Source organism: Podarcis vaucheri, assembly GCF_965113315.1.
Source record: "Podarcis vaucheri genome assembly, chromosome: 5".
Classification (NCBI taxonomy): Eukaryota; Metazoa; Chordata; class Lepidosauria; order Squamata; family Lacertidae; genus Podarcis; species Podarcis vaucheri.
In genome coordinates, this window is record NC_138763.1 from 105846627 (window position 1) to 106095275 (window position 248649).

Below are 248649 nucleotides of genomic sequence, written 5' to 3' on the forward strand. Positions count from 1 at the left end.
GTGTTATAGAGCGAAAAATACGGTAAGCGAAAGGCTGCTCCGAAGCCTGGCGGCGGGAGGAGATCTCTCCGCCCCACCTCCAGCCTTCGTAAGGCTGCTCCGAAGCCTGGCGGTGGGGCGGAGAGACCTTCTCCTCGTGCCAGCCTTCGGATGGCTGTCCTGAAGACCTGTGGTGGGAGCAGTGGCGTAGCGTGGGGGGTGCAGGGGGGGCCTGCCGCACCTGGTGCAACATCTGGGGGGGGCGGAAGAGACTCGAGTGCTAAAATCCACGGGTTAGAGGGCGCAAATTACTTGCCTTGCTGAGAACCCACGCTACGCCACTGGAACACCGGGCTTGGTTGCTCTTTCTGCTGCTGCTGCTGCTGCTGCTGCTGCTGCTGCTGCTGCTGCTGCTGCCAAACAAACCGGGCAGGTGGGCAGGCGTCTGTTTCTTTAAGCAGCAGCAGCAGCGCCTCTTGTGCTTGCTCCTCCCATCGGGGGAAGCCCAGCCCAGCTGCCACAGCCGGGTGGAAGAGGAAGGGGATCCCAGCCACAAGTGGAGGGAAAAGCCCCCTGCAGGAGTCCCTGGATGGCGAGGAGTGGGAGAGCCACCCTCGGCCAGAGAAACACCGCCTTCCTCCTTCTGCCAGTTGCTCTGGAAGGAAACGGGCAGGAGGCTCCACTGCGGCTGGGATCCTTGTTGACGGCACCTTCCAGAGTCATGGGGATGGGCGACAAGCGGGCAAGCCGCACCGTGCAGATCGGGGGTAGGGAGACACCTGGGCAGGCTGGCGCATGGGGATTTGGCCTTAATGTTATGGCTTGGTCTCTCCCACAAACACAAGGTGACTCTGGCTGTTAATTATTTCAGATTTATAGCTAAAACAACAAACTAGGATGGAGCCCCTCTACTCATCGTCCTCCCCAGAAGATGGCGTTGCCTGGACTGAGTTCCTCCTCCTTCCCCAATACAGAAGCCCCCACCTTCTTTTCCGGTATCTTTCGCACGTCTCTGCCGCTTTTGAGATCCTACTAGATTTGAGAGACAATGCTTTCTGCATTCCAATGTCTGACACATCATTGGAGCTCTCATGCAGCAGCCTGTCACTCTGGCCCTTTCTTTCTTTTTTTTGTATATAAATTTTTATTGATTTCCATCTAGTTATACATTTTATCCATGATACAGAAAATCATATCTGTTTTAGACTTCCTTCAACGTCACTGACAATCATTCGTAGTTAAAACTTTCGTAAGCATTTCTTTCTTTCATATTGCCATTTGTTCCTCACTTCCTTCATTATTTCTAATAAACAATACTTATTAATTCTTTACAGTGCCTCTTTAAACCCCACTAGCGTTGTATTTACACCACAGTTATTTTCCAGATAACCCACAAATTTCCCCCAGTCCTCAATAAACTTTTGATCTTTGGTATATCTGATTTTCCCTGTTAATTTGTCCAGTTCTGCATATTCTGTCAATTTTACTCTCCACTCTTCTACCGTTGGAATTTCCTCCTGCTTCCACTTCTGAGCCAACACGATTCTGGCTGCCGTTACAGCGTATTGGAAAAGTTTGCAGTCCTTTCTTCTAATGTCCTTTCCTACAATACCTAGTAAAAAAGCTTCTGGTTTTTTCACAAAAGTATATCTTAACATCTTTTTCATTTCATTGTAAATCTCTTCCCAAAAGCTTTTAACTTTCTTACACTCCCACCACTGATGAAAGAACGTCCCTTCTTTATGTTTGCATTTCCAGCATTTGTTATCAATCTTGTACATCTTTGCCAATTTTACGGGTGTCATGTACCATCTGTAGAGCATTTTCATCATATTTTCCTTCAATAACGTACATGCCGTAAATTTTATATTCTCTCTCCACAACTTTTCCCAATCCTCAAGTTGGACATTGTATCCAAAATCCCTTGCCCACTGTACCATCACCGATTTCACTTCCTCGTCCTTCGTATACCACTCCAACAGTATTTTATACATTTTTGACAGATTTTTGTACTCATTATTTATGATGTCTTTTTGGAAATTTGATTCTTTTTCCACATAACCTTTTTCCTTCAACTCTTTTTTAAACATTTCGTTTACCTGAAAGTAGTGCAGCCAATCATATGTGTACCCTTTGACTTGGTCGTATGGTTTTACTTTCTATTTCCCTCCTTCATTGGTAACCATTTCTCCATATTTTCCCCACTTTCCTCTCATATTAATTTTCTTGAAGCTCATTATCTCTAGCGGGGATAGCCAGTGTGGGACTTTTGGTTCCAATATGTTTTTATATCTGTCCCAAACCTCTATTAATGAACCTCTGAAGATGTGGTTACCAAATCCTTTGTGGACCCTCTTTTTGTCGCACCATAGGTACGCGTGCCACCCAAATTTGTTATTAAACCCTTCCAGGTCTAATAATTCCTTATTTTCTAACTTTACCCATTCTTTTAACCAGCACAAACATGCTGCCTCGTAATACAGTCTCATGTCTGGTAGAGCGAAGCCACCTCTTTCTTTTGCATCTACTAGTAACTTACATTTAATTCTAGGCTTCTTCCCTTCCCAGACATATTTTGATATCACCTTTTGCCATTCTTTAAAGATTTGTGTACCCTTTATTATGGGTATAGTTTGAAATAAAAATAACAACTTAGGTAGCACCATCATTTTTACCATAGATATTCTTCCCCAGAATGATAATCTCATTCTGGCCCACACCTCCAGATCTTTCTTTATTCCTTTCCAGACTGGGCTATAGTTATTTTGATATAAGTCAATATTCTTGTTTGATAGCCAGATTCCCAGATATTTAACCTTTTTTACCACCTCAATCTCCGTTAGTTGCTGTAATAATTCAATCTTATCTTGATCCATATTTTTAACAATCATTTTGGTCTTTCTCTTATTCAATCTGAATCCTGCTATCTTTCCAAATTGCTCCATCTCATCCAAAACCTCCTTTATACTTTCTATAGGTTCTTCCACAGTCAGAACCACATCGTCTGCGAAGGCTTTAACTTTATACTCGTTTAGGCCTAATGTTACCCCTTTTATTTTCTTATTTTGTCTGATTGCATTTAGTAAGACTTCCAGGACCACTATAAATAATAACGGCGAAAGTGGGCATCCCTGCCTTGTTCCTTTAGAAATTTTTATATCTTCGGTAATAACGTTATTCACTATCAATCTTGCTTTCTGTTCTGTGTAGATTGCCTTTATACCATTAAAGAACTCTTGGCCCACCTCCATAAACTCCAATTTTTTCAACATAAATTCCCAGATTACATTATCGAAGGCTTTCTCCGCGTCCACGAATATTAAGCTTGCTTGTTTATCACACCTATCGGACAGATATTCAATAACATTAACTATATTTCTTATATCATTTCTTAATTGTCTGCCCGGTAGGAAACCAGCTTGGTCTTTGTGTATAATTTTTATTAATATCTTTTTCAATCTCTTAGCTAGAATTCCTGCAAAGATCTTATAATCTGTATTTAGTAGCGAGATGGGCCTGTAGTTCTTAACTTGGGTTAGGTCCGAATCTTGTTTTGGAATTATTGTAATGAATGCCTCTTTCCATGTTTCTGGAATGTCCCTTTCTTTTAAAATGTTGTTCATTACTTCGATCAACGGGGCCGTCAGCGTATCTTTCATTTCTTTGTAATAACTAGATGTAAACCCGTCTGGGCCCAGTGCCTTCCCTCTTTTCAGTTCGTTTATCACTTCTTCTACTACTTCTTTCAGCTGGTCTTTTTGGTCTGTCAGAATCTTCCTCACCATCTTCTCTTTTAGATATCTTTCTATTTTCTTCTTATTGTTCCTTTCTTTATTTCTATATAATTGCTTATAAAAATCCACGAATCCTTTCCTGATTTCTTTCGGATCTGCCGTTTCTTCTCCATTTACCTCAATTTTGCTGATTGTATTCTGTTCCTTTCTCTTCTTGACCTGCCAAGCAAGCCATTTTCCTGATTTATTAGCAAACTCAAAATTTTTCTGTCTTAGCCTTTTAATATTCCATTCAACCTCTTTGTTTATTAACATTGCAAATTGGGTTTGGAGAATCTTTATTTCCTGCTTTATCTTTACATTATTGGGTTTTTAAATCAGTTTTTGTTCATTATTCATAATCTGTCTTAAAATCTCTTTTGTCCTTTTTTCCTTATTGTTTTTTTTCAGTACGTTCTGCTGGATAAAGAGGCCTCTCATTACTGCCTTACTTGCGTCCCACACCACACTTGTTTTTATCTCTTTATCCATATTATCTACAAAGTATTCAGATAATTTTTTTTGTATTTTTCCAACGAACTTTTGATCGTCCCATAAATTGTCATTCAATCTCCACCTAAAAGTTCTCTCTTCAAAACCTTTTAGCTCCATTTCTATTGGACTGCGGTCTGAGATCACTTTAGCCTGTATTTCAATTTGTTGGATTCTTGGAGTCAGTTCGTTCGATACCCATATTTGATGTATTATTGGCATTGATTGGTTCGGTTCTGAGTAGTATGTGAATTGCTTCTCCAGTGGGTGCCTGAGTCTCCAAATATTAATTAAGTTACAATTCTTAGTCATCATGAAAAATGTCTTAGGCAGCTTCCCTTCTTTGTTCTTTACTTTTCTTAGTCTGTCCATTTCTATTGAAACCACCCCATTCATATCTCCCATTATTATTGTCAGGGGTTCAGGAGCAGAGACGCAGAGAAGGGAGGAGACAGAGAGCGAGGGGGAGGAATACGAAGGAAGGATGAGTGGGGATGACGACCCGAGATCACCGAGCCTGTCCAGTGAGTCCGAGGATTCCCAGAAGGGAGCGCCAGCGGTCAGAGCAAGGGGGGAAAGCAGGGGGACACCCCAGGAAGAAGGGTCCAGAGAGGGATCAGAGAGCAGCAGTTGGAGATCGGGACCCACGTGCCCAGCTGGGAGCAGCGGGGAGAAAGGGGACCAGACATCGGGTTCCGGAGGCTTTCAGCAGGAGGGAGGGCATGAGTCAGGAGTAGTCACGCCCACCTCGGGGAGCGACGAAACGATCAAGAGGAAGGTAGAGAGTTGGGCGCGTGCGCCAAGTTCAAATGCAGCGGAAGCTGGCGCAGTAAGCAGCCCGGAGAGTGAGCCAGGTCCCAAAGCCCGCCGCAAGGAGGCGGAAGGGTCAGGGGGGTCCGCGTCAGAAGAGAGTAGGAAAGAAGAGACCCCGGGGGGCAGAAGGACCCAGAGACGGAAGGAAAGGCGCAGGAGGTGGAGCAAGGCTAGGGTATTAAGCTGGTGTGCTAGAGGCGGAGACTCAGACGGGTCTTCGCCGGTCTGACATAGAAGACGTAGGGCTGCACATTGCAGTTTGGAAATGGAACCTGTAACCCAATAAAGACTCTTTTAACGTGAAAGCTGGCTAACGTGGTCCTATGTGAGCTGGGACTGGGTAGCAGCCCTGACAGTAAGACCCGTCTCTGACATAGCTTCGGACACCTGATACCTCGCAGCGGAGGCAGAAGCAGCGAGAGGAGGAAATTGGTGTTTGGGAGCAAGCTCACAAAGGTTGGCAGAGATGACGGAAGCAGAAAAAATTTCAGCGCTGCAACAGGCAGTGACCCAATTGAACGCAGAGGTACTGGCATCCAAGAAAAGGGAGCAGGATGCTGCGGCCGCCTACAGAGATCTCCACGCCAGGTTTGAAGCGTTGGTTAAGCAAGGGCAACCGGGACCCAGACCGGAGGGGGTTGGGTTGGCACGGAGAGCAGGAGGGCTTGTGGCTCACTTCGATGGGAATTTGCAACAGTACCCCAATTTTCGAGCAGACGTAATGTGCGCACTGCAACTGCTGGCAAAAGACTTTAGAGATGAGGAAGAGAAAGTGGGGTTTATACTATCCCATTTGCATGGGGATGCTAAAGCGTGGCTGCGCAATTTGTGGAGGGATAAAGATCCGGCGCTTCAGAGTGCAGATGCCTTTATCAAAGCGATGGATGCGTGCTTTTTATCTACCATTGACGTGGATCTTGCCCGACGGGAGATACATGGACTGAGACAAGGGAGGGCGAGCGTACGGCAGTATCACGCCCGCTTTTTTGCGCTGGTCAGTGCCTTGGAATGGGACCGGGATTCACCTCCAGTCAGAGACCTGTTCTGGGAGGGTCTGAGCAGTGCTGTTAAAGATGAAATTGCGAGGGGGGAGAGGCCCCGGAGCACGCAGGAGGTGGTCCAAAGGGCGCTGACTGTGGGGGTGAGGCTAGAAGAACGTCCATGGTGCAGAGACGAAGGACGTGGAGGGCGCGAAGCAGCGAGAAGTTTCTCTTTCGTTCCCAGGGAAGCTGCGCGTGCGCAATCCACACCTCCGCCAGGAGGGGGAGTGGAACCTATGGAGGTGGGAGGCGCCAGGGCTCAGTCAGCTACCAGAGCCCCTGCACCGGGAGCAGTCAAGACTAAGCCTCCTAGAGGGACCCGGAAGTGTTACATATGCGACAGCCCTCAACACTTGGCGAGAGAGTGTCCCCAGAGGAACTCCAAGCACACTGCAGCCTCCGCAACAGTGATAGCAGCCACGCAGCACAGCGAACCCCAGCAGGGAAACGACGATGTCTGGCTGGAGGCAGAGGCACTGGGGCCCAGCCAGACGAATCAGTGAAGCAGTCCCCAGTGATCTTGCAACCCACAGACCCCCTCCCACCCAAACCAGTAGTGCAGCTCACCGCATCTCTCCAGCTACCCGATGGCATCACTATAGACGTGCCACTTTCTGTGGATTCTGGAAGTAACGCAGACTTTATAGCGCAGGATTTTGTGGAGCAGCACGCTATACAGCTACTGCCTGCCACTCTGCCCCTGCAAGTCGTCACAGTGGATGGCAGAGAGTTGCTGGGGGGGCAGGTGGTGAAGCAGACGCCGCCAATGGTGATGCGACTTGGTAACCACAGGGAAGTCATCAGTTTTAATGTCACCCGACTGTCGGACACACCCATTGTGTTGGGCATGAGTTGGCTGGACAGGCACAGTCCGACACTGGCTTGGTACCAGCGACAGCTGATCTTCGGCTCTTCTTATTGTGCCGAGCACTGCATCCTGCCCAGACAGGAGGGAGAGGAGGAGGAATCACAGCTGAAGTTGGGAACGTTGCAAGCAGTCCCCCACAAATACGCAGACTTTCTGGAGGTCTTCTGCGAGAAGGAGGCAGACAAACTACCCCCTCACAGGCAGTATGACTGCAAGATTGACCTCCTACCAGGGGCGACGCTGCCGAAAGGGAAGCTGTATTCCATGTCTGAGGACGAACTACAGGAACTCAAACAGTTCATAGATCACAATTTGGAGCGCGGTTTCATCCGGGAGTCCAAGGCAGTAGGGGGCAGTCCTGTTTTCTTCGTGAAGAAGAAAGACACGCCCCAAAAAAGACTTGTAGTTGATTTTCGCCTCTTGAACAAGATGACCAAGCCCTCTGATTTCCCCATGCCCAGGATTGACGACCTCCTAGCGACGGTGCGCAAGGGACGCGTGTTCACCAAGTTGGACCTGCGAGGGGCGTACAATCTCATCCACATGAGGGAAGGCGATGAGTGGAAGACAGCCATGTTCACGCCTCTGGGCACCTACGAATACAGAGTGATGCCGTTTGGATTGCAAAACGGTTCTCACTGTTTTCAAGCTTTCATGCATCATGTGTTGGCGGGACTCCTCTACAAGAAGTGCGTCTGCTTCCTGGATGACATCCTGATATTCTCCGAATCGCAGCAAGCACATGACCAAGACGTTCGGGAGGTGCTGAAGAGGCTGCAGCAGCATAGACTGTACGCCAAACTGGAGAAGTGCCAGTTCGACACGACGGAGGTGGATTTCTTGGGCTACAAGTTGTCGGACAAGGGGCTAGCCATGGACAGCGCCAAGGTTCGCGCGGTGTTGGATTGGAAGAGCCCGCGCAACCGGAAGGAGGTCCAGCGGTTTGTGGGCTTCGCCAACTTCTACCGCAAGTTTATCAAGGGGTTCGCGATGCAGACGGCGGCTATTACGGACACGCTAAGCTCCAAGAAAAAGAGATTCATCTGGACGGAGCAGGCGGAGCAGTCCTTTCAGGCACTCAAGCGTCTATTCGCGTCGGAAGAGCAACTGCTGCATATCGACCCCAGCAGACCGATGCGGGTAGAGACAGACGCGTCCGATAGAGCCGTGGGAGCTGTCCTGCTGCAGAGAGACCCGCAGGGGGTCTGGAGGCCGGGAGCGTTCTACTCCAGAAAGCTCAGCAAGTCGGAGCAGAACTACACCATCTGGGACAGGGAGTTGCTGGCCATTCATGCAGCGTTCAAAGCGTGGAGGCATTTCCTGATCGGCGCCAAGCACACAGTGCAAGTCTGCACGGACCACAAGAATCTGGAGCACTGGCGCACGGCGCAGTTCCTGAACCAGAGGCAGATACGTTGGGCAGAGTTCTTTGCTGACTTCGATTTCCGAATAGAGTACGTCCCAGGCGACACCAACATCATGGCGGATGCACTGTCCCGAAAACCGCAATACCTCGAAGAGGCGACGCCAGCGGCAGCCATGCACATCTTCGCGCCAACAGCGTGGGCGTGCGCTTCAGCCACAGTAGACCTGGATGCGGTGCGGCGGGCGTTGCAGGACGACTCATTCGCGCAGGCGAAGATGGCCGAGGTGCACAAGGGCACGGCGAAGAGCGACGAGTTCCAGATACGAGACGGCTTGCTCTTACGTAAAGGGGCCATCTACGTGCCGGGAGACGAACTTCGCGCCAAGGTACTGCAACAGTTGCACGACGCACCCACGGCCGGACACTTTGGCACAGAAAAAACGGTGGAATTAGTCGCGAGGGACTTTTGGTGGCCCAGACTGAGAGGGGAAGTCACGGACTACGTCGCGAGGTGCGACACCTGCCAGAGGGCCAAGCCGGTGCACAAACCACCGGCGGGACTGCTGGAACCGCTGCAAACGCCGTTTGAACCGTGGGAGAGGGTGGCCCTGGACTTTGTCATGGATCTACCCAGCTCGAGAGGCAAGACAGCTGTACTAGTGGTGGTGGACTTGTTCACCAAGATGGCACATTTCATACCGTGTGCGAAGGTGGCCACGGCGGAACAAACAGCCAAACTGTTCATAGATCACGTGTTCAAAGTGCACGGGCTGCCGCGGTCTATACTGTCCGACCGCGGACGCCAGTTCATCTCGAATTTCTGGCAGAAGCTGATGGGCTTCCTGAACGTCAAGATCAACCTGACATCAGCGAGACACCCGCAGACCAACGGGCAAGCGGAGAGGGTCAATGCCATCATGCAGCAGTACCTGAGATGCTATGCCAATCAACAGCCTGCGACGTGGGTGGATTACCTGCCGCTCGCCGAGTTCGCCTACAACAACACGAAGCACGTGTCCACAGGGGTGACGCCGTTCTTCGCCAACAATGGGAGGAATCCCAGAACCTTCCCGGGACTGGAGAGAGTGGGGGAAGAGAAACCGCAGACGGCGGACGCTTTCGCGTCTGAGTTGCAGGAGGTCCACGATCAACTCCGACGGCAGCTGGAGCTGGCGAAGCACGCATACAAGGTGCAAGCTGACAAGCACAGGCGGGTTGGCGAAGAGATCCGAGTGGGAGACTGGGTCTGGTTGGCAGCCCACGCAGTGCCGACCAGATCGTTAGCCAAGAAGAAGTTGGGGCACAAGCAACTCGGTCTATACCAAGTCGAAGCACAGATCAACCCAGTAGCTTTCTGGCTGGTGCTGCCGGAGGGTTCCAGGATGCATCCGGTGTTCCACAGGTCGGTGCTCACTCCCTACAAGGCACCTCACAGATTCCAGGAACCAGGAACAGCACCGAGTCCGTCTCAGGAGCGGACGGAGGCGGGGAGATTGCCACAGCAGGACCCCATCAACGAAGTCACGGAGATTTTGGACTCCAGATGGGGGGAAGAGGGAGTAGAATTAATTTTATAATGAAATATTTTAGATTGTGTGATTATTTGACTGATTATTTGATTGTTGTTAGCCGCCCTGAGCCCGGCTTTGGCTGGGGAGGGCGGGATATAAATAAAATTTATTATTATTATTATTATTATTAGAATACCTCCTAGCCAGAGAGGGCACCCGAGCCAGTGCTAATAGCTGGGTGCCAGACTACGCTTTGGAGGAACCCCTGCTCAAGGACGAGTTTCATGCCCTTTTCCCACACAGACCCATGCCAGCAGGCTTCTTCGACGACTGGTTGTTCACGCCCACACTTTCCTCCAGCACGTTCCATGGATTCGACTCAGACGGGGAGCCCGCACCGGGCACCCGTTCCCCAGAGGGGTCACCGGAGGGTTCGGCGTCAGACACCTCGTATTGGTGGGACGATCGACCAGAGGAGCAGTGGCGCCGGAGGTGGCTGGAGATGCCAGGTCGAGCGACCGACGCAGAGACTGACATGGACGTGTTCGGGGAGGATCTTGGGTTCGAGCACGGCGGCACTGAAATGGAGGCGGAGCAGATCAACGTTGACGAACGCGAGGAGGAAGACTCGGAGGTCTTCAGTTGGCGGCCAGCGACGGGGAGCGAACTGCATCCGGCATTCACTCCCGTGATGATGGAGCACCCAGCACCCACACCTGAAAGTGGGGAGGGGGGAAGGGGGGGCTTCGAGGGGGGGATGGATGTCAGGGGTTCAGGAGCAGAGACGCAGAGAAGGGAGGAGACAGAGAGCGAGGGGGAGGAATACGAAGGAAGGATGAGTGGGGATGACGACCCGAGATCACCGAGCCTGTCCAGTGAGTCCGAGGATTCCCAGAAGGGAGCGCCAGCGGTCAGAGCAAGGGGGGAAAGCAGGGGGACACCCCAGGAAGAAGGGTCCAGAGAGGGATCAGAGAGCAGCAGTTGGAGATCGGGACCCACGTGCCCAGCTGGGAGCAGCGGGGAGAAAGGGGACCAGACATCGGGTTCCGGAGGCTTTCAGCAGGAGGGAGGGCATGAGTCAGGAGTAGTCACGCCCACCTCAGGGAGCGACGAAACGATCAAAAGGAAGGTAGAGAGTTGGGCGCGCGCGCCAAGTTCAAATGCAGCGGAAGCTGGCGCAGTAAGCAGCCCGGAGAGTGAGCCAGGTCCCAAAGCCCGCCGCAAGGAGGCGGAAGGGTCAGGGGGGTCCGCGTCAGAAGAGAGTAGGAAAGAAGAGACCCCGGGGGGCAGAAGGACCCAGAGACGGAAGGAAAGGCGCAGGAGGTGGAGCAAGGCTAGGGTATTAAGCTGGTGTGCTAGAGGCGGAGACTCAGACGGGTCTTCGCCGGTCTGACATAGAAGACGTAGGGCTGCACATTGCAGTTTGGAAATGGAACCTGTAACCCAATAAAGACTCTTTTAACGTGAACGCTGGCTAACGTGGTCCTATGTGAGCTGGGACTGGGTAGCAGCCCTGACATATACCTTTAACCAACTGGTCCCTTCTAATCATATTCAGCAGGACCTCCAGGACCGATATAAAAAGCAATGGGGAGATTACTTGTCATGTCCCTTTTTCTATCAAATTCTTCCGTCACCACGTTATTTACAATTACCGTATTTTTTGCACCATAACACTCACTTTTTTCCTCCTAGAAAGTAAGGGGAAATGTCTGTGCGTGTTATGGGGCGAATGCCTACGGATGGCAAGGGAATCTGCTGCAGTCATGAGCAGAGGATCCATGGTTCCCCTTCCTTCCTTCCTCCGTGGTTACAAAGCATGGATCCACATGGATCCTCAGGATTTTTGCATTGGGCTACTCCAAACTCATTGTCAGATCACATGTCTGTGGCCACAGCATGAACCACAAAAATCATATATCCACTATTTCGTTTAGAATATATTTTTTCTTGTTTTCCTCCTCTAAAAACTATGTGCGTGTTACGGTCTGGTGCGTGTTATAGAGCGAAAAATACGGTAATTTAGCCTTTTGTTCTGAATAAATTGCACCTATACCGTTTTCAAAGCCTTGGCCTACCCCCATCCCCTGCAGGTTCTTCTTCATAAAACTCCAAGAAATGTTGTCAAAAGCTTTCTCCGCATCCACAAATATCAAAACTGCCTTAGTATTTATGTTCACTTGTAATTTTTCTAAAATGTTGATTATATTTCTCACATTATCAGACAAATGTCTACCTGGGAGAAAGCCTGCTTGGTCTTTATGAATCTCTTCCATTAAGACTTTTTAAAGTCTTTTAGCCAAAATGTCTGCAAAGATTTTATAATCCACATTGAGCAATGATATGGGATGGTAGTTCTTGAGCTGCGTCTTTTCAGTCTCTGTTTTCGGTACAAGTGTAATTTACGCTTCTTTCCACGACTCTGGTGCCCTTTTCCCACCCATTATTTCGTTACAGACTTCCTTCAAAGGTTGTACTAACCATTCTTTTAAGGATCTGTAATATTTAGAGGTCAGTCCATCCGCTCCTGGAGATTTGCCTAGTTGCATATTCTGAATGGCACCTTCTATCTCCTGTTCAGTTATTTTATAGTTCAGCATTAATTTATTTTCCTGAGAGGTTTTTTGTAATCTATGTGTTTTCAAAAATCGATCTAAATCAATTTCTTTCTGTGGTCCTTGTGTATATAGTTGTTTAAAGTACCTCTGGAAACAGTTTCTAATCTCAGCTGGGTTCTGTATGTTCCTTCCTTCCACTTCTAAATTTGTAACCGTATTTAATTTTTGTCTTCTTTTCATTTGCCAAGCCAACAATTTCCCACATTTATTAGCCGACTCAAATGTCTTTTGTCTCATTTGTTTGATTTTCCATTCTATCTCCTGATTCACCATTTTCATGTATTGTACTTGATGTAACTTTATTTCTCTCAAAATCTCTTGCGACTTTGGTTTTGCTCTCAATTTCTTTTCACTTTCTTTTATTTTCTCCAGTATTTTATCCTTGTTCTCATTTTGGATTCTCTTCTTTAATGCGTTCTGTCGTATCAAGAACCCTCTCATAACAGCTTTACTTGCGTCCCAGATTACTCTTTTTTCCACATTGGTGTTCATATTTATCTCAAAATAATCTCTCAAGGTTTTTTGGGCCTTCTTAAGCACTTCTTCATCTCTGAATAAGGTGTCATTCATCCTCCATCTGAAGGAACCAGTTGGTGTTAGTTTCATCTCCATCTTCACAGGATTATGGTCGGAGCAAGTTTTTGGGCAGATTTCCACTTTTCTTGTCTTTGGTGCCATTCCTCTAGTTACCCATATTTGGTCAATTCTTGTCCATGTCAGTTTGGCTTCAGAGAAGAAGTTTCCCTCTCTGGCCAGGGGATTCTTTGTTCTCCAGATATCAACTAGGTCGAAGTTGTCTGTCATCTCAAAAAAGGTTTTCGGTAGTCTGCCATCCTTAGTGACTACCTGTCTTTGTGCCTTGTCCATATGTGTAGATACCACTCCGTTCATGTCTCCCATCAAAATCACATTATAATCCAAATAGTCCATCAAGGTCTCATGCAACTTTTTACAGAATTCAGATTTCCCCTCATTTAGTGCATAAACTCCTACTATCAAAAATTTCTCTCCTTGTGTTTGAATTTCAATTGCCACAAATCTTCCTTGGTCATCTTTGAAGATAAATTTCGGTAATAGTCTCTCCTTTGCATAAATCACTACCCCTCTTTTTTTAACCTTGTCCGAAGAAATAAACTCCTGGCCCAATCTTTTGTTGATCAATACTTTCCTGTGTAGCCTTGTTACGTGTGTTTCCTGTAGACAAATCAAGTCCAATTGTTCCTTTTTAAATAAATGAAACACAGTTTTCCTTTTCTGGGGGGAGTTGAGACCATTACAATTCCAGGTTAATAGTTGCAGAGCCATGATGTAGTTACTTTGCTTCTCCTCCAACTGCACCAAGTGCCTGTTCCTCTTCTGTCAGTGGTATCACCTTCTCCAGGCGGCCTTTTAATTCAAGAGGTAATCTTGGTATGTCTAAAATTCCTTTCTAGTGCTCTTAACTCTTCTCCAGCTTCTTTCTGCAGGTCTTCTCCGTGGTCTCTTATAAATCTGTCTTTGTCGTGCTCTGATCTTATTTTTATCTTTCTCCCTTTGTAGCTGACAGACGAGTTTCAATTTCAGTTATTTTCCAGTTACTTTAAAACCAGGAGAAGCCAGCCAGAAATATTGTATCTCACTTGTATCTCACTTGCAGAGTTAGCTGTCAAAGAGTACTTTCACCAACAGCACATTCACAGTACGGCATTCTTACAGTTCACTGGCAACCCATTCCAAGGTTTTAAGCGGTGGATTTTACCTTCCTTTTCTCTCTTTTTGCAGGGAAATACAGTTCAGACCTTTCCCCCCGCCTCTCCTGCAATCAAGGGGGGAAATCGCTTGTTTGATGTTAGAATTATAGTCCTTTTCAAACGTCTTTCAAGGTTTTCGCTTACAAGTTCATTGCTTTGCTCTGTTTACAAAGAACGGAAGGCAGACTTCCTGTTTATGCCTCTCCGCTTCGGTGTCAAATTGCTTCTTTGTTCCTTTGTTTCCCAAATTAGCCTACTCACGGATAGTTTTTTGTAGCCAAATTGTCCCAGGAAAAAGGCAGCGCTCTCCGGTAACGGCTGTGCAGCTTCGCTCCACGGAAAAAGCAGTTGACTCACAGCACCGCGCCGCTTCCCCACTCCACTCCAGAACCCATAATCGGGCTCCTTTGCAAGTTGGGGGGGCACAAAAGGTGCCCGCTGAGTCCCACGGTCACAGGCTTCACCCGCCTGTGATTTTTTCAAGGGTCCCCGCTTCGCCACAGCAGAACAGACCCGATTCCTGCAGAGCTGGTCCCTCCGGATCAGAGGGAGTCCGTCATTACCGATGGCGCCACCCCGGAAGTCGGAAAAAACTGAAATCTTGAACTCACCAATAACAGCTATGGAGGTGCAACAAGCTATACAGAGATCAAAATTAGGAAAGACACCTGGCCCAGATGGTCTCCCAGTTAATTACTACAAAAAGTTAGAACAAGTATTATTTCTTCCCAAGAAAGACCTAATGAATAATATTCTGGCAAATGGAAAGCTACCGAAAACCTGGAAGGACAGCTTTATTACTCTTATCCACAAACAGGGAACAGATGCCTCAAACATGGCCAATTACAGACCCATTGCACTGCTAAATAATGATTACAAGATATTCACAGACATTCTTGCAAATAGATTAAAAATGGTGCTGAAAGAGGTAATTAATAAAGATCAAACCAGATTTCTTCCCGGACGATTTATGCAATCCAATATTAGATGTGTGATTAATGTATTAGAATATTTGGATATTAAAATTGATAAACCAGCAGCTATTATGTTGGTGGACGCTGAAAAAGCTTCTGACTATGTGTCCTGGAAGTTTATGAAAAAATTAATGGAAGAAATCAGACTGGGAGAAAATATTTCTAAAGGAATAAATGCCATCTATTCGGAAAAATATGCAAAATTGATCATCAATGGAAGAATTACTGAGGAGTGCAAAATAAACAAGGGAACCAGACAGGGCTGCCCACTGTCACCACTGATATTTATCTTGGTGATGGAAGTCTTGAACAATCAGATAAGAAAGGATCAGCTTGTTAAAGGCATCACTCTGGGAAACAAAACATATAAAATTAAAGCTTTTGCAGACAATTTACTTGTTATGACTGAAAACCCTAAAGAAAGTCTGAAAAGAGTGCTGGAATTGATTAAACAATTTGGAGAAGTGGCAGGCTTTAAGCTGAATATATCAAAAACAAAAATGCTTGTTAAAAATGTAACCACAGAAGAAAAGGACGACTTAGAAAAAATATTGGGCCTGAAAATCTCCTCAAAAGCGAAATACTTGGGTATTTGGATCACCCCCAAGAACATAAACTTATTTCAGGATAATTACACCAAAACTTGGTTAGAGATTAGAAAAAAACTTTGTAACCTGGAGTAAACTAAAATTAACATTTCTGGGTAGGATTTCCATTATGAAGATGAATGTGCTTCCAAAATTAATCTTTTTATTTCAAACGATTCCAATACTGGGTGAAGCAGGTTGTCTCAAGATATGGCAAAGAGAAATTTCCAAATTCCTGTGGGAAGGGAAGAAACCTAGGATTAAACACCTGATCTTAATAGACATAAAAGAGAGAGGAGGCTTTTCCCTACCCGACCTAAAACTCTATTACGAGGCAGCCTGTTTCACCTGGCTAAAAGATTGGTGCACTTTGCAGGATCCTGGATCTGGAAGGTTTTGACAACCGTTGGGGATGGCATGCCTACCTAATATATGGAAAAGCGAAAATTCAAAAAAAAAAGAAGGCCACTCTTTGCTGTATGGGAAAAATATAAAGATCTGATGGAGCCTAAAGTCCCGTGGTGGACTTCTCCAGTAGAAGCCATAGCAGTAAAATGGAAAAATACTCAGGAAAGCTGGCCAACATATAAAATACTTCTAAAAAATGAAGATAACCAAATAAAATTAAAAAACTTTGAGGAAATAAGAGAACACATTTCAGACTGGTTCCAATACCATCAGTTATTTGAAAAATTTAAATCTGACAAACAAAAGGGGTTCTCAACAGAAATTTCCTGATTCGAATCTGATCTTGTAAATTCTAAAATAAAAACTCTTTCCAAAACTTACCGACTCCTCCTTGACTGGACAGTCATAGACTCATAGAATCATAGAATCATCCTTATATAAAAGGATGTCACATAGAGGAGGGAGAAAGGTTGTTTTCTGCTGCTCCAGAGAAGCGGTCATGGAGCAATGGATCCAAACTACAAGAAAGAAGATTCCACCTAAACATTAGGAAGAACTTCCTGACAGTAAGAGCTGTTTGACAGTGGAATTTGCTGCCAAGGAGTGTGGTGGAGTCTCCTACTTTGGAGGTCTTTAAGCAGAGGCTTGACAACCATATGTCAGGAGTGCTCTGATGGTGTTTCCTGCTTGGCAGGGAGTTGGACTCGATGGCCCTTGTGGTCTCTTCCAACTCTATGATTCTATGATTCTATGATATATTTGAACATGGCTATCATATCACCCCTTAACCTCCTCTTCTCCAGGCTAAACATGCCCAGCTCCCTTAGCCGTTCCTCATAAGGCATTGTTTCCAGGCCTTTGACCATTTTGGTTGCCCTCCTCTGGACACGTTCCAGTTTGTCAGTGTCCTTCTTGTACTGTGGTGCCCAGAACTGGACACAGTACTCCAGGTGAGGTCTGACCAGAGCAGAATACAATGGCACTATTACTTCCCTTGATCTAGGAGTCAAGGAGTCAAGGAGGAGGAGGTAACAGTGGCAATGGTGAGGTGGTCCCAGGATTTTGGCCATTCAATAACCATGACCCAATGGGAAAATTTATGGAAGATCAATTGGAAATTCACAAATTGTTACACGATTAGAGAGAACTTTCAAAAAAATGCAACATCGATGGTATCTAATGTGGAGTTTGGAACTGACAGGGTCAGTATCTAATGTGGAGTTTGTCCTGTATCTGGGAGGAGCTTGACGCAGGGAAGTGCGTCAGAGTCTGTGCTGCTGTTCAGAATTGCTTTCGATTCTGACTGAGACTGAGAGACGCAGCTCAGCTGCAGAGAGTCTGCGTGTGTGCTTTGAGCACAGAGATGTCGGAGGTATCTGGTGGATTTATTGCTTCTAGAGATAAGAACCGAACTGTCTTTGGACTTGATTCATCCCTCATCTCACACGGACGCAGGACCGCTGCGACTCTGCTCTTCCTGCCAGGTCAGCCTCAGCTCCCGAACAGAGCTGCACAGGGGAAGCGCTGACTGGACGCAGGATTAATTTCCCCAAATCTAACACCATGGAAACTTTCAAAAATGTATAAAATGTATAAAAATGTGTCAAGTAATTGTTGGAGATGCGGAGACTCAGGAACATTCTACCATATGTGGTGGACATGTAGGAAAATACAGGTATTCTGGGAGAGTATACATGCAGATATTCCACAAAAGAGGAAGGGTATCTTTTTATATGCGACGACGGCAGCAAGAGTTTTGATCGCAGCTGGGACATGAGTGGTCCAACAGAAGAGATAACCACAAGAGCTAAGGCTAAACAACAACAACAGCACCAGCAACAGCAACAGCAACAAAAGAAGAGAGGCTCGATCACAGGCGTAACCCCTATAGGAACTACAGGACAAGAAAAAGTGACAGCTGCCTCCATGGATGCAGTGATCTATGTAAAAGAGAAGTGGGTTCCAAAAATGATGTTTAAAGATGAACAAGGAAGATATTTGGCAGTTGAGATACAAGTACAAGGAGAAAAATTCCTGAGTTTATGCACCAAACGAAGGCAAGGCAGAATTCTTTAAGAAACTCCATGAAACTTTGATGGACTATTTGGATTACAATATGATAATTATGGGAGACATGAACGGTGTGGTCTCCACAAACATGGACAAGGCACAAAGACTGACAGTCACCAAGGAAGGGAGACTTCCGAAGACCTTTTTTGAAATGATGGAAAATATGGACTTAATAGATATATGGAGAACAAGGAACCCTCTTGAGAGAGAGGGAACCTTCTTCTCCCAAGCAATGATGACCTGGACCAGAATTGATCAAATCTGGATTACTAGTGGGATGGCTCCAAAGATTAAGAAGGTAGAAATCTGCCCAAAAACTTGCTCCGACTATAACGCCGTGAAGATGGAAATGAAACTTACAACAACTGGTCAATTCAGATGGAGGATGAATGACACCCTCTTTCGAGATAAGGAGATCCACATGAAGGCCCAAAAAACTTTAAAGGACTATTTTGAAATAAATCTAAAGGCCGATGTGGAAAAAAGAGTGATCTGGGACGCAAGTAAAGCTGTGATGCGAGGTTTCTTGATCCAACAAAATTCAATAAAGAAGAGGAAACAGAATGAGGAAAAGGAAAAGATTTTGGAAAAGATAAAGGAAGGAGAGAAAAAATTGAGAGTAAAGCCAAAGTCCCAGGAGATTTTGAGAGAGATTAAGTTATATCAAACACAATATATGGAATTGATGAACCAAGAGATTGAATGGAAGATAAAGCAAATGAAACAAAAGACATTCGAATCGGCAGACAAATGTGGCAAACTTCTGGCATGGCAATTGAAGAAAAGGCAGAAATTAAATACAGTTACAAGCTTAGAAGTGGATGGAAAGAACATATCTAAACCTAATGAGATTAGAAACTGCTTTCTGAGTTTTTAAAAAACTCTATTCTCAAGGACCACAAAATGAAGAGGACATAGATAAATTCCTTAATAAATATGGATTACAAAAAATCTCTCATCAAAGCAAGGTGGATTTAAACCAGAGAATAACAGAACAAGAGATAGAGGGTGCCATTCAGGACATGCAATTGGGCAAATCTCCAGGGCCAGATGGACTGACTTCCAGATACTATAAATCTTTGAAGGAGTGGTTGGTTCAACTGTTAAAGGAAGTCTGCAACGAGATCCTAGAGGGAAAAAAGGCACCAGAATCGTGGAAAGAAGCGTATATTTCACCCATACCAAAGACAGAGACTGAAAAGACTCAACTGAAGAACTACCGCCCAATATCATTACTTAATGTGGATTACAAAATTTTTGCAGACATTTTGGCAAAAAGATTTAAAAGAGTGTTGATGGAAAAGATTCATAAGGACCAAGCAGGCTTTCTTCCAAAAAGGCACCTATCAGACAACGTAAGGAATATAATAGACATTTTGGAATTGCTAGAGGTGAATATAAACACCAAAGCAGTGTTGATTTTTGTGGATGCGGAGAAAGCCTTTGACAATATTTCTTGGAGTTTTATGAAAAAGAATCTTCATGGGATGGGGGTAGGCCAAGGATTTGAGAATGGTATGGGTGCGATATATTCTGAACAAAAAGCCAAGCTGATTGTAAATAATGTGATAACTGAGGAACTTAAGATAGAAAAAGGAACACGACAGGGGTGCCCAATTTCCCCATTGCTTTTTATTTCTGTTCTGGAGGTGTTGCTGAATATGATTAGAAATGACCAGCAGGTTAAAGTGTACAGGTCGGAGCAAAACATTACAAGTTAAGGGCATTTGCAGATGACCTAGTATTGACCTTACAAGAGCCATACACTAGTACGAAAAAGGTGTTGGAGATAATTCAACAATTTGGCCAGGTAGCTGGATTTAAATTGAACAAACAAAAAACTAAAGTTTTAGGAAAAAATTTAACAGTCATGGAGAAGGAGAAATTTCAAGAAGAGACAGGTTTGACAGTGGTTAAGAAGGTGAAATACCTAGGGGTTCATTTGACATCTAATAATTTGAACTTGTATAAGGACAACTATGAAAAATGTTGGTCAGAAATTAAAAAAGATCTAGAAATATGGTCAAATTTGAAATGGTCAATGTTAGGCCGAATTGCAGTTATCAAGATGAATGTATTGCCTAGAATGTTATTTTTATTTCAAACTTTGCAGATTCTTGACAAGATGGACTGTTTCAAGAGGTGGCAGAAAGACATTGCGAAATTTGTCTGGCAGGGCAAAAAGCCCAGAATAAAATTTAAAGTACTTACAGATGCAAAGGAAAGAGGGGGATTTGCCCTGCCGGACTTAAAACTGTACTATGAAGCAGCAGCGTTTTGCTGGCTGAAAGAGTGGATGCTCCTCGAGAACACAGATATCTTGGATTTAGAAGGTTTTAACAATACATTTGGTTGGCATGCATATCTATGGTATGATAAAATCAAAGTGCATAGGGCCTTTAAAAATCACATTGTTAGAAAAGCGTTGTTTAATGTTTGGATAAGATATAAAGACTTGTTGGAAAACAAAACCCCTAGATGGTTGTCACCCTTGGAGGCTAAGGCACTGAAGAAACTCAATATGGAGGCCGGATGGCCAAAGTATTGGGAAATTTTGGAACAAGATGGAGATAAATTGAAATTACAGAGTCATGAGAAAATGAAACCTAAAGTACGAGATTGGCTCCATTATTATCAAATAATGGAGGTTTACAAACAAGACAGGAAAATTGGCTTCCAGGTGGAAAAATCAAAATTAGAGACCGAACTGTTAGAACCCAATACTAAGAATTTGTCAAGAATGTATAATTTGCTGCTGAAATGGAATACACAAGATGAAACAGTTAAATCAGCTATGATTAAGTGGGCACAGGACATTGGTCATAACATCATGTCTGCTGACTGGGAATGGTTGTGGAACACCGGTATTAAATTTACGGCATGTAATGCCTTAAAGGAAAATATTATGAAAATGGTTTACAGGTGGTACATGACCCCAGTCAAGCTAGCAAAAATTTACCATTTGCCTGATAATAAGTGTTGGAAATGTAAAGAAACTGAAGGCACTTTCTATCATCTTTGGTGGACATGCCCGAAGATTAAGGCTTTCTGGGAAATGATATATAATGAAATGAAAAAGGTACTTAAATGTACTTTCCCTAAGAAACCAGAGGCCTTTCTCTTGGGCATTGTCGGCCAATTGGTGTCAAAGAAAGATAGAACTTTCTTTATGTATGCTACAACAGCAGCAAGAATACTTATCGCAAAGTATTGGAAGACACAAGATCTACCCACCCTGGAAGAATGGCAGATCAAAGTGATGGACTACATGACACTGGCTGAGATGACTGGCAGAATCCGTGATCAGGGAAAGGAGACGGCGGAAGAAGAATGGAAGAAATTTAAAATTTATCTTAAGGACTACTATAAACTTGATGAATGCTAGAATGTTGAGGTTTTCAGAAAGAAAGGGTTACAGTGATATAAGATTAGATTAAAGAAAAGATTAAGATGACAGAGGTTGGAAAGAAATATTTAGAAGTTGTCAAAAAACTATGGACATTGGGATGCAGAAAGGGGAGGTATGGGGGAGTCCAAGAAGAGAGATTTATGGAAAAAATGTTATGAAACAATACGTGTTTGTATGTCTTTTTATGTGTTTGTTTGTTTTAAAAAATTTTGTAAAACCAATAAAAAAATTTATAAAAAAAGAGTTTTGATCGCAGCAAAATGGAAGAGTAATGAAATCCCCTCTATACAAGATTGGATCCAAAAGCTGACAGAATATGCCGAATTAGATGGTTTATCAGAAAAAATAAAGAATAAATCAAAACAGGAATTTGTTTCTAAATGGGAGGTTTTCAAAGCATATCTGAAAAATAAATATAGTAGTTTAAATTCTGTTGCAGCATTTGAGGAACTTCAGTAATAGTTGCAAGATAGATATAAGAAATTAGATTTATTGAGAATAAGTTTAATTATAAAAAATGTGTATTGGCAATAAGTAATATGAATTTGAAATATGGAATAGATGGGAAGTTGGGTCTTTAGTGTTAAGACCAATAGATGTTTTTTTGTTTGCTAAGAAAATTATGTGTCTTTGGTTACTTTTGTAATTTGTGTGTAATTTGGTATTTGGGTTTATTTTGTCCCCCCCCTTGTTGTATAAATAAAAAACTTTATTAAAAAAATAACAACAATATATTAGATCTAGAAGGGCATGACAACCGTTTCGGTTGGCATGCATATCTAAATTATGATAAGGCTAAAGTGCACAAAGGCTTTACCGACCATATAGTAAAAAATGCTTTATTTAGAGTTTACGAATAATATAGAAGATTAATGGAACTCAAAAACCCCAGATGGATTTCTCCATTGGAAGCAAAGACTGTAAAGAAGAAAAATATGAGAGGAAGCTGTCTAACATAGAACTCATTATTGATAGAAGAGGATAACCAAATTAAACTTACAAAATATGAGGAAATCAAAGATCAGATATCAGGTTGGTTGGAATATCATCAACTCCACAAAACATTTAAACAAGACAAAAAGAATGGATTCTCTAAAGAGCCCACCAAATTTGAAAAGGAATTAGTAAATAATAAAATTAAGATAATATCAAAGATGTACCAAATCCTCCTTGACTGGAAAGTCAAGGAGGAAGAGGTCAAGGAAGTCATGATTAGGTCGGCTCAAGTTATTGGTCACCCTATATTGCTGAGTGAATGGGAAAATCTTTGGAAAACAACTATGAAGTTCACAACATGTTAGAACATCAAAGAAAATATGCTGAAGATGCAATATAGATGGTACCTTACTCCATCAAAGCTCTCTAAAATGTACAAAAACATCAGAAACAATTGTTGGTGATGTAGGGAAAGTAATGGAAACATGTACCACATGTGAGGGACATGTAGAAAGATTAGAGAGTTTTGGTGTTTTGTTTATGACGAGCTGAATTTTTTTTTTTTGGGGGGGTGGTAACCTTTCTTTGAAAAAAGCCAGAGGCCTTTTTACTAAGCATCATAGGCAATGACATTCCAAAAAATTTAAGAGAAATGTTTTTATATGCCACAGCAGCAGCCCAAACATTGATAGCAATGAAGTGGATGCTCCAACTTTGGCAAAACAAGTTACAGGAATACGTAGAAAGCGCACAATTGACTAACAGCTTGAGAGGCAACACAAGGCATGCCTTCACGCAAAAATGGGGAAAATATAAGCGATATTTACGAAATCATAACTGTGGTATAAAGTCTATGGCAGTATTTGATTGACCGTGGATTAATGAAATATAAATGAAATAAGTCAACTTAATTCATTCTGGAGGTCCATTCTTAACCTGAAACTGTTCTTAACCTGAGGTACCACTTTAGCTAATGGGGCCTCCAGCTGCCACCGGGCCGCCGGTGTGCGATTTCTGTTCTCATCCTGAGGTGGAGTTCTTAACCCGAGCTACTATTTCTGGGTTAGCGGAGTCTGTAACCTGAAGCCTCTGTAACCCAAGGTACCACTAAGAATGTATTAGAAAAGAAACAAAGGATAAACTAATAATGTTAGGTATATTCACCATCAGAAAGAAAATACATATCGGGAAATGGTAGGAAGTCCAATTATGTGGTTTTTGGTTGTTGTTTTTAATCTATGTTAATAAATAGAGAAGAAAACAACAGACAGTAGAAATATAAATTAAGTTTATTGTTTGTTAACAAATGGAGTATTACTTGTATATGGTTGTTGTTTATATGATTTATACTCATAGTATACTCATATACTCATATACTATGATTATATGATTTATACTCATAGTATACAGGGACGCGGGTGGCGCTGTGGGTAAAACCTCAATGCCTAGGACTTGCCGATCGTATGGTTGGCGGTTCGAATCCCCGTGGCGGGGTGAGCTCCCGTCTTTCGGTCCCAGCTCCTGCCCACCTAGCAGTTCGAAAGCACCCCTAAGTGCAAGTAGATAAATAGGTACCTGTCAGGGGCTCAGGGACAGAGGCACAGGGGAGAGAGGAGATGGAGAGTGAAGGGGAAGGATCTGAGGGCAGCATAGGGGAGTATGACAGTGACCCGAGAGATTCCATGAGCTTCTCCAGCGAATCAGAAGATTCCCAGAAGGAGGCGCCGATGGTCAGGGCGAGGGGGGTCCCAGGGGGGACGCACCAAAAACAGGGGGCCAGCGGGGACTCCCAAAGCAGCAGCTGGAAATCAGGACCAGCTTCCCCACCAGAGCAGAGTGGGGGGGAAGAGTCCCAGGTGTCAGGTCCAGCTAGTTCCCCCCCCCCGAAGGGGGAAGCAGTGACAGGAGCAGTGAAACGGTCAGGAGGAAGGTTACCGGCTGGGCGCGCGCGCCAAGTTCAAATGTATAGGCGCGCGAGACAGCAGGCAGCCCGGATCGGGAACCAGGTCCTAAAGCCCGCCGGAGGCAGGGGGAAGAATCAGGGGACTCAGCGTCAGAAGAGTCTAGGAAGCGTGAAACCCCAGCTGACAGGCGGACCCAGCGGAGGAAAGAGCAGAGGAAGAGGTGGAGCAAGGCTAGGGTCTTAAACTGGTGTATGGGGGGCGGAGACTCAGGCGGAGCTTCGGCGGTCTAGAGTCCCAGACGTAGAGCTGCACGCTGCTGATGTGAAAGACAAACTGAACTTCAATAAAGACTTTTGTATATAACAACGAACTGGCGTTGGTCCTTTGTGAGCTGGGACCTAGGGCAGCTCGGACAGTAAGCTCCGTCTCACAAAAAAATTTTTTTGCGAGCTCATGAAGATAGGCAACGATGACTACGGAGGAGAAGGTGGCACAACTGCAAGAAGCAGTCATGAGGCTTTACGCAGAAGTAGAAACCTCCAGAAGGAGAGAAGAGGAAGCAGAAGCGCGCTGCCGAGATCTGCAAACCAGGTGGGAACGTTTGGGCAAAGAGGGGCTGCCAGGACCCAAGCCGGAGGGAGTTGGCCTCGGGAAACGGGGGGGCAGCATCGTAGCCCACTTCGACGGGAACCTGGAGCAGTATCCTAACTTCAGAGCAGACGTAGTTTTCGCGCTCAAATTGCTTCAGAAAGACTTTAGAGATGAGGAGGAGAAAGTGGGCTTCATAATAACTCATCTGCATGGGGAAGCTAAATCGTAGCTGTGCAATTTATGGCACGAAGATGATCCCACCCTCCATGATTCAAAAGCCTTTATCGCGGCTATGGACTCTTGTTTTAAATCAACAGTTGATGTGGATGTGGCCAGGAGGGAAATGCACGGGTTGAAGCAAGGCAAAGCCACGGTGAGACAATATCACTCCCGCTTTTTTGCGCTAGTTAATGTGCTGGGCTGGGAGAAGGACTCAGCTGCCGTGAGGGATCTGTTCTGGGAGGGGCTAAATGGAGCCGTGAAAGATGAGCTGGCAAGGGGGGACAGACCCAACAGTACCACGGAAGTCGTCCAGAGAGCGCTGGCGATAGGGGTGCGCCTGGAAGAACGCCCGTGGAGCAGGGATGACGGACGGATGGCACGCACGCCAGCCAGAACAACTCCCTTACTGCCCAGAGAGACAGGACGCGCGCAATCCATGCCTCCACTGGGGGGGGGGGAGAGCCGATGGAGATAGGTGGTGCTAGGGCTCGGACAGCAACCAGAGCCCAACCGACAGGAGCAGTCAAGACGAAGGCTCCTAGAGGGAACAGGAAGTGCTATATCTGCGACAGTGCACAGCACATGGCCAAAGAGTGTCCCCAGAGGATCCAGAAGCACACTGCAGCCTCAGCAACAGTAAGAGGAGCAGTTCAGCAGGGGGGACAGCTGCAGGGAAACGACGAAGCCTGGTTGGAGGCAGAGGCACTGGGGCCCAGCCAGGCGAGTCAGTGAAGCAGTCCCCAGAGGTTTTGCAGCCCACGGACCCCCTCCCACGCAAACCAGTGGTGCAACTCACCACATCACTCCAGCTGCCAAATGGATTCACGCTGGAAGTCCCTATTACCATTGACTCCGGTAGTAATGCAGACTTTGTGGGGTGGATTTCCTCAGGCGACATCGCATAGAGCTCCTACCAGCCACGATGCCCCTGAACGTTGTCACGGTCGATGGCAGAGAGCTGCTGGGAGGGCAGGTGCTACAGCAAACACCACCTATGGTGCTGCAAATTGGAAATCACCGTGAAGTCATCACTTTCAACGTCACCCACCTGTCGGACATGCCCATAGTATTGGGTATGAGTTGGCTGGATAGGCACAGCCCGGCATTAGCGTGGTACCAGCGGCAATTGACCTTCTGCTCCTCCTACTGCGCAGAACACTGCATCCAGCCCAGCCAGGAAGAGGAGGGACAGGAAGATGAACAGCGGCTACACCTAGGCATGGTGCAGGTGGTACCCAACAAGTACAAGGCGTTTTTGGAGGTCTTCTGCGAGAAGGAAGCAGACAAGCTGCCTCCCCACCGGCCCTGCGATTGCACGATTGACCTCCTGCCGGGGGCGACGCTGCCGACTGGAAAACTATATTCCATGTCTGAGGACGAACTGCAGGAACTCAGGGAGTTCATAGATCACAACCTGAAGTGGGGATTCATCAAAGGATCCAAAGCAGTGGGGGGCAGTCCCGTGTTTTTCGTGAAGAAGAAGGACACGCCCCAATGCAGGCTCGTAGTTGATTACAGAATTATCAATTCCAGGACAAAGCCCACGGCATTCCCCATGCCCAAGATTGACGACCTGCTCGCGACGGTGAGGAAGGGACGGATCTTCACCAAGTTGGATCTACGCGGGGCGTACAACCTTATACGCATGCGGGAGGGCGATGAGTGGAAGACGGCCATGTTTACGCCTTTAGGCACCTATGAATATAGAGTTATGCCGTTTGGTCTGCAAAATGGCTCCCATTGTTTCCAAGCCTTCATGCACCACGTGTTAGCCGGCCTCATCTACAAGAAGTGCGTATGCTTCCTAGACGACATCCTGATCTTCTCGGAATCACAGGAGGCTCACGAGGGAGACGTCAAGGAGGTCCTGCAGAGACTGCGGGAGCACAGACTTTACGCCAAACTGGAGAAGTGCCAGTTCGATGTGACGGAGGTGGATTTCCTGGGCTACAAGCTGTCCGACAAGGGACTCGCCATGGACAGCGCCAAGGTCCGCTCGGTGTTGGAATGGAAGAGCCCGCGCAATCGGAAGGAGGTCCAGAAATTCGTCGGCTTCACCAACTTTTACCGCAAGTTCATCAAGGGGTTTGCGAAGGAGACGGCGGCCATCATGGACACCCTCAGCTCCAAGAAGAAGAAGTTCACCTGGACGGACCAGGCGGAACAGTCCTTTCGGAGACTCAAGCGTCTCTTCGCGTCCGAAGAACAGCTGCTACACGTGAACCCCGGCAAACCAATGAGGGTTGAGACTGACGCATCAGACAGAGCAGTGGGGGCGGTCCTGTTGCAGCAAGATCCGCAAGGGAACTGGAGGCCCTGCGCATTCTACTCCAGGAAACTCGGCAAGTCGGAACAGAACTACACCATCTGGGACAGGGAGTTGCTGGCCATTCATGCAGCATTCAAGGCGTGGCGGCACTTCCTCATCGGAGCTAGACACACTGTACAGGTCCGCACGGACCATAAGAACCTGGAGTACTGGCGCACGGCGAGGTTCCTGAACCAGAGACACATCCGCTGGGCGGAGTTCTTCGCGGATTTCGACTTCAGGATAGAATACATCCCGGGAGACAACAACGTCATGGCGGATGCACTATCCAGGAAACCGCAGTATCTCGAGGAAGCGGCACCGGTGGCAGCCAAACACATTTTCGCACCGACGGCGTGGGAATGCGCTTCAGCCACAGTGGACCTGGACGCAGTGCGTCGCGCGCTGCAGACGGATGCCTTCGCACAATCCAAGATGGAGGAGGTGAGAAGAGGCACAGCGAAGGACGACGAGTTCCAGATGCGCGACGGACTGCTCACCCGCAAAGGAGCTCTCTATGTGCCTGGAGACGACCTCCGAGCGAGGGTCCTGCAGCAGTTACACGACGTGCCCACTGCTGGGCACTTCGGCAAGGACAAGACGGCGGAATTGGTGGCCAGGGACTTTTGGTGGCCCCAGATGAGGGCAGAAGTCGCGGATTACGTCTCTAGGTGTGACACATGCCAAAGGGCCAAGCCAGTGCACAAAAAGCTGGCGGGACTGCTGGAACCACTACCGATGCCGCTCGAACCGTGGGAGAGGGTGGCCCTGGACTTTGTCACAGATCTGCCCAGCTCGCGAGGCAAAACAGCGGTACTCGTGGTCGTAGACCTGTTCACCAAGATGGCGCACTTCATTCCCTGCGCGAAGGTGGCCACAGTGGAACAGACCGCCAAGCTGTTCATAGACCACGTGTTCAAAGTTCACCGCTTGCCACGGTCCATCCTGTCCGACCGGGGGCACCAATTCGTCTCGAGCTTCTGGCAGAAGCTGCTGGGCATCCTGAACGTCAAGATCAACTTAGCGTCGGCGCGACACCCACAGACCAACAGACAAGCGGAGAGGGTCAACGACATCATGCAGCTGTACCTGAGATGTTACGCGAATCAACAGCCCTGGGTGGACTACCTTCCGTTGGACGAGTTTGCCTACAACAACACGAAGCACGGGTCTACAGGGGTGACACCGTTCTTCACCAACAATGGGCGGCATCCCAGAACCTTCCCGGGGTTAGAGACGAAGGGGGAGGGGGAGCCACAGGGAGCAGAACACTTGTCAGCAGAGTTACAGGAGGTCCACGAGCAACTCCGCAGGACCTTGGAACTAGCAAAACACGCCTACAAAGTGCAGGCAGACAGGCACAGGAGAGTCAGGGAAGACATCCAGGTGGGGGACTGGGTCTGGTTAGCGGCCCAGGCAGTGCCGGCCAGAACGTTAGCTAAGAAGAAGCTCAAACACAAGCAGCTAGGGCCTTACCAAGTCGAGGCACAGATCAACCCAGTGGCCTTCCGGTTAACACTCCCGGAAGGTTCCAGAATGCACCCAGTGTTTCATAGGTCAGTTCTCACACCCTACAAGGAATCCCACAGGTTTCAGGCGCCAGGGACCGCACCTCACCCACTCAGGAAGTCACAAACGGGGGAGGGGTCACCGAGGGCGGCGCCACTCAAAGAGGTCACGGAGATTTTGGACTCAAGATGGGGGGAAGAGGGGGTCTTCCGGAGGCGGCGCGAAACGTGTAATGGCGGTCCTCTTTGCGCAGCAAAGAGGGGCTCCGCAGAAAAGGGTTGTTCGCTACGGCGAAGCGACGACCCATTAAGTTAAACCACGAGCAGAGCGAGCTCGTGGCCATGGGATCCGGCGGGCACCGAGAGCGACCCCCAAAACGAAGAAGGGACCCCGTAAGGGGCTCCGGAAGCGCGGAGGGGAAGCGGTGCTGTGGATTCATCGCTCTTTCTGCGGGAGTGAAGCCGCGCAGCTGCTACCGATGAGCGCCGACCTTTCTTCCTTTACATTGGATTACAAAGTAACTACTCGTGAGTAGGATTTATTTGAGATTGGATTACAAATTCGTGAATTCGGCTGAAAGCGGGAGACGAGAAAAAGGAAGTCCGTCTCCCGGAGGTGCTTAATGATCAAAGGCAAAGAAACTGACAAGCTGGAAGCAGTACAAAAGGGCTTTTAAATGAGAGACAGCATACGTCTGGAGAAATTCGGAAATTGAAGGGAAAGGCAAGTTATCTTTACTTTTCTGTGACTGTGTCTATTTTACTTGGGGTATCTTCTCCGCTAAAACTTTCAAAATTTTAAAGACTTGAAAATCCCTAGTCCCGGACTTTGCAGCGGGCAAAAAGTTGTGTTGTGGATACACTTACAAAGTTGAAACAGATATTTAGAGGCACTACCGGTGGATACAATTAAGCAACTGTATTTTGCACCTTTTAGGAAACTATTGTGGCAAAATTGAGAGGGCTCTGCAAGAAGGAAAAGTTCTTCTCTAAAGACATTTATTAATCTAACTAACTGTAGGAACTTTAATGGCGACGGAAACTTTGTTTCTTCTTTCATGAACTGAACAATACTCCCTCTAGTGGAGTTTGGGATTTACAATTTCCTGAGAACTGACTTTGTTTTGTCTCTCTGTGGTTTGGTGATTCACTCTGAGGCCTGTCTTTCCCATGGAACTTTGGACAGCTTGACCTTGAATCCAAAGACAGGTGTGGAATGAGTGTGGAATGAGTGGTAAACCAAAAACAAGAGCTGCGTCGAAAGCAGGGAAAGGCAAATTGGTACAAACAACTTTGGTTTCCCAGGGCCGTAGATCTTCAGTCCCTGCGGTTTTACAGGCTGTACCATTACCAACAACCCCAGCTGAAGAACCAGAACAATTAACAAGTGAAGATATGGCAGCTGGGGGATCCAACATTCTTCTAGAGGAAATGCTACAACAATTTGCAATTTTGAACAAAAAAGTGGATGATCAAACTGCAAAAATTGACTTAGCCACATCTTCAATTAACAAACTTTCTGAACAGGTGGCTAAGCATTCACAAGATATCGGAAACCTAAAGGACGTTGTATCTGAAAATCGAAAATTGGCCGAGGCTGCGAATGAGAAAGTAGAAGCAGTAACTAAAGAAGTGGAGGAACTGAAAGGAGAGGTAAGGCCACTCCATAAACATATTACTGACCAGCAGGCCTATCTGTCTTTGGTGGAACTGCGAAACAGGGAAAATAATTTGAGATTACGCTCTATCCCAGAGATCGAGAAAGAGGACTTGACTGGCTTTTTGACAGAAGAATTCTCTAAATTCTGGGGTATAAACGAAGATACAGACTTTAAAATAACAACTGCATTTAGATTGGGAAGGGCTGCTGGGAAGGACAGACCTAGAGATTGTTTGATTATCTTAAGGACTAAGCAGGAGAGAGACAAGCTACTCGACCTACATTTCAATAAAGCACTTGAGATCCAGGACAGAAGAGCACAAATCTACAAGGACATACCTAAACAATTACTGGATCTAAGATCTAACTACACTGACCTAACTGGACTTTTGAGAGGCAACGGAATACCTTACAGGTGGGAGTTTCCACAAGGTCTTTCGTTCAAATACAAAGGAAAGAAGATAAAAATCAAAACGAAAGAGGATAGCCAGAAGTTCCTACACGACCACGGAGAAGATTTGCAGAAAGGAGCGGTAGCTATTTGGCCACCACCAGAGCTAGGAAAAGAGCCACCACCCTCGGATTTGGACAAAAAAGAAGACACCCAACAAGAGTAACAACAGATTGATACAGGATGTCTCTGCAGCTCTATAGTTGGAACATTAATGGCGCGAATTCCCCAGAAAAACGCAAAAGGATTTTCCATATATTAAAGAAAGAGAATTTGGACATAATTTGCTTGCAAGAAACTCATGTGACCAGGCTACACAGGAAGGTGTTAACAAATAAAAGATTAGGCCAAGAATTTATTTCATCAGATAGAGTTAAGAAGAGAGGCGTGGTGATTTACGCCAAAGAGAATCTATCACCAAAATTTTTGTTTAAAGATGAACAAGGAAGAATCCTGGCTATTGAAATTTTGACCCAAGGAGAAAAAGTTTTGATATTAGGAATCTATGCACCAAACGAGGGGAAATCAGAATTTTATAAGAAGCTGCATGAGACATTACTGGACTATCTGGACTACTCCAACATCATTATGATGGGAGATATGAATGGGGTCGTCTCTACTTTGATGGATAAGTCACAGAATCAGAATTTGACTAAAGACGGAAGACTACCAAAAACTTTCTTTGAACTAACTGACAATATGGACCTAATTGATTTATGGAGGACGAGAAACCCCCTAGGTAAAGAAGGAACCTTTTTTTCTGAGGCCCACCTGTCATGGACAAGAATCGACCAAATTTGGGCAACTAGAGGGCTGGCACCTAAGACTACAAAAATAGAAATCTGCCCAAAGACTTGCTCCGACCATAACGCTTTGAAAATGGAAATGAGATTTACTACTGCCGACTCCTTCAGATGGAAAATGAATGACAACCTGTTAAGAGATCAAGAGATCGTAAAGAAGGCCCAAAAAACTCTAAAGGACTATTTTGAAATTAACTTGAATACCTCGGTGGAAAAAAGAATTATCTGGGACGCAAGTAAAGCTGTCATGAGAGGGTTTCTGATACAACAGAATACAATCAAGAAAAAACTTTGGAATAGTAAAAAAGATAAGATATTGGAGAAGATAAGTGATGGAGAGAAAAAATTAAGAGTGAATCCAAAATCAAAAGAGACTTTAAGAGAAATCAAATTTCACCAGTCACAATATGCGAAATTGATTAACCAAGAAGTGGAATGGAAAATCAAACAAATGAAACAAAGATCTTTTGAATCTGCGAACAAATGTGGGAAACTGCTCGCTTGGCAGTTGAAAAAGAGACAAAAATTAAACTACGTTACCAACTTAGAAGTTGAAGGGAAAAACTTTCAGAAACCGGGAGAAATTAGAAAGTGTTTCCAGAAATATTTTAAAAAATTGTACACACAAGAATCCGAGGAGGCAACTGAGATAGAACAATTTTTGAAAGATAATGGCCTACCAAAATTATCTCAAGAGAAGAGATCAATCTTGAATTGTAAAATAACACAACAGGAAATCGAGGATGCCATTCAGAATATGCAACTAGGCAAATCTCCGGGCCCCGATGGACTTACCTCCAAATACTACAGGACTTTAAAAGACTATTTGATACAACCATTAATGGAGGTTTGCAACCAGATTATGGGGGGAGGGAGGGCACCAGATACGTGGAAAGAAGCATTCATCACATTGATACCTAAAGTGGAAACTGAAAAGACTCAACTTAAGAACTATTGCCCCATCTCACTCCTAAATGTGGATTACAAAATATTTGCGGATGTCTTGGCTAACAGATTTAAAAAGGTATTAAATGCAGTAATCCATAAGGACCAAGCAGGCTTTCTCCCAGGTAGACATTTGTATGATAATACCAGGAACATTATCAATATTTTGGAACTTTTACAAACAAATATTAACACCAAAGCGGTGTTAATTTTTATTGACGCGGAGAAGGCCTTTGACAACATTTCTTGGAAATTTATGAAGAAAAACTTGGAAGGGATGGGAGTGGGAAGGGGGTTTGAGAATGGAATAGAGGCAATCTATTCTGAACAAAAAGCTAAGTTGATAGTGAACAATGTGGTGACAGAAGAACTTCATATTGAAAAAGGAACACGCCAGGGGTGCCCCCTATCCCCTCTGTTGTTTATTTCAGTCCTGGAGGTTTTGCTGAAAATGATAAGGGAGGATCGGCAGGTACAAGGAATACGGGTCGGAGCGAAACAATATAAACTGAAAGCATTTGCAGATGACTTAGTTTTAACACTACAGGAGCCAGAATCTAGTACAAAAAGAGTTTTGGAATTGATTCAGAAATTTGGTCGGGTGGCGGGTTTTAAGTTGAATAAACAAAAGACTAAGGTGTTAGGGAAAAACTTGACGGTTACTGAAACAGAGGGGTTTCAGAGGGAAACAGAACTAAACATTGTTAAAAAAGTGAAATACCTGGGGGTCAATCTGTCCTCCAAGAACTTGAATTTATTTAAAGACAATTATGAAAAATGTTGGTCAGAAGTTAAAAAAGATCTAGAAATCTGGTCAAGATTGAAACTATCCTTGTTAGGCCGAATTGCAGCTATAAAAATGAACGTTTTGCCAAAAATGTTGTTTTTGTTTCAGGCTTTGCAGATCGTGGACAGAGTGGATTGTTTTGGAAAGTGGCAGAAGGATATTTCTAAATTTGTCTGGCAGGGCAAAAAGCCCCGAATAAAGTTTAAAATATTAACTGATGCAAAGGAGAGAGGGGGGTTTGCCCTGCCGGACTTAAGGTTATATTATGAAGCTGCGGCCTTCTGCTGGATGAAAGATTGGATTTTATTGGAAAATACTGATGTCCTAGATCTGGAAGGCTTTAACAATTCGTTAGGTTGGCATGCGTATTTGTGGTATGACAAGGGGAAAACACATGGAATGTTTAAAAACCATATTGTCAGAAAAGCAATATTTATGGTCTGGAAAAAATACAAAGACTTATTGGAAAGTAAAACTCCGAGGTGGATTTCACCAATAGAGGCCAAAGCTCGGAAAACATCCAATATGGAGGCATATTGGCCGAAATATTGGGAAATAATAGAAAACATTGGAGGTAATTGGAGGTTGCAGAGCTTTGAAAAATTAAAGGATAAGGTGCAAAATTGGTTACATTATGCCCAAATTAATGAGGTTTTTAAGCAAGACAAAAAAATAGGATTCCAGGTGGAAAAATCGAAACTTGAGACAGAGTTGCTAGAACCAAAGACCAAGGTAATTTCGAGAATGTACAACTTGCTGCTTAAATGGAACACTCAGGATGAAATAGTTAAAACAGCCATGATAAAATGGGCTCAAGACATTGGTTACAATATCATGTCAGAAGACTGGGAAAAGTTATGGACCACCGGTATGAAGTTTACGGCATGTAATGCCTTGAAAGAAAACATTATAAAAATGGTATACAGGTGGTACATGACCCCAGTCAAACTCGCTAAGATATACCATTTGTCTGATAATAAATGTTGGAAATGTAAGGAGGCTGAAGGGACATTCTTTCACCTCTGGTGGACGTGCCCAAGATTGAAGGCCTTTTGGGAAATGATCTATAATGAGTTAAAGAAGGTGTTTAAGTACACCTTTCCCAAGAAACCAGAGGCCTTCCTTCTGGGCATTGTCGGCCAGAAGGTGTTAAAAAAGGATAGAACTTTCTTTATGTATGCTACAACTGCAGCAAGAATTCTTATCGCCAAGTATTGGAAGACCCAAGATTTGCCCACACTGGAGGAGTGGCAGACGCAACTGATGAACTACATGGAACTGGCTGAGATGACTGCAAGAATCCGGGACCTGGGAGAAGAGGCAATGGAGGAGGATTGGAAAAAATTCAAAGACTTTTTGCAAAAGTATTATAAGTTGTATGAAACATAAGATGTCGTATGATTTAGAACGTTAGCCCCAGCAATGAAGTTTAATTATTTAGGAAATTGTTAACATTCGGGAAAGAACCAAAGTTTAAATGGGTTAAATGATATCAGGTTATATTTTTAGAGTAAATGGAGAACAAGAGATTTAAACTTAAATTGCAATTGAAAATATAAAGAAAAACACGAAATAAGGGTATAATTTGCTGATGACTTTATTATCAAGAATGCACTATGCGGGAGACGTGGGGAAGTCCAATGGAAAGTTGAAATAAGTTATTGAGATGGATGTTATTTTCTGTTCTTTTTTCTTTTCTTTTCTTTTATTCTGTCTTTTCTTATTTGTAATTTGGAAAAATGTAATAAAAATTATTATAAAAAAAAAAGATGGGGGGAAGAGGGAGTTGAATATCTCCTCGCCAGGGAAGGCACCCTGGCCAGCGCCAACAGGTGGGTGCCGGACTATGCCTTGGAGGAGCACTACCTCAAAGACGAGTTCCATGCACTCTTCCCGCACAGACCTATGCCGGCAGATTATTTTGACGACTGGCTTTTCACACCCACACTTTCAACCAGCACGTTCCAGGGTTTCTCTTCCGCTGAGGAAACGGCCCCAGACACAAGCTCCCTGGAGGGATCGCTCTCGGGGTCTGCCACGGATCGCTCGTACTGGTGGGACACTCAACCGGAGGTGGGGTGGAGCAGGGAATTGATAAGGGGGCCCTGGCACGCAGCATCACCTGAGGTACCGGGGGAGAGACGGACATGGACGTGTTGGGGGAGGACCTTGGGTTCGAACACGAATGCAGGGAGATGGAAGCAGAGGAGATTGACGTCGGCGAGCCCATTACGGACGGGCCGGATCCGACTTGGCGGTTGCACGCCAGGGGGGAGGAACTGTATCCAACACTCACCCCCTCAGCACTGGAGCACCCGAAACCCGCACCCGAAGAGAGGGAGGGGGAAGGGGGGCTTCGAGGGGGGATGGATGTCAGGGGCTCAGGGACAGAGGCACAGGGGAGAGAGGAGATGGAGAGCGAGGGGGAAGGATCTGAGGGCAGCATAGGGGAGTATGACAGTGACCCGAGAGATTCCATGAGCTTCTCCAGCGAATCAGAAGATTCCCAGAAGGAGGCGCCGATGGTCAGGGCGAGGGGGGTCCCAGGGGGGACGCACCAAAAACAGGGGGCCAGCGGGGACTCCCAAAGCAGCAGCTGGAAATCAGGACCAGCTTCCCCACCAGAGCAGAGTGGGGGGGAAGAGTCCCAGGTGTCAGGTCCAGCTAGCTCCCCCCCCCGAAGGGGGAAGCAGTGACAGGAGCAGTGAAACGGTCAGGAGGAAGGTTACCGGCTGGGCGCGCGCGCCAAATTCAAATGTACAGGCGCGCGAGACAGCAGGCAGCCCGGATCGGGAACCAGGTCCTAAAGCCCGCCGGAGGCAGGGGGAAGAATCAGGGGACTCAGCGTCAGAAGAGTCTAGAAAGGGTGAAACCCCAGCTGACAGGCGGACCCAGCGGAGGAAAGAGCAGAGGAAGAGGTGGAGCAAGGCTAGGGTCTTAAACTGGTGTATGGGGGGCGGAGACTCAGGCGGAGCTTCAGCGGTCGAGAGTCCCAGACGTAGAGCTGCACGCTGCTGATGTGAAAGACAAACTGAACTTCAATAAAGACTTTTGTATATAACAACGGACTGGCGTTGGTCCTTTGTGAGCTGGGACCTAGGGCAGCTCTGACAGTACCACTTTATAGCGGGAAGGTAAACGGTGTTTGCGTGTGCTGCGCTGGTGCTGGCTCGCCAGAGCAGCTTCGTCATGACCTGGAAGTGTCTTCGGACAGCGCTGGCTCCCGGCCTCTTAAGTGAGATGAGCGCACAACCCTAGAGTTGGACACGACTGGCCCGTACGGGCAGGTGTACCTTTACCTTTACCTTAACTCATAGTATACAGAAGATGTATACTATATTTTATGTATAAGATTGTCAATAAAGTATTTAAAAAGAAGGAAAGAAAAAGAAAAAGAGAAGAGGAGGGAGGAGAAAATCAGGGAAACTCAAGCACCTGTTCTTAAAATGGTTCTTATGATGATTACCTGGTGTTTAGGGAAAGGAGTAGCCAAATGGGTACTGAGTAGGAACTGAGGCAAGCCATCTCCCCACTACCCCAGCCTCTTCTTCATCCACCTTACCATCAGGTACTAAACTGAAAACAGTCCCTCCCCTGTTTCTGCAACTAGAAAAGAGCTTTAAGGAAATAAGGTTAAGTCTGTCTCCCAGTGGGGCTACTTTGAGCTACCCTGCCACAATTGAAGGATGGGGGCTGAGCAGAAATGAGTTTTTGTGTCCTTGTGGATAATGAATGCTTTTCTAGTGTCTGTGGGGCTTTACAGGTGAAAACCGTGTGTGTATTGGCAGGGGGCCAAGCTCAGCTCAGCTCCCCTCCTTCAAACTGGCTGCAGGGCACAATTACATCCTCTGTCCCTTCTCCTGCCTTTATCTCTTAAAAGGGTAATTCCCGACAGCTTATATTAACAGCCTTCTTATTTGGAAGGGTCTCTTTCTGGCGAGTGGTACTACTGTCAGGAATAGTTTGGATCATATTCACCTGCATGAAGGGAAGCGGGAGGGCAAATATCCTGCCTTGTAAAGTAATACCTTTTCGTCTTTCAAAGCAGGCATTTTTAGACACAGAGCATCTCCCTCCCCACCGACTCCTATTTCTTAAACAACTCTCTGTTTAACTGATTGCTGCCTGCTGGATTCTTGTGGACTGAAATTGCTATGTGATTAGAACCGCAATTAGAGCCATATGTGGCCATATAAAAGTAGAAAGGAGAAGGTATCCTTTATGCTGCTTAAGTTCAGTCAGTGCTACATAACTTGTGACTCATTGTGCTAAACATAGGCCACTAGCCTTGTACTGTGGACTTCCAGGAAGTTGGCAACCCCCGGGGTGGGTGGTAGAAAAACGTAGAATGCTTATCAGTTCCCTTAGTGGAATGCTATGCTTTGGTCAGAAGCTGCATCCGGTTTGGTGGCTCACCGGTTGTGCCGCCTTTGTTTCAGATCACAGCTGTAATCTGCAAAGCACTTGAACCCTGGAGTTAAGGGTGTATGAAGCCATCATGTGAAACAATGCAAACGCTTTTGACTTCCGTTGTCCTCCTTCTTATATCTTGCTTGCTAGCTCACTTCAAGTTTCATTTCAGCTGAAAACTTGTGACGTGTGGACCTCCCTTAATAAACTTCACTAGATTCATCAGACTCCCTTTAAAATCTGCCCAAGTACAAACGTCCAGGTTCACTTCTAATTTTGTTCTGGGAATTTTATTATGATAATAATGTAGATGTTGCTGCAGAATGGCTCCTTTGTATGATAATACTCCTCTTCTCCCATGTTTCCGCTCTTGTTATCAGCACAATAGTGGGATGGGGAGGAGCTCCTGGGGGAGGGGGAAGCCACGCTGCATTGTTGGCGGCCTTTCCCCTTCCTTGCTCTCTCCCTTCCTGGCCTTGGGGGAGAGGACAGGGGACTACGCAAGGGGCGGGCACCACTTTGCCGCGCTCCTGGTACTGTTTGCCCCACACTCCTGGCTGCATACCGTAAGGTCACAAATGAAAGTGGAATTGGGGGTGGGGGTGGGGAGCGAGGCTTATATTCAGGCCAACACTTGTTCCATATTTTAAAGAACTCAATTGTTTTGTGTGGCAGCATATACACTGTGAAACTCCCTGCCTTTTGAGATCAAGCAGGAACCTTCAGTGTACTCTTTATGGTGCCTACTAAAAAATTCTTGTTTTTGATATTTGGAATTTTGCATAACTTTTCTTTCTTTTCTTTCAGGGAACAAAGCACCACGTGAGTGTAGATGTCCCCCTGGGTCAGTTGTTGTTGTTATAAAACTAGGTTGCATTATGGAAAGCTGTGTTTTGACCTCATTATTTGGATCATGAAGATTTCTTTCTTGGTAATAGAATCAGTATAACAACGAACCCAGTAGAAAAGGCAAACACAAATATCTGAGGTAACTTGCTGGCTCAGAGCAACAGCTCCCATGAAGTACAGCTGGAAAACCCCACTAGCTCATCTGATCCTTTCTCCTGCCAGAAGAGGTTCAAACACAGCATGTTGCTCGAACAATATGAAAGCACGCAGATGGGCATGTGTGGTGCTGGACCCTCCTCTGAAGGAGTTGCCTAAGAAGCCTCAGAGCCAAAGCAGACATTCTGCCGAGGTCACCAGAGGCCTTTTGGCTTCGTCTCACAGATGGAGAGGCTGTGGCTGATGAGCTCGGCCTGGGTGTTGACCTAGTCAATAGAAATTTCCAATGTGACTTTTGAAGATAACTGGCTTAGCATGAAAACTGGAGACCACCCCTTAGAAAAATGAAGCCTAAACAGAATGAAGTCAGAAATCATGGCTGAGGAGCAAGGGAAAATAAGACACAAACAGAAGATTTTGATTATGTCAGAGTTCAAGTGTGCTTTCTTCTCTTTATATCAAATAATTTCTTGATTAAGGGTTATTCAGCTGAAAACAATGTCTATCCTCTGCTGAGTGGAATCAAATTTCCTTCTGAGACCTTGTGAGACTCGATTCTATCACCAATATATAATTGAACATTATATCCAACATAAGTGAGGTCACCAGCATGGTGCATATAGTTATTATGTTTGTTTGTTTGTTTGTTTGATTTCTTACCTGCCCCCTCACCCCAAAATCCCAGGTTAGGTTAGCAATAAACAGTGCTTTTCTTCTAGAAAAAAGGTGCCAGTACTGCATACCCTTGAGTACCCCCAAAGGAAAAAAGCACTGGCAATACAATGTACAATTATAAAAAAGGAAAGCAATTATACTTATTTTAAAAAGTAAAACACTAACTGTTAAGTTGTGGGTGAACATATCAGACGACACAGCAATTCTTCAAACAGCTCTTGTTTATTCACAGGCCAGGACAGAACTGAACTGAAGGGTTCAGTCAGCCTGCTTATGTACAACGTTTGCAAAGGGAGATGCAAGGCTCCAGTACAACGTTACTGTAACAACTTTCTAAAACTATCCAATCACTGAACGTCAATTTCAATCCCTCATTTGCATAACTATCTACAGTATCCCCCTGCTGGCCCAGGGTGAGAACTTCAGTACATAACACTAACTGTTTCAACAAAAAGAATTAGTAACGGGAAAATGCCTTCTTTGCCTCAGTCTTCTCCGATAAAGAAAACAATGCCCGACCTGAAGAATTTGGAGCAAATGATTCAGCAGAGGAAACACAGCCCAGAATAACTAAGGAGATAGTACAAGAATACTTGGCTAGTTTAGATGTATTCAAGTCTCCAGGGCCAGATGAACTGCTTTCAAGAGTATTAAAAGAACTGGCAGATGTGATCTCAGAACCACTGGCAGTCATCTTTGAGAATTCCTGGAGAACAGGCGAAGTCCCGGCAGACTGGAGGAGAGCAAATGTTGTCCCTATTTTCAAAAAGGGGAAAAGAGAGGACCCAAATAATTATCGCCCAGTCAGTCTGACATCTTTTTTATATATATATAATTTTTTTATTGGTTTTACAAACATTTTTTAAACAATACAAACAAATAAAAGACATACAAACATGTATAATTTCCTAACCTTTTTTTCATATCCCTCAGTTCTCGGACTCCCCGATACCTCCCCTTCCTGCATCCCAATTTCCAAAATTATTTCAGCAGCTTCTGAGTAATTTTATCAGAAATATGTCCTCTTATTCTTTTCTTCAACTTAATCTTATGTCGCTGTAATCCCCTTTTCTTTCTCAAAACCTCGACATTTTAGCGTTCGTCAATTTTATAATAGTTCTTAAGGTAGATTTTAAATTTCTTCCAATCTTCCTCCGCCGTCTCTTTCCCCTGATCACGGATTCTGCCAGTCATCTCAGCCAATGTCATGTAGTCCATCACTTTGATCTGCCATTCTTCCAGAGTGGGTAGATCTTGTGTCTTCCAATACTTTGCGATGAGTATTCTTGCTGCTGTCGTAGCATACATAAAGAAATTTCTATCTTTCTTTAACACCAATTGGCCGACAATGCCCAAGAGAAAAGCCTCTGGTTTCTTAGGGAAAGTACATTTAAGTACTTTTTTAATTTCATTATATATCATCTCCCAGAAAGCCTTAATCTTTGGGCACATCCACCAAAGGTGGTAGAAAGTACCTTCAGTTTCTTTACATTTCCAACACTTATTATCAGGCAAATGATAAATTTTTGCTAGCTTGACTGGGGTCGTGTACCACCTATAGATCATTTTCATAATATTTTCCTTTAAGGCATTACATGCCGTAAATTTTATCCCGGTGTTCCACAACCATTCCCAGTCAGCAAACATAATGTTATGACCAATGTCCTGTGCCCACTTAATCATAGCTGATTTAACTGTTTCATCTTGTGTATTCCATTTCAGCAGCAAATTATACATTCTTGACAAATTCTTAGTATTGGGTTCTAACAGTTCAGTTTCTAATTTTGATTTCTCCACCTGGAAGCCAATTTTCCTGTCTTGTTTATACACCTCCATTATTTGGTAATAATGGAGCCAATCTCGTACTTTAGGTTTCAATTTCTCATGACTCTGTAACTTCAACTTATCTCCATCTTGTTCCAAAATTTCCCAATACTTTGGCCATTCGGCTTCCATATTGAGCTTTTTCAATGCCTTAGCCTCCAAGGGTGACAACCATCTAGGGGTTTTGTTTTCCAACAGATCTTTATATCTTATCCAAACATTATATAGTGCTTTTCTGACAATATGATTTTTGAAGGCCCTATGCACCTTAATTTTATCATACCATAAATATGCATGCCAACCAAATGTATTATTAAAACCTTCTAAATCCAAGATATTGAGAGCTAGCAGGGAAGCAGTTGAAGAAGGAGCAAAAAGGGTTTTCTCTTGTGTGTGTGTGTGTTTCTTTGTGGCTGATTAGCTGTTCTCCCTGTGCAAAGGTCAGAGGGGGCAGGCTTTCTGTTGAGGAAGGTGATTAGCTGTGGGAGGAGCTTATCAGAGCTAGCAGGGCAGCGGCGCACACAGTTTGATCCATCTTTTAGGGGAGCTAGTCTCAAACGTTTGTTGGGGGAGACATAGGTTTTTTTTGTGGGGGGAGTTATTTGTCCTGTCTTCACGCTTTTTATGATGGAGGACCGCTGTAGCCACCCCCAACGACAAATCCCCCTCTTTCTTTTGTATCCGTCAGTATTTTAAATTTTATTCTGGGCTTTTTGCCCTGCCAGACAAATTTCGAAATGTCCTTCTGCCACCTCTTGAAACAGTCCGTCTTGTCAAGAATCTGCAAAGTTTGAAACAAAAATAACATTCTAGGCAATACATTCATCTTTATAACTGCAATTCGGCCTAACATTGACAATTTCAAATTTGACCATATTTCTAGATCTTTTTTAATTTCTGACCAACATTTTTCATAGTTATCTTTATACAAGTTCAAATTCTTAGATGTCAAATGAACCCCTAGATATTTCACCTTCTTAACCACTGTCAAACCTGTTTCATTCTGGAACTTCTCCCTCTCCATGACTGTTAATTTCCCCCCCAAAACTTTAGTCTTTTGTTTGTTCAGTTTAAATCCGGCCACCTGACCAAATTCTTGAATTATCTCTAACACCCTTTTTGTACTAGTATCTGGCTCTTGTAAGGTCAATACTAAATCATCTGCAAAGGCCCTTAACTTATAATGTTTAGCTCCGACCTGTACACCTTTAACCTGCTGGTCATCTCTAATCATATTTAGCAACACCTCCAGAACCGAGATAAAAAGTAATGGGGAGATTGGGCACTCCTGTCGTGTCCCTTTTTCTATCTTAAATTCTTCAGTTATCACATTATTTATAATCAGCTTAGCTTTTTGTTCAAAGTATATCACACCCATACCATTTTCAAATCCTTGGCCTACCCCCATCCCATGAAGATTCTTTTTCATAAAACTCCAAGAAATATTGTCAAAGGCTTTCTCCGCATCCACAAAGATCAGCACTGCTTTAGTGTTTATATTCACCTCCAATAGTTCCAAAATATCTATTATATTCCTCACGTTATCTGATAAGTGCCTTTTTGGGAGAAAGCCTGCTTGGTCCTTATGAATCTTCTCCATCAACACTCTTTTCAATCTTTTTACCAAAATGTCTGCAAAGATTTTGTAATCCAAATTAAGTAATGATATTGGGCGGTAGTTCTTAAGTTGAGTCTTTTCAGTCTCTGTCTTTGGTATGACCGAACCCAAAGGGTGCTCATCAATCGTTCCTCTTCATCCTGGAGAAGAGTGACTAGTGGGGTGCCACAGGGTTCTGTCTTGGGCTCGGTCTTATTCAACATCTTTATCAACGACTTGGATGATGGACTCAAGGGCATCCTGATCAAATTTGCAGATGACACCTGTCAGGGCTGCTACCCAGTCCCAGCTCACATAGGACCACGTTAGCCAGTGTTCACGTTAAAAGAGTCTTTATTGGGTTACAGGTTCCATTTCCAAACTGCAATGTGCAGCCCTACGTCTTCTATGTCAGACCGGCGAAGACCCGTCTGAGTCTCCGCCTCTAGCACACCAGCTTAATACCCTAGCCTTGCTCCACCTCCTGCGCCTTTCCTTCCGTCTCTGGGTCCTTCTGCCCCCCGGGGTCTCTTCTTTCCTACTCTCTTCTGACGCGGACCCCCCTGACCCTTCCGCCTCCTTGCGGTGGGCTTTGGGACCTGGCTCACTCTCCGGGCTGCTTACTGCGCCAGCTTCCGCTGCATTTGAACTTGGCGCGCGCGCCCAACTCTCTACCTTCCTCTTGATCGTTTCGTCGCTCCCCGAGGTGGGCGTGACTACTCCTGACTCATGCCCTCCCTCCTGCTGAAAGCCTCCGGAACCCGATGTCTGGTCCCCTTTCTCCCCGCTGCTCCCGGCTGGGCACGTGTGTCCCGATCTCCAACTGCTGCTCTCTGATCCCTCTCTGGACCCTTCTTCCTGGGGTGTCCCCCTGCTTTCCCCCCTTGCTCTGACCACTGGCGCTCCCTTCTGGGAATCCTCGGACTCACTGGACAGGCTCGGTGATCTCGGGTCGTCATCCCCACTCATCCTTCCTTCGTATTCCTCCCCCTCGCTCTCTGTCTCCTCCCTTCTCTGCGTCTCTGCTCCTGAACCCCTGACATCCATCCCCCCCTCGAAGCCCCCCCTTCCCCCCTCCCCGCTTTCAGGTGTGGGTGCTGGGTGCTCCATCATCACGGGAGTGAATGCCGGATACAGTTCGCTCCCCGTCGCTGGCCGCCAACTGAAGACCTCCGAGTCTTCCTCCTCGCGTTCGTCAACGTTGATCTGCTCCGCCTCCATTTCAGTGCCGCCGTGCTTGAACCCAAGATCCTCCCCGAACACGTCCATGTCAGTCTCTGCGTCGGTCGCTCGACCTGGCATCTCCAGCCACCTCCGGCGCCACTGCTCCTCTGGTCGATCGTCCCACCAATACGAGGTGTCTGACGCCGAACCCTCCGGTGACCCCTCTGGGGAACGGGTGCCCGGTGCGGGCTCCCCGTCCGAGTCGAATCCATGGAACGTGCTGGAGGAAAGTGTGGGCGTGAACAACCAGTCGTCGAAGAAGCCTGCTGGCATGGGTCTGTGTGGGAAAAGGGCATGAAACTCGTCCTTGAGCAGGGGTTCCTCCAAAGCGTAGTCTGGCACCCAGCTATTAGCACTGGCCCGGGTTCCCTCTCTGGCTAGGAGGTATTCTACTCCCTCTTCCCCCCATCTGGAGTCCAAAATCTCCGTGACTTCATTGATGGGGTCCTGCTGTGGCAATCTCCCCGCCTCCGTCCGCTCCTGAGACGGACTCGGTGCCGTTCCTGGTTCCTGGAATCTGTGAGGTGCCTTGTAGGGAGTGAGCACAGACCTGTGGAACACCGGATGCATCCTGGAACCCTCCGGCAGCACCAGCCGGAAAGCTACTGGGTTGATCTGTGCTTCGACTTGGTATGGACCGAGTTGCTTGTGCCCCAACTTCTTCTTGGCTAACGATCTGGTCGGCACTGCGTGGGCTGCCAACCAGACCCAGTCTCCCACTCGGATCTCTTCGCCAACCCGCCTGTGCTTGTCAGCTTGCACCTTGTATGCGTGCTTCGCTAGCTCCAGCTGCCGTCGGAGTTGATCGTGGACCTCCTGCAACTCAGACGCGAAAGCGTCCGCCGTCTGCGGTTCCCCTTCCCCCACTCTCTCCAGTCCCGGGAAGGTACTGGGATTCCTCCCATTGTTGGCGAAGAACGGCGTCACCCCTGTGGACACGTGCTTCGTGTTGTTGTAGGCGAACTCGGCGAGCGGCAGGTAATCCACCCACGTCGCAGGCTGTTGTTCCGCCGTGGCCACCTTCGCACACGGTATGAAATGTGCCATCTTGGTGAACAAGTCCACCACCACTAGTACAGCTGTCTTGCCTCTCGAGCTGGGTAGATCCGTGACAAAGTCCAGGGCCACCCTCTCCCACGGTTCAAACGGCGTTTGCAGCGGTTCCAGCAGTCCCGCCGGTGGTTTGTGCACCGGCTTGGCCCTCTGGCAGGTGTCGCACCTCGCGACGTAGTCCGCGACTTCCCCTCTCAGTCTGGGCCACCAAAAGTCCCTTGCGACTAATTCCACCGTTTTTTCTGTGCCAAAGTGTCCGGCCGTGGGTGCGTCGTGCAACTGTTGCAGTACCTTGGCGCGAAGTTCGTCTCCCAGCACGTAGATGGCCCCTTTACGTAAGAGCAAGCCGTCTCGTATCTGGAACTCGTCGCTCTTCGCCGTGCCCTTGTGCACCTCGGCCATCTTCGCCTGCGCGAATGAGTCGTCCTGCAACGCCCGCCGCACCGCATCCAGGTCTACTGTGGCTGAAGCGCACGCCCACGCTGTTGGCGCGAAGATGTGCATGGCTGCCGCTGGCGTCGCCTCTTCGAGGTATTGCGGTTTTCGGGACAGTGCATCCGCCATGATGTTGGTGTCGCCTGGGACGTACTCTATTCGGAAATCGAAGTCAGCAAAGAACTCTGCCCAACGTATCTGCCTCTGGTTCAGGAACTGCGCCGTGCGCCAGTGCTCCAGATTCTTGTGGTCCGTGCAGACTTGCACTGTGTGCTTGGCGCTGATCAGGAAATGCCTCCACGCTTTGAACGCTGCATGAATGGCCAGCAACTCCCTGTCCCAGATGGTGTAGTTCTGCTCCGATTTGCTGAGCTTTCTGGAGTAGAACGCTCCCGGCCTCCAGACCCCCTGCGGGTCTCTCTGCAGCAGGACAGCTCCCACGGCTCTATCGGACGCGTCTGTCTCTACCCGCATCGGTCTGCTGGGGTCGATATGCAGCAGTTGCTCTTCCGACGCGAAGAGACGCTTGAGTGCCTGAAAGGACTGCTCCGCCTGCTCCGTCCAGATGAATTTCTTTTTCTTGGAGCTCAGCGTGTCCGTAATAGCCGCCGTCTGCATCGCGAACCCCTTGATAAACTTGCGATAGAAGTTGGCGAAGCCCACAAACCGCTGGACCTCCTTCCGGTTGCGCGGGCTCTTCCAATCCAACACCGCACGAACCTTGGCGCTGTCCATGGCTAGCCCCTTGTCCGACAACTTGTAGCCCAAGAAATCCACCTCCGTCGTGTCGAACTGGCACTTCTCCAGCTTGGCGTACAGTCTATGCTGCTGCAGCCTCTTCAGCACCTCCCGAACGTCTTGGTCATGTGCTTGCTGCGATTCGGAGAATATCAGGATGTCATCCAGGAAGCAGACGCACTTCTTGTAGAGGAGTCCCGCCAACACATGATGCATGAAAGCTTGAAAACAGTGAGAACCGTTTTGCAATCCAAACGGCATCACTCTGTATTCGTAGGTGCCCAGAGGCGTGAACATGGCTGTCTTCCACTCATCGCCTTCCCTCATGCGGATGAGATTGTACGCCCCTCGCAGGTCCAACTTGGTGAACACGCGTCCCTTGCGCACCGTCGCTAGGAGGTCGTCAATCCTGGGCATGGGGAAATCAGAGGGCTTGGTCATCTTGTTCAAGAGGCGAAAATCAACTACAAGTCTTTTTTTGGGCGTGTCTTTCTTCTTCACGAAGAAAACAGGACTGCCCCCCACTGCCTTGGACTCCCGGATGAAACCGCGCTCCAAATTGTGATCTATGAACTGTTTGAGTTCCTGTAGTTCGTCCTCAGACATGGAATACAGCTTCCCTTTCGGCAGCGTCGCCCCTGGTAGGAGGTCAATCTTGCAGTCATACTGCCTGTGAGGGGGTAGCTTGTCTGCCTCCTTCTCGCAGAAGACCTCCAGAAAGTCTGCGTATTTGTGGGGGACTGCTTGCAACGTTCCCAACTGCAGCTGTGATTCCTCCTCCTCTCCCTCCTGTCTGGGCAGGATGCAGTGCTCGGCACAATAAGAAGAGCCGAAGATCAGCTGTCACTGGTACCAAGCCAGTGTCGGACTGTGCCTGTCCAGCCAACTCATGCCCAACACAATGGGTGTGTCCGACAGTCGGGTGACATTAAAACTGATGACTTCCCTGTGGTTACCAAGTCGCATCACCATTGGCGGCGTCTGCTTCACCACCTGCCCCCCCAGCAACTCTCTGCCATCCACTGTGACGACTTGCAGGGGCAGAGTGGCAGGCAGTAGCTGTATAGCGTGCTGCTCCACAAAATCCTGCGCTATAAAGTCTGCGTTACTTCCAGAATCCACAGAAAGTGGCACGTCTATAGTGATGCCATCGGGTAGCTGGAGAGATGCGGTGAGCTGCACTACTGGTTTGGGTGGGAGGGGGTCTGTGGGTTGCAAGATCGCTGGGGACTGCTTCACTGATTCGTCTGGCTGGGCCCCAGTGCCTCTGCCTCCAGCCAGACATCGTCGTTTCCCTGCTGGGGTTCGCTGTGCTGCGTGGCTGCTATCACCGTTGCGGAGGCTGCAGTGTGCTTGGAGTTCCTCTGGGGACACTCTCTCGCCAAGTGTTGAGGGCTGTCGCATATGTAACACTTCCGGGTCCCTCTAGGAGGCTTAGTCTTGACTGCTCCCGGTGCAGGGGCTCTGGTAGCTGACTGAGCCCTGGCGCCTCCCACCTCCATAGGTTCCACTCCCCCTCCTGGCGGAGGTGTGGATTGCGCACGCGCAGCTTCCCTGGGAACGAAAGAGAAACTTCTCGCTGCTTCGCGCCCTCCACGTCCTTCGTCTCTGCACCATGGACGTTCTTCTAGCCTCACCCCCACAGTCAGCGCCCTTTGGACCACCTCCTGCGTGCTCCGGGGCCTCTCTCCCCTCGCAATTTCGTCTTTAACAGCACTGCTCAGACCCTCCCAGAACAGGTCTCTGACTGGAGGTGAATCCCGGTCCCATTCCAAGGCACTGACTAGCGCAAAAAAGCGGGCGTGATACTGCCGTACGCTCGCCCTCCCTTGTCTCAGTCCATGTATCTCCCGTCGGGCAAGATCCACGTCAATGGTAGATAAAAAGCACGCATCCATCGCTTTGATAAAGGCATCTGCACTCTGAAGCGCCGGATCTTTATCCCTCCACAAATTGCGCAGCCACGCTTTAGCATCCCCATGCAAATGGGATAGTATAAACCCCACTTTCTCTTCCTCATCTCTAAAGTCTTTTGCCAGCAGTTGCAGTGCGCACATTACGTCTGCTCGAAAATTGGGGTACTGTTGCAAATTCCCATCGAAGTGAGCCACAAGCCCTCCTGCTCTCCGTGCCAACCCAACCCCCTCCGGTCTGGGTCCCGGTTGCCCTTGCTTAACCAACGCTTCAAACCTGGCGTGGAGATCTCTGTAGGCGGCCGCAGCATCCTGCTCCCTTTTCTTGGATGCCAGTACCTCTGCGTTCAATTGGGTCACTGCCTGTTGCAGCGCTGAAATTTTTTCTGCTTCCGTCATCTCTGCCAACCTCTGTGAGCTTGCTCCCAAACACCAATTGCCTCCTCTCGCTGCTTCTGCCTCCGCTGCGAGGTATCAGGTGTCCGAAGCTATGTCGCAGACGGGTCTTACTGTCAGGGCTGCTACCCAGTCCCAGCTCACATAGGACCACGTTAGCCAGCGTTCACGTTAAAAGAGTCTTTATTGGGTTACAGGTTCCATTTCCAAACTGCAATGTGCAGCCCTACGTCTTCTATGTCAGACCGGCGAAGACCCGTCTGAGTCTCCGCCTCTAGCACACCAGCTTAATACCCTAGCCTTGCTCCACCTCCTGCGCCTTTCCTTCCGTCTCTGGGTCCTTCTGCCCCCCGGGGTCTCTTCTTTCCTACTCTCTTCTGACGCGGACCCCCCTGACCCTTCCGCCTCCTTGCGGCGGGCTTTGGGACCTGGCTCACTCTCCGGGCTGCTTACTGCGCCAGCTTCCGCTGCATTTGAACTTGGCGCGCGCGCCCAACTCTCTACCTTCCTCTTGATCGTTTCGTCGCTCCCCGAGGTGGGCGTGACTACTCCTGACTCATGCCCTCCCTCCTGCTGAAAGCCTCCGGAACCCGATGTCTGGTCCCCTTTCTCCCCGCTGCTCCCGGCTGGGCACGTGGGTCCCGATCTCCAACTGCTGCTCTCTGATCCCTCTCTGGACCCTTCTTCCTGGGGTGTCCCCCTGCTTTCCCCCCTTGCTCTGACCACTGGCGCTCCCTTCTGGGAATCCTCGGACTCACTGGACAGGCTCGGTGATCTCGGGTCGTCATCCCCACTCATCCTTCCTTCGTATTCCTCCCCCTCGCTCTCTGTCTCCTCCCTTCTCTGCGTCTCTGCTCCTGAACCCCTGACAACACCAAACTGGGAGGGGTGGCTAACACCCCAGAGGACAGGATCACACTTCAAAATGACCTTGACAGATTAGAGAACTCGGCCAAAACAAACAAGATGAACTTTAACAGGGAGAAATGAAAAGTATTGCACTTGGGCAAAAAAAATGAGAGGCACAAATACAAGATGGGGGACACCTGGCTTGAGAGCAGTACATGTGAAAAGGATCTAGGAGTCTTGGTTGACCACAAACTTGACATGAGCCAACAGTGTGACGCGGCAGCTAAAAAAGCCAATGCAATTCTGGGCTGCATCAATAGGAGTATAGCATCTAGATCAAGGAAACTAATAGTGCCACTGTATTCTGCTCTGGTCAGACCTCACCTGGAGTACTGTGTCCAGTTCTGGGCACCACAGTTCAAGAAGGACACTGACAAACTGAAACGTGTCCAGAAGAGGGCAACCAAAATGGTCAAAGGTCTGGAAACAATGCCTTATGAGGAACGGCTAAGGGAGCTGGGCATGTTTAGCCTGGAGAAGAGGAGGTTAAGGGGTGATATGATAGCCATGTTCAAATATATAAAGGGATGTCATATAGAGGAGGGAGAAAGGTTGTTTTCTGCTGCTCGAGGGAAGCGGACATGGAGCAATGGATCCAAACTACAAGAAAGAAGATTCCACCTAAACATTAGGAAGAACTTCCTGACAGTAAGAGCTGTTCGACAGTGGAATTTGCTGCCAAGGAGTGTGGTGGCGTCTCCTTCTTTGGAGGTCTTTAAGCAGAGGCTTGACAACCATATGTCAGGTGTGCTCTGATGGTGTTTCCTGCTTGGCAGGGGGTTGGACTCGATGGCCCTTGTGGTCTCTTCCAACTCTATGATTCTATGAAAAACCCAGAAAATATGCGGGTTCCACAAACCAAGACAAAGTATCAGGAAGAACTTTCTGATGGTAAGAGCTGTTTGACAGTGAAACAGAAGGGGATGAACTCTCCTTCCTTGGAGGTTTTTAAGCAGAGCTTGGATGACCATCTGTCAGGGATGCTTTAGTTGAGATTCCTGCATTGCAGGGGGTTGGACTAGATGACCCTTGGGGTCTCAACCAAATATACAATTCTGTGATTCAGACCAGGCCAAAAGATGTGTCTCCAGCATGTGGTAGAAGTCACAGAAAAAAAATGATACTGCTTATTGGGGGGGGCACATTAAAATGCCAATGAATTTTAATGGGGATTTATAAAAAAATATAAAAATCCTCAAATTGTTTCTGGAAATGTGGAGAACTGAGATCAACTGGACTAGGGATGTGGGACATAATTTTGACCTAAGATTATTGTGGGAACAATTGTCGGGAAAACAACTTGAAGTTTACTGCCTGTTGCACTTTAAAAGAAAACTATGTAAAGATAATTCATAGGTGGTATTTAAAGGGACCGCGATCATTAGGTCCAGTCGCGGACAACTCTGGGGTTACAGCGCTCATCTTGCTTTATTGGCCGAGGGAGCCGGCATACAGCTTCCGGGTCACGTGGCCAGCATGACTAAGCCGCTTCTGGCAAACCAGAGTGGCGCATGAAAACGCTGTTTACCTTTCCGCCGGAGCAGTACCTATTTATCTACTTGCACTTCATGCTTTTGAACTGCTAGGTTGGCAGGAGCAGGGACCGAGCAACGGGAGCTTACCCCATCGCGGGGATTTGAACCGCCAACCTTCTGACAGGCAAGCCCTAGGCTCTGTGGTTTAACCCACAGCGCCACCTGCGTATTGAACTCCCAACAAAGATGTATGTACAAATCAGAAAGTGATAAATGCTGGGAATGTAGAGACAGTAGGAACATTCTACCATATGTGATGGTCTTGTAGGGTTATTAAAGACTATTGGGAATTAATTCATAATGAACTGAAAAAAAAGTTTAAAAGATCCTTTCCTAAAAACCCAGAGGCTTACCTTCTGGGTATAACAACAGAAGTCCCAGAAAAACAAGTGCGTCTATTCATGTATGCAACAACGGCTACACGGATTTTACTTGCACAAAAGTGGAGAACAGATGCGGTTCAAACAAAAGAGGAGTGGCATCATAAACTGTTGGAATATGTGGAATTGGTGAGTTTGACTAATAAAATAAGAAACAGATGGAAAAAACTTAATGAGGATTGGATGTTATATATAGAACATATGAAACATTATTATAATAAGACACTCAATCTAGCAGGATGAGCATAATTCAGTAGCATAAATTATAACATGAGATAAAGAAAAGGAGAGAAGAAAATTTAGAAGAACAAGAAGACATGGATAGGTTGGGAACAGAGATGAAACGAGAGAAGGAGTGGAAGGGAAGTATATGAAAAGAAGTCATTCTTTTTTCCTTTTTTTTCTTTTAATGCAACAGTTGTTGTACTAATGTTGATATACCAATGAAGAATTGTAATGGAAAAGCAAATAAAAAGGAGAAGGAGAAAGAGGCTACTGGACCAATATATCCTTCACTTCTTGGGTGGTAGCACTACCAAGAAGTGTCCCTCTGCTCTGCCAATTTTAAAACATGAAAAGATCAGTAGATACAGAGGTGGTCTTTCAGATGTTTGGGACCTAAGTCATTTAGGCATTAAACACAAGTGCAAGTCTCTCAAATTGGGCTTGAAAATAAAGTGGCAAACAGTGCAGCTGTTTTACAACAGGGCTTCCATGAACTCTAAATGAAACACAGCCCAGTAATCTGGCTGCTGCTTTTTGGACCAGTTGAAGTTTCCAAATTGTTTTCTATGGCAGCCCCACACAGAGTCCAACCTGGGTGTAACCAGTGTGTGAAGCACACCCCCAAGCCATCTTGAGCTGGAAATATGCACTCTTAGCTACTGAAATGACCTGAGTCTCCAGTGATAGCATTGAATTCAGGAGCAGCCCCAGCCTATGGACCTCTTCTCAGGGGAGTGCCGCTCTGTTGAAAACAGGCAGTCTGCCCACCTACCAAACTCAGGAACTCAGAACACCTTCAGTTTACTGGATAACATCAAGCCCATCGCCACCTCCAAGCAGGGATGATGGGTGCTGTAGTCAGGCAACCGTGACAGGGCACCAGGCTCCCCACCTTGCTCTACTCATTTACCCAGAAGTAAGTTCTACTGAACTCAATGGGACTTACTTCTGATTAGTCATGCTCAGGATTCTACTGTAAGTTATAGAGCAATCAGTCATCTCAAAATTATCACTTATTTTTCTCCTTCCCCACTACACTACTAACTAAAGCACCCTGTTGGGCCACTGCACTTTTTGACCTTACAGGCTCTCACAAATTAGAAACAACAATGTCAAGAAAAATAAATATTATGGGTTTCTGGAAAGAAGAACATTGCTGAGCAAGAGTTTATGGCACCCCCAAAGTCCCATTATTAAATGTGCCCCTGTCCATCAGGAGGTACAGCAAGTTAAAGCAAAGAGGGTGCTCTGGCAAATGTGGGGGCAAGAGGGGTATAATGGATTGCTCTCACTCATCCCTTGATTTTCCTCCAAACAGGGATGAGTGGAGTTCCTCTTTTGGCTGTAGTTGAAAACCTGTTGCATTTATGAACTGAAACTTTTGGCCCTGTTTTTCACAAGTGCTTAAGCAGCAGCTGCATGCCCCAGCTGGGAGCTTTCACTTTCTATTTTTAAAATCTGTGAAATTAGGAACATATGGGACCTCAACTCACCATGCAGTTTTAATAATGCAAATCTACTCAGCAACATATTGAAACAGCTGTAGTTTCATGCTTTGTAGAGTCTGGAGATGCTGATCAAAGGTCGATGCCTCCAGTGATAGACCTTAGCTAGGATATGCAAAGACGAAGACAACAATTTCCTGAGGAACACATTTTTTTTCATACTTAAAATTCAAGGCCCAATTTTACATTTATTGCAGGGATGGGCAACCTCAGTCCCAAGGGCCAAATGTATACCCTCCAGCATTTCTCTGATGAAAATAGGAACATCCTAAGGAGAAGTGGGACCTTCCAAGATCAAATCAGAAACCGGTACAGCTTTTTATAAATCCAGGACTGTCCCTGGAAAACAGGGACACGTGGAGGGTCTGCAAATGTGGGCCTCCTGATCTCTATCTGGCCCTTGAAACCCTGCCCATGCCACCTCACTGGCTCTGCTTCCCACCTCCCTGACCATGCTTGAACAGAAATGTTGACATGTGATCAAATGTCTATGAACCTTCCCAAATGGGGTCCACTTCTTCTTTCATCTTCTTTTGTTTTTAACTAGGCAGCCTGAGGGCTTTCTGCCCCCCCCCCTAAACACCATGTCTAGTTCATTGGAGCTAGACAGAGTGTCAGAGGCATTCTCTTTGGAAAGGGTGGCTGGCTTAACATTTAAATGTGTTTGCTTCTCCTTTGGAAAAAAAGGGATTATCTTTAAAAATGTTATTCAGAGACAAAGCTGAGAAACTATGCTTATTCATCTTCACGGGAGGGCCCCCCAATTTCCCAGGTGCTGTGCCCTGTGGAACCTTAAAAGACTAACAAATTGATTAAACTGCAATATATGTTTCAATCTTCATGGTGCCCCATGTTTCCTTTCTATTTCTCCTAAATATATTCAATTTGGTTTTGCTTAATTGAAAATCTTTTCCATTTGCAATGTCTTTTTAGGACCATGCCAGCTTTTTATTTTGACATCAATGGATGTCTATGTGGTGCCACCTCCCTTAAGTAAAATGAGTAAAATTCATCATTCATTCAGTGTTGAGGCTCTGTGCAGGGTATGTGAAATGAGACCCCCACACCCTATTCATAGTGACTGTTTCTCAATATTGACTGTCTACTGTTCCTCTGCCTTGCAGGGTGAAGAATATAAGAAATGTTACCTTGTTGAACTATGCTGCTGCTTACCTTGCTTAGATTTAGGTAGCTGGACCACCTAGCTAGAAGATAACTTTAAGAGAAATTCTTAGACAACGATTTACAAGAATGAAGGATTCCTGAGACAAGATTGCCCTCTAATGGAAAAAAGAAAAACCACACCTGCTTCTGTTGGCTAAATCATACCGCTTGAAATGCCCTTTAAACTGCTAATATAAGAGGAAGATTATTTGAAAATTAGCAAGCCCATTCTCGCTGGGATGTAGAATCACAAGTGGGTGTGCTGTAGAGCACAGGGCAACACCAGAGATCCCTTGGAAAGCAGGTCAGTGTGTAAATAGATATGAGTTTTGTGTTAAGGTCATTGTTTTCCATTACTGTGTAATTTTTTTGATGATTACTTACAGAGGTGCCTGCTTGCAAGGGCAATTGTGGAGGGCCAATGTTGCACGCGTGATGTCGGGAGGAACCAGAGGGGAACTGAACATGGCAGCCGTGCAGCTTCAATATCTGGTGGCTCCTCCTGTGCAGAAAGCTGCTTTGACCATTCTTCCCCTCCATGACAAGAGGAGGAGGTGAAAGAGCTGGCCACTGGAGCTGCGCTGTGGTTGGCTCTGCACTTTGCTTCCACAAGCTTGTTTTCTCCTGCTCTGGAGGGTAGGACTTGAACCAATGGCTTCAAATTACAAGAGAGGAGATTCTGACTAAACATATGGAAAAACCTTATGGCAGTAAGAGCTGTTTGACAATGAAACAGTCTCCCTTCAGAGGTTGTGGACTCTTCTTCCTTGGAGGTTTCAAAGCAGAGGTTGGATCCATGACCATCTGTCATTGATGCTTTAGCTGGCGGGGGGTGGGGGTGGAGGAATAGATGACTCTTGGGGTCCCTTCCAATTCTAGAATTCTATGAAATTCCAAAGCAGATAAGTATGAATGATCAGCCACACTATATTCAGACAGAACAAAGTCTGACCTGGAAGCTTTTATAGGGATACACATTAATTGAGGCTATTTGGTGGTATTATTATTATTATTATTATTATTATTATTATTATTATTATTATTAAATTTATTCCCGCCCTCCCCGGCCAAGATCGGGCTCAGGGCTGCTAACACCAAATATAAGGTAAAGGTAAAGGGACCCCTGACCATTAGGTCCAGTTGTGGCCGACTCTGGGGTAGCGGCAATCATCTCACTTTATTGGCCGAGGGAGCCGGCGTACAGCTTCTGGGTCATGTGGCCAGCATGACTAAGTCGCTTCTGGCAAACCAGAGCAGCACACGGAAATGCTGTTTACCTTCCCACCGGAGTGGTACCTATTTATCTACTTGCACTTTGACATGCTTTCGAACTGCTAGGTTGGCAGGAGCAGGGACTGAGCAACAGGAGCTCACCTCGTTGCGGGGATTCGAACCGCTGACCTTCTGATCGGCAAGTCCTAGGCTCTGTGGTTTAACCCACAGCGCCACCCGCGTCCCTTAACACCAAATATATAATACATTAAAAACACAAAATCAACCAATTAGATTTAAAATACAATTCAAAATAACATTTAAAATCAAAATAAAATTAAGTGGGAACCCATGAATCTTAACGGTAGGAGTAAGGAATTAAATGTTCACCAGGCCTGGCCATCTATGCTGGTCCCACATGCGCCGATAGAAAAAGCCAAGGAGGCCACTTACAAACAGGGTCCCATAGAAAGAAAGAAGGGAGTCAGACTGGACCCAGACCAAAGACCAGGCGGAACAGCTCCGTCTTGCAGGCCCTGTGGAAAGATGTTAAATCCCACAGGGCCCTGGTCTCTTGCGACAGAGTGTTCAACCAGACTGGGATCAGGGCTGAAAAGACTCTGGCCCTGGTCGAGGCCAGTCTAACCTCCTTGAGGCCCGGGACCTCCAAAGTATTATTGTTTATGGACCATAAGGTCCTCCGCAAGGCGTACCAGGAGAGGTGGTCCCGTACGTAGGAGGGTCCTAGGCTGTATAGGGCTTTAAAGGTTATAACATTTAACAGGATCAATATCTGTTCTTTCCTAAATGAATGCCATGAGGAATGAATGGGTACAGATAGGTTCATCATTCATCCCACTTGCCAATCATTCATGGGAGGCTCATAGCCTAAATCTCTGCCTCTTGACCTTCAGGCTCCAAGTTCAAGTCCTATTCTGCAAGAGATAGGGGACCCTCCAGATGCTGGTGGACTGCAACTCCCACCACCCCTGACCATTGGCCAGGCTAGCTGAGGCTGATGGGAGCTGATGTCCAACAACATCTAGAGGACCACAGGCTCCCTATAAAAACACAAGATGAGCCTACTGGATTAGGCCACAGGCTCATTCGTCCAGTATCCTGTACACACAGTGGCCAAGCAGATTCCTGTGGGAAGCCTGCAAGTAGGTTTTAGCAGCTGGTATTCAGAAGTATCACTGCTTCGGATCATGCAGGCACGGCACAGCCATAATGGCTAGTAGCTGTTCTTAGACAGTTGTGATGATAAAATTATCTCTGTGCTGTGGACCCATTTTTTCACTTCCTCAGTTTTCTTCTCCATGATTTTGCTCCCCTCCTGGGTTCTGCAGCATATCCAGGTTCCAGCCATTTCCACAACAACACTGCAGTGTCAGAGAGAATGACCATCACAATCTCCTGCCTGCAGGGTTTTGTACATACAGTATAAATTCTGGCAAGGCAAATTGTTTCTAACTTGAGGATTTTCAATGGCACATTGATGGGACACACACAGAGAGCGCTATTTTAAGGAACAAGAGGAAGTTTCCAGAGGCCCCTCCATTGTGGTGTTACGCTTGACCAAGCCGTAGGTGTGAAGTTGGTCTTTCTGAATACTTCTGCCTGAGCTGCATGGTGTTTCTCCTCTTCCTCTCTCTCTCTCTCTCTCTCTCTCTCTCTCTGTGTGTGTGTGTAAGCAAACATCATAGAATTGGTTAGGCACACAAATTATCTATGCCCTTGGATAGATTTTCTTCTTTCCATGTTGCATTTCATTGTATCTGACTAGCCTTGCTAATTTAAATTAAACTACTCAGGGTCAAAGCCTCTCTAAAGCGTGCCCCTGCCCAGAATGTTGTTTTGGGGAGACAGACGTTAATTATCTCATGTTACTAAGCTTTGATAGGCTGCCTATTGGTTCATTTTGCACAACCTGTACTTTTCAGAAGTACTTTGTGTGTCTGGCCATGGGACCACAACATTCCAGCTGGTATGTACACAAATTTCTGTAAATACAGGCAAGTACAAACCTACCAAAATTATGCTGTACCAACCAACAATAAATCTTAAGAACCCTTCAGTAGCCTGAGCAGAGGGAGGGGGGCTGAACAGGGCAAACACTAAACAGGGCTGTATATCTTTTGAACGGTAATTACTTTTTAATTTTTTTTAATCTTTACTGAAATAGTTCAATAAATAAATAACTTGTTGGTTCAAGAGCATTGCCAAATGGCCTTAGAGAGCTAACACAGAGGTGACATGTCTCTCACCTGGGATTTAGAGCCCTCAGCCTCAACAGCTGGCAATGTACATGTCATAAACCACAAGGTGCCTTATAGGTGTCACAGTCACATGGATATTAATCATAGAATCATAGAATCATAGAGTTGGAAGAGACCACAAGGGCCATCGAGTCCAACCCCCTGCCAAGCAGGAAACAAATGGCCAAGGATTTGGATTTGCCCCAGGCATCATATTGCTTTCTGTGTGCAAGAATAACTCTCTAGCTTTACTTTTTGTATTATTTCTCTCTAATATTTGTACTGGTTAAGTCACTAGGGGACACAAGAGGCACACACACTGAGCCCAGACCTGGAAGGTGACCCTCAGAGCCCAAATGGGTCACCTCTGGAGGAGAAGGACAGAAGGAATGCCAATGACCTGCTTTTGGAAGGGGGCTCTCCTCCCTCCCTTTCTTTCTCATTGGCACAGACAGGGGCTTTTTCTGGAGAGAGAGAGAAAATGTGGAATCTTTTTGGTGGGAAGTTCTGGGTGTGAGAGAGGGTGATTAGGAGTGAAGGTGGGAAGGAGGTATTGTGACCCTTTCATAAGAAAGTTAGAAGGTGGTACTTGACACCATCTTGGTACTTTGCCATCTTGCCAAAGGTTGCAGGCAGCTTTACCTGCAGCAATTGCATGTTGATTATCCTTTTAAAAGACAAAGTCCAGCAACTGGAGGAACGTGTAGCTACGCTCCAAAGAATTAGAGAGCTGGAGCTCTTCTTGGAAGCAACAGAGCACACCGTCTCCACCAGGGAGGAGACAGGGGACTCCCCTGAGAAGGCGGCTAGTTCACCAACACAGGAGCCAGATATATGGAGAAACGTGACTCAAAGAAGTAGGAGGCCTAGGGTTCACTCTGATTGTTTAGAAATATACAATCGCTTTGAGGTCCTCTCCCCTAGCATGGAAGACGAAGAGCAGACTCCATTTGAGGATCTCTCCCTCATTACAGTCGATCAGGTATATGAAGACGGGCAGCAAAGTCAGTCCTCAGGGAATGTGCAGGCGACCTTGGAACGGACAGCTCATGGAAGAACCCCAACCAAACCCAAGAGGAGGCGTGTAGTGGTGATAGGGGATTCCCTACTGAGGGGAACAGAAGCAGTGATCTGTGGGCCTGACAAGATGTCTCGGGAAGTGTGCTGTCTCCCCGGGGCTAAGATCCAAGATGTAACTGAACGACTGCAAGGAATCATAAAACCCACTGACGAATACCCCTTCCTCTTGGTTCATGTGGGAACCAATGACACTGCAAGCAATAGCCTCCAGAAGATCAAAAGAGACTACGAGGCTCTCGGCAGGAAATTGAAGCAACTAAATGCACAAATTGTCATCTCGTCTGTCCTCCCAGTTGAACGACGTGGCCCAGGGAGAGAGGGGAAAATAGTGGAAGTGAACAGCTGGCTTCGCAAATGGTGTAAACAGGAACGGTTTGGATTCTTAGATCACGGACTGCACTTTCTTGAAGATGGACTTCTGGCAAGTGATGGGCTGCACCTCACAACGGTTGGGAGAAATGTTTTTGCCAAAAATCTCAGAAACCTCATCAGGAGGGCTTTAAACTGACTAATGTGGGGGAGGGAGACAGTGCTCCTGAAGGTAGGAGTCTATCAATTAATGAAGATGATCATCCAAATGTCATAGACCAAGTGGAGCAAACAACACGCGGACCTAGTGGAGGGAGGAAAAAATCCTTAAATAAGAGACACGGGGGAATGATTAATGGACTTCAATGTCTGTACACTAATGCGCAAAGCATGGGAAATAAACAAGATGAGCTTGAGCTCTTGGTACAGCAAACTAAATGTGACATAATAGGCATCACTGAAACCTGGTGGGATAAGTCCCACGATTGGAATGTAATAATGGGGGGATACAATCTATTTCAGAGAAACAGACCAGACAAGAAAGGGGGAGGAGTGGCGTTATATGTCAGGGGTGTGTATACCTGTGAAGAGATCCAAGATTTAGAACCTCAAAGCCAAAGTGAGAGCATTTGGGTCAAAATTAAGGGAGAGAAGAATAACAGAGACCTCATTGTGGGAGTTTACTATAGATCCCCAAGCCAAACGGAGGACATAGATGATGCCTTCCTGGAACAGATGGCCAAGCATGCAAAAAGAATGGAGATAGTAGTAATGGATATTTGTTGGATGTCAAACTCAGCCAAGAGCATAAGGTCAAACAGATTCCTCACTGGCCTTGCAGACAACTTCATTGTCCAGAAAGTGGGAGAAGCAAAAAGAGGAACAGCCATTTTAGATCTGGTCCTAACCAATGTTGATCACCTGGTTAGTGGGGTAGAAGTGGAAGGATCATTAGGCGCGAGTGATCATGCTCTTCTGAAGTTTACTATACAGCGGAAAGGAGCAGCCAAGCATACTAGGACTCAATTTCTTGACTTTAAGAAAGCCGACTTCATAAAACTTAGGGAAGTGCTGGGTGAGATCCCATGGACAGTAATACTAAAAGGAAAGGGAGTTCATGATGGCTGGGAGTTTGTTAAGAGGGAGATAGTAAAAGCACAACTTCAGGCAATACCAATGAGACGGAAACATGGAAGGTGCCTAAAGAACCCAGGGTGGCTATCTAAAGAACTTTTAACTGAGTTAAGATTAAAAAAGGATGTGTACAAAAAATGGAAAAGGGGGGGAACCACCAAAGAGGAATTCAAACAAATAGCCAGCACGTGTAGACACAAAGTCAGAAAAGCTATGAATGAACTCAGGCTTGCTAGAGAGGTTAAAAGCAACAAAAAAGGCTTTTATGGGTATGTTCGTAGCAAAAGGAAGAACAAAGAAACAGTGGGGTCACTCAGAGGAGAAGATGGTGAAATGCAAACAGGGGACACAGAAAGGGCTGAACTCCTCAATGCCTTCTTTGCCTCAGTCTTCTCCGATAAAGAAAACAATGCCCGACCTGAAGAATTTGGAGCAAATGATTCAGCAGAGGAAACACAGCCCAGAATAACTAAGGAGATAGTACAAGAATACTTGGCTAGTTTAGATGTATTCAAGTCTCCAGGGCCAGATGAACTGCATCCAAGAGTATTAAAAGAACTGGCAGATGTGATCTCAGAACCACTTGCAGTCATCTTTGAGAATTCCTGGAGAACAGGCGAAGTCCCGGCAGACTGGAGGAGGGCAAATGTTGTCCCTATTTTCAAAAAGAGAGAACCCAAATAATTACCGCCAGTCAGTCTGACATCAAGACCAGGGAAGATTCTGGAGCAGATCATTAAGCAAACAGTCTGTGAGCACCTAGAAAGGAATGCTGTGATCACCAAAAGTCAGCATTCTGAAAAATAAGTCATGTCAGACTAACCTGATCTCGTTTTTTGACAGAATTACAAGCCTGGTAGATGAAGGGAGGGGTGGCTAACACCCCAGAGGACAGGATCACACTTCAAAACTACCTTGACAGATTAGAGAACTGGGCAAAAACAAACAAGATGAATTTTAATAGGGAGAAATGTATAGGAGTATAGCATCTAGATCAAGGGAAGTAATAGTGCCACTATATTCTGCTCTGGTCAGACCTCACCTGGAGTACTGTGTCCAGTTCTGGGCACCACAATTCAAGAAGGACACTGACAAACTGGAACGTGTCCAGAGGAGGGCAACCGAAATGGTCAAAGGTCTGGAAACAATGCCTTATGAGGAACGGCTAAGGGAGCTGGGCATGTTTAGCCTGGAGAAGAGGAGGTTAAGGGGTGATATGATAGCCATGTTCAAATATATAAAAGGATGTCACATAGAGGAGGGAGAAAGGTTGTTTTCTGCTGCTCCAGAGAAGCGGACACGGAGCAATGGATCCAAACTACAAGAAAGAAGATTCCACCTAAACCTTAGGAAGAACTTCCTGACAGTAAGAGCTGTTCAACAGTGGAATTTGCTGCCAAGGAGTGTGGTGGAGTCTCCTCCTTTGGAGGTCTTTAAGCAGAGGCTTGACAACCATATGTCAGGAGTGCTCTGATGGTGTTTCCTGCTTGGCAGGTGGTTGGACTCGATGGCCCTTGTGGTGTATTCCAACTCTATGATTCTATGAAACCAATTATCTGCAAACTTTCAATCTGGTTTCCAGACTCGTTTGGGTACAAAAGCTGCTATCTAGTCCAGCAAGCCTTTCCTGTGGGCCTGCCAGTTGCACCCACTCCAATTTTCTGGCAGCAGCAGCACCATCACTGGGTGCCATGTGGGTGCATATGTGGGTGCACGTGTGAAGAGCCATAGAAGAATTGGAGATATTTTCATCCCCATGATAGTGCTAGCACTTGGGAGGGAGGGAAATGGGTGAGGAAGGAGTGGAGATCTTCTCCAACTCAACTAAAAATTTCAGCCAAAGGTGAAAAAATACTCATTTTTGTTTGTTCTGAGTGTTACAAGCTGACCAAATTTATATCCCCAATTCTCTCTAGAAGGGTTCATCTCTAGATGTTTCCACCTGACAAGGCGAAGGGCAGTGGCTTAAATTGACCCAAATTTAGTAAATGAACACGGCAACACAAATAGCTCTGGAGAAGGGGCAAAAACATATGCACTTGTGTGCCTATACAGATTACAGATTCTCTAATCTGGATCTGTTCATAAATCCAAGTTTCCCAGCCTGTTGCATTAGCATAGCCCTGAACTGTCCCAATTAAATTGGGATATCCTGTTTTGGGCACTGTGATCTTGTATGGGTCATGTGATTTGCATGGGGGTGCCCCCCAGAAGAAAAGTGTCCCTGTTTCCTTCTACAACAGGTTGGAGGGTGTGCATTAGTTATCCAGTGATCTGGCAAGTTAGCATGTGCTAATAATATGCTAAGAAGAACCATGAGATGTCAAGTACTACTTCAGTTTGTTTTGCTTGGATGAATACATCTGAATAGTCCATCAAAAAGGAAAATGAAGTGTGATGTGAAATCAAATGGAAAGTCTGTTCTGTCTTATCTTGGCTGTTGCTTGCTTTGGGGCTTTCTGAATAGCGCCATGAGATCTAATGCAGAACCAACAGGGTTTTGTTCATTCTACATGCAAGTAGTGCCATTAACAAAAAACTGTGTGTTGAGCCCCCTGAAAACCAGAAATACTCCTGGCAATTCAGTAACTCAGTACTACTGGTCCTTTCCATTATAGGCTTGTGTTACTGTGCATTTTAATTGCGGGCGTTCATTTTATTGTTTTGGTGAAATTGTTTTCCTATCAATTTTAACTGCATAATTTAACAATTTTAAATTCTGTAGTACGATTTATACTTGTAAAGTACTTAGAAGCCACCTTGGCCATTAAGCAGCATATAAATAATGACAATAATTCATCTTGATTTTATGATGAGAGATTATGTACAACAAGTGTATTTACAGGTGTAAATAGCATAAAACAAACAAAACCCTTAACAGAATAGCTTGGCTCCAGATTTAGCCATGCTTAAGAGTAGACCAATCAAGTCTAATTAAGGCCTATTAATTCACTGAGTCAACTCTTAAGTATGACTAAGGCTGGGTACCTAAATCAACGAACCTAGGAGTAAGCTCCACTGAATTCTATAGGACTTGTTTCTGAGTAGACATTATTCGGATTATGCTGTAAGTCTGGATCCAACCCACTATAGTCCAGACAGAGGGTAAACCTCTTGAAAACAACATCATAGTCAGTAGGCATAAACTGTGAGAATATATTGACTGCTTACTTCCCTAAACAAAGAAGCAGGAAGGACTGAGAAGACAGGGCAGCTTGACTTGGAGGGGCAACAAATAACTGGGGGTGGATCATCAACAACAGCAGAATCCTATCAATGCAACCATGTATTCACTGCAGGTTAGGTGGGCATCTGGACTTGACATTATTTTGAACCTCACAAATGCATCAGAGTCAAACATTCATTAAGTGGCTTCTTGCTGTCAGTAATACTTGCCAAGAAAAGAATGTGCAGCATATTTCAAATACACATCTTCTCTTAGTGCTGGTGGTCTTTAGGCCCGTTTCACACCTTTATGTAGCCCAGAATGGAACCCTCAACCTTCAGCTTCAGCAAAGAGTCATCTGACATTTAGAGCAAGCCACACAAAAAAAGCTCTGTACTGTAGACTTCCATTTATATACTTTCCTCTTCCAAACTCTGCTTGGAATTGATGTAGCAATGAATCAGAGCTGTCTTAGCTTCCAGGCAATGTGAGTCAACATGGGCCTATCATAGCAAAACAGCTGGAAGAGCAAAAATTGTGTCTTATTTCAAAATAATGCAGCATGGCAAGAATACATTATCCTTCCTGAAGGCAGGAAGAATGAACCTCAGGCCTGGAAATAAAACGGATGAAAATTGAAGTATTTGTGTGTTTGCGTATGTTCCTCTGTGCACACATGAGAATTCACTGGCAGTTAATTGTTACAATTATAAATGCAATGTGTATTTATAGTTGTAAATACAATATAAATTTATATAATGATATAAATGGGGCAAAGAGATGGAAACGGAAGGGGGAAATAAGCAGTAGAGTTTATTTCCTAACTCTCACATAGAGGTCAACACGTTGTGTTCAGCCTTGGCAGCCAGTAATTATTTCTTCTAGCTGCCTGGAATGTACTAAATGTGCCCTTGAGAACATGATGCACGCCTCTCCCTTTCCACTGAGAACATCCCACACAGCTGTGAGGGAAATGGTTTTACACTGCAGTTGGCATAAATCCAAATCTCTGTATAACCCTCTTTAGAAATTAAACAGTGTCCCCACCTCCCTCATCAGTTTTCAATATAGCCAGGGCTGCCAACTGGGGGTTGTGCAAGGGGCCCCGTGCCAGCAGGGGCCCCAGACTTATGCAAGAACGTAGGAAGAGCCTGCAGGATCAGACCATTGGCCCATCCAGTCCAGCATTCTCTTCTCACAGTGGCCTCTGGGAAACCTGCAGGCAGAGCATGAGTCCAAGAGCCTTCTCCCCTTCCATGGTTTCCAGCAACTGGGATTTGGAAGCCTTGCTGCCTCTGACCATGGAGGCAGAGCAGAGCCATCCTGGCCAGGAGACATCAAGAGCCCTCTCCTCTTCCTCTTTTAAAGCCACCCAAGTTAGTGGCCATCACTGCCTTCTGTGGAAGGGAGTCTATATATGTTTTGCTGAGAGTTCTGAATCTGCACATACAGGCAACCCCCAGGTCATGCGTGTGTGCATGGCCATGCATCAATAGGATGCATAGAAATCAATCGTTGGCTATATTTGTTGTTTGTTGCATATTTGTATCTTGACTTTCCTGAGATAAGAATCCAATGTCTCTATTCAGACCAGGTCTCTACATTGTTTTAGAGTTGGAATAAATGTGGCTGTAACGTAGAGCCTGGCTATATACAATTGATTGTTTGGTGTGTTTGGGATGGTAGCTGGAAGCATGTAGATACAAGATCTCTATATGTTAAGTTGTGGGGGAACATATCAGACGATATAGCGTTTCTTCAAATAGCTCTAGGTTATTCACAGGCCAGAACAGAACTGGGCTGAAGGGTTCAGCCAACCTGCTTATATAGAGCTCAACTACAAAGCAACAGTAACAACTTTCTGTAACTATCCAATCACTGAACATCACTTTCAATTCCTTATTTGCATATGTGGACCTGAGTGAAAACTATCTACGGTATCCCCCTGCTGGCCCAGGATGAGAACTTCAGTACATAACACCCCTCCCCACCGAGATAAGGCGTTAATTACAATCGTAATGGTTTCCTTATATATAGCACTACAGGTAATGGTTCAATTAGGCACAAAAGCATATCCGTTACATTTCACATGCTTCCATTCGACCGACAGTGTCTTTTAAATAAGTTGGGCACTTGAAAACTCTGCCAGACCGACGAGGACCCAGGTCCGGGGGGCTGCCTGATTATTGCTAAGGCTGTGGTGCGACCCTATGTGGCGTTGAAACAAAGTTCCCTGGATCTGCTGCTGTGGGTGGAACTGCCACGAGTGGAGTTGGCAGAATGTCAGGCATGGCAGTGGTCTGAGTCTGTGGGGAGTCTGGCAGACCCTCTGAAGAAGCTTGGTTCGGCTCCACACCCGCAGTTTGCAAGAGAGGTGTAGGGGGAGCCTTGCCATCTGTAAACGTCTGTTCCGGAGCCACAATTGCGGTTGGGGGCACCATGGTAGTGTCCAAATCCCCAATCCTGACTCCCACTACTGTGGCTGGCACCCAAAGGGGTTAGCTGCATGGCATGGCTGTGGCTGGTCTGGGGAGGCTGCCATCTTCTTGCGCAGCTGGGGGAGGGTATGGTCACCAAGCACCACCCATCTCCAGCAATAATGGACCTTACAGGTATTGAGCGGGCAGTGCCCACAAGTCCAATCAGGGGCAGAGGCTGCCAGGCTGCCCCTAGCCTGTTTAAGGGGGTGGCCAGGTATAGGCTGTCCTCTTGGCTGACGATCCAGGGATTTTCTCACCCACTCAGTATGTTATGGGCCCTCCCAGTGGGGTAGTGGGTGAGTTAGCTTATGGACCTTGCTGTGGTTTATTCAATTGCTATACTTGGAGCCAGGAATGAATTTTCTCCTGCCAGCAAATTGGCTGGATTACAGGTTTTCACCTACCTCATAACAACCATCACAACTTTGGCAGATAAGGCATTGAGCTGGATCACACAACTTGACTTGAACTCCTGCTTTGTTAGTGAAGTACCCACTATGTACTTGCTATTAATTCCCTGCCATTGCGGCTGTTAAGGAGGGCAGCTCTGGCTCTCCACTTTGCCTCCTCCCTGTTTTGCTCTAGGACATGGGTAGGCAAACTAAGGCCCGGGGACTGGATCCGGCCCAGTTGCCTTCTGGATCCAGCCCATGGATGGTCCGGGAATCGCTGCATGGATCTGGTCGTTCAGGCTGCGCCAGCGTGAGCATTCAGCGCTGCTGCCTCCCTCCCTCCTCCTAGCTTATGCCCGCCCTGCCTAGAGCTGAGAGGAAGGGAGGTGGGCTTTGTTGGTGCCAGCAGCAGCAGCGTGATCGCTCGAGCAGGCGCCATTTTAAGCAGGCTCAATTCAGGCTTTGTTGCTGCCAGCCCCTCTCCAGAGCCCTTTCGCTCACCGCTCATCATTCCACCACCGCCAACCCCTGCTGCTCGCAAGACACAGGTAAACAGCCACCGGGGCTCATCCAGTGCTGCGGAGAAGGAAAGGTAGAGTCGGCGGGTGGCTTACCTGAGTAGAATGTGTCCTTTTACAGTGGTACTTCAGGTTACAGATGCTTCAGGTTACAGACTCCGCTAACCCAGAAATAGTACCTCAGGTTAAGAACTTTGCTTCAGGGTGAGAACAGAAGTTGCACGGTGGCGGTGTCAGCAGCAGGGGACCCCATTAGCTAAAGTGGTACCTCAGGTAAAGAACAGTTTCAGGTTAAGAACGGACCTCCAGAACGAATTAAGTTCTTAACCTGAGGTACCACTGTATTTAAAATGCATCTCTGGGTTATTTGTGGGGCCTGCCTGGTGCTCTTGCATAGAATGATGTCCTTTTATTTAAAATGCATCTCTGAGTTATTTGTGGGAATTAGTTCATCCCCCCAAAAAATATATATATAGTTTGGCCCACCATAAGGTCTGAGGGACAGTGGACTGGCCCCCCACTGAAAATGTTTGCCGACCCCTGCTCTAGGAAGTACCAAGAGGATCCTTCTTCAGATGAAGGCCTTACAGGTCAGGTGGCAGGGAGCAGACTCACACCTCTACTATTTGCCACTGCTACATAAATGCTCTTGGGAAGTTATGCAGTACTCAGAGCAAATGATCCTCCATTCCTCCCATCCCAGCAGTGTCCCTTGCTCTGCCAGCAGGTTGCAGCACTCCAGAATCAAAACTGATGATGTCTGAAAGCTGTTGAAAAAATTGACTTCCTTCTATAACTGTTTCTTTCTAGTAATTTTATCCATTCTCATAATGTTCTAGATCTTTCTCTTCCAATAATCAATTGTTGATACAACAAGTCAATCCTACTAGTCGTGGCAATCAAACTTGGAGTTGTTAGAATCAGAGTAACATAATTCATTTGTGCTTCAAATGAAATTGCACTCTGTGATTTATCCAATATTTTATTTTTCCCTAATAACCCTTAATTAAACTGCAATCACAATATGGGCAAAAGTGTCCTTACATCTCTTGCATGTTCCTTATTCATTGTTGGAAACATTATACATAATTTACCTAGCATGCAATACAGTATTTGTATTAAAAAATAAATCAAGACTCCCTTTGGTGTGCATTTATTATTATTTTCACTATATGTTTACACATATAGTCTTATTCTTCTTCTGTGACAGTCAGAAACTTCATTCCACTTCTATTTTACCATACCTATGCCAGTATTATGTATTTTTGTTAAGCTTTTATATAGCCCAGATGAGAGACCTTTTTTCTGTCTAGAGTAATAAATCTTATGCTATGAGATTTCTCCTCAAAGTCTACTTCTTTTATAGCAGAAATGGAGAACTGGATCTGGCAAGTCACCAGATAATTTTCTGTCTACAACTGTGTGTGTGTGTGTGTGTGTGTGTGTGTGTGAGAGAGAGAGAGAGAGAGAGAGAGAGAGAGAGAGAAGGCATGGCCACACTCACTACCCCTGGATGGCTGACCAACAGCCAAATACGGGCTTCTGGCCAAATAAATAAATAAAAATGAACCACCCACACTAGGACAACAAAGGCAGTTTCAGCTGCAAAACTAGACCTAAAGCCCCATTGGAAACAGTCTATCTGCCCAATAAAATAGAGCAAAGAACCACACAAGCGGTTGAACAAGTGAAGTCTTCCCTGCATCATCACAGATAGCAAGTCTATAGTCTCCCAATAGCTTGTTGATTAATAACACTGACATGGGAAGGGTGGGGGTGGGGTAGGGTTCCCATCCTAGCAGGGGGAAACGTGGAGTGAAGCCAAAACTCACATTTAGGGGAGGCATAGAACTGTGGGTGAAAGTGTAATTTCCTTTTTAAAAAGTATTAATGTTCCTTTGGACCACATCAGCAAGGTCGAGAGGGGGGCATTGTTGCCTGGGCCGCCCAGGACCTCCAGACACACCTGCGCATATGGAGGAGAGGAGGTCACAGCAAGGAAACACTTCATCCCATTGTTCTCCATAGTCTCTAGCAACTTCCACATATTTAACTTACTGGTATGTACAGCTTTAAAGTGCTTGGCAAATTTTTTAAAAAATGAAGCATTCAAAAGGGGGGACTATTTTTGATTTTCAGACGTGATTCCTGGAACATAATCCCTCTGGAAGTTGAAGACTACCTGTATATTAGAACTGATATGACTTCATGCTGGGATAACCATGTGCAAAACAGAACAGGAATTGTGCATCCAGTCAGCAGCCCTTTCCCATCTTGTTTTGGGTGCTATACCGCACAGCAGGTTTAGTTAGTTTCCCAGGGAGACGAAAGGACACCCCTCCACTCCTAGTTCTTTTCCTGGTCTCTGTCCTATTCTCGCCCTCCAACTGAAAATGGACCCAGAGATGGAAAGATGCATGTCAGGGTATTCTGTGGTCATTTGCTTGCTCTTCCTCTTGAAGTCTGGCTCCAGCCGGTTTCGTTGCTGGCAGAAGTCAATAGGGAGGCAAACAGTTGATTCCATTGGGGGGGGACACCTCCTCCCACCTCCAAAACTTGAACCCAATAGGTGTGGTATTTAGCACTGAGGGAGGATTTAACCCACAACTGGAGAGTGACCAAGATGGGTTTAACTCTGCATGTCCTCCATTTCCATACATTTATTAACAAAGGTGCTGCAATCTCCTTTCTGTCTCAGTAGCTACTATGGAGAAATTATTTTAATGATTGAAGTATACCCTGTGGAAGATTTCCCAAGTTTGTTTCGATGCCGTGTAGATGCCTGCATATGAGACTTAACATGTGTACATGTGCTAGCCTTGGAAGAAGATGTGGCATCTGAATATAGACTGCATTTTTAATCAAGGCATATATTGGCTTATATCTTGATCAGGTTCCTAAATTAAATGGGCTTAGATTTTCAAAAGTTTCATGCCAGGCAGACCAGCTGCTTAAGAAAACACTGACAGTGTTTTCCTCCCAGACAAAGGCCCCCCCCCCTGATTTATAGCAGAAAACAATTCTCAAAGTCGTAAAAGCTGGAATTACAGACTGAGAGTGAGGACACTGACCCTACATGTTACAGAAGATAAAAAGGGCAGAGACCAAACATAATAAAACCGTTAAACTTGAGCCACAGGACAAAAGGCCAAGAGCACATGGAAATGAGGCTGTAAACTGTTTCTTCCTTTTTACTTTGAGGAAGTTTATCCTTCTAAAAAGCTATCTATGTTATGTATTAAATATATTGTCTTAAATGTAATTATGCAAAGGATTTAAGAAATGCTAGATTTCATATAGTTGTATTTAGCCCCCCTTGTCAGACAAGAGACGCCAAACGAGCCCTCATGACAAATGGCTGTCAGACCTTTGTTTAAAGACCTCCAAAAGGAGATATTTCATTGATGATGCATGAGAATATGAACCCAAGGTCTCTGACATCTGTTCAAGATAAAATTTTAAAATTATTAACCATCTGTTTTGGAGGGCAAGGAAGACAAGAGGTGAGCTGGTAATTAAGATTCCTTGTTGAGACACATGTAAGATATATTACTACTTATTTGTCATTTATAGATGTAACAATATATAGCTCTTTGTGTTCCAAATAAGGACAGGAGGATATGGGTGTATCTCTTAAAATTAATTATAGCAATCAGCCAATAGGAAATCCAACCAGGCTGATTGAACAGAGGCAGCCACAGGAGGAGCAAAGGGGGCTGGATTAAGGGAATATAAGTGCTGGCCATAATGGCAGGAGGCCAGGCCAGAGCTTGGTAACCATATACCACTGTGCCTCTTATTTATTTGTCTGACAAATAAATTATTTTTTTAATTTCTCTGTTGCTGCGTTGAATATTTCATTCCAGCTAAGCGTTAACCACAAGCAGGGTGCTACATTTTATGGTGCCTGCGACTCGGATAAGTGGTCTGCTGGAACGCAGCCCCTTCGCCTTACTGGACGGGGTACAAGAGAGAAGACAACTGATTGCCTACCCAGCGCGCACTGGAAAAAATTTTTCCAGGGGAACGCAGCAGTCTCGTCTGTCTGATACCCTGCCCACTGACGGCGACGGACCGGGGGGGAACCAGAGAAATAAACAGGGAACCAGCTAAGGGTAAGTGCACTAAGGGGTTTTGGCCCTCCAATTAATTGGGAGGAAGAGAAGTCCTGATCAAACTTCTGCGTCTCAGTAAAGGGGAACTGAGTACGCTAGGTGGCTGGGTACATCAGATGGTGATCTGGTGTAGGGAAAAGGGAAGATTGGGAGGTAGAGTATGGTTGAAGTATCTGGCGCATTGCATGTGTGAGAAAGTACAATGTGTAGCTGACCTAAGTGTGGAGTGAGTACTACTTCGTTTCCCAGTAAGGTGTGTGTGTGAGTGACTGAGTGGATACTTCACAGGGCCATACAATGGGAGTTGGGGGTTCAAAGGGGGGAAATACACCTCTTGAATGTATGTTAAATAATTTTAAGAAAGCCTTCTCAGGGGCGTATGGAGTCAAAATGACGCCAGAGCGCCTGAGAACGTTATGTGAATTAGAGTGGCCGAAGCAAAATACTGAATGGCCATCTCAAGGAACCTTTGATATAAATTTAGTAAGCAAACTTTGGCCTAACATCGCCAAAGAAACTGGAGGGTGCCCAGAACAATTTTCATATATAGATTCCTGGCTGAGCACATTAAATAAAAATCCTCCATGGATAAGGGAATGCAAAGTCCAACGATGCAAATTATTGGCTGTAAAAGCCGAAGCTAGGAAAGGAATCTTGCCAAATAAACTCAAACCCATTTTTTGAGGGACCAGAGGAAGAGGTGCTTCTATCTCCACCCTATGCTCCACATCGAAGGGAGCCTAATTCAAACCCTCCACCAGTTGTAACCCCAAGGCAAGAAAGTGGAACGAATAATGGGGGTGGAGTCACAGAACTTGATTCCTTGATAGATTATGATAAATATCTTCAGGAGGCATTGGAGGCCTATAATAAAGCCCAAGCAGAAGTGGTTATTCCACCTGTGAGTCCCAGTAGAACTCCATCTACAGTCTCTTTTAGTGGAACAACTGATTGCCTACCCCAAACCCCTGTACATCCAAGTCCTAGAGAATTATTACAGAAGTTACAGGGAGACCTTAATCGGTCAGCAAGCAATACAGCCAGGCGTATAAAGCTGCTAAAAGAACGCCTTGGGACAGATACCATCCCCTATGATTTGAGGCCCCTAGAGCAAAGCGAAGAGAAAGATCACGTACTAGCCCCTCTCAGAAGAGTATTTGATGCACTTGAGGAGCCTGTGCTGGTTAACGGGCAACCCGGACCACGGCCACCTCGAACTTCGATCCTCCAGTACATTCCATTCACAACTACGGATCTGATGAATTGGAAAACACACACCCCATCTTTTGCAGAAAAACCTCGGGCTATGATGGACTTGGTGACTTCAATAGTAAATACTCATAGTCCTACTTGGACAGATTGCCGCCAGCTCCTGAATACTCTGTTCACCACTGAGGAAAGGAGAGACATAATTGAAAAGGCACAGATATATTTGCGTGAGCAGGCCAGAGTGGGAAATATTTATAATATTGACCGTCATCTCCAGGACAACTTTCCCTTGGAAGATCCTAATTGGGATCCAAACAATGCAATTCACCTGGCCAGGCTTACCACCTACCGCCAGATGCTTGTGCAAGGTATCTGCAGGGCATGCCAGAAGCCCACTAATATGTCTAAAGTCTCAGGAGGGTAGACGTGTTACCCATAACACTGTTTCGTGTTCGGTGCACACCCACAAAAAGACTTAAGTTGTCACCTTTTGAGCTCCTGTATGGGAGGCCGCCCTCCTTTGTTCAGGATATTTCAGTTGACCTTAAACAAATAGGAGACCATGTGACACAGGGACAAGTGCAATCTCTCTCCCGTGTTTTTGTCTCTCTCCCATGTTTGTTTGTTTGTTTTTTATCTTAACAGGTGGGCCCTCGAGCGCACGCCGTGCAGCATTGCCGTGCCGATTCATCAGCTCCAGGCTGGCATAGCATATGGGTGAAAGAGTGGAAACGAGATCCACTTGCACCTAAGTGGCGTGGACCTTACACCGTCTTGCTCTCTACTCCAACAGCGGTGAAGGTAGCTGAGGTGACCCCCCTGGATTCATCACTCCCGTTTGAAGAAGTCCGAAGGCAGTTGGACATGCAAAGGTGACCCCTCTAATCCTTTAAAACTGACTTTCTCCAAAAAACCCCTGTATCTAGCCCTACGGGGAACGGACTAGGTCACGGGCAACATTAGACGACCGGCCTGCTGCAGCCACAACACTGGAAGCTGGCTGACCTGCGCACGCCTGAAGCTTGAGGAGCATCTGAACCAGCGATTGTGAAAGGAAAGATTCTCTTATACAATTAATTGACTGCCCCCCCCCTTGTGGAACAATTATCAGAGATATTACTCATTGGGGATCCTCGGGATATATGTTTTGGTCTTGGTGGTTCCCCATTTCTGTCACTGGGGGAATTATATTGGGACTAATATTTATTTGCTATCACAATAAGGTAATCTTTTGTGGAAGGAATGCATATGCTAGACATCAACATGATTTTATTATTAATCCTGATCCCTTGGAAAGGGGAAGGGTCCTTGAATCTGACCAAATTGACTAAATATGGATTCCGCCATGACCACAATATGTGGGTAGGTTTAGCTGAAATGGTAGCCAATGTTGCAAATAGGACCAATTGCCTTGTTTGCTCTCTTGGGCCAGATGATTCAGAGGGAGGTATGCCCTTATTACCGATACCATTAGATGCCATTGGTATGGTAAGCGAAATACCACACCAAACAGAAATACAGAATTTCCCCGGATGGAACTCAACTAAACCAATACGAGTTATACCTGTACAAGGGGAATTCTGTGTACATAAATCATCAGATGCAGCTGATTCTACCATGATAGGCTCTTCTCATTGTCACTATACTTGGGATTATATTAAGAATAGTCATACCTGGGCAAACGGTACTACCTATCGAACTCGGAATGCCTTGCCCTGTGCACCTTCTTTTATTCATGCATGGAAAGTGGTATGGAACATAACTGTGACAGAAAAAGGCAATCTAACATACTGCACTGTGAACTCTCTACCTCTTTTGATATTTCGCCTTATGCACTCCACATACCAAAACCCTCAGACCCGATGGTTGTGGTGGATATGTGGAGAATGGGCATACAAGAAACTCCCTTCCAAATGGAGTGGGACTTGTTTCCTGGGATGGGTATTACCACCAATGTGGATTATGCCCACTAGTTCAGCAAAGCGAACACGAAGAAACGCTGATATTTCTCATATAGCAGGAGGAAGTACCCAAAGTTGGAGCGGTACTGATGATTGGCCACCAGAGCGCATTATAGCCTATTATGATCCTGCCTCCTGGAATCCTGGTGAGCTCATACAAGGGGAACGGGATCCTATTTATAATCTAAACAGAATAATTCGATTGCAAGCAGTAGTGGAACTTGTAACCAATGTAACGGCCCAGAGTTTGAGACTTATTGCATAACAGCTGGATGAAAGTAGAGCCGCCATTTTGCAGCTGTAAATGGGAATGGATTATGTACTTGCCAAGCAGGGAGGCCTATGTGGAGTCTTGAACTTGACAGGGAATGCCTGTTGCTTTAACATTTCAGATAATGGTGAGGCAATCCGTGTGTTGGCCACAAAGAAGGAGAGTATAGCACATGTCCCAGTACAAACATGGGAAGGATGGGATATGGGATGGCTCACCAATTGGTTACCAAATGTCACAGGACTCAAAGGGATACTATTGTCTTGCGTGTTTTTCTTGACGGTAGTAGTGATGGTTTTATGTATGATGCCATGTATCATTCCATGTTTTAGAAGTACAATTAGCAAGATGATTTCGAATGAAACTCTACCTCATATCATGGCCCTATACAGAGCTTTAACTCAGGAATATGATGAAGATCAAGCTATCAAGGACGCTTGGTAGCAAGGTCCTTGAGCTTGAAAGGGGGGAATGTGGCATCTGAATATAGACTGCATTTTTAATCAAGGCATATATTGGCTTATATCTTGATCAGGTTCCTAAATTAAATGGGCTTAGATTTTCAAAAGTTTCATGCCAGGCAGACCAGCTGCTTAAGAAAACACTGACAGTGTTTTCCTCCCAGACAAAGGGCCCCCCCTTGATTTATAGCAGAAAACAATTCTCAAAGTCGTAAAAGCTGGAATTACAGACTGAGAGTGAGGACACTGACCCTACATGTTACAGAAGATAAAAAGGGCAGAGACCAAACATAATAAAACCGTTAAACTTGAGCCACAGGACAAAAGGCCAAGAGCACATGGAAATGAGGCTGTAAACTGTTTCTTCCTTTTTACTTTGAGGAAGTTTATCCTTCTAAAAAGCTATCTATGTTATGTATTAAATATATTGTCTTAAATGTAATTATGCAAAGGATTTAAGAAATGCTAGATTTCATATAGTTGTATTTAGCCCCCCTTGTCAGACAAGAGACGCCAAACGAGCCATGACAAATGGCTGTCAGACCTTTGTTTAAAGACCTCCAAAAGGAGATATTTCATTGATGATGCATGAGAATATGAACCCAAGGTCTCTGACATCTGTTCAAGATAAAATTTTAAAATTATTAACCATCTGTTTTGGAGGGCAAGGAAGACAAGAGGTGAGCTGGTAATTAAGATTCCTTGTTGAGACACATGTAAGATATATTACTACTTATTTGTCATTTATAGATGTAACAATATATAGCTCTTTGTGTTCCATATAAGGACAGGAGGATATGGGTGTATCTCTTAAAATTAATTATAGCAATCAGCCAATAGGAAATCCAACCAGGCTGATTGAACAGAGGCAGCCACAGGAGGAGCAAAGGGGGCTGGATTAAGGGAATATAAGTGCTGGCCATAATGGCAGGAGGCCAGGCCAGAGCTTGGTAACCATATACCACTGTGCCTCTTATTTATTTGTCTGACAAATAAATTATTTTTTTAATTTCTCTGTTGCTGCGTTGAATATTTCATTCCAGCTAAGCGTTAACCACAAGCAGGGTGCTACAAAGACACTTTGCGTTTGCCCCTCTACCTTTTTAAATTGTCAAGTCAGGTTTGCGGAGAAGCCGCCGCCGCCGCCTTTTCCTCGCTGCCTCCCCCTGGGGAGGGAAAACACATTTAGGCACAACTCGGCCTCTTCGAAAAGCCCACTGCGAACCAAAGCATTCATCTGGCCATCTAGAAGGAGGAATAAATTGGGTGGAAACAGGCATATGACAAAGACACATGAGAACAGAAGCAGCAAAGCAGGCTGGGAAGTGATGGGACTGCACGATCATTTGGGCCGACTTAAAGTTATTCAGACCTAACTGTGGAGTCACTTGGACATGTGGCTTAGCAGCCAGTTTCTCTTTGTGCTCTCTGTAAGATTTCAGCAGTCTGCCTGCCTCAGCTGTGAGCAGAGCAGTATGTAATCTCAGTCAAACTGTTTGGAGCCATGTTTATAAAGAAGTTTATTTTAATTCAGTAAAGATTTTATTCTTTAGAACTCTTTATTATTAATTTACGCTGCACGTCAGAAACCTGCAGGTGCTCTACCTGGGCCAGGTCCACGCGGCCTGCAGGCCGGTCCTTCCGAGGGCTTCTCGCCCCCAGGAAGGGCGCCTGCCTGCCTGCCTGCCTGCCTGCCCTCGGCCCCTTCCCGCGCCCCGCTCGCTTCCTCGGGCTCCGCATTCCAAGGGCAGCGCCGCGGCTTCTCGCATCCTCCGCCAACAAGATGGAGCTTTCCTGGACGCTTCCTGTCAGCTTCGATTCTTGCGCGGGGGGGGGGGGCAGGCAAAGGAAGCGGCTTTGATTCCGCGTTAATCCTGAGGTGCAAAAACGGTTCTTGCGGCTCTGCAGGGCCATGAGCTGATTTCAGTGCCGGGGCGCAGCTGCAGCCGGGAGGGAGGAAGCGAGGCGGGCGGCGATCCGCTTCGTCCCTCCACAGCCGGCCTCTCGCTGCTGCTGCTGCTGCTGCTGCTGCTGGCCGAGCTCCGTCGAGAGGCGGCGAAAGCGCAAGCGAGGCGGGCAGGCGAGCCACGGCGCTGCCCGCTCCGGACGCCTGGACCGGGAGCAAGCGGAGCCATTTGCTTGCGGAAGACGCATCCCTCGCTGCGCGTCGGCCGGCGAGCGGGAAGGAGAAGCACCGCGCCCGCAGGTAAGCCTGGCCGCCGAAGGGAGGCCGGGCAGGTGGGAAAGGGCCCGGCGCGCGGCCGCAGGGGACGAAGAAGCGCCCCACGCGGGGGTCTCGCGCTGGGCTCCGTCTGCTCCGGCGACCGGCGCGGCCTGGATCCGGGCAGCGACGCGCCGGCAGGCTGCGGGGCTGGGAGGGCGGGGCGGGGCGGCTCGAGCCCGGATCCGCGGTGAAGGTTTCTCCCTGGGGCAGCCGGCTAGTCAATGTGCGGAGGAAGTAGGAAGCTGGGTTGGGTAGGTGGATGAGAGAGGGAGGGAGGGAGAGAGAGAGATTGGGTGGGCAAATATTGCAACTGCCTCAGGACATGCAGAAGTGAACACTATTGACCACAGCTGGCTGGCTGTCACATGCTCACTGGTGGGTGTTGGCTGAGTATTTCAGACATTCGCAAGGATTGTCAGTGTTCCCGTGTAAATGTAACGTTTTGTACATTCGTTGTAGTTGTGCGTATGGATGTGTACAGATTTATTATAGTGACTATACTAGCATCTGGTGAATTTGCTCATATATGAATCCCAGTTACATTTTGTGTATATCTGAAAACAGGTGACACTTCCCTATTTTTCAGACGTCCCCATGACATGGCAATCACACTGAGACAACATATATCTTAAATTTCCAGACATAAAATTTTACTGGAATTGTCAGCATTCACCATTCAACATTCACCAGATTTCAGAGATCTAATTTAATGCTGCATGTAAAGTAGGAGAATTAGGGCATATGCTAGGCTCAATTAAGTGTTTCTAATAAGTTAACTTTCTAAATAAGTTAAATGTGCTCATGTTCTCCAACTGAAATAAATGCAGTGGACCCATGGCTATATTGAATGCATGTAAGGATTTGTAATTTCTGTAGTATAGTTGTCAACAATAGCAGCAACATTTTGAAAAGAAGATAATTGTAGCCTTTAACAGGATGTAACAGCATTCCAGACAAAGGGAAGTGCATTAGTCTGGTCCGTTTCCGTGTATTCTTTAGCTGCTGTTCAAATTAGTCTTGAAAAAACTTGTGCCTGCTTCAGTTTATTTACCAGTATTTGTCCTTGGGTGTCCTTGTACAAAGATCCTTAGCTAGCAGTGCAATTCTATTTTTTCAGTTATTACTGCATTAAAATCACCCATCAAGATATGAGATAGCAAAGAATATTGTCATGAGTGGTGGGGAAGAGGAAGTAGGCTGTATGTGAGATCCTTCTAAGCCCTTTAGGATTAAAATATAAGCCTGTCTAGCTTCCTGTGTTGAGGTGATAGCCTGGGTGATGAGCCATCAAGGGAAGCAAAGCAGAGCAGGTGAGGAGAGGCTCTGTGTAATACAGGAAATGGGTAGGGCCCTTTCCTCCTTGGAGATAGTTTGAAGGACAAAGCCTGAGTTAAGAGTTTGCAGTACTGTGACCTAGAGGAAAAGGCAGCAAGCTGGAGAAAGAGTCAGAGTAACATTCACAGCCAGGGGCGCCAACTTATAAAAAATATTGGGGGAGCCCATGAATAATAAATAATGAATAATAAATGAAAGCTCATGAATAATAAATAAGCTCATGAATATGCAAATAAAGTGGCACCGCCTCCTCGTGAGTGAATAGGGGAGAGCGTGCTGCGCCTATTAATCAGCTCCGAAGGAAATTGGGTGGAGCTTTTGCTCGGGAGGGAGGGCAGGAGGCATGCAGCCTGACCCTGTGCATTTTGGGCTGTGGGAGGGGCGGCGATGGCGCTCTGCTGGAGGGGCGCCCGAGATTATTGGGGGGGCGGAGCCCCCCCAAACAAATTTTTTGGGGGCGGAGCCCCCCCCAAACAAATTTTTGAGGGGGCTCGGGCCCCCTCAGGCCCCATGGAGTCGACGCCTATGTTCACAGCAATGTTTGATTTTTGTTTAAATTCAAGGCTGCAGCCATGGGAGAAACAAGACCCTTTTAGGATGTTGATGCTCTGAATCCCTCCATTGCAGGCTAAGGTTGTACATATGTGTAAATATACCATAGATAATAAAAACTCCACAGTCTCTGCCTCATTTCTGAAGGAAACACGATTCCTGAGCAAGCGCCTGGAACCCCTGAAATCTCACACCGCTCAGAGATTGTGGTGGTGCTCTACACTGGTGTTAGGAGTGGGATTTGTGTTTCCTGGAGGGGGGCCTGTGAGTGAGGGGTGCCAGAGTGGAGGGAGGAACAGCAATATTCCTGGAGCAGGTCAGGTTAATGATCCAGCAGCAGCAGCTACTGGAGTGGTGAGACCAGATGTTTGACAAGATGCTCCTGCAGCAAAGCCAGCAACAGATGGAACAGCAGAACCAGTGGTTCAGTGAAATGAAGCAACGGCAAGCAGTGTGAGAAAACTCCTTGGAGAGAAAAGTGTGACTCCATGTGAGGTGGGAGCCTGGCCTGATGAGATGCAGTTGGTAATCTGAAGACAATGCCTTGTAAAAGGGCGAGTTGGCTGGAGCTGCTTTGGGCTCTGACATGTGCTCTGCCTCTGAGCTAAGACTTGTCGAAAAGGAAGCTGCTTTATATCAGGGCAGACCTTTTGGCTCAGTATTGTCTTGTACTAACTGGCAGCCGCTCTGCAGGGCGACAGGGCTCTTTCTCACCTCTATTTGAACATGCCAGAAATAGACCTTTGGTCCTTCTGCATGCAAAGCATGTGCAAACCACTGAGCTGTGGCCCTGTTACACTAAGCCTTGTCTTTTGGCCGGCTCTCTCTGGAGACAGCAGTCACTTTTCCCTCAACATCCAGAACTCCAGATTCCCTTTGTGTCTGCTTCTTGCTCCACTGTAGCCTGTAAGATTTGAGAGGGTATTGTCTTGAGGCTTCGGACAAATTGGGCTTTTTAATATTTTTTGCTGATCTACATTAAGAGTAAATGAGCTTTTAAAAACACTAAGGAGTCTTTACAATATAGCAAACTGGAGGTGCCAGTCAAGTAGTGTCCCATCTCAATTAGACAAATGTTGCATACTTTATTTGAAGGAACATTTCTAACCCTTCTTACTTGAAGAATACCAGCCTTTCAGAGCTAGGTAAATGTTATGAATCATAGAATCATAGAGTTGGAAGAGACCACAAGGGCCATCGAGTCCAACCCCCTGCCAAGCAGGAAACACCATCAGAGCACTCCTGACATATGGTTGTCAAGCCTCTGCTTAAAGACCTCCAAAGAAGGAGACTCCACCACACTCCTTGGCAGCAAATTCCACTGTCGAACAGCTCTTACTGTCAGAAAGTTCTTCCTAATGTTTAGGTGGAATCTTCTTTCTTGTAGTTTGCATCCATTGCTCCGTGTCTGCTTCTCTGGAGAAGCAGAAAACAACCTTTCTCCCTCCTCTATGTGACATCCTTTTATATATTTGAACATGGCTATCATATCACCCCTTAACCTCCTCTTCTCCAGGCTAAACATGCCCAGTTCCCTTAGCCGTTCCTCATAAGGCATCGTTTCCAGGCCTTTGACCATTTTGGTTGCCCTCCTCTGGACACGTTCCAGTTTGTCAGTGTCCTTCTTGAATTGTGGTGCCCAGAACTGGACACAATACTCCAGGTGAGGTCTGACCAGAGCAGAATACAGTGGCACTATTACTTCCCTTGATCTAGATGCTATACTCCTATCGATGCAGCCCAGAATTGCACTGGCTTTTTTAGCTGCCGCGTCACACTGTTGGCTCATGTCAAGTTTGTGGTCAACCAAGACTCCTAGATCCTTTTCACATGTACTGCTCTCAAGCCAGGTGTCCCCCATCTTGTATTTGTGCCTCTCATTTTTTTTGCCCAAGTGTAATACTTTACATTTCTCCCTGTTAAAGTTCATCTTGTTTGTTTTGGCCCAGTTCTCTAATCTGTCAAGGTTGTTTTGAAGTGTGATCCTGTCCTCTGGGGTGTTAGCCACCCCTCCCAGTTTGGTGTCATCTGCAAATTTGATCAGGATGCCCTTGAGTCCATCATCCAAGTCGTTGATAAAGATGTTGAATAAGACCGGGCCCAAGACAGAACCCTGTGGCACCCCACTAGTCACTCTTCTCCATCTTGTTTATTTCCCATGCTTTGCGCATTAGTGTACAGACATTGAAGTCCATTAATCATTCCCCCGTGTCTCTTATTTAAGGATTTTTTCCTCCCACCAATAGGTCTGCGTGCTGTTTGCTCCATCTGGTCTGACATTTGGATGATCATCTTCATCAATTGATGGACTCCTACCTTCAGGAGCACTGTCTCCCTCCCCCACATTAGTCAGTTTAAAGCCCTCCTGATGAGGTTTCTGAGATTTTTGGCAAAAACATTTCTCCCAACCGTTGTGAGGTGCAGCCCATCGCTTGCCAGAAGTCCATCTTCAAGAAACTGCAGTCCGTGATCTAAGAATCCAAACCGTTCCTGTTTACACCATTTGCGAAGCCAGCTGTTCACTTCCACTATTTTTCCCTCTCTCCCTGGGCCACGTCGTTCAACTGGAAGGACAGATGAGATGACAATTTGTGCATTTAATTGCTTCAATTTCCTGCTCAGAGCCTCGTAGTCTCTTTTGATCTTCTGGAGGCTATTGCCTGCAGTGTCATTGGTTCCCACATGAATCAAGAGGAAGGGGTATTTGTCAGTGGGTTTTATGATTCCTTGCAGTCGTTCAGTTACATCTTGGATCTTAGCCCCGGGGAGACAGCACACATCCCAAGACATCTTGTCAGGCCCACAGATCACTGCTTCTGTTCCCCTCAGTAGGGAATCCCCTATCACCACTACACGCCTCCTCTTAGGTTTGGTCGGGGTTCTTCCGTGAGCTGTCCGTTCCAAGGTCGCCTGCACATTCCCTGAGGACTGACTTTGCTGCTCGTCTTCATATACCTGATCGACTGTAATGAGGGAGAGATCCTCAAATGGAGTCTGCTCTTCGTCTTCCATGCTAGGGGAAAAGTGAGAAGAATGCAGATGCAAAGTATATGTTTTAGCTATTTGGTGACTTTCTGGTTTCTGTTTGCTTGTTCCCACACTCTTGTTTAAAGATTTCTTCCTTTAGCTAGAAGTGTCTAGGATTGCCAGTTACCAAGATTAAATGCAGTGGTGCCCCGCAAGACGAATGCCTCGCAAGACGGAAAACCCGCTAGACGAAAGGGTTTTCCATTTTTGAGCTGCTTCGCAAGACGATTTTCCCTATGGGCTTGCTTTGCAAGACGAAAACATCTTGCAAGTGTTCCGATTTTTTTCTGCTCCCCCCCTTTTTCTAAGCCGCTAAGCCGCTAATAGCCTTTCAGCCGCTAATCCGCTAAGCCTTTAATAGCCGCTAAACCGCTAATAGCGCTAATCTGCTAAGCCGCTAATAGGGTTGCTTTGCAAGACGAAAAAACCGCTAGACGAAGAGATTAATTTCATCTTGCGAGGCACCACTGTGTATATTTTTCACCTTCCTCCCTTAGATGCTTAGGTTGCTTTCCTTTCCCCATGCAAGTCAAGGTTATTAAATGACCTGCCTCCATTCCTGGTAAATCATAACCGTGGCTTATGTAAATCCACCTCTTTTGTAAAGCCTCTTATTTATTTTAATTTATTGATTTCAGCTTTTTTACGCCACTTAATTGCTGAAGTTTCTAGGTAGTATACAAAAAGATTGCATGAAGTTTTCTGTTAATAAAAACAGAAAATGTACCAGCTGAAATAGAAGGATCTTCATCATTGCTTATTGTTGATTGTTTCCCCTCCCAGTGTTGGTTTAAGTTTGTAATTTGGTTAAAAGGGAAAAGTACTGAATATGGTAAAATAATAAAAATGTTGTTAGCTATTCCTTTCAGCTTTCTGTCTCCAGATTTGATAAGCACCCCCTTTAGACCCTCTGTTTGTATGGAAAGTGGGGAAATGTTGTTGTTGTTTAGTCGTTTAGTCGTGTCCGACTCTTCGTGACCCCATGGACCAGAGCACGCCAGGCACTTCTGTCCTCCACTGCCTCCCGCAGTTTGATCAAACTCAATAGGTATGGTAAAAAGGAGGATTCCCTGGATGCGATTCTTAGATCCAGGATTGAGGCAAGTACTCTTTGGTGAGAGAGCCCCAGCAGAGATTTGAACTCACAGAAAATGCTGTGAAGTAAAGCATGCAAATATAGGCTGTTAGACCTTTAAAATATGCCTGTTTAAAGAGACCACACATTTGGTAAGTTAGAAATGGTTTACTTACAAATTCTTCAAAGGGCAGATTCATATGCTTTTCTATACAGCAGAAAGAAAAGACAGGCAATGCATCTTAGTTTAAAAAATGGTAACAGTTTCTAAATTATTTGTATAGAAACACAAAGATGACTTGCTGAAGCCACACAGTCTAAGTTTGGAGCATCCAGCACAGACATCCTTACTGGTCAGGTTCACATAGTGCAGACTGTTAGTATTTCATGTATCTGATGCTGCAGATACGATTGGTGTAATTCACATGCCTGTCTGGGAAGACTGTGGGAACGGAAGACAGTCTTATCTCTCTTCCGTTGTCTGTACTGTTGGACTGTACTTTTGCTTTTACTTTGTTCTGTTTTCTCTCAGAGCTGATGAGAGAGGACGCCATGTACATAGTGTGTACATAAATACGTAGATTAGCTCTATGATGTCTCATGCTTCTTGCTGTGTAATACTAGAAGATTAGTGTGCATATATGTGGGATGTGAAACACAGAACAGTCAAGTACAACATCCCTAGAGTGGACATAAAACGGGGGTGTCTGGACCAGCCAGTTGGATCTTCCTGTTTCCTCCTAGGCTGGGACAGACTTCCTCTACATGCGACCAGAGGTGGGCGTGACCTCACCTATGCAGATATCAAAATACCTCAGCGGAGGCCGCCATCCTTCTCTGTGACTACATTCATCGAAGAAGCAACATCTGCTTAGCCTAAGATGCTTCCAGCCAAGAGAGGACAAAGGAGCTGTCTCCTTATGGGATAGTTTCCAGGTGTATATTACTTTTGTAACTTAAGTCTGCCTTTTGGGATCCATTTGTGAACAGAATGTGTGAGTGAACTCTTTTTATACTTTTATAGAAGACTGTGTTGTGTCTATATTTTTATGAGGGACTAAAGGGGAAATTACCAAACGAAACTTATTTTAGAGGCTTTAGTGAGCCTGAGCAAATGCATCCGCTGTGCAAGTTCAAAAAGGGGAATTTTACTCTGCTAAATTGTATTATTTTTTTAAATAAAATTTTCATTGGTTTTTCACAGTTTTTATAAACACAAACAATACACAATACAAACAAACAAACACACAAACTAACATGTATAATTTCGTATCCTTATTTCTTAAACCTTACTTCACCAACTTCCCCGTACCTCCCCTTTCTACATCCCAATTTCCAAACCTGTTTCAGCAAATCCTAGCCCTTAGTTTTATCAGATTAGAATCATAGAATCATAGAAACATAGAGTTGGAAGAGACCACAAGGGCCATCGAGTCCAACCCCCTGCCAAGCAGGAAACACCATCAGAGCACTCCTGACATATGGTTGTCAAGCCTCTGCTTAAAGACCTCCAAAGTAGGAGACTCCACCACGCTCCTTGGCAGCAAATTCCACTGTCGAACAGCTCTTACTGTCAGGAAGTTCTTCCTAATGTTTAGGTGGAATCTTCTTTCTTGTAGTTTGGATCCATTGCTCCGTGTCCGCTTCTCCGGAGCAGCAGAAAACAACCTTTCTCCCTCCTCTATGTGACATCCTTTTATATATTTGAACATGGCTATCATATCACCCCTTAACCTCCTCTTCTCCAGGCTAAACATGCCCAGCTCCCTTAGCCGTTCCTCATAAGGCATCGTTTCCAGGCCTTTGACCATTTTGGTTGCCCTCCTCTGGACACGTTCCAGTTTGTCAGTGTCCTTCTTGAATTGTGGTGCCCAGAACTGGACACAGTACTCCAGGTGTGGTCTGACCAGAGCAGAATACAGTGGCACTATTACTTCCCTTGATCTAGATGCTATACCCCTATTGATGCAGCCCAGAATTGCACTGGCTTTTTTAGCTGCCGCGTCACACTGTTGGCTCATGTCAAGTTTGTGGTCAACCAAGACTCCTAGATCCTTTTCACATGTACTGCTCTCAAGCCAGGTGTCCCCCATCTTGTATTTGTGCCACTCATTTTTTTTGCCCAAGTGCAATACTTTACATTTCTCCCTATTAAAATTCATCTTGTTTGTTTTTGCCCAGTTCTCTAATCTGTCAAGGTCGTTTTGAAGTGTGATCCTGTCCTCTGGGGTGTTAGCCACCCCTCCCAGTTTGGTGTCATCTGAAAATTTGATCAGGATGCCCTTGAGTCCATCATCCAAGTCGTTGATAAAGATGTTGAATAAGACCGGGCCCAAGACAGAACCCTGTGGCACCCCACTAGTCACTCTTCTCCAGGATGAAGAGGAACCATTGATGAGCACCCTTTGGGTTCGGTCAGTCAGCCAGTTACAAATCCACTGAGTGGTAGCATAGTCAAGACCACATTTTACCAGCTTCTTTACAAGAATATCATGGGGCACCTTGTCAAATGCCTTGCTGAAATCAAGGTAGGCTACATCTACTGCGTTCCCTTCATCTACCAGGCTTGTAATTCTGTCAAAAAACGAGATCAGGTTAGTCTGACATGACTTATTTTTCAGAAATCCATGCTGACTATTGGTGATCACAGCATTCCTTTCTAGGTGCTCACAGACTGTTTGCTTAATGATCTGCTCCAGAATCTTCCCTGGTATTGATGTCAGACTGACTGGGCAGTAATTATTTGGGTCCTCTCTTTTCCCCTTTTTGAAAATAGGGACAACATTTGCCCTCCTCCAGTCTGCCGGGACTTCGCCTGTTCTCCAGGAATTCTCAAAGATGACTGCCAGTGGTTCTGAGATCACATCTGCCAGTTCTTTTAATACTCTTGGATGCAGTTCATCTGGCCCTGGAGACTTAAATACATCTAAACTAGCCAAATATTCTTGTACTATCTCCTTAGTTATTCTGGGCTGTGTTTCCTTTGCTGAATCATTTGCTCCAAATTCTTCAGGTCGGGCATTGTTTTCTTTATCGGAGAAGACTGAGGCAAAGAAGGCATTGAGGAGTTCAGCCCTTTCTGTGTCCCCTGTTTGCATTTCACCATCTTCTCCTCTGAGTGACCCCACGGTTTCTTTGTTCTTCCTTTTGCTACGAACATACCCATAAAAGCCTTTTTTGTTGCTTTTAACCTCTCTAGCAAGCCTGAGTTCATTCTGTGCTTTAGCTTTTCTGACTTTGTGTCTACATGTGCTGGCTATTTGTTTGAATTCCTCTTTGGTGGTTTCCCCCCTTTTCCATTTTTTGTACACATCCTTTTTTAATCTTAATTCAGTTAAAAGTTCTTTAGATAGCCACCCTGGCTTCTTTAGGCACCTTCCATGTTTCCGTCTCATTGGTATTGCCTGACGTTGTGCTTTTACTATCTCCCTCTTAACAAACTCCCAGCCATCATGAACTCCCTTTCCTTTTAGTATTGTTGTCCATGGGATCTCACCCAGCACTTCCCTAAGTTTTATGAAGTCGGCTTTCTTAAAGTCAAGAAATTGAGTCCTAGTATGCTTGGCTGCTCCTTTCCGCTGTATAGTAAACTTCAGAAGAGCATGATCACTAGCGCCTAATGATCCTTCCACTTCTACCCCACTAACCAGGTCATCAACATTGGTTAGGACCAGATCTAAAATGGCTGTTCCTCTTGTTGCTTCTCCCACTTTCTGGACAATGAAGTTGTCTGCAAGGCCAGTGAGGAATCTGTTTGACCTTATGCTCTTGGCTGAGTTTGACGTCCAACAAATATCCGGGTAATTGAAGTCCCCCATTACTACTATCTCCCTTCCTTTTGCATGCTTGGCCATCTGTTCCAGGAAGGCATCATCTATGTCCTCTGTTTGGCTTGGGGATCTATAGTAAACTCCCACAATGAGGTCTCTGTTATTCTTCTCTCCCTTAATTTTGACCCAAATGCTCTCACTTTGGCTTTGAGGATCTAAATCTTGGATCTCTTCACAGGTATACACATCCCTGACATACAACGCCACTCCTCCTCCCTTCCTGTCTGGTCTGTTTCTCTGAAATAGATTGTATCCCCCCATTATTACATTCCAATCGTGGGACTCATCCCACCAGGTTTCAGTGATGCCTATTATGTCATATTTAGTTTGCTGTACTAAGAGCTCAAGCTCATCTTGTTTATTTCCCATGCTTTGCGCATTAGTGTACAGACATTGAAGTCCATTAATCATTCCCCCGTGTCTCTTATTTAAGGATTTTTTCCTCCCACCACTAGGTGCGCGTGCTGTTTGCTCCATTTGGTCTATGACATTTGGATGATCATCTTCATTAATTGATAGACTCCTACCTTCAGGAGCACTGTCTCCCTCCCCCACATTAGTCAGTTTAAAGCCCTCCTGATGAGGTTTCTGAGATTTTTGGCAAAAACATTTCTCCCAACCGTTGTGGGGTGCAGCCCATCACTTGCCAGAAGTCCATCTTCAAGAAACTGCAGTCCGTGATCTAAGAATCCAAACCGTTCCTGTTTACACCATTTGCGAAGCCAGCTGTTCACTTCCACTATTTTCCCCTCTCTCCCTGGGCCACGTCGTTCAACTGGGAGGACAGATGAGATGACAATTTGTGCATTTAGTTGCTTCAATTTCCTGCCCCGAGCCTCGTAGTCTCTTTTGATCTTCTGGAGGCTATTGCTTGCAGTGTCATTGGTTCCCACATGAACCAAGAGGAAGGGGTATTTGTCAGTGGGTTTTATGATTTCTTGCAGTCGTTCAGTTACATCTTGGATCTTAGCCCCGGGGAGACAGCACACTTCCCGAGACATCTTGTCAGGCCCACAGATCACTGCTTCTGTTCCCCTCAGTAGGGAATCCCCTATCACCACTACACGCCTCCTCTTGGGTTTGGTCGGGGTTCTTCCGTGAGCTGTCCGTTCCAAGGTCGCCTGCACATTCCCTGAGGACTGACTTTGCTGCTCGTCTTCATTTACCTGATCGACTGTAATGAGGGAGAGATCCTCAAATGGAGTCTGCTCTTCGTCTTCCATGCTAGGGGAGAGGACCTCAAAGCGATTGTGTATTTCTAAACAATCAGAGTGAACCCTGGGCCTCCTACTTCTTTGAGTCACGTTTCTCCATATATCTGGCTCCTGTGTTGGTGAACTAGACTCCTTCTCAGGGGAGTCCCCTGTCTCCTCCTTGGTGGAGACGGTGTGCTCTGTTGCTTCCAAGAAGAGCTCCAGCTCTCTAATTCTTTGGAGCGTAGCTACACGTTCCTCCAGTTGCTGGACTTTGTCTTTTAAGAGGGCAATCAACATGCAATTGCTGCAGGTAAAGCTGCCTGCAACCTTTGGCAAGATGGCAAACATTGCGCAGGAATCGCAGGCGACTGCAGCTGTTCCCTCCCCTTCCATCTTGAGATCGTGTCGTTGGGGGTGGCTACAGAGGTCCTCCATCATAAAAAGCTTGAAGACAGGATTTTTCCCTTATTCTTCTCTTTTACTTAATCTTTTACAGCTGTAATCCCCCTTTCCCCCTAAAACCTCAACATTTTAGCATTCATTAATTTTACAGTGTTTCTTAAGATAAATCTTGAATTTCTTCCAATCTTCATCCGCCGTCTCTTTCCCCTGGTCACGGATTCTGCCAGTCATTTCAGCCAGTCCCATATAGTCTATCACCTTCATCTGCCATTCTTCCAGAGTGGGTAGATCTTGAGTCTTCCAATGCTTTGTGATGAGTATTCTTGCTGCTGTAGTAGCATACATAAAAAAGTTCTGTCTTTCTTTGGCACCAATTGGCCGACAATGCCCAAGAGAAAGGCCTCTGGTTTCTTAGGGAAAGTACATTTAAGTACCTTTTTCATTTCATTATATATCATTTCCCAGAAAGCCTTAATCTTCGGGCACGTCCACCAAAGGTGATAAAAAGTACCTTCACTTTCCTTACATTTCCAACACTTATTGTCAGGCAAATGGTAGATTTTTGCTAGCTTGACTGGGGTCATGTACCACCTATAGATCATTTTCATAATATTTTCCTTTAAGGCATTATAATGCCGTAAATTTCAAACCGGTTGTCCACAACTGTTCCCAGTCAGCAAACATGATGTTATGACCAATGTCCTGTGCCCACTTAATCATAGCTGATTTAACTGTTTCATCTTGTGTATTCCATTTCAGCAACAAGTTATACATTCTAGACAAATTCTTAGCATTGGGTTCTAACAGTTCTGTTTCTAATTTTGATTTCTCCACCTGGAAGCCAATTTTCCTGTCTTGTTTATAAACCTCCATTATTTGAAAATAACGGAGCCAGTCTCGTACTTTAGCCTTCAATTTCTCATGACTCTGTAACTTCAACTTATCTCCATCTTGTTCCAAAATTTCCCAATATTTTGGCCATTTAGCCTCCATATTGAGTTTTTTCACAGCTTTAGCCTCCATTGGCGACAGCCACCTTGGGGTTTTTACTCTGCTAAATTGTAGAACTTGTTAACACAAGTTGGAAAGTATATCCTCTCCTGCATCCCTGAACAATCCCACAATATACCATCTGGTATATGTCACTGGGTGCAATGGAGAAGAAGGGAAATGCCTTTTCCAGAGCTGTGCATACCGGAGGACACTCGGACAGTGGGGGCTGCAGGAGCACCCCAGGGCGTTTTCCAGCGTGTTGATCGCGATCGACTGGTCAATCACTGGATGGATTTGGGTTGATTGCACTATGGCCAGGCAGGCTTTGCTCCTCCCTCACAGCTGGGGCTCAGCTGTGGGAGGGAGGGAACTGCACCTCCACTTTCGCCATCCCGTGAGCTCCAGAACGCGGGCCTCTCTCTTCGCTCTACTAAGGAAGCCACCCTCGGCTGGGCAGCCCTCACTGGGTGTTGCATGGCCATGCTAATGCGGCTGGGAGAGGGTGCAGCGGTCCCCAAAGGAAAGTGGGGTGCAGGGTTGTGAGGCTGGATAAAAGGAGAGCCCCTTTCCTTCCTCCTCCATACAGAGCAGCCTGTGGCTTAATCAGCTGTAGCCTCTGTTTGGGCATTACGTGGAAGAAGGCGATGGAATCGACCACAAATCCATGCTAAGGAAAGAAAGGGGTTTTTCCTGGTCACCAATAATCCCTTACACCTCGCCCCTAAAGTGAAGACGTTGAAGAAGGACAATGGGAGAGTGTTCCAGTTTTTGATACTGGATAGTAAATCACAGCTTGCTTGAAGTTGGACATGCCTGATAGTGGATGAAAAAAAGAACACATAGCTTGGTAACTCTTCCTCTAAAGGTGAGGGTCAGTGGTCCAGCTAAGCCTTGCAGGACAGTTTTCTTTTTGGTCTTAACCCCTACATGCATTAATTAGAAATAAGCTTATTGGTTATATGAGGCTGATTTATCCCACACCCAGTGCATATTATCTGTCAAGCAAATATTCACAAGCTACATCTTTTTGTTGCTGTGAGTTGGCATTATTTTTTGGTGGTGGTGCTTTGTGTGTGTGTGTCATGCAAAACTTAAAAACATAAAACTTAAAAAACAAAACAAAATGAAAGGATAATTAATAAAATCAAAGTTGGAGACAATATAATAAGCAATCTTAAGGAAATTGCAAATAGCTTCATGGAATTTTATAAAAAACTGGATTATGCTGGATTATTTTACTGTTGTTAGCCACTCTGAGCCCGGCTTCGGCTGGGGAGGGCAGGATATAAATAAATTTTTATTTTTTATTATTATTATTATTATTATTATTATTATTATTATTATAGAAGGAAGAGAAACACCTGAAGAGATAAAAGAATACCTGGATCAAAATAACTTACCAAAAATTTCTATTGACCAAACTAAAATATTGAATGCTCCCATCACAGCCCTAGAAGTCCAACGAGCAATAAAGAAATCTAAACTAGGAAAAACACCTGGACTAGATAGCCTACTGGCAATTTATTATAAAAAATTAGAAGAGGTGTTATTTGAGTCATTAAAGACTACAATGAATAAGGAAGCTAAGGGAGCTGGGCATGTTTAGCCTGGAGAAGAGGAGGTTAAGGGGTGATATGATAGCCATGTTCAAATATATAAAAGGATGTCACATGGAGGAGGGAGAAAGGTTGTTTTCTGCTGCTCCAGAGAAGCGGACACGGAGCAATGGATCCAAACTACAAGAAAGAAGATTCCACCTAAACATTAGGAAGAACTTCCTGACAGTAAGAGCTGTTCAACAGTGGAATTTGCTGCCAAGGAGTGTGGTGGAGTCTCCTACTTTGGAGGTCTTTAAGCAGAGGCTTGACAACCATATGTCAGGAGTGCTCTGATGGTGTTTCCTGCTTGGCAGGGGGTTGGACTCGATGGCCCTTGTGGTCTCTTCCAACTCTATGATTCTATGAATATTTTAAAATGGTAAATAACCAATTCATGGATGAAAAGTTATATAAGCCTGATTCCAAAACAGAGAACAGATTTAACATTGGTTTCCAATTACAGGCCAATATGTTTGAGAGATATTTACAAAACCACAATGGCGGTATGACATCTATGGCAGCGTTTTAATGACCCCTGTGTAAATTAATAATAAAGAAATATGGAAAATTCATACAATATTTTGTAAGAAAGTATTAGAAAATATAGAAAGATTAAGGTAATAATTATAAGTACATTTGATATCAGAATTGTTAAATACATCGGGAGTTGATGGGAAGTCTATTACATTTCTAAGAACGTAGGACGAAAGAGACTGTATAAGAATGAATCAACCTATATTTGCAAATTTGTATAAGATAACTTACACAAGATTGGTTTTTTATTTATTTAAGATTGTTTTCGTTTTTATGAATTTCAATAAAGAATTATGATGTTGGGAAGAAAGAAAAGCATAAAAGCCTGCAATGAGTCAACACCAAGTCCTAGGTGACAGGTGGAGAAAGTTTTTGAACCTAACAGCTGCTTTCTGTCACAGAGTACCTTCCAGAGACTGTACAACAGTGACAAAGAAGGGCAAAAGGGGTGGAACAGGGGATGTGAAGTTTGCATTTGAATAGTAGACAGCACTTCAGCCACACTAAAGTCAAGGCGTTTCTACACATGAACCACATTTCTTCATCCTCGCACTCAAGAGGCATTATTACAGTTCAAAGACACAATCCAACAAAGCAAAGGCATTCAAGGAAGGTGCAAACCAGAGCCAGTGACAGGTGTGACTTGAAGAGAATCCCAAGGGCTGGGTAGAGTGGTCTGTATTTGGCCCCTAGGCCTAAGGATACCTACCCTAAACTGTGGCGCCCTCCCAATTACCCATGCTGATCACTAGAAACACCACATAAACCCATTTTTGTTTCTGTGCCTTAATAGGTAATAAATATACTTCTGATTGGCCGCCCATTCTGGTGGACGAGAGCTCTTTCACTTGAAAGGGCATCAGTGCTTTGAAGGTGGGGGAAACCGATAGAATGATGCGGTACCCCATAAATAACCTCGGATTGAGCGTTCCGAGGAGCTAGTGTTCCTGCTGGTGCTGGAGTGACTCCCCCGCTCCCCGGTAAGCTCTTGAAAAGAGCTCCAAGAGCGAGTGGGGTTGGAGACGGAGGCACTTGGGAATAGACTCGCTTCCTTCTTAGCACAAAGCTCCAAGTCTGGTGATTGTGAGTGGCCAATTCCTCCAAATAACTTCAATTGGAAAAGAGTGATAAAAATTAACAATTTGGATATCTATTCAGAAAGGATAGGGATTTAAAAATGGAGGTCAATCCCTTCCTCTGATTAAAAGAGAAAACAGCCACAGTAGCCGAAGCCGCAATCTATAAAATACGACTTTTAAAAGACTTTTAAGTTAACCTTTGGATTCCCCCTTCTAGCAGGGGGAAGGGGGGGGACCTACTTTTCTGATTTTCTTAATCCTTGCAGAAGACACTTTGGATTTATGAGGTTTGGAATTGCCCAAGAAAGATGTTAAATTATTTTTGTATGCCACAACGGCCGCCTGAATATTACTTGCTAAAAATGGGAAAACACAAGAACTACCGACAGTGGAAGATTGGCAGACGAAGATGGTGGACTTTTTGGAGCTGGCTGACCCGACTGGAAGAATCCGCGACCAGAAAGAAGAGGAGTTTCAAGAGGACTGGAGGAAATTTACTATTTGAATAAATATTGTAATATAAAAAATTATAAATTACTTGAAAGAAACAAATAGACCTAGGATTAAACTAAGTTATAATTAAATAAATGGGATTTAGAATATTAAGAAAAGTGAATAAGATGGACTATAATTGGAAATTGTTTTAGTTTAATAATGATATTGGAAAGCTGTTACTTTTAACTACAAGGAAACTCAGAAGGAAGGGACTAGAGAAAGTCAACCAAGATGTTTAAAAGGTTGGATTTGTAAAGAATTAAGTTTGTTGTTATTGTTTATCTGTTTATTGTTCCTTTTTTCTTCTTTCGGTCATTGATGTATTTTTCTCTCTCCCCCCCCCCCCCCCGTTTTTGTGTGTCATTCTGCTTTGTGGTTTTTGTTATAATTGTGGAAAATCTAATAAATTTTTATATATAAATAAGGTAATAAATGTAAGCGCCCTGAATAGAGTCGGGAACACATTGGCAACCAATGTAGCTAATGTAAAGTGCTTGTTGCATGTGTTCAACTGCTGCCTCGTTAGCACTTTTTGTATTAGCTGCAATTCACAGATCGTTTTCGAGGGTGGAGCCACATATAGCACATTACAATCTAGTCTAAACTGGAGGCTGCCAGAGGATGAGGGGCCTTGGCCTGGCTATCTCTGTTCAGAAGTGGCTACAGTTGGTGCACCACCTGATGCTGCCCATAGGTGTCTCTAGCCATTGAGGCCACAATGATAGTTCAGGGAGTGCTCTCCAGCTGTGCACCTGCTCCTTCTGGGGGACACCAGCCCTGTCAGAAGAGGCAATTGTGTCAACTGCTGGACATGAGGGATCAAGTTATAATAGCTGGAATAGGAACACAAGCAAACATATTCCTAATAAACATTTTTTCTTCTTTTTATTTTTCTTTTAACCACACTTTTTATAAATGAAATTCTTCTCATAAATTATTTTAAAAATAAAATATTAATATATACGACTCAGTTTAGTAACAGCATTCAAGAAGCAGAGTAAAGCAGACTAGTATAGCCCTAGCATCGTGAGGGGACAGGGAATGCTAACTCTTGCAGGGGAGAGGTGAGGATCCACACACCAATCCTACTCATTGCACAGCAACAATCTGAAAGGGGATGGCAAGCATGTCTAGTTCAAGGCATTTTGAAACCTCCTGGTGACTGGAAGCCCTTCTTCCGACATTTCTGGTAAGATGGGAAGGTTGGGGTGGAGTGTCCCCACAACCCCTACTTGGGTTGGCATTCATTTTGTTCGTTTGGGCCCAGTTCTCCAATCTGTTAAGGTCATTCTGCACCACAGTCATTAAGTGCAGAACCTTACATTTGTCCCTATTGAAATTCATTTGCTGTTAAGGTAATTTTTAATTCTGATTCTGGCTTCTGTGTCATTAGCTACCCCTCCCAGTTTGGTGTCATCTGCAAATTGGATGAGCATTTCCTCAAATCCTTCATCCAAATCATTTCTAAAGATGTTGCACAACAACAGACCCAGGACAGAACTCTGTGGCACCCAGTTTGCCATTTTCTTACAGGATAATTAAGAACCATTAATGAGTACTCTTTGTGTTATGTACTGAATTCTCACCCTGGGCCAGCAGGGGGATACTGTAGATAGTTATGCAAATGAAGGATCAAAAGTGGCGTTCAGTGATTGGATAGTTTGTATGCAAATGAAGGATTGAAAGTGACGTTCAGTGATTGGCTAGTTACAGAAAATGGTTACTGTTGCATTCTAGTGGAGCTCTATATAAGCAGGCTGACTGAGCTCCTCAGTTCAGTTCTGTTCCAGCTTACAAATAAAGAGTTGCTTTGGAAGAATCGCTGTGTCGTCTGATATGTTCGCCCACAACTTAACACTTTGGGTTCAGTCAACCAGCTACAAATCCACCTAACAGTTACCTCATCCAGGCCATATCTTACCTGCTTCTCCACAAGAAAATCATAGGGCAGCCCACCCCCTCCCTTAGCATTCTTCTATACCCAAGTGGCCTTCATGTATTCTTTGCAGCATATCTTCCTGTAAAACCTTGGGTACAGTATGGTACCCTTGAGCAATATTTATAATATTTAGAATACGGGCTTAGAACTTGCTGGTTTGGACAACTCATCCCCATTTCTGCATTTACCTTCTGTGGGGTTTCATCCTGACCTAGGCAAATGCTGACCACATCTTTTCTGAAATCGTTATCAGTCTTTTGATCAGGTTCACATGCATTATGTCAGTGTCAGGTACTGGTGCCTCTGTTCTTTCACAAATCTGTTGACATGGTATCTGCTATCAGCAGTCCTTTCCCAGGCTTGTAGGCTACAGTTGTAGATGAAAAAAAATGCAACTGGTGGAGGGGTGTCTGATAATCCTTGAAGTGTGATGGAAACTAGTGGTTTGTGATCTGTTTCTTCCAAAATGGGGCCCCCATCAATAAAGACATGGAGCTTTCTGCATCCATAGACTCATGCCCTGGCTTCTTTTTCTGTTGGTGCATATTGACATTCAGTCTTGGTGAGTTCCTAAGGTGCATAAGATTCCCACAACTCCCCACATTGCTGCTATAAAACAGCATCTATGTCATTCTTAGAGGCATATGTGGAGAACTCTGTTGCTCTCTTGCCCCTTCACCTTTATCAGCAGCAGAGAATTGAAACTGCATTTAGTCAAAAGCCATCTCAACATGAGGGGGAAATATGGGGGCACATTTCCAGGAAGTCTATGAAAAGCTTTGTGCATCATAATGGATAGGTGCTGCACAACAACCATCATTGTGGTCTGCATATCAATATCATATAATTGCCTGGAAATCTCTGCCCTGGCCCAGTCATAGCCCTTTGCAATTAGAGGGGCTGGTGAAAAGCCTAATGCTGAAAATAGTGAACACACCATGACTTCCTAAGAGTTATTCCCTATTTCATATGCCAGTAGAACCAAAGGGAAAACCATCTTAAAGACTATCTTTGGCCCATAATAGATGACTGCCTTCTGTACCAGCATTCTCACTGGAAGGCAAGCTGTCACTAATTGCACAGTAGCTTTAGAGATATACAACAGCCCTGCAGTGTAGTTCACCATTGTTCCCCTAGAGCAGGCTGGAGGGCTGTGCTGAAAAACAATAACTTATAGGAGCCCTGCAATGTAAACCCCTGTGAATGTTGCCAATCAAGGGTGCTTTGTACTCTCCCCAATCCTCCATACCTCTCAAGTTTCAGAAAAGGTCAGTATGCTTAAATTACACTCTCAGAGCTCCTCTCAAGCCATATCCAGATTTAATTGAATATAGAAACTTCCTTTGACTTGCATGAAGGCTGATTTTTCAAAAACTAAAACCCAAGGGTCTAATGTTTTTGATGCTAACTGTTGTTTTTTTCAACTTTGTCAGGCTCAGATAACAAGCGCACCAAGGATGCACTGCAATATTTTGTTGTGAGACCAGTTTTTTTTACTTTTAGGCAGATCTAATGTTCCCAGTTTCACTAGAAACTTGGGTACATGCTGCTGCCTTGAGCATTACCTTCACCTGTAGCCCCCCACAAATCCCTTCCTTCCTTCCATGGTTTGAATTAATCATAGTGTAGCACTGTATCTTCATTGGCACTAATACTGGGCTGGGTATGTGTCAGGTGAAGCCCCTTGCATTTCAAAGGTATGTATGAGAGGACCGTTCTTGCCACCATACCTGCAAGACATGTGCCTCTGGTCACAGGCAGTGTCCCCTTTCTCATGGTTGCTGTTATGTACTGAGTTGAATAGGATCCAAACTGCAGCGGTCTGATTGGTCCTAGAACAATAGGCTCCAAAATGCAGCAGTCTGATTGGTCCTAGAACAATAGGATTCAGAATGCAGCAGTCTGATTGGTCCTAGAACAATGCAGCAGTATGATTGGTCGGCAGGAGCCACCCAATCCAGCTCCAGAAAGAAGTGAATCCACAACCTGATTGGCTTACAGGAGAATTCCGGAATTAGCCAATCACGTGCAGCCCATTGTGTAAATAATATATATAAAGCAGATACTTTGAGGGGACTTCCATTCCCTCCTCACCACTATGAGCTGAATAAAGAGCATGAAATCCACTCTCGACTCTGAGTATATTTCACTGGCGACGAGGATGGGATCCCGCTGAGCTGACCGCTACACACAGCACCGCAGCACCGCCACCTGCCGCACCGCTGCCTCGCACTGTGTATCCAGGCTTCAGCTCCGGGACCCAAGGAACTCAGAATGACAACCAACAGCAGCTTCTCGCCATTCAACCCAGCATCCGTAGACTGGGAAGCGTATGTCTCCCGTTTCACCTTCTTCCTAGAAGCCGAAGGGGTCACTGACGAGGAAGATGCCAAGAAGAGGGCAATATTCTTCAGCGTCTGCAGAGAGGAGACGTTTGAAATCTCCCGGGCTCTCCTTGCGCCTGAAGACGTCGCTACTGTTCCATACAAAACAATATTGGAACGGCTGAAGGGGCACTTTTCTCCACAGCCCTCAGTGGTGGCTCGACAAAATGCCTTCTACGCAAAGCGGCAAGCCCCTGGGGAAACCATAACTGGGTTTGTGACCTCTCTCCGCCAAGCCGCCCGGTTCTGCAAATTCTCAGAATTGGAGAACATGCTTCGTGACCGCCTCGTCGGTGGCCTGAAGGATGAGAAGCTGCAACGACGCCTCTACACTAAGAATGACCTAACATTCCAGGTCGCCCTGGAGGAGGCCCTGGCAACAGAAGCTGCCGAGAGGTCAACGCAAGAGGCACGACCAAGCCTGCCGTCCCAACCGAGGGTCCACCACGAAGACCTCACTGACGACTCAGGATCTGACAGGGAGGAGGTGCACCGAGTACAGCAGCGCACTCAAGCAGCGCACAGACCACAGCTGCCTCGATGAGAAGGAGGGAACTGCGCAAGCTGCGGGGAGAGTCGCAGATAGACTTATTTTTCAGAAATCCATGCTGACTATTGGTGATCACAGCATTCCTTTCTAGGTGCTCACAGACTGTTTGCTTAATGATCTGCTCCAGAATCTTCCCTGGTCTTGATGTCAGACTGACTGGGCGGTAATTATTTGGGTCCTCTCTTTTCCCCTTTTTGAAAATAGGGACAACATTTGCCCTCCTCCAGTCTGCCGGGACTTCGCCTGTTCTCCAGGAATTCTCAAAGATGACTGCCAGTGTTTCTGAGATCACATCTGCCAGTTCTTTTAATACTCTTGGATGCAGTTCATCTGGCCCTGGAGACTTGAATACATCTAAACTAGCCAAGTATTCTTGTACTATCTCCTTAGTTATTCTGGGCTGTGTTTCCTTTGCTGAATCATTTGCTCCAAATTCTTCAGGTCGGGCATTGTTCTCTTTATCGGAGAAAACTGAGGCAAAGAAGGCATTGAGGAGTTCAGCCCTTTCTGTGTCCCCTGTTTGCATTTCACCATCTTCTCCTCTGAGTGACCCCACTGTTTCTTTGTTCTTCCTTTTGCTACGAACATACCCATAAAAGCCTTTTTTGTGCTTTTAACCTCTCTAGCAAGCCTGAGTTCATTCTGTGCTTTAGCTTTTCTGACTTTGTGTTTACACGTGCTGGCTATTTGTTTGAATTCCTCTTTGGTGGTTTCCCCCCCTTTTCCATTTTTTGTACACATCCTTTTTTAATCTTAACTCAGTTAAAAGTTCTTTAGATAGCCACCCTGGCTTCTTTAGGCACCTTCCATGTTTCCGTCTCATTGGTATTGCCTGACGTTGTGCTTTTACTATCTCCCTCTTAACAAACTCCCAGCCATCATGAACTCCCTTTCCTTTTAGTATTACTCTCCATGGGATCTCACCTAGCACTTCCCTAAGTTTTATGAAGTCGGCTTTCTTAAAATCAAGAAATTGAGTCCTAGTATGCTTGGCTGCTCCTTTCCGCTGTATAGTAAACTTCAGAAGAGCATGATCACTCGCGCCTAATGATCCTTCCACTTCCTCCCTACTAACCAAGTCATCAACATTGGTTAGGACCAGATCTAAAATGGCTGTTCCTCTTGTTGCTTCTCCCACTTTCTGGACAATGAAGTTGTCTGCAAGGCCAGTGAGGAATCTGTTTGACCTTATGCTCTTGGCTGAGTTTGACATCCAACAAATATCTGGGTAATTGAAGTCCCCCATTACTACTATCTCCCTTCCTTTTGCATGCTTGGCCATCTGTTCCAGGAAGGCATCATCTATGTCCTCCGTTTGGCTTGGGGATCTATAGTAAACTCCCACAATGAGGTCTCTGTTATTCTTCTCTCCCTTAATTTTGACCCAAATGCTCTCACTTTGGCTTTGAGGATCTAAATCTTGGATCTCTTCACAGGTATACACATCTCTGACATATAACGCCACTCCTCCTCCTTTCTTGTCTGGTCTGTTTCTCTGAAATAGATTGTATCCCCCCATTATTACATTCCAATCGTGGGACTTATCCCACCAGGTTTCAGTGATGCCTATTATGTCATATTTAGTTTGCTGTACCAAGAGCTCAAGCTCATCTTGTTTATTTCCCATGCTTTGCGCATTAGTGTACAGACACTGAAGACCATTAATCATTCCCCCGTGTCTCTTATTTAAGGATTTTTTCCTCCCACCACTAGGTCCGCATGCTGTTTGCTCCATTTGGTCTATGACATTTGGATGATCATCTTCATTAATTGATAGACTCCTACCTTCAGGAGCACTGTCTCCCTCCCCCACATTAGTCAGTTTAAAGCCCTCCTGATGAGGTTTCTGAGATTTTTGGCAAAAACATTTCTCCCAACCGTTGTGAGGTGCAGCCCATCACTTGCCAGAAGTCCATCTTCAAGAAACTGCAGTCCGTGATCTAAGAATCCAAACCGTTCCTGTTTACACCATTTGCGAAGCCAGCTGTTCACTTCCACTATTTTCCCCTCTCTCCCTGGGCCACGTCGTTCAACTGGGAGGACAGATGAGATGACAATTTGTGCATTTAGTTGCTTCAATTTCCTGCCGAGAGCCTCGTAGTCTCTTTTGATCTTCTGGAGGCTATTGCTTACAGTGTCATTGGTTCCCACATGAACCAAGAGGAAGGGGTATTTGTCAGTGGGTTTTATGATTCCTTGCAGTCGTTCAGTTACATCTTGGATCTTAGCCCCGGGGAGACAGCACACTTCCCGAGACATCTTGTCAGGCCCACAGATCACTGCTTCTGTTCCCCTCAGTAGGGAATCCCCTATCACCACTACACGCCTCCTCTTGGGTTTGGTCGGGGTTCTTCCATGAGCTGTCCGTTCCAAGGTCGCCTGCACATTCCCTGAGGACTGACTTTGCTGCTCGTCTTCATATACCTGATCGACTGTAATGAGGGAGAGATCCTCAAATGGAGTCTGCTCTTCGTCTTCCATGCTAGGGGAGAGGACCTCAAAGCGATTGTGTATTTCTAAGCAATCAGAGTGAACCCTGGGCCTCCTACTTCTTTGAGTCACGTTTCTCCATATATCTGGCTCCTGTGTTGGTGAACTAGACTCCTTCTCAGGGGAGTCCCCTGTCTCCTCCTTGGTGGAGACGGTGTGCTCTGTTGCTTCCAAGAAGAGCTCCAGCTCTCTAATTCTTTGGAGTGTAGCTACACGTTCCTCCAGTTGCTGGACTTTGTCTTTTACTCTTAAAAGCAATCAACATGCAATTGCTGCAGGTAAAGCTGCCTGCAACCTTTGGCAAGATGGCAAACATTGCGCAGGAATCGCAGGCGACTGCAGCTGTTCCCTCCCCTTCCATCTTGAGATCGTGTCGTTGGGGTTGGCTACAGAGGTCCTCCATCATAAAAAGCTTTACACAGGGAAAACAGCTAATCAGCCACCAAGAAACACACACACACACACAAGAAAACCCTTTTTGCTCCTTCTTCAACTGATGCCCTGTAAACTCTCAAAGGGGTACAACAAGGCTGTATATTGTCCCCCTGCTTATTTAATTTATATGCAGAATTCATCATGCGAAAGGCTGGGCTGGATGAGTCCCAAGCTGGAATTAAGATTGTCAGAAGAAATATCAACAACCTCAGATATGCAGATGAGACAACCTTGATGGCAGAAAGTGAGGAGGAATTAAAGAAACTTAATGAGAGTGAAAGAGGAGAGCGCAAAATATGGTCTGATGCTCAACATCAAAAAAAACGAAGATCATGGCCACTGGGCCATCACCTCCTGGCAAATAGAAGGGGAAGAAATGGAGGCAGTGAGAGATTTTACTTTCTTGGGCTCCGTGATCACTGCAGATAGTGACAGCAGTCACGAAATTAAAAGACGCCTGCTCCTTGGGAGAAAGGCGATGGCAAACCTAGACAGCATCTTAAAAAGCAGAGTCATCACCTTGCCAACAAAGGTCCGTATAGTAAAAGCCATGGTTTTCACAGTAGTGCTGTATGGAAGTGAGAGCTGGACCATAAAGAAGGCTGATCGCCGAAGAATTGATGCTTTTGAATTATGGTGCTGGAGGAGACTCTTGAGAGTCCCATGGACTGCAAGAAGATCAAACGTATCCATTCTTAAGGAAATCAGCCCTGAGTGCTAACTGGAAGGACAGATCGTGAAGCTGAGGCTCCAATACTTTGGCCACCTCATGAGAAGAGAAGACTCCCTGGAAAAGACCCTGATGTTGGGAAAGATGGAGGGCACAAGGAGAAGGGGACGACAGAGGATGAGATGGTTGGATGGTGTTCTTGAAGCTACCAGCATGAGTTTGATCAAACTGCGGGAGGCAGTGGAGGACAGAAGTACCTGGCGTGTTCTGGTCCATGGGGTCACAAAGAGTTGGACACGACTAAACAACAACAACAATTCTGCTCTGGTCAGACCTCACCTGGAGTACTGTGTCCAGTTCTGGGCACCACAGTTCCAGAAGGACACTGACAACCTGGAACGTGCCCAGAGGAGGGCAACCAAAATGGTCAAAGGCCTGGAAACGATGCCTTATGAGGAACGGCTAAGGGAGCTGGGCATGTTTAGCCTGGAGAAGAGGAGGTTAAGGGGTGATATGATAGCCATGTTCAAATATATAAAAGGATGTCATATAGAGGAGGGAGAAAGGTTGTTTTCTGCTGCTCCAGAGAAGCGGACACGGAGCAACGGATCCAAACTACAAGAAAGAAGATTCCACCTAAACATTAGGAAGAACTTCCTGACAGTAAGAGTTGTTCGACAGTGGAATTTGCTGCCAAGGAGTGTGGTGGAGTCTCCTACTTTGGAGGTCTTTAAGCAGAGGCTTGACAACCATATGTCAGGAGTGCTCTGATGGTGTTTCCTGCTTGGCAGGGGGTTGGACTCGATGGCCCTTGTGGTCTCTTCCAACTCTAGGATTCTATGATTCTATGATTGACCTTGAGCAAGAATGTGTCTAGAAGAAGTTTTAGTGCTTGCTCTTTGCAAGACAAGCGCTTTACTGGAACAGCTACATGAAAAGATGGATTTGATGACTGTTGCAGTTAGCAATTTTGGACAAACGGTGAATACCTACATAGAAACTACTCAGGAACCATATCAGGAATTTGCTTTGACAGGGCAAGTTGTGCAGAAGTCAAAGGAGGAGGTTGTTGCTGAACCTCAAGTAATAGAAATGGAGAGAGCCGCAGCCTTGCAGGAAAATAAGTTGTTGTTTCTGACGACTGAATCTGGAGAAAGTCAGATTGGGAGAGATGAAGTACTGTTTGGTTTGGAGATGGGAAGCTGGATGGATCTGACTTTTGGGATCTGGTTGTGGGTCAGGGGGAGCTTGGAGTTGTGGGGGCCCTTAACTTTGGGGGGACTTTGAAACATGCCTTCAAATATCTTTTGGATTTCAGTGCTGACTGTGGAGAGTGGGCTGACCTGTCAAGAAGGGATAAAGACATTGTCAAGTTGGAGTCTCCCCGAGATCTACCCCTCAGTGAGAAAGGAAGGAAATTAAGAATAAGATCAGCAGAAGATAAAGTAAAGTGCAGGTATAAACATGAAGAAGACCTGCAGAAGGGACATGGAAAAGACTTAAGAGCCTCGGATAGAAGGTCACCAGGTTAATGGACTAGATGGAAGGGATAGAAAGGACTGACAAAACCCGAGACCAGGAAGAAGAGACGATGGATGAACATTGGAAGAAAGTTTAAAAATTCATTTAGAGAATTATTGTAAAATTAACGAGTGTTAGAAAAATGCTGGAATGAAACTATTTGGCTTTAGTAGAAATACCATAAGGAATTATGTATAAATAAGTTTTAAGTTTTACCGTATTTTTCGCCCCATAAGACGCACTTTTCCCCCTCCAAAAATGAAGGGGAAATCGGGGTGCGCTGAGCTCCGCACGCCCCAAGTTCCTGGTGTAGCGCAGCGCACCTGGGGGGAAAATAATTCCCCCCCCTTTATTTCCCCCCCCAAAATCTAGGTGCGTCTTATGGGCCGGTGCGTCTTATGGGGCGAAAAATACGGTAAGCTCTAGGGCTTTTTATGGTAAGATAAGGTTAAAATAAATTAAGGTAATTTAATGATAGAATATAGTGAAAGATGGAAAGGATTTGCTGAGATAATTAATAATTAGAATACAAAAAAGGGAGGTGTGAGGAGGTCGATGAAACAAGTTAACGAAAGATAAAGATTTGGGAATATTGGATTTGTTTTTAATTTTTTTGTTTTTCCTTTTTTGTTGATTTTGATGTATTGTGTGTTTTGTATTTTTATTTTTTTATTTTTATTGACTTGTATTGCTTAATTCCTTGTTTTTCTGAATATATATATATATATATATATATATATGCTTTCGTAGATTTTCACGGGTATAGGAATGCAGGTTTTGGTGTCTTCGGGTGTCTTCCCGTGTAAGAGTCGGGGTGTCTGTGCGACGTTTCGACGAGGTCTCACTCGTCATCTTCAGGCTGGTGCTTTCGGCTTCTTGTTACTGGAACAGAGCTCTGTTCCAGTAACAAGAAGCCGAAAGCACCAGCCTGAAGATGACGAGTGAGACCTCGTCGAAACGTCGCACAGACACCCCGACTCTTACACGGGAAGACACCCGAAGACACCAAAACCTGCATATATATATATATATATATATATATATATATATATATATATATATGTATGTATATTCTTTTTTTTCTTTTCCTTCTTTTTCTTCTTCTCTCTTTTTTTATTCTCTGTAATTTTAAACTTTCAATAAATATCATTTAAAAACAAAACAAAACAAAATGCATCCCTGTTTGACTCCAGTAATGGTCTTAATTCTAGTGGTGAGATGGCCAGCCAGATCCACCTTTACTTGTATTGATGTGTCAGTATATAATGTTTTGATGAGAAATAATAGACGGAGGTCTATATTTGTCTTTTCCATTTTTTGCCACAATGCATGTCTTGGGCTCTAAAGCTGACTTTAGATCGATAAAAGCAACATATAATTTTTGCTTCAAATTATGGATGTATTTACATAGCAGAAAGTTCATCACAAAGCACTGCTCCAATGTGGATTTCCAACATCTTGTGCCCATTTAATCATAGCAGATTTCATCGTTTCATCCTGAGTATTCCATTTCAACAGCAGGTTGTACATCCTTGACAAAATCTTAGTTTTGGGTTCTAACAGTTCTGTTTCTAATTTTGATTTTTCCACCTGGAAACCAATTTTCTTGTCTGAATTATATGCCTCTGTCAGGGGTTCAGAAGCAGAGACGCAGAGAAGGGTGGAAACAGAGAGCGAGGGGGAGGAAGCCGAAGGGAGAATGAGTGATGATGACGACCCGAGATCTCCAAGCCTAAGCAGTGAGTCAGAGGACTCCCAAAAGGGAGCCCCAGTGAGCAGAGCAAGGGGGGGATCCGGGGGGACACCCCAGGAGGAAGGGAACAGAGGAGATTCAGAGAGCAGCAGCTGGAAGTCGGGACCCACGCTCAAGACTGAGAGCAGCAGGGAGGAAGGCAGCCAGGCATCGGGTTCCGGAGGCCGTCAGCAGGAGGGAGGGCACGAGTCAGGGGTGGTCACGCCCTCCTCAGAGAGCGAGGCAACGGTCAAGAGGAAAGTAGAGAGTTGGGCGCGCGCGCCAAGTTCAAATGCAGCGGAAGCTGGAGCAGTAAGCAGCCCGGAGAGTGAGCCAGGTCCCAAAGCCCGCCGAAAGGAAGCGGAAGGATCAGGGGGGTCAGCGTCAGAGGAGAGTAGAAGGGAGGAGTCCCAGGGGGGCAGAAGGACCCAGAGACGTAGGGAGAGGCGAAGGAGGTGGAGCAAGGCTAGGGTATTAAGCTGGTGTGCAAGAGGCGGGGACTCAGATGGGTCTTCGCCGACCTAGGGCAGAAGGTGTAGAGCTGCACGCTGCAGTTCGGAAATGAAACCTGTAACTCAATAAAGACTCTTTTAAAGTGGACGCTGTGTGGCGTGGTCCTATGTGAGCTGGGACCTGGTAGCAGCTCTGACAGTAAGACCCATCTCTACAAAGCTTCAGAAACCTGAAACCTCGCAGCGGGAGCAGAAGCCGCTAGGGGAGGAAGAGGGGTGTCTGTAAGCAAGCTCACAAAGGTTAGCAAGATGACGGAAGAACAGAGGATCTCCGCGCTGCAAGAGGCAGTGACCCAGTTGTCCTCAGAGGTATTGGCTTCCAAGAAACGGGAGGAGGAGACTACAGCCGCCTACAGAGACCTACACGCCAGGTTTGAAATGCTTGTTAAGCAAGGGCAACCGGGACCCAGACCGGAGGGCGTGGGATTGGCACGGAGAGCAGGAGGGCTTGTGGCTCACTTCGATGGGACTTTGCAACAGTACCCTAATTTTAGAGCAGACGTAATGTGCGCACTGCAACTGCTGGCAAAAGACTTTAGAGATGAGGAAGAGAAGGTGGGGTTCATATTGTCCCATTTGCATGGGGATGCCAAAGCCTGGCTGCGCAATTTGTGGAGGGATAAAGATCCGGCGCTTCAGAATGCAGATGCCTTTATCAAAGCGATGGATGCGTGTTTTTTGTCTACTATTGATGTGGATCTTGCCAGACGGGAGATTCATGGACTGAAACAAGGGAGGGCGAGCGTCCGGCAGTATCACGCCCGATTTTTTGCGCTGGTCAGTGCTTTAGAATGGGATCGGGATTCGCCCCCTGTCAGAGACCTCTTCTGGGAGGGTCTAAGTTCTGCGGTTAAGGATGAAATTGCAAGGGGGGAGAGGCCCCGAAGCACGCAGGAGGTGGTCCAAAGGGCGCTGACTGTGGGGGTGAGGCTGGAAGAACGTCCATGGTGCAGAGATGAAGGACGTGGAGGGCGCGAAGCAGCGAGAAGTTTCTCTTTCGTTCCGAGGGAAGCAGCGCGTGCGCAATCCACACCTCCGCCAGGAGGGGGAGGGGAACCGATGGAGGTTGGAGGTGCAAGGGCTCAGTCAGCAGCCAGAGCCCTAGCACCGGCAGCAGTGAAAGCGAAGCCTCCTAGAGGGAACAGGAAGTGTTACATCTGCGAGGATCCAGGCCATTTGGCGAAGGAGTGTCCCCGGAGGCTCCACAAGCACACTGCAGCCTCAGCAATGGTGACTGCAGCAACGCAGCAAGGAGAACCACAGCAGGGAAACGACGATGTCTGGCTGGAGACGGAGGCACTGGGGCCCAGCCAGACGCATCTGTGAAGCAGTCCCCAGCGATATTGCAACCCACGGACCCCCTCCCACCCAAACCAGTAGTGCAGCTCACAGCGTCTCTCCAGCTACCCGACGGCGTCACTATCGAAGTGCCGCTTTCTGTGGATTCTGGAAGCAACGCAGACTTTATAGCGCAGAGCTTTGTGGAGCAGCACGCTATACAGCTATTGCCTGCCACTCTGCCCCTGCAAGTCGTCACAGTGGATGGCAGAGAGTTGCTAGGGGGGCAGGTGGTGAAGCAGACGCCACCGATGGTGATGCGCCTTGGCAACCACAGGGAAGTCATCAGTTTTAATGTCACCCAACTGTCGGACACGCCCATTGTGTTGGGCATGAGTTGGCTGGACAGGCACAGTCCGACACTGGCTTGGTACCAGAGACAACTGATCTTCGGCTCCTCTTATTGCGCAGAACACTGCATCCTGCCCCGTCGGGAGGGAGAGGAGGAGGAATCACAACTGCAGTTGGGAACGTTGCAAGCGGTCCCCCACAAATACGCGAGCTTTTTGGAGGTCTTCTGCGAGAAGGAGGCGGACAAGCTACCCCCTCACCGGCCATATGACTGCAAGATTGACCTCCTACCGGGGGCGACGCTGCCGAAGGGGCGGCTATACTCCATGTCTGAAGATGAAATGCAGGAACTCAAACAGTTCATCGAGCATAATCTGGAGCGTGGCTTCATCAGAGAGTCCAAGGCAGTGGGGGGCAGTCCCGTTTTCTTCGTGAAAAAGAAAGACACGCCCCAAAAAAGACTCGTTGTGGACTACCGCCTTTTGAACCAGATGACCAAACCGTCTGATTACCCCATGCCCAGGATTGACGACCTCCTCGCGACGGTGCGCAAGGGACGCGTGTTCACCAAGTTGGACCTGCGAGGGGCGTACAATCTCATCCGCATGCGGGAGGGCGATGAGTGGAAGACGGCCATGTTCACACCGCTGGGCACCTACGAATACAGAGTTATGCCCTTTGGATTACAAAATGGCTCTCACTGTTTTCAAGCTTTTATGCATCACGTGTTGGAGGGACTCCTCTACAAGACATGCGTCTGCTTCCTGGATGACATCCTGATTTTCTCTGACTCGCAGCAAGCTCACGACCGAGACGTGAGGGAGGTGCTCAGCAGGTTGCAACAACATAGACTGTACGCCAAGCTGGAGAAGTGCCAGTTCGACACGACGGAGGTGGATTTCCTGGGATACAAGTTGTCGGACAAGGGGATAGCCATGGACAGCACCAAGGTTCGTGCGGTATTGGATTGGAAGAGCCCGCGCAACCGGAAGGAGGTCCAGCGGTTTGTCGGCTTCGCCAACTTCTATCGCAAGTTTATCAAGGGGTTCGCGATGCAGACGGCAGCAATTACGGACACGCTCAGCTCCAAAAAAAAGAAATTCATCTGGACGGAGCAGGCGGAACAGTCCTTTCAAGCGCTCAAGCATCTCTTCGCATCGGAGAAGCAACTGCTGCATATCGACCCCAGTAAACCGTTGAGGGTAGAGACAGACGCGTCAGACAGAGCCGTGGGAGCTGTCCTGCTGCAGCGAGACCCGCAGGGGGTGTGGCGGCCGGGAGCGTTCTACTCCAGAAAGCTCAGCAAGTCGGAGCAGAACTACACCATCTGGGACAGGGAGTTGCTGGCCATTCATGCGGCTTTCAAGGCGTGGAGGCACTTCCTAATCGGCGCCAAGCACACGGTGCAGGTCTGCACGGACCACAAGAATCTGGAGCACTGGCGCACGGCTCAGTTCCTGAACCAGAGGCAGATACGTTGGGCGGAGTTCTTTGCTGACTTCAATTTCCGAATAGAGTACGTCCCAGGCGACACCAACATCATGGCGGATGCACTGTCCCGAAAACCGCAATACCTAGAAGAGGTGACGCCAGCGGCGGCCATGCACATCTTCGCACCGACGGCGTGGGCGTGTGCCTCAGCTACAGTAGACCTGGATGCGGTGCGACGTGCATTGCGGGACGACTCATTCGCGCAAGACAAGATGGCGGAACTGCTCAGAGGCACGGCTACCACGGACGAGTTCCAGGTGCGGGACGGCTTGCTCCTACGCAAAGGGGCGGTCTATGTACCAGGAGACGACCTTCGCGCCAAGGTACTGCAACAGTTGCACGACGCACCCACGGCCGGTCACTTTGGCACAGAGAAAACGATGGAATTAGTCGCGAGAGACTTCTGGTGGCCCAGGCTGAGAGGGGAGGTCGCGGACTACGTCGCGAGGTGCGACACCTGCCAGAGGGCCAAGCCGGTACACAGACCACCGGCGGGACTGTTAGAACCGCTGCAAACGCCGTTTGAACCGTGGGAGAGGGTGGCCCTGGACTTTGTGACGGATTTACCCAGCTCGAGAGGCAAGACAGCTGTGCTGGTGGTGGTGGACTTGTTCACCAAGATGGCACATTTCATTCCGTGTGCGAAGGTGGCCACGGCGGAACAAACCGCCAAACTGTTCATAGATCACGTGTTCAAAGTGCATGGCCTGCCACGGTCTATCCTGTCCGACCGCGGACGCCAGTTCATCTCGTCTTTCTGGCAGAAGCTGATGGGTTTTCTAAATGTCAAGGTCAATCTGGCATCAGCAAGACACCCGCAGACCAACGGGCAAGCAGAGAGGGTCAATGCCATCATGCAGCAGTACCTGAGATGCTATGCCAATCAACAGCCTGCGACGTGGGTGGATTACCTGCCGCTAGCCGAGTTCGCTTACAACAACACGAAGCACGTGTCCACAGGAGTGACGCCGTTCTTTGCCAACACTGGGAGGCATCCCAGAACCTTCCCGGGACTGGAGAGAGTGGGGGAAGGAGAACCACAGACGGCGGACGCGTTCGCGTCAGAGCTGCAGGCGGTCCACGATCAACTCAGACGGCAGCTGGAGCTAGCTAAGCACGCCTACAAGGTGCAAGCTGACAAGCACAGGCGGGTTGGCGAAGTGATCCAAGTGGGAGACTGGGTCTGGTTGGCAGCCCACGCAGTGCCGACCAGGTCACTTGCCAAGAAGAAGTTGGGGCACAAGCAGATCGGTCCGTACCAAGTCGAAGCGCAGATCAACCCGGTAGCCTTCCGACTGGCGCTGCCGGAGGGTTCCAGAATGCATCCGGTGTTCCACAGGTCGGTGCTCACTCCCTACAAGGCACCTCACAGGTTCCAGGAGCCAGGGACGGCGCCAAGTCCGCTCCGGGAACGGACGGAGACGCGGGGGGTGAAGCACCAGGACCACATCAACGAGGTCACGGAGATTTTGGACTCCAGATGGGGGGAAGAGGGAGTCGAATACCTCTTAGCCAGAGAGGGCACCCGGGCCAGCGCCAATAGCTGGGTACCAGACTACGCTTTGGAGGAACCCCTGCTCAAGGACGAGTTTCATGCCCTCTTCCCACACAAACCCATGCCAGCGAGCTTCTTCGACGACTGGTTGTTCACACCCACACTTTCTTCCAGCACGTTCCATGGATTCGACTCAGAAGGGGAACCCGCACGGAGCACCCGTTCCCCAGAAGGTTCACCGGCGGGTTCAGCATCAGGCAACCCGTATTGGTGGGACGATCGACCAGAGGAGCAATGGCGCAGGAAGTGGCTGGAGATGCCAGGTCGAGCGACCGACGCAGAGACTGACATGGACGTGTTCGGGGAGGACCTCGGGTTCGAGCACGGCGGTACAGAGATGGAAGAGCAACAAGTCAACGTCGACGACCGCGAGGGGGAAGACTCGGAGGTCTTCAGTTGGCGGCCACCCACGGGGAGCGACCTGTATCCAGCATTCCCTCCCATGATGATGGAGCACCCAGCACCCACACCTGACAGCGGGGAGGGGGGAAGGGGGGGCTTCGAGGGGGGGATGGATGTCAGGGGTTCAGAAGCAGAGACGCAGAGAAGGGTGGAAACAGAGAGCGAGGGGGAGGAAGCCGAAGGGAGAATGAGTGATGATGACGACCCGAGATCTCCAAGCCTAAGCAGTGAGTCAGAGGACTCCCAAAAGGGAGCCCCAGTGAGCAGAGCAAGGGGGGGATCCGGGGGGACACCCCAGGAGGAAGGGAACAGAGGAGATTCAGAGAGCAGCAGCTGGAAGTCGGGACCCACGCTCAAGACTGAGAGCAGCAGGGAGGAAGGCAGCCAGGCATCGGGTTCCGGAGGCCGTCAGCAGGAGGGAGGGCACGAGTCAGGGGTGGTCACGCCCTCCTCAGAGAGCGAGGCAACGGTCAAGAGGAAAGTAGAGAGTTGGGCGCGCGCGCCAAGTTCAAATGCAGCGGAAGCTGGAGCAGTAAGCAGCCCGGAGAGTGAGCCAGGTCCCAAAGCCCGCCGAAAGGAAGCGGAAGGATCAGGGGGGTCAGCGTCAGAGGAGAGTAGAAGGGAGGAGTCCCAGGGGGGCAGAAGGACCCAGAGACGTAGGGAGAGGCGAAGGAGGTGGAGCAAGGCTAGGGTATTAAGCTGGTGTGCAAGAGGCGGGGACTCAGATGGGTCTTCGCCGACCTAGGGCAGAAGGTGTAGAGCTGCACGCTGCAGTTCGGAAATGAAACCTGTAACTCAATAAAGACTCTTTTAAAGTGGACGCTGTGTGGCGTGGTCCTATGTGAGCTGGGACCTGGTAGCAGCTCTGACAGCCTCCATTATCTGATAATAATGAAGCAAATCTCGCACTTTGTTTTTTAGTTTCTCAAAACTCTGCAATTTCAGTCTATCTCCCTCTTGTTCTAGAATTTCCCAATATTTCGGCCATTTGGTCTCCATATTGAGCTTTTTCTGTGCTTTAGCTTCCATCGGTGACAGCCAACTTGGGGTTTTGTTTTCCAGTAAATCCTTATATCTTATCCAGACATTAAACAATGCTTTCCTGACAATATGATTCTTAAATGCTTTATGTGCTTTAACCTTATCATACCACAGATATGCATGCCATCCAAATACATTGTTAAAACCTTCCAAATCCAAAATGTCTGTGTTTTTCAGAAGCAGCCATTCTTTCAACCAGCAGAAAGTTGCTGATTCATAGTAAAGTTTAAAGTCTGGCAGGGCAAATGTACCTCTTTCCTTTGCATCTTTTAGTATTTTAAATTTTATTCTAGGCTTCTTGCCCTGCCAGACATTCTAGGCAATACATTCATTTTTATCGCAGCAATACGACCCAGCAGTGAAAGCTTCAAATTTGACCAAATTTCTAAATCTCTTTTCACTTCGGCCCAGCATTTTTCATAGTTGTCTTTAAATAAATTTCCATTTTTTGCTGTCATGTTAATCCCAAGGTATTTCACTTTCTTAACCACTGTTAAGCCTGTCTCGTTCTGAAACCTCTCTCTCTTAATCGGTGTCAAATTTTTCTCTATAACCTTGGTTTTTAACTTATTCAGTTTAAATCCTGCCACCTAAACATTAGGAAGAACTTCCTGACAGTAAGAGCTGTTCGACAGTGGATTTTGCTGCCAAGGAGTGTGGTGGAGTCTCCTACTTTGGAGGTCTTTAAGCAGAGGCTTGACAACCATATGTCAGGAGTGCTCTGATGGTGTTTCCTGCTTGGCAGGGGGTTGGACTCGATGGCCCTTGTGGTCTCTTCCAACTCTATGATTCTATGAATTACCGCCCGGTTTCGAATCTTCTGTTCCCCGGTAAGGTGATTGAGAGAGCGGTTGCTGAACAGGTTGGTGGGTTTCTGGATGAAACATCGGCTCTGGATCCATTCCAGTCCGGCTTCCGCGCTGGTCATGGGACCGAGACGGCTCTGGTCGCCCTAACAGATGATCTTTGTAGACAGCTGGATCGAGGCGGGTCGGGGCTGCTGATTCTTCTAGATCTGTCAGCAGCTTTCGACATGGTCGATCATGAACTTCTGGACCACCGCCTTGCCGACATGGGGATCCAGGGCACAGTCCTTCAATGGCTGTGCTCGTTTCTCTCTGGTCAGGGACAGAGGGTGGCGCTTGGGGGGGAACTGTCATCGCGCTACTCCTTGGTGTGTGGTGTACCTCAGGGTGCGATACTCTCCCCGATGCTTTTCAACATCTTTATGCGCCCCCTCGCCCAACTTGTCTGGAGTTTTGGGCTGGGTTGCCATCAGTATGCCGATGACACCCAACTCTATCTGTTGATGGATGGCCATCCTGACTCAGCCCCAGACACACGGACCAGATGTTTGGAAGCTGTGGCTGGATGGTTACGTGGGAGCTGGTTGAAGCTAAATCCTTCGAAGACAGAGGTCCTGTGGCTAGGACGGGGCGATATGGGATTGGGGGGCAACTCCCATCTCTTGCGGGGGCGCAATTAGTGCCAGCACCGTCCGTTAAGAGTTTGGGTGTAATCTTCGACACCTCCCTTTCCATGGAGGCGCAGATTGCAGCTATAACAAAGGCGGCATTTTCCCATCTCCGCCAAGCTAAGCAGTTGGCTCCTTACCTCTCTCGCCCTGACCTAGCCACTGTGATCCACGCGACGGTCACCTCCAGACTGGATTATTGTAACTCGCTCTACGTGGGGCTGCCCTTGAGACTGACCCAGAAACTCCAGCGGGTGCAGAATGCTGCAGCGAGACTCCTTACGAGGTCTTCGCTGCGAGATCACATTCACCCGGTGCTACACCAGCTGCACTGGCTCCCGGTGGAGTACAGGATCAGGTTTAAGGTGCTGGTTTTAACCTTTAAAGGCCTATACGGCCTAGGACCCTCGTACCTACGGGACCGCCTCTCCTGGTATGCCCCACAGAGAAACTTATGGTCTTCAAATAAAAACATCTTGAAGGTCCCAGGCCACAGAGAAGTTAGGCTGGCCTCAACTAGAGCCAGGGCTTTTTCGGCTGCGGCTCCAACCTGGTGGAACGCTCTGTCACAAGAGACCAGGGCCCTGCGGGACCTGATATCTTTCCGCAGGGCCTGCAAGACAGAGCTGTTCCACCAGGCCTTTGGCCAGGGCACAGCCTGACTCCCTCCCTCGGCAATCTTTGCGGAGCTCTGGCCCAATGGTTGCCAGTGGCCTGAATTAATTAATTTTATAATGAATGATTTTAGAGTGTTGTTTATGCTATACTTTTATACTGTTTTATTGTTGTTAGCCGCCCTGAGCCCGGCTTTGGCTGGGGAGGGCAGGATATAAATAAAATTTATTATTATTATTATTATTATTATTATTAGCCTATCCGGTAAGAAGCCCGCCTGGTCTCTGCTGATTATTTTGTTTAGAGTCTTTTTTAATCTATTAGCCATCACCCCAGCATAGATTTTATAGTCTGTATTCAACAGGGAGATTGGTCTATAATTTTTCATGTCTGTCAACTCCACTCCCTGTTTCGGGATTAGAGTGATCAGTGCTTCTTTCTATGATTGTGGTATATCTTTCCCTCCCAGTATATTATTCATTATTCTTTGTAATATAGGGAGGATTACTTCTTCCAGGTTCTTATAGTACATTAGTTTGATTCTGTCAAGACCTGGCGATTTGCCACTCTTCATTTTTTTTATTACTTGTGCTATTTCATCTATTTCTATATTGGAGTTTAGGGCCTCAACTTCTTCTTTTTCAATTCTTGGTTATTTATTTTGTTGTAAATACTCTTCCATTTTATTAACCTCTAATTGTTCTTGTTTATACAAATCTTTATAAAAGTTTAAGAATTTTATTTTTATTTTTACTGGGTGTGTTATTTCCTCTCCTTGGTCCAAAATTTTATTTATAACTTTTTTTGTTTGCTTTTTTTTATCATCCATGCTAACAACTTACCAGGCTTATTGGCAGACTCAAAATACCTTTGTTTTGCCCATTTAGTTTTATTTTCTACTTCCTTATTTAATATACTAGAGATATGGGATTGCAATATCTTTATTTTTTGTAATATTTCATTACTGTCAGGGAACTGCCATCGGAGCCTGAGGGAGAGGGAGGGCTCCAGAGGGGTTCCGGAGAACGTCCCAGGAGGGAGAGAAGCAGCACATCTTCTGGGGAAGGAAATCAGCGTAGCACCAGTGGAGAAGCGGGGCAGATGGGGGAATCGGCGAGGAGGCTCCATGACTCCTCGCCAGGGACCAGCGGGGAGAGCACGGGTCCTCCGCTGCCCACACCCTCCCTGCGCAGAAGGCTTCTACACAGGGAGACTAGGCGTCAAAGAGCTTCTTTGCTGGAAGAAGTTCAGGAAACGACCACTGACGGATTCTGCCAGCGATTGAGACAGCCACAGGCGAGTGGCTGTCCAGACAGAAAGGGTTCACCCAGGCAATCCAGCCAGGTGTTGCGGTGATTTACACACGGAGCAACCCCTAGAACCATTGCAATTACTTTTTGGATTTTTTATCAACTCTTTTTCATTAATTCTTATCTGTTTAGTTAGCTCTTGGATATTATTGTCTTTTATCTTCTTCAGCGTAGCCATTTGTTGTATTCCAAGGCCCCTCATATACGCTTTACTTGCATCCCAAACTACATTTATATCTGTATTTTGTTTCCCATTTATCTCGAAAAATTCCGCTAACTTGATTTTTGCTTGCATCACCCATTGGTCGTCTCTCCATATCTCATCGTTCATCCTCCACCTTCCCTTAAAGGTAAAATTCTTATTTTCTGCTTTCTGCAAATTTTACTTTTAAGCCATGTTTTAGGGTTACCTCCTTCGTCCCCTTCTTTGCTTTAGACTCTGGGTTTTATTTTATATTTTCCCAAAAAAATATTAGTTTTCCAAATTTATAACAAACAGATAGAAAAAGGAAAACCAAAAAACAAACCAACAAACATTTAGCCTAATTATAATAGTTCAACTTTTGTTAACACTGTTAGGATACTTCCTCAAATCCCCCTGGCTGAGTTTCCATATAAATCATTGTAACAGTTTTCCAAAACTATTTTCACATAAAATTTACTTGGTCAATTAACTTCTTTCTTTCTTTTCATTTTTAACTTTAACATAGTATTTTACACATCACATTTTCAAATCCTAGGCCTATTTGGTACTTGCAAGTAATTCTATTTATATTATCTTAACATATTTAGCTAGATAGTCTTTGAATTTCTTCCACTCCTCTTGATGCTGCTCCTTCCTCTGGTCACGGACTCTTCTGGTCAGGTCGGCTAGCTCCCCAAAATCCATCATCTTTACCTGCTATTCCTCCACTGATGGTACTTCTTGTAATTTCCAGTTTTTGGCCAGCAAAATTCTAGCTGCAGTTGTGGCATATAAAAACAATCTAACATCTTTTGGGGGCAATTACAAACCTATTATTCCAAGTAGAAAGGCTTCTGGTTTCTTAATAAATGTATATTTCAACATTTTTTTCAATTCATTGTATATCTTTTCCCAGACCTTGGGACAGGTCCACCACATATGATAAAAGGTACCTTCTTTTTTTTACATTTCTAACATAGATTATCAGTCTTGTGGTAAATCTTTGCTAATTTTACAGGGGTTAAGTACCATCTATACATCATTTTCATGACATTTTCCTTTAACACCGTGCATGGAGTGAACTTAACCCCTTCCCTCCACAACCTATCCCAGTCTTCAAACATTATATTATGTCCAACATCTCTTGCCCAATCTATCATCACAGTGGATGCAGGGAACGCAGTGGATGTAGCCTACCTTGATTTCAGCAAGGCATTTGACAAGGTGCCCCATGATATTCTTGTAAAGAAGCTGGTAAAATGCGGTCTTGACTATGCTACCACTCAGTGGATTTGTAACTGGCTGACTGACCGAACCCAAAGGGTGCTCATCAATGGTTCCTCTTCATCCTGGAGAAGAGTGACTAGTGGGGTGCCACAGGGTTCTGTCTTGGGCCCGGTCTTATTCAACATCTTTATCAACGACTTGGATGATGGACTCAAGGGCATCCTGATCAAATTTGCAGATGACACCAAACTGGGAGGGGTGGCTAACACCCCAGAGGACAGGATCACACTTCAAAACGACCTTGACAGATTAGAGAACTGGGCAAAAACAAACAAGATGAATTTTAACAGGGAGAAATGTAAAGTATTGCACTTGGGCAAAAAAAATGAGAGGCACAAATACAAGATGGGTGACACCTGGCTTGAGAGCAGTACATGTGAAAAGGATCTAGGAGTCTTGGTTGACCACAAACTTGACATGAGCCAACAGTGTGACGCGGCAGCTAAAAAAGCCAATGCAATTCTGGGCTGCATCAATAGGAGTATAGCATCTAGATCAAGGGAAGTAATAGTGCCACTGTATTCTGCTCTGGTCAGACCACACCTGGAGTACTGTGTCCAGTTCTGGGCACCACAATTCAAGAGGGACACTGACAAACTGGAACGTGTCCAGAGGAGGGCAACCAAAATGGTCAAAGGCCTGGAAACGATGCCTTATGAGGAACGGCTAAGGGAGCTGGGCATGTTTAGCCTGCAGAAGAGGAGGTTAAGGGGTGATATGATAGCCATGTTCAAATATATAAAAGGATGTCACATAGAGGAGGGAGAAAGGTTGTTTTCTGCTGCTCCAGAGAAGCGGACACGGAGCAATGGATCCAAACAACAAGAAAGAAGATTCCACCTAAACATTAGGAAGAACTTCCTGACAGTAAGAGCTGTTCGACAGTGGAATTTGCTGCCAAGGAGTGTGGTGGAGTCTCCTACTTTGGAGGTCTTTAAGCAGAGGCTTGACAAGCATATGTCAGGAGTGCTCTGATGGTGTTTCCTGCTTGGCAGGGGGTTGGACTCGATGGCCCTTGTGGTCTCTTCCAACTCTATGATTCTATGATTCTATGATTCTATGATTCTATGATTTAACTTGTTCATCCTTTGTGTGCCACTCCAACAATAAATTGTACATTTTAGACAAATTTTTAACTTTAGAATCTAGCAACTCCATTTCCAATTTGGATTTTTCCGATGCAAAACCATTTTTTAAATCTAATTTATACAATTTGTTAATCTGATGGTAATGTAACCAATTTATTTTATCTTTGATTTGGTCAAATAGTCTTAATTCAAATCCTTCTTTATCTTCCAGTAATAGATCTGAATATCTCAACCAATTAGTATCCATATTGGACTTTTTCTGAGCCTTTGCCTCCATTGGCAAAAGCCATCTGGGTGTTTTTCTTTCTAAGAGATCTTTGTATTTTATCCAAACGTTATTTTTAAAACCATTATGGGCCTTTATATTGTCATACCATAGATACGCATGCCATCCAAACACATTGTCAAATCCCTCCAAGTCAAGAACATCTTCATTATCTAGTTGTATCCATTCCTTAACCCAGCAAAGTGCTGTGGCTTCAAAATATACCTTCAAATCTGGCAGGGAAAATCCCCCTCTTTCTTTTGAATCTGTTAATAATTTATATTTAATTCTGGGTTTTTTCCCCTGCCAGATAAATCTAGACAAAGCTTTCTGCCATTCTTTAAAACATTTCACATTATCAATGATTGGGATGGCTTGAAACAAAAACAACATCTTTGGCAAGACATTCATCTTAACCACCGATATCTGGCCCATTAGTGATAATTTTAAATTTGACCAAGTCTCAAGATCTTGCTTGATTTCATTTCATAATTTCTCATTGTTATCTTTATATAAGTTCAGATTTTTTGTCGACAAATTTACACCCAGATATTTAACTTTTTCACTAAAACTAGGCCTGTTTTTTCTTGCAGCAATTTCCTTTCCTCGTTGTCCAAATTTTTCTCTAATACTTTGCTTTTGCTCTTATTTAACTTAAATCCTGCTACCTGTCTGAACTCCTGTATCACTAGGTTGCTCAGGATCTTGAGGCATCTCATATAAAGAGCCACTGCTCTCCCTCTCACTCTGCCACTTGGAAGAGGGCCTAGGGGATTCGTGCCACCTTTCTCTGTTGTTCTGCCACCAGGATTTGCCATTGTTGACTTAAGGCTCCAGTGATTTGATCTATTTGTGTCTTTAGAACCGCATCCTGTTGAGGCAGCAACTGTACCTGGCCTTCTTCAGCTCCTGTTTGCTTCTGAGCTCTGCCTGCGGCCCCTCCTTCGGCTCCTGTCGACATGATTAATTGCTCCTCCGGCAACTATAGTGATAGAGTGTGAGCTAGCTGTCAAGTATAGGAGTTCCCTTCTCCCTCCTGGTAGCTCACCGATAAGAATGTGCATCTGGTATACTTATAGTCTTTTTATTACAGTATCATGTTGTGATCACAGATTGGCCTCCCTCTGCCAGGATCGGAGTAGCTCACTCTGACTCCTCCCCTCCCCTTCTGCAGCAAGCAGCGTGCCAACAGGAAGCCCTGCCTCCCCTGCATCTCTTTCGTTCTCTGACAAGCTTGTACCTCCAAGATTGGAGAAAGGGAGGGGGTCCCCCCCCACTCTCTATTGATGTATCACCCAGTTGCTTCCTTCCTTCTGGTTCCCTAGCAACAATCTCAAAGCTGAGCAGCTCTGTGTCTCCCTGTCTCTCTGCTTCTGGAGACGCTGACAGGGGGGGGGGGGTGAATAGTCCCCCTCTTCTGTTAGAAGCCGATCTCCCTGCCCTCCCCAATCCTCATCTTCAGAGTATTCTCGGACATTATAGCAAAAATTATTAGGCTTTTAAAAGGGGGCATTGTTTATTTTCCCCAAGGACAAGCTGCTGATCTGCTGAGATTGATTAATAAGAGTTTCCACTGTCCTGCGTCTTTTGAAACTTCAGGCTATATGCAGCTGAAAAAGGAAAGTGGCCTTTTGCATGCTTTTCTTTTTAAATGCCACTGAACTGCAAATAGACCTCCAAGAATCAAGTGGAGGAGGTGGTGAATTATGCTCCAAGCATGTTATTTAATGCTGCAATGTTACTGAATGGTGCAACTGACCAAGAAAACCTAATGAAAGACCAGCCACAAGGCAAGTCCTCCATTGTATGGGGAAATATCAGACATTATGTGGCAACTAAAATGGAAGGTTGCTGTTTGTTGGAAAATATTCGTGTAATATTTGGAAAATAACCGTGAGCAAGTGAAAACGCTAACAGGATTAATTTAAATTAAGATAATATAAAAGGAGGGGGGAGTAGATAGTTGAAATAGAATATTCAGTATGTTTTGGAAGTATAAAGGAACCATGGATGTAGAAGAAGGGAAATTTTTATATTTGATTTTGGAAATGTATATCTGAAAATTTAATAAGAATAAGATCATGAAAAAAGAGAGGCAGACAGAGGTAGACAGCTAAGTGGAATAATAATAATTAAAAACCATGCCTGGTTGAACACAGAACCCATATAGAGCGTGGGTACCATACTAAACAAGTTCAGATTGGAGATCCTGCACTGAAAATGCCACAAAAACAGTTGGAGGTACTGTACTGGAGCAGCAAAACTATAGAAACGCTGTTGGGTGCTTCATTGAAGAAGCACAGGTTTCAAATTAAAATAAAATTTATACACAAGGGAAAGGAAGCCGCATGCAATAGCTGTTGCACTCACACTGAGAGGTGGTGGGTGGGTGATCCCAGCTTGTTGATATCCTCTTTGAATTGTGCCACCCAGAATTGGACACATCCTGTTTCTGTTCTCATCCTGAAGCAAAGTTCTTAACCTGAGGTACTATTTCTGGGTTAGCGGAGTCTGTAACCTGAAGCGTATGCAACCCAAAGCGTATATAACCTGAGGAACCACTGTACCTCAGTGGCTTAATGTTTGAAAGGGCTGTAGAACTGTCGGGGGAAGCAGGCGGTGTGCGCCCACCCCCCTGCATCCACCCCTGCCATTTTAGGGGGAAGCAGCCAGCACCCGTCCCTGCCCCCTCAGGGGAAGCAGCCAGCACCCGCCCACCCTGCACCCATCCCTGGGTAGGGATCACTGCCAGTTTTTATATTGGATCATAGATCACAGCCTACTTCAATTTGGACATGCCTACATTGGCTAGTCCTTTCATTTTGGTGTCATCTGCACGTTGTATGAGCAGTACCTTCAAGTTGTTTAGAAAGGCATTGAACAACTACGGGCCCAGGGCAGAATGTTAGTGAGTGCTTTTTGGGTTCAGTCAACCAGCTACAAATCTACCTTACAGTTACCTCATTCAGCCCATGTTTTACCAGCTTCTTGGCAAGAATATCATGGGGGTCTTTGTCAAAAGCCTTACTGAAATCAAGATACCCTATGTCCACAGCATTCCTCCCCCACTTCAACCTGTGACGTGTCCTCAGTGTCCCACTAGCAATCCCTGGGCTCCTCATCATCCAGCCAGGACCTGATATGAGGTCTGAAGGCTAAGATGGCACAACCCATAAGAATCAACAATAGGATTAGTATAATTTCAGAACTTAAGTGTTCGTGGCATTTTGTTTTGTCTGATTGGAATCTGCTGCCCATAAATATCATTGTGTGACTTCAATTTTCATTGTTTAGATAAAGTTAATTGTGTGCTGCTCTTTGACCCATGGTTTTGCCCAGAGCTGAGGGTGATGAAACAATCGCTGAGATGGCTAGAGCACTGGGGGAGGGGGGGACTCATTCTGAATCTGACTGGACACAGGTTAGAGCTCAATGTTGAGCCTACCAAGTGGCGGTAGCGACAGTGAAGAAGACCTTCTTTACCTCTTCTATTGCATCTGCAGAAAATAGCAGCAGGAGACTCTTTCAGTTTGCAATTTAATGGAACCATCTTTGCCATTGGAACCTGGTAAAGAACCCAAGATCCCAAGTTTATTTTTGCAGATAAAGTCGCTCAGATTCAGAAAGAGGTAGACTCCACCGTGGGAGCAGAGCTGGGGCAGAAGAGTGATAGAATCCTGTCTGGTCAAGTTGCATGGGATCTGTTGCCTCTGAGGATGTGGACAGGCTGCTTGGATGAGTGAAACCGACCACCTGTCTTTTTGATCCTTGCCCATCCTGGCTCATAAAAGTAAGCCGGGAAGGGCTGGGTGATGGGCTCTGCAAGGTGGTGAATGCTTCCCTCTGTGAGGGAACCTTCCCAAACCCACTGAAAGAGGCGTTTATTAAACTGCTTCTTAAAAAAACATCTTTGGATCCAGCCAATATAGCCAACTATCGCCCAGTCTCAAATCTTCCATTCTTGGGCAAGGTGATTGAGCAGGTGGTTGCGGAACAACTCTAGGCATGCCTGGCGGATGCAGATCATTTTAATCCCTTCCAATAAGGATTCAGCCCTAAACGGCCTCGGCCCAGTATACCTGAAGGAGCGTCTCCACCCCCATCATTCAACCCGCACACTGAGGTCCAGCTCCGAGGGCCTTTGGCGGTTTCCTCGCTGCGAGATGTGAGGTTACAGGGAAGCAGGCAGAGGGCCTTCTCAGTAGTGGTGCCCACCCTTTGGAACGCTCTTCCATCAGATGTCAAGGAAATAAACAACTATCTGACTTTTAGAAGATATCTGAATGCAGCCCTGTTTAGGGAAGTTTTTAATGTCTGTTGTTTTATTGTATTTTTAATATTTTTTTGGAAGCTGCCCAGAGTGGCTGGGGAAACCCAGCCAGATGGGCAGGGTATAAATAATAAATTATTATTATTATATGGCCCAAAAAGGGTCCTCTAAAGGCACTTAAAATTTTAATATAATAATGAAAGAGGGAGGAACTTATAGCTTCAATTTCAGCAAACCACAATTTGATGAACTTCTATCACTTTCCTGATTAGTCAGCTCTAGATGCTTTCACTTTTCCTTGTAAGGTGTGGTGCTATTTTATGTGACAATGAAGTACACACATTGAACTTGACATGTAGGACATGGCCCCAGAAGGCACCACACTTCTTAGGGGTAATCCCTAACAAGGATGAGTTAAGGATGAATGTTGAGTAAGGATGAATGGGGATTTTGGGGGCAGGGCCTCTGCTACTCACCCTGTCTCACCACTTGCAGCAAACAGAACAGCTGCCAGGAGGATGAAGGCTTGCTCAGCAAGCAACATTCCTGCAGCAGGAATGTTATTGCCTCTCCCAGTGTTGCTGCATTCTCTCTCCCTCCTCCCAAACTGGCTGGGCACAAACAACAACAGGAACAACAGGAGGATTGACTTTAGGAGCACTGGGTCAAGAGCATCTAGCCTGGTGCCTCCCCTGGTTTACAATTTTGTCTGGGTGGGGAGAGCCTGGATTGCAACAGCTGTGTGGCTGCATTTTCCCAACTGCTGTCAATCAGAGAGCAATCAGAGAACAGCCGTATCAGAGCACTGACAAGGTAGATGGTAGATGGCCTCTCTTCACGGTCTCTTGGGTGCTGAGCTACACATTACACACAAGGGTGCAATGGTAGTCTGTTACAAGTGTGATCCTGGACTCAGCTGTGTGCAGCCAATACTCATGTATGTCCATATACCCACTGCTGAAGATTAAGGATCTTTTGCTGAAGTTACTGTGTGTGCTTGTTATGGATGTGTGTTAACCCTTTACCTAATGCCTAGAAAAAGCTCTCACAGAAAGGAATAAAGAAAGCTTTGTTTATTATATGAAATAGAAATAACGGAATATATATAAATGCTACTTCAGACAGCAAAGTTACAATCTAAGCAGGTAACAAATGCTACAATACATACACATCTTGATTAAAGAATAAAAGAGTCCCTTAAACCATTTAAAAAGGCATACAGAAATATGGGCATGACAATTTTGTCGTAAACCCAGACTAGAAGTGGGGAGGGGGGAGTATACGTGTCCTTAAAGCATACCAGAAGTGTGCTGAGTCTTGGGGAGTGCTGGATAAGTGCCATCCAGTTGGAGCTAGAAGAGCTAGCTAACTACTGGAAAATCTGGAGTTTTAATAATATTCATTGCTAATGCCTACTAGTAGGGAAGGGAGGGGATTTGAGATTAGCAAATCCAGAGTTCCTGCCCATTTCTCACCTTGAGAAAAGGACTGAAAACTGGCCATCCTGTTTGCCTACCAAGAAAACTCCACGGACAAAGACAACAGGCATATAAAAGTTATGATGCAGGAAGATGAGCCCCTCAGGTCGGAAGGCATCCAACCTGCTACTGAGGAAGAGCGGAGGACAAGTACAAGTAGATTCAGAGCTGATGAAGCAGCTGGGCCAAAGCCGAAAGGACGCTCAGTTGCGGATATGCCTGGAAGCGAAAGGAAAGTCCAGTGCTATAAATAAAAATATTGCATAGGAACCTGGAATGTAAGAACCATGAACCTGGGTAAGTTGGATGTGGTCAAAAAAGAGATGGCAAGAATAAATATTGACATCCTGGGCATAAGTTAACTAAAATGGATGAGAATGGGCGAATTCAGTTTGGAGGACCATCATATCTACCCCTGTGGGCAAGAAACCCGTTTAAAACATGGAGTGGCCTTCATAGTCAACAAAAGAGTGGCGAAAGCTGTACTGGGATGCAATCTCAAAAATGATAGAATGATCTCGGTACGAATCCAAGGCAGACCTTTTAACATCACAGTAATCCAAGTTTATGCACCAACTACTGGTGCTGAAGAAACTGAAATTGACCAATTCTATGAAGACTTACAAGACCTTCTAGAAATGACACCAAAGAAGGATGTTCTTCTCATTATAGGGGATTGGAATGCTAAAGTAGGGAGTCAAGAGATAAAAGGAACAACTAGCAAGTTTGGCCTTGGAGATCAAAACGAAGCAGGGCAAAAGCTAATAGAATTCTAATAGAATTCTGTCAAGAGAACAAGCTGGTCATCACAAACACTCTTTCCCAACAACACAAAAGACGACTCTACATATGGACATCACCAGATGGGCAACATCGAAATCAGAGTGATTATATTCTCTGCAGCCAAAGATGGAGAAGCTCTATACAGTCAGCAAAAACAAGACCTGGAGCTGACTGTGGCTCAGATCATCAGCTTCTTATAGCAAAATTCAAGCTTAAACTGAAGAAAGTAGGAAAAACCACTGGGCCGGTAAGATACAATCTAATTTTTTTTTAAAAAAATATTTTTATTACATTTTTCAGATACAAAATCAGAGATATAAGAAAGAAACAAGAAAAAAGAAAGAAAAAAGAAAAAATCCAACTTTCCAAAGCTTTTTTATACAACCAACTGGACTTCCACACATCTTCCTCACCCTGCATTCTTTACAATAAAAATATCAGCAAATTATTACCTTGTTTCATGTCTTATTTTGTACCTTTCAGATATTATATTTTTAGGTTTAAAATACTTTTTATCAATTACTTGTACCTTAAATTAAACATAATATTATTTTAAATTTCAACCTTTTCTTACTTATAACTTAGTTTCCTGTTTCACCAAATCTAATTGCTGAAGCTCAAATTTCCAAATCGTGCAAATTCTTAGCATTCATACAACTTATAACATTTTTGTAAATAGTCCTTAAATTGTTTCCAGTCCTCTTCCATTGTTTCTTCTCCCAAATCTCGGATTCTGCCAGTCATTTCAGCCAGTTCCATGTAGTCCATCAATTGCGTCTGCCACTCTTCCAGTGTGGGTAAATCTTTTGTCTTCCAATATTTTGCGATGAGTATTATTGCTGCTGTAGTTGCATACATAAAAAAAGTTCTGTCCTTCTTTAACACTTTCTGGCCCACAATGCCCAAGAGAAAGGCCTCTGGTTTCTTGGGAAAGGTATACTTAAATACCTTTTTTAACTCATTGTAAATCATTTCCCAGAAGGCCTTCACTCTTGGACAGGTCCACCAGAGGTGAAAGAATGTCCCTTCAGCCTCCTTACATTTCCAACATTTGTTATCAGACAGGTGATATATTTTTGCAAGCTTGACTGGGGTCATGTACCACCTATATATCATTTTCATAATATTTTCCTTCAAAGCATTACATGCCGTGAATTTCTTTTAAAAAAATAATTATTGGTTTTACAACATTTTTTAAACAATACAAACAAATAAAAAGACGAACAAACATGTAGAATTTCATAACCTTTTTTTCATAACCCTCATTTCTCGGACTCCCCCATACCTCCCCTTTCTGCATCCCAATTTCCAAAATTATTTCAGCAGCTTCTAAATAATTTTATCAAATATGTGTCCTCTTAGTCTTTTCTTCAACTTAATCTTATGTCACTGTAATCCCCTTTTCTTTCTCAACACCTCGACATTTTAGCATTCATCAATTTTATAATAGTTCTTAAGATAAACTTTGAATTTCTTCCAATCCTCTTCCGCCGTCTTTCCTCTGATCACGGATTCTGCAAGTCATCTCAGCTAGTGTCATATAGTCCATCACTTTCATCTGCCATTCTTCCAAGGTGGGTAGATCTTGTGTCTTCCAATACTTTGCGATAAGTATTCTTGCTGCTGTCGTAGCATACATAAAGAAAGTTCTATCTTTCTTTAGCACCAATTGGCCGACAATGCCCAAGAGAAAGGCCTCTGGTTTCTTAGGGAAGGTACATTTAAGTACTTTTTTTCATTTCATTATATATCATCTCCCAGAAGGCCTTAATCTTTGGGCACGTCCACCAAAGGTGGTAGAAAGTACCTTCAGATTCTTTACATTTCCAGCACTTGTTATCAGGCAAATGGTAAATTTTTGCTAGCTTGGCTGGGGTCATGTACCACCTATAGATCATTTTCATAATATTTTCCTTTAAAGCATTGCATGCCGTGAATTTTATCCCGGTGTTCCACAACCATTCCCAGTCAGCAAACATAATGTTATGACCAATGTCCTGTGCCCACTTAATCATAGCTGATTTAACTGTTTCATCTTGTGTATTCCATTTCAGCAGCAAATTATACATTCTTGACAAGTTCTTAGTATTGGGTTCTAACAGTTCAGTTTCTAATTTTGATTTCTCCACCTGGAAGCCAATTTTCCTGTCCTGTTTGTAAACCTCCATTATTTGATAATAATGGAGCCAATCTCATACTTTGGGTTTCAATTTCTCATGACTCTGTAACTTCAATTTATCTCCATCTTGTTCCAAAATTTCCCAATACTTTGGCCATTCAGCCTCCATATTGAGTTTTTTCAATGCCTTAGCCTCCAAGGGTGACAACCATCTAGGGGTTTTGTTTTCCAACAAGTCTTTGTATCTTATCCAAACATTATATAATGCTTTTCTAACAATATGGTTTTTGAAAGCCCTATGCACTTTAATTTTATCATACCATAGATATGCATGCCAACCAAATGCGTTATTAAAACCTTCCAAATCCAAAGTGTCTGTGTTCTCGAGGAGCATCCACTCTTTCAGCCAGCAGAACGCTGCTGCTTCATAGTACAATTTTAGGTCCGGCAGGGCAAATCCCCCTCTTTCTTTTGTATCCATCAGTATTTTAAATTTTATTCTGGGCTTTTTGCCCTGCCAGACAAATTTCGAAATGTCTTTCTGCCACCTCTTGAAACAGTCCATCTTGTCCAGAATCTGCAAGGTTTGAAACAAAAATAACATTCTAGGCAGTACATTCATCTTGATAACTGCAATTCGGCCTAACATTGACAATTTCAAATTTGACCATATTTCTAGATCTTTTTTGATTTCTGACCAACATTTTTCATAATTGTCTTTATACAAGTTCAAGTTTTTAGATGTCAGATGAACCCCTAGGTATTTCACCTTCTTAACCACTGTCAAACCTGTTTCATTCTGAAATTTCTCCCTCTCCATACCTGTCAATTTTTTTTCCAAAACTTTAGTCTTTTGTTTATTCAATTTAAATCCGGCCACCTGACCAAATTCTTGAATTATCTCTAACACTCTTTTTGTACTAGTATCTGGCTCTTGTAAAGTAAGTACCAAATCATCTGCAAAAGCTCTTAACTTGTAATGTTTTGCTCCGACCTGTACACCTTTAACCTGCTGGTCATCTCTAATCATATTTAGCAACACCTCCAGAACCGAGATAAAAAGTAGTGGGGAAATTGGGCACCCCTGTCGTGTCCCTTTTTCTATCTTAAGTTCTTCAGTTATCACATTATTTACAATCAACTTAGCTTTTTGTTCAGAATATATCGCACCCATACCATTCTCGAATCCTTGGCCTACCCCCATCCCATGAAGATTCTTTTTCATAAAACTCCAATAAATATTGTCAAAGGCTTTCTCCGCGTCCACAAATATCAGTACTGCTTTAGTGTTTATATTCACCTCCAATAGTTCCAAAATGTCTATTATGTTCCTCACATTATCTGATAAATGCCTTTTTGGGAGAAAGCCTGCTTGGTCCTTGTGAATCTTCTCCATCAACACTCTTTTCAATCTTTTTGCCAAAATGTCTGCAAAAATTTTGTAATCCACATTGAGTAATGATATTGGGCGGTAGTTCTTAAGCTGAGTCTTTTCAGTCTCTGTCTTTGGTATGAGTGTAATATAAGCTTCTTTCCACGATTCTGGCGCCCCTTTCCCCTCCAAAATCTCGTTGCAGACTTCCTTTAATGGTTGTACCAACCACTCCTTCAAATACATGCCGTGAATTTCATTCCGGTGGTCCATAACCTTTCCCAGTCCTCAAACATGATGTTATACCCAATATCCTGAGCCCATTTTATCATGGCTGATTTGACTGTCTCATCCTGAGTGTTCCATTTGAGCAGCAAGTTATACATTCTCGAAAGTACTCTGGTCTTTGGCTCAAGCAATTCTGTCTCTAATTTCGATTTCTCCACCTGGAATCCTATTTTTTTATCCAATTTGAAAACCTCTTGAATTTGAGCGTAATGTAACCAGTCTCGCACCTTATTCTGTAATTTCTCCAAGCTCTGCAGCCTCCAATTATCTCCAATTTTTTCTATTATTTCCCAATATTTCGGCCAACCGGCTTCCATATTGAGTCTTTTTCGGGCCTTAGCCTCCATTGGTGATAACCATCTCGGGGTCTTATTTTCTAATAAGTCTTTGTATTTTGTCCAGACAATAAATATTGCTTTTCTGACAATATGGTTTTTGAACATTTTATGTACCTTTACCTTGTCGTACCACAGATATGCACGCCATCCAAAAGCATTATTAAACCCTTCCAGATCTAGGACATCAGTGTTCTCTAAGAGTAACCAATCCTTCATCCAGCAGAAAGCTGCAGCTTCATAATATAACCTTAAGTCCAGCAGGGCAAATCCCCCTCTTTCCTTTGCATCAGTTAGAATTTTAAATTTTATCCTGGGCTTTTTGCCCTGCCAGACAAACTTAGATATATCTTTCTGCCATTTTCCAAAGCATTCCACTCTGTCCACAATCTGTAGTGTTTGAAACAAAAACAACATCTTCGGCAATACATTCATTTTTATAGCTGCAATTCGACCCAACAAGGAAAGTTTCAATCTTGACCAAATTTCTAAATCCTTCTTAATTTCTGACCAACATGGTAAGATACAATCTAAACCAAATCCCTTATGAATCCACAGTGGAAGTGAGGAACAGGTTTAAGGATTTAGATTTGCTAGACAGAGTGCCTGAAGAACTATGGGTGGAGGCTCGCAACATTATACAGGAGGCAGCAATGAAAACCATCCCAATGAAAAGGAAATGCAAGAAAGCAAAGTGGCTGTCCAACGAGGCCTTACAAATAGTGGGGGAGAGAAGGCAAGCAAAATGCGAGGGAGATAGTGAAAGTTACAGGAAATTGAATTCAGATTTCCAAAAAATAGCAAGGAGAGACAAGAAGGCCTTCTTAAACGAGCAATGCAAAGAAATAGAGGAAAACAACAGAATGGGAAGAAGCAGAGATCTGTTCAAGAAAATTAGAGATATGAAAGGAACATTTCATACAAAGATTACCATAATAAAGGACAAAAGTGGTAAGGACCTAACAGAAGCAGAAGACATCAAGAAGAGGTGGCAAGAATACACAGAGGAATTATACTAGAAAGATATGGATGGCTCGTACACCCCAGGTAGTGTGATTGCTGACCTTGAGCCAGACATCCTGGAGAGTGAAGTCAAATGGGCCTTAGAAAGCACTGCAAATAACAAGGCCAGTGGAAATGATGGTATTCCAGCTGAATTATTTAAAATTTAAAAGATGATGCTGTTAAGGTGCTACACTCAATATGCCAGCAAGCTTGGAAAACTCAGCAGTGGCCAGAGGATTGGAGAAGATCAGTCTACATCCCAATCCCAAAGAAGGGCAGTGCCAAAGAATGCTCCAACTACCGCACAATTACACTCATCTCACATGCTAGCAAGGTTATGCTTAAAATTCTACAAGGAAGGCTCAAGCAGTATGTGGACTGAAGTGCAACTCCCAGAAGTGCAAGCTGGATTTAGAAGAGGCAGAGGAACCAGAGACCAAATTGCAAACATGCACTGGATTATGGAGAAAGCTAGAGAGTTCCAGAAAGACATCTACTTCTGCTTCATTGACTATGCAAAAGCCTTTGACTGTGTCGACCACAGCAAACTATGGCAAGTTCTTAAAGAAATGGGAGTGCCTGATCACCTCATATGTCTCCTGAGAAATCTCTATGTGGGACAAGAGTTAGAACTGGATATGGAACAACTGATTGGTTCAAAATTGGGAAAGGAGTACGACAAGGCTATATATTGTCTCCCTGCTTATTTAATGCAGAATTCATCATGTGAAAGGCTGGGCTGGATGAATCCCTAGCCGGAATTAAGATTGCTGCAAGACATTTTTCTAATACTCATTAATTTTACAATACTTTTCTAAATAAATTTTGAAACTTTCTTCCAGTCTTCATCCATCGTCTCTTCTTCCTGGTCTCGGGTTTTGTCAGTCCTTTCTCGTCTATCTAGTCCATCAACCTGGTGCTCTTATGTCCGAGGCTCTTAAATCTTTTCCATGTCCCTTCTGCAGGTCTTCTTCTTGTTTATACCTGCCCTTTACTTTATCTTTTGTTGATCTTTTTCTTGTTTTCTTTCCTTTCTCATTGGGGGGGTTGGTCTCGGGAGGACTCCAATCCAAAAGTATCTCCATCTCTCCTCAGCAGATCAGCCCATTCCCCACAGTCCCATTCCCCACAGTCAACACTGTAATCCAAAAAAATATTTAAAAGCATGTTTCAAAGTCTTTCCAAAATTAAGAGCCCTCACAGCTCCAGACCCCCCCGGTCCACTCCAGATTCAAACTTCAAGAACAGCGGCTTATACTCCTGCAAGGTCTCAGATCTCTCCATTTGTGTTATTTGAGGTTCAACAACAACCTCCTCCATTTTCTTCTGCCCTTGCGCTTGGCCTATCAAAACAGATTCCTGAGCTGGTTCCTGAATGGTTTCTATATGGGTATTTGCCGTTTGTCCAAAGTTTTTAACTGCAACAGTCATCAAATCCATCTTCTCATGCATCTGCTCCAGCAAAGCGCTTGTCTTGCAAAAAGCAAGCATCAAGACTTCTTGTAAACACATTCCCCCCCCCCCCAAGGTTAGAGTCTGGTCTCACGTTCCTAATCATACAGCTGTGAGGTCCCCAGATCAGCTCCGGCAACAAATTAACAAGCTCCCTCTAGAGGAGACAATTTCTATTTGTATCCATCTTTTAAAAGCAGGACCAACAAGGAAAAATTACTTTCACTTTTCAAATTCTTTTGATTGCAAGAAGCAACATTGGAATCAATATATTTCTCTCTTTTTTTACTATCTGTCAAAAGACGTTCCGTTCACAGTCGATGAACTTTCCCCATAAATTTCTGTCTCTGACACCCCATTCCCAGGTTTGAGACGGTGGAAATTTTATCTTTCTTTACTCTCTCTCCTGCAGGCTTAAACAGTCAAAAATCCCCCTCTTTTCTCCTGCTTCCAAGAGGGGTTTTGGTGGTGATGAATGAAGGAAATTTAAAACTTTATATACGACTTTCCAGACTTTAGCTTACAAAGTTTTTGCTTCAATCTATTTACAAAAAACGGGAGGCGGACTTCCTGTTTAGAACCTTCCCATTTTGGTGCCAAATTGAAATATTTCTTAATACTTAATCCAATTTTCCGTTCTACTCACGGGTACTTGTTTAGAGTCCAATTGTCCACAGGAAAAAGTCAGCGCTCTCCGGCAACGGCTGTGCGGCTTCACTCCGTAAAAGTAGTGGTTGATTCAAAACACCGCGCCACTCACCCCACGTCGCTTCGGACCCCCCAAAAAAGGGTTTCCCTGCGAGTAGGGGAGGCGCTCCTGGTGTCAGCCGAATCCCACGTTCCCAGGCTTCCTCCGCCTGGGATTTTTAAAGGGTCTCCTCCTTTGCCGCGGCGGCAAGACCCGATTTTCATGGAGTGGGTTCCTGTCTGTCAGAGGAACTCCGCCATTGCCGAAGTCCCTCTGTTCAAGTGTCTTCAAAGTCCATGACACCTTTGGTAAAGACCAATTGGAGCACTCAAGTTCTTAAGCCATGTGAGCAGAAAAAGATTTTACCTAGTTTGGATGAGAAACAAAGATCTTGAGGAAAAAACTCCAAGATGGCTATCCCCCATTGAAGCGGTATTAGTAAAGGAGAAAAATAGGGGGGTGGGGACCTGCTGCACATTATCAAGAAATTATAGAATTTGAAGAAGGAAAAGCTAAATTAAAATATATAATAATGGATTACAGACTGATTCCAATATCACCAACTGATTGAGAAATTTAAAAAAGAAAAAGGATGCTCTGAAGAAGGTACAGAATTTGAAAAAGTAGGAAGGAATGAAAAATTAATTTGCAGAAATTACAAAATATTGCTAGAATGGGAGACAATGGATGAGATGATAAAGGTAACTATGACACATTGAATGATAGACACTGGCCATAATATAGAAATAGAAGTGTGAGAGATACCATGGAAAACAATACTGAACTTCTCGGCATGCTATATTCTAAAGGAAAATATGCCCCCCCCAAAAAATGATTTGTAGATTGTATTTGACCCCTAGTAATTTAGTGAAAGGGGACGCGGGTGGTGCTGTGGGTTAAACCAGTGTTTCCCAACCGGTGTTCTGCGGCACACTGGTGTGCCGTGGAACTTTGCCTTGTGTTCCGTGGAGGTGGGCGAGTCGGGCGGTGAGAGGCGGGGCGGCGGCGGCGAGCACACGCGGGGCGGCGAGCGAGCGAGCTCCCACATCCCATCGCCGCTCGCTACTGGGCCTGCGCATCCGCTCGCCACTGGGCCTGCCCCAGGAGGTGGGGTTGCGGGCATCACGCCCTTCCCCACGTGAGCGGGGAATCCCATCCGCCCCCACGTGAGCGGGGAATCCCATCTCAGCCCCCGCGAGAGCAGGGGAATCCTATCCGGCCACGCCTCCTGGCTGGCTGGAGGGGGCGTGGCTTGCCCTTTTTAGGGCCGGAGCGGAGGGGGCTCGCCCTCTCTTCTCCGGCTAGCCCCATCGCTGCTCGCTACATCCTATCGCCGCTCGGCGAGCACACGCGGGGCGGCGAGCGAGCGAGCTCCCACATCCGACGGCACCAAGCAGGGGCCCTTGGCCGGGCCGGTGCCCACCGTGCCCGCCTCCGCCCAGGAGGGCGTCAAGCAGCCACCGCCACCACCACCCCCGCCGCTGCCCGGCAACCACGCCGCCCCCCCCGGCTCCCCACGGCGGGTGATCGTGCAGGCTTCGACGGGCGAGCTGCGAGCTCGGCGGGCAGCGCCTCCGTCTGCAGCGCCTGCCTCGCGGCTCTCATTCCCTGCCCCTGCCAAAGCTCACTCAGCCAAGCCGCGCTCTCCTTCCTGCCTTGCTTTGCTGCCTCCTCCCCCCCCCAAAGCTTGGAGGTTCCCCGGCAAGGGGGAGGGAAAAAAATTGAAAACTTTCACTTTCGTGCGTCCCTCCCGGCGTGACGCTGCGCGCTGACGTCACGGGGCTGTAATGGTGGTGTGCCGCGAGATTTTTTTCATTAAACAGGTGTGCCGTTGCCCAAAAAAGGTTGGGAAACACTGGGTTAAACCACAGAGTCTAGGACTTGCCAATCAGAAGGTTGGCGGTTCGAATCCCCGCAACGGAGTGAGCTCCCGTTGCTCGGTCCCTGCTCCTGTCAACCTAGCAGTTCGAAAGCACATCAAAAGGCAAGTAGATAAATAGGTACCGCTCCAGCAGGAAGGTAAATGGCATTTCTGTGTGCTGCTCTGGTTCTCCAGAAGCGTCTTAGTCCTGCTGGCCACATGATCCGGAAGCTGTATGCCGGCTCCCTCGGCCAATAAAGCGAGATGAGCGTTGCAACCCCAGAGACGGCCACGACTGAACCAAATGGTCAGGGGTCCCTTTACCTTTACTTTTAAAGTAATGAAAATGTACAAAGAAGGATCCAAATTATGTTGGAAATACCAAGAGACAGAGGGGATCTTCATTCATATGTGGTGGTCCTGTAAACAGGCTAAAGAGTATTGCAAAATGATCTATACAGAATTTTAAAAAGATGCTAAGGCCGACTGCCAAAAAACTGGAGGTTGTTTTTTTTTTAAACTAAGCATAACTAATGGAGATATCCCTAAAAAGACACTTAGCCTCTTCCTTTATGCAACCACAGTGGACAGGATGTTATATGCTCAGAAATGGAAGAACAAAAAAAAAAAAAAATCCAAAGAAAGAAGAATGGCAATATAAATTGATTGATTATGCAGTACTTGCAAAGATGACAGCAAGGTTAAGGGTCCAAGATGACAGAAGGATATGGGTAGAGTGGGGACTTTTTGACAATTATTTAAAAAGATACAACAAATAAATTTCCAAGTAGGGTTAGAAATATGAGCAGCAGTTTAAAACAGTGTGGTAAATGTATAGAATGATTTGGGTGGCATTAAAAGGATATGCAGCAAAAAATGAATAAATAAGTAACCATGGAGGGGTGGAGGTGAAAGTCTTTTGATATGAGATTAACAAAAGAAACTGAAAAATGTGTATATTAAGTCTGTGGGCTCAAAAAAGACTTTGGGGTGAGGACAAGTGTTTGAAACTTTACAGGGAAGTAAATATAAGGTCTTGTGTTTTCCCAAAAGGCACGTGCTTTTCATCATGTTGACTGTCTTGCTGAGATCAAACCATAGCCTTTAACTTTAAAGCGACAAAAACAAAACAAGAACAGAAAATGATGTACAGTGAAGTGGGTGATATAAGTAAAAAACAAACACTGCTCCTTTTCCCTTGTGGAATACCCAAGAGCCCATATAGAGTCCTTTTGTAGAGTCCTATTGGTAAATAACAGAAAAAATAACATAGAATCATAGAGTTGGAAGAGACCACAAGGGCCATCGAGTCCAACCCCCTGCCAAGCAGGAAACAGACCAACCAGAGAATATTGAGAAGCAGCTATTAAGCCTGATCTTTATTGACTGGTGCCACAGGGTGCTCTCCCACACGTAGGAGAGAGGAGGAGGACCCCAAACAATGGCGCGCAAGGCCTTATATATCCATTTTGAAATTCCCTGCCCTGGAGCTCCAGACCATACATCACATCATACATACATCACAGAAGGGGTGTAGCCCAAGACCCCCACCCCCCACAAATATCATACCTACATCACAGAAAAGATGGTCTACAACAGAAATTTGAAAGTTGTTGTTTTTCCTGGTAGTCTGGCCATTCCTTTGAGATGACAATTACCTAATTCCTGAGACAATGGGAAGGTGTTTTCACCTCCCTCCTTCACAACTGGATGGCTGAGGGTGCCTTGTGAGTAACAGAGTTGTGACTGGAGCAGCAGCTGGGAAAAGCATGATATACCATGATATAGATCAGCCTCAACATTTCACAAACAGTAGGCAGTGAAGTAAAGAGTGGTTGGAGGAGGCAAGGAAGCTCTGGGTAAATGGTTTGCGAATTGTTTTCTAGAAGCATACCAGGTTCCTCACTGTCAACTTCAGTAATGGTAAGCAAGCATCCTTGTTAGATTATGCAAGGTGGCTGGTCAGGTGTACCCCATTGTTGGTCTTCTATTGATAGAAGAGAAGGTACAGCAACTTGTGGCCCACCTTTCCACACTTTGAGCTGCTGGGCAAGATGCGGAATTTCTAGGCAGAGTGGACTGTGCTGAAATAGCAATACTGGTGGGGTGCCCCTACAGAGGAGGAGGATTGCCCATTGCAGGTTGATCTGAAAGTGGTTGATCTGAAAGTGGAGGATACTGACATCAGTACCTTGTTGTGGTCAAATCACTTCCTGTTGAAATTTCAGCTTTCAGCGCCTTTTCGCCTCTGCAGAGGCAGGAGACCTGTAAGGTTGGTCTGCCTCGGAGGCTGATGGATCCAATGGGTTTCCTGATAGTTCTGGTGGATTTTCTGGCTGATTTAACTGACACTCCTGTCAAAGCCTTGGGACAACCTCTGGAACATCAGAATGGCTTTGGCAGTTGACATGATTGCCCCTGAGCACCCTCTCCCACTTCATGAAGCCCATTTAGCTCTCTAGTATACTCCAGAGCTTAGGGCAAGGAAACAAGCTGGGAGATGGTTTGAATGCAAGTAAACATTAGGAAGAACTTCCTGACAGTAAAAGCTGTTTGACAGTGGAATTTGCTGCCAATGAGTGTGGTGGAGTCTCCTTCTTTGGAGGTCTTTAAGCAGAGGCTTGACAACCATATGTCAGGAGTGCTCTGATGGTGTTTCCTGCTTGGCAGGGGGTTGGACTCGATGGCCCTTGTGGTCTCTTCCAACTCTATGATTCTATGATTCTATATATTGTTGTTGTTTAGTCGTTTAGTCGTGTCCGACTCTTCGTGACCCCATGGACCAGAGCATGCCAGGCACTCCTGTCTTCTACTGCCTCCCACAGTTTGGTCAGACTCATGTTTGTAGCTTCGAGAACACCGTCTAACCACCTCGTCCTCTGTCGTCCCCTTCTCCTTGTGCCCTCCATCTTTCCCAACATCAGGGTCTTTTCCAGGGAGTCTTCTCTTCTCATGAGGTGGCCAAAGTATTGGAGTCTCAGCTTCCAGTGACAGATTTTAGTAAATTCGTTCTCCACATTTCTAAGCTGTTTCATTTTGCAGTTTCACTGATCATTGTTAATCTAATTACTAATGTTAAAGTTTCCCAGCAGGAGAATGAACGCTATTTTTTCAGGGGATTGGGGTTTTTGGAGCAATACTTGGTTTTGCTTCCAGGTAAAGGGATGTTGGTCAGAAATATAGGACTATGATCAGAAATACACAAGTCATCAATTATAACAAATATAAGGGTGGGGATAAGGTAATCTGAAATTAAAATACTATTTGTTATAAAGGTAAAAGGTAAAGGTACCCCTGCCCGTACGGGCCAGTCGTGACCGACTCTAGGGTTGTGCGCTCATCTCACTTAAGAGGCCGGGAACCAGAGCTGTCCGCAGACACCTCCGGGTCACGTGGCCAGCGTGACGAAGCTGCTCTGGCGAGCCGGCACCAGCGAAGCACACGGAAATGCCGTTTACCTCTCTCAGGAAAGAGACATGGGAAATATGCCCCTGTGAATTTTCCTCAACCTTTTGGGTAGGTGCACTGGCAGAGGAAGTCAGGTATGAGTGTGCAGTGCTCACCAGGTGTCAGCCATGAGGGCAGGTGACATCGCCACCCCACGTCCCTCTCGCTGTGCAGGCGGTGAGCCACTAGGGACGATGCTGCCACGGGTGGCTAGCGGCTCCCTCCCGCGCAGCAGGCGGCTAGGAAAGCTCGCCACACGGGTGGCAAGCAGCGCCCCCCCCCCCGCACTCACTGCGTGGGCAGCAGGCAGCTAGGGGCGTTCTCTGTGTGGGCGGCTATTCCCACTCCCACAGCCTGCTGGTAGATGCCACTGTCTTGCAGTGGTTCCAGTCCTACTTGGATGGTAGTTTCCAGAAGATGTTTAAAGAGTTGAAGGAAGAATGGTCCAAACACAGTTTCAAAACTGGTCTGAGCAATGTGCACAAAGCAGAGTGTGCATTCCAGCAGAGAATGTGCCATTTTGGCCCAAATATAAGCCACAGCTGCAAATAAGCCTCACTTTTAAAATTCGGGGGGGGGGGGATTAAAAAGACAATAACCAAATATAAGCCACTCACTTAAAATTGGGTTACAGGGTGAAAGTTATCAAGGCAAATCGCTATTCAATTGCTAAAGTTCTGGAGGCACTCACACCCGTAAATGGCAAATGAACAGTCCCAAGCTCACAAATTGGCAATAAAACATTTTTTGTTCCATTTCACCGTATGTCTGTTTCAGCAGTAATATCATAAAATCCCATTTTTGCAAGGTCATTAATTTAAGCCACACTTTAACTTTTCACGGTCGGAATTTGGAAAAAAATAGTGAGGCCGATATGGTACAAAGGTTGCTCGAGCTGTTCTCATATCACAGCCTCTGCATCACACACAAATTATTCTCTATCAGGGCAAAATACAGAGTGTCCAAGTGACATCCAATGTCAGGTCACTGACACCAGCTGGACTTGATTGTTAGCAGAGGCAGGACTGGGTCTGAGACTCTTCTTTCTTGCCTCACCTACACAACTGGCATCACTGCACATTCAGTTCTCTGCACTCCAAGAGATTTGTGATGCAGTAAGCTCCCATAGCTTATTGCTTCTGGACACACCTTAGTGAGAAACATGTTTGTCTAGATTTCTAAAACTTAACACTGTTATTAACCAGAGAGTTCAGCACATGCTTAAACACATTGCTGGTTTTTAATCTGATTTTAATCTGTTGTTTTATTCTGTTGCTAATTATATACTATTTTAGATTTTAGGCTTACACATTGCTATAGTTTTATGTTTTACTGCCTCCTTTGTGGTGTAAACTAACCAGAAAACTATTGTTGTTGGCTGGTATTTGAATAGAAACAAAATAATTCTTTCTGATCAAAAGCAGTGAAACTTCAAAGTTTCTCATTAATTTCTGATTATGTATTTTATGAGAGGGAAGCTTTATGGGAGAAAGTAAGTGATGCATCTTGGACATAAAGGTAAAGGTAAAGGTACCCCTGCCCGAACGGGCCAGTCTTGACAGACTCTGGGGTTTGTGCGCCCATCTCACTCAAGAGGCCGGGGGCCAGCGCTGTCCGGAGACACTTCCGGGTCACGTGGCCAGCGTGACAAAGCTGCATCTGGCGAGCCAGCGCAGCACACGGAACGCCGTTTACCTTCCCGCTGGTAAGCGGTACCTAGAATCATAGAATCATAGAATCGTAGAGTTGGAAGAGACCACAAGGGCCATCGAGTCCAACCCCCTGCCAAGCAGGAAACCTATTTATCTACTTGCACCCGGGGGTCCTTTCGAACTGCTAGGTTGGCAGGCGCTGGGACCGAGCAGCGGGAGCGCACCCCACCGCGGGGATTCGAACTGCCGACCTTTCGATCGGCAAGCCCTAGGCGCTGAGGCTTTAACCCACAGCGCCACCCGCGTCCCCCGAGCACTTTCCAGAGCACGTATTCAAATCCAAACACAGTTCCAAGGGGGTAAGTATCATTGTACCTCCATCCTTTAGGAGATGGATCCTTTAGGAAACTCCTGTTTCCTGTTCTCTAACCAGTTATTAACTGTCCGCTAAGTCTGTGCTCTGCCTTAAAACAAAGCATTCCAGTTTGCATTCTGCAGTATACTTGGAATCCTGTATATCTGTAAGTACTGACTTTGTGATTATTCTCGGAGTAACTTTTCCAAAAAGCATAGTTAAGATGACCAGAATATGTATAGAAAGGAGGATTTCAGTCTCCAACCCTAGGTTTATTGTAAGGAGTAGTTCAGATGTTTTTGCCTGAGAACAGAACCTTGGGTTGTGTATAGAAATATGTATAGAAAGGAGGATTTCAATCTCCAGCCCTAGGTTTACTGTAAGAAGTAGTTCAGATGTTTTTGCCTGAGAACAGAATCTTGGGTTGCACATGAATCTCTGGTGTCACCCTAATAGAACTTGATCTGAAGGTGAATTTCTAGATTCCTTACACTATTATGAACATCTCAGTGCTCAATCCCTTCCCTCAGTGCAACCCAGTGGAAGCTACAACTAGTAAAAGAACAAATATGGATAAGCAGTAGTTAATTTACAGTGAAAATTTAGAACAAAAACTGAGAAATGAAGAAATCTGTTCATGGATTGGCTGCAGATACCGTATTTTGCGCCCCATAAGACGCTCCGGCCCATAAGACGCACCTAGTTTTTTTTGGGGGGAAATAAAGAAAAAAAATTTTATCCCCCCCCCCAGGTGCGGGGCTGGAAGAACCAGGTCGGGGAACAGTGGGAAGGCATGCTCTGCCTCTCCGCTGTCCCCCGAGCTTGTGGGGCTGGCGATGGGCAGAGCTGTGCTGATCCCGGGATGGCAGGCAGCTTTGCGCCGCCATCCGGAGCGGGGCGGGACTTAGCGCCCCGCTCCGGATGGCGGCGCAGAGCTGTTCTGGTCCCAGGACCGCAGGCAGCTCTGCCCGGCCACCGGGAGCGGGGCGGAGATTCTCCCCCGGCTCTCGGTGGCCGGGCAGAGCTGCGCTGGTCCCAGGACCGCAGGCAGCTCTGCCCGGCCACCGGGAGCGGGGCGGAGCTTCTCCCCCGGCTCCCGGTGGCCGGGCAGAGCTGCGCTGGTCCCAGGACCGCAGGCAGCTGTGCACGGCCACCGGGAGCGGGGCGGAGCTTCTCCCCCGGCTCCCGGTGGCCGGGCAGAGCTGCGCTGGTCCCAGGACCGCAGGCAGCTCTGCGCGGCCACCGGGAGCGGGGCGGAGCTTCTCCCCCGGCTCCCGGTGGCCGCGCAGAGCTGCGCTGATCCCGGGACTGCAGGCAGCTGTGCACGGCCACCGGGAGCGGGGCGGAGCTTCTCCCCCGGCTCCCGGTGGCCGGGCAGAGCTGCGCTGGTCCCAGGACCGCAGGCAGCTCTGCCCGGCCACCGGGAGCGGGGCGGAGCTTCTCCCCCGGCTCCCGGTGGCCACGCAGAGCTGCGCTGATCCCGGGACTGCAGGCAGCTCTGCGCAACCCTCGGAGCCGGTCTCCCGAGGGTTGCGCAGAGCTTCCTGAAGCCTGGAGAGTGAGAGGGGTCGGTGCGCACCGACCCCCCTCGCTCTCCAGGCTTCAGCAAAAGCCTGCATTCGCCCCATAAGACGCAGGCACATTTCCCCTTCATTTTTGGAGGGGAAAAAGTGCGTCTTATGGGGCGAAAAATACGGTACAACAGATTAATGAATTGTTTAAGATTGACAGGAAAAATGGCTTTGCAGAACAAAAGTCTCAGATACCTATCAGATTCCAAAATAAAAGTATTGTCCTGTAAATAATTAAGGAATATTGGGAAATTATATATAATGAATTAGAAAAGATACTTTAAAAAGCTTTCCCCAAAACACCTGATATTTTCCTCTTGGGGATGGTAACAATGGAGCCCCCCCCCCCCGAAGAGGTTATTACTATATGCCACTGCTGCAGCTAGAACCTTATTGGCACAAAGGTGGAAAACTGTCAGGCAGCAGAGGAACCAACCCTCACAACCGGTTGCCAGGAACGGATAAAACAAGGAAAAGTCCTTACCATCTGCTTTTTATTCAATATATTCAGAGAGAGGCTTGGAATGCAGCCTCTTAGAATAATGACATTCTTCCAATTGACTCTTTACCCCCTTTTTCACTCGCATCCTCGTTCGTCATCCACATCACCTCCTCTGTGGGTCCTGACAAGTGCCCTCTGTCCTTGAGACTCCCCTGTGTGAGTGCCTAAGGGCCCGATCCTGCCACTCACCACCTGGCCCAGGGTGGGGCCTGACAGGCCTCCTAAGGATAGTTGCTGCTACTGCTGCTGCTGTCCAGGAGGACTCGAGGGGTGCAGAGTTTTTTTTTAAAATGTCTTAAAATTTTCTTCTTCCCTTTTGAATTTTTTTGTGGGGGTGGGGTGGGGATGGGATGGATGTTTGGTTGGGCATGGGAATTTGTTTGATTTTGATGTACCGTATTTTTTGCACCATAACACTCACTTTTTTCCTCCTAGACAGTAAGGGGAAATGTCTGTGCGTGTTATGGAGGGAATGCCTACGGGTGGCATGCCTACGGATTTTCCTCCTCTAAAAACTACGTGCGTGTTATGGTCGGGTGTGTGTTATAGAGCGAAAAATACGGTATTTGTAATTTTTACAGTTTTTTGTTTGTATTGTTTGATTGTTGTTATTTTTTTAAAGGTTTTATTTTGTTCTTAAGGGGAGGGGTCAGGGCTGCCGGGGAGTGGGTCCCAGCCAACAAAATGGCTGGGGCATGTTCCACGGGGGGGGGGGGGGTGCACTGGGACAACGGATCTCAGTGATCATGGGTAGGAGGAGGAGTTACACTAAGACCAGACCATGTAATTACAGAGGAGGCAGGTTTAGTCGTTGTTTGAGGACTATCCCTGCCTCCGGGTCTGCTCCTGACTTGACGGATACTAGAATCAGCAAGGGATACCCACATGACCTGAAGGTGCTGCTGTGCAATGCCAGGTCAATGATTCATAAGACCACTGCCATCCATGACTTAATCATGGATGGAGGACTTGACCTGGCATGTGTAACAGAGACTTGGTTGGATGAAGCAGATGGGCCTGTCCTTTCCACTGCTTTTCCACCAGGTTCCTCTTATGCACAGCAACCCAGGCCTTGTGGGCGGGGAGGGGGGGTTGCAGTGATTTTTAGGAAGTCATTAGTTTGCACCAGGCATCCTATTGGGAAGACCCAGTTCTCTGAGTGCACGTTCTGGAAGTTGGGCAATAGGGGCAGTACAGGATTCCTTTTGGTGTACTGACCTCCCCGATGCATCAAGGATTACCTGTCCAAGCTGCTTCAGGTCATGGCAGATGTTCTTCTGGAGACACCTAGTTTGGTTGTCCTAGGGGATTTTAACATCCATGCTGCCACAACCTTACAAGGGGCTGCTCAGGACTCAGGAAAGCATGGCCTCCATGGGGCTGTCCCTGAATAAGTTTGGCCCAACCCATAGCCGTGGACATGCCTTGGACCTGGTGTTTACCTCTATGGATGTTGGTGATCTGACACTAAGTAAAAGCGAAACGAAAGAAATGCCATGGTCAGATCACTTCCTGGTGCAACTGGACTTCTCTGCGACCCTTCCCCTCTGCAGGGAGGTGGGACCGATTTGGATGGTCCGTCCCTGCCACTTAATGGATCCAAATGGTTTCCAGAGAGTGGTAGGGGATGCTTTATCCCATGTTGATGGCCTTTCAGCTGATTCCCTGGTGGCCCGCTGGAATGTGGAGTTAACCAGGGCTATTGACTGTTTGGCTCCGAAGTGCCCTCTCTGATTGCATGGAGCCCGGACAGCCCCGTGGTTTTCCACGGATCTGAGGGCAATGAAACAATCGCTGAGACGGCTAGAGCGCCGGTGGTGGATAATCCATTCTGAATCTGACTGGACATGGGTTAGAGCTCAATGTCGAGCCTACCAAGTGGCGGTAGCGATGGCGAAGAAGATTTGTTCACCGCTTCTATTGCATCTGCAGAAAACAGCAGCAGGAGACTTTTTCAGGTGGTTAGCAATTTAGTGGAACCACCTGCTACATCGGGGCCCAGTACAGGCCACATGATCTCCTGCAATGATTTTGCAAAGTTTTTTGCAGATAAAGTCACTCAAATTCAGGAAGAGGTAGACTCCACTGTGGGAGCAGGGCTGGGCGGGAGAGTGCTAGAATCAAGTTGCGTGGGATCAGTTCCAATCTGTTACCACTGAGGATGTGGACAGGCTGCTTAGATGAGTGAAACCAACCACTTGTCTCCTTGATCCTTGCCCATCCTGGCTCATAAAAGCTAGCCAGGAAGGACTGGGCTTTGCGGGGTGGCAAATGCTTCTTTCTGTGAGGGAGCCTTCCCAGACCCGCTGAAAGAGGCGGTTATCAAACCGCTTCTTTAAAAATCATCTTTAGATGCTGCCAATATGGCCAACTATCGCCCAGTCTCAAATCTTCCATTCTTGAGAAAGGTGATTGAGCAAGCGGTTGCTGAACAACTCCAGGCATGCCTGGAAGAAGCGGACCATTTGGATCCCTTCCAGTCAGGATTCAGGCCTCATCATGGGACTGAAACTGCCTTGGTCGCACTGGTCGATTATCTCCGGCGCACTAGGGACAAAGGTGAGAGCTGTTTCCTAATTCTGCTGGATCTCTCAGCGGCTTTGGACACCATCAACCATAACATCCTTCTGGACCGTCTAGAGGGGCTGGGAGCTGGGGGCACTGTTATACAGTGGTTCCACTCCTTCCTCCTGGGCCGTGTTCAGAAAGTGGGGGGGGGGTGAGTGTTCAGACCCGTGTTCAGACTTGTGGGGTGCCTCAGGGTTCTGTCCTCTCCCCCATGCTTTTCAACATCTACATGCAGCCGCTGGGAGAGATCATGAGGGGGTTTGGGCTGGGTGTTCATCAGTATGCGGATGATACCCAGTTTTACCTCTCTTTCAAATCGGAACCAGTGAAGGCGGTGAAGGTCCCTGTGTGAGTGTCTGGAGGCAGTTAGGGGATGGATGGCGGCTAACAGATTGAGGTTGAATCCTGACAAGACAGAAATACTGCTTTTGGGGGACAGGAGACGGGCAGGTGTGGAGGACTCCCTGGTCCTGAATGGGGTAACTGTGCCCCTGAAGGACCAGGTGTGCAGCCTGGGAGTCATTCTGGACTCACAGCTGTCCATGGAGGCACAGGTCAATTCTGTGTCCAGGGCAGCTGTTTATCAGCTCCATGTGGTACACAGGCTAAGATCCTACCTGCCCATGGACTGCCTCACCAGAGTGGTGCATGCTCTGTTTATCTCTCGCTTAGAATACTGCAATGTGCTCGGAAACTACAACTAATCCAGAATGCGGCAGCTAGACTGATGACTGGGAGTGGCCCCCAAGACCATATAACACCGGTCTTGAAAGACCTACACTGGCTCCCAGTACGTTTCTAAGCACAATTCAAAGTGTTGGTGCTGACCTTTAAAGCCCTAAATGGTCTCGGTCCAGTACACCTGAAGGAGTGTCTCATAGAATCATAGAATCATAGAATCACAGAATCATAGAATCATAGAATCATAGAATCATAGAGTTGGAAGAGACCACAAGGGCCATCGAGTCCAACCCCCTCCATTGTTCTGCCTGGACACTGAGGTCCAGCGCCAAGGGCCTTCTGGTGGTTCCCTTGCTGCAAGAAGCCAAGTTACAGGGAACCAGGCAGAGGGCCTTCTTGGTAGTGGCGCCCGCCCTGTGGAACACCCTCCCATCAGATGTCAAAGAGAAAAATAACTACCAAACTTTTAGAAGACATCTAAAGGCAGCCCTGTTTAGGGAAGCTTTTAATGTTTAATAGGTTATTGTGTTTTAGAGTTTTGTTGGAAGCCGCCCAGAGTGACTGGGGAAATCCAGCCAGATGGGCGGGGTATAAATAATAAATTATTATTATTATTATTATTATTATTATTATTATTATTATTATTATTATTATTTGCTCCCCTTCTTTCAAGGCTCGCCAGGTTCTGGGAGATGGTGGGTCTGGAATGCTTTCTAGTCATAATGTGTCAGCCAGCTGCTCTGGCCCTGCCGCCTCCTCCTCCTCCTCCTCCTCCTCCTCCTCCTCCTCCTCCTCTCCCATTATTTCCCAACTTTCCCCCTCATCTTCCTCTGAGCTGTGACCCTCCCTCAAACTCCTGTTATAATTCTTCTCTGGAAGGGTCAGGCTGGGGAGGTGGTCTCCACTATTCCTCCTCTGCCCAGTCCCTGACAAGAACAAGTCTAGTACCCACCAAAGAATGGCAGTGTAAAATGTTTGAATACAGTGGTACCTCAGGTTACATATGCTTTGGGTTACAGACTCCACTAACCCAGAAATAGTACCTCGGGATAAGAACTTTGCTTCAGGATGAGAACAGATATCGTGCAGCGGCGGTGCGGCAGCAGCACAGTGGCAGCAGGAGGCCCCATTAGCTAAAGTGGTGCTTCAGGTTAAGAACAGTTTCAGGTTAAGAACAGACCTCCAGAACGAATTAAGTTCTTAACCTGAGATACCACTGTATGCTGAACTGGCTGATCTGACAAACAGTTAAATATGCTCTCCTGTTTTTGAAAATGCAAATAATTTTTATTTTTTAAAACAAAAACACCATTCCCTCAGCAAAACACAAATGTAGTTTGGGGCACGCCCAAATGAGTTGCCAAACAATGTGACAGTTCAGCTTCTTCAGGTTGTAGAGAGAGGTCACATAACAGCAAGATCCTGCTTCACAGAAACCACCTCTGGTACCAAGACAGCAGAGTCTAGGGATGATGGGAAATGAATATTGTGACGCACACAAGTTTTGTAAGACAGAGAGACAGAACAGAAGGTTTGCTTCTCTTTAAAGTAGTCTTTGTTTAGAAGCAACACTACTTGGGCAGCAACCAGTAAGGCCCATTTTTCAACCTAAAAATTTCTAAAGCCATTTATACCTACATGGCTTCATTCAATGTGTATCTAAGTTAATGCAGCATGACTGGCAGGTGTTATTATTGCTTGCTTAACTCTGTTACTCTGTTGTAATACGAATGAAAGGAGTGGGAAGTCTGAGTGTGCTTGCCTCTCCGTGTAGCTAGTTACCCAAGACTGTGATCTCTTACTAATGGGAATGCTCTCCTGTGCAAGGGCTAGGAGTTTGTCAGCAGAGGGTTTTGAAAATAATGGAGCACAGAGGGAAAATGTAAGAAATGAGGATATTTCCAGGTACTATAATTATGTCTTGTACCAAGGGTAACTCAATTGCAAGATTATTTAAGTGCAATAGGCCTTTGGCTATTTAAACAATCTGTGGCCTTTTAAACTGTGAAGGTACTGTTTTTGTTCATTACTATGGTATGTACCGTATTTTTCGCCCTATAGGATGCACTTTTCCCCCTCCAAAAATGAAGGGGAAATGTGTGTGCGTCCTATGGGGCGAATGCAGGCTTCCGCTGAAGCCTAGAGAGCGAGAGGGGTCGGTGCGCTCTCCAGGCTTCAGGAAGCTATCCGCAAGCCTTGCAAGCCCAGTGGGAGTTCCTGTGGGCTCGCAAGGCTTGTGGGCAGCAGCCTGCAGCCCGAAGCATGGGGCGCGCTGCAGAGCGCGCCCCGGACTTCGGTTCCCCGACCTGGTTTGGAGGCTGGTGGTGGGGAGAAGCGCGCCCAACAAGCTCCGGGGACATCAGGGAGGCGCAGCGCGCCTTCCCACTGTCTCCCGACCTGATCTGGAGGCTGGCAACGGGGAGAAGCGCGCTTCTCCCCGCCGCCAGCCCCACAAGCTCGGGGGACAGCGGGGAGGTGGAGCGCCGCCATCCCGCTGTTCCCCGACCTGGTTTGGGCTTCAGGCAGATATCCGCAAGGCGTGGGAGCCCGGGGGGAAGTCGCGCCGGTCTCCCAAGGCTTGCGGAGAGCTGCCTGTTCTGGGGGCTGGGGTCGGGTGTCGGGGGAAGCTCGGGCGTCTGGGGGGGAAATATATTTTTTTTCTTTATCCCCCCCCAAAAAAAACCTAGGTGCATCCTATGGGCCGGTGCGTCCTATGGGGCGAAAAATACGGTATGTTTGTGTTTTTATACTGTAAATCACCCTGTGATCCTCAGATGAAGGGAAGAAGTTTCTGGCAGCAAGAACTGTTTGACAGTCGAATGGTCTCCCTTTGGAGGTGGTGGACTCTCCTTCCTTGGAGGTGTTTAAGCAGAAGTTGGATGGCCATCTGTCATAGATGATCTAGTTGAGATTCCTGCATGCAAATCAACAATTTTGTGATGCAACTGGCAGGCTGGCTCTGGCTGTGATTTAATGGCTTAATGAGGGTGCTGCAATCAATGTAAGAATCTTGCATATATTGTGTTTGGCAATGAAGGTGCTCAGCCCTTATTAAAATGAGATTAAAGCCTCTGTGATTGGGGCAAGTAGCAATAACTTCATTGATGTGGGCTGATGTAACCTCTGCAGGCGTGGACTTAGGTGGAGGCCTGTCTTGTGGTTCCGTTGAAGCCCTGATTGGCTTGTGGAATGGGGGAAACCACCAAGTTGATTGACACAGTTGTCCTCAAATGGCCGAGTTTAACTGGAATAGCTCAAACTCCTAGGTTTTGAGGGGAGCTGGGATTGATGATGCCTTCAGGAGAATGATTAGAGATTGTGAAAGACTTGTAATACATCTAAGTCTGGACTAGGACTCAATCATTTATTTATTTATATTGAAGGTGCATATATATCACTTTATTACCAGTTTCACACTTTCAGTATGTGTGTCTTCTGAGGTTTTTGATGCATAAAAGGTAAGGTACCCCTGCCCATACGGGCCAGTCTTGACAGACTCTGGGGTTGTGCGCCCATCTCACTTAAGAGGCCGGGGGCCAGCGCTGTCCGGAGACACGTCCCGGTCACGTGGCCAGCGTGACAAAGCTGCATCTGGCGAGCCAGCGCAGCACACGGAACGCCGTTTACCTTCCCGCCAGTAAGCGGTACCTATTTATCTACTTGCCCCCGGGGGTGCTTTCGAACTGCTAGGTTGGCAGGCGCTGGGACCGAGCAGCGGGAGCGCACCCCGCCACGGGGATTCAAACCGCTGACCTTTTGATCGGCAAGCCCTAGGCGCTGAGGCTTTTACCCACAGCGCCACCCGCATCCCTTTTTTGATGCATACAGGCAGAATAAAAAGATTGGAATTTGGTTAGTATGTCTTCTGTATTAAATCTTTTCTTGTTTCTTTCAGTTTCTTTTAAGAGTTGAAATTTTATTCCTTGTTTATGTTCTTCCTCAATTTATTTGCCAGAATGGTTGGATTTTTATTTTCAAATTCATAAAATGATTGATTTAATGTATTATCATTCACCTGAAAGTTTAACAGTATTTAAATAGATATTAAGAGTGATAGACATCTTTCTTTTTTTTATTTTGTGGGGTTAAAAGGATCAACACTTGATTTCTTCTGATGTTCTAATTCATATTAGAGTCTCCTTCTTTGGAGGCCTTTAAGCAGAGGCTTGACAACCATATGTCAGGAGTGCTCTGATGGTGTTTCCTGCTTGGCAGGGGGTTGGACTCGATGGCCCTTGTGGTCTCTTCCAACTCTATGATTCTATGATTCTATATATTGTTGTTGTTTAGTCGTTTAGTCGTGTCCGACTCTTCGTGACCCCATGGACCAGAGCATGCCAGGCACTCCTGTCTTCTACTGCCTCCCACAGTTTGGTCAGACTCATGTTTGTAGCTTCGAGAACACCGTCTAACCATCTCGTCCTCTGTCGTCCCCTTCTCCTTGTGCCCTCCATCTTTCCCAACATCAGCGTCTTTTCCAGGGAGTCTTCTCTTCTCATGAGGTGGCCAAAGTATTGGAGTCTCAGCTTCAGGATCTATCATTCCAGTGACAGATTTTAGTAAATTTGTTCTCCACATTTCTAAGCTGTTTCATTTTGCAGTTTCACTGATCATTGTTAATCTAATTACTAATGTTAAAGTTTCCCAGCAGGAGAATGAACGCTATTTTTTCAGGGGATTGGGGTTTTTGGAGCAATACTTGGTTTTGCTTCCAGGTAAAGGGATGTTGGTCAGAAATATAGGACTATGATCAGAAATACACAAGTTATCAATTATAACAAATATAAGGGTGGGGATAAGGTAATCTGAAATTAAAATACTATTTGTTATAAAGGTAAAAGGTAAAGGTACCCCTGCCCATACGGGCCAGTCGTGACCGACTCTAGGGTTGTGCGCTCATCTCACTTAAGAGGCCGGGAACCAGAGCTGTCCGCAGACACTTCCGGGTCACGTGGCCAGCGTGACGAAGCTGCTCTGGCGAGCCGGCACCAGCGCAGCACATGGAAATGCCATTTACCTTCCCGCTATAAAGCGGTACCTATTTATCTACTTGCACTTTGACGTGCTTTCGAACTGCTAGGTGGGCAGGAGCTGGGACTGAAAGACAGGAGCTCACCCCGCCGCGGGGATTTGAACCACCGACCATACGATCGGCAAGTCCTAGGCACTGAGGTTTTACCCACAGCGCCAACCGCGTCCCTCTACTATTTGTTATATAATATATTATATCTGTTGGGGGGGGAGGTATACTGTCATTCATTAGGATGCTGGAATCTCTAGGAATCAAACTTTGTTTATCAATTAATTGAGAATATGCTGAATTAAAATAAACTGATTTGTTGGATTCATGCATTTTTTTTATCCAATTGCTTATTAAAAGTAATATTAACCCCCCTCTTACATTAAATACCCCTCTTGAAAAATTATTAACTGAAGTAGTAAATCAGATTTTAAAAGTTATCTGGACATAATTTGGGGCATAAATAGATCCCATCATATACTTCTTATTATACACAGCAGCAAAGAATGTTCAGCAGTTTTTCCTTTCATTGGTTTCTTGCAGACTTATAATTTTTGTGCCTTTTTGAATTTTAAGTTAGAACCCAGTCTGTTAATGCTTCGTGACAGAATATTGAGGTTAAACATGAGCTTGATAAATAGCATTCAAAACATGTATTAATATACTTGGAAGATATTAGAAACATGGCATATCTCCTAACATAACAATATATGTTGTTCTTACATTTGTAACTGCTGTGACTTTTTAATCAAATAATAGGAAAGGTATTACAGTGGTGCCTCGCAAGACGAAAAGAATCCGTTCCGCGAGTCTCTTCGTCTTGCAGTTTTCTCGTCTTGCGAAGCAAGCCCATTAGCGGCTTAGCGGCTTAGCGCTATTAGCGGCTTAGTGGTCTTAGCGGATCAGCTGATAAGCGGCTTAGCGGATCAGCTGATAAGCGGCTTAGCGGATCAGCTGATAAGCGACTTAGTGGATCAGCTGTTAAGCAGCTTAGCGGCTTGGGAAATGGGGGGGAGGGGGAAAAACCCGCAGGAACTCGCAAGACATTTTCGTCTTGCGAAGCAAGCCCATAGGAAATTCGTTTTGCGAAGCACCTCCAAAACGGAAAACCCTTTCGTCTAGCGGGTTTTCCGTCTTGCGAGGCATTCGTCTTGTGGGGCACCACTGTATTTACCTAGTCTGTCCTTTATATAGACATTTGTTGGCTCTTCATTTCTGTATATTTTCTCATATATATATATATATATATATATATATATATATATATATATGAATAAAACCATATGTAATGTTTGTTTATAAAAAGCACAAGACAATCCATTGGAGTCAGATAAAAGTTAATTGAAGGGAACCCAGCACAATACCATTGAACAGCATGATGCTATATTGATGCTGCAGTTGAGATAGGTAGAGTTTATAATCTGTTTCTTTATTTACACTTCAAGAAGGTTTGGCTTTGAATGGGGAAATACGTGAGTAAACGAGTACTCTACAGGATCATTAAAGACCACTGTGGGTTAAACCACATAGCCTAGGACTTGCCGATCAGAAGGTCGGCAGTTCGAATCCCTGCGATGGGGTGAGCTCCTGTTGCTCAGTCCCTGCTCCTGCCAACCTAGCAGTTTGAAAGCACGTCAAAGTGCAAGTAGATAAACAGGTACCGCTCTGGCGGGAAGGTGAACAGCGTTTCCGTGCGCTGCTCTGGTTCGCCAGAAGCGGCCTCGTCATGCTGGCCACATGACCCAAAATCTGTACGCCAGTTCCCTCGGCCAATAAAGCAAGATGAGCGTCGCAACCCCAGAGTCGGACAGAAGTGGACCTAATGGTCAGGGGTCCCTTTACCTTTACCTTATACCAATGCTATATAACTGAATCTCTTCACAATAATCCTTCATACAATTTATTTAAAATTGGGACAATTGTCAAAGATACTTAATTTCTGAAAACTGAGTTACAATGCAGTACTATGGAAGTTTACCCTGAAGTTACCTACTGTGTTCATTGGGGTTTACTTCTATATAAATGTATAGGATTGAAATCATAGAATCATAGAATCATAGAGTTGGAAGAGACCACAAGGGCCATCGAGTCCAACCCCCTGCCAAGCAGGAAACACCATCAGAGCACTCCTGACATATGGTTGTCAAGCCTCTGCTTAAAGACCTCCAAAGTAGGAGACTCCACCACACTCCTTGGCAGCAAATTCTACTGTCGAACAGCTCTTACTGTCAGGAAGTTCTTCCTAATGTTTAGGTGGAATCTTCTTTCTTGTAGTTTGGATCCATTGCTCCGTGTCCGCTTCTCTGGAGCAGCAGAAAACAACCTTTCTCCCTCCTCTATGTTACGTCCTTTTATATATTTGAACATGGCTATCATATCACCCCTTAACCTCCTCTTCTCCAGGCTAAACATGCCCAGCTCCCTTAGCCGTTCCTCATAAGGCATCGTTTCCAGGCCTTTGACCATTTTGGTTGCCCTCCTCTGGACACGTTCCAGTTTGTCAGTGTCCTTCTTGAACTGTGGTGCCCAGAACTGGACACAGTACTCCAGGTGTGGTCTGACCAGAGCAGAATACAGTGGCACTATTACTTCCCTTGATCTAGATGCTATACTCCTATTGATGCAGCCCAGAATTGCATTGGCTTTTTTAGCTGCCGCGTCACACTGTTGACTCATGTCAAGTTTGTGGTCAACCAAGTCTCCTAGATCCTTTTCACATGTACTGCTCTCAAGCCAGGTGTCACCCATCTTGTATTTGTGCCTCTCATTTTTTTTGCCCAAGTGCAATACTTTACATTTCTCCCTGTTAAAGTTCATCTTGTTTGTTTGCAGGAATGTGAAGCAAGAACTTTGCAGGTGAAGTAATTAGGGTTAATTTGGCATTTTGATTATAATCACAGAACAGAACAAGGCCAGGAAATGTTTTGTAACAACTACAAAGGAAACATGCAGCATTCCTTTGTGTTACAATGCCTTTGCAACTGAAATGCATTGGCCTGAATCACATTTAAGGGGTGGAAGGATTTGTCAGTTGAAGTTCATTGTTTCTCATTTTTCCAATCTTAAATTTAGTTCTCCATTCTGTAGCAATTTGGTGGTGTTTCTACTCCTCATGAAGACTGAGATTTAAATGCATCCTTGAATTTCTTGCCTGTCCCTAACTGATACTTTCTCTCCATTGAATTGCATACTCAACTGGGATTTAGCAACTTCCCAGTAGTCAAGTGCGTTACCAAGTGTAGGAGGGTGAAATTAGAATTGTACAATTATGAAACCTATCCCTCTAAATTATAGTTGGGCTATGGTGAATCATGCAAAAGCTGCTTGCATCATTTGCCAGGACCATTCCATAGGTTGATCCTGATGACAGAGGCAATGATGCAGGCTTTGGGAGATTATTAAGAGATTAAAAGAAACTTCAGCAGTTACCACCCAACTTGATCTAGAGGAAGTGGCACGGCAGTTCCTTAGAGCCTGGGCATGTACGCAAGACACGGTACTACAAGCTTACAAATAGCCACTTACCTCTGGTGAGTAAAGAATGCTTCCAGGTGAGGTGGCTGGGGAGTTTCTAAAATGGATGGGAATGGGTCCTCCCCTCCCCCCCCCCCCCCCGCCCAAGGTATGGACAGTTGAGCTACTAAAGATATTTGTGGGCTTGTAAATTTTGTGGACTTATTTGTAAGCCTGGAGTCCTTCATCTGAGAGGCTGTTGGATTTGGTTGGGGAGTCTGGGTTAAATCCCTGTTTAGCCACGGGGAATCTTTGGTAAATCATTTTCTCCTGTCTGACATCCCTCACAGAATTGAAGTGACAGAAGGACCACAGTATAAATAATAGTGAACCTGAGCTATATGTTCATTCAGACCTATGCCTATGCAAAACTTGCTGGAGGCAGACCTTGTTTTGCATCTGCCTCCCCCCCCCTCAGATAAATGCACAATGCCCAGATGCAAAAGAGGTCAAGCTCCCTGTGACTTTGATAGTTACATAGAAGAGGGAACTTCTGGAAGGTATAGTTTGTCTTGGAAACTGCAGCTGTTGAAACATCCTCTTTCCTCTTTAAAAGGGCAGAAGCCTGTCCTCTTTTGCACCTGATCATCCAAGAAAAAGAGATGTTGATGGAACATGCTGTCTGCATGCCACAGTGACCACACCCCAGGATATGGCTTTGACTGGCCAGCTAAACCATATGAGGGTAGCTCTTGGGTCTCAAACCCTCGGTTGGGTCTCAAACCCTGAGTTAGGGACTTCCCCTGCATGCGATGACAGGCTCTGGCAGATTAAGTGAACAAGACCAATAGTGAGCCCAACAATCAAGAAGGTGGTTTCTACACATACAGTAGAGTGAAGTGCGGGGCAGATGGGTCTTATCCACCCGGGAAGGTAGCCCATCTAACAGAAGGAAAACTCTGATCCTAAATTTCCACTGCCTTGCAGGACATATCAAAAGAAAGGTTAAGGAGTAAAGCCTATACCAGGGGTCAGCAACCCGCGGCTCCGGAGCCGCATGTGGCTCTTTTACACCTTTGCCGCGGCTCCGGGGCGGATACTAGCGAGGGGAGGAGGCGCATTGTGCGCCCCGACACTGTGGCGGGCGCTGTACTGGCTGTGACGTCGCATGGGGGCGGTGCGTGCATTAGTCATGCACCATCCCAACGTCACCTTCCCGCCCGCCCGCTACATTGTAAGGGGCACGTACGCTGGTCACTGCATTGAAAGGGGGCATGTATGCTGGTCACTGTTTTAAAGGGGAGTGAAGAACCCACACACCCAAAATGGTAACTTGTTAATTTAACGTTTATTTCTATGAGAAGGAGTAATTCTGAGGGGTCAAACAAATAAATAATAAAAAAGTGACAAAAAAATTATTTTTATAATGACGAGTTTTGCGGCTCCCAGGTTTTTTTTCTTCGGAAACGGGTCCAAGTGGCTCTTTTTGTCTTAAAGGTTGCAGACCCCTGGCCTATACAAATCCAGAGTGCAGTCCCTAAGATGGTTGGGTGGCACTTTGTACGCCACCATTCAGCAACTGCTGCAGCCACGTTGGTGCCAAATGTATTGCTCTGCTTTCCTATGGACCACATCATTGAGGCTGAGAGGGTGGTCTTGTTGTCTGGGCAGCCCAGGCTAGTATCCTGGAGAGTATCCAGCACTTTGGTGCTGCTAACACAGTGATTTCACTTCCCCTCCAGAGGTGCACTCCATTGTCTCTCAGGTCAAAGAGATGTCAACAGAAACAACAATGGTTGTAAACATCTTTGATTTTTTAAAAAATGAAATAGAAGTATAATTATATTTTATAAATAAAAATAAACAATCACACATTATTTGAATTGGTACTTCATCCATGGAAAGACTGTGGGTCATTTCATATGTGGCATTTGTCTTGCACAGAGAACTAGTGCATATAACCATCAGAGTCACAAAATAAACTTTTTCCTGAACTTTGGGGGTGGGGAGGGGAGGATAGAGTGGTGTTTTGAATATTCCCTCCCAAGAAACTCCATGCACACAGAAAACTAGCATGCTATGATTATGTTTCAGCCTAGCCGTCTACCTCATAAGCCGTTTTTCAATGTGCAGGGTAGTGGTATTCTTTGTGGGGCAATGTTCAAATATTGCATCTATGAAAAACTTTTTGTATTGATTCTGCTGATTATGTGAACTGAGCCAGAGCCTTAGACTCCTGTGTCTGCTGCACTTCATCCAAAATCATGCATGTTCTTGTTTTCTGCAGAGATATATGTACAGATGGGGGGGCACTGGTTTAAGAGCACATTAAAAGGGGGAAATCTGACTTTTCAGAAATAAGTTTATATTTTGTGTTTTTCTTCATTTTCATTACAAAAGCATACAGCACTTTTTAAAAATATGGATATTAAAAAATATATTTGTAATTTATTACCCACAGTCAGTGCTTTATTTCTGGGGAGATGCAAAGGTACACATACTCCTAAATATTTTGTGAATCTAAGTTTGGCCTCATTGAGGGGCAGTATTTCAATATGAGTAGGAAAATGAGAGTACCCCTAAACATTTTTTAGGAAAAAAAGCACTGCCAACAGTGAAATATAAGTTTAGAGAGGTTCACTCTAAAATGGGCACAATAAACCCAATATTCCCCCTACACACCTGCAGGACATGATTGCTTGGGGAATTCAGTGCTGCAGTCCTCCTTTCTAGAATTTAGGTTAAGATTACCTTGGCCTTCAAAGTTGCACACAAAGTTAAATGATTATACCTTTAGACTTTCTATCCCTAGTTTAATTTGAGAAAAAATCATTGTGGGGAAAATAAGTGTGTGCTCCTAGAAGCCTGTATATTAATCCCCAATGTACAGTGATCACAGGGCAAATAGATTTTGCAGTTTACTGGTACAGTAATGATAAAAAAGATTATCTTTAGATACAGTGTGATATAAAGAAGCTCAGTACAGAATGCAGCATTCTCTGAGATTTGCCATTGAATACAGAGATCAGATTTCTTCAATAAAATGTTCATAGGATCATATAATTGTCGAGTTGAAAGGGACCTGAAGTACCATCTAGTGCAAAATGATTATAAATGAATGTATCTGAAGTTTATTTAGTTATTTCAAACACTGATTGACCAATTTCCTGCCAGGCAAGTAGTAATAGAATTGTAGGGTTGGAAGCGGTCCTGAGGGTCATCCAGTTCAACCCCCTGCAATGCATCCATGACAGAGGGCCATCCAACCTCTGCTTTAAAACCTCCAATGAAGGATCATTTTCAAGCAGAGCTTGGATGACCATCAATAAACTTGGCATGCTACACAGGGGCGGAGCTTCATGCTCCGGCACCGGGGGTGGAGAAGAGGCGGGGGCAGGGCTGGCATGCGTCCTGGGGGTGGGGCACACCCAGCGTGGACTCGGGGGCAGCCGCCATGGCACCCTACTGGGATCGCGCTGCTGGGGACAGTGCACTCCCCCCGCTCTCCTCTTCCTCCACCAGTGATGCTACAATAAATCAAAATCCATACATAAAATCTACAATATATTTCAGAAAGTTGTTTGTCCATTATGCAGTTGGACAACAATTTTATATAAAAACCGCCTTCACCTCCTCCTCATCTTTGATAATATCTTAACTTTGTTATTTAGTAATTCTTTTTCAAATTTAGAGGGCTCAGTGGCAAAGCCATTTTTTAAATCTTGCTTAAAAAAAAAAGTCTCTTGGAGTTGATATTCTAGCCATCCTGAGAGCTGATCTTTTATTTCCTCATAGCTTCTAAGATTTATTTGGTTACCGTCATCTATCAACAAGGAATTATATGTCAGCCAGCTTCCTTTCTTATTTTTCTTCTTAGATGGGCTCAAGATATGGGAAACGCTCTGGAAAGCAAACATGAAATTTACGGCATGTTACACCATTAAAGAAAACATGCTAAAGATGCAATACAAATGGTATTTCACTCCATCAAAGCTTTCAAAGGTGTACAAAAATGTACTGAATAGCTTGACACCAAACCCTACATATATTCATTAAAAAGAAACATTGCCCCCCGACCCCGACCCCACCCCACCCATCTTTCCTCCCCTCCACCCCTTTCCCCCTTTTCTTCCTAATGTCTCAACAAATGAAACTGATTTGTAAAAATGTTACATGGAAAAAATACGAGAGAGAGACATTACACATACTTCGGTAAATCAAGAAAACCTTTAATAAAAAATACATTAAAAAAATAATAATCGAATAACTGTTAGCGGTGCGGTGAAAGTAAAGGAGATATGTACCACATGTGGTGGACATGCAGAAAGATCAGAGAGTTTTGGAATCTTATTTATGATGAGCTGAAAAAGATCTTACGTTAACATTCTTAAAAAAGCTAGAGGCCTTCCTACTGGGTATTTTAGGTTCCAAATTCCCCCCCAAAACCCCAAAAGAATTAAGAGAAATCTTCCTACATGCCACGGCTGCAGTCTGAACACTGGTTGCAATGAATTGGAAAGGGGGGAAAGTTCCAACTTTATCGGATTGGCAAGGCAAATTACAGGAATATGCGGAAATGGCACAATTGACCAACAGACTAAGAAGCAACACATTTATTCAAAAATGGGATATGTATAAGAAATATAATATTGTATACAGAAATATAATAGTGGTATAATATTTATGGCAGCATTTGAATGACCCTTGTTTAAAGTAATTGTTAAGAAATAAGATAATGAATACAAACTGTTGTAAGAAGGTATTAGAAAATACAGAAAGAGTAAGGTAATGATATTAAGTACATTCAACACTAGAAAGAAAGTTTGCATTGGGAAATGATAGGAAGTGTATTTTAAGTTAGTAAAACGATTGGAAAAAAGAGACTATAAATTTAAATGAAGTTTAATTTTTCTGAATTCAAAGAATAATATTAGTACATGGTTGTTTTCATTTTTGACGAATTAAGAGTGTGTATATTATGTATATTATTTATGTTATTTATGAATTTCAATAAAGTCATGTAACCTTAAATATATATATATAAAAGCCACATAAAAAATTGGAATTACAGATCACCAGTTAACTGTTACAGAAAACACCTTTTTTAATTGTTTGCATAGGTCTGGTATCATGGAAAAGTTTTCAGCAATCATTAAAAATTTAATACGGACGGCATTAACTATTGGAAGAGCATTCCACAGGTGTCAGTTTCATGTTGTTGACAAACCAGTTTCACCAGCTCAGCACTCCTACAGGTGACCTCAGGGATCAAACTAGGATATAAGTGTTCAAAAGGTCAGTCCAATGACCCATCTAGTCCGGCCTCCTGTTCTCACAGGGGCCACGCAGATGCCCATGGTGGGAAACCCACAAGCAGGACTCAGGCACAAGCCCTCTCCCCTCCTGAGGCTTCCAGCAACTGGCATTTAGAAACATGACCACCTCTGACTGGAGACAGGGCATAGCTGTCATGACTAGGAGCCACAGATAGCCTGGCTCCATGAATTCACCCAGTCCTCTTCTGAAGCCATCACGTCAGGTGGTTCCAAAGGTGCCCTGGACTGAAGTTCTCCAGGGCTTTGTAAATTCATACAAGGATCTTGAGCAGTCAGGTTGTCTTTGCACTACAATTTTCTTCTTCTAAAGAGACTTGATTTTGATGGTGTGCAGTGCTTTTGAAGTTGCCTTGCAGACAACTTCATTGTCCAGAAAGTGGGAGAAGCAACAAGAGGAACAGCCATTTTAGATCTGGTCCTAATCAATGTTGATGACCTGGTTAGTGGGGTAGAAGTGGAAGGATCATTAGGCGCGAGTGATCATGCTCTTCTGAAGTTTACTATACAGCGGAAAGGAGCAGCCAAGCATACTAGGACTCAATTTCTTGACTTTAAGAAAGCCGACTTCATAAAACTTAGGGAAGTGCTGGGTGAGATCCCATGGACAACAATACTAAAAGGAAAGGGAGTTCATGATGGCTGGGAGTTTGTTAAGAGGGAGATAGTAAAAGCACAACGTCAGGCAATACCAATGAGACGGAAACATGGAAGGTGCCTAAAGAAGCCAGGGTGGCTATCTAAAGAACTTTTAACTGAATTAAGATTAAAAAAGGATGTGTACAAAAAATGGAAAAGGGGGGAAACCACCAAAGAGGAATTCAAACAAATAGCCAGCACGTGTAGACACAAAGTCAGAAAAGCTAAAGCACAGAATGAACTCAGGCTTGCTAGAGAGGTTAAAAGCAACAAAAAAGGCTTTTATGGGTATGTTCGTAGCAAAAGGAAGAACAAAGAAACAGTGGGGTCACTCAGAGGAGAAGATGGTGAAATGCAAACAGGGGACACAGAAAGGGCTGAACTACTCAATGCCTTCTTTGCCTCAGTCTTCTCCGATAAAGAAAACAATGCCCGACCTGAAGAATTTGGAGCAAATGATTCAGCAAAGGAAACACAGCCCAGAATAACTAAGGAGATAGTACAAGAATATTTGGCTAGTTTAGATGTATTCAAGTCTCCAGGGCCAGATGAACTGCATCCAAGAGTATTAAAAGAACTGGCAGATGTGATCTCAGAACCACTGGCAGTCATCTTTGAGAATTCCTGGAGAACAGGCGAAGTCCCGGCAGACTGGAGGAGGGCAAATGTTGTCCCTATTTTCAAAAAGGGGAAAAGAGAGGACCCAAATAATTACCGCCCAGTCAGTCTGACATCAATAGCAGGGAAGATTCTGGAGCAGATCATTAAGCAAACAGTCTGTGAGCACCTAGAAAGGAATGCTGTGATCACCAATAGTCAGCATGGATTTCTGAAAAATAAGTCATGTCAGACTAACCTGATCTCGTTTTTTGACAGAATTACAAGCCTGGTAGATGAAGGGAACGCAGTGGATGTAGCCTACCTTGATTTCAGCAAGGCATTTGACAAGGTGCCCCATGATATTCTTGTTAAGAAGCTGGTAAAATGCGGTCTTGACTATGCTACCACTCAGTGGATTTGTAACTGGCTGACTGACCGAACCCAAAGGGTGCTCATCAATGGTTCCTCTTCATCCTGGAGAAGAGTGACTAGTAGGGTGCCACAGGGTTCTGTCTTGGGCCCGGTCTTATTCAACATCTTTATCAACGACTTGGATGATGGACTCAAGGGCATCCTGATCAAATTTGCAGATGACACCAAACTGGGAGGGGTGGCTAACACCCCAGAGGACAGGATCACACTTCAAAACGACCTTGACAGATTAGAGAACTGGGCAAAAATAAACAAGATGAATTTTAACAGGGAGAAATGTAAAGTATTGCACTTGGGCAAAAAAAATGAGAGGCACAAATACAAGATGGGTGACACCTGGCTTGAGAGCAGTACATGTGAAAAGGATCTAGGAGTCTTGGTTGACCACAAACTTGACATGAGCCAACAGTGTGACGCGGCAGCTAAAAAAGCCAATGCAATTCTGGGCTGCATCAATAGGAGTATAGCATCTAGATCAAGGGAAGTAATAGTGCCACTGTATTCTGCTCTGGTCAGACCACACCTGGAGTACTGTGTCCAGTTCTGGGCACCACAATTCAAGAAGGACACTGACAAACTGGAACGTGTCCAGAGGAGGGCAACCAAAATGGTCAAAGGCCTGGAAACGATGCCTTATGAGGAACGGCTAAGGGAGCTGGGCATGTTTAGCCTGGAGAAGAGGAGGTTAAGGGGTGATATGATAGCCATGTTCAAATATATAAAAGGATGTCACATAGAGGAGGGAGAAAGGTTGTTTTCTGCTGCTCCAGAGAAGCGGACACGGAGCAATGGATCCAAACTACAAGAAAGAAGATTCTACCTAAACATTAGGAAGAACTTCCTGACAGTAAGAGCTGTTCGACAGTGGAATTTGCTGCCAAGGAGTGTGGTGGAGTCTCCTACTTTGGAGGTCTTTAAGCAGAGGCTTGACAACCATATGTCAGGAGTGCTCTGATGGTGTTTCCTGCTTGGCAGGGGGTTGGACTCGATGGCCCTTGTGGTCTCTTCCAACTCTATGATTCTATGATTCTATGATTCTATGATTTTCCTGCATCTCTGTTGACATAACTTCAGCTATTACCTTTCCAGTCAGACTCATTTTAGCTACATTTTAAAATCAATCTTACAATTTTTATATGTGTGCACGTGTGTGTGTGTGTGTGTGTGTGTGTGTGTGTGTATGCTGTTCCATTTATACAATCATATTTTTTTCAATTTGGTGTCTTCCTTGCCTCATTTTTTAACACTGGAATTTAAAAATCATTTTAGTGCAACTGATTTTTCAAAATTGGTTTTTTTTCCTAAAGGTAAAATGTATAATCAAATGGTGTGCTTGGATGAATGGACTTTTCTCTGTCCACACAGGTCGGCCATGCAAACTATTGTGAGTGGAAGATACAACATACCTTGCCATTCTAAGGGAATGGCAGACTTCCAGACTTCCTTTTCTGCCACTTTTCTAGGCACTTCAAAGCACCATGTAAGAACACTTTTTATTTTTTGGCCCAGCACTTTCCCCACAAAAATCCACTCTTTACTCTTCAATCAGAACAAATGCAATTCATGGATTGCCATTTCCTCTGATTCAGCAATAAAGAGTGGGTTTTTGCGGGGGAAGTGCCAATACCTGCCAAAAAATGCTTGGACATGGTGCTTTGAAGTGCTGACCTGTGCCTAGAAAGTGTGGGACAATAGATAAGTGTGGATGAGCCCTAAGGGCTGGGAGCGAACCGGAGTAAAGACTGCTACCCTCTGGTCCGCTCCTGTGCCCCGCAGGAACTTTCACCATGCCCTGCAGCCAGGCCAGGGATTTACCAGTGGCATTGCTTCCAGGGGTGTTGGAGCAGGACAGGCTGAATCTACCCCCCACCCCTGACCTTGTGGGTGGGAGGATGAGTGATTGACCTTCATGGCTCCTGTGTCGAGCTCTGTACTATATTGTTTTAGAAAGAGAAATCCTTTGTTTTACTCTTGTTTTAAATGTATTTGGGTTTGGAAGTTTTTCTCTCTGTTTTTAATCATTTTAAATGTAAATTGCCTTGAGATAGTGGTTTAGATAGTGGTTCTCTGTAGTTGATCTTCATTTCTTAAAAGCAGCCTGCTCTTCTGTTAATACAGTGGTGCCTCGCAAGACGATATTAATCCGTTCCTTGAGTCTCTTCGTCTAGCGGTTTTTTCGCCTTGCGAAGCAACCCTATTAGCGGATTAGCGCTATTAGCGGTTTAGCGGCTATTAAAGGCTTAGCGGCTATTAAAGGATTAGCGGATTAGCGGCTAAAAGGCTATTAGCAGCCTAGCGGCTTAGAAAAAGGCAGGGGGAAGCGAAAAAAAATCGGAACACTTGCAAGACGTTTTCGTCTTGCAAAGCAAGCCCATAGGGAAAATCGTCTTGCGAAGCAGCTCAAAAACGGAAAACCCTTTCGTCTAGCGGGTTTTCCGTCCTGCGAGGCATTCGTCTTGCGGGGCACCACTGTATAGAATTTTCTTCTTCGCAGTCCTCTAATTTTAGCAGAAGGTACGGCCTAAACCAGTGATGTCCAAACTTCACCCTCCAACTGTTTTAGGACTACAGTTCCCATCATCCCTGACCACTGGTCCTGTTAGCTAGGGATGATGGGAGTTGTAGTCCCAAAACAGCTGGAGCGCCAAGTTTGGCCATCAGTGGCCTAAACAGTGCCAATACTACTCCGAACCATGATCCAGAATTTTCAGACATCTAACACATTGCATTATTCCATCTTTCTGCTAGATACCTCCACAAAGAAGCTGGAAACTGAAAGCAACATGTCATCAATTGCATCCTACTACAATGGAAAGTCAGTACTTGTTACTGGAGCCACAGGTTTTATGGGTAAAGTGCTAGTGGAAAAGCTGTTGTATTGCAGCCCTGATGTGAAAAGCATTTATATTCTTGTGAGACCCAAGTCTGGACAATCAACGCAAGAGAGAGTGCAGGATATGGTGAAGTGTAAGGTAAGACATTTAACTTTATATGGGAATCTATGGCAGCAGTGTCTTGTGCCTCGGCACCTCAGGGTTACCATGCCCCTATTTCCCATATAATCTACATCATTTCACCATAGATATGTTGGCCATTAGTCACTGAAATCCCCAATAGGAGTCTTGCTTTAATAATGCCCCGTGGTCAGATACTAGACCACGGGGTCAGATACTAGACCACATACACATGGAAAGCCGAAGTCTGTAAAGGCAGTAGGTAGTGAGGGAGCTGGATTGAATCTCCATTGCCCTCTGCTCATCTCATTTTAGCACCTTGCATGCAATGTCTAGCTGGCATCTCCTCACAGAGAACCCAGAATATACAGGACTGGTGGGATGGTATTTTATTTTAAATGCAATATCAATCTGTAGGTGAGTTCTCCTTACTTCTCAAATATGCCAGTGTCAGAAAACAATGGCAATGCAAATTTTAAAGTGGCATGGGAATCTGACCTTGGAGTAACTATCCATTAAGATTGTGTATGGATGGACTCAACAACGGCTTGTGTTGGTTTCAGTCGCAGCAAATTCTCAGATGTGAAACTTCAGCTTGTTTGTAACAGCCTCTCTCCAAGACATTGGAGAGGCTGTGAATGAAAAGACTAACTATACAATATGTGATAGAGTGTTTTTTTTTTACTTTAGCATTTGTGGTATCAATATTAGTTTCTTTTGAATATATTTTATATCTGCATGTATCAAATAGTGGTGAGTGGGGGGGTTGTAAAAAAAAATGAGATGCTGGTATATCTTGATCAAGGGTGTCAATACAACATAGTTGCTGGTGCTCTGTTCTGGTGAGTCCTGTCACAACCCCCCCACCTGTGCCAGGGCCCCCAATATTGTCAAGAAGCCCCCCCCCCCAGATTCCACTGCAGTCCTCCAAAGGACCTGTCAGGGGGAAGCATCTTCACCTGGCATGTCCTTTGAGGAACGCCAGAGCACCTTCCAGGAAAGCGCTCTGGTGCTCTCTGTCAAAGATGCACCAGCAGGAAGTGTCTTCTCACTGGGACATCCTCCACCAAAGGTAAGGCAGCTGGTGGTGGGGTGGTGGCGGGCCAAATTGGCCTGGCCAGGTTGGGTGGTGGTGGCACGTGTGTGACGTCACACATGTGTGACCAGCTCCCACAATGTTGGAGGCAACTTGGTGCACCTGACTCCCCTGCTGCCATTCTCCACTATATGATACCGAACAGGACAAGTAATAATCCCTTATCTTCAGTTGGCTTCGTTATCTTTATTTCCAGCTACTAAGGTTCAGATTTTACATAAGGAGTTAATAATTTTATTTTATTCCCCCCCCAAAAAAAATTATTGATTTTCCAAAAAAAATTAACCAAACAAACAGACAAACATAAATCTTAATCGTATTTAAACCAAGCTTAGTGACATTGTTAAATGACTTCCTCAAATCCCCCTCGTTGAATTTCAGTGTGTATCATTTTAACAGTTTTCCAAAGCCATTTTTCTCATAAAATTAACTTAATCACTTTGCATCGTTCTTTCTTTCTATTTTAGCTTTAAACATTCCTAAGATTACATAATTAAATCCTAAACCTATCTGATATTTGCAAGCTTTTCCAATTATATTATCTTAACACATTTAACTAAATAATCTTTAAATTTCCTCCAATCCTCCTGGTACTCCTCCTCCTCCTGGTCACGGACTCTTCCAGTCAGGTCGGCCAGCTTCGAAAAATCCATCATCTTCATCTGCCATTCCTCCACTGTTGGAACTTCTTAGGTTTTCCAATTCTTAGCTAACGAGGTTCTTGCTGCAGTTGTGCCATACAAAAACAATTTGGCATCTTTTCTGGGCAATTCCAAACCTGTTATTCCAAGAAGAAAGGCCTCTGGTTTCTTAATAAATGTATATTTCAACATTTTCCCCCAGTTCATTATAAATCTTCTCCCAGAAGTCTTTCACCTTGGGGCAGGTCCACCACATATGATAAAAAGTACCCTCCTTTTCTTTACATTTCCAACATAAATTATCACTGTTGTCGTAAATCTTTGCTAATTTTACAGGGATTTTACAGGGGTCAAATACCATCTATACATCATTTTCATAATATTTTCCTTTAATACCGTACATGCAGTGAACCTGACCCCTTTCTTCCACATAGAATCATAGAATCATAGAGTTGGAAGAGACCACAAGAGCCATCGAGTCCAACCCCCTGCCAAGCAGGAAACACAATCTTTCCCAGTCTTCAAACATTATGTTGTGTCCCACATATCTTGCCAAGTCTATCATCACAGATTTAACTTGTTCATCCTTGTTCATTCCAACAATAAATTATACATTTTAGACAAATTTTTAACTTTAGAGTCCAACAACTCTGTTTCCAACTTAGTTTTTTCTGAAGCAAAACCATTTTTCTTATCTAATTTATACAATTCATTGATCTGGTGATAATGTAACCAATTTATCTTATCTTTAATTTGATCAAATGGTTTTAATTTATAACCTTCTTTGTCTTCCAATAGCAGGTCTGAATATCTCAACCACTTGGTTTCCATATTTAACTTTTTCTGGGCCTTTGCCTCCACTGGCGAGAGCCATCTGGGTGTCTTCCTTTCTAAGAGATCTTTATATTTTATCCACACATTATACAGAGATTTCCTAATTACATGGTTTTTAAAAGCATTATGGGCCTTTACTTTATCATACCCTCCAAATCTAAGACATCAGTATCCTCTAGTTGTATCCATTCCTTAATCCAGCAAAGCGCTGCTGCTTCAAAATAGATCTTCAAATCTGGCAGGGAAAATCCCCCTCTTTCTCCTGAATCCATTAGTAATTTGTATTTAATTCTGGGTTTCTCCTCCTGCCAGATAAATCTAGATAAAGCTTTCTGCCATTCTTTAAAGCATTTCACATTGTCAATAATTGGGAGGGCTTGGGACTTCCGGGTTAGCGCCATCGGCTAATGGCGGATTCCCTCCGAGCTCCGGAGGGAATCGGCTCCGCAGGATTTGGGTCTAGCCGCTGCGGCGACGCGGGGACCCTTAAAAATCACAGGCGGTGCAGCCTGTGAACCTGGTGACTCGGCGGGCACCATTTGCGCCCCCCAACCCGCGAAGAAGCCTTTTTAAAGGCTTCGGAACGGGGGACGGGGTGAGTGGCGCGGTGCTGAGAGTCGACTGCTTCTCCTGCAGAGTGAAGCCGCATGCCATGGTCGGAGAGCGCTGACTTCTTCTTGTGAACAATTGGATTTTAAAGCAACAACCCGTGAGTAGTACGGAAATTGGATTTGTAAAGGAAAATTATTATTTTTTAATTAGGCACGATCGGGGAAGGCACAAACAGGAAGTCCGTCTCCCCGTCTTGTATATAATCTAAAGCAAGGACCAGCTAACCAAAGTCGAGAGGATTTTTTCTTTTTTATTGGGTAAAGACATTAATTTCACAATTTGGCAGTTTAAGTAATCTTACTGGAGGATAAGAGCTAATTTTGGGATCTGAAGTGCCACCCCCCCTGGACCCGGGAGTGATCCGCGAGAGAGCCTGTTGAAGAGATATTGAAGAGTTTGACAGCTGTCAAATTAGCTGTCAAGACGGGAAAAGAGAACTTGGTTTTCTATTGTCTCTGCTGGTTATATTCGTTACAATTTCGCTATATTTTGTCAAAAACAAGGAAAAACTGATACAAACTACCCTGATTTTTGGATTTGAACTGGAAGGAATACTAAGTAACCAAAATCCCTCTAGAGGGGGTTTTGGGACATTACAAGAATGACTGAAGGAGGGAAAATTCAAGCTAAATTGGACAGTTTTTTTTCTCTTGGGAAAGTTACAAGGCCAAATTGATGTTTTGGCTACCAACGTTGCAACTCTGGACTTAACAGTAAACAAATTCATTGAATTTGATAAGGACTTGATCCAGGAAGTTTATGCAGCTGGACAAGAGGAGAAATTTGAGAACTTTGAGAGTGTGGAGAAAGAGATACATGTTGTTTCTGAGGAAAAGGAAGGAGGAGATGCAATGTTGCAGATGACAAAGGAGAGCCAGAGGCCTGACATGATGGTTATAAAGGAAAATAAGAACTTGATGATGAAAATCTGGTCTGAGCTGGAGATTGAAGAATGGAGAGATCTCCTTATGTGGAGATCTGAAGACCCAAGGATTACAAATTTGATTAAGGTGAAAGTTGGAGCTTTGGGGACATTTGGACTTGAAAGGAGTAAGAAACAAGATTTTGGCTCCACTTTTAAGTATGGAAGTCTGGCTGGAAGAAACATTGTCCCTATCGGGCCAGAGCGTCTCCGAGATTTGGTGTTTAATACTAAGGATTATCAAAAAAAAAAAAAAACCAGCAGAGAGGAACTGAGAGAGAATTAAGAGCCTCGGACGTGAGATCTCCAGGCTGATAGCAGATTAAGACTGATGGACATTTGTTGGGGATTGAAACCGGGAAAGGGGATGGGGTGGGGTTTGGGGAGCCAAAGGGTGTATAATTATAATCCGTTTTTTTCTTTTTATTCTGTTTTGTTATTAGTATGAAAAGTGGGGAATTCGTGGAAGGGAATTTGGGTCGACTTTAGAAAAAGGATTTAAGATTTAAGAATGAGCACTGATGTATAAATTTTGATGTTGTAAAATTGGTTTTTTAAATTGAACTAAATATAAAAAGGTTAAAAATTGGGGATAAGAACTTGTTGAATTAACAATTTGAATTGGAATATAAGAAGGGGAGGTGTGGGGAAGTCAGGGAAATATGTTATAGAAAAATAAGGATTGTAAATTGTATATGTTTTCTTTTTTTCTTTTTGGTTTTTTAATGTATTAAAATGGAAAATTCTTAATAAATATTTATTATTAAAAAATAATAATAATTGGGAGGGCTTGAAACAAAAATAACATCTTTGGCAATACATTCATCTGAAATCCGGCCCATTAATGACAATTTCAAATTCGACCAGATCTCCAGATCTCTCTTAATTTCATTCTATAATTTCTCATAGTTATCTTTATATAAGTTCAAATTTTTCCCCGACAAATTAACTCCCAGATATTTAACTTTTTTCACAAAGACTAGGCCCGTCTTTTCTTGTAGTAATTTTCTTTCCTCATTGCCCAGATTTTTCTCTAAAACTTCGGTTTTGCTCTTGTTTAACTTAAATCCCGCCACCTGTCTGAATTCCTGTATCATCTCCAGTGCTTTTACTGCACTGGAGTCTGGATCCTGTAATGTCAATACTAAGTCATCAGGCTTTTAACTTATACTGTTTAGATCCTACTACAATACCTTTAATTTGTTCATCTTTTCTTATCATACTTAACAAGACCTCAAGGACTAAAATAAACAGCAGAGGGAAAAATGGGCACCCTTGCCTGGTTCCCTTCTCAATTCTAATTTCCTCTGATACCACATTATTTACTATAATTTTAGCTCTTTGTTCATGATAGATCACATTAATCCCATTTAAAAACTCTTGACCAACCCCCATACTTTCTAAGTTATGTGACATGAAACTCCAGGATACATTGTCAAAGGCTTTCTCTACATTAACATTGCTTTACAGTTCTTTCTTGCTTCCAACTTTTCCAAAACGTCTACAATGTTCCTAATATTATCTTTCATATGTCTTCCAGGCAGAAACCCTGCCTGGTCCTTATGGATATATTCCGACATAAACTTCTTTAGCCTGTTGGCCAGTATATTTCCAAAAAAATTATAATCCACACTAAGTAGGGAGATTGGTCTGTAATTATTGACATTGGATCTATCTTGATCTTGTTTTGGAATCAGAGTAATATAGGCTTCCTTCCAGGTTTGAGGTGGTCTGCCCCCTCCTATAATTTTATTGCAAACTTCTAACAGTGGTTGAATAAGCCAGTCTTTCAGTATCTTGTAATATTTTGCTGATAGACCATCTGGTCCCAGGGCCTTGCCAAGTTGCCTTGAGTTTATTGCGTATTCCACTTCCTGTCTTGTAATTAGGTCATTTAGTAGGATATTTTTACCCTCGGGAATCTTCTGCAAACCGTTAGTTCTAATAAATTGCTCAATTTTAGCGTGATCTTCTTTCTTTTTTTTATACAGTTGTTTGTAATACATCTTCTTGTGTCCACAGGGTTCTCCACAGACTTCCCTTCTGTTATGATACTTGTAATAGTACTTTGTTTTTGCCTCTTTTTTATTGCCAAGCTAAAAGTTTCCCACATTTATTTGCAAATTCAAAGTTCCTTTGTCTCGTCCTCCTTAATTTCCATTCTATTTCTTGGTTAATAATCTGTGAGTACTGAGGCTGTAAGGCTTTAATTTCCTTTTGTGTTTGCAAATTCTTCGGGTTGCCTCTTCTCTTTATCTTTTAGTTGTTCTAAAATTTAATCTTTTTTCTCATTCTGTATCCTTCTCCTAACTGAATTTTGTTGAATGAGAAATCCTCTCATTACCCTTGTTTCCATTCCCTGGTTCATATTGATTTCAAAATAGTCTTTTAGGGCTTTGGGGGCTTTATTTACAATTTGGGTACTCCTCAACAAATCATCATTCATTCTCCATCTGAAAGAAACCTGTAGGGACGTTTTCAATTCCATAAAAGCTGCATTATGATCTGAGCAGGTTTTAGGGCAAATTTCCATTTTTGATACTTTAGGAACCAAGTCTCTGGATATCCATAAATAATCGATTTTCAAGAATGAATGGTTTGCACCTAAAAAAAAGTGAAGTCTTTTTCAGTTGGATTCCTAACTCTCCATATGTCTGACAGGACGAATTTATCAGTTATTTCAAAGAAAGTCTTAGGTAATCTGCCAGCATTCAGTATTTTCTGTCTCTGTGTTCTGTCCATTAAAGTAGATGCCACTCCATTCAAATCTCCCATTAAAATTAATTTGTAATCCAAGTGTTCCAAAAGACTTGTTTCCAAGTTCTTAAAGAATTCTGATTTGCCATCATACAGATTCCCAGTAACAAATATTTATCGCCTTGTGCTGTAATTTCCACTCAATGTATCTTCCCTCCTCATCTTTGAAGATCAGTTTTGGATTCCATTTTTCTTTGACTTAAAAAACCACTCCTCTTTTTTTCACTTTATCTGAAGAAATAACTTCTTGACCAAGTTTTTTATTTGATAATTTTTTTTCTATGTAGTCTAGTGTGTGTTTCCTGTAAACAAATTACATCCAAATTCTGCTTTTCCAAAACATGGTAAACCTGGGAGAATTTAAGCCATTAACATTCCAAAAATAAATTCTCAAAGCCATGATGTTAAATTAAGGGGTCGCCGCTCCTGCCCCTGGCAGCTGCAGGCTTTCCAGTCCAAGTTCCACCGCATACTTTTGCAGAAATCTGTCCTTATCTCTAACAGTCTTAATTCTTTGCTTTCTTCCTCCAAATTTAAAGGAGAGTCCTGGAAATTCCCACCTGAAAAAAATATTTTCCTCCCCAAGACGTTTGCCAATTCTGTGAAATTGGATCTCAGGTTCAAGAAGTGTCTAGGAATTTCTTTAAAAAGAATGATCGGTTTCTCCTGAATTTTTAAACCTTTTTTATAATGCATTCCCAAAATGGTATCTCTTTGTGCCTTGGTATTAAAGACCACTATGCAGTCGTAAGTTATTTTTGAACCCTTTTTGGGGCCAAATATTCTTCCTTTTTCAACTTCTTCCTTTTTCAGATCTCACCACGCCACAAATTGGTCTGTCAAACACTCCTTAAGTTGCTCTTCTTGCAATTGAGGGACCCCTCTCAATCTTAGATGAGATTCCCTTTCCTTCATTTGAAGAAATGCAATCGAATTTTCATTTTCATATTGTAATCTTTCCAAATCCGACACTCTGTCTCAAGCTGTGCCAACCTTGTTTCATGTGATGTAATCTCAGTCTTCACCTCTTTCAATTCAGCACTTAAATCTTGAAACTTTTTATCCAGTCTTTCAATACCTTCTGTACTACGATTTGTGTTGTCATAGAATCATAGAGTTGGAATAGACCACAAGGGCCATCGAGTCCAACCCCCTGCCAAGCAGGAAACACCATCAGAGCACTCCTGACATATGGTTGTCAAGCCTCTGCTTAAAGACCTCCAAAGAAGGAGACTCCACCACACTCCTTGGCAGCAAAATCCACTGTCAAACAGTTCTTACTGTCAGGAAGTTCTTCCTAATGTTTAGGTGGAATCTTCTTTCTTGTAGTTTGGATCCATTGCTCCGTGTCCGCTTCTCTGGAGCAGCAGAAAACAACCTTTCTCCCTCCTCTATATGACATCCTTTTATATATTTGAACATGGCTATCATATCACCCTTTAACCTCCTCTTCTCCAGTCTAAACATGCCCAGCTCCCTTAGCCGTTTCTCATAAGGCATCGTTTCCAGGCCTTTGACCATTTTGGTTGCCCTCCTCTGGACACGTTCCAATTTGTCAGTGTCCTTCTTGAATTGTGGTGCCCAGAACTGGATACAGTACTCCAGGTGAGGTCTGACCAGAACAGAATACAGTGGCACTATTACTTCCCTTGATCTAGATGCTATACTCCTATTGATGCAGCCCAGAATTGCATTGGCTTTTTTAGCTGCCGCGTCACACTGTTGGCTCATGTCAAGTTTGTGGTCAACCAAGACTCCTAGATCCTTTTCACATGTACTGCTCTCAAGCCAGGTGTCCCCCATCTTGTATTTGTGCCTCTCATTTTTTTTGCCCAAGTGCAATACTTTACATTTCTCCCTGTTAAAATTCATCTTGTTTGTTTTGGCCCAGTTCTCTAATCTGTCAAGGTCGTTTTGAAGTGTGATCCTGTCCTCTGGGGTGTTAGCCACCCCTCCCAGTTTGGTGTCATCTGCAAATTTGATCAGGATGCCCTTGAGTACATCATCCAAGTCATTGAATAATACCGGGCCCAAGACAGAACCCTGTGGCACCCCACTAGTCACTCTTCTCCAGGATGAAGAGGAACCATTGATGAGCACCCTTTGGGTTCGGTCAGTCAGCCAGTTACAAATCCACTGAGTGGTAGCATAGTCAAGACCGCATTTTACCAGCTTCTTTACAAGAATATCATGGGGCACCTTGTCAAATGCCTTGCTGAAATCAAGGTAGGCTACATCCACTGCATTCCCTTCATCTACCAGGCTTGTAATTCTGTCAAAAAACGAGATCAGGTTAGTCTGACATGACTTATTTTTCAGAAATCCATGCTGACTATTGGTGATCACAGCATTCCTTTCTAGGTGCTCACAGACTGTTTGCTTAATGATCTGCTCCAGAATCTTCCCTGGTCTTGATGTCAGACTGACTGGGCGGTAATTATTTGGGTCCTCTCTTTTTGAAAATAGGGACAACATTTGCCCTCCTCCAGTCTGCCGGGACTTCGCCTGTTCTCCAGGAATTCTCAAAGATGACTGCCAGTGGTTCTGAGATCACATCTGCCAGTTCTTTTAATACTCTTGGATGCAGTTCATCTGGCCCTGGAGACTTGAATACATCTAAACTAGCCAAGTATTCTTGTACTATCTCCTTAGTTATTCTGGGCTGTGTTTCCTCTGCTGAATCATTTGCTCCAAATTCTTCAGGTCGGGCATTGTTCTCTTTATCAGAGAAGACTGAGGCAAAGAAGGCATTGAGGAGTTCAGCCCTTTCTGTGTCCCCTGTTTGCATTTCACCATCTTCTCCTCTGAGTGACCCCATTGTTTCTTTGTTCTTCCTTTTGCTACAAACATACCCATAAAAGCCTTTTTTGTTGCTTTTAACCTCTCTATCAAGCCTGAGTTCATTCTGTGCTTTAGCTTTTCTGACTTTGTTTCTACACGTGCTGGCTATTTGTTTGAATTCCTCTTTGGTGGTTTCCCCCCTTTTCCATTTTTTGTACACATCCTTTTTTAATCTTAGTTAAAAGTTCTTTAGATAGCCACCCTGGCTTCTTTAGGCACCTTCCATGTTTCCATCTCATTGGTATTGCCTGACGTTGTGCTTTTACTATCTCCCTCTTAACAAACTCCCAGCCATCATGAACTCCCTTTCCTTTTAGTATTACTGTCCATGGGATCTCACCCAGCACTTCCCTAAGTTTTATGAAGTCGGCTTTCTTAAAGTCAAGAAATTGAGTCCTAGTATGCTTGGCTGCTCCTTTCCGCTGTATAGTAAACTTCAGAAGAGCATGATCACTCGCGCCTAATGATCCTTCCACTTCTACCCCACTAACCAGGTCATCAGCATTGGTTAGGACCAGATCTAAAATGACTGTTCCTCTTGTTGCTTCTCCCACTTTCTGGACAATGAAGTTGTCTGCAAGGCCAGTGAGGAATCTGTCTGACCTTATGCTCTTGGCTGAGTTTGACATCCAACAAATATCTGGGTAATTGAAGTCCCCCATTACTACTATCTCCCTTCCTTTTGCATGCTTGGCCATCTGTTCCAGGAAGGCATCATCTATGTCCTCCGTTTGGCTTGGGGATCTATAGTAAACTCCCACAATGAGGTCTCTGTTATTCTTCTCTCCCTTAATTTTGACCCAAATGCTCTCACTTTGGCTTTGAGGTTCTAAATCTTGGATCTCTTCACAGGTATATACATCCCTGACATATAACGCCACTCCTCCTCCTTTCTTGTCTGGTCTGTTTCTCTGAAATAGATTGTATCCCTCCATTATCACATTCCAATCGTGGGACTTATCCCACCAGGTTTCAGTGATGCCTATTATGTCATATTTAGTTTGCTGTACCAAGAGCTCAAGCTCATCTTGTTTATTTCCCATGCCTTGTGCATTAGCGTACAGACATTGAAGTCCATTAATCATTCCCCCGTGTCTCTTATTTAAGGATTTTTTCCTCCCACCACTAATGACAAGCCCTTTGTCTGTAATTTCATTCAATAAAAGCATTACCGATTCCTCAAAGGCACGTTTAGAGCCACTCCATTTTCTGCTTTTTCAGCACACATCATTGCTCAGGAATTTCAAGGTCAGTCTCACAGCTTAGTGGAGTGAGAGAGAAAAACAGATTCCCACCACCACAGATGCCAGTCCAGGCAGCCAGCCAGCAGCCCTCCTGTTCCTTATTGTAAAAAGACAGGCTGTAAAAATAAGGGGGAAAATTCAAATCCCTTGGATTTTAGCAACAGTAACAGATACTTATTTAGCTACTTTAAAATGAGTCCAAACAGCAGCAGAATACAAATAGAATCAATGGAAACGAAAGTCGAATGTTTCCTCTTCCATTGTGATGTCACAATGGAGTCTAGCCTTTCCCTACCAGGAGGTCCGCTGCAGAATGAACTTCTTTACAGTAATTCACAGTCTCGCAGGGTTTAAAATTTAAAATAGTTTTTCCCCCTTCCCCCTGCAGAAGGGGGGCATTATATTGAGCTTGCAAACTTTCAAAGAGTCTTTTTATTCTTGAGGCTTCGGTCCTCATTTACCGACTCTACTTTAATTCAACAAAAGGGATCAACCTCCATTTTTAAATCCCTTTTCTCTTCCAATCTTGGTCAAATTTGAACTTTATCCTTTACTTACAGTTCCAAATTTTAAGTCCTTTTTTTAAAAGGAATTGGCCGCTCACGATCGCCAGACTCGGAGCTTCGCACTGTGATGGAAGCAGTCATTTCCAATGTGCCGTGTCTCCGACCCCACTCACTCTCAGGGCTCTTACAAGCTTACCGGGGAGTGGGGGAGTCACCAAAAGGCACCTACCGGATCACCAGGTCCTCAGAATGCCCAATCTGAGGTTTCTTTCGGGGGACCGTGTCACTCTTGCGGTCTCCCCTTGCTTCACTGCACTGGGGCTCTTTCAGCTGAAAGAACTCCCATCTGCCATTACTGGGAGATCAACCAGGTAAATCAGGAGTTAATAATTTTCATGCTTGCAGCTGTGAGAATAATAGTTGCAAAGCACTGGGAAAGATTATCAGGGTAACCAGTTCATGGCTGGATTGGAAGAGGATGGCAGGCAGCAGTATCTGAAAATTTAGCACCACAGTTGTTTAGAGAGTTAGCTGAAGATCTATGAATGAGGGATCTTCTTTTCAGCTGTCTGCCTCACAAGCTTCTTTCTGGATGGGAGTGTTTTTGTAAATGACACAAATATAATTAAGAAGTTGGAAATGAAGGAGGTGATTCAAACAAGCAAAGAATGTGAACTGAAGTGAAATGGTCATTTTGCATCTTTATGTGTATTTTATATTTTCAAAACTCAGTATAAATTTGTCTCTCTGCCTTCCTCCAAAAGGAGCCCAGGGCAGCAGACACATCAGTGATAAACTAACATAATTAGATATGTTTAAAAGCACAACGGGATGAGAGTGGTGTTGTGGTCTACACCACTGAGCCTAGGGCTTGTCAATCGGAAGGTCGCGGTTTAAATCCCCATGATGGGGTGAGCTCCCATTGCTCAGTCCCAGCTCCTGCCAACTTAGCAGTTTGAAAGCACACAAGTGCAAGTAGGTAAATACATACCGCTCCGGCGGGAAGGTAAACAGTGTTTCCGTGCGCTGCTCTGGTTTCGCCAGAAGCGGCTTAGTCATGCTGGCCACATGACTGTGTGGACAAACGTTGGTTCCCTCGGCCAGTAAAGCAAGATGAGTGCCGCAACCCCAGAGTCGTTCATGACTGGACTTAACTGTCAGGGGTCCATTACCTTTTTTAAAAGCACAACAGCACTCTCCCTGCTTCTGCTCTCTAGCAGCTGATATTCAGAGGCACATCAATACTGTATTTAAAACATGTAAAACATGGAAGAATATTCATAGTCTCTTAGACCTGCATTCAACTTCCAAAGAGTACCTACTCGGGATCTGAAACAGTTAAGACATAACTAAATCTGTGCTAAGTAAAGGTCACAGCCATTTCACATGGTGGTTCCTTTCCTGCCCCCCATATGTGTTGGAGTGCATATACTGTAAGCACACCTCCCCGCCCTGTTCTGCCCCACCCCCATTCTGCCTTCTGGGTCCAAAAGGACTTGTGTGTTAGTGATTGCGCATCTACTGAATGCACCTAAAATGGTCGCCACCTGTAACTCTAATCTGCTTTCTTGGTTTAGAGCAGCAAAGTGCCTGGCAGACCAAGGTCTACACAGCCAAGCCTCCTAGCAATCATCATAAAACAGACGGTCTTTTCCTCAGAAATGACCAGAGCAGTAATTGAATCTGTATTTCTTGAAGTAGGGGTGGCCAGTGTTGCTGGGTGGAGCAGCAGAACCACCTTCCTGGCACATGAATCGCAGCTGCAGCTTATTTGGATTGCCACTCCAAATCTGGTGCCCACACAGGACCAGCCCTGTTCTGTCCAGATAAGCTGCAGTGAAGCCAGTGGCAGGAGGGCAACCACAAATGTCTGGAAGGCATTTAAGTAATGGTTAAGTCCATTGGTTTTGGATAACTACCGTATTTTTTGCACCATAACACTCACTTTTTTCCTCCTAGAAAGTAAGGGGAAATGTCTGTGCGTGTTATGGAGCGAATGCCTACGGATGGCAGGGGGATCTGCTGCAGTCGTGAGCAGAGGATCCATGGTTCCCCTTCCTTCCCTCCTCCATGGTTACAAAGCATGGATCCACATGGATCCTCAGGATTTTTGCATTGGGCTACTCCAAACTCACTGTCAGATCACATGTCTGTGGCCACAGCATGAACCACAAAAATCATATATCCACTATTTCGTTTAGAATATTTTTTTCTTGTTTTCCTCCTCTAAAAACTACGTGCGTGTTATGGTCTGGTGTGTGTTATAGAGTGAAAAATACGGTATATTGCTCCTTATTTTTCCAGTAACTGTTTGAGAGCCTGCTTAAGACTAACATAACCTTCCAGTTCATTTTGAGCTGGTGAGGCTTTGTTCTCTTCGGAGTGTGAAAAACAAAACAAAAATACATTTTTAATTAAGATCATCCAGAGAAAATATGTAATAAAGCATAATTTTACCTTAACATTGAAAATAATTCCTGAATATTTTTTACCACTTCTGCACAAAAAACAAAACCAACCTCCCTAACATTGTTAAAATTTTGTTCATGCGGATTTGGCTGTAGCTTAATCAAACTTTCGTTGAAATAGTACCACTGTATTTGTTTCCTAAAGTGCAGTACACATCCTTTTTAGCTGACTTACCTGAATTTAAAGTAATATGCACCCACTACTATAGCAAACTTGGGATTTTATACTCACTTACTTGATCTTATCACCCATGCTGTTTAACATCTGCATAAAACTGCTGAGTAGAGTCAACCAGACTGCAACAGTAATGGCAGTATCTAAATCACCACAGAGCCGAGCGGCTTTGTCCTCAAAATGGTGGGCCAGATGGTCACAGGAGGCCTCCAGAGCTCTGGGGAGACCAAGAAAGTCCAGAAAAGCTCTGCTGGATGCTTGAGAAGCAGCATATTAGAACTTCTTCACTGCTTTTGTTGCTGCATGGTATCATCTGCTTCGTGCTCGGTCAGTTTCAGAGTGGGATCAAAAACCCCAGTACTCCAAGATTCTTCATTACCCACAGCTCACTAAAATACCAGGGAGCTTTATGGGCTCTGCAGCACCGGAGGGGGAACTAAAGAGCGATAATGTCAACAGCCCTCATCATTCCCCAACAAGACAACAGCCTTGCCTTTTCTCTTCTGGAAAGTCTCCATCAGGATCCACCAGTCTCTGGGGATGGACTATCTTAGTGAGTCACCCACCTGTGCCAAGGGGCATAGCTGCCATAAGCCCAGACTGAACCAGAAACTGGTGTGACCATGACAGTGGGATGCTGCAGCTAGCCAGCCTTTTGGTTACAGACTACTCACTCCACTGGGAGCAAAAACCAAAGATATCTCCTGCTCTGTGTGTCAGGCTGATAACAACCTGAGACAGTCCCGTGGTGACCATGGAGGCCATGAAATCCTGAGATAGTTCAAGAACAGCCTTGGCATGGATGTTGGAGTCACACAGCATAATCATGTAGGGTTCCTCCAACACCAAGCTTGAAACTACCTCAGTCAGAGAGGATGCTGTGCCGCAGGGTGGGCAGCATGCCAACAGCTTCCTAATCTGTTTTTTGAGACCCACCATCAGATGCAAGCCCTCTGATCCTGCTCTACAGCAAAGAGGTTTCCTCTGTGATTTCATTAATGCAACTTTATTGTTGATCTTCTGCTGCCGGCCACCATATTTGTTCTTAATGTTGGTGGTATGGACATTTCTGCAAATAAAATTAATTAGCTCTCTAGGGATGTGAGAAAATGCTGCCTGCCAAAATATCTCTCTCCCTGGAAATCAAGACCTCTTAGTACATTGGTCAACACTCTTTTTGCTGGGCTCTCAGCTCAGCAGTTCAAGAAGCAGCCAAAACAAAAAAAAACTCCCTTGCCTGCTCTTTCAGAGTCCCAGCTGCTCTATCCAGAGAGAGCCCCACTGTTCTTTAAGTTTACAGTTCTGCAAACACCTGGATAGGCCATTGGGCTGTAGTGCTTTCCTAAGATAACTTCTGCAAGAGGTCATTTCAGGGAGTTTACATAGCAAAAGAAAGCAGACAAGGGCCAGAGAAACATGCAAAGACTGACTTCAGGGATTTCCGGTAGGTTTAGAGTGACATGCACTGTGGACAACTTCAGGAGACCCTCCGGTCAAGTGCAAAGGCTCTGCAGAATTGCCAAACAGCACTGACGAGGCCTCTAGGCCATATGTGTAATATTTCCTTATGTCTTTGCCCCTTTCCTTGAAAGATAAGTTTAAGAAGCAGCAGTAATTAGAGAGAAAAAATATTTGAGCAGATTATTCTTGATGCATTTCTGCCTTAACTCAATTGCCTTTAATTGAGTTAATAATTGTTCTGGCAACATTTATTTGCAAGCAAACTCCTGCTGTGGCCATCATGCTGTTGAGTACTTTGGACCCTATCCACAGTGTTTTGTAAGTTGCATCTTTTCATAATGAAATTTAACACTGCTTCAAAATAGTCTCTCTTTCTTTCTTCATACCTGAATGATCATTACCTGAATGAAATTTCCAGATCAGCAACTACAAGCTATTTAATACAGTATGTTTTCATCTTATTCTTTGTATATCACCTGGTGTGCCACTATAATTTATTCTTGTAGAATGTTTTCTTATAGATGCCTGCAGATTTATTTATTTTTAAGGGTTTTTTAATTCATACTCAAAGAGAATTTTGATAAAAATCCCTTAGGCATGCAAAATGAAGGTAAAGGTTGGATCTCATAAATAAAAGCAGATAATCATGAATTTACATGGCTTTTTCCCATAGGATTTCCGTGTGTGTGTGTGTGTGTGTGATCAAATAAAAGCTTCTTTTGATGTCTATACACTACACAGTAAAAATCACTGATCACGTGGAACATCATCGTGGCACAGAAAAGTGGATTCAAGACATGGACCTTTATGATTTTTATACAGACACTGACCATACCTCTACCTAGAGACAGCTTCAAGAACCTTCAGGTCAAGATGGGACTCTCAGGGGGTTCTTGACATGCTGTATTTTTGTAAGTTCTTTGCATGTATGCATGCACTTGTCAGAGAAGGGAAATTGTTGTAATACACAGTTAGTGACCCACATTTGCATGCATGAAACGGTTAACTTGAGGGTCCCAGTGAGGCTGGAGCTTAGTAGGCTCCCTATTTTTTTCTCCTTCCCATTTTCTTTTTCTTTCTCTTCCTGCTTTCCCGAATAAACAAGAAGCCATGTGACTGTAGCTCCCAACCGCATGAAAAAACCAAGTGAACTGAATCTCTCAAAAAGGGAGATTTTTACAGGCTGCCACTTTGCTAACCAAGGTTGCACTATCCTTTTTTGTAAGGAAAGCAAGTCCTTTTCTTTTTAAGTAGTTTGAAACCATTTTTCTTTGCTTTACTGCCAATGGATTGAGACTTGTTTGCGGTAACCTCTGTGTGAGTAAAATATTCACCTGTTTGCAAAGCCAAGTGTCTGTGATTTATTCTAGCTTAAGTATTTTCATGGGGAACATTTGTTTAAAGGTGGATGAGAGCAGATGTAAAATCTTAGTGTGCTTGAAGCAATTACCATTGTGTTTAACTCTGCTATGAGAGATAAAGAATCTTTCTTCCAAACCTCTCTCTCTACAAAACAAATCCTCCATCAATTCACTGTGGTTGCAGAGGTGACATGATCTGATGATGATTTTGAAGGGATCCCTTGTTAAAATAAAGAGAATCCCAAAGGATCTGTGCCGCAGATTCATGTTTTTCTTTTGGCAGTGCTGTGACCTGTGATCTGATTGGTAGGTGGGGAGGGCAGAGTAGTTTCCTTTTGATCCTTATCTGTTCTACTGAATCTGATTCTAGGACTGACAAACTCCCCCACCCCTTTTCTTGCACAGGAAGTTTTACTAGGTCCAGAGCTTTAAATATGTGCTTGAAACAGATATTCAGCTCTGCTTAAAAAGCAAATGGTGTACATTTCTAATTCAGAACTGTGTGATTAAGTCATAGTACTGGCATCCAATAAGGAAAATGGCTTAAAATGTGTTGGGGGGGTTATTGGGTTGTTGTTGTTTTTATTTTGATTATATATTTTGTGGTTTTATATTCTGATGTTATTCTGTGAACCACCCTGAGACCTGCGGGTATAGGGTGGTATAATAATAAAAAAATATAAATAAATAAATATAAATAGCTATTTAAAAGCAGAGCCTAAGTACCTGCTTGAACAGGATAACTTATGCTGCTGACTCCAGACAGCACTGAAACACTGAAACTGTGTCAGTGCCTCATGCTACTTACTGCTGTTCTTTATGCTTTAGGAATAATCAGCTTTTTGTTTACTGAAAGTGGCATCTCTACCTTTTTGAACAAGCACAGCCTAACACTAAATCTAATCAAAACCTGTTTGTAGCTCAGTTATTCAGAAGCAGCAATTAATTATTCTAAGTAGGCATAATAAAATTCTGCTATGTTTGCTTAAGTGGAAAAGAAATGGCAAAAGAAAAGAGATAGCAAAGAGGCAAAGGGTAAAGCTGAGTTTGCATAACTGCCTGAAGCTTGCATACAGTGGTGAAGCTGATTTTTCATGTATAAAGTGTTTCAAGGTGGGCGTTATTGTGGATGGGCGTTATTTTTTGCAGCCTCTACATGATGTTGTCATAAAAATGCCAGCCCATTTTCTACACACAAGCACCATTTAATCACCAGTATTATTATTTTTTAAAAAAAAATTCGGTAAGTTTAAATAAATAAAAAAACTTGTTGAGAACAATCCATTTACAATATTGAGCTCCTACCTGGAAGTACCCATAAGCTACCCACAGTTGTTGCCTGCAGTGGTGGACAGAATTTATCCTGAGAATCTCTACCTTCTTCAAATATTTACTGAAATGTCTGTAGACAGAGATGTGACTGAGTAATATTTCTGGTGGGTGCTTTTAGTGTGTCCCTCTTCCCCCAGACTGGTAAAACTAGAATAAATTATGCAAAATGGCATATGCATCATTCAGTTTTTGTTGGTGCAGAATTTGAATTGGTTGGGTGCCAATTTTTATTTTCTTTTTTTGGTCTCAGAATACACATATCCCTATCATTAGGAATAGTCAGCAATTTTGTATTCGGGAAACCTGTCATGTAAGCAGAGCAGATGCATTGTTGTTCTTACTGCAATTATATCCTCCCTTTTTCTCCAAGGACCTAAAAGGTTCTTGATCGCCCCATTTTATCCTAACAACAACACTGTGAGGTCAGCTAGGCTGAGAGACAGACTGGCCCAGAGTCACCTGGTGAGTTTCATGGTCAAGTGAGGGATTTGAATACTGGTCTCTCCCAGGCCTTAGTCTAACACACTAAGCACTGCAACACAGAGGGTGATGCAATCTGGACAATGCTCCATTCGCACCTACCCACCATCTTTAATTCCCTACAGTGCCTTTGAACTTCCACTGAAATGTGGAATCATTATGTGATTTGAGTTGAATTTATCTGTTGTCTTCTTGTGTTCTTTTTATTTATTTATTTCATAAAATTTATACACCTCTTGATGGTATTCCCTCAACTTCCTAAGCATCTGGGTAGGCTTGTCTGAAGAAAAATGTTTTTGGCAGGCTCAGAAAAGAATGGTTTTATATGTAACATTTTTGTGGATAAATATATGGAGAAAGCATTTGGCTGAGCCTCATTGTTTACAATAAAATAATTTTATTATTTGTACCCCACCCATCTTACTGGTTGGCCCCAGCCACTCTCGGCAGCTTCCTACAAATATAAAGCGTAATAAAACATCAAACATTAAAAATTTCCCTAAACAGGGCTAACTTCTAAAAGTCAGATAGTTGTTTATTCCCTTGACATCTGATGGAGGGCGTTCCACAGGGTGGGCACCACTACCAAGAAGGCCGTCTGCCTGGTTCCCTGTCCTCCTTCTCACTTATCTGTGTTTTGTGTTTGTGTTTAGGTGTTTGACAGAGTCAGAAAAGTGTGGCCAAACTTCTATGAGAAGATTAAACCAATCAATGCTGAACTTACACAGCCAAATCTGGCCATTGCTCCTGAGGATGCTCAGGAGCTCCTCTCCGAAGTTAACATTGTCTTCCATTGTGCTGCAACAATTCGCTTTGATGAGCCACTGAAGTATGTTATGCTTGCTTTTCCTTTGTGTTTCTTACCCCACAGTCCTAATCAGGTTTACTTAGAAGTAAAACTACTGAGCTCAATGGGACACTTTCCTAGTAAGTGTGACTTCAGTACTATGGTGAATTTCACTTTGAAAAGAATTACAAGAGTACATACATTCACTTAGGGATTATCCACACTTACCTTTTGTTGTGCTTTAAAACTCCAGGTCTGAGTTTCTTCTCTCTTTTTTGTCCCAAGCTTTCCCTTTGAAAACTCGTTCTTTAAAACTGAATCAGAGCAAACATCAGTTTGGGAGTTCTGCACTCATACACTGAACTTTAAAGGGTGGACAGTGCTTGGTCATGGCAAACACTCCTGATCTTCTGTATCAAGAAAATCACCCCTTCCTTCCTTCCGGGAACAATGAGTTGCAATAAATAAAAATAGCCACACATTACAAATAACAACATAAGGAATTCCTGCTCAGTTATAAACATACACTTATAGTCAGTAGTCTACAGATATAAAAAAAACCATCTGAACAGTTTTCCATCGAGAAGGAAAGGGAAAGTACATGTTTTCATTCTGTTAGCTTTTCATCCAAACTTTTCACTAAGCATTCTCAGTGAACTAATATCACAGTACTTTAGATCATGAGGTACAAGGACAATTCCAACTTTGCACCTAACCCAAAGCAGTGTTTCTTTGGGGGAGTCTTGAGCAGACAACCTTTTATGTAAGACCATGTTGCCCAATGTTTGATTTGCAGCATCTCCTTTCTAGCTCAAAAGAGGTCCCACCCTGCTCTGACAGCTGAGATCCTTCGATAAGGTGGCATGGATGAACCCAGGGTCTTCTGCAGACAAGGTTGTAGAATACCACAGAGATATAGGCACATCCTAAGTTACAAGAAAAGGAGCAGCACCAGTGACTTCCAGATCTCACCCAAGATCCAAAAACATGGAAGGAAGTGCGGGCTGCATCGCTTACTTTTCTTCATGTTCCCCTTAAACATCTGAAGTAGCTCTATTAATGCTTACTTAGATGGTCATGCCAACAGGACTTCTTAATAACCTTTTAATGCTTTCTTAACCAGGCAAGCCCTTCTGTTAAACGTCATGGGAACAAAGGAGCTCCTGAAGTTGGCCCACCAGATACAGAACCTTGAGGCCTTCATCCACCTTTCAACTGCCTATGCATACTGTAATCGGAGTTACATAGATGAAGTCATTTATCCTCCTCCTATGGATCCCCAGAAACTTTTTGATCTTGTAGAGTAAGTGATGGAAATAAACTTCTCTCCTGCTGATGTAAACATGATTTTGGAACACTAAGTGCTTCTTCCTTAGGGTTAGGGTTAGGGTTAGCCACTCTGTTGTGGTGCTATCCCACCTACCAGTTGTGCAGGCTTTTCCCATCTTCATCACCTCCCTCCCTCCGTGATTAAGTGGGAAAGCTTTCCCAAAAAGATAACCAGTGTGCAAATCACCAACTACCTTGATCACTTTCCAAGCTGATATTTGCCAAAGAATGTAAATGTAGAGATGAGGAAACTATGAACATAAGGAGAGGCCTGCTGGATCAGGCCAATGACTCATCTGTTTCCAATCTGGTCACAGGGAAACAGGAAACATTTGTGGGCAGCATGGCGAGTTCTTAGCCCTCCCCCCCCCAGCACTTCCCCCCACAACTCCTTCAGTCTATTTCCCCAGTTAGCTTCAAGACAGGCAAGAGGCTCAGCAGGAGGCCAGGGGGAATGGCCAGGAAGAGAGGTGAATTAATGAGCTCTGCTGCCCACACCACATCTCTCCTCCGAAGCTCCCCTATCACTGTATTCATCATGTATGGGGTTGGGAATGCATCTTTACGAGCATTTGCAGTTCTGGTGCAAAAAGTATTTTAAGTGTAACACCAAGAAGCAGCTTTCTGGTGTGAATGTGAACTTCTGCATTGCCTGCCATTCTGCTTGGACATTCTGCCTGCTTTGCCAGGGTATGCCAGGCTACCTTTATGTCCTGTGCTGCTCTTTTGCCTCAGCATACCCTTTAAAGCTGATTGTCCTGAGCATTAGATTAAGAAAAACCTCTTTGGATATGGCAGATTACTTGTTACCCTGGCTGCTCTGAGGCCCTCAGATGTTGTGAGTTCTGATTTGCAGAGATTAATTGTCGCACTTCATTAACAAGGAAGCCAGCAAAGGGGAACATGGCTGCCTTTAAATAAAATTGTATCCACATCAGGAGTTAATGCTGAATTCCATATTAAAAGGAACTAGAGAAAAATGTTTGCATCCAAGCCGTCTAGCTTTCTTGGTTGTAGACTGTCAATAATATAAGTTCAAGTAATAACTAGGGTTGTTACCTTTTTAGAGGCCCTGTCCCTGCCTGTGCCATTTGATTTTCCTGGCTTGGTATAAAAAGTGATGTGTAAAGATTTATTTGTTTCCTTTCTGTGGCGGGGGTGGGGGGAGCACTAAGCAGGGAAGAGGGAGATTGGATTTAGTAGGTAAGGTGGCCAGATACAAGAAGGAAAAAGATTCTGTACTTTTAATATTGCATAGAAGAGGAAATTTCAGTAGCTGCTACACAGGGCTGTATCTTTTCAAATTCTTTTTTCTGTACCAGAGGTTTTCAACCTTTTTGAGTCCATGGCTCCCTTGACCAACTACATTCTTCCTGTGCCTCCCCTGTGGGATACCTGGTAAAAACTTGTGTTGTTTCATCATTTAGCAGTTTGGCCTTTAAATAAAAAAGATTTAAAATTTAAGCAGCAGAGCTTTGAATAGGCTTTTAAAAATATGGCCCATCCATTCCCCTACTAAATGCTGTTTTTGTAAGTTTTGTAAGACTAGACCCATCTTTCCCCCTCTTGTTACTTGCAACCCTCACTCTGCTTCCCCCACCACAAATTCCTCTCTCTACCTCCCCATGTCATCATTTATAATCTCCCAGACCGAACAAAAGGGTCTCCATCTTGGATGGATTCAAGTTACAATAAAGGAGATTCTGACTAAACATCAGGAAGAACTTTCTGACAGTAAGAGCTGTTTGACTTCTACGAGAAGTGGTAGAATCTCCTTCCTTGGAGGTTTTGAAGCAGAGGTTGGACAGCCATTTGTCTTGGATGTTACATTTAAGATCCTTGCAGTTTAGGAGGCTGGACTGGATGACCCTTGAGGTCAGGGGTGCCAGCTTGAATTGGGGGCCCCAGGTAAGCCCCGCGCCACATAATCACATGATGCATGCACACCATGTGAAACCCAACCTAATAATAATAATAATAATAATAATAATAATAATAATAATAATTTGAATGGCAATGGCCATCAACTGGGGGGGAGGTCCCCCTCTAATGTTTTATTGGGGGTGAAGACCTCATGGCCCCTAAGAGTTGGCTCCTAAGTTGGCTCCTATGCTTGAGGTTTCTTCCAAATCTACAATTCCTTTTCTAGTGGGGGGGGGGAGTCATGCAGCAGGAAAAGACTCCTACTCCTGCCTTCTTCCTATGTTCCTTTAAATGTGTTTGTGGGAGGGGGGATTATGGGCTTGTTTTGTTCTTGTTCTTATTTTTATTTTTATTTTTATCATTATCATTATCATGCATTTTGTATTTTTATTTTTTATTTTAGCCTATGAACTGCCATGAGATCTACGGATGAAGGGTGGTATACAAATTTAATGAATAATAGTAAGAATAATAATAGTAATAATAAAAGTAATATCTTAACTTGCAATGGGGAGTGCTGAAATCTTGTCCATCTTATTTTGATGATGGTTCTACAAATCTAATTCCCCTTTTCCTCCTTTGCATCGTTTCTTTTCATGGCTATATTTCAATGGGTGGTTGTTGTTTTTTATTATCCTGTTAGGGGGATGGATGAGTCCCTCATTCAAGAGATCACACCCAAACTGATTGGGGATTGGCCCAACACCTACACATTCACCAAATCCTTGACAGAGTACGTAATTCAGCAAGAGAAAGGTAACCTAAATACTGCCATCATTCGACCATCCATCGTGTGCTGCAGCTGGCAAGAACCTTTCCCCGTAAGCATGACTGTTCTTCCATTTCTGTTGAGTACTCTGAAAATTTCCACTGCAGCTGTTGCTTTGCTCCCAGCATTTTGTCTCTCTGGAAATTGTCGCTACAAATACATTTGCTAAATATCTCAATGGCATCCATTCCTTGGACTGTCTTGCTTCTTGGCAATGAGGGGAGGAAGGAAGGAGAACCGTATGGATCCTGGACCATGGATTTCTTTTCCATACCCCTTTGGGGACATTCATTCCCAATTTTGTGTGGGGATGAATGCATCCTGCGGTGAATAAATAACAATTTTTCATTACTCGTTTATAAAGCACCTACAACTAATACTGTGAATTAGGTCTTGAGGTTATTCCCTAACACTATGCTTATTCCTTAGTGTACTTATTCCTATCATGCCTTTTGTATTACTGCTGTTTACTTAGAATGTGGTGAACTGCTTTGGGCAGAATCTTTTGGGCAAGTGGTGATTGCTAACATAAGCAGATGAGGAGGGCTTTTCGCAGTGCTTTTTCTGGGGTGCTCAAAGGTACCAACACCTTTTGTCCTCCAAAGGTTAAAAGTGTGGCACTTCACGTACCAGCACCTTTCCTTCTAAAAAAACCAAAAAAACTAGTTGTGGTTTTTTTAGTGAATTGTATTTAGGTGGTGGATTGATGAGTGCCTAAGTTACGTAGTCACCTTATCCCAGCATTGCCGCAACCATCCTTTTTTTAGAGAGAGGGAGAGAATTTGGAGACAATTTGAAAGAGGGATGTGTCCACTCATTCTACTTTTGCCTCTGGTAAATGAATTTGGAATATTTTTGTATTTCTAAAATCTACAAAACCTATTTGACCAGTAGCTTGCTTAGACAAAATATGTGAAAGTCACAGAACGCAAAACCTCTCCAAAACGATTTTCAGCACTCTTTAAAAAGTGGTCTATGACCATGTTTATTTTTTTACCATATTTTTAACCCACTTTTGTTTGCTGACTCACATTAATAAAAACAATCAATCTCAGGCAGAAAAATGTGCACTAGGCTTCAGATTCACAGATTGGAATATGGGAAATGTGTTATGCATAATCTCAACTCTTCCCCCCCCCCCCCAATAATAGAAACTCAAAAATTCCCTCTCCATAATTGCTTTACCTTATTTTTTTTCTTTTCAGGGGTGGATTGATCAGTTCAATGGACCATGCATTTTCTTGATTGCGGTATGTGTCACCTAGTAGAATTCTTAGGTTCCTGAGATGCTGGAGCAGGCCCACAGTAATATGCAACCTCATATGTAACCTCTGATAATTAGTACTTAATGTCCTTAAGAAACAGAAGAAACAAACTCCTTGCAGGTGGAGTTTGTTGCATACTTTGAACAAACAATGAAGGAGCAACTATTGGTGCAAATCACTATTAGTAATAATAGTAAAATTCACTACTAAGTAGTAGTAGTAAAATTTATATACAGGGGAAGTCTTTGTAGCCTCTCTTATTTTCAGTTGAAGACAGGCCAGAAAGCAAGCCTTGCCTGTTGCCAGCTATTCCCCACCCCCTTTAAATTGGTTGATTGGTTGGTTTTTGCTGCTTGGGAAAGCAGTGGCAAGAATGAGGAGAGGGTGGCCATACTTCATGTGGGTCTTTTTTGCTTTCCTCAAGAATATGTGCCCACTGTGGGCGCACAGTTCCTTTGCAGGTACTCATGGATGATTTGGAAAACCAAAACAAAATCAGAATGATTTTGGCAAAGATAATTTGCCCATAACTATCACCTTTCAAGTGATGAAAGTAGTTGTCCATTTTACTGAAATCTCGATCCCATTTCAGGTGCATTATCTCTGGGCAATGAAATTATACCACAAAATTTGCTAACTAGCCCCTTCTCCATCCCACAGACTGGAAAAGGGATTGCACGGATTGTAAAATGCAACAAAGATGCAGTTGCAGATATCATTCCTGTAGATATTGCCATCAATTTGATCCTTGCTGCTGGATGGTACACTGCAGTTCAGAGGTAGGACTGGTGTTTTGTGATGGACTTACATGGGCAAATAGGTTACTGAGATTCCCCTTCTTTCTTTATCTCTTCTTTCTTGTTTTTCTTTTTCTTTTTTTGGATTTGATCTTTTATATGATCTCTTTGATCTCTTTTATGATCTTTGATTTTGGATGGCTCTCGATTAGTACTAACTAGATGTATATGTCTTAACATCTAAACAATTATATTTTGAAAGATGAAGACGAGTACAGAGAGCTGACAGAGAGATAAGGAAGGGGCCTGTATGAAAGAGGTTTTCTCAGGGTGTGAAACGGAGGAAGAGGAAGCTCTCCTAGGTGGGAGGTGGGAGAATTCAACTCTCTGTATGGGTGAAGATCAAGATAAAAGGGTGGCCGAGGGCTATATTTAAACTTTTGTGTCTTCTGAATATCCTATGAGGTTTATTAATGTGCTGTATTTTCTTTTTATAGTTAGTTCTTTCTGTCTGATTTTCTATTATTCTATTATTTTCTATTATTCTGATGTTTTCTATTATTCCCTTTATTTTAGTTGGAATTTTATGGTTTATTAGGTTGAAAACCTTTAATAAAATAGTTGTTTTTTTTAAAGGACTGATGTTATGGATATGCATTCTAGTTTCTACCTTCCCTTGTAGGTATGCTGAGGTATGGATTTTGTGTAGCTAGCTCGCTTATGGTATCACCACCACCACATTTCATAGAATCATAGAATCGTAGAGTTGGAAGAGACCACAAGGGCCATCGAGTCCAACCCCCTGCCAAGCAGGAAACACCATCAGAGCACTCCTGACATATGGTTGTCAAGCCTCTGCTTAAAGACCTCCAAAGAAGGAGACTCCACCACACTCCTTGGCAGAAAATCCACTGTCAAACAGCTCTTACTGTCAGGAAGTTCTTCCTAATGTTTAGGTGGAATCTTCTTTCTTGTAGTTTGGATCCATTGCTCCGTGTCCGCTTCTCTGGAGCAGCAGAAAACAACCTTTCTCCCTCCTCTATGTGACATCCTTTTATATATTTGAACATGGCTATCATATCAGGGCAGCAGTTGAAGAAGGAGCAAAAAGGGTTTTCTTGTGTGTGTGTGTGTGTGTGTGTGTGTGTGTTTCTTTCTGGCTGATTAGCTGTTTTCCCTGTGTAAAGGTCAGAGGGGGCAGGGTTTCTGTTGAGGCAGGGGATTAGCTGTGGGAGGAGCTTATCAGAGTTTGTAGGGTAGCGGCGCGCGCAGTTATACCCATCTTTTAGATTTAGGGGAGCTAATCTCAAACGTTCGTTGGGGGAGACCTAGGGTTTTTTTTTTTGTGAGGGAAGTTATTTGTCCTGTCTTCAAGCTTTTTATGATGGAGGACCTCTGTAGCCACCCCCAACAACACGATCTCATGATGGAAGGGGAGGGAACAGCTGCAGTCGCCTGCGATTCCTGCGCAATGTTTGCCATCTTGCCAAAGGTTGCAGGCAGCTTTACCTGCAGCAATTGCATGTTGATTGCCCTTTTAAAAGACAAAGTCCAGCAACTGGAGGAACGTGTAGCTACGCTCCAAAGAATTAGAGAGCTGGAGCTCTTCTTGGAAGCAACAGAGCACACCGTCCCCACCAAGCAGGAGACAGGGGACTCCCCTGAGAAGGAGGCTTGTTCACCAACACAGGAGCCAGATATATGGAGAAACGTGACTCAAAGAAGTAGGAGGCCCAGGGTTCACTCTGATTGTTTAGAAATACACAATCGCTTTGAGGTCCTCTCCCCTAGCATGGAAGACGAAGAGCAGACTCCATTTGAGGATCTCTCCCTCATTACAGTCGATCAGGTATATGAAGACGAGCAGCAAAGTCAGTCCTCAGGGAATGTGCAGGTGACCTTGGAACGGACAGCTCACGGAAGAACCCCGACCAAACCCAAGAGGAGGCGTGTAGTGGTGATAGGGGATTCCCTACTGAGGGGAACAGAAGCAGTGATCTGTGGGCCTGACAAGATGTCTCGGGAAGTGTGCTGTCTCCCCGGGGCTAAGATCCAAGATGTAACTGAACGACTGCAAGGAATCATAAAACCCACTGACGAATACCCCTTCCTCTTGGTTCATGTGGGAACCAATGACACTGCAAGCAATAGCCTCCAGAAGATCAAAAGAGACTACGAGGCTCTCGGCAGGAAATTGAAGCAACTAAATGCACAAATTGTCATCTCGTCTGTCCTCCCAGTTGAACGACGTGGCCCAGGGAGAGAGGGGAAAATAGTGGAAGTGAACAGCTGGCTTCGCAAATGGTGTAAACAGGAACGGTTTGGATTCTTAGATCACGGACTGCAGTTTCTTGAAGATGGACTTCTGGCAAGTGATGGGCTGCACCTCACAACGGTTGGGAGAAATGTTTTTGCCAAAAATCTCAGAAACCTCATCAGGAGGGCTTTAAACTGACTAATGTGGGGGAGGGAGACAGTGCTCCTGAAGGTAGGAGTCTATCAATTAATGAAGATGATCATCCAAATGTCATAGACCAAATGGAGCAAACAGCACGCGGACCTAGTGGTGGGAGGAAAAAATCCTTAAATAAGAGACACGGGGGAATGATTAATGGACTTCAATGTCTCTACACTAATGCGCAAAGCATGGGAAATAAACAAGATGAGCTTGAGCTCTTGGTACAGCAAACTAAATATGACATAATAGGCATCACTGAAACCTGGTGGGATAAGTCCCACGATTGGAATGTAATAATGGGGGGATACAATCTATTTCAGAGAAACAGACCAGACAAGAAAGGAGGAGGAGTGGCGTTATATGTCAGGGATGTGTATACCTGTGAAGAGATCCAAGATTTAGAACCTCAAAGCCAAAGTGAGAGCATTTGGGTCAAAATTAAGGGAGAGAAGAATAACAGAGACCTCATTGTGGGAGTTTACTATAGATCCCCAAGCCAAACGGAGGACATAGATGATGCCTTCCTGGAACAGATGGCCAAGCATGCAAAAGGAAGGGAGATAGTAGTAATGGGGGACTTCAATTACCCGGATATTTGTTGGACGTCAAACTCAGCCAAGAGCATAAGGTCAAACAGATTCCTCACTGGCCTTGCAGACAACTTCATTGTCCAGAAAGTGGGAGAAGCAACAAGAGGAACAGCCATTTTAGATCTGGTCCTAACCAATGTTGATGACCTGGTTAGTGGGGTAGATGTGGAAGGATCATTAGGCGCGAGTGATCATGCTCTTCTGAAGTTTACTATACAGCGGAAAGGAGCAGCCAAGCATACTAGGACTCAATTTCTTGACTTTAAGAAAGCCGACTTCATAAAACTTAGGGAAGTGCTGGGTGAGATCCCATGGACAGCAATACTAAAAGGAAAGGGAGTTCATGATGGCTGGGAGTTTGTTAAGAGGGAGATAGTAAAAGCACAACGACAGGCAATACCAATGAGACGGAAACGTGGAAGGTGCCTAAAGAAGCCAGGGTGGCTATCTAAAGAACTTTTAACTGAATTAAGATTAAAAAAGGATGTGTACAAAAAATGGAAAAGGGGGGAAACCACCAAAGAGGAATTCAAACAAATAGCCAGCACGTGTAGACACAAAGTCAGAAAAGCTAAAGCACAGAATGAACTCAGGCTTGCTAGAGAGGTTAAAAGCAACAAAAAAGGCTTTTATGGGTATGTTCGTAGCAAAAGGAAGAACAAAGAAACAGTGGGGTCACTCAGAGGAGAAGATGGTGAAATGCAAACAGGGGACACAGAAAGGGCTGAACTCCTCAATGCCTTCTTTGCCTCAGTCTTCTCTGATAAAGAAAACAATGCCCGACCTGAAGAATTTGGAGCAAATGATTCAGCAAAGGAAACACAGCCCAGAATAACTAAGGAGATAGTACAAGAATATTTGGCTAGTTTAGATGTATTCAAGTCTCCAGGGCCAGATGAACTGCATCCAAGAGTATTAAAAGAACTGGCAGATGTGATCTCAGAACCACTGGCAGTCATCTTTGAGAATTCCTGGAGAACAGGCGAAGTCCCGGCAGACTGGAGGAGGGCAAATGTTGTCCCTATTTTCAAAAAGGGGAAAAGAGAGGACCCAAATAATTACCGCCCTGTCAGTCTGACATCAATACCAGGGAAGATTCTGGAACAGATCATTAAGCAAACAGTCTGTGAGCACCTAGAAAGGAATGCTGTGATCACCAATAGTCAGCATGGATTTCTGAAAAATAAGTCATGTCAGACTAACCTGATCTCGTTTTTTGACAGAATTACAAGCCTGGTAGATGAAGGGAACGCAGTGGATGTAGCCTACCTTGATTTCAGCAAGGCATTTGACAAGGTGCCCCATGATATTCTTGTAAAGAAGCTGGTAAAATGCGGTCTTGACTATGCTACCACTCAGTGGATTTGTAACTGGCTGACTGCCCGAACCCAAAGGGTGCTCATCAATGGTTCCTCTTCATCCTGGAGAAGAGTGACTAGTGGGGTGCCACAAGGTTCTGTCTTGGGCCCGGTCTTATTCAACATCTTTATCAACGACTTGGATGATGGACTCAAGGGCATCCTGATCAAATTTGCAGATGACACCAAACTGGGAGGGGTGGCTAACACCCCAGAGGACAGGATCACATTTCAAAACGACCTTGACAGATTAGAGAACTGGGCCAAAACAAACAAGATGAATTTTAACAGGGAGAAATGTAAAGTATTGCACTTGGGCAATATGATATGATAGCCATGTTCAAATATATAAAAGGATGTCACATAGAGGAGGGAGAAAGGTTGTTTTCTGCTGCTCCAGAGAAGCGGACACGGAGCAATGGATCCAAACTACAAGAAAGAAGATTCCACCTAAACATTCGGAAGAACTTCCTGACAGTAAGAGCTGTTCGACAGTGGAATTTGCTGCCAAGGAGTGTGGTGGAGTCTCCTGCTTTGGAGGTCTTTAAGCAGAGGCTTGACAACCATATGTCAGGAGTGCTCTGATGGTGTTTCCTGCTTGGCAGGGGGTTGGACTCGATGGCCCTTGTGGTCTCTTCCAACTCTATGATTCTATGATTCTATGATTCTATCACCCCTTAACCTCCTCTTCTCCAGGCTAAGCATGCCCAGCTCCCTTAGCCGTTCCTCATAAGGCATCGTTTCCAGGCCTTTGACCATTTTGGTTGCCCTACTCTGGACATGTTCCAGTTTGTCAGTGTCCTTCTTGAATTGTGGTGCCCAGAACTGGACACAGTACTCCAGGTGAGGTCTGACCAGAGAAGAATACAGTGGCACTATTACTTCCCTTGATCTAGATGCTATACTCCTATTGATGCAGCCCAGAATTGCATTGGCTGTTTTAGCTGCCGCGTCACACTGTTGGCTCATGTCAAGTTTGTGGTCAACCAAGACTCCTAGATCCTTTTCACATGTACTGCTCTCAAGCCAGGTGTCCCCCATCTTGTATTTGTGCCTCTCATTTTTTTTTGCCCAAGTGCAATACTTTACATTTCTCCCTGTTAAAATTCATCTTGTTTGTTTTGGCCCAGTTCTCTAATCTGTCAAGGTCGTTTTGAAGTGTGATCCTGTCCTCTGGGGTGTTAGCCACCCCTCCCAGTTTGGTGTCATCTGCAAATTTGATCAGGATGCCCTTGAGTCCATCATCCAAGTCGTTGATAAAGATCTTGAATAAGACCTGGCCCAAGACAGAACCCTGTGGCACCCCACTAGTCACTCTTCTCCAGGATGAGGAGGAACCATTGATGAGCACCCTTTGGGTTCGGTCAATCATCCAGTTACAAATCCACTGAGTGGTAGCATAGTCAAGACCGCATTTTACCAGCTTCTTTACAAGAATATCATGGGGCACCTTGTCAAATGCCTTGCTGAAATCAAGGTAGGCTACATCCACTGCGTTCCCTTCATCTACCAGGCTTGTAATTCTGTCAAAAAACGAGATCAGGTTAGTCAGACATGACTTATTTTTCAGAATGCTGACTATTGGTGATCACAGCATTCCTTTCTAGGTGCTCACAGACTGTTTGCTTAATGATCTGCTCCAGAATCTTCCCTGGTCTTGATGTCAGACTGACTGGGCGATAATTATTTGGGTCCTCTCTTTTCCCCTTTTTGAAAATAGGGACAACATTTGCCCTCCTCCAGTCTACCGTGACTTCGCCTATTTTCCAGGAATTCTCAAAGATGACTGCCAGTGGTTCTGAGATCACATCTGCCAGTTCTTTTAATACTCTTGGATTCAGTTCATCTGGCCCTGGAGAACTTGAATACATCTAAACTAGCCAAGTTCTTTAGATAGCCACCCTGGTTTCTTTAGGCACCTTCCATGTTTCCGTCTCATTGGTATTGCCTGACGTTGTGCTTTTACTATCTCCCTCTTAACAAACTCCCAGCCATCATGAACTCCCTTTCCTTTTAGTATTACTGTCCATGGGATCTCACCCAGCACTTCCCTAAGTTTTATGAAGTCGGCTTTCTTAAAGTCAAGAAATTGAGTCCTAGTATGCTTGGCTGCTCCTTTCCACTGTATAGTAAACTTCAGAAGAGCATGATCACTCGCGCCTAATGATCCTTCCACTCCTACCCCACTAACCAGGTCATCAACATTGGTTAGGACCAGATCTAAAATGGCTGTTCCTCTTGTTGCTTCTCCCACTTTCTGAACAATGAAGTTGTCTGCAAGGCCAGTGAGGAATCTGTTTGACCTTATGCTCTTGGCTGAGTTTGACATCCAACAAATATCTGGGTAATTGAAGTCCCCCATTACTACCTTCTCCCTTCCTTTTGCATGCTTGGCCATCTGTTCCAGGAAGGCATCATCTATGTCCTCCGTTTGGCTTGGGGATCTATAGTAAACTCCCACAATGAGGTCTCTGTTATTCTTCTCTCCCTTAATTTTGACCCAAATGCTCTCACTTTGGCTTTGAGGTTCTAAATCTTGGATCTCTTCACAGGTATACACATCCCTGACATATAACGCCACTCCTCCTCCTTTCTTGTCTGGTCTGTTTCTCTGAAATAGATTGTATCCCCCCATTATTACATTCCAATCGTGGGACTTATCCCACCAGGTTTCAGTGATTCCTATTATGTCATATTAGTTTGCTGTACCAAGAGCTCAAGCTCATCTTGTTTATTTCCCATGCTTTGCGCATTAGTGTACAGACATTGAAGTCCATTAATCATTCCCTGTGTCTCTTATTTAAGGATTTTTTCCTCCCACCAATAGGTCTGCTTGCTGTTTGCTCCATTTGGTCTATGACATTTGGATGATCATCTTCATCAATTGATAGACTCCTACCTTCAGGAGCACTGTCTCCCTCCCCCACATTAGTCAGTTTAAAGCCCTCCTGATGAGATTTGTGGCAAAAACATTTCTCCCAACCGTTGTGAGGTGCAGTCCATCGCTTGCCAGAAGTCCGTCTTCAAGAAACTGCAGTCCGTGATCTAAGAATCCAAACCGTTCCTGTTTACACCATTTGCGAAGCCAGCTGTTCACTTCCACTATTTTTCCCTCTCTCCCTGGGCCACGTCGTTCAACTGGGAGGACAGATGAGATGACAATTTGTGCATTTAGTTGCTTCAATTTCCTGCCAAGAGCCTTGTAGTCTCTTTTGATCTTCTGGAGGCTATTGCTTGTAGTGTCATTGGTTCCTACATGAACCAAGAGGAAGGGGTATTTGTCAGTGGGTTTTATGATTCCTTGCGGTCGTTCAGTTACATCTTGGATCCGGGGAGACACTTCCCGAGACATCTTGTCAGGCCCACAGATCACTGCTTCTGTTCCCCTCAGTAGGGAATCCCCTACCACCACTACACGCCTCCTCTTAGGTTTGGTCAGGGTTCTTCCATGAGCTGTCCATTCCAAGGTCGCCTGCACATTCCCTGAGGACTGACTTTGCTGCTCGTCTTCATATACCTGATCGACTGTAATGAGGGAGAGATCCTCAAATGGAGTCTGCTCTTCGTCTTCCATGCTAGGGGAGAGGACCTCAAAGCGATTGTGTATTTCTAAACAATCAGAGCGAACCCTGGGCCTCCTACTTCTTTGAGTCACGTTTCTCCATATATCTGGCTCCTGTGTTGGTGAACTAGCCTCTTTCTCAGGGGAGTCCCCTGTCTCCTCCTTGGTGGAGACGGTGTGCTCTGTTGCTTCCAAGAAGAGCTCCAGCTCTCTAATGCTTTAGAGCGTAGCTACACGTTCCTCCAGTTGCTGGACTTTGTTTTTTAAGAGGGCAATCAACATGCAATTGCTGCAGGTAAAGCTGCCTGCAACCTTTGGCAAGATGGCAAACATTGTGCAGGAACCGCAGGCGACTGCAGCTGTTCCCTCCCCCTCCATCTTGAGAACGTGTCGTTGGGGGTGGCTACAGCGGTCCTCCATCATAAAACGCGTGAAGACAGGACAAATAACTCCCCCCACAAAAAAACCTAGGTCTCCTCCAACAAACGTTTGAGACTAGCTCCCCTAAATCTAAAAGATGGATCAAACTGCCCTGCTATCTCTGATAAGCTCCTCCCACAGCTAATCACCTGCCTCAACAGAAACCCTGCCCCCTCTGACCTTTGCACAGGGAGAACAGCTAATCAGCCACAAAGAAACACACACACACAAGAAAACCCTTTTTGCTCCTTCTTCAACTGCTGCCCTGCTAGCTCTCTTTGAATATGAACATGTGCAGATTCAAACTTCTCATTCATTCATTCAGTCATTTTTAAATGTATATCTCAGCCTTCCTGCCAGAGGAGTCCAGGGCGGTCAACACATCAGCCTTTAAACAGTACAATGCAAATAAAATGACATCATACCAAAAAAAAAGCAAGCAAAAGAATTACAAAATTTATTTATTTATTAATAAAATTTTTATTGGGTTTTTGCATTTTACATTGGCATCGCACAAAGACAAAGACAAACATGCATAATTTCAAATCCTTATTTTCCTAACCACCTTCTCTGACTTCTCCACGCCACCCCTTCATACATCCTAATTCCAATAGTTGGCTCAACAAGTTCTTACTTTCATCTTCAAAATATTATTATAATCCTTTTTTAACTAATTCTTCTTGTTGTTTAGTCGTTTAGTCGTGTCCGACTCTTCGTGACCCCATGGACCAGAGCACGCCAGGCACTTCTGTCCTCCACTGCCTCCCGCAGTTTGATCAAACTCATGCTAGTGGCTTCAAGAACACCATCCAACCATCTCATTCTCTGTCGTCCCCTTCTCCTTGTGCCCTCCATCTTTCCCAACATCAGGGTCTTTTCCAGGGAGTCCTCTCTTCTCATGAGGTGGCCAAAGTATTGGAGCCTCAGCTTCACGATCTGTCCTTCCAGTGAGCACTCAGGGCTGATTTCCTTCAGAATGGAGAGGTTTGATCTTCTTGCAGTCCATGGGACTCTCAAGAGTCTCCTCCAGCACCATAATTCAAAAGCATCAATTCTTCGGCGATCAGCCTTCTTTATGGTCCAGCTCTCACTTCCATACATCACTACTGGGAAAACCATGCCTTTAACTATACGTACCTTTGTTGGCAAGGTGATGTCTCTGCTTTTTAAGATGTTGTCTAGGCTTGCCATCGCCTTTCTCCCAAGGAGCAGGCGTCTTTTAATTTCGTGACTGCTGTCACCATCTGCACTGATCATGGAGCCCAAGAAAGTAAAATCTCTCACTGCCTCCATTTCTTCCCCATCTATTTGCCAGGAGGTGATGGGCCCAGTGGCCATGATCTTCGTTTTTTTGATGTTGAGCTTCAGACCATATTTTGCGCTCTCCTCTTTCACCCTCATTAAAAGGTTCTTTAATTCCTCTTCACTTTCTGCCATCAAGGTTGTGTCATCTGCATATCTGAGGTTGTTGATATTTCTTCCGGCAATCTTAATTCCGGCTTGGGATTCATCCAGCCCAGCCTTTCGCATGATGAATTCTGCATATAAGTTAAATAAGCAGGGAGACAATATACAGCCTTGCCGTACTCCTTTCCCAATTTGGAACCAATCAGTTGTTCCATATCCAGTTCTAACTGTAGCTTCTTGTCCCACATAGAGATTTCGCAGGAGACAGATGAGGTGATCAGGCACTCCCATTTCTTTAAGAACTTGCCATAGTTTGCTGTGGTCAACACAGTCAAAGGCTTTTGCATAGTCAATGAAGCAGAAGTAGATGTCTTTCTGGAACTCTCTAGCTTTCTCCATAATCCAGCGCATGTTTGCAGTTTGGTCTCTGGTTCCTCTGCCTCTTCTAAATCCAGCTTGCACTTCTGGGAGTTCTCGGTCCACATACTGCTTGAGCCTTCCTTGTAGAATTTTAAGCATAACCTTGCTAGCATGTGAAATGAGTGAAATTGTGCGGTAGTTGGAGCATTCTTTGGCACTGCCTTTCTTTGGGATTGGAATGTAGACTGATCTTCTCCAATCCTCTGGCCACTGCTGAGTTTTCCAAACTTGCTGGCATATTGAGTGTAGCACCTTAACAGCATCATCTTTTAAAATTTTAAACAGTTCAGCTGGAATACCATCACTTCCACTGGCCTTGTTATTTGCAGTGCTTTCTAAGGCCCATTTGACTTCACTCTCCAGGATGTCTGGCTCAAGGTCAGCAACCACACTACCTGGGGTGTACGAGACATCCATATCTTTCTGGTATAATTCCTCTGTGTATTCTTGCCACCTCTTCTTGATGTCTTCTGCTTCAGTTAGATCTTTACCACTTTTGTCCTTTATTATGGTAATCTTTGTACGAAATGTTCCTTTCATATTTCCGATTTTCTTGAACAGATCTCTGGTTCTTCCCATTCTGTTGCTTTCCTCTATTTCTTTGCATTGCTCGTTTAAGAAGGCCTTCTTGTCTCTCCTTGCTGTTCTTTGGAAATCTGCATTCAATTTCCTGTATCTTTCACTATCTCCCTCGCATTTTGCTTGCCTTCTCTCCCCCGCTATTTGTAAGGCCTCGTTGGACAGCCACTTTGCTTTCTTGCATTTCTTTTTCATTGGGATGGTTTTAGTTGCTGCCTCCTGTATAATGTTGCGAGCCTCCATCCATAGTTCTTCAGGCACTCTGTCCAGCAAATCTAAATCCTTAAACCTGTTCCTCACTTCCACTGTGTATTCATAAGGGATTTGGTTTAGATTGTATCTTACCTGTCCAGTGGTTTTTCCTACTTTCTTCAGTTTAAGCTTGAATTTTGCTATAAGGAGCTGATGATCTGAGCCACAGTCAGCTCCAGGTCTTGTTTTTGCTGACTGTATAGAGCTTCTCCATCTTTGGCTGCAGAGAATATAATCAATCTGATTTCGATGTTGCCCATCTGGGGATGTCCATGTGTAGAGTCGTCTCTTGTGTTGTTGGAAAAGCGTGTTTGTGATGACCAGCTTGTTCTCTTGACAGAACTCTATTAGCCTTTGCCCTGCTTCGTTTTGATCTCCAAGGCCAAACTTGCCAGTTGTTCCTTTTATCTCTTGATTCCCTACTTTAGCATTCCAATCCCCTATAATGAGCAGAACATCCTTCTTTGGTGTCACTTCGATAAGGTTTTGTAAGTCTTCATAGAACTGGTCAATTTCAGTTTCTTCAGCACCAGTAGTTGGTGCATAAACTTGGATTACTGTGATGTTAAAAGGTCTGCCTTGGATTCGTATCGAGATCATTCTATCATTTTTGAGACTGCATCCCAGTACAGCTTTCGCCACTCTTTTGTTGACTATGAGGGCCACTCCATTTCTCTTACGGGTTTCTTGCCCACAGTAGTAGATATGGTAGTCATCCGAACTGAATTCGCCCATTCCCGTCCATTTTAGCTCACTGATGCCCAGGATGTCAATATTTATTCTTGCCATCTCATTTTTGACCACATCCAACTTACCCAGGTTCATGGTTCTTACATTCCAGGTTCCTATGCAATATTTTTCTTTACAGCATTGGACTTTCCTTTCGCTTCCATGCATATCCACAGCTGAGCGTCCTTTCGGCTTTGGCCCAGCCGCTTCATCAGCTCTGGATCTACTTGTACTTGTCCTCCGCTCTTCCCCAGTAGCATGTTGGACACCTTCCGACCTGAGGGGCTCATCTTCCAGTGTCATAACTTTTATATGCCTGTTGTCTTTGTCCATGGAGTTTTCTTGGCAGGGATACTGGAGTGGCTTGCCGATTCCTACTCCAGGTGGATCACGTTTGGTCAAAACTCTCCACTATGACCTGTTCATCTTGGGTGCCCTGCTCGGCGTAGTTCATAGCTTCTCTGAGTTCTTCAAGCCCCTTCGCCACGGCAAGGCAGTGATCCATGAAGGGGAATTCTTCTTAATTAACCAATTTTAACTTATACATCAATCATAATCTTAACATCCTTTTCTAAGGTCGACCTACGTTCCCTTTCACAAATTTCCCAATTTTAAGTGTTAGTTGCTAAACACAGTAAAATTAACTATCATAAAATTCTCCTTTTGGATTCAGAAGCTCTCACCCCCCTCTCTTTCCCGGTTTTGATCCCCAAAAGATGTCCACAATATCAGTTCTTAGCCTGGATTTCTCACATCCGAGGCCTTCAAGTCCCCATCAGTCCCTCTCCGTCGATTTTGTTGGTAGTCCTTTATGTTGGTCATCGGGTCACGAAGGAGCTCTTTCCCAATAGGATCCAAGTTTCTTCCAACCAGTCCTCCATATTCCAAAAGGGAGCCCCAATCATCTTTCTTGCTTCTTTTAAGTACCAATGTTCCAAATGTCCCAAAGGCTTCCCCTTTCATCTTGAACAAATTTGCCATCCATAATTCTTCCGATCCCCCCATAAAGGGATCACTCCCTACTTCATAGTCGATTTCAATATCTTTGTACTCCACAATTTGCTTGTTTTCTTTATGTTCCACAATTGTAGGCTTTTGGTTGGCCTTTTCCACCAGCAATATTTCCTCTCCTCCTTCTCTTTCCTCTAGTCCTGAAGATATCTCTTCTGATTCAGCTGCAGAGTTGTTTTTTGTCAAGTCCTTAACACAGTCAGCAGGGTTATTTACTTTAGCATTCAAGGTCACAAGTTTTGTAGCCATAGCTGTGTTCTGGTCTTGTAGCATTCCCACGAGAAAGAACATTTTTTCTAACTCTGCTTGTAATTTTCCATCTGCAGCCATTGTAGTGTCTCAGAAATCCCTCTAGGGGGATTCTGGTTACTTAGTATTCCTTCACCAACAGTCAGTAATTTTATTTATTTATTTCTTTGTTTCCAACAACTTAAGATCAAATGTAACTCATCCAGTCTCAGAGATAGTAAATAACAATTTTTTCTAGCTTTAAAAGCTCGTTTGACAGCTCGTTTGACAGCTGTCAAACTCCTTGCGTCTCCTCAACAGGCTCGCTCACGGATCGCTCCCGGATCCGGGGGGGGGGTCACATCAACTTCTAAAATTCCGTTCTCATCCTCCAGCACAAAACTTCTAATGCCAATCGTGAAATTACAAAGAGATAGATAGTCTCTCCACCTTAGTTATCCAATTCTTGCTTTAAATATCTGCAGAAAGAGGGAGCGGACTTCCTTTTGGCACTCCCCCGATCGTTCCAAATTCACAAAAAAAAGAGATTTTTAAATCCAAATTCCTTACTACTCACGGGTTGTTTCTTTTTTAGTCCAAATGTTCAAGGAAAAAAGTCAGCGCTCTCCGGCCATGGCTCGTGGCTTCACTCCACTGAAGTAGCGGTCTACTCACAGCACCGTGCCACTCTCCGCACCCTCTCCAAAGCCTTTAAAAAGGCTTCTTCGTGGGTCGGGGGGTGCAAAAGGTGCCCGCCGAGTCACCAAGTCCACAGGCTTCCGCGCCTGTGGTTTCTGAGGGTCCCCGCGTCGCCGCCGCGGCAGGACCCGTCCTCAGTACAGCCGATTCCATCTGGAGCTCGGAGGGAATCCGCCATTGACCGATCGCGCTAACCCGGACGTCCAAGAATTACAAAATTTAAAGGGGAAGAAGAGAGACCTAATCAGCTGTTCTTTAGCACTGGGCAGAATAGTCATTGTGGGATGAGATCTGTAAATAAAGCCTCATTACTCAGAGCCAGGTTTCTAATTTGAGACATTTATTAGATTATTCAAGAGTAAAATGTGCGAGAAATACTCGGTTGCACAGAAATAAAAAATGAGCAATATTTTCTGTCTAGTCCACCAGCAGGCCACACACATGAGTCATGACTCATGCCCTTCATTACTTTTGCCTGGGTGGAAAGTGTATTTGAATTGCAATTATGCTTGTTGGTCACTTGGATGGAGGGTGTGTGTGTGTGTAGAAACCTCTGGTTTTACTACATTTTAAGCTATTGTACCAAAGTAAGAGCCATGTCCATTGCATCAGGTGTGGGATGGCATCAACCCCAGCACAGATGTGCAACATAACTAATTTCTGCATGAGTCACTGCTCTGGGCTGGGCTCCTCCTAAGCTGCAAGATTGGTGATTTATACAGAAGTGCATGGGTATTTGCTTTTTAAAAGTAACCCTTTCAGATGTAAAAGTTCCTCTAATTTTAAACCTCCCTTTTTAATTCAGGAAAGAAGCATTACCACTCAGCTGTTAGAAATTTAGGAAATTTAGAATGATAACCATTCTAAACAAAACAATACTGCGTTTTGTTTTATTTCTCCATTTCATTCTTTCCCTCCTTGCTTATTTTTCAGGTCCAAGTCACTGTTGGTATACAATTGTATAACAAGTAACATCAGCCCATTTTCCTGGGGAGAAATACGTAAGTTTATTTTTAAAATTGCAAGGTGGATTCCATGAAAATCACAGGTTTCAGACATGGCACATATTTGGTGGATTCTGCCAATGCAATCCTGAAAGCTTGCCCTGGTACATCCACAGATAAAGGCTGTGAATTATCAGGGTAATTATTAATTACCCTGATTAACCCTGTGGCCTTCTGCCTTCTATTAAATTAAAAGCAAAAAACCCCAATGTTTTGGCAACTTGAAATTTTATTTTGTGCTACATTTCTTGTTCCATTGACTCCAGAACACTCACCTACAGCACAGTCACAAACCAGTGGTGAGAGAGAATATAAAGTCCAAAATATATTATGGGTTCCCATTACCATAGGGGCAGGTGATATTATCTGGTCCTGCATCCATTCCCCTCATTTTGTAAGCAGGTCACACCAGTGATACCAAACAAGCCAAGCCCACTGGAAGGACTCTCCTGAGGCAGTGGTGGGATGGTGTCATGACTGCCTTCTTAGAGAACAAGGCAATGACTTTGGAGGAAGCATCAGAAGGCGAGAGGGAATTGCCCTCAGAGCTTGCCTTGGAAGACCCTCATGCTCTGAAACATCAGATACATAAAGAGTCCATTCTGCCAGCACCTCTGTGGCCTGAGGAGGTTGCATTGCTGACCTTTGGTTCTTGAGGGCTCCAGTGCAGAAGCTCCAGTGTAGCCACTGACTGTTAAATTGACCAATTCTATGAAGACTTACAACACCTAGAAATGACACCAAAGAAGGATGTTCTTCTCATTATAGGGGATTGGAATGCTAAAGTACGGAGTCAAGAGATAAAAGGAACAACTAATAATAATAATAATAATAATAATTATTATTATTATTATTATTATTATTATTTATATCCCGCCCTCCCCAGCTGAAGCCGGGCTCAGGGCGGCTAACAACAATCAAATAATCAAACAGTCAAATAGTCACACAATCTAAAAATCATAGAATCATAGAATCATAGAATCATAGAGTTGGAAGAGACCACAAGGGCCATCGAGTCCAACCCCCTGCCAAGCAGGAAACACCATCAGAGCACTCCTGACATATGGTTGTCAAGCCTCTGCTTAAAGACCTCCAAAGTAGGAGACTCCACCACACTCCTTGGCAGCAAATTCCACTGTCGAACAGCTCTTACTGTCAGGAAGTTCTTCCTAATGTTTAGGTGGAATCTTCTTTCTTGTAGTTTGGATCCATTGCTCCGTGTCCGCTTCTCTGGAGCAGCAGAAAACAACCTTTCTCCCTCCTCTATGTGACATCCTGACTTTGTGTCTACACGTGCTGGCTATTTGTTTGAATTCCTCTTTGGTGGTATCCCCCTTTTCCATTTTTTGTACACATCCTTTTTTAATCTTAATTCAGTTAAAAGTTCTTTAGATAGCCACCCTGGTTTCTTTAGGCACCTTCCATGTTTTCGTCTCATAACGAAAAATATTTCATTATAAAAATTAATTAAATCAAATTGATGGCAACCAATTAAGCAAAATTCTGTGCAGGTTGCCAGAGGAGGGAGTCAGGCTGCGCCCTGACCAAAGGCCTGGCGGAACAACTCTGTCTTGCAGGCCCTGCGGAAAGATGTCAGGTCCCGCAGGGCTCTAGTCTCTTGTGACAGAGCATTCCACCAGATTGGAGCCGCGGCCGAGAAAGCCCTGGCTCTAGTTGAGGCCAGCCTAACCTCTCTGAGGCCTGGGACCTTGAGGATGTTATTATTTGCAGACTGTAGGTTTCTCTGTGGGGCATACCAGGAGAGACGGTCCCGTAGGTACGAGGGTCCTAGGCCGTATAGGGCTTTAAAGGTTAAAACCAGCACCTTAAACCTGATCCTGTACTCCATTGGGAGCCAGTGCAGCTGGTATAGTACCAGATGAATGTGATCTCGCAGCGAAGACCCCTTAAGGAGTCTCGCCACGGCATTCTGCACCTGCTGGAGTTTCTGGGTCAGTCTCAAGGGCAGCCCCACGTAGAGCGAGTTACAATAATCCAGTCTGGAGGTGACCGTCGCATGGATCACAGTGGCTAGGTCAGGGTGAGAGAGATAAAGGGCCAACTGCTTAGCTTGGCGGAGATGGAAAAATGCCGCCTTTGTTATAGCTGTAATCTGCGCCTCCATAGAGAGGGAGGTATCGAAGATTACACCCAAACTCTTAACGGACGGTGCTGGCACTAATTGCGCCCCCGCAAGAGATGGGAGTTGCCCCCTCAATCCCATATCGTCCCGTCCCAGCCAGAGGACCTCTGTCTTCGAAGGATTTAACTTCAACCGGCTCCCACGTAACCATCCAGCCACAGCTTCCAGACATCTGGTCAGTGTGTCTGGGGCCGAGTCAGGATGGCCATCGATCAACAGATAGAGTTGGGTGTCATCAGCATACTGATGGCAACCCAGCCCAAAACTCCGGACAAGCTGGGCGAGGGGCGCATAAAGATGTTAAAAAGCATCGGGGAGAGAATCGCACCCTGAGGCACTCCACACACCAAGGAGTGGCGCGATGACAATTCCCCCCCCCAAGCGCCACCCTCTGTCCCCGACCAGAGAGAAACGAGCGCAGCCATTGAAGGACTGTGCCCTGGATCCCCACGTCGGCAACTGGTAAGTTTGGCCTTGGAGTTCAAAATGAAGCAGGACAAAGGCTAATAGAGTTCTGCTAAGAGAACAAGCTAGTCCTCACACTCTTTTCCAACAACACAAGAGACGACTCTACACATGGACATCACCAGATGGGCAGCATCAAAATCAGATTGATTATACTCTCTGCAGCCAAAGACGGAGAAGCTCTATGCAGTCAGCAAAAACAAGACCTGGAGCTGACTGTGGCTTAGATCATCAGCTTCTTATATTCAAGTTTAAACTGAAGAAAGTAGGGAAAACTACTGGGCCAGTAAGCTACAAGCTAAATCAAATCACAGTAGAAGTGAGGAACAGTTTTAAGGATTTAGATTTGGTGGACTGAAGAACTATGGATGGAGGTTTATAACTATACAGGAGGCAGCAACGAAAACCATCCCAATGAAAAGGAAATGCAAGAAAGCAAAGTGGCTGTCCAACGAGGCCGTACAAATAGCAGGGGACAGGATACAAGCAAAATGCAAGGGAGATAGTGAAAGATACAGTAAATTGAATGCAGATTTCTAAAGAATAGCAAGGAGAGACAAAAGGGCTTATTTAACAAGCAATGCAAAGAAATATAGGAAAACAATAGAATGGGGGAAACCAGAGATCTGTTCAAGAAAATTGGAGATATGAAAGGAACATTTCGTGCAAAGGACAAAAGTGATAAGGACCTAACAGAAGCAGAAGACATCAAGAAGAGGTGGCAAGAATACACAGAGGAATTATACCAGAAAGATATGGATGTCTCGTACACCCCAGGTAGTATGGTTGCTGACCAGACATCCTGGAAAGTGAAGTCAAATGGGCCATAGAAAGCACTGCTAATAAGAAGGCCAGTGGAAGTGATGACAGCTGAACTATTTAAAATTTTAAAAGATGATGCTGTTAAGGTGCTACACTCAATATGTCAGCAAGTTTGGAAAACTCAGCAGTGGCCTGAGGATTGGAGAAGATCAGTCTGCATCCCAATCCCAAAGAAGGGCAGTGCCAAAGAATGCTCCAACTACTGGATTTCTGAAAAATAAGTCATGTCAGACTAACCTGATCTCGGTTTTTGACAGAATTACAAGCCTGGTAGATGAAGGGAACGCAGTGGATGTAGCCTACCTTGATTTCAGCAAGGCATTTGACAAGGTGCCCCATGATATTCTTGTAAAGAAGCTGGTAAAATGCGGTCTTGACTATGCTACCACTCAGTGGATTTGTAACTGGCTGACTGACCGAACCCAAAGGGTGCTCATCAATGGTTCCTCTTCATCCTGGAGAAGAGTGACTAGTGGGGTGCCACAGGGTTCTGTCTTGGGCCAGGTCTTATTCAACATCTTTATCAATGACTTGGATGATGGACTCAAGGGCATCCTGATCAAATTTGCAGATGACACCAAACTGGGAGGGGTGGCTAACACCCCAGAGGACAGGATCACACTTCAAAACGACCTTGACAGATTAGAGAACTGGGCAAAAATAAACAAGATGAATTTTAACAGGGAGAAATGTAAAGTATTGCACTTGGGCAAAAAAAATGAGAGGCACAAATACAAGATGGGTGACACCTGGCTTGAGAGCAGTACATGTGAAAAGGATCTAGGAGTCTTGGTTGACCACAAACTTGACATGAGCCAACAGTGTGACGCGGCAGCTAAAAAAGCCAATACAATTCTGGGCTGCATCAATAGGAGTATAGCATCTAGATCAAGGGAAGTAATAGTGCCACTGTATTCTGCTCTGGTCAGACCACACCTGGAGTACTGTGTCCAGTTCTGGGCACCACAATTCAAGAAGGACACTGACAAAGGAGGAGGTTAAGGGGTGATATGATAGCCATGTTCAAATATATAAAAGGATGTCACATAGAGGAGGGAGAAAGGTTGTTTTCTGCTGCTCCGGAGAAGCGGACACGGAGCAATGGATCCAAACTACAAGAAAGAAGATTCCACCTAAACATTAGGAAGAACTTCCTGACAGTGAGAGCTGTTCGACAGTGGAATTTGCTGCCAAGGAGTGTGGTGGAGTCTCCTACTTTGGAGGTCTTTAAGCAGAGGCTTGACAACCATATGTCAGGAGTGCTCTGATGGGGTTTCCTGCTTGGCAGGGGGTTGGACTCGATGGCCCTTGTGGTCTCTTCCAACTCTATGATTCTATGATTCTATGATTCTATACTGCACAATTGCACTCATTTCACACGCTAGCAAGGTTATGCTTAAAATTCTACAAGGAAGGCTCAAGCAGTATGTGGACCAAGAACTCCCAGAAGTGCAAGCTGGATTTCAAAGGGGCAGAGGAACCAGGGACCAACTGCAAACGTGCACTGGATTATGGAGAAAGCTAGAGAGTTCCAGAAAGACATCTACTTCTGCTTCATTGACTATGCAAAAGCCTTTGACTGTGTCGACCACAGCAAACTATGGCAAGTTCTTAAAGAAATGGGGCTGCCATCTGTCTCCTGAGAAATCTCTATGTGGGACAAGAAGCTACAGTTAGAACTGGATATGGAACAACTGATTGGTTCAAAATTGGGAAAGGAGTACGACAAGGCTGTATATTGTCTCCCTGCTTATTTAACATATACAGAATTCATCATGCGAAAGGCTGGACTGTATGAATCCCAAGCCGGAATTAAGATTGCCAGAAGAAATATCAACAACCTCAGATATGCAGATGACGCATCTTTGATGGCAGAAAGTGAGGAGGAATTAAAGAACCTCTTAATGAGGGTGAAAGAGCAAAATATGGTCTGAAGCTCAATATCAAAAAAACGAAGATTGGTCCCACTGGTCCCATCACCTCTTGGCAAATAAAAGGAGAAGAAATTGAGGCAGTAAGAGATTTTACTTTCTTGGGCTCCATGATCACTGCAGATTGTGACAGCAGTCACGAAATTAAAAGATGCCTGCTTCTTGGGAGAAAAGCAATGACAAACATAGACAGCATCTTAAAAAGTAGAGACATCACCTTGCCGACAAAGGTCCGTAAAGTTAAAGCTATGGTTTTCCCAGTAGTGATGTATGGATGTGAGAGTTGGACCATAAAGAAGGCTGATTGCCGAAAAATTGATGCTTTTGAATTATGGTGCTGGAGGAGACTCTTGAGAGTCCCATGGACTGCAAGAAGATCAAACCTATCCATTCTTAAGGAAATCAGCCCTGAGTGCTCACTGGAAGGACAGATCCTGAAGCTGAGGCTCCAATACCGTGGCCACCTCATGAGAAGAGAAGACACCGTGGAAAAGACCCTGATGTGGGGAAAGATTTAGGGCACAAGGAGAAGGGGACGACAGAGGACGAGATGGTTGGACAGTGTTCTCAAAGCTTCCAACATGAGTTTGACCAAACTGCAGGAGGCAGAGGAAGACAGGAGAGCCTGGCGTGCTCTGGTCCATGGAGTCACGAAGAGGTGGACACAACTAAACGACTAAACAACAACATCCATGGCTAAACCCTTCCTCTGCTCATCATTTTTTATCTACGTTGCCTCTCGGTTTTTGTTCATGTTTGTCAGATCTTATCCTTCTTGAGGTCTGAAACAATTCTAGTGCTTATGTAATTATGCAATTCAGCTTCTGTACATTTCCTCTGCTCTACTCAGTAAGTCTCCTCCCTTGTTGTCCATTATGCACAAAGGACTTATTAAGGTCAGCAGGAATTCTGTATGGAGATGAAATGCAGAGTATGCAGTTGAAATGAGCACTGTGCATTGAAAAGCAGCAGCAGGGGAACAGAATAGAATCAAGGTCCTTTGGCAAAACTTCTCCGAAGCTATTTCACACAGTGACTAATGTCAGTTGGCATTAGAGTCCATGTGGCTAAAACCACTGAAATGTAAGAATCTTAGAAGATTTAATGTTTTGTGAATTGAAGTCTTAGGGTCCTGAATCCACTGAAGCTATATGCTCTGGGAAAATGTGATGTGGGGATTTTTAAGTGTCCTTAATGTAGTTTATCCCTAAGGGGGATAGTGTAAATCAGCAGTTACAGATACAAGTAGTTCTGTGAGTAGTAGTGCCAGGAAGGGCTCAACAACTCAGCCAAAAGTTAGTCTCCTGAATCGCCAGACAGCCTTTCCTCCTCTAGACAGAATTTCTAATTCCCCTCTATCATTGCTTTCACTGAAAGAGTAAGTAGGGCAGGAATGTCCCTTGGGTCTTATCATCATCTTCCTGTTCAAGGCAGAGTGAAAGGTAAAAGGTACAGGGACCCCTGACAGTTAAGTCCAGTCGCAAACGACTCTGGGGTTGCAGCGCTCATCTCACTTTACAGGCTGAGGGAGCCGGCATTTGTCTGCTTCCACAGACAGTTTTTCCAGATCATGTGGCCAGCATGACTAAGCTGTTTACCTTCCCGCTGGAGCGGTACCTATTTATCTACTTGCACTGTATGCTTTCGAACTGCTAGGTTGGCAGGAGCTGGGACCGAATGGTGGGAGCTCACCCCGTTGCGGGGCCTCAAACTGCCAACCTTCTGATTGGCAAGTCCAACCGGCACAGTGGTTTAAATGACAGTGCCACCCGCGTCCCTTGAATGAAAGGTAGAAACACATTATTTCTTGTGGATGTTTTAAGAGGGGGGAAATGCACATTACGTCGAAATAATCAGAGAGATGGCTCTCTATTTGTAATCCTATTAACTTTCTTAGGTATGTAGACAAAGGATGGAATGAATCATACTGCAAAAGATCTCTCACTTTCCCAGATGAGTGCAAAGGTTTGCAGAGTGCAAAAGTTAATTGCAGCCTTTTCTCGTTGCTTTTCTGTAATCAAACAATACTAAATTAATTCAGGCCTATCTGTATGCTCTTGCAAGTATGACTTCAATTCTCTTTTGATAAAAGCAAAAACAACTACCGTGTCCCCTGTTATTTTACAGGCGATGTTGCCATGGACATATTGGAGAGGATTCCCCTGGAGAAAGCCTTCAGAATCCCTAATGCTTGCATGACCCAAAGCGACTTTACGTATGAGTATTGGAGAACTGTTAGTCACAAGTTCCCCGCCTTTCTCTATGATTTGTATTTAAGGCTAACTGGAAGGAAGCCAAGGTGAGGGGAAACTGCTAAATGGTTGAACAGGCAGTGACCATTTTAGGTGCATCTAATATGTGTGTAGCCATGACCATGTGCATCGCATCGAACCTGGAAGGGACATGAAAACGTCACAAAAAGGGGCGGGACTGGGCAGGGCTGAATAGGTTGTTTGCAGGTTTTCTAATGCCATATATTTCAGATATATGCAATTTCACTTAAATGTGTGGTGCCTTGGAACATAACCCCTGTACGGGCAACAACCAATTGGTGTTTGACCATGAACACAAGCATTGCAGCAACCCAGAAGTGGCCAGGAAACAAAGTGTGTGTGTGTGGGGGGGGGTAACGGGCAGCCCATTCCCCAAACGGCCATTGCCTGTATTGTCAAGCACTGTAGGGAATTTGACTTGCTATATACATGAACGAAAAGAAAAAAGCAACCTTGTTGTCAGTTGTTCTTTCTTTATTGCTGTTAATGAATTCAGCACTGAAGCAACAGTGGAACCACCCAGAGAGGGCGTGAGTAGGATCTAGACAGCTTGTTCTGGTCATTACATCTACAAGTGTGTGTGTGTGTGTGTGTAAAGAGCAGCAAGGAAAATGTTGCACCAGTTTATAGAGATTTGTCAATATTATCTTGGAAAACATAACTATTAAAAATAATAGGCAGTTTCTAAGTTGAAGAGTGGGTTACAGTTGAAAAATCTTTAAAGTGGATTTTTTAAGCTTGTTCAAATTTTGTGTCTGCACCCAGTGTTACAAGGAGATATGCCGAAGACATTGATTTCAATAGAATTTTAGTAAATGTCGTCTGTAGTCACGAGGACCCAAATAACTATTTTTATCTTACCCTGTAGGATATCTTTTTTCACTCCCTACCTTCTCAAACTGCATTCAGAAGTTCTCTCCACTTAAGAAGAGGGTTGCCATTTTGCATGGAGGCAAAACCCAAGTTCAAGGATTTCTTAAGTGCACATAATTAGTTGCACTGCTCTTTGGATCCTGGCCATAGCTCATATTCCAACACAAAAGTTGTGCACACTGATTTAATTTCTATGGGCTTAAAGATCCTCAACTCTGTGTTGAATTGTATCCTACATTTTTATTATTAAAGGTGAAAAAATTGACACTGCTAGAAACTTTGCTAACAGAAAATGTGAATCAAACCTTTAACAATGCAATTTTTTTTAAAAAAAAAAAACACACCACAAACCTGAAAAATAGTTCCATATTAGTTGTCCACCCTCTTGATGGGCAAGAAAACGTTTGTGAAAGTTCAGCCAGATTTCAGATTGCACTCAAATCCCTGGGTAAAGATCAGTTTTCTGTAGCTCTTGCTTATGGTCTTTTCCTGCTGCCTCATGTTCTCTTTGGCTGCTGCATCTTCCAACCTTTCTGTCTCCTCTCCCTCTTCTTTGACCTGTTCATTTCCCAGGCCCAACCCCTTTGTGTTTCCTTTTCCCATTCCTCTGTAACATTGGAGCAGCTCAGCCAATCACTGGCAGTGATAGCCATCTCAAAAATCTCTAGCTGCATTACAATTGTTGTCATGTCCGCCTCTTTGTGACCCCCTGGACCAGAGCACACCAGGCACGCCTATCTTTCACTGCCTCCCACAGTTTGGTCAAACTCATGTTGGTAGCTTTGAGAACACTTGTCCAACCATCTCTTCCTCTGTCTTCCCCTTCTCCTTCAGGGTCTTTTCCAGGGTGTCTTCTCTTCTCATGAGGTGGCCAAAGTATTGGAGCCTCAGCTTCAGGATCTGTCCTTCCAATGAGCACTCATGGATAGGTTTGATCTTCTTGCAGTCCACGGGACTCTCGAGTCTCCTCCAGCACCATAATTCAAAAGCATCAATTCTTCGGCGATCAGCCTTCTTTAAGGTCCAGCTCTCACTTCCATACAGCACTACACATACCATAACTGCTGCCAGAGGAAAACGGAAGGCAAGTTAAGAATGGAAGGCCTGCCAGTCTGATGGTTGGTTTCTTCAAAGAATATTTAAGAGGCTGCAGAATGCGTGAAGAAATTCATTCCCTGTGCTTCTGATAATCATTTTCAAAATTTATTTCAAGTGCAAGCTTTGATCTGGAGCAGGCTTTGATCTGGAGTAGCCGATCTCTTCAGAGGGCTTTAAATTCTTGCATGGCTATGTGGATTGTGAACCAACTGTGGTAATCCCATCCATTTTGGATGGGATCTCTGTTCTGTCTTTCAGAATGATGAAGATGTACAACCGCCTCCACGAGTACATGATGCTCTTTGATTTCTTTTCCAGCCGTTCCTGGGAATGGAAATCAGACAATATGAACATGTTACTGAACCATCTTAGTCCAAAAGATAAGAAAGTAAGCATTGTTCTAATCCAAAATATCTTTACAGATTCCCATCAAGGTAACAATTGTTTCCTGTGGCATAAAAGAAAAACATCAAATTTCTAGTAAGTATGCCCCCAAATTCCACTACAACCAAAATCTTGGTTGGTTTCAGGATGGGTTGGATTGATTTTCAAAACAATGATTTGACCATTTTTTATTGAATCCATCATTGGTACAGAAATAACAGGTGACGCCTAGGATAGTTTATGAACGGCATGCTTGCCTTTCTGTCTATGCTTGGAGGCTGTGGGGTTCATTCAGTTTAGATTTTGGGGTGAACCAGAACCAACTTGGATCTGGGCAATACAATCTGGACTTGAAATAAGAAATTCAAACTTGATACTGTTAGTATCAAGTGTCACAGAAGTGTCACACACATTTTCCTGTGAGTAAGCACTATTGAGCACAGTGCATGCATAGGATTGTGCTGTTAATCTGCCACTCGCCCAGGTAATGGTTGGGGAAGAAAAATCAGGTGTCATTGTGATATGTATGTATGTCCAGCTCACAAAATCGGGGGATAACCATATGTTGTGTAGATGAGTTGTCTTCATTTTTGCAGCAGTCACGTTTATTGCTCCCTATGCCAGTGATGGCGAACCTTTTAGAGACTGAGTACCCAAACTGCAACCCAAAGCCCACTTTGGCTTTGGGCAATTCCAACATGGCAATTTCACCTGTATATCTCATTTTTTCTGTGTGTTTCATTTTTCTTCTTAATGACTTCTGTAATAAATAATCCTTCATGAAAGGTATTGCATTATCTTCTTCATTAAATTATCTTTCCATTGATATATAATTTTATGGTATAACTCAGTGCTTTTTTCTCTATTCAGTTCCTTTCTCTCTTAAGCCACCCCCTTCTATTTATTTATTCATTTATTGAATTTGCATACCTCGCTTCATGTGCAGGTCTCAGGGCAGTTCACACATAAAAATACAAGACAAAAGACACAAAATACATAATGAAAACAAGAATAAACCAATAACCCTCCTCCCTTCCAATACTTATTCCATATGTAAACATCTACATTCACAAGATAATAGGATCACCCTTCTGCCTGCCAACAATTAAGCACCTGTTTGTTGCAAAATGCAACCTGCACAAGTGTGTTTACATGCACCCCTATCAGTCCCACGGGAAGTCGGCTGGCTGAAGTCCTGTTGATCCCCCCTCAGATACTCTTTATAACCCATCCCTCACACCCCAGTGTTCCCCACCATGTTGCTCTTAATTCCCTCGCCTACACCTCGCCCCCTTTCAGTCCCTGCCCGGCTTCCCTCTTCCTTATTCTGCACACCCTTACTTGGGAGTAAACCCCGCCAACCTCAGCAACGCTTCCTTCCCGAGAAAGCCCCCACGCGCAAATTCCCACGCCAGATTTATCGTAGGTGTTTTGTCATTTTTCCAGTTTCTTGCAATCAAGATCCTGGCTGCCACTGTCGTATACATGAAATTTATCTAATTTCTTTTTTAATTTCTGGTGTCATTATACCTAGAAGGTTTCAGGTTTTTTCTTAAATGAGAACTTAAATAACTTTTTTAATTCATTGTAGATATTATTCCAAAATTCCTTAATGGCTGTGCATTCCCACCACATGTGTATATATGACCCTATACCATCTTTACACCTCCAACAAGTTGGTGATCTATTTTTATACATCTTTGTGAGTTTTGCTGGAGTGTGGTGCCATCTGTATTGCATTTTCATAATATTTTCTCTAAGGTTATAAAGGTAAAGGTATCCCTGACCATTAGGTCCAGTCACAGACGACTCTAGGGTTGCGCGCTCATCTTGCTATATAGGCAGAGGGTGCCAGCGTTTGTCCGAGACAGTTTTTCCAGGTCATGTGGCCAGCATGACGAACCAGAGCAGCGCACGGAAACGCGGTTTACCTTCCCGCCAGAGCGGTACCTACTTATCTACTTGCACATCGATGTGCTTTTGAACTGCTAGGTTGGCAGGAGCTGGGACTGAACAACAGGAGCTCACCCATCACGGGGATTCGAACCGGCGACCTTCCGATTGGCAAGTCCAAGTGTTATAACTCCATAACACGCCATAAATTTAATATCCCCCCTCCACAGTTTCTCCCATTGATCCATATAGATGTTATATGCTCTTGCGCCCATTTCACCATTGACACTTTCACCAGTTCCTCTTTCACCTCCCATTCTAAGAAGAGGTTATAAATTCTTGAAATGTATTTTCTTTTTAATTGGATTAATTCTTTTTCAAATCTAGATGTTTCCTTTGCAAGACCTTCCTTTTAATCTAAACTCAATCTTTCGTTTATCTGAAAATATTGTAGCCAGTCGACAGAAGGTGTCTTCTAATTTCTTCAAATTATTTTAATTTGATGTTATCATCAATTTCTTTTATTAACATTAACTATTAACTGTGTATGTGGCCCAGTCTCCTTGCATATTTTTCTTTTTAATAGCCAGGGCTTCTGTCGGTGAGATCCATAGGGGAATCTTTGGTTCTAATATTCCTTTATATTTTATCCAGATCTTGTATAATGATTTGTTTATAATATGATTTAAAAATCCCTTGTGTACCCTCACTTTTTCATAAATTAGATACGCATGCCAACCGTATCGATTGTCAAAGCCCCCTAGGTCTAGCACATCTGTATCTCTTAAAGTGATCCAGTCTTTTATCCATACCAGTCCGGCAGCAGCATGATAGAGTTCTAGCTCTGGTAGGGCAAAGCCCCCCCCCTTTGGTCTATAAGTAAAGGTAAAGGTAAAGGTACCCCTGCCCAAACGGGCCAGTCTTGACAGACTCTGGGGTTTGTGTGCCCATCTCACATCTATTGGCCGGGGGCCAGCGCTGTCCGAAGACACTTCCGGGTCACGTGGCCAGCGTGACAAAGCTGCATCTGGCGAGCCAGAGCCGCACACGGAACGCCGTTTACCTTCCCGCTGGTAAGCGGTACCTATTTATCTACTTGCACCCGGGGGTGCTTTCGAACTGCTAGGTGGGCAGGCGCTGGGACCGAGCAGCGGGAGCGCACCCCACCGCGGGGATTCGAACCGCCGACCTTTCGATCGGCAAGCCCTAGGCGCTGAGGCTTTAGCCCACAGCGCCACCCGCGTCCCTGTTATAAGTATTTGATGCTTAATTCTTGGTTTTCTTCCATTCCATATAAATCTAGCAATGTCTTTCCTCCAGCTTTTAAAGCATTTCATTCCTCCCAATATTGGAATGGTTTGGAACAGCAAAATCATTTTTGGTAAAATGTTCATTTTTACTGAAATCCTGCCCCAAAGGGAGAGGTGTAGTTTGTTCCAAATTTCCATTTATATTTTTTTAATCTCATGCCAAGTTTTTATATAGTTATCCTGGTACAAATTGATGCATTTTATCGTTATCCAAATTCCCAAATATTTTACTTTATTTTTAATCTCTAAACCTGTAATTTTTTGTAAGTCCTTTATCTCCTCAGATCTCATATTTTTAACTAATAAGTTAGTTTTTTTAAAGTTTCTGCCAATCTTCCGAATTTGTTAATTTTTTCTCTAATTTGTTGAGGGTTTTCAGTTGTTACTATGAAATTGTCTGCAAATGCTCTGATTTTGCGGGAAAACACATGCAAATTCCCATACCAGATTTCTTGGATATTGTTGTTGTTGTTGTTGTTGTTGCTGCACTAAAGTCACCTCCCTTTGTCAGGGGAGGTCACCACTTTGACAGCGCGCACGGTGGGGCGACTGCGCGCGTGCCCACAGAGAGGGCTCTGAGTGCCATCTCTGGCGCACGTGCCACAGGTTCACCACCACTGCCCTGTGCCATGCCAGCCTCGCTTACTTGCAGGAACCTATAAAAGTTCAGGCCTTTTTTAACCCCTTATCTGATTGCCTTATTTCTTTCCCCACTCTCCGGGCTGCACCACTTGCTCAAGCCACGCAAATAACGTGACATTTGTTTTTCCCCCCCTAATTCCAGTTGTTCTTATTTGATGTCCGCCAGTTGAATTGGTCAGCATACATAGAATATTTCTGTCTAGGAGCTAAGATGCATGTGCTGAATGAAGATTTGGCTGGCATTCCTGCAGCAAAGGAGCATTTACGAAAGTAAGGCATTCATGTATACTTTTAGTATACAGAACAGGACATTTTACTCACAGAGTAAAATTCCATTTGAAATAGCTAGAAGTATTTGAGATATTGTAAATGGTTCTTCGGTAAAAGTTTTTTTTTGTTTTTTGAACTTGTGGATCCCCCCACAAAAAAAACAATTAAATCAAATTAAGTTGAAGAAAAATACAGTCTGAAATTTTGATGCCAACAATGTTTCTTTTCTGGGAGCAACCTGAAAAATGTAGCTGATCTACTTGCTACACTATTTCTCTCTCTTTCTTTCTCTCTCATCATGGGGTCTACAAAGTCTATAACTACTTATTTTGCAAAACGTAAACATAACCCATAATGCATGCAATAAGTTATGTTTATGTTATCCAGTTGGAGGCATCTTGGTTATTGACAGTTCATTTCACTTTTATAAAATAAATTAAGAGTGGTGTTTTTTATGTATACTATAAACAAGTTTTGCAGCCTTAATCTTTTATTCCATCTTATTGCAAAGCTTCTGTTTTGCTTCTTATTGCTTCTGTTTTTTGTTCCCTAAATCTAATTTAGTGAGTCAATTAGGCCATTGCAGCAAATTCTCAAAGTCTCTCCATTGGGAATTTCATAGATGGCGCACCAGTCAGCTTCCACATCTTTGCAAAGATGCCATCTCTTTATGTACTGATTTCACCAACTATTCCACATAAATTAGTAGAGAAAACACTGGGTTGCATACCCTCAGATCATTTTAATGTGACATTTTATTTCTGCCAGTATTGAATTGTCTTATCACAGTTCTACCACATGTGAAATGTCTCCCTGTGTACTTTTAGACATTTGTAATATGTGGTTGGGGGTTGTTTTATTCATTTTTTTGTATCTGGAATGATATACACCTACTCACAATTTTAAAGCAATTTCTCCTTATTCCCATATGTAAGGGAAATCTGTGAGCATTTTTCCAGATATTTTCCTAGATATTCAACAATACCTTTCCTCCAATATTTTCAGCCAATTTTATCATATAACCTTTCACTTCCTCTGGTTTTGTATCATATTTGTTATGTAGCTACCAATGTGTGCTTCTTGCTCAGTTATTTCTCTTATATGTAAGGTAGTTTTCAACACAAGATTGAACTTGAGAGAGCTTAAACCAAAGAGAATTTTTTTCTTGCAACTCAGCCTGGACTGCTGTGATCATAGTGCCCTGAAGAACCAAATCTTTTCTTTTGAAAAGGCTGCTCCCTTCTCCCAAACATGGTATCATTTGAAATCTGTGATAGTTTAGTATTTGCTAAAAAAATTCACTCTCTTTTACTTCCCTGGTTTATTTGTTGCATATAATTTATAGGATTTGTTTGAAGTTTTATCTAAGATTTCCTTTCTCATAGGGGAAGCAACATTCTTTGTGTTGCTAGGCTAATAATTTACCAACCTGTTACCCCATTTGAAAGTATTCTGTTTGCTTGCTTTGGTTGTTGGTGTAGTTAATTTTTTATATCTATGTGCATCCATACAGTCTAATTGTTGTTCTTTCCTAAAAGATAATGATTTTTAACATTCTTTTTCTTTTTTGTAAAAGCTTTGTTTCTCTGTTCTTTCTGCCAGGCTAAGAAACATTCAATATGTCATCAACACCACCCTGATTGTGTTCATCTGGCGTGTATTTATTGCAAGGTCACAAATGGCACAAAACATGTGGTACTTTGTGGTACAGCTCTGCTACAAGTTCCTTAGGTACTTTAGAGTTTCCAGCACCCTCAGGCATTGAACATACCTGTCTGGTTATTGACTACCAGCTCTTGGAAGAACCTCCAGTCAACAATTGTGTACGTGTTTGAGCTTCAAAGCAGCAAAGTATCTCTCAGCTGCTGTGTCATTCAACATATTTCATTAAATACTCATAGCTTATTTTTTTTCCTAATAAACCACCATCTTACGTCTCTAGGTCTACCAGGCTACATATCAAAGCCATAACTAAATATTTGGACACAGGTCATTTTAGAGCACTTACCCCTGCTGAAGGGATGTAGATTACCAAAGCTGCCCTATTTCACCTCGGATACAAAACACTATTTAATAACCCTCAGTCTCATCTCTTCCTATGCCCCAAATGAAATGTGAAAATATCTGATAAAACAAGAAATAGCTGACTAAGTGGAGGTATACTTGTCAAAACCCTTCATTAGATTAATTGAGAGCAAGTGGGGTTTAAATGTTTTGCTTTTGCATGGGGCTGCCTCACTTCAAATATGTTTATAAAAGAGAAAATAAAATCAGCATGAGAGTGGTGGAAGGTTTCAGATTTTTCTCTCTTCTCATGGCACACAGATTTCAGTACACTTTTTAAAATGCATGTCTTTCCCACAGACCTAACTGGTTTTATACATTTCTTCTTTTCCACGGGGAACACTGCAAATTGTATTAAGATAAAAAAAACTATGGGCCCCTAAACCACAAAATGCCCAACATACTACAATTTCAATGATATTTTTTTTCATTTTTATGCCGTACAATGATGCATGTCTAAAAAGTATGTCATTTTTCTTTTTTTCTTTTTTCTTTTTTTCTTTTGCAGAAGCCACCATAGTTAAGCTGATATATTTGATATATCAGATAAATTTGAAGCATAAATCATCTCCATATAATATGGACCAATTCATTACAAAGTTCAAGGGCCTTCCCTGTCCATTTATATGGACAGTAACAATTTGCAAACATTCCTTTTGGGTTCAGATATTGCTTTTTCCAGAATAATAATAATAATAAATTTTATTTATATCCCGCCCTCCCCAGCCGAAGCCGAACTCAAACTATGCTGATAAAATGAGATTATTTCCCCTATTTGCAGATCTATGGCAATTTAGACAGCTATGTGGAATGCAATTGCACAAATGTCAAAAGCTGTTGTGGATGCAACTCTTCACTCTTCCTTTTACAATATGTTGCAACCCTTACATTAGCATTCATATTGCATTAGAGTTGACTAGCCTTTTGCTCAGTCTGAAGAAGCCCATTGTCAAGCCCAGGTCAGATATTGTGAAAGCCTCTGCATTAATGGCTTTCCAATAAATCTGCCCATTATTCTTTTTCTCATTAAAGAACAGGGCTCCCTGGTACACAGCTTGAAATTAAATTGTGTGATTTTGCTGCTGTCTGCACTGAAATTCACAAAAAGGATTAATTGGAGCTTAATATAGCAGAAGCACATTACATTCTCAGCAAATATGTTACTAATGAGCCTGCTACATGGTGCTAAATCTGGGCAAAAACAAAGCTGAATCTTTCTTAGGACAATATACATACCATTAAACTATGATGTTTAACCAAATCAAGTTATTCCATCCCATTTTCTGTTTATAAATTGTGGCTTTTATATTTGTTATGTGAGAAACAACAATGCTTAGAATACTTTTTTCCATTTATGTATAATCTTGTTGATAAAATGAAGCCACTCTGTAGCAGAATATGCATTCTCCTGGTATCCAAAATTTTGTAATATATTTCGTTATATACAAGACAACTCACAGCAATTAAAGCTGCCAGTCAGGTGTGTGATTTTAAGGTGCTCTGTGAGCTCTTATCTTGAATGACTTGTCAAGGAAAGGGGTGTGAGAAATTAAACAAATATAGTAACCTGGAATTACTGTTATTTTCAACAATTAATAAACAATATTTTAAAAACATTGTCTCAAAGAAATACTGTACAGGGAAAGATCCTTCCTAAGCATGCCAAATATCCTCTTTTCTTGTCTGGATCTCAGGAGAAAAAAAAATCATGAACAGCAGAGACCTGGCAAACATATACTTTGTTGACAAGGCAAATGACTTAAAACACCAGCTCAGCTATAGTTTTACCCTGTAGCAATGGACAAGCCACTCCCTTCACAAGAATTCTCCATTTCAATACATAATTAAAAAACAGTTCACAATATTCCTTCCCAGCATTATACATACATTATACATACCATACATTTAAAGCACATCTCACCTCTCCTGGGAACAGAGCTTCAATTCCCGGTATATTTGCAAATTACAGTTCCCATGGTTCTTTGCAATGGGATGTGCTTTTAAATGTATAGTGTGTATGCAGCCTCTATCACATTTTTGTGTGACCAAGAAACAAAACCCAAGTTAATATTATGAAGATAGGAACAAATCTGAATCTTAATGGCCGGAGCTAGCAAGAATGGGTTTATCTCCAATCCCAATTGTGTGCTCTCTTACATCCTCCTATAGAAATGGTTTCTATTCACTACTATGAAGGACAAGTAATTGAACATTAAAGGTGTACACAGGCCCACATATTCAACTTGCATCTGTTCCTAAATTTTTAAATTTCACTGTTTGAGTTGCTCTGTGCCCACTGCACTTTAATCTTTAGTTTGAGTTCAGAGCCATAAATCAAAGTTTTGTTCCATGTTCAGTTTAATGGGGAATCTAAAAATGTCTGCAACTTTTTTAATGACCTTTCAGAACATCACTAAACTAATGAAAGATAGCCTTCAATGAAAAGCCGGAATAAAGTACATTCATAATGTTCAATGACATGTGAAAGAATTATATTAGATGGGGTAGGGGAGAGGAGGCAGAATGGAGTACAAATTAAATATGTCAGTTTTCCGCACTTTCTCAAGTTGCTATACATCTGGCATCTTTTATCAGGTTGTTTTGAAATTTGGAACATTTACAGAACTCAACAGCTGTCCTTTCAGTATATTATTTTGAGGTCTAGAATTCTGAAATATTTCCATCCCACCTTTCCTAAGCTTAATATATTTGATATGTTAAAAATATTTCCTTTGCCACTTCCATAACCACCACTTTTCATGGGTCACCACTTTTACCCATCACCTAGAGGCAGGGTCTCAATGGGCACCTCAAGGCTCCTTTAATGTTACAAAGATGCAAGCACTTAGGTCCTACTTAGCTGACGAGAAACCCCGACAATGCTTTTGTGGAAGCCCACGAACTGTTTAAATGCAAACAAACACAAATTGTTCAGCAAATGGCTGTACTGGGAACCAGACCCCCTCCTTACGATGAAATCAGGATGCAAGAAGAACAATTATATAACCCTGAACCAATGGGGCGCACACACACACACACACCCCGCCAGGAGTGGGGCTGGGGCAGGAGTGGGAGCCAGGGCAGGAGCAGAGCTCGGGGCAGGAGCAGGAGTCGTGGATCCAGCTGCCCCCCGAAGGTTCCTCTGGATGAGGAAAGGGTAGTTGAACAGTGCCCACCCAGTCCTATTGTCTGCTTGGAAACAAGTAATGAACCTACCCAATTCTGAAGACTCTGCTAAAAGTGACTGAGTGAGTGAAGAAGAAGAAGAGGGAAAGGAAATAAATATTAATTGCTAAAGTTTCTGGATATAATCTCTGCCCAAATGCTGCCTTGGGTTGAGGTTACTGTTTGAAGAGGCAGCTAAAGATGATGTTGTTGTGATTCCCCCCCCCCCTGCACGGAGTGCACCAGGTATTAAAGAAGAATACAGGTTTTGTGGGGATGATGAATATTGGACAATGAGTGTGGAAGTTTATTTGAAGGTTTTGTTTTAGAAGGAAAGGTGGGAAGAAAAATGTGTAAGGAGGTTGAGGAGGAACCAGGGGAGGCTGGCAAAGAGGGGGAGGAAGGACGGAAACTTCAAGGGGAGGAGGTAGAGGAAAGATGAGGAGAAGGGGGCAGTGGGTCATTTAACCCAGATAAATGAAGTAAATGAAGGGGGCATGATCGGCTTAGCAAGCATGACAAATATAGATGCATATGAAATTCCTATTATAGGAGCTATAGGTAATCAATTTGTCAAACCCTTCCTTATTCCTTATTCAAGTGAAGTGGGGGGGGGGTTCAAATTACTTTTACTCCTGAATTTTCCCAACAGCAGAGAGGCATTTTAATTCTATAGGCAGTGCTGACTGAATTGGATTCTAGTAACATAACAGAAGTAGAAAACAGTGCCCTACCTGGAGTCTGAGCAGAAGGCAACTCTCCTGGCTTTGCTGTGAATACAATTTTGGAATTGCAGGATATCTGTTTCTAAGCAATTCTAAGCAAAATTTGTATGAGCAGGATATCTGTTGCTAAGGAAAAACAAAGATTTGCCAGACTAGGTAAAGGTAAAGGTAAAGGTACCCCTGCCCGAGCGGGCCAGTCTTGACAGACTCTGGGGTTTGTGCGCCCATCTCACATCTATTGGCCGGGGGCCAGCGCTGTCCGGGGACACTTCCGGGTCACGTGGCCAGCGTGACAACGCTGCTCTGGCGAGCCAGAGCCGCACACGGAACGCCGTTTACCTTCCCGCTGGTAAGCGGTACCTATTTATCTACTTGCCCCCGGGGGTGCTTTCGAACTGCTAGGTGGGCAGGCGCTGGGACCGAGCAGCGGGAGCGCACCCCGCCGCAGGGATTCGAACCGCCAACCTTTCGATCGGCAAGCCCTAGGCGTTGAGGCTTTAGCCCACAGCGCCACCCGCGTCCCTTGCCAGACTAAGATTACCGTAAATACCTTGGTTTTAACTTTTCCTCCACCAGAGGGAGCTGAGAACAGAACGCAAGAAAACTACCAGACTGATTATTACCATATGTCAGGAGTGCTCTGATGGTGTTTCCTGCTTGGCAGGGGGCTGGACTCGATGGCCCTTGTGGTCTCTTCCAACTTTATGATTCTATGATTCTATGATTATTATTATTATTTTGCAGGATGTGGATCACAGACCATGGGACTATATCTGCTCCTCTTTATGATCCTTTTGAATGGGGACCAGATCAAAGAGCTGCATTTAATCAGCTAAAAATTAAACTGATGTCTGCACCAGCTCTAGGGCTCACCAACCTAGACAAACCATTTCAACTGTATGTTCATAAGTACCACCACAACGGGGATGGTACTTTGCTGGGAAGTTGGAGGAGGCCTGCAGCATACCTTTCCAGACAATTGGATTTAGTGGCAAAAGAGTGTCAAATCTTTGCCTAAGCAGCAACAAGCAGATAAATTGACTTTTGGACAAATCAATGTGCCAAATTTTGCATCAACTTTGATGGATGAGAGTGGCTACTGGCTTATTAATAAAATCCCTAGAATAAAGTTACAAGTTGTAAATATTCTTAATTTGGCCACCCTCTTCTAGATGCAAATATGGAGGAGCAAGGTTAACAGGTTACGGACAAGGTTTACTCTAGCAGGCTAGACTTGAAAGATGAACCTATGAGCTAGAAGGGGAGAGAGAGAGAGAGAGAGAGAGAGAGAGAGAGAGAGAGAGAGAGAGAGAGAGATATGCTGGATATGCAGTGTTCATTTTGTGGGGACTGTAGAGGTTGAGCTTTTCCCTATCAGGACAAAAGGGTGAAATTATTGCCCTAACCAGAGCTTTGCAGTTGTCCACAGGAGGTAAAACTGATATCTACATGGATTAAAATAAAATACCTAGAGACTTCCGGGTTGGCGCCATCGGTAATGGCAGATTCCCTCTGATTTTCCGAGGGACCAGCTCCGTGGGATCGGGTCTGTACCACTGCGGCGAAGCGGGGACCCCTCAAAAATCGCAGGCAGGTGAAGCCTGTGAACGTGGGACTCGGCGGGCACCTTTTGCGCCCCCCAATCTGCAAAGGAACCCTTTTTGGGGCTCCAGAGTGAAATGGGGTGAGCGGCGCGGTGCTGAGAGTCAACTGCTTCTTCCGCGGAGTGAAGCCGCACAGCCGTTATCGGAGAGCGCTGCCTTTTTCCTGGGACAATTCAACTTCAAAAGCAACTACCCGTGAGTAGGATAAAATTGGATTTAAAGGGAGAAAAATAATTAATTTGGCACCGAAACGGGGAGGCATAAACAGGAAGTCTGCCTTCCGTTTCTTGTAAACAGATCAAAGCAAAGAGACTGTAAACGGAAACTTTGAAAGACGCTTGAAAAAGGACATAAATCCTAACATCAGAAAAGCGATCTCCCCTCCGGTTTGCAGGAGAGGAGGGGGGAAAGGTTTGAACTGTATTTACCTGCAAAAAAAAGAGGGAAAGGAGGCTAAAATCCACTGCTTAGAACCTGGGATCGGACTGCCTTGAGACAAGGAATGCCGCTCTGTGAAAAGCACTATCGGTAAACAGCGTACTTTTGACAGCTAACTGCAAGAGAGATACAGTGTTTCTGGACTTCTCCTGGTTTTAAAGTAACTGATTAAGTGCAATTGAAACTGTTGTTTTCTTGTGAATTGGGGGATTTATAAGGACTATTTTTTCTTAAAGTTGCAAGTTTTGACTGTTACTGTGTCCCCCTAGAGGAGGTTTCATGTTGCTACAATAACAACTGGGCTAGAGGAATTTTCCATCTCAAAACAAACCCTAGCCGTGGGACTGACCTTGGACTTCTATGAGAGTGTTATGGCAGATGGAAGAGGAAAGTTAGAGTTGATTCAGGAAAAAATTACTAGGTCTGGCAGATCTTTTCGTACAGATACTGGGTCGCAGCGAAGAGCTTCAACATCTGGTCCTTCTGGACCATCTGGATTATCAGGGGCTGCACCCCCACAAGTTAAACCAAAAGGAATGTCGTCTGAAGATGTTTTAGCTCTGGCTCTAGGAAAAATTAATGAATCTTTGGAAAATTTAAGTAAACAAGTAGCTGAAACAAATAAACAAGTAGCTGAAGCATCAGTTAAAATTGACCAAAATACTACAAGTATTAATAATTTGGGACAGAAGGTGAACACTAATACAGAGACTATTGAGAAATTGTTACAGGAATCTGCTTTGACCCGAAAGACAGCTGAAGAAACAAAGGACATAGCAACCGCTACTCAAGAGAAGATACCGCCGATATATAGGCAACTCGAGGACCACGGGTTGACGTTGTCTATGGTTGAATTGAAGGAGAAACAAAGAAATTTGAGAATCAGGGCTGTACCAGAACTTGAGAAAGATAACTTGACTGACTTTCTGACGCAGGAATTTGCAGATTTCTGGCAACAGGATTTGGGGAAGGAAGAATTTAAGATAGTGAGCGCATTCAGGCTTGGAAGAGGAGGAAAGAAGAACAAGGTGAGAGACTGTTTCATTACCCTTCGAACAAAAGAGGAGAGAGACAAAATCTTGAATCTGCACTTCCGAAAGACTTTGGAAATACATGAGTATATTTAAGGACATTCCAAAACATCTCTTGGATTTAATATCTAACTACGGAGACTTGGTTGCCCTGCTGAGAAGCAACAGAATCATCTTTAGGTGAGAATTTCCCCAAGGCCTGTCCTTTAAATACAAAGGAAGAAAGATAAAAATAAGATCAGTTGACGACAAAGATAGATTCTTGAAAGACCACGGAGAAGACTGACAGAAAGAAGTGGAATCTGGAGAAGAGCCAAAAGCACTGGAAAGAGGAATATTAGATATAGCAAATTTATATTTTGGATTGCATGGTTCAGAGAAAGTGGCACCACCGACAGAACAAGAACAAACACTTGGTGCAGTAGGAGGTAAAGCAAAGTAATAACATCATGGCTCTGCAACTATTAAGTTGGAATTGTAATGGACTCAATTGTCCTCAGAAGAGGAAAAGTGTTTTTCATTTGTTAAAAAAGGAACAATTGGACTTGATTTGCTTACAGGAAATACACGTGATAAGGCTACATAGGAAAGTATTGATTAACAAGAGATTGGGACAGGACATCTGACAAAGTTAAAAAAAGAGGAGCAGTGATTTATGCAAAGGAGAGACTATCACCAAAATTCATTTTTAAAGATGATCAAGGAAGATTTGTGGCAATTGAAATTCAAGTATATAAAAGGATGTCACATAGAGGAGGGAGAAAGGTTGTTTTCTGCTGCTCCAGAGAAGCGGACACGGAGCAATGGATCCAAACTACAAGAAAGAAGATTCCACCTAAACATTAGGAAGCACTTCCTGACAGTAAGAGCTGTTTGACAGTGGATTTTGCTGCCAAGGAATGTGGTGGAGTCTCCTACTTTGGAGGTCTTTAAGCAGAGGCTTGACAGCCATATGTCAGGAGTGCTCTGATGGTGTTTCCTGCTTGGCAGGGGGTTGGACTCGATGGCCCTTGTGGTCTCTTCCAACTCTATGATTCTATGATTCTAGGTACTTTAAACAATTATATACACAAGGGCCACAGAAAGAAATGGACATAGATCGATTTCTGAAGATAAATGGGCTACAAAAAAATCTCTCAAGAAAGTAAATTAATGTTGAATTATAAAATATCTGAACAGGAAGTAGAAGGTGCCATTCAAAATATGCAACTAGGCAAATCTCCAGGACCGGATGGGCTGACTTCTAGATACTATAGATCAGGGGTGTCAAACTCAAATTCATCGGGGGCCACATCAGCAGTTTGGTCACCCTCAAAGGGCCAGTTGTATCTGTAGGACTTTATCAAAGTTATTTTTCCTTAGGCACTGGTGTGTGTTGTCTTGAACCTATACACTATTTAATATACCTATTCCAGTACGATTTTAAATAAGAATAGAAGAAGAAATAATAATGATTTTTTAAAAAGATGACGAGATGGGCTTCCAGGCAGACTGGAGCTCCAACGGGGAGGAGACAGGAGCCTGTCCCAACAGAGCAGAGCAGAAGCAAATGTTGCCTCCCCCGCCCTGCCGCCGCACTCAGGAGTCGGAGGATACGGAGCTGCAGTTTGGGCAGCAGCAGTTTCTTCCTTGCAAGGGAGCCCCAGCGGCACTGCGAGCACGGGTGACCAGGATGTCCTGCTGGGGCCCCGAGCTGCTGCAGTTGCTCCCGGGGAGGGGGCTATCTGCCAAGTCCTCCGGCCTGGAGAAAGCTGATGTGTTGGCGTGGGGAGGGGGGCGGTGTTTCGTAGCCAGGCTCCCGCAGCCAAGTTGCTGGCAGGCTCCCACTTTGCTCCAGCCACCCAGATGCTGGCACGGTCCTCTTCGGGGTGGGAGGCGCCCCTGCTTTGAGGTGTGGCGCACCGCCCACCCGCCCGGCTCCCTCCACCCCACTCTGCGCAGCTGAACCGGCAGCAGCTTCGCCTCTCCCAGCCCAGCCGGGGCGCGCCGCCTGCGGCAAGACCTGTGCTGGGTCCCCGCTCTCCACTCGCCTCCGCCGTTCCCTTCCCCGCCTGCCGGCCTCACTACTTATCCACCAGGGCGACCCCCAGCCAGCCCCTGGCCCCGCCGCCCGCGCCCCCAGCCATCTCCTCGCCAGCTGCAGCGCCACAGTGGCCTCTTCTTGCGGCCCGAGTGAGCGGCGTCCCAAGCGTGGCTCTCGCTCCCTGCCCTCACTGCCAGCCTCCGCGGCTCCCTCGCACTCCAAAAGTTGCGCCGTGCGCGACCTGCCCCCTCGAGCAGCCGCGCCTGGGAGGCTCCGAGGGGCGGAGGCAGCCGGCTCCGAGCTTGGCTTCGCGGGACCGCCTCCTCCGCAGCGAGCCCCGGACTGGACCGAGCGAGCAGAAAGCCTCTTTGCCCGGCCCGCGAGGCAGGCGAAAGTTGTGGGACCGGCCGGTAGGCAGCGCCGACGGGGCGCTTCGGTTGGAGCCCTGTCTGCAAGCAGGCAGGGAAGGCTGTTTGCGTGGGTCACTTTTTAGAAAGACAGAGAGCCTCCGCCGGAGTGCGGACCCTAAAATCTGGGTTGGGACCAGTAAAAAGGATGAGAAGCTCGCTTCCTCGCCCTTGATGCCAAGGGCCACATGACGAGGTCTGGCGGGCTGGATTTGGCCCGCGGGCCTTGTGTTTGACACCCGTGCTATAGATCTTTGAAAGAGTGGTTAGTACAACCTTTAAATGAAGTCTGTAATGAAATATTGGAAGGGAAAAGGGCACCAGAGTCGTGGAAAGAAGCGTACATTACACTTATACCGAAAACAGAGACTGAAGAGACACAGCTTAAGAACTACCGCCCTATATCGCTGCTTAATGTGGATTACAAAATTTTTGCAGATATTTTGGCTAAAAGATTAAAAAAGGTGTTAGCAGAAGAAATTCATATAGACCAAGCGGGCTTTCTCCCGGGAAGACACTTGTCTGACAATTTGAGGAATATAATTAATATTTTGGAAAAACTAGAAGTGAATATAAATACTAAAGCAGTTTTGATATTTGTGGACACGGAGAAAGCTTTTGATAATATCTCTTGGAGTTTTATGAAGAAGAACTTACAGGGGATGGGGGTAGGCCAAGGTTTTGAAAATGGTATAAGTGCAATTTATTCAGAACAAAAGGCTAAACTAATTGTAAATAATGTGATGATGGAAGAATTTAAGATAGAAAAAGGTACACAACAAGGTTGCCCAATCTCCCCATTGCTTTTTATATCAGTCCTGGAGGTCCTGCTGAATATGATCAGAAGGGACCAGTTGGTTAAAGGTATACAAGTCGGAGCCAAACAGTACAAATTGAGAGCATTTGCAGATGACTTAGTATTGACGTTACAGGAGCCAGAATCTAGTACCAAAAGGGTTTTAGAACTGATTGTTGCTGCTGCATCGTGAGTGTTGGAGAAGGCCTCTCCCTCCTCAGGCTAATTCCATCTGGCCGAGGGGGCGGGGCCCAGGCTCACCTTCGCCACAGCTTTAAGAGCCTCATTGAGGCCTGGGACATCGCTGCTGCTGCATCGTGAGTATTGGAGAAGGCCTTTCCCTCCTCAGGCTAATTCCATCTGGCCTAGGGGGCGGGGCCCAGGCTCACCTTCGCCACAGCTTTAAGAGGCCTCATTGGGGTCTGGGACATCGCTGCTGCTGCATCGTGAGTATTGGAGAAGGCCTCTCCCTCCTCAGGCTAATTCCATCTGGCCTAGGGGGCGGGGCCCAGGCTCACCTTCGCCACAGCTTTAAGAGCCTCATTGAGGCCTGGGACATCGCTGCTGCTGCATCGTGAGTATTGGAGAAGGCCTCTCCCTCCTCAGGCTAATTCCATCTGGCCTAGGGGGCGGGGCCCAGGCTCACCTTCGCCACAGCTTTAAGAGGCCTCATTGGGGTCTGGGACATCGCTGCTGCTGCATCGTGAGTATTGGAGAAGGCCTCTCCCTCCTCAGGCTAATTCCATCCGGCCTAGGGGGCGGGGCCCAGGCTCACCTTCGCCACAGCTTTAAGAGGCCTCATTGGGGTCTGGGACATCGCTGCTGCTGCATCGTGAGTGTTGGAGAAGGCCTCTCCCTCCTCAGGCTAATTCCATCCGGCCTAGGGGGCGGGGCCCAGGCTCACCCCCGTAATAGCTTTAAGGACACTGGTGCTGCTGCAGCATATGTTAAACATGTTTATATATATTTTAAGGTGTTTTAAAGGTGTTTTTATTGTTTACTTTGTTGTACCACCGTGAATGGTGGTTTTTATCTATGTTTTTTTGTTTTGTTCCGTTTTGTTTTGTTTTGGGGTCGGACATTGAGTGGGGTGGGGATTGTTTTTGTTTGGGCATAATTGTTTTTGGTTGTTTTGTTTTCTATTTTATAAATGTTTTGTTTTCTATTTTATAAATGGAGGTTAGTATGAGGCTTGGGATTGCTACCGTGGAGGGGCGAGGGAGGTATGGCGGTGGCGGCAGATGTTATAGGCGAAGGGGATCGAGATACGGATATGCTTGTACCCCTTCCAATCTGCGCCCCATCCCGAGGGACGAGGGTAGGGTGAGCAAGGATTACTCACCTCCTTCACTGGTGTTGTGCAATGCCAGGTCTATAGGCAACAAAACCGCTACCCTGCGAGATTTCTTTACCTCGCAGGGGGTCGACCTGGCTTGTGTGACGGAGACCTGGGTGCGTGAAGGGGTAACTGTTACCTTACAAGAGATGGCGCCCCCGGGTTTCTCCGTCCTCCACCAGTCACGGACTGTGGGCCGGGGGGGAGGGGTGGCAGTATTAATCCGGGAAGATTGTTCTTTCAGGGCTCTACCATCGCCATCGATCCCCGGCATTGAATGTGTTGGCCTAGTGTGGGGCTCCGAGGAGAGCTTGGCTGTCTGGCTGGTGTACCGGCCACCTAGCGCACCAGCAGCCACCCTGTCAGGCCTGCTGGAGGCGGTGGCCGGCTGGGCCTTGGAGTTCCCTAACCTATTGGTATTGGGGGACTTCAACATCCATGCTGATGCCACTCCCTCCTCACAGGCTCTGGACCTGGTGTCTTCCATGGCGACACTAGGGCTCTCCCAGTTTGTTTCGGGCCCCACACATCAAGCAGGCCACACGCTGGATTTGATCTTTGGCGCCGGTATAGATGTGATCATGTCTCCTTCGATGAAGGTGCCATGGTCTGATCACTACGCTCTGAAAGCCAGGATTGACTTTCCACCCCCACCCTGCTTAGGTGGGGAGCCGATTTGGGCTCGCCCGCAGAGGCTGATGGACCCTGATAGATTCCGTCAAGCCTTGCGGGACCTTGCTCCCCCTGGCGACTCATTGACTGAGCTTGTTGAGGGCTGGAATACCCAGCTCCTGGCAGCCATTGATGAAATCGCACCTAAGCGCCCTCTGCGACCCCGCAGAAACCGGGCTCCCTGGTTTACCGAGGACCTTCGGAAAATGAAGCGGGACCTCAGACGGCTAGAGCGAGTATGGTGGGGTGCCCGTGACGGAGCCTCAAGAACATCTTATAGGGTTTTTATGAAAACCTATGAGATGGCAGTGAAGGCCGCTAAGAAGTCTTACTTCTCGGCCTCCATTGCATCCGCTAGCTCTCGCCCGGCGCAATTATTTAGTATAATTCGGTCTTTAACGTCCCTTGAAGGACAACCAAATTTAAATAACAATCTGACACACAGCTGTGAGGCATTTGCAAGCTTTTTTTGCGGAGAAGGTCCTGTTGCTCCGCCATGACCTCCCTGCCAATTTGGATACAATAAAGGAACTGGAGGCCCCTAGACTGTCCTCGGGTCCAGTATTGGACCACTTTGACCGGATATCTCCAGCCGATGTGGACAGATTCCTCCAAGCTGGAAAGCCCACCACCTGTCCTCTTGACCCGTGCCCGTCATGGCTGATTAGAGCGTGTCCAGACGAGGTGCGGGCCCCCCTGGGGGATATCATCAATTTGTCCCTTGGCACCGGGATATTCCCAGGGGAACTGAAGGAGGCGGTGGTGCGTCTGCTCTTAAAGAAAACATCATTAGATCCCTTAGATCTATCCAATTACCGCCCAGTCTCGAATCTTCCATTCCTGGGTAAGGTGATTGAGAGAGCGGTTGCTGAACAGCTTGGTAGGTTTCTGGATGAAACATCTGCTTTGGATCCATTCCAGTCCGGCTTCCGTGCTGGTCATGGGACCGAGACGGCTCTGGTCGCCCTAACAGATGATCTCCGCAGGCAGCTGGATCGAGGCGGGTCGGGGCTGCTGATTCTTCTAGATCTGTCAGCAGCCTTTGACATGGTCGATCACGAACTTCTGGACCACCGCCTTGCCGACGTGGGGATCCAGGGCACAGTCCTTCAATGGCTGCGCTCGTTTCTCTCTGATCGGGGACAGAGGGTGGCGCTTGGGGGGGAATTGTCATCGCGTCACTCCTTGGTGTGTGGAGTGCCTCAGGGTGCGATTCTCTCCCCGATGCTTTTTAACATCTTTATGCGCCCCCTCGCCCAGCTTGTCCGGAGTTTTGGGCTGGGTTGCCATCAGTATGCTGATGACACCCAACTCTATCTGTTGATGGATGGCCATCCTAACTTGGCCCCAGACACACTGACCAGATGTCTGGAAGCTGTGGCTGGATGGTTACGTGGGAGCCGGTTGAAGTTAGCCATGTTCATATATATAAAAGGATGTCACATAGAGGAGGGAGAAAGGTTGTTTTCTGCTGCAAAGTCTGCCCAGCCACGTACATTGGACAAACAAACAGACGAATAAATGCACGCATCGCAGAACACAAGAATGCCGTCAAAAAAGAAGAAAAAACTTCCTCTCTTTTCCAACACATGAAAGAAACAGGACACGAAATTAATTTTGCAGATTCCAAATTGCTCTTTAACATGGAACATCACCACAAGAGAATAATCATGGAAGCCATCGAGATAGAGAAACACCCTCACAACATGAACAAGCGTGACGACACGTCCCGCCTGCCAGACATCTGGAAATTAGCCCTCCCCACAAAAACCGACACCAGAACCAGAGGCACACAGAACGCCGTCACCAATCAACCACACCAGACCCAAACCCAGACCCTCTCCACAGACATATTACAGACTCCATCCAGTAGCCAAACTATAGTGGCACCTCCGGATGCTGCACCCCCCTGCAATCCCTACACAGATCTGGCTGGCACTAGGCACAAAACCACAGCTCGCCCCTATACACGAAGCCAAGCCAGAGCACAACTAAATGCAGCACAGCCATCTTCTCAGAAAAACTCTTCACAAGCTCAAGAGGTCAAGACACGAAAGCTTTAGCAACTAATCTACACTTAATGACCCACCCAGTGGTATTCAGAATATCACTCATGAAATCACTCAAGATATCCCTCAAGTAATTAAGGAACAAAAGAAGAAAAGGCACACTAATCTAAGAACTTCCTCTCTGCCCAGAACGTTGGAGGCTATACACCACACCCCTCAACAGTATTTATAGGAACTCAAACACCAGATTCTGCTCTGTTCCAGTAACAAGAAGCCGAAAGCACCAGCCTGAAGATGACGAGTGAGACCTCGTCGAAACGTCGCACAGACACCCCGACTCTTACACGGGAAGACACCCGAAGACACCAAAACCTGCATTCCTGTACCCGTGAAAATCTACGAAAGCAAATATATATATATATATATATATATATATATTCTTTCCCCCCTTCTTTTTCTTCTTCTTCTCCTCTCTTTTTTATTCTCTGTAATTTTAAACTTTCAATAAATATCATTTAAAAACAAAACAAAACAAAACAAAACAAAACAAAATGCATCCCTGTTTGACTCCAGTAATGGTCTTAATTCTAGTGGTGAGATGGCCAGCCAGATCCACCTTTACTTGTATTGATGTGTCAGTATATAATGTTTTGATGAGAAATAATAGACGGAGGTCTATATTTGTCTTTTCCAATTTTTGCCACAATGCATGTCTTGGGCTCTAAAGCTGACTTTAGATCGATAAAAGCAACATATCTGGACTATAGCAACTTTTCTCCCTTTCCTGCGTTCCCATTTATAGAGTCATCTTCAGCAATTCTTCACCTTCTTTCAAATCTTATTCTGTAATTTTCAAATATTATGTCTCCATTTAAACTTTATTATCAGATATTTAAATATTTAAATTTGGCATAATATTAATCAAAGCTTCAATTTTGTTCTTATAATTCGCTTGTTTTCATGCAACTTTCATGCCAGATTATTTCCTATCCTGCATCATCTTAACATTCATACAGTTTACAATGCTTTTGCAAATAGTCCTTGAACTTTTTCCAGTCCTCTTCCACTGTCTCTTCTCCCAGGTCCCGGATTCTGCCAGTCATTTCTGCCAATTCCATATAGTCTATCAGTTGCGTCTGCCATTCTTCCAGCGTGGGCAAATCTTGTGTCTTCCAATGCTTTGCGACGAGTATTCTTGCTGCAGTTGGCGCATACATAAAAAAGGTTCTGTCCCTTTTTGGTACCATTTGGCTGACAATGCCCAAAAGAAAAGCCTCTGGTTTCTTAAGGAAGGTATATTTAAATACCTTTTTTAGTTCATTATAGATCATTTCCCAGAAGGCCTTGACCCTTGGGCACGTCCACCAAAGGTGAAAGAATGTTCCTTCTGTTTCTTTACATTGCCAACACTTATTATCTGGTAAATGGTATATTTTTGCAAGCTTGACTGGGGTCATGTACCACCTATATATCATTTTCATAATATTTTCTTTCAAGGCATTACATGCCGTAAATTTAACACCGGTGGTCCACAATCGTTCCCAGTCAGCAAACATAATGTTGTAGCCAATATCCTGCGCCCATTTTATCATAACTGATTTCACCGTTTCGTCCTGTGTGTTCCATTTTAACAGCAAGTTATACATTCTTGAAAGTACCTTAGTTTTAGGTTCTAACAGTTCTGTTTCTAATTTCGATTTTTCCACCTGGAAGCCTGTTTTTTTATCCAAATTGAAAGCCTCCCTGATCTGAGCATAATGTAGCCAATCTCACACTTTATCTTTTAATTTCTCAAAACTCTGCAGTCTCCAAGTGTCTCCATCTTTTTCTAGTATTTCCCAATATTTCGGCCATCTGGCCTCCATATTGAGTCTTTTCTGAGCTTTAGCTTCCATTGGTGACAGCCACCTTGGAGTCTTATTTTCTAATAAATCTTTATATTTTATCCAATCATTAAACACTGCCTTCCTGACAATATGGTTCTTGAAAGCACTGTGAGCTTTTACCTTGTCATAGAATCATAGAATCATAGAATCATAGAATCATAGAGTTGGAAGAGACCACAAGGGCCATCGAGTCCAACCCCCTGCCAAGCAGGAAACACCATCAGAGCACTCCTGCCATATGGTTGTCAAGCCTCTGCTTAAAGACCTCCAAAGTAGGAGACTCCAGCACACTCCTTGGCAGCAAATTCCACTGTCGAACAGCTCTTACTGTCAGGAAGTTCTTCCGAATGTTTAGGTGGAATCTTCTTTCTTGTAGTTTGGATCCATTGCTCCATGTCCGCTTCTCTGGAGCAGCAGAAAACAAACTTTCTCCCTCCTCTATGTGACATCCTTTTATATATTTGAACATGGCTATCATATCACCCCTTAACCTCCTCTTCTCCAGGCTAAACATGCCCAGCTCCCTTAGCCGTTCCTCATAAGGCATCGTTTCCAGGCCTTTGACCATTTTGGTTGCCCTCCTCTGGACACGTTCCAGTTTGTCAGTGTCCTTCTTGAATTGTGGTGCCCAGAACTGGACACAGTACTCCAGGTGTGGTCTGACCAGAGCAGAATACAGTGGCACTATTACTTCCCTTGATCTAGATGCTATACTCCTATTGATGCAGCCCAGAATTGCATTGGCTTTTTTAGCTGCCGCGTCACACTGTTGGCTCATGTCAAGTTTGTGGTCAACCAAGACTCCTAGATCCTTTTCACATGTACTGCTCTCAAGCCAGGTGTCACCCATCTTGTATTTGTGCCTCTCATTTTTTTTGCCCAAGTGCAATACTTTACATTTCTCCCTGTTAAAATTCATCTTGTTTGTTTTGGCCCAGTTCTCTAATCTGTCAAGGTCGTTTTGAAATGTGATCCTGTCCTCTGGGGTGTTAGCCACCCCTCCCAGTTCGGTGTCATCTGCAAATTTGATCAGGATGCCCTTGAGTCCATCATCCAAGTCGTTGATAAAGATGTTGAATAAGACCGGGCCCAAGACAGAACCTTGTGGCACCCCACTAGTCACTCTTCTCCAGGATGAAGAGGAACCATTGATGAGCACCCTTTGGGTTCGGGCAGTCAGCCAGTTACAAATCCACTGAGTGGTAGCATAGTCAAGACCGCATTTTACCAGCTTCTTTACAAGAATATCATGGGGCACCTTGTCAAATGCCTTGCTGAAATCAAGGTAGGCTACATCCACTGCATTCCCTTCATCTACCAGGCTTGTAATTCTGTCAAAAAACGAGATCAGGTTAGTCTGACATGACTTATTTTTCAGAAATCCATGCTGACTATTGGTGATCACAGCATTCCTTTCTAGGTGCTCACAGACTGTTTGCTTAATGATCTGCTCCAGAATCTTCCCTGGTCTTGATGTCAGACTGACTGGGCGGTAATTATTTGGGTCCTCTCTTTTCCCCTTTTTGAAAATAGGGACAACATTTGCCCTCCTCCAGTCTGCCGGGACTTCGCCTGTTCTCCAGGAATTCTCAAAGATGACTGCCAGTGGTTCTGAGATCACATCTGCCAGTTCTTTTAATACTCTTGGATGCAGTTCATCTGGCCCTGGAGACTTGAATACATCTAAACTAGCCAAATATTCTTGTACTATCTCCTTAGTTATTCTGGGCTGTGTTTCCTTTGCTGAATCATTTGCTCCAAATTCTTCAGGTCGGGCATTGTTTTCTTTATCGGAGAAGACTGAGGCAAAGAAGGCATTGAGGAGTTCAGCCCTTTCTGTGTCCCCTGTTTGCATTTCACCATCTTCTCCTCTGAGTGACCCCACTGTTTCTTTGTTCTTCCTTTTGCTACGAACATACCCATAAAAGCCTTTTTTGTTGCTTTTAACCTCTCTAGCAAGCCTGAGTTCATTCTGTGCTTTAGCTTTTCTGACTTTGTGTCTACACGTGCTGGCTATTTGTTTGAATTCCTCTTTGGTGGTTTCCCCCCTTTTCCATTTTTTGTACACATCCTTTTTTAATCTTAATTCAGTTAAAAGTTCTTTAGATAGCCACCCTGGCTTCTTTAGGCACCTTCCACGTTTCCGTCTCATTGGTATTGCCTGTCATTTTGCTTTTACTATCTCCCTCTTAACAAACTCCCAGCCATCATGAACTCCCTTTCCTTTTAGTATTGCTGTCCATGGGATCTCACCCAGCACTTCCCTAAGTTTTATGAAGTCGGCTTTCTTAAAGTCAAGAAATTGAGTCCTAGTATGCTTGGCTGCTCCTTTCCGCTGTATAGTAAACTTCAGAAGAGCATGATCACTCGCGCCTAATGATCTTTCCACATCTACCCCACTAACCAGGTCATCAACATTGGTTAGGACCAGATCTAAAATGGCTGTTCCTCTTGTTGCTTCTCCCACTTTCTGGACAATGAAGTTGTTTGCAAGGCCAGTGAGGAATCTGTTTGACCTTATGCTCTTGGCTGAGTTTGACGTCCAACAAATATCCGGGTAATTGAAGTCCCCCATTACTACTATCTCCCTTCCTTTTGCATGCTTGGCCATCTGTTCCAGGAAGGCATCATCTATGTCCTCCGTTTGGCTTGGGGATCTATAGTAAACTCCCACAATGAGGTCTCTGTTATTCTTCTCTCCCTTAATTTTGACCCAAATGCTCTCACTTTGGCTTTGAGGTTCTAAATCTTGGATCTCTTCACAGGTATACACATCCCTGACATATAACGCCACTCCTCCTCCTTTCTTGTCTGGTCTGTTTCTCTGAAATAGATTGTATCCCCCCATTATTACATTCCAATCGTGGGACTTATACCACCAGGTTTCAGTGATGCCTATTATGTCATATTTAGTTTGCTGTACCAAGAGCTCAAGCTCATCTTGTTTATTTCCCATGCTTTGCGCATTAGTGTAGAGACATTGAAGTCCATTAATCATTCCCCCGTGTCTCTTATTTAAGGATTTTTTCCTCCCACCACTAGGTCCGCGTGCTGTTTGCTCCATTTGGTCTATGACATTTGGATGATCATCTTCATTAATTGATAGACTCCTACCTTCAGGAGCACTGTCTCCCTCCCCCACATTAGTCAGTTTAAAGCCCTCCTGATGAGGTTTCTGAGATTTTTGGCAAAAACATTTCTCCCAACCGTTGTGAGGTGCAGCCCATCACTTGCCAGAAGTCCATCTTCAAGAAACTGCAGTCCGTGATCTAAGAATCCAAACCGTTCCTGTTTACACCATTTGCGAAGCCAGCTGTTCACTTCCACTATTTCCCCCTCTCTCCCTGGGCCACGTCGTTCAACTGGGAGGACAGACGAGATGACAATTTGTGCATTTAGTTGCTTCAATTTCCTGCCGAGAGCCTCGTAGTCTCTTTTGATCTTCTGGAGGCTATTGCTTGCAGTGTCATTGGTTCCCACATGAACCAAGAGGAAGGGGTATTCGTCAGTGGGTTTTATGATTCCTTGCAGTCGTTCAGTTACATCTTGGATCTTAGCCCCGGGGAGACAGCACACTTCCCGAGACATCTTGTCAGGCCCACAGATCACTGCTTCTGTTCCCCTCAGTAGGGAATCCCCTATCACCACTACACGCCTCCTCTTGGGTTTGGTCGGGGTTCTTCCGTGAGCTGTCCGTTCCAAGGTCACCTGCACATTCCCTGAGGACTGACTTTGCTGCTCGTCTTCATATACCTGATCGACTGTAATGAGGGAGAGATCCTCAAATGGAGTCTGCTCTTCGTCTTCCATGCTAGGGGAGAGGACCTCAAAGCGATTGTGTATTTCTAAACAATCAGAGTGAACCCTGGGCCTCCTACTTCTTTGAGTCACGTTTCTCCATATATCTGGCTCCTGTGTTGGTGAACAAGCCTCCTTCTCAGGGGAGTCCCCTGTCTCCTGCTTGGTGGGGACGGTGTGCTCTGTTGCTTCCAAGAAGAGCTCCAGCTCTCTAATTCTTTGGAGCGTAGCTACACGTTCCTCCAGTTGCTGGACTTTGTCTTTTAAAAGGGCAATCAACATGCAATTGCTGCAGGTAAAGCTGCCTGCAACCTTTGGCAAGATGGCAAACATTGCGCAGGAATCGCAGGCGACTGCAGCTGTTCCCTCCCCTTCCATCATGAGATCGTGTCGTTGGGGGTGGCTACAGAGGTCCTCCGTCATAAAAAGCTTGAAGACAGGACAAATAACTTCCCCCACAAAAAAAACCCTAGGTCTCCCCCAACAAACGTTTGAGACTAGCTCCCCTAAATCTAAAAGTCGTACCACAAATATGCATGCCACCCAAAAGCATTGTTGAACCCTTCCAAATCCAAGATATCAGTGTTCTCAAGAAGTAGCCAATCTTTCAACAAGCGGAAAGCTGCTGATTCATAATACAACTTTAAGTCTGGCAGGGCAAACCCCCCTCTTTCCTTAGCATCAATTAATATTTTAAATTTTATTCTGGGCTTTTTGCCCTGCCAGACAAATTTAGAAATGTCTCTCTGCCACCTCCTGAAACACTCCACCTTGTCCACAGTCTGTAAGGTCTGAAACAAAAACAGCATTTTTGGCAATACATTCATCTTTATAGCAGCAATTCGCCCGAACAAGGAAAGCTTCAGTCTTGACCAACTTTCTAAGTCCTTTTTAATTTCTGACCAACACTTTTCATAGTTATCCTTAAATAAGTTCAGATTTTTGGCCGTCATATTTACCCCTAGGTATTTCACCTTTTTAACCACATTTAAGTCTGTCTCTTTCTGAAACCTCTCTATTTCTGCAGTTGTCAGATTTTTTTCCAAAACCTTAGTTTTCTGCTTGTTTAGTTTAAATCCCGCCACCCGACCAAATTCTTGAATCAGTTCTAACACCCTTTTTGTACTTGATTCTGGCTCCTGTAGTGTCAAGATGAAGGGAACGCAGTGGATGTAGCCTACCTTGATTTCAGCAAGGCATTTGACAAGGTGCCCCATGATATTCTTGTAAAGAAGCTGGTAAAATGCGGTCTTGACTATGCTACCACTCAGTGGATTTGTAACTGGCTGACTGACCGAACCCAAAGGGTGCTCATCAATGGTTCCTCTTCATCCTGGAGAAGAGTGACTAGTGGGGTGCCACAGGGTTCTGTCTTGGGCCTGGTCTTATTCAACATCTTTATCAACGACTTGGATGATGGACTCAAGGGCATCCTGATCAAATTTGCAGATGACACCAAACTGGGAGGGGTGGCTAACACCCCAGAGGACAGGATCACACTTCAAAACGACCTTGACAGATTAGAGAACTGGGCAAAAATAAACAAGATGAATTTTAACAGGGAGAAATGTAAAGTATTGCACTTGGGCAAAAAAAATGAGAGGCACAAATACAAGATGGGTGACACCTGGCTTGAGAGCAGTACATGTGAAAAGGATCTAGGAGTCTTGGTTGACCACAAACTTGACATGAGCCAACAGTGTGACGCGGCAGCTAAAAAAGCCAATGCAATTCTGGGCTGCATCAATAGGAGTATAGCATCTAGATCAAGGGAAGTAATAGTGCCACTGTATTCTGCTCTGGTCAGACCACACCTGGAGTACTGTGTCCAGTTCTGGGCACCACAATTCAAGAAGGACACTGACAAACTGGAACGTGTCCAGAGGAGGGCAACCAAAATGGTCAAAGGCCTGGAAACGATGCCTTATGAGGAACGGCTAAGGGAGCTGGGCATGTTTAGCCTGGAGAAGAGGAGGTTAAGGGGTGATATGATAGCCATGTTCAAATATATAAAAGGATGTCACATAGAGGAGGGAGAAAGGTTGTTTTCTGCTGCTCCGGAGAAGCGGACACGGAGCAATGGATCCAAACTACAAGAAAGAAGATTCCACCTAAACATTAGGAAGAACTTCCTGACAGTGAGAGCTGTTCGACAGTGGAATTTGCTGCCAAGGAGTGTGGTGGAGTCTCCTACTTTGGAGGTCTTTAAGCAGAGGCTTGACAACCATATGTCAGGAGTGCTCTGATGGTGTTTCCTGCTTGGCAGGGGGTTGGACTCGATGGCCCTTGTGGTCTCTTCCAACTCTATGATTCTATGATTCTATGATTCTAAGACCAAGTCATCTGCGAAAGCTTTAAGTTTATACTGTTTAGCTCCGACCTGTATTCCTTCAACCAACCGGTCCCCTCTGATTATGTTCAAGAGCACCTCCAGGACCGAAATAAATAACAATGGGGAAACAGGGCAACCTTGTCGTGTTCCTTTTTCAATCCTAAACTCTTCTGTCACCACATTATTAACTATCAATTTAGCTTTTTGTTCTGAATAGATTGCATCTATACCATTTTCAAACCCCCGTCCCACTCCCATCCCTTCAAGGTTTTTCTTCATAAACTTCCAAGAGATATTATCAAAGGCCTTCTCCGCATCTATAAAGATCAATACTGCTTTTGTATTAATGTTCATTTGCAAAAGCTCCAAAATGTCAATTATATTCCTTGTGTTATCAAACAGATGCCTGCCAGGGAGAAAGCCTGCCTGATCTTTGTGAATCACTTCATTTAACACTCTTTTTAACCTATTTGCTAAAATGTCTGCAAAAATTTTGTAATCCACATTTAGGAGGGAGATGGGACGGTAGTTCTTAAGTTGTGTCTTTTCAGTTTCCGATTTAGGTATCAATGTGATGAAAGCTTCTTTCCACGATTCCGGTGCCTTCTTCCCCTCCATAATCTCATTGCAAACCTCCATTAATGGTTGTGTCAAGGAATCTTTCAATGTCTTATAGTACTTGGAGGTAAGTCCATCTGGCCCTGGAGATTTGCCCAATTGCATATTCTGAATGGCACCTTCAATTTCTTGTTGTGTTATTTTGTAATTCAGTATTGTCCTATTTTCTTGAGATAATTTAGGTAATCCATTACTTCTTAAAAATTGATCTATCTCAGTCTCTTTCTGCGGCCCTTGGGTGTAAAGTTGTTTAAAGTATCTCTGGAATATCTCTCTCCACAGGGTTCTGGATATTTCTCCCTTCAATCTCTAAATTAGTGACCGTGTTCAATTTTTGTCTCTTTTTCAACTGCCATGCAAGCAGTTTTCCACATTTGTTTGCCGATTCAAAAGTCTTTTGTTTCATTAGTTTGATTTTCCACTCAACTTCCTGATTTATCAATTTAGAATATTGTGCTTGGTACAATTTGATTTCTCTCAGAATCTCCTGTGACTTTGGTTTCGATCTCAGCTTTTTCTCACCTTCCTTTATTTTCTCCAAGATCTTGTCTTTTTTCTCATTCAGCACTCTTTTCTTTATCGTATTGTGTTGTATCAGAAACCCCCTCATAACCGCTTTACTTGCGTCCCAGATTACTCTTTTTTCCACTGTAGTGTTCAAATTTATTTCAAAATAGTCTCTTAAGATCTTTTGGGCCTTCTTAATAATCTCCTGATCTCTTAGCAAGGTGTCATTCATCTTCCATCTGAAGGAGCCGGTTGGAGTTAGTCTCATTTCCATCTTCACTGCATTATGGTCGGAGCAGGTTTTTGGGCAGATTTCCACTTTTCTAGTTTTAGGTGCCAGTCCTCTAGTTATCCATATTTGGTTGATTCTTGTCCATGTCAGTTGGGCTTCAGAAAAGAATGTCCCCTCTCTTCCCAGGGGGTTCTTTGTCCTCCAAATGTCAATCAAGTCCATATTGTCAGTTAGTTCAAAAAAGGTTTTTGGTAGTCTGCCCTCTTTTGTCACACTTTGGCTTTGCGCTTTATCCATATTTGTAGACACCACCCCATTCATGTCACCCATCATAATGATGTTGCTATAGTCCAGATAGTCCAGCATTGTCTCGTGCAGCTTCTTGTAGAATTCCGATTTCCCCTCATTTGGTGCATAGATTCCCAATATCAAAAACTTTTCCCCTTGTGTTTGTATTTCAATTGCCAAAATTCTTCCTTGCTCATCTTTAAAAGGAATTTTGGTGACAGGCTCTCCTTTGCATATATCACCACTCCTTTCTTCTTGACTCGATCTGATGAAATAAATTCTTGACCTAGTCTCTTGTTGATTAGCACTTTTCTGTGGAGCCTAGTCACATGTGTTTCCTGCAAGCAAATAATGTCCAATTGTTCTTTCTTTAATAGATGAAATATCCTCCTTTTTTCCGGGGAGTTGCAGCCATTAATATTCCAGCTTAAGAGCTGCAGAGACATCCTGGACAAATCTGTTATACCTTTGGTGGTGTATCTTTCTTCTGTTCTTCAGGCTCCAAAGAATCATAGAATCATAGAATCATAGAATCATAGAGTTGGAAGAGACCATAAGGGCCATCGAGTCCAACCCCCTGCCAAGCAGGAAACACCATCAGAGCACTCCTGACATATGGTTGTCAAGCCTCTGCTTAAAGACCTCCAAAGGAGGAGACTCCACCACACTCCTTGGCAGCAAATTCCACTGTCAAACAGCTCTTACTGTCAGGAGGTTCTTCCTAATGTTTAGGTGGAATCTTCTTTCTTGTAGTTTGGATCCATTGCTCCGTGTCCGCTTCTCTGGAGCAGCAGAAAACAACCTTTCTCCCTCCTCTATGTGACATCCTTTTATATATTTGAACATGGCTATCATATCACCCCTTAACCTCCTTTTCTCCAGGCTAAACATGCCCAGCTCCCTTAGCCGTTCCTCATAAGGCATTGTTTCCAGGCCTTTGACCATTTTGGTTGCCCTCCTCTGGACACGTTCCAGTTTGTCAGTGTCCTTCTTGAATTGTGGTGCCCAGAACTGGATACAGTACTCCAGGTGAGGTCTGACCAGAGCAGAATACAGTGGCACTATTACTTCCCTTGATCTAGATGCTATACTCCTATTGATGCAGCCCAGAATTGCATTGGCTTTTTTAGCTGCCGCGTCACACTGTTGGCTCATGTCAAGTTTGTGGTCAACCAAGACTCCTAGATCCTTTTCACATGTACTGCTTTCAAGCCAGGTGTCCCCCATCTTGTATTTGTGCCTCTCATTTTTTTTTGCCCAAGTGCAATACTTTACATTTCTCCCTGTTAAAATTCATCTTGTTTGTTTTGGCCCAGTTCTCTAATTTGTCAAGGTCATTTTGAAGTGTGATCCTGTCCTCTGGGGTGTTAGCCACCCCTCCCAGTTTGGTGTCATCTGCAAATTTGATCAGGATGCCCTTGAGTCCATCATCCAAGTCGCTGATAAAGATGTTGAATAAGACCGGGCCCAAGACAGAACCCTGTGGCACCCCACTAGTCACTCTTCTCCAGGATGAAGAGGAACCATTGATGAGCACCCTTTGGGTTCGGTCAGTCAGCCAGTTACAAATCCACTGAGTGGTAGCAGAGTCAAGACCGCATTTTACCAGCTTCTTTACAAGAATATCATGGGGCACCTTGTCAAATGCCTTGCTGAAATCAAGGTAGGCTACATTCCCTTCATCTACCAGGCTTGTAATTCTGTCAAAAAACGAGATCAGGTTAGTCTGACATGACTTATTTTTCAGAAATCCATGCTGACTATTGGTGATCACAGCATTCCTTTCTAGGTGCTCACAGACTGTTTGCTTAATGATCTGCTCCAGAATCTTCCCTGGTCTTGATGTCAGACTGACTGGGCGATAATTATTTGGGTCCTCTCTTTTCCTCTTTTTGAAAATAGGGACAACATTTGCCCTCCTCCAGTCTGCCGTGACTTCGCCTATTTTCCAGGAATTCTCAAAGATGACTGCCAGTGGTTCTGAGATCACATCTGCCAGTTCTTTTAATACTCTTGGATGCAGTTCATCTGGCCCTGGAGACTTGAATACATCTAAACTAGTCAAGTATTCTTGTACTATCTCCTTAGTTATTCTGGGCTGTGTTTCCTTTGCTGAATCATTTGCTCCAAATTCTTCAGGTCGGGCATTGTTTTCTTTATCAGAGAAGATTGAGGCAAAGAAGGCATTGAGGAGTTCAGCCCTTTCTGTGTCCCCTGTCTGCATTTCACCATCTTCTGCTCTGAGTGACCCCATTGTTTCTTTGAGTGTAGGTACGGGCAATGGCCCAGACCCTGAAGCTCCCACGATCCCTTTCTGAAGGTCTTCTCCGTAATCACTCAAAAAATTTTCTTTATCCTCGCCTGTTTTGATTTTCACTTTCTTCCCTCTAAATGTAAAAGATAATCCTTGAGGAAATTCCCACCTAAAGACGATTGAATTGCTCCTCAATAGTTTCGCCAACTCTGTGTAGCTGGATCTGAGTTCCAGTAATTGTTTTGGGATGTCTTTGTAGATTTCCACTCTCAAATCTTGAATTTCAAGTGACTTTTGGAAATGTGCACTCAGTATCTTGTCTCTTTCCTCCTTTGTTCTCAAAGCAATCAAACAGTCTCTGGGCCTGTCTTTCCTCGCTACTTTTCCAAGTCTAAAAGCACTCACAATTTTAAAGTCCTTGTCTTCTTCCAAAGGCCAAAATTTTGTAAATTCTTTTGTCAAGTACTCAATTAAGTCCCCTTGTTCAAGTTCTAAGATTGACCTCAATCTCAAGTTGTTTTCCCTACTTCATAGGGAACCAATCTGCTTGCGCATAGGTTTTACCTCCTCCTTTAAGGCTTCAACTTTCTGATTTGCTTCCTCAGCCAATTTACGGTTTTCGGTGGTGGCTTCAAATAGTTCGTATAAATCTTTCGCCTTTTACAAATAGTTTTCCAATTGATTGGGCGTTCAAAGCAACTTGTTGGGTCAATTTATTTACACTGGCTGTATTTTGATCAATTTTAGATGATTGCTCAGTCACTTGTTTACTCAAACCTTCCAACTTTTCAAAAATTTTGTCCAATACTGAGGGAGATCCTCCTGTAGCCATACCTTCCAGGCTGGTCTGCTCGGTTTCTTCCTCTTGTGTCACCAAAATAGCAGGAACAGATGATCTGCGCAGCTGTGCAGTTAAAGTCGTTTGTTTAGCTTTAGCTTTGGCTGATCTTGTTTTCCCAGTGCCGCTCATTCCACTTCTGTCTACGTGCCAAGGTCAAACTGTATACGATCCCATGGGAATCTGCAAGCCCAGAAAGTAAACAAAAAAAGAGGAGGAAAAGAGAAAAAACAAGTCCCAGACAGTTGTAAATCCAAATTCCTCTAGGGGGAGTTCAAACGTATCTTGAGGGAAACAGCAAATTTGTTATTCATAAAAAGTTTTTTTCCCCCTCAAGTTGTTCCCAAGCTTCAAAACTTTTAAAGCAATGTCAAAACAGCCTCAAAATTCCAAAAGACCTTCAGGTTACAATTAGCAGAGTTAGCCTTTAAAGTAAAACAATGTCTCTAAAAAGTTCCAGAAACAACGTTTCAATGTAGCAGTTCAGGTATCACTTGAATGTAACAGTCCAGAGTAACAAAATCTGCAGTCTGACAGTTCTAACAGTCTGGCAGTCTGACTGCCTAGGTTCCTTAATAAATTTGTAAATCCAAAGGAAGAGGTTAAAACAAAGTCCACAACTAGAAGAGATAAATCCACTGATATCCACAAAGTCAGTTCAGGAAATGCACGGATTAGTTCCTTTAGGCGCCGCTTCAAAGGCACCAGAAAGATCAAAGTCTTTGCTTTAAATCTTTAAGCAGAGCCGGGAGATGGACTTCCTGGTTGCGTCTCCCGCTTTAGCCGAATTTTAAATTAATTTAGTCCCAAATTCATTCAGTCCCTCTTACTCACGGGTTGTTGCTTTTCTAGTCGAATGTTCCCAGGAAAAAAGGTCATCGCTCACCGACAGCAGCTATGCGGCTTCACTCCACAGAAAGAGCGGTCGACTCACAGCACCGCACCAGCCCTTCCACGTTCCGGAGCCCCTTACGAGGTCCCTTCTTCGTTTCGGGGGGCGCTTCAGGTGCCCGCCGAGTCCCACGACCACAGGCTTTCGCTGCCTATGGGTTTCCAACTTGGGTCTCCGCTTCGCCATAGCGGACGACCCGTTTCTGCGGAGCTTCCCCTTCACAGCGCGAAGGAGACCGCCATTGCCGTTCGCGCCGCCTCCGGAAGTCCCTTTGACATGATTTTATAACTCCTCGCAGACACAGATAAGTATGTGACCTGGCGTGTAGCACTTTTTGCAACTGCTGCTAGGAAAATTAGAGCAAATTATATAGCCAAGGTAGCCATTAACTGTAAAGGAGATGAATTTATTTGATCTTATCTATCTAGGCTATACTCTATCTTTGTCACCAAACTCTGAGTGTAAATTGCACACTGTATTAATTGACATTGTTTTTTGATATATTAGTGGCCATGTGATGATTTTAGCTTATGATTTTTATTGTTTAATGTTTTTATTTGTACATTGGGGTACTTTTATAGCTCTGTTTAGAGTACGTAATGTTTTGATAATATTTGATAATATTAAATGTTTTAAGTCTTTTTTATCAATTCAGTATATTTTCTTTTAATTGTCAAATAATTCTGTGTACATTGCGGCAGCCTTTGGCTATGAGCAATAAAACTGACTGACTGACTGACAGTGGGAGGAAGAGGGGAGAGAGAGAGAGAAGAAATGGGGGGAGAGAGAGATATGGGATGGAGGGGGAGAGAGGGGGAGAGAAGGAAGTAAGAAGAGAGAGGGAGAAGGAAGGAGACAGAGGGACTGAGAAGGGAGAGGAGAGAGAGAAAGAAAGAAAGAAGGAAGGAGAGAGAGAAATAAAGAGAGAGAGCAGGAAGGATGAAAAAGGAAGGTAGGGAAGAGAGAGAGGGAACAGGAGAGAGAGGGAGGGAGACAAAAGGAGAGAAGGAAGGAAGGAGAGAGAGGGGGGGTTAGAGAGGGAGAGAGAGAAAAGGAAGGAGAGAGAGAGAAGAGACGGAGGGAGGGAAAGAAGAAGAGAGGGGGAGAATGAAGGGAGACAGAGAGAGAAGGGTGGGGAGGGAGAGAGAGAGAAGGAAGGGAGAGACAAAGATAGAGAAGGAAGGAAGGAAGGAAGAGAAGGAAGGAAGGAAGGAAGGAAGGAAGGAAGGAAGGAAGGAAGGAAGGAAGGAAGTGTAGCTAAGCAGAGAGAGAGAAGGAAGGAGAGAGAGAGTGA

General features: G+C 44.7%; 1 protein-coding gene across 9 annotated transcripts; it reads left to right on the forward strand.

Moving 5' to 3' along the window:
- The first annotated feature begins 77495 nt into the window (after positions 1 to 77495).
- On the forward strand, positions 77496 to 219724 carry FAR2 (fatty acyl-CoA reductase 2). 9 transcript variants are annotated; one of them, XM_082223164.1, is made up of 12 exons: positions 77496 to 77513; positions 162874 to 163097; positions 182463 to 182638; positions 183720 to 183899; positions 186492 to 186669; positions 187823 to 187867; positions 188543 to 188661; positions 203266 to 203333; positions 210825 to 210996; positions 213200 to 213329; positions 217313 to 217440; positions 219043 to 219724. In XM_082223164.1, exons 2-12 carry the CDS (start codon positions 162909 to 162911, stop codon positions 219203 to 219205), a joined length of 1548 nt encoding a protein of 515 aa, XP_082079290.1. In that variant the 5' UTR covers positions 77496 to 77513; positions 162874 to 162908; the 3' UTR covers positions 219206 to 219724. The 9 variants fall into 9 exon arrangements, 7 of the variants coding, with proteins under 7 accessions (XP_082079290.1, XP_082079287.1, XP_082079291.1 ...); XR_014219947.1 differs by lacking the exon at positions 77496 to 77513 and adding an exon at positions 146536 to 146553 and having other exon boundaries at positions 213200 to 213421; positions 219043 to 219183; XR_014219948.1 differs by lacking the exon at positions 77496 to 77513 and adding an exon at positions 146536 to 146553 and having other exon boundaries at positions 213260 to 213421; positions 219043 to 219183.
- The last annotated feature ends 28925 nt before the right edge of the window (positions 219725 to 248649 follow it).

Bases quoted from the DNA above. Each gene is read 5' to 3' on its own strand.
- FAR2 (XM_082223161.1), top strand. The intron at 183,900-186,491 runs GTAAGTGATGGA...TTATCCTGTTAG, and splicing joins AAACTTTTTGATCTTGTAGA to GGGGATGGATGAGTCCCTCA. The intron at 217,441-219,042 runs GTAAGGCATTCA...TCTTTCTGCCAG, and splicing joins GCAAAGGAGCATTTACGAAA to GCTAAGAAACATTCAATATG.